General features: G+C 43.5%; 1 protein-coding gene and 2 pseudogenes across 3 annotated transcripts; 1 reads left to right on the top strand and 2 right to left on the bottom strand.

The window, feature by feature from the left end:
- Window positions 1-10,821: 10,821 nt before the first annotated feature.
- Window positions 10,822-11,573, bottom strand: LOC308512196 (TCF3 fusion partner-like; annotated as a pseudogene). The gene has a single exon. The product of its transcript is annotated as a TCF3 fusion partner-like (transcript).
- An 86,162-nt stretch (window positions 11,574-97,735) lies between these two features.
- On the bottom strand, window positions 97,736-100,702 carry LOC308512331 (melanoma antigen preferentially expressed in tumors-like; the record flags this gene model as incomplete). The annotated part of the gene is made up of 4 exons (XM_081082108.1): window positions 97,736-98,291; window positions 98,928-98,935; window positions 99,465-100,023; window positions 100,410-100,702. The coding sequence occupies 4 exons, from the start codon at window positions 100,700-100,702 to the stop codon at window positions 97,736-97,738; spliced, it is 1,416 nt and encodes a 471-aa protein (XP_080938234.1).
- A 7,734-nt stretch (window positions 100,703-108,436) lies between these two features.
- Window positions 108,437-242,130, top strand: LOC308512332 (centriole and centriolar satellite protein OFD1-like; annotated as a pseudogene). The gene is made up of 17 exons: window positions 108,437-108,479; window positions 197,964-198,071; window positions 199,312-199,448; window positions 200,074-200,236; window positions 206,289-206,387; window positions 209,866-209,961; window positions 211,951-212,024; window positions 213,604-213,697; window positions 214,601-214,790; window positions 216,216-216,346; window positions 216,874-216,969; window positions 221,884-222,008; window positions 223,472-223,584; window positions 224,582-224,695; window positions 232,242-232,393; window positions 233,049-233,201; window positions 242,065-242,130. The product of its transcript is annotated as a centriole and centriolar satellite protein OFD1-like (transcript).
- The last annotated feature ends 12,982 nt before the right edge of the window (window positions 242,131-255,112 follow it).

Consider the following 255,112-nt stretch of genomic DNA (forward strand, 5'->3'; position numbering starts at 1 on the left):
AAGAATACCTTTCAGCATTTCATATAAAATAATATGTAACGCTTCACGAATTTGCATGTCATCCTTGTGCAGGGGCCATGCTAATCTTCTCTATATCGTTCCAATGTTAGTACATGTGGTGCCGAAACGAGCACAGTTCTCTTTCTTTTTTAATAAATATATGTATTATTTGGAAACATTAAGATCTCAGTATGTTTTTTAAAGAATGAATGAGTGCACTCTTTCATGAGCCAATAGTCTTCTTATTTTTTTTAAGTTTATAATAGTCTTTATTATCCATGAGTGAGTGAGATCATGTGCTGTTTTTCCTTCATTGACTGGCTTATTTCACTTAGCATAATGCTCTCCAGTTCCATCCATGCCATTGCAAATGGTAAGAGTTCCTTCTTTTTTACAGCAGCATAGTATTCCATCATGTAGATGTACCACAGTTCTCTAATCCATTCATCTACTAATGGACACTTGGACTGTTTCCAGATCTTAGCTATGTTGAATTGTGCTGCTATGAACATATGGGTGCATATATCCTTTCTGATTGGTGTTTCTGATTTCTTGAGATATATTCCTAGAAGTGAGACCATAGCATCAAATGGGAGTTCCATTTTTAGTTTTTTGAGGAAGGTCCAGACTGTCTTCCATCGTGGCTGCACCAGTCTGCATTCCCACCAGCAGTGCACGAGTGTTCCTTTTTCTCCACATCCTCTCCAGCACTTGTCGTTTGTTGATTTGTTGAAGATAGCCAGTCTGACAGTGTGAGATGGTACCTCATTGTTATTTTGATTTGCATCTCTCCGATGATTAGTTACTTTAATTATCAGGTTAGCAGATTGCCTTCAGCCATTTTGCCAACAGCAGGGTAATATAATGCGGATTTTCAGCCCTGCTGTTTATCAAAGTTCATTAGCCCTGTATCAATATATATATATATATATATATATATATATATATATATATATATATATATATTTTACAGGCCCAGTGCACAAAAATTTGTGCACTCAGGGGAGAGGGGGTCCCTCAGCCCAGCCTGTGCCCTCTCGCAGTCTGGGACCCCTCAGGGGATGACCACCTGCTGGCTTAGGCCTGCTCCCCGGGGAATTGGGCCGAAGATGGCAATCAGACATTCCTCTGGCAGCCTGGCAGCCCTCGGGAGATGTCCACTTGCCAGCGGGGAGAAGACCTAAGCTGCAGTCAGACATCCTTAGCACTGCTGATGAGTCTGGAGAGCCTCCCTCCACCACTGCTGTAATGGCAGCCATCAGCCTGGCTTGTGGCTGAGCATAGCTCCTCCCATGTGAGAGTGACCTGACTACCAGAGGGCAGCACCTGCATTGAGCGTCTGCCCCCTGGTGGTCAGTGTGTGTCATAGTGACCAGTCATTCTCAGTCTTTCTGCTGTTAGGGTCAGTTTGCATATTACTCTTTTACTATATAGGATAGAAGCCTGGTGCATGGGAGGGGGCCGGCTGGTTTTCCCTGAAGTGTGTTCCAGATCAGGGTGGGGTCCCCACTGTGGTTCCTGGCCAGCCTGGGTGAGGGGCTGATGGCTGTTTGCAGCTGGTCACACACTCTTCAGAGTAGGGGTCCCCAATGGGGTTCCTGACCAGTCTGGGTGAGGGGCTAAGGGCCGTTTTCAGGATGGCAGGCGACTGAAGCTCCCAGCCTCTTCTTTTTATTTTTTATTCTGGGATTTATTTACCTTCTATTGCTGTCACTGGAGCTGAGAGCCGGCTGCAGCTTGAGGCTATGGCTGGCTGAAAGCAGGTGTCTGGGTTTGTTTAGCTTCTATAATTGCAACATTGTTGCATCTGGAGCTCAGAGCAGGGCTGCCACAGGTGGGGAAACTGGGCTTCCTCCGTCACTGGAGCAACCAAGCCTCATGTTCACTTCAGCTGCGTGGCTTCCGGCAGGCATCTTGATTGGGAGTTAATTTGCATATCTCGCTGATTAGCCAATGGGAAGGGTAGTGAAGTTATGGTTAATTCCCATGTTTATCTATTATTAGATAGTATATATATATATATACATATATAGGTATGTATATATATATATATATGTGTGTGTGTATATATATATATATATATATATATATATATATATATACACACACACACATACATCTATACACACACACACACACACACATACACACAGACACATACTACTGTTGGTCTTTACCTCCAGCACTTAACTCTGAGGTTTGACAGTGTGATCAGTGCTTCTTTGTGTCTAGATGTCTTGTTGTTCATCAGTTAATGTTGTTCATTATATTCCACAAATGAGTGAGAATGTGATATTTATCATTCTCTGAGTGGCTTAATTTGCTTAGTGTAATGCTCTCCAAGTCCATCCATGCTGTTTCAAATTATAAGAGTTCATTCTTTGTTATAGCAGTAGAGTATTCCATTGTATAGATGTTCCACAGCTCATTCATCCGTGCATCTGCTAATGGGCACTGAGACAGTTTCCAAATCTTAGCTATTGTAAATTGGGCTGGTATGAACATACAGTTGCATATATCTTTCCTGATTGGTCTATCTCATTTCTTGGGATATATATGCCTAGAAGAGAGAATACTGGGTCAAATGGGAGCTCCATTTTTAATTTTTTGAGAAAACTCTACACGGTTTTCCACAGTGCTTGCATCAGTCTGCATTCCCACCAGCAGTGCACATGGATTCTTTTTTGTGTGGCTGTTTTCTTGGATCCAGGGCCTTAGGTATTACAGACTTTTGATCCCCAATACGAATTAGGCATAATGCAGTTCGAATAAGAGCACACATAGTTCAAGATGACAAGGTTACTTGTTTTCCTTGAGCCTGAGTTCAGAGAGTACCTTTTGATATTTTTATTATTTTTTTTAATATTATTATACCTGTCTTTGTTGTTTATTGTTACTGCATTAAGCATGCCTTTATTTTAAAGTCTATTTTGTCTGATGTGGGTATTGTTGCTTTTTCTCTGCATCCTCACCAGCACTTGTGGTTTGTTGATTTTTTTCTGACAGCTATTCTGACAGGTGTGGATTGGTAACTCGTTGTCGTTTTGATTTGCATCTCTTGGACTGTTCGTGCCTTTGAGCATTTTTTTTTGTATGTCTCTTGGCCTTTTGTAGGTCCCCTTTTGAAAAGTGTTAATTTAGGTCCTTTGTTTTGATTGGATTGTTTATCTTCCTATTGTTAATTTGTGTGAGTTCCCTGAAATCTTTGGATATTCAACACTTATCCGGATACCATTGGGAAATATGTTCTTCTATGCTGTGGGCTTTCTTATTGTTTTGTTCAGGATTTTGTTTGCTGTGCAAAAGATTTTTATTTTGATGTAGTCAATTTGTTTATTTTCCCCTTTGTGTGCATTGCCTTTGAAGCTGTATCGGTAAAGATATTGCGGAGACGTATCTGATATTTTGCTACATATGCAATCTTGTAAGATTTTTTATAGATTCTCATCTGATGTTTAAGTCCTTTATCCACTTTGAGTTTATTTTTGTGAATGGTGTAAGTAGGTGGTCTAGTTTCATTATTCTGCATGTATCTTTCTAATTTTCCTAACATTTATTGAAGAGAATATCTTGACTCCATTGTATGGTCTTGCCTCCTTTTTAAATTAATAATAGAGCATAATGACTTGGGTCCACTTCGGGGTACTCTGTTCTGTTTCAGTGGAGTATATGTCTTTTCTAGTGGCAGTAGCAGGCAGTTTTGAGAATGGTGGCTTTATATTATAGCTTAATATCTGGTATTGTGTGTCCGCCAACTTTTTTCTTTTTCCTCAGATTGCTCAGGCTATTTTTACTCCATTTCAATTTTTGGAGGATTTTTTTCTGTGTCTGTGATATATTCTGTTGGTATATTAATGGAGATTACAATTAATCTATAGATTGCTTTCGGGAGTATGGACATGTTAATGATGTTAATTCTACCAACCCATCAACATGGTATATTAGTCCATTGGTTGATATCTTTATCTCCATTTCAATGGCCTGTAGTTTTCCAAGTGCAGTTCTTTTACTTTCTTTATGAGTCAATAAAAATGTACAGTTTTTAATTATAAACCTTGTTTTCTATCAAAATTACTTCACGCGTGAATTTTAGGACACCCTTTACTTAGGCGACTCCGGTGAAAGGGCCATTTGACCCACAAAGGGGTCGCAACCCACGGGTTGAGAACCGCTATTCTAAAATGTCAATTAAATCTAATGGATCCAGTGTGTCCTTTAGAGGCTCTGCATCCTTGTTATTTTTACATATGGAAGATCTATCCAGAGAAGTCAGAGGGGTGATAAATTCCCTTACTGTGACTGTCCTGTTGTCACACTCTCTGTAAAAGTCTTCTAGAATTTTTGTTAGTTTTGATTTTTTGTTTGTTTGTTTGAGATATATATATATATTGAGGTGCTCCTCTGTTGGGTGAATATATGTTTACTAGGTTTATATTGTCTTGTTGGTTGGTCCCTTTAGTATCATGCAGTGACCTTTCTGTCTCTTGTGATGGCCTTTATCTTAAAGTCTATTTGGTCTGATACCCATATTGTTACTTCAGCCTTGTTTATTTTTTTCATTTCCATTTGCATGGAAATTTTTCCCATTCCTTCACTCTCATCCTGTGTGTGTCTTTTGTTTTGAGATGGTGCTCCTGTAGAAAGCATATACTTGCATCATGTTTTTGTATCCATTTTGCTCCACTACACCTTTAGATTGGAGCATTGACCCACTTGCATTTAGGGTTATTATTCATAGGTATTTATTTATTTATTTCCATTTCGTTTCTGTGTGGCTAAGTTTCTGTCTCTGTTTCTCCTTCTCATTACAGCAATCTCTGTAGCATTTCTTGTAAAGCTTGCTTGGAGATGATGTACTCCTTCAGCCTTTTTCGGTCTAGGAAGCTCTGTATTTGACCGTCTATTTTGATTGAAAGAATTGCTGGATATAGTAATCTTGGCCTCAGATCCTTACTTTCCATTAACTTGAGTACTTCATGCCATCTTCTTCTGGCCTGTAGAGTTTCTGATGAGAGATCAGGAGTCAGCCTTATGGGAACTCCTTCATAGCTAACAGTTTTGTCTTGCTGCCTTGAAGATTCTCTCTTTGTCTTTAATTTTTGGCATTTTAATTATGATGTGTCTGGGCACGGGTTTGTTTGGGTACTTCTTCTTTGGGGTTCTCTTTGGCTCTTGATCTTGTGTGGGATTTTCCTTTATCAGGTTAGGTAAGTGTTCTGCGATTGTTTCTTCAAAGACCTCTATGCCTTTCTCTCCTCCTGCCTCTTTTGTCACTCTCGCTATTCTAATACTGTTAGGTAAGTGGTCCTCCTGTTTTTTTTTGTTTTTGTTTTTTTAAATCTTATTTTTTTCTGTCTTTTTTTTATTGGGTGATATTTTTAACTTTGTTCTAATTCAGTGATTGATCCTCAGCTTTCCCTAATATCTGCCTATTCCTTCCAATGTGTTCTTTATTTGTGTTACGTCATTTTATATCTAGGACTGTTCTTTTCATAGTCACTATATCTTTTTTCATGCTCTTGAGCTCTTCTACCCTCATAACTCTGAAGTCAGATTCATTTAAATGTCTGCTCTGTGCTTCATCTATCTCTATATCTGAAGAATTCTCTAGTTCTGTTATTGGGGGTTGTTTCTTTGTTTCCTCTTTCTGGCTTTCTGTCTGGGTTTGTGGTGAGGAGCTAGGTGGATCCTATATGCCTCTCAGTCTCTAGTGCAGGACATTGTTAAAGTATGTTTCTGACTAATTCGGTCAGGCAAAGACTCAAAGAATCCAGAGATCTCCTCTGTCTATAGACTGATAGGATTCCAACTTCACTTGCCTCCAAGGCAATGGTCATCAGCTGTGACAAGAGTTTGTTTCAACAAGGTGGGGCAGTTGCCTCTGCCTGGAGGTTAATTGTTATTTATAATCTCTTAACTGCCCTCAGGGCACGGTGTTTACCAGTAGTGTGTGTTAATTGTGTCCCCTCCAGGAAAAGCAAATGTCTGCATGGGAGAGATTTTCTCTGCTGCATGAGGAAATGACTTCTCCCAGGAACTTGAAGTGTTTGTCTTCTGAGCTGGTAACCTTGACTCCCAGTTCTGGCTTTTTCCCTCACAGCTCCAGTCCACTTCACCCTCCCTTTGCCAGGGCACAAGGTATGTGGCTCCACAGGGAAGTTTGTGCGTTGGCCCTTTAAGAGGATGCCTGAATTTCCAGTTGTCTCTCCCTGGCAGACAGTGACCTGCTGCTATTCACATCCACAGGTTATATGGGTACCCTCCTCAGTTCTGGTGCTCTCTGCTAGGAGGCCCAGCTTGGGGATTAGACCCAGAGTTCTCAGTGGCAGTCCTCCACAGCTGAGATATCTCTCCGAGACTTCAGTTGCTGTCTGTGGGTGTCAGGCCCGCCCCCTTCCAGCCTCCTCTCCTCCTACCAGTGTCTACGTGGCCTCCACCTTCGGTCCTCGGGTGTCAGGGTTCTCTCCTGTGAGTTTTCCATTGATTATTCAGGAAGTTGTTCTGTATTTTAGTTGGAATATCAGTTTGTTCCTGGGAGCATGTCCCTGCAGCATACACTTATTCTGCCACCATTCTTTTAAAAATATTTTTATTTATCTCAGAGAGAAACGGAGAGCGAGTGAGAGTTAGAAACATCAGTGATGAGAGAGATTCATTGATCAGCTCCCTCCTGCATGCCCCAGACTGGTGATTTATTCCACTCCCAGGTAAGTGCCCTTGACCTGAATCAAATCTGGGCCCTTCGGTCTGAAGGCCAGTGATCTGTCCACTGTTCCAAATTGGCTAGGGTTCTGCCACCTTTTTCAATCTTCTTCAGAATCCCTCTGCATTGTAAAGTCCCTGCTAACATTCTTGTCCAATACACTCCTTTTCATGTGGTTTCAGGATGGAGTTGTGCATGAAGGCCCTAATGTCCTGTGAGTGCACATTCTGATCAATAGCACCATCAGGAAATGTGCATTGAGGCATGCTCAGTAGGCATATAGTAACATAAACCTGCCATGTCTCTTACTGTTTCTGTCTCTGTTTGGATCATGATGGATCCCAACTAAGGCTCTTGTTTCAAGTAGGGGTTGGCAGGATATACTCTTCATTTCAACACATGTTCTTCTGAGAAACTTTGGTAATGGTGCCCTACTCTAAAATGTATTAGGCCATTCAATTATAAGGCCAGATCTTTTTATAAGGACAAGGCATTTATTTTTATTGAATGATAATTCTAAGAAACACATCTAATCTAATAAAAGAGAAACATGGTAATTGGCGTACGACGGCTACCCTTCCCATTGGCTAATCAGGGCAATATGCAAATTAACTGTCAGCCAAGATGGCGGCCGGCAGCCAGGCAGCTTGAAACTAACATGAGGCTTGCTTGCTTCAGTGACGGAGGACTCCAACATTCCCCGCCGGCTGCTGCTGGCCTCTGAGCCTGCAGTTTCAAACATTGTAACAAATATAGACGCTAAACAAAACCTCAGCCAGCTGGTATCTCAGAGCTGGGGTTGATACAGAGTTTTGAGAACTAAAACAAACCAGATACCTGCTTTCAGGAGCGGAGGCCTAAGAGCTGGAGCCTCAGAGCTAAAGCTGGCCCAGAATTAAAAAAAGAAAAAGAAAAAAGGAGCAGTTGGGAGCTTCAGTCCCAGCCTGAAAACAGCCCTCAGCCCCTCACCCAGACTGGCCAGGCACCCCAGTGGGGACCCCCACCCTGAAGGGTGTTTGACCAGCTGCAAACATCCCCTCATCCAGGCTGGCCAGGCACCCCAGTGGAGACCCCCACCCCTGATCCAGAACACTCTTCAGGGCAAACCAGCCAGCCCCACCCATGAACCAGTTCTCTATTCTATATAGTAAAAGGATAATATGCCTCCCAGCACCAGGATCAGCGGAGCCGAGGGGCCTCCCTGCACCAGGATCAGCGTGACAGGGGGCAGCGCCCAAACCCCCTGATTGCCCTTCTCTGTGGGTGATAGAGGGCGGCGCCCCAACCCCCCACCATGGGCCCTGCTCTGTGTGTGATGGGGTAGAGTCATAACCTCCCCATCGGCCCTGCCCTGAGTGTGACAGTGGTGGCGCCCCAACTCCCCTGATCGGCCCTGCTCTGTGGGTGACAGGGGGTGTTGTGCCAACTCCCCTATCGGCCCTACTCTTTTAGTGACAGGGTGATGCTCCCCAACCCCCTAATGGGCCCTGCTCTGTGCGTGACAGGTGGGGGCTGGGGGGGTGAGCTCCCCAACCCCCTGATCGGCCCTGCTCTGTGCGTGACAGGGGGCAGTGCCCCAACCCTCTGATCGGCCCTGCTCTGTGCGTGACAAGGGTTGGTGCCACCACCTCCCCATCGACCCTGCCTTGAGTGTGACAGGGGACGGTGCCCCAACCCCCCAATTGGCCCTACTCTGAGCATGACTGAGGGTGGCATCGCAACCTCCCAATCCGCCCTGCTCTGTGCATGACAGGGGGTGGTGCCCCAAATCCCAGTGGGCCCTGCTCTGAGCCCAACCAGGGGCTGCACCAAGAGATTGGGCCTGCCCTCTGCCACCCGGGAGCAGGCCTAAGCCAGCAGGTCGTTATCTCCCAAGGGGTCCCAGACTGCGAGAGGGCACAGGCCAGGCTGAGGGACCCCCCCCCCCGAGTGCACAAATTTTTGTGCACCGGGCCTCTAATAAATATATAAAGATATACTTTGTGCTTCCAACAATCATATACGTATTGAGGAAATGTGGAGACCAAATAACTACAACTGAATCAATAGGATGCAATTACTGTAGTTCCTCGCATTACATTGTTGACACGTTCCTGAAGTGGGATATAATGCAATATTCGCGTAAGTCAGAACCCACCTACATAAGCACGTATGTCACTCACATGGAGTACACATACACAGCAGTAATGGCGTGAAACAGTAAAAAAAAAAAAAAAAAAAAAAAAAAAAATTAAAAGAAAGATAACAATTCCTGACCTTTACTTGTGGTAAATGAATAATAATAATAAAAAAACCATAAAGCATATATGTACATACGTAGAAATGATCAAACTTTTTTAAAAAATATATAAATGGGGTATGGAGAGGTATCCAGAACCTATGTACTTTGAGTCCAACATAACCCAAGGAATGTCTACATTATCTCAACAGGGTGAAAAGTGACCAATGTGGATTCAGATGGTCTGTTTTTAATGAAAACAAGGTTGGGAAGGCACACTTCAAAGAGTTAGGCATTGCAAGTTCCAAATCAGAGCGTGCACATCGTTGTGAAGAAATAAGGTAAAAGTGACTTATTCATATTAGTAAAGAGATGTTTTAAAATCTAACACTGAGACCCTCACTATAATTTATGTTGGAAAATTGAAAGTATTGATAGCATCAGTGTAATTAAGAAGAATATGCCTCTGCACTTGAATATAGACAAGCAGCCTGCCCATTTCAATTTTGGATGAGCTAGTGAGCAAAGAAAATTAGTGAAAGGCTCATTTAGGGACATTAGTGGAAAGAATTAGCACTGAAACATAGTACTGTTTGTGGGAGATGTAATATTTCTCATATTTTGAAGGAGATTAGTACCCTTCATATAAGCCATTAAATAATACTGCTAAAGAGCAGTAAAATCTATATGGCCATCATTACCAAAATTCAGGTTATACCTTTAAATTATTCAGCATTAGAAGAGAACCATGCTAAATCGGTGATAAATAATAAAATGACTAGAGGCCCGGTGAACGAAATTTAAGCACTGGTGGCGTCCCACAGCCTGGCCTGCGCCCTCACGCAATCTGGGACACCTTGGGAGATGTGGGACTGCCAGGTTAGGTCTGACACCTCCTGAGGGATGTAGCAGTGCACGAAATGGCAGGCAGCCGGGCAGGAGCCCAAGCTGGAGCCAGGTGCTGTGTTCCCGCTCATCCAGGCCCCACTCCACCTGCCACCACTGGTTCGTAGCCTTGTCACATAGGCAGCAGAGGCTCTTGCTGTCACAGCTGCACTTTCCAGCCTTTAGCCCGGCTTCTGGCTGAGTGATGCTCTCGCTGTGGGAGAGCCTTGACCACCTGGGGGAAGCTCCTGTGTTGAGCGTCTGCGTCCTGGTGGTCGGTGTGCATCGTACCAACCACTCATAATGTCGCTTATGCTTTTATATATATATATATATATATATATATATATATATATATATATATATACTAGAGGCCCGGTGCACAAAAATCTGTGCACTCAGGTGGGTCCCTCAGCCCGCCCTGTGCCCTCTCGCAATCTGGGGCCCCTTGAGGGCCCCTTCCCCTGGCTGCTGGCACCAGTTTTCCTTCGGCGCCTGGAACCCAGGCCTTCCCTCTTCGCCAGGAGGGGCGCGCACAGTGGGCTAGGGACTTAGCTCTTTTAAAAATACTTCTGAATGTTTGGTAAATAACCCTGTAGGAATCTCCTTTCTGAAACATGTTGGTTGTTAAGGGCTGATTTGGGTAATCAACAAAATGTATGTTAGAATCCTAATCTCCAGAACCTCAGAATGTACCTGTGTATAGAGATAAGATCTTTAAAGAGGGGATTAGATTAAATTGAGGCAGTTCTAGTGGGACCCTTAGCCCATCTCACTGAAGTCCTTATAAGAAGAGGAATGTTGGGGCCCTGCCTCAGTAGGTCCGGGGGTTCCCAAAGGTGTGGATGGAGTCGACGACGAAGGAATGACACAGAGGCAGCATTCAGGTGATCATCATATCCAGGTTCTCTTTTTATTGTCCTGTTACATCTATATTTATACTATTTGATCCTAAAAGCATGCCTCTATAAGCTTTTTTTTGCCAAGGAGAGCATGGGGTCTGTTTATTGGGGGGTCAGTCAAAGGGGGAGCTGGCTAGGGTGGGGTAGGGCAGCTACTTGTCTGGCCCCCAGAAACCCAACTTGTGTCCAAAGCCTCGACCGCTTTGAAGCCAAAGTCTTCCTCCACCTTTATCTGCATGGGGGCCAGCTCCAGAGACAGCGGGACTCACGCCTGGCCCCCTTCCGGTGGCACTCGCCGCCTCTTCCAACCCCTGGGCCCCTCGCCAGGGGCCAGGCTGCTGGCTTCTGCAGGCGCTGGCGTCCTCCTGGGCGGGGACAGCCCCTCTTTCTCTGGAGGCTGGTTCTCAGCGTTGCCTGGGGTGGGGGCATCTGTGCCCTGGCTGCCCTCATCCTCCAGTAAGATGGTGAACTGGCTGGCCCAGTAGTTGTCACCGTAGGAGTCCAGCACCTTCATGAGGAACCTCCTCTCCTGCTGGAGTCTCCATGTTATCCTCTATATCTGATGGAGCCTGTTCAGGACCCACTCCTTCGCCTGCTCAATCTCCCTGCAGCGCCTGGTACTTCCTGCGATTAAGTTCCCTTTGGCGCCGCTGTTGCCAGCCTCAGGCTGCCTCCTCCTCTTCCTCTAGCTCCTGGAGGCTGGAGCTGCCCAGACCCCCAGACAGGAACTCCACTTCGGTCTCAAGCTCGCTCTCCAGGATGTGACCACCTTCAGCGGAGGAAGCGCCAGCTCCCAGCCAGGAGGTGCTGAGAACTCCTCAAAGCCCACGGCTGCCATGGACCCCTCTCTCTGCTCCAGCTCCATTTCTCCCTGGCTCCAGGCGCAGAACTTCCAACCTTGCAAGCCTCTAGTTTAAAGTGGCTTGCAAAACTACAGCCCATTGGATTTCACAGCCAGGCACCCAGGCCCGGCTGCTAAGCCTCCTGTGAGTTGTAGTTCTCTATTTCCAGCTTGCCTCCCTGCCCCACCCCCACCCCAGTCCCAACTGAAAGGCCCTGCTGGCTGGACTAACCCTGTGGCCAGGCATCTGAGTCACCTCGGGTCTTTATTCCTGCCCCGACACCACGCCATCTGGCCATGGAGACTCTCCTCTTGGGAGGCCCCTGGGTCTCCTTCTGGGTCTCCTTCTCGGGCCTGGCTGCATCGCCCCCGAACCGGATGGCGTGCCCCAGCTGCTACACAGCCCCGGGCCCTGGGTCTCCTCAGCCTGGGCACCGGATCGTGTGCCCCAGCTGCAACGCAGCTCTGGGTCCTGGGTCTCCTCAGCCTGGGCACCGGATTTCTGACCCAGCAGCGATGCAGCCCCAGCACCTGGGTCGCCTTCTGGGTCTCTTGCTGGGGACTGGCTGCTTCGCCCCTGGGGTCCAAATGGTGTCCCCAGGCAGCTATGCAGCCTGGCCTCTGGCCCCGCCTCTGGGTGTTCTCCCATCACTGGTGATCAGTGATCTGAGAAGCCACGCTGGGCAGGGAAGAGGCAGACATCTGCCTGTTCCCTGCCCCACCCAGCTTCTCCGATTACTGGCCCAGGGCCAGCAAAGGTGGCCAGGTCCTCCTATCACAGAAGCCAGCAAAGGCAGCCTGGCTTCTCTGAGCAAAAGCAGCTCGGTTCTCTGGCTCTTGGCTGCCACTGGGTTTCCAATTGCAGTCAGGGCAGGCGGCTTCTTCCCTCCTTCCCCTTTCGCCTCCTAGCATTGCACCTATGTATGCAAATTAACTGCCATCTTTGTTGGCAGTTAACCTCCAACTTGGCTGGCAGTTAATTTGCATATCGCCCTGATTAGCCAATGGGAAGGGTAGCGGTCGTACGCCAATTACCATATTTCTCTTTTATTAGATAGGATAGATATGTGCGACCAATTTGGCATGTCCTGCCCAATAGAATATTACCATTCACGGATGATATCTTGCCACTATTAGAATACCAGTGGCCAGGTGCATGGATTCGTGCATGTTGAAAGGAAATTAATTAGAAGAAATACCATAATACTGCTATTTGCCCTTTCTCTATAATAGCAGTGTCAATCAAATGCAGATTGACAATGACAAATTGAAACACACTCATGCAATTGGCGCCAGTAAGAGCTTCATATGTATCACACATGCACGAGTCAACTTAGCCATATAAATATATATATATATATATATATATATATATATATATATGGAATAAACTTGCTTAATTAGACCTGCAATCAGATTTAGCTAAACTTTTTTCAAGCCATTGAATCACCTTAACTTCTCCTCCAGGTAATTGTCAGCAACACAGCAGTAAATATCAACACAAAGCACATTATTATTGTAGTTCATGTGGGGAGAACAACGGCTAAAATATTTAACTGAAGCAATGTTTGACTTTATTCTGCACAGTGAGAAAACCTGAAGTCATTTTCAAGTTCCACCATTTCTTCCTTCTTTTCAGTCAGGTCAAGTTTCTAAGCTTGCAAAATCTCGGTTTTCAGGCTAATAATAGGATACCTCTGAGTCTACCAACTATCTACACCAGAGCTTTGAGTAAGTGGCAGGGCTTCGCAGGGTGACGCCCACTGCCCCATCTGTGATTAGAGGAGGCTTTTGTGGAGCCCACCCAGAAACAGCAGGCTGGGCCTGGCTAGGTGCCTTCTGTACCACATGCTCACATGACCAGCGCCTGTGCATGAGCCCCCTGTGCCCCCACTCAGCACATCAGGGCCTGGTTGCATGCACCAGTGAGCAAGCACCTTGCCTGGACTCAGCAGGCTCTGCACCACCTGCTCCTTCACAGCACCAGTCTCAGAGCCAGGGGGCATCCAGAGTCAGGCTGTGTTGGGAGACTGAGGGGCTCCTGGGGGCAGCGCGCTTCCTCTCAGTTCCACTAGGGGGCCTTCAGCTGCAGGGCGCCTGAGGATTCACAGGGCTCCCCAGGGCCATTGCACCAGGAAGGACAGGGCAAGCAGGATCATCCAGGAGGCTTTTAGCTTCACCTCGGTGCAGGAAAGTGGTGATACCCAGGACACAAGGGCACAGGAGGTTCAGAGGGCAGCTTTGGGGCTGGAGTGGGAGGACTTCATGCAGGTGGGGGAGGCTGTGATCCTGGAGCTGAGGTTGGACACAGGCCAGGATGTTGGGCTTGATCTTGAGTGCGGGAGAGGGGAGGACTGGGTGGCTGCAGAGCAGTGTGTGCAGGGAGAGGAGAGTGAGGTGCAGCAGGGAACCCAGAGTGAGGAGCAAGGGGAAGACAAGGAGGGCCTGGGGGAGGAGTTGCAGGCACAGGCTCAGTTTATCCTGTGGACAGAGGGCCTTCTGCAGGTGGTGCCATGGCAGGCCAAGTGGGCAGGTGAGGAGGTTTTCCCAGATCTGCAGGTGGGGAGGCAGGAGGAGGTGGTGAGTAAAGAGCTGAGGCTGGAGGCACAGGATCCAGGTGACCCGCAAGGGAGTGACCACCAGGAGGAGGGGTGGATGGAGGAGCAATTAATTGCAGTAGAGCAGTTTTTCCTGCAGGGGGAGTGGAGGGCACCATGAAGGGAGTGGAACAGGTGGGAGAGGTGGAGCCTCAGTCCAAGGCCAAAGCAAAGCCAGAAGAAGAGCAGCCAGTGCAGCAGGAGGAGGCCCAGTCAGGGCCCAGGGCCAAGTTCACCTGGTCCCCTCTGGAGGTGCTCCAGTTTCTCCAATTGGAGATGGAGCCCATGAACGAGCAAGCCAGCAGGGCCTTCTCTCGGCTCAGGTGCAGGACTCGGCAGAGGCTCAAGCCCTATTTCAAACGGAGAAGCCTCAATATCCGGTGCATCCCTGGGTTCTGGCTCACAGCTGTATCCTTGAGGGTAGAGGAGCAGGATCACAAGGAACATGGGACAGTGCAGGAGAACCGTGTAAGCGGGGATGGTTCCCATAGAAAAGAACATTGAGGACAATCTAGGGGCAGTGCGCCCCGGTCTGGCCCAGGATCCTGGAGACACCCTCTGTCTTGTACAGGCACCATAGAAGCATTACCAGGGTGTCCAGGGGCAGAGCTCCAACGCAGAGGCACGCATACACCAGGGGCTGATGCCCACAGACAGGGCTGTGTTGCACGGGCTGTTCTGGGACTAACTAATGCTGCCTTACAGGCCGTCTCTATGTCCAGTTCCTCAGTCAGAAGCATTAATGTGTGATGTGTAACCTGTCAAGCCCCCAGCACAAAGCAGTCCGGTGGGCATCAGGGTCTGTCAGGAAACAGAGTGGTGCTGTGCCCCTTTCTGCCCTTGATGGAGAAGGAGTGGCCTTAAGGGAAGGAGAGGCCAGGCCAGGCTGCTCTTTCTAGCTGGTCCATGCCCAGCTCCCAAGGTGCAGGTTGCTTGACCCACAGCAGTTTGTCAACCACCCAGAGTTGTCGGCAATGATCAGGGTCCAAGGTGAAAACATCCTTGGTCACATGATCAATTTGAAGGTCAGTCTACCTGCTCCAGGGAGTGGTGGAGGGCAGGTGGGTAAGTGGCCTGTCCCTGAAAACAGCTACAGGCTGGAGCCCTGGGCAGCGATTTCACTCCCTGGATCCACTTTCCTTCTGCAGGTGAGGGAAGTCAGGCATCCCTGGGGTTGCTGCACCATTAGCCTGTACTTCTGCAGCAACCCCTACTTCCGCAACCATGTGATTGTGAAGAAGTATCTCATCACTCTCACAAGTAACAGGAGGCTCCCTGTATGGGCGTCAGCTGGTGGTGGGCAGGGATGGAAGGCCATGTGCCCAGCTTCACATACCCCTCTCCTGCAGGATACAGGGTGTCCAGTGCCACTCCGATTCAGTGGTTCCAGCATTGTGAATGAGAAGCCTACAGCCACAGGCTCCAGGACAACAGCGCCAGCTTCTTCTACTGGTTCTCTGACAACAGCGTGGCAGGATCTGGCAGGATTGCTGAGGTTGGATGTCACTGGCCATGCCAGCATGCAGCTTCCTGTGTCCACCTGCTGCTTGCAATTCTATTCAGGTCCCTATGGTCTCCTGTTTGCCCTACCAGATCATCAGCAAGGACCTGTGGCTCAATCCCCTGGAGAACTATGAGAGGAAGATGGTCCCCAGAGTGGACAGGGCGGGTGAGGAGGGGCTGCCTGGGCTCTCCCCTGGTGTGCTGCCAGGTTCCTGGGCCATTACTTTTCTCTCACAGGGACACCTGGATGCTGGGAAGGATACAGCCTGTGACCCCCGGACCTCAGGGTGTGTGCCTGAGACAGGAACTACCAGCACAACAAGTGCAGTGCAATTCCAGATCAGGCAGGGGGGCTTAGGCAGGGGGAGAGAGTGTGCATGTCCATTGTCACTCAGAGTCAAAGCAGATTACCTCAGCCCCTCCTCTGAACTCTCCCTCTAGACCACCCACAGCACCTTCAGGCCTTTCCACCTGCCCCTCAACAGGGGCTGCCATGACATGTTCTTCCTATACTCCTTTCCACAGGTGTCTGCGGATCTTCCTCATGCCGAGGCCTAGGCTGCTGTGCTGCCACGCCACATTGCCCTGTTGCTGCTCACCACCATCTCCCATTTCCCCAAGGTCTCCTCTTCCTCCTGGGGCCAGTGGGATTGGCCTGCTCCTTATCAGTATCTTAGGGGGCAAAGTGTGGGCCACAGAGCTGGAGGAATCCTTGTTTTGCAGCCTTGTCAGAGGTTCTTCAATCCTTTTATCCATTTAGGTTTTCCAAGGAGAATACCTCATTTGTTTACCCTCCCTAACTGGAAAACAGGGCAGCATGCCATGACGAAATAACACACTGCTTCATTTTGTATACAGTTCACTTCATAGACTTTATGCACATATGGTCATAGACACCCTGGGAAATTTAGGGCCATGAATATAACTCACCATCCAAACAGATTGCTTTTATGTGTTTGTCATAAAATCAGACAAGAAATCCCATTTGCAGAACACTTTCTTCTGAAAATTTTTGGTAATGTTAGTGTTTATGTTTTTACAAAAAGTAATATATATGTCTCTTTCTTTTTTTCTACTGACCTCCCCCTGGCCTCCCCTATTCCTAGTCACTTGTTCTTGTCACCCACTCCCAGTGTCTTTCCTCTGTTGGTCTGTTGGTTGTGCTTATATTCTGAATATTTTAACAATACAATATGTAAAATTTAAACATTTAAGTATATTGTAATTTAAATCAGCACTTATGAAACAACCTGGTATAATTCAAAACTTGCCTCTAATCCTGAAACTTCATAATGGTAACTAGAATTCTTGATGCCTCCCCCAAACCTACCATTTGCTTTTAGTCACCTTAAATAACAGAAGCCACATTCTTTACAATAAAATTTTGTCGGTACCTTATCATTTTTAATTTCAGTCTCTAATTCTTCTGTCACAGGGGCTTCCCCCCTGGCTCCCCAAGTGCCCAATCAGGTGAGCTACTGTACTGCATGAATCACTCTCTCTTGTGTACATGGTGTATCCTGTGATCGCCGCCAGCACCACACTCAGAACCTCTTACAGGAGTGTCCCATCAGCTGCTGGAGTAATTGCCGTGCCGCCATCATATCCATCTCTTGTGTGGCTGTAATAATCATCACAGGGACTGGACCACCATAAGTCAGAGAGGGCCTTCGTGCTGGTGGTGCCCATTTTTTTACTGGGATGTTGATCTTCCTTTTGTTTAATTGGATGAGTTCAGTATGAATTTTGGAGAATAGGTCCTCATCGGATATAACATTGGCAAATATCTTCTCCCAGGCAGTGGACTTCCTTGTTTTGTTGTTGTTGTTGTTCTTGTATTTGTTGGCTTCTTCTTCTCTGCAAAAGTGTTTTAATTTGACTTCATCCCATTTGTTTCTTTTCTCCTCAGTTTCCAATGCCCTAGGAGCTGTATCAGTAAAGGTATTGCTGAGACAGATGCCTGCTATTTTGCTGCCTATGGATTCTTCTAAGATTTTCATGGTTACCCACTTATGTTTAAGTCTTTTATTCATTTCCAGTTTATACTTGTGTATGGTGTAAGTTGGTGGTCTAGATTAACTTTTTTGCATGTATGTATGCTATATGTCCAACACCAATTATTATTATGTTTTTATTTTGGCTTTGTAATATCTTCAATGAAACAAAATACAATTTCCTCTGTTAATTGAGTCATGCTTTCTCTAAATCTGGCCTTTAAAAAAATCCCCTGGGGCACAATCCCATCCATTCTTTGATTTTCCTTCCACTGATCCCAAACCTCGGCTGTAGTCTGCATCCTTTCAAAGGAAAAAAGCAGACACTGAGTCCTCAGAGCCGCCCACTGCACGCTCCTGCCCTTGGGAGGTGCAGCGCCCATCCCCATCTGGACCTTGGCTGCCAGGGAGAGTCAAAGCCTGAGAATCAAAGTGGCAGCATATCATTGCCTTCTCTGGCCTGTCTCCAGCAGCACAAAACCAGTCCTCCCAGCCAGTGCTCTGGGGACAGACCGTCAGGGCGATGTGGTGGCGCTGTCCCCTGGCAGCCGAGCATCCCAGGCTTCTCTTTGGGCAGGCCTGGGCCAGGGCCTTCGGGGATCTCTCTGTCCATGGTATAAAACCGAGTGAGGTCAGACACAATGTTATCTATGATTGGCTTGGTAAGGTCTGCACTAAATACGTGCCACCATGGCTTCTCAGCCTTAGCCTCGGCAGGCACCTGGACCCCATAGACCTGCAGGGCCAGGTGGAGCACCGCCTCGGCTATGTGCTGAGCCTGGAACCGGACGCACAGCCCCCCCCACCCCCCCTCGTAGCTGTCCCGCAGCAGGGCCCAGGCAGTGATGGAGATGGGGGTCCGTTGCCAGCTGTAAGGATTCAGCCAGTTCTTGAGAGAAATCAGGTAGTGGAGCAGGTACCTGTGTGGGTACGGAAAGGAGACTTGGAAGCGCAGTACCCGCAGCACAAGGAGCTCGCACTGCACAATGCTGTCCCGGATCACCCAGAATCGGGAGTCCATTTCCAAGGGCTCGCTGCCTGGGTGGAAGTACCTGTTGGACACGTTGATGATTTCACGGGTTAGCAGGGGCTGTTCTTCCACTTTGCCAGCCACGTAAAGGGCAGACATGGCGACCAAGTAGGGGTCATAGGCTTCCACGTTGATCTCGCAGAAGAACTTACAGTAAATGGCACAGGCGGTGGCGAGGGGAACGGACTGCATCCCTAGCTTGACACCTGCCTCCATGATGAACCTTGTCACTTGTAAGTGCACCCTCGCCTGGGGTGTGGGCCACCCCTTGGTGCCCGGCGCCTCATCCTCCTCTCTGCAGCTGTCCAGGCTAAGTTCCTACATGGGACCCAGCCCAGAGGCCCCAGACCTTGTGGGAAGGGCAATAGTCTCTCTGCCTGTGATAGCCTAGTCTTAGCCCAGTGCACAGCCACCCTGCCTCGCCCAGCCCCGCCAGGCCCCACCCTGCCTCGCGGCCTCACCTGTCCCACCCCGCCTAGGCCTGATTGCCATCCAGGTTCCAACACCAATTATTGAAGACACTGTATGACTCCATTCTATGCTTTTGCCACCTTTGTCAAATATTAATTGAGTATAATGGTTAGGGTCGACTTCTATGTTCTCTGTTCTGTCCCATTGGTCTTTATGTCTGCTTTAGTGCCAGTAACAGGCAGTTCTGAGAATGGTGGCTTTGTAATATAGCTTGATATCTGGTATGGTTATCCCTCCAACTTTGTTCTTCTTTGTCCAGATTGTGGTTAACTCTTTGGGGTCTTTTTTTAAATCCATAGGAATTTTTGGAAACTTTCTTCTAGGTCTGTGAGATACGCCATTGATATTTTAATGGGGAATACCTTAAAACTGTACATTGCTTTGGGTACTATGAACATTTTTAATGATGTTGATTGTACCAATCCATGAATATGGTATGTTCTTCTATTTGCTTTAGTCTTCCTCTATCACTTTTTTTCAATTTCCTGTAGTTTTCCAAGAACAGCTTTTTACCCCCTTAGTTAAGTTTATTCCTAGGTTTCTTAAATTTTTGTTGCACTGCTAAATGGCATTTTTGTTTGTTTGTTTCTATTTCTGAGTTCATTATCCGTGTATCAAAAAGCCATAGAATTCTGGGTGTTAATTTTGTACCCTGCTACATTGCCAAATTCATTTGTTAAATCTCCTAGTTTTTTTGATGGAGTCTTTAGGTATTTCTATGGACAATACCATGCCATCTGCGAATTATGACAGTTTTACTTCTTCTTTTCCACTTAGCATGCCTTGTTTGACTTCTTCTTGTCTGACTGTATTGCCTAGCACTACCAGTACTCTGTCGAACAGAAATGGTGAGAGTGGGCATCCCTGTCTTGTTCCTCTTCTTAGAGTAATTGTTTTTGCCTATTGAGTATGATGTCTGTAGGTTTGTCAAATAAGGCTTTTATTATGTTGAAGTATGATCCCTCTATGCCCTGTTTGCTTAGAGTTTTTCTCAAAATTGGGTGTTGGATTTTGTCAAATGCTTTTTCTGCATCACTTTATATGACTATGTGGATTTTTACTCTCAGTTTGTTTATGTGATGTATCATGTTTATTGATTTTCTGATATTGTACCATCCTTGCATCCTTGAGAAAAATCCTACTTGGCCATAGTGTATGATCTTTCTGATATACTGCTGGATCTGATTTGCTAAGATTTTGTTGAGGATTCTGGCATCTTTGTTCATGAGGGATATTGGCCTGTAAGTCTCTTTCATTGTGTTGTCTTTACCTGGTTTTGGTATTAGGGTGATACTGGCTTCATAGAATGATCTTGAAAGTGTTCCTTCCTCTTGGATTCTTGTAGAAGTGTAAGCAGGATAGGTTTTAGGTCTTTGTTGAGTTTTTGGTAAAACTCCCCTGTGAAGCTGTCTGACCCTGGCTTTTGTTTGCTGGTAGCTTTTTGATGACTGCTCTAATTTCTTCCATAGTTATTGGCCTTTTGAGATGTTTTGATTCTTCCTGATTGAGTTTTGGAATGTTGTATTTTTCTAGGAACATGTCGATTTCCTACGGGTTGTCTAGTTTGTTGGAGTTGAGTTTTCCATAGTATTTTTTAACAATCATTTATATTTCTGTGGGGGTCTGTTGTTATTTCGCCTCTATCATTTCTGATTTTGTTTATATGGGTCCTCTCTCTCTGCTTCTTGGTGAGCCTGGCTAGAGGTTTGTCAATCTTGTTTATCCTTTCAAAGAACCAGCTCTTGGTTTCATTGATTTTCTGTATTTTTTTGGTCTCTATGTCATTTTTTTCTGCTCTAATCTTTATTATCTCCTTCCTTCTGCTCACTCTGGGGTTTTCATCTTGCTCTCTTTCTAGTTCTTTGAGTTGTAGAGTTAGATGATTTACTACCATTTTTCTTGTTTTTTGAGATAGGCCTGTAGAGCTATACACTTCCCTCACAGGACTGCTTTCATTGTGTCCCATAGGTTTTGGATTGTTGTGTTTTCATTGTCATTAGTTTCCAGGATGTTTTTCATTTCTTCTTTGATCTCATTGGTAACCAATCAATATTGAATAACATGCTATTCAGCTTCCAGTGTTTGAGTATTTTGGATGGTTTTTATTGTAGTTTATTTCTAATATTATGCCAATGTGGTCTGAGAAGATGCTTTCAATCTTCTTGAATTTGGGTAGACTTTGTGGCACAATACGTGGTCTATTTTTGAAAATGTCCTATGAGCACTTCAGAAGAACATATATTCCCTGGATTTGCGGTGAAATGTTCTGAAGATGTCAATTAAGTCCATCTGATCTAGTGAGTCATTTAGGATTGCTGGTTCTTTGCCAATTGTTTGTCTAGAGGATTTATCCAGTGATGTCAGTGGTGTATTAAAGTCCCTTACTATGATTGTATTGTTGTCGATCTCTCCCTTGATGTCTTCCAGGAGCTTTTTTTTATGTATTTGGGAACTCCTGCATTGGGTGGATATATGTTTATCAGGGTTATAGCCTCTTGTATTGATCCCTTTAGTATTATGAAGTGGCCTTCTTTATCTCTTATTATGGCCTTCACTTTGAGGTCTATTTTGTCCGATATAAGTATTGCTACCACAGCTGTTTTTTTTTTTTTTTCTTTCATTTCCGTTTGCCTGAAAGATATTTTTCCATCCCTTCACTTTCAGTCTCTGTGAGTCCATTCTTCTGAGGAGGGTCTCTTGTAGACAGCACATATATGGGTCATTGTTTTTTATCCATTCAGCCACTTGATGTCTTTTGATTGGAGCATTTAGTCCATGTACATTTAAAGTTATTATTGAAAGGTACTTGTTTGTAGCCATTTCTATTTTTTGTGCCTGTTTTCTTTCTTAGCTTTGTCTTTCTTCTTTTTTTCACCAGTCCTTTTAGCATTTTTAACATTGCTGGCTTGGTGGTGATAAACTCCCTTAGCCTTTTTTTGTCTGTGAAGCTTCTTATTTCCCCTTCAATTCTGAATGATAGCCTTGCTGGATATAGTATTCTTGGATTCAGACCTTTGCTTTGCATCACTTTGTTAATTTCCATCCATTCTTTTCTGGCCTGATGTGTTTCTGTTGAGAAATCATTTGATAACTAATGGGAGATCACTTGTATGTAACTTTCAGTCTCTCTCTTGTAGCCTTTAAGATTCTCTCTATGTCCTGAACATTTGCCATGGTGATTATGATGAGTCTTGATGTGGGTCTTTTGGGGTTCACATTGTTTGGAACTCTGTGCTTGTGTGACTTTTTTCTTCCCCACCTGAGGGAAGTTTTCGGATATTATTTCTTCCAATAGGTTTTCTAACCCTTGTTCCTCTTTCTGTTGTTCAGGAACCCCTATTATTCGCATGTTGTTTCGTTTCATGTTGTTCCATTGTTCCCTTAGGCTCGCCTCCTGTCTTTGAATTTTTTTTCTCCAATTGCAGTTCAGTTTGGGTGTCTTTTGCCTCCCTGTCTTCTAAGTCGCTAATTCAGTCCTCTGCTTCTCCTAGTCTACTATAGAAACTTTCAATGGTGTTTTTTATTACAGCTATAACACTCTTCATTTCTTCTTGGTTCTTCCATAATTTATTGATTTTTTTTCATTCGTTTCTTTTTGATTCTTATATAAGTTGATGGTTTTTTTCTTCTGTTTCTTCTATGTTCTTGCATAAGTTGTTTATTTTTTCCTCCATCTGGTTTATGGATTCTAGCACCCTTAATCTGAATTCTTTGTCTGTCAAGCTGCATGCCTCTGTTTCACTTAGCTGCTTTTCTGGTGCGTCCTCCTTTTCTTTCCTTTGGGGGTTTCTTTGTCTACCCATGTTTGATCTCACCGACATATCTAGATGTTGAGTCATTCAGGAGCTGCTCCTTGGGTGGCAGTGGCTCCTCGAGTTGTGGTTGCTCCTCAAGCAGTTGTGGTAGCAGCTGCTCCTCAGTTGGCAGCCGCTCCTCTGGTGGGTGCTGTTCACAGCTGTGGTGGTTCCTCTGCCTGGTGCGGGGAAGCTTCACACGCAGCTGCCGTTCCTCAGACGAACGATGTGCTGATCACGAGGTATCTGTTCTTTGGATGGGGGTGGGCTACACACGCAGCTGCTACTCCTTGAACTGGGGCGGACTGCTCACATGGCTGCTGATCCTTCGATGGGGGCTGGATGCACGCTGCTGTTGTTCCTCTGATGTGGTGTGCTGCTTGTTGGGCTACTGCTCCTAGGACTTGGACAGGTTGATTGCAAGTCTTTTGCTCCTCAGACAGGAATGGGCTGCTTGCAAGGCTGCTGATCTTTGGACGGGCGTGAGCTGCACGCGTGGCTGCTCCTCCTCAGATGGGGATGCGCCACTCACCCGTCTGCTGCTCGTCAGACAGGTGCAGGCTGTTGTGGCTCTGCTCCTCGGACCAGTGCGTGCTGTGTAAGACTGCTGCTCCTCAGACGTGGGCGGTCTGCTCGTGTCGCTGCTGCTCCTTGGACAGGGTTGGGCTGCTGCTCCTCCAATGGGGCATGGCCACTCACAGAACTGTTGCTTTTCAATGGGGGTGGGCTGCCCATACAGCCTCTGTTCCTTGGATTGGGCAGAGTGCTCGTGTGGCTGCTGCTGCTTGGACGATTCCAAGATGCTTGTGCAGCTGCTGCTCCTCAGACTACTGCAGGGTGTGCGCAGCTGCTGCTCCTCGGATGGGGGCGGGCTTCACAGGGCTGCTTTTCCTCAGATGTAGGAAGATTGCTCCAGTGGCTGCTCTTCCTTGGACAAGTCAGACTGCTCACATGGTTGCTGCTCCTCAGAAGGGGAAGCAGGCCGCTCACACAGCTGCTGCTCTGTGGACGGGGCAGGTCACATGAGGCTGCTGCCCTTAGGCTCGAGGTAGGCTGCTCATAGGGCTGATGTTTCCTGGACAAGTGCGTGCCACTCACGTGACTGCTGCTCCCGTGGTTGAAAAAATAATGTGAAAAGAAGTAGGAAATAAAGGAATAAACAAAAAAAAAGGAGAACAAAGAAAAATGCAAGAAAAAAGCTAACAAATAATAATAATAATAATAATAATATTAAAATGAAAAATTGAAATGTCATTCCTTAGGTTGGCTTAAGATCCCAGGTTTCAGAAATGTCTGTGCTTTTTGTTGTTGTTGTTGTTGTTGTTTTTGTTGTCATTGCTGGGACTGAAAGCCCTGCTATAGGCCAGACCCTGATAAGTCCCAGGGACTAATCATATTATTTTAATCCTTCATCTCATTCAGGGTGGAATCTGGATGTGGCTGTTCTCCTTGCCTGGGGCCTGGACGGAGGAATTATAGCCTCAGTAGAAAATGGTTGCCCAAGTCCTAGGCTCAGGGGTGACTCAAAACTCAATTTACTGCCACTTCTCCTGGCACACCTTCTCTTCCCAGCCTCTCCCCAGATTCCACTTGTCCTCACCTTCTCCCGCTCTTCAGCACAGGTGAGTGTCTGTATCCGAAATGTCCTATGAACAGGGTTCAGTGAAAACAAACAAACAAACTCCAGCCACAGAAACGGGTAAGGCTGAGTTTCTGTAAGCTCCTCTTTTACGGGCACGGCATGGTCTGGTCAACACTTCAGGCTGCCCCTTTAGGCTCAGTCCTCCGTAATTATGGAAACCAGATCTCAAATCTCCCTGCACCAACAGTCCCGCGGATCTCTTTTCCACAGTCAGGAGCTGTGCCTGTCCCAAGAGTCGCGGCTGTGTGCTGCGTGGTTTCCCTCCTACCCTCTGGGCTCAGAGGTGTGGCAAACTTTCCTGCCCAGATCCCTGGTTTTTACCTTACCAGAGGAACTCTGCCCTTCCCTGCTGCAAACTGTCTCACCACCTGAGTGTACTTCGCCAATTCGGGGTGGGTGTTACTAGTTTCAGCTGCTCACTCCATTTGCTCCAGGACAAGCCCTGGGACGCTTCTGCTTATTCCGCCACAATCTTGGCTTCTCGAGATTTATTTTTTCAAATATAATTATTGATCCCCTAGTTTCCCCCCCGCCTTTGCCTGAAAAATATTTTCTCTCCTTCCACTTTCAGTCCGTGTGAGTCCCTTATTATGAGGTGGGTTTATCATGGACTGCATACATATGGGTCTTGTTTTATTATAATTTTAGCCATCCTATATCTTTTGAATGGAGTGTTTATTTCATTTAGGTTTAAGGTTATTTTGATAGGTACTGATTTGTTGCCACTTTTTTCTTTATGCCTGTTTTTCTTCTGTCTCTTCTATTCCTTCTTTTTACAACTTTCTGTTTAGCATTTCTTGCATTGATGGTTTCGTAGTGAAACATCCCCTTAGATTTTTTTTTCTGTGAAGAAACTGAATTCCTCTATAGTTTTGAATGATAGCCTTGCTGGATAAGTATTCTTGTATTCAGTCCCTTGTTTTGCATCACTTTGTATATTTCCTTTCATTCCCTTCTGGCCTGATGTGTTTCTGTTAAAAATCATTTGATAATCTAACAGGAGAGCGTTTGTAGGTGACTCTCTCTCTCTCTCTCTTGCAGCCTTTAAGGTTCTGTTTGTGTCGTTATTGTTTGCCATTATAATTACAATGTGTCTTGGTATAGGTCTTACTGGGTTCATCTTGTTTGGGACTGTCTGTGCTTGTGTGACTTTTTCTTCCCAAGATCAGGAAGGTTTTGTGATTATTTCTTCTAATAGGTTTCCTAATCCTTGTTCCTCATCTTGTCACTCTGACACATTATACACATGTTACTTTGTTTCATGTTGTCCCCAGTCTCCCTTAAGATATCCACCTGCTTTTTATTTTTTCTCTCCAATTGCTGTTCAGATTGTGTTGTTCAGGGTTGTTACTCTGCCTTGTCTCCTAAATCGCTGATTTAATCCTTTGCTAATTCTAGTCTACTATTGAAACCTTCCATCGTATATTCTATTGTAGCTATTATCAATTTTTTTCATTTTCCTTGATTCTTATGTAAGTTGTGGATTTCCCATGCATCTGATGTATAAACTGTATGACCCTTATTCTGAATTCCTTTTCGAACATATTGTATGCCTCCATTTAGTTGCGTTTCCCTTCTCGGCAATTCCTCCTTTTCTCTCCTTTGGGGGTGGTTTGTTTGTCTCCCCATTTTAGCTATCATTGCAGAAACTTTGGTGCCAGGGTGCGAGGGGCCAATGGCCACAGAGTGGATCGGCAATTCAGTTGTGCACTCCAAGTCTCACAGGAGGCAGTGGCGTTGGTGGGGGGCTGAAGTCCCGGTGTCCGTGGGCCTGCTGCTGCCGTAAAAAGGTCTTTGGCCAGAGTGGCTCTAGGATCACAGGTGATGTCTGAGGCCCATCTGGGTGGAGGTGAGGCTGGGTTCCTAGTCATAGCAGCTCTCCCCTTCAAGATGGCTTGTTTTCTTAGAACCATATTTAACAAACAGTGTATAACATATAAATACTAAAGATTGTGCAAGAAGCCAATTAAAAATACAATGGAGAAAAAAATCAGAACTATGTAAATACAGATTTTCAGTCATACTGGACATTTTTTTCTGTCATTTTAACTGAAGAAATAATAAAAGTAAGAAAACTGAGAGGGGGTAGAGGAGGAATAAAGTACCTAATCATTTTGAATGAATGATTGTTGGTTTTAAAAAATAGTTTATGTAAGCCGGGTGCACTGGAAAAAATGAAATAGATGTTGTCAAAACAAAAATGAAGTAACTGACACATTCTAAAAAGTAATCCACATTGCCCAGCAAGTATTGCTCAATGGTTGAGGATAGAATTGTGAACTAAGATGTCTCATCATCTATTCCTGGTCAGGACAAATTCCCAGGGTGCTGGCTGATTCACCAGTTTGACACATTTAAGGAAGCCGCTGATCAAAATATTTCTCTTTTATCTATGTTTCCAACTCTCTATCCCTTTCCCTTTCTCTCTCTCCAGAAAACCAAGAATAAGCCTATTAAAAGACAAGAATGGAAAGTATCTGTTTTCCCCTGGAATGTGAGACATTTTAGTGCTTATTACTAGAGGTCTTTGGAGGACTTTTATTAACCAACATATATGGTTCTGTGTTGAATACCTCAATGGAATATTGGTAATAATGAAGTGTTTCATACTTACCATGGAAAAGGACTCTATCATTTTTGAAGGAAATGCTTGGTTTGGGAGAAGAATTTGAGGTAGATCTTGATTTTAGTTGCAATAATTAGTAGGTTTCTAACAGTTGTTCACTTGTTCAGGTTAAATGTTATGTAATGTTCATATTATGTGTACTCATTTTAGTCTGTGGATGGAAAAACAATTGAAGTAGACTACACCAAGAAACCATCTTTTCAAAGTGGGGGTGGGCAGAGGGCACCACTTCCATAAAGAAATAGAGGTGATGTAAGAAGTCTGAGAAGTGGAAGAGGAGGAAGTAAGAGAAGGAAAAGGACATCCCTCAGGTGGAAAACACTTAGGTAATATTTCAAAATCTAGGGATGGTAGGAGATCTGACTTAGGTAAACATATATTACAATATGAAAATGAGGTATCATAGACTTCTGTAGCTGAAGCCTATGTGATCATATTGACTCCTATAAGTTCAATAAAAAGTGCAGAAATGGTCAGTAACTCAAATGTTTTTAAAAAATTAAAGAATAAAGATATGAGCATGAAACCATTATTTATATGAAAACAGTAACATTGAATGAAGAGATACACCTCAATTTCATTTATATCTTTAAAAGCAAAAGAAATGATACCATTCGTTAGATTGAGAATGTATACTGATGATCAGTATGATTTGTAATTGCTAAAGAGGCATAGCACTTATAATAATGAATGAAATATGTAATGTGTGAAACACTCCTAATCACCTTCTAGGGATAGGATTTAAACCTCAAGCTAAATTCAGTCTATTTTAGCATTACTGTTTGCCTCTAGTGACTTCAATATTTCTCCGAAGAACTCAATTCTATTGATATAATGTTAGTATGTTACACTTTGGGAACAAGAAGCTATGTAGGTTTAAAATGAAGATTCATACTTACTGAACTACTAAGAATCTGTTCTGAAAGTACACTTCTTTCGTCTCAAAAAAAGCACATCAGTTCACCTTAGAAAATTCCCATTGAAATAAAAGTTACTCTAACTATATAAACTTCAAAGACACACACTTCATTTAGAATTGGATTTGAAATACTAGCTTTGAGTATAGGAATGTGCAACCCTGTACTGTGTAAAATAATCTCTATTATTATTTTGATAAGAGGATCTTGTACCTATATTTGGTGTAGAGAACTTTCCATTTGGAAACTACATAAGGGAAATGTCTATAGTATTAAATAGATTCACCAAGGGGTCTCTGACTCAGGAAAAGGCTAAAAACCAATGATTCACCAAGTTTATTGGTCTTTCTTTCTTTCTTTCTTTCTTTCTTTCTTTCTTTCTTGTATATGAGGAATATGAAACATGAATAAAAATGTTGATGAGCTATTTTCAGGGAAGTTGTCTTGTAATTAATTTATCTATTTACTTATTTTACTGACTATGAAAGGAAGGTATATTCAATTCAATATATCTGTAGCAGGAAAAGTTGGTTTCATATTAACCAGTTTTCCCAATTTCAAAGATTTAGTGTCCATTTGTGATAATTAGGTGTGTGACATTTCACGGGAAATTTCCTAAAGTGTTATTGCAGAGTTTGTGCAAGATGAAGGTGGATGTTCCTGTTTTTCCCACCGAGGTGATACTGAGAAGAGTTTGCCAGTTCATATTGGGCCACATATGAGGATGCTCTTAGTTCTTCTTTCCCATGACAAATTACAGAATTGGAAGATAAGCCTATTTTCTATTTAAAATTGATAAGAGTGATTGTTAATTATGTATTATTCAACATGTTTACTTTAAATACTATTAAAATAGAGTATAGTTTTCTGATCAAAGAATTATTTTATAAATGAACTGTAGGAATTATATGATAACATTCATTAAATAACACTTTTTTGTAATGCATGTTTTGACTTTTTACATTTTAATTTTTAACTATGACGTTACACGTTTTAAAAGCTTTTATTGAGATGAAACTAATTTAAATACTAGTTGAGACTATTACCTTGTATCTTTAAAATAACTTCTTTCACTTACCATAACTGGATACTCTGCATTCAAATTCCGGTGTGTGTTTCTGTGTGTGTGTGTGTGTGTGTGTGTGTGTGTGTGTGTGTGTTGTTTTGTTTTTTGGCACATATATATAATGCTGCTTCAGTTCTTTCTCAGTTATCCAAACTGATTTTCAATAACTCTGAGCACTGTACTGAAGACATGTAAAGATAGAATTTTATCATTTTGGGCTAACCAGCATGCTTATGACCATCATCCTGTTTGGTAAAAATTTATACACAATAACCAGACTTGACCATTTAACAAATGTTGACCCTACTCAAGTAGAATGATGTTATTTATAACAAAGAGGATGGCAGACATAAAATTAATCTTCACAGCAGTGGCTCCATGGGTGGGTTTTCTTCTACTGAAAAGGGCTCCATCTTCAAGAAGTTGGGATCCTCCACCAACAAGACCTGCCCATTCTGTTCCAAGTCAAAGCATTACTGGGGTGGGAAGTCAAGATAAATGGTACAGCCTTTCATGGATTAGAGTAATGAGCTGTTTTAAAAGGAATGCTGCACTTTAATTTCAGGAAGCCATGTGGAAAGTGAGTAGTGGATGGGCATCTGTACTGAACACTACCTTATTGTTTCATTGTTAGGAAATAATTCTTCATCTTCTGATTAGTGAGGTAAGAAGTAGATAACACCAGAGTGAGGAATGCATTCCTTTTAATCCATGTTGATACAGTGTCACTCTTTTTTATATTTACTTTTTTTAATATTTTAAGAAAAATGGTTTTAGTGTCATAATGTTACATTCAATAAATGTTAATATTTCCAGAAAAACTATTTTAAATGTAATAATTTTACATGCAATAAGCATTACCATTCCAAGATTAACAATTTTAAATATAATAATACTGGAGACCCAGTGTACAAATTCTTGCATGGGAGGTGTCCGGCATGCACACCCCAATCGCCGGGTTGGCCATGGGGAGGCGATGCAGGTGTTTGGCTGGCTGGCCCCACCCCGATCGAGCGGGGGGTCAGATGGGGGAAGATGAAGGTCAGTGGAAGGGGCTGTGGGAAGCTTACTGGCCAGCGGGTCCTCGATCATTGAAGGGGGGTGGGGTGTTGGACAGAACAGTGTGGGACTGGCTAAAGGGTGCAGCTGGGGACAAAGAGCTACACCGTCCCACCCCATGGTTGATCTCCTGGTCAAACTCCTGTTTGAAGGGACAATTTGCATATTAGGCTTTTATGATATAGTGTTACATGCAATAAAAATTAATATGTTAAGAAAAAAAATGAAATATATATTACCAAAACAGTGCAAACCTGTTTTATCACAAAAGTTGTAGAAATTACTAAATATCTGAAAATAATAGGATTCCTTCTATTATATTCTAAAACATTTTTTTTTTTTACTCTGGCTCTGTTTTATTCATCTGTTTATTCTTTTATTTTTTGAAATATTTTTTACTGATTTCAGTGAGAAAGGGTGAGGGAGAGAGAGAGATAGCAACATCAATGATGAGTGAGAATCATTGATCCCCTGCCCGCTGCATGCTTCAAACTGGGACCAAGCCTACAACCCAGACATGTGTCTTTGGCCGGAATCAAACCTGAGACCCTTCAGTCTGGAGGCCAATAATGTATCCATAGTTCCTAACCAGCTAGGGATAATTTTTCTTTATGGATTAAAGTATTACATATGTGTCCTTATCCCCCATTGGTCCCCCCTGCCTCCTACTCATGTCATCACCCCCACTGGTGTCTGTGCCCATTAGTCAGGCTTATATGCATGTCTATAAGTCCTTTGGTTGATCTCTCCCCCTAACCCCACCTTCCCCTACCTTCCCTGCAGCAACATTTTGCAGCAAAGATTCAGGATCTGGAAAAGTGGATGAACTCAAATGAATACACCTAGACAACAATTACAAATTTAGAAGGCATGGGGGATACAGGTAAAGACATTTCTCTCTATTGGAGAGGCTCTCTGAAACCCAGGACCCATCAGCTTTCATTTACTTGAATACACATTTGCCCTTGAGCAAAACCAACAGGCATATCAATGGTAAAGTTTGGTAAACAATAAAAGTATTATCATGGTAGGAGGTTGCTTTCAGCCATTTTGTCAACAGCAGGGTAACAAAATGCTGATTTTCAGCCATGCTGAATGTCAAAGTCCATTTGCCTTCTGTGGACTTCTCACATTGATATGTTAACTACTGTTGGTCTTTGCTCCAACATTTGCCCCTTTTTGCTTTCTTAATTAATTTAGAAAGGTGTATGCCATTTGCTGGGCTCGCATCCTTTTAAGACTTTTCATTCTGCATCTTCAGACTGGAAGCAAACATAGAAGAACAAGAAAGAAAGACAATACTGGTTATTCTAAAAAGGAAATGTAGGGAGATTTGATGACAAGGATTGAGTTCTTTCATGTCCTTTTAAATATTATTGTCAGATATTTAAGGAATTCATTCATAGTAGGATTCTTTGGGGGCCATTAGTTTTTTACGGATCATTTTCCCAGTCACTGTTAGCTTGTGACATGACAGCAATGATGTTCAAGTACTGGATGGTGGACAAATGGTGAGAAATGACAATGCAGGTCTGACCTTTTTTGGCTTTGTTATGGGGAACCTGCACCAATGCACAGCTGATGAGTGCTAGCATGGCAAGCCGTCTTCCCCATCCCCCATCTGGATGTTTCTCCTCTGACTCCTCAGCGTTTTTCTTGGGGCCACTGATATCTGTGGTTGGCGTAGTCTGGTCAGTTCCTCTCTCAGATTAAAGTTGCAGGAATTGGAGGAGTTTTCTGGAAATAACACAAGTATATCCTCGACCAAAGGTTTATAAAGGGACCCTTCTATAAACCAGACTTGGTATCTTTCCATTTAACTAGAGCATTTTCCTTTAGCTTATTCTTTCACTAGTGTCTTTCCATGGGTGTCTTGCCATCAGCATTACAAGGGAAAAATTCAAAGTAATTAAATGTAGTGTACTTGGTGTAGTGTATTTACAGGGGATTTCTTCACAATTCCCCCACTTTCGTTTTTCATGTTGGGATTTAGAGGCCCTTGTAGCAGATATAATATGCAAGGGGGACATTTCTTGATAATCTGTTTTGCCTGCTGTACAATATTTTGGCAGACTAGTGTAAAAGTTGATGAGATTCCCCTGGCCTGTTTAATAAAATAACTAACTCATAGGCATATTCATTTCCTTTTGTTAAAGGACCAGGACTTGTTCAAAGAGTATAGATAGGCATCAGTCACTGAGCCATTTAAATTGAGTAGTTGCAGTTCTGTTTACCAGGCTGGCAGCATAGGCAGATAAGAGATAATATTAAGAGGCTTTTGAAAATCCTGCAAGTCAGCCTTGATCGTTTCTAATTCGATTCATTTTTTTTTTAAGTTTAGGAATAATTCAGTTTATCGTTCCCAGTATATTGTGAGAAGGGTACAATGTTCATCAGGAAACAGTTAATGGGGGAAAATACAAAAAAAGCAATGTCCAGGTATCAAGATTGCAGTGCTTACCACTAAGGAATTTAACATTAGTCAAAAAGTCTTGAAATCTCTTGTCAATAGCCCGATAATTAATTAAACTGCTATAAATATATTCTCCCTCGCCCCAAAACTTTTTATTCTAAAAATATTCAGTAAGAAAAGTTGAAATAATACAGTGAACACCTGTTTCATCTAAATCTAAGAGTTGTTAAGGTCTAGCCTGTTTGGCTCAGTGGATAGAGCATCGGCCTGCAGACTGGTCCTGCGTTTAATTCCAGTCAAGGGCACATACCCAGGTTGCGGGCTCAATCCCTAGTAGTGGGCATGCAGGAGGCAGCCAATCAATGATTCTCTTCTTACCATTGATGTTATTGATGTTCCTCTCTCTCTCTCTCCCTCTCCCTTCCTCCCTAAAATCAATAAAAAATGTTTTAAAAATAAACAAATAAATCTAACTTTGGTTACCATTATGCCATATCTGCTTATGTGGATGTGAGGGATTTGAGTGGGGGGTGCTGACTACCTGAAAATCCCCCACATCATGACTTCATCATGCATTTCCCCAAAATAAATATTCTCTCCTATACACCACAAAACCATCATCTTGCCTAAGAAAAAATTTTTCTAACATCGCCTAATATTCAGACCATTTGCAACTTTTTCAAATTTTCTCCAAAATGTTTTTTTAAGATAATTTTCTAGAACCAGGACTCAATCAAAGTTCACTCAAAATGGTGCAAAAAATATTGCATTGGGTGATGTCCTTTAGTCTCTTTTAACCTAGAATAGGCCCCACCTTTTTCCCCCCTCCATGACTCTTTTTATTTTTTTTATTTTTACTACTGTTCTTTTTTTTTCTTTTTTTAAAAAAATTAATTACATCTTTGTGGTTCAGATTATTACATTTGTTCCTCTTTTTTGCCCCCATAACTCCCCTCCACCCAGTTCCCACCCCACCCTCCTCCATCACTCCCCATCCACTGTCCTCATCCATAGGTGCACGATTTTTGTCCAGTCTCTTCCCACATCCCCCTCACCCCTTTGCCCCCCAAGAATAGCCAGTCCACTCACTTTCTATGCCCCTGATTCTATTATAATCACCAGTTCATTCTGTTCATCAGATTATTCACTTTATTTTCAGATTCACTTGTTGATAGATGTGTATTTGGTGTTCAAAATTTGTATCTTTACCTTTTTCTTCTTCTTCCTCTTCTTAAAGGATACCTTTCAGCATTTCATAGAATACTGGTTTGGTGGTGATGAACTCCTTTAGCTTTTCCTTATCTGTGAAGCTCTTTATCTGACCTTCAGTTCTGAATGATAGCTTTGCTGGATAAAGTAATCTTGGTTGTAGGTTCTTGGCATTCATCACTTTGAAAATTTCTTGCCACTCCCTTCTGGACTGCAAAGTTTCTGTTGAGAAATCAGCTGACAGTTGTATGGGCACTCCCTTGTAGGTAACTGACTTTCTTTCTCTTGCCGCTTTTAAGATTCTCTCTTTGTCTTTTGCTCTTGGCATTTTAATTATGATGTGTCTTGGTGTGGTCCTCTTTGGATTCCTTTTGTTTCAGGTTCTCTGTGCTTCCTGGACTTGTAAGTCTATTTCTTTCATCAGGTAGAGGAAGTTTTCTGACATTATTTCTTCAAATAGGTTTTCAATATCTTGCTCTCTCTCTTCTTCTGGCACCCCTATAATTCGGATGTTGGTACGCTTGAAGCTATCCCAGAGGCTCCTTACACTATCTTCGTATTTTTGGATTCTTTTTTCATTTTCTTTTCTGGTTGGGTGTTTTTTGCTTCTTCGTATTTCAAATCTTTGCCCTGATTCTTGCAATCCTCTAGTCTGCTGTTGGGAGTCTGTATAATATTCTTTATTTTAGTCAGTGTATGCCTAATTTCTAATCGGTCCTTTATCGCAACCTCGAGGGTCTCATTAGATTTCTTGTAGACCTCATTAAGTTTATTGGCAGTTTCTAGAAAATTCTTGAAAAACCTTAAAAGTGTGGTTTTGAACTCTATATCCAATAGTTTGCTTTCCTCCATTTCTATCATTTGTGTCCTTCTTCTTTGTCTCCGCATTTTTTATGCTTCCCTGTGTTGATAAAGTGGTTTTCTGTGCTGAGTGTCCACTAGGGCCCAGTGGTTCAGCCTCCCCAATTACCTGAGGAGGACACTCTTGGTGCACCCCCTTGTGGTCTTTGTGCACAGTCTTGTTGTAGTTAAGCCTTGATTGTTGTAGTTATCACTGGGAGGAATTGACCTCCAGGCCAATCGGCTGTGAGAATCAGCTGTGTCTGCAGAGGGAGAACCTCTGTGCTGGACACACCCCTCTGGGGCAAGACTTGCTTCAATGGGGCTTTGGTGCTCACTGAGTCTTCCCCCTGAGTGCAACCCAAGCATGTGCAATGACAGCAAATTAGATTTTTTCTTCCTTTCCCTTACTCTCTGAGTATTTTTACTATGAACTTGATTTTTATTTATTTAACACTTTGCAACCAAATATAATCATGTGCTAATATAGTCTTATAGCCTTAAATTTAAGTCTTATAAATTTTTTTGGCAATAACTAATTGAATTACTCAAGTGTTTAAATATTACCATTAAATGGATAAAGAACAGTGCAAAAAAATGATGATATAGAAAATAAATGAAATGTTTATTTCCCTACCATTATCTTCACTATATGTTAAAACATATATCTAGCTACTGGGATCATTATATATTGTTTTTATTATTTCTGTTAAATTTTAGGATAAAAGCTTTGTTTTTTTAAAAAAAATTACTCAATAATCAATCAAATACTAAAATTCCAATCAACTCACCTATTGAACAGGACTATCAACTGTAAAGGCCTTGTAAAGAGCCAATGCCTGGCTTTTACTTCCTTTGCTCCAGATCACCATATTTCCAGCCACATAGAGTTCCCCGGCATCATCCACTTCTCCAATTTCATTTCCACCTCTCCTTAACTGGCAGCTTTCCTTAAAAATTTACATATGTAAGACATGTTTACGCGGTTTTTATTTCTTTTGCAACATTATGGAGCAAGATTTATTAATTAAAATTGAACAGCAATCCAGATACAAGTCTCCTACTCTGTCTGTGGAGTAAGACTCAGTCCATGCCCAACTCTTAGGTTTAGTGCCACTGATTAACAGAGGAGGGGGTGTGGGTGTATGTATCATACTGTATCTTACAGGATTTCAAAAATGGGAATTTACCTCAAGAATTCTCTATATTAAGTATTTTATTATTATATTACCATTTTATGCTGCCAAAAACATAAATAAACAAAAACTAGACCTTACCTATATATCAAAAAATTAAACCAACATTCTTGGGAGACTAAAGACATATTAAGCATATGCGGGGTGAAGCAGAGATGGCAGTGAAGTGCACATGGGACACTGGGGGAGCTTACCCACCATGCAGACTTCCCTGCTTCACAACTGCATATGCATTCACCTTCCTGCCCTTGTGCCAACCATCAAAATGAACAGGGCAGAGAAAGGTTTGGATTCCTAACTACAGACTTCCGCTCCTGGAAATTTTGGTATCCCAAAAGGGATACAGAAATGGAATTAAGATTAGAAAGACTGACTGTTTAACATGCACAGGGGAAGTATCTCATTCCCCTATTTAAAAACTAGTACTGTATCTACTTATGTGGCATTTCTTTTCTCCTCTAGAAACATGTAAGTTTTTGGCAGCAGGGACCATTGCTAACTCTACTATCTAACCATCAAATAACATGAAATCTGGTCCCACATACTAAGTGAAGAAAAAGAGATTTAAATGGACCATAATCATAGTGACTCTCATTATAAATCCCTGAGTTATATGTCTAAACAGCCATGACACTATAATACAATTAAGGTCATTATTTTTAGCTTTGACAAAAATGACCAAATCTTAACCTATACCCTAGAAGTAGCATCATACTCATTTCTCAGTTGCATCTGGGTAGCCTTAAATTACAGGTAGATCGAATCTCTCTACATTTCAAAAGCAAACTGAGAACCTTGATAAAACCTTCTGTTTTTCGTGGATTGGAACCTCCTGCAGGGATCCCACCAAGCCAGCAGCACCATCAGAGGACCACAACTCAGAGGCTGGGTGCAGCTGCCAAAGCTGAAGGTTCAAAGAATTAGGGTGGTGTCTGCAGTGGTCTCGACCAAAAGGAACAAATTCCTGCAAATCCCCAGCTGCAATCATTGTTTCCCTTTCTTCAGAGAAGTTCAACATGGCTTTCAGATATCAATATTATTTCTGTGTGAATTCAAACACGTTCTGGACCGCTGTTGGAATCAAAACGAGAAGAAAATTATCAGAAGTTTACAGAAGAGCCATTAATCCTTAGATGAGTGTCATACAATCCTATCACATTGTAGGTGTACAAGTAATCATAACATCAAAGGGCATTCCAGATCTGATTCTTTCAGGTAATTAGTTACCATTTCATAGTTACCTTACACTACCAGAACATAATTAACATTACAGCTACATGTTAGTTGCTGACAAAATCAACTGTAGGAAATCACTGGGCTGAGAGATAAGCACTTATGTCTGACAATATTGATCCTACATTTCCTACTACTACTCACTAATTTCTCCACATTTCACATTTAAGGATTTAGACAAGTTTTACTTTATAGTAAATGGCTCTCAACATTTAAGGGCATTTCTGTTCAAATGCTGGAACAACATTTAAAAAGCACACCTAACAGATCACTGGCATATTGAAATGAAACAAACAAAAACAACATATCATTTCTAATTCATCAAAAGTTGAACCACTTGGTGCTTTAAGAAACTATTAAATGTCATCATTAATTTTGAGCCTCAATCTACCTAACCATATAATTGCAAGCAATTCCAATTTCTGGTGCAAACCCAAAAGACCAAGGCATGAATAAAATTACTGGCAATGGAACAGTCATGATTGTTTGCAAACTTAACAGTTCTAGCTTTGAAAGAACATAATCTACTACAGTTCAGCTTATTACTACAAAGAAGTGAATGAGCTGTGGGTGGAAACAGCCCTCACCCATTACCTCCAGAACATTTCTACGAACAGTAACTGACAGCCAGTCAAATTTGGCCACTGTAGAAGGTGGATGGACAGCTCTTATAAGGAAAACGGTTTTGTGGCATAGAGGTTAAGCTGCAATCCTCAAATACAGGAATCAAAACAAACATTCATGTCAGCACTAGACAACCTTTAAAAACAGTGTTGGAAATGGCTTTCACATCACAAACAGTTTAATTTGACTTGGTTTCTCCTCTGAGGTCTTTTTGGCACCAGCGGCTTTCTTGGCTGAAATATCTGAGCCTGTGGTTCCCATGCAGCTCCTCTAGGGTTGCAGTTACGTTTTCTGTGAATTAAGTGTTATTCCTGAGAGAACGGTTATGTCACATTCATGACACTTTTTCCTCCTGATAAGTCAGTTTTGAGAACACTTAAACTTGGGCCATGACTGAGATAGTGCCTGTGGGAGCCTAATCAGAGTACGCCGGATGTTCAAGGCCAATCTGAGCAGGAGAATCCTAATCAGGATGGTCAAGGCCAATCTAAGCAAGGACACAGAGATTGTACTGTACACACTGGGCAGGAGTACCTTACTATAACCCAAATACTGATGTCACTATTTGGCAGGAAGCCTTTGTGTCTAAGTTAGTATAAATGTGTTACTAACCAGCCAGTGGGTGGCTGCTTGGTATGGTTCCTGTTTGCTACTGTATTAGCAAGGGCTGCTTGGCGCAGCCACTGTGTGAAGCTACTTTGAAGAACTGTTTTGTCTGATGGTTCCTTGTTAGCAATAGCTACATGGCCTGCAAAAGAGACTCTCCTGCCCTAACCGGTTTTGCTCAGGGGATAGAGAACAGCCTGCAGACTGAAGGGTCCCAGTCAAGGGCATGTACCTTGGTTGCAGGCACATCCCCAGTAGGGGTTGTGCAGGAGGCAGCTGATCAATGTTTCTCTCTCATGATGTTTCTAACTATCCCTCTCCCTTCCTCTACGTAAACAAAATGAAAATATTTTTTTTAAAAAGACTCTCCTATATGCCTCTGTCTTCTCATGTCCTCTTTGTCTACTACCCGGCGTTCACGTGGGTACAGCCCCTGGCAGAGGACTGTGCACCCCACAGTGCCTTATAAAACTTACACCAAACACCCATAAAATCCAGCCGACCTTCCTATGTTCTAGTCAACGGGTTAATCAACATATTAACTCTGAGAGGAAGCCACAGAATCAGTAATTAAAGAATCGCCTGCACAGAACAATGACCACTTTGTGCTGATTAGTATATTTAGTTCTTTGCAGCCCCAACTGTGTGTGCGCTTCCCGGCGCCCTATAACAGCCCTGCGTTGAACTGATGCGCTCCCATGGAGACTGCGGCCTTGCTTCCTGGGAACACGGACCTTCCAAGAGCACACGAGGCGGTTCGGTGGGGACCCGAAGGCACAGGAGGCACCTGAGCCAGGTCTGGGCAGAAGGGCCGCGTCCAGGGCCTCAGGGTAGGCAAGACCTGCGGGCTGAGCTGGGGCCTCAGCAGCGCTGGCCATGGGGCAGGCCAGCCCAGAGCTGTGGCAGCAGGGACACTGCGCTCAGCTGGGAAGGAGGCCTGGGGGAGGGGTTGGGGTGGAGCAGCGCGGGGAGGGGCGGCGCAGAGCCCAGCTCCCAGGCCAAGCCACCCTGGGCGGTCGGGCACAGGGTCAGGGACATGGGGAGACCAGCAGCGCCACCGGCCAGGCCGCGCCTGAGTCACTCAGGATGCACAAGGCTCAGGAGCCCAGCTGCGCCGCCCGGGGCCACAGCAGAATGGGTCACAGGGACTCCGCCTCCCCTGCAGCATTTCCTTGCCTTCTGTCCCCAGCTCCGGAGAACTGGCAAGCAGCAGCCAAGGACCCTGGGAGTTAGCTCCTGCTCTAAAACCAAAGGATGGGACTCAACTCTCTAATTCGATTCTTTGCACAGAAGTATGACTGGTCTGAATGACTTGGTCTGAATTCTTTGCATTATAAGCAGCTTTACCATGAGATGAACTATCAGTAAAAACAGTGACTGCTCTAGGAATAGGTTTCTGCCTATTTCAACTAAGTTCCACTGAATATTCTTTGATTTTCATTTGCTAATTTAAATCAGTCTAAAATAAGACTTATTTCCTAACTTCCTTTCTCACTGGGGACAGTAAATGAAACTAATAGGATTTCTGCTATCAGTCTTTGAGTATCTACACTAATAAAAGAGAAACATGGTAATTGGCATACGACTGCTACCCTTTTCATTGGCTAATCATCGAGATATGCAAATTAACTGTCAGCCAAGATGGCGGCAGGCAGCCAGGCAGCTTGAAACTAACATGCAGCTTGCTTGCCTCAGTGAGGGAGGATCATTGGAGGAAACCAACTTTCCCGCCTGCGGCTGCAGGCCTCGGAGCAGGCAGTTTAAGAAACATTGTAACAAATACCGCTGGACTTCAACCAGCAGATTCGCAACATTGTAAGCAAAGGCCAGAACCTACTTTCAGCTGCAGAGGCCTAAGAGCTGGAGCCAAGCCTCAAGGTAAAGCTGGCCCAGAATAAAAAAAAAAAGAAAAGAAGGAGGGGTTGGGAATTTCAGTCACTCCCAGCCTGAAAACAGCCCTCAGCCCCTCACCCAGACTGGCCAGGCATCCCAGTGGTGACCCCCACCCTGATCCAGGACACCCTTCAGGGCAAACCAGCCAGCCCCACCCATGCACCAGGCCTCTACCCTATATAGTAAAAGGGTAATATGCCTCCCGGCACCGGGATCAGCATGACAGGGGGCAGCGCCCAAACCCCCGATCGCTCTGCGGCTCTGTGTGTGACAGGGGGCGGGGCCCCAAATCCCTGAGCAGCCCTGCTCTGTGCCTGATAGGGGGGAGCTCCCCAATCCCTCCCCCACGGGTCCTGCTCTGTGTGTGATGGGGTAGAGCCATAACCTCCCCATCGGCCCTGCCCTCAGTGTGAGAGTGGTGGTGCCCCAACCCCCTGATTGGCCCTGCTCTGTGTGTGACGGGGTCAGCGCCCCAACCCCCTGATTGGCCCTGCTCTGTGCGTGACAGGGGGTGGCGCCGCAACCTCCCCATCTACCCAGCCTTGAGTGTGACAGGGGACGGTGCCCCGACACCCCAATTGGCCCTACCCTGAGCATGACTGAGGGTGGCATCACAACCTCCCAATCTGCCCTGCTCTGTGCATGATGGGGCAGTGCCCCAACTCCCCAATCAGCCCTGCTCTGATCCCGACCAGGGGCTGCACCTAGGGATTGGGCCTGCCCTCTGCCACCCGGGAGCAGGCCTAACCCAGCAGGTAGTTATCTCCCCAAGGGTCCCAGACTGCCAGAGGGCACAGGCAAGGCTGAGGGATCCCCCTCCCAACCGAGTGCACAAATTTTTGTGCACTGGGCCTCTAGTATTGACATAAGCTTTGTTTAGGGAGGCAAAATGGAAATTGTTTACTTTTCTTTTTGAGGCCTAATACATTTATTTTTAATTGCAGTTTTCTAGATATTTGAAGGGAATCTCCTCCTGTTTTTTCTTCCAGAGTAATTTCTAGGCCACAATTTGGGAGTTTCTTTTAAAAGTTTATTTATTTCTTTTAAATAGAGCTACAAACTTAGTTCCTTTTAAGAAATACCTCTAAAAGAGAGGTATGCTGGCCAATACTGCAATGCATACAGATTAAGTAAAAGTAAGTCTCTTTTTTTATGGTGTCTTATTAATGGTGAGATTTAATATTTGAATAACTTTTTGTTTACCTTGTAAATAGTAGCAGAAGAGACTTAAAAATGTCTCCTTTTTCTTAAGCTTAAAATTTACTTTTAAACAGCATTCTTTTGGCTGGTGCTCATTTACATAGGTACACTCTGGACTCTGTTAGAACCAATTGCTAATAAAATATCTGCTTCTCATATAACTGAGTTTATATGAGAACTTGATTATATTGTAAAAAGCTAATTTGTTAAGTGACTAAAGTATGCACCCTTATTGAGAAAGCAAAGTAAGTAAACTTATACATTTGACCTATGAACTACAGATGTTGCACTGCCCCCTGGCCTATCTAAAGATCAGGCTGTCAGGGCTCCCATCTTAAAATTCTGCTGCTGAATAGTCCCATGTTTCTTAAGAAGTATTCAGCAACTTTTTCCTGCCCTCCCTTAGAGGTTGAAACTTTTATAACATTTAAAATATGTGTATGTAAAGAGAACACAGTTATTAATTTTTATTTGATGAAGCTGCAAGTGATTTCAAGTATATTAGTTTGGCGTAAATTGGTTTAAAGATATTTCTTTTCCTAAAATATTTCTTTTAAGAAGAGAGTAAACCCTTGAATTATTCCAGGGCACTTGAAAACTTTCAAAGCTATCTCTTGGTTAAAATCTTGAAATTTAACATGGAAAGACTATCACAAATATGTGTAACCCAAAGATTACATTATACATTTGTTGCAATTATTCTAAAATAGATAAATAAAATTTAAACTGGTTTTTATATTAAAAATTAATTTCAGACCATAGAATTAATCCTCTTTTTTAATCAGTCCAATAAAATATTATGTATTAGTTTGAAATTTTACCACACATAGTACACATAAGGACTACAATATCTTTTTTACTACTAATTTTTTCCAGAGAAATCACAAGAATTATTTTTCTTGATAATGAATTTCTAAACTTTATGCATTTTATAATTACAAGCATATAATTTCTGCCAATTGAATTTGAACTTTTAACTCTTGGGAGCCTTAAATTTTAGTTGGTAAGTTAAATACTTAGCATTTCTTAGATTAGTAATACCGTCACATTTTTAAGGATATATTTCCAATAAAATTAACAAAGACTTATTTAATTAATAGATTCATTTTGTGCTTTATTTTTTTCATTTTGGCACACTCAAAATAATATTTCAGTATTTTGTTATTTCAAAACATTTAGAGATTTAATAAGTTTCATTCCTTAATGTAACCAACTCCAAATTTTTAAGTTACCAAAAATTTAAAAAATATGTTTAGAGATATGAGGTTGCCAAAGAAGTAGGGGAAGAAGGGATGAAGGCCTGTAGCCATTTGAATTTTAAAACCACCACATTTTTCATTCAGAGATAAAATATAAGGTTGCTCTACCTGGTTCTCCACTTTTACAGGGAGAAGATCCACTGGACCTTTCCACCAACAGAGATTGCAGTCAGCCCTCTCCTCAGTGACTACACCCTCACCATCAATATATTTATTTATAATTATTACTGGAAAGCTTTGCCACAAAGCCTTCATTTTAGTTATATCTATCTATTTAACTTTTAACAATTTTGAGCTTCCAAAGCCAGTTATCACCATCTAAGGCGCTTTACTTTGGCAAATTTTGCAGCAGAAAAAACTTACTGGCTTTCATTGGCTTTAACGTGATCCTTGGAATATGGTCCATTATTATTTAAGAACTGCCCCTTATTATGGAAACACTAATCTTATTGCCTAAACACAGCCTGTATATTTTCCTTGTGTCATTTCACCATCTTATTAAGAAAAACAGTCTTGTGTTTGTACTATAACATCTGTGAGGAAATGGGGGTCAGTCCAAGAGGTCACCCAAAATCGGGTGGTGTGCGACTTCTCTTAAGCTAGTGTTTTTCTCTTCACGGGTACAGAAATCCCAGAGATATCCCTTAAGTTGTGAGGAATGTCTCATCTATCCAAATTTCAAATGACGGTCTGGGAAATAAAAGGAGACTTTTAATAACACTCTCGAGAGTGGGCATACATGTTACAGGATCACCAAGAGACTAGTAATTAATGGGTTGGGAGGTGTTTTAGATGTTTAGTAATGGCCTGTCCATCTACTGTTTCTTTTCTTATTAAATTAAATTGAAGTCATGCTTAATAGACTAACAATAAACAACCAAGACAGATTGATAATAATCAACAGACAAGTGACCATAATATAGAGACAAGGCTTAATGAATCAGAGTAGTTTTCATAGATATTATCCTATTCTGCTCTTCATGGCATTGGCTGTCCTCTAAAGTTATTTTAGCTAAAATCTGCCTGTCCCAAGGTGTCATATGGTAATTTTCAGACAAAGCATTAAAGAGTCCTTTTGTAAAATGACTGTTAACCCCGTTTTCTCTAGCTGCTGTGTCTTTCCACACTAGAGTGGAGGACCCAGGGCTTAGGTATTACAGACTTTTGATCCCCAATACGAATTAGGCATAATGCAGTGCGAACAAGAGCACACATAGTTCCAGATGGCAATGTTACTTTTTTTCCCTTGAGCCTGATTTCAGAGAGAACCTTTTGATATTTTAATTTCTTTATCCTTGAGCATACAAGTAAATGTTTACAATTATTTATTTATTTATTTATTTATTTTGCTTTATAATCAAACTTTCCCTCATTATAGCCTGGCAGAAATGAAAGATTTTCCGCCCACTTTTTGTTTCACAATTTCCAAAGCTGGCATGGGCTTTGTGCACAGAGAATTTTCCCCACCTTTTCAGTGCACTTCTCAGCTTTCTGGTGAAATGTCTTCATTTTTCACTCTGGTGAAATTTCTTCTCCAGATGCCCCCCATTGGGCGCCAGAATGCTGCAACCTTTTGCAGCAAGGATTCAGGATCAGGAAAAGGAGCTGAACACAAATGAATACACTAGACAACAAATATAAGTTTAGAAGACATAGGGGGGCCAGGGAGAGACCTTTCTCTCTAGCAGAGAAGCTCTCTGAACCCCAGCACCCATCAGCTTTTATTCACTTGGATTTAGGTTTCTCATATATGCCCTTTAGCAAAGCAAACAGGGTTATCAGGTTAGGAGATTACCTTCAGCCATTTTGCCAACAGCAGGGTAATATAATGCTGATTTTTCAGCCCTGCTGAATATCAAAGTTCATTGGCCCTCTAAGGGAGATACATGTACATATACATATACATATACATATACATATACATATACATATACATACATATATAATATACGTATTTCTGTATATTTGTGTATATATACCTTCACACACACACACACACACACACACACACACACACACACACACACATATATATATATATATGTACTAGAGGCCCAGTGCACAAAAATTTGTTCACTGGTGCGGGGGTGTCCCTCAGCCCCACTTGTGCCCTCTCACAGTCTGGTACCCCTTGGGAGTTGCAAATTATAAGAGTTCATTCTTTGTTACAGCAGTTGAGTTTTCCATTGTATAGATGTTCCACAGTTTTTAATCCGTGCATCTGCTAATGGGCACTTAGACTGTTTCCAAATCTTAGCTATTGTAAATTGGGCGGGTATGAACATACAGTTGCATATATCTGTCCTGATTAATGTTACTCATTTCTTGAGATATATATGCCTAAAAGAGAGAGTACTGAATCAAATGGGAGCTCCATTTTTAATTTTTTGAGAAACTCTATATGGTTTTCCACAATGGTTGCAGCAGTCTGCATTCCCACCAGCAGTGCACAAGGGTTGCTTTTTCTCTGCATCCTCTCCAGCACTTGTGGTTTTTTTATTTTTTTTATAACAGCTATTCTGACAGGTGTGGATTGGTACTTCTCTCATTTTGATTTGCATCTCTTGGACTGTTAGTGCCTTTGAGCATTTTTTCCTATGTCTCTGGGCCTTATGTAAGTCCCCTTTCAAAAATTGTCCATTTAAGTCTATTGCCCGTGTTTTGATTGGATTGTTTATCTTCCTACTGTTAATTTGTGTGTGTTCCCTGTAAACATTGGAATTCAACACTTATCAGAGATACCATTGGCAAATGTGTTCTACTATGCAGTGGGCTTTCTTGTTGTTTTGTTCAGGATTTAGTTTGCCATGCAGAAGGTTTTTATTTTGATATAGACCATTTGTTTATTTTCCCCTTTGTGTGCGTTGCCTTCGGAGCTGTGTCAGTAAAGATATGCTAAGACATATGTGTAATATTTTGCTGCCTATGCAATCTTCTAAGATTTTTTTATATAGATTCCCAACTAACGTTCAAGTCCTTTCTCCACTTTGAGTTTATTTTTGTGTAAGGTGTATGTTGGTGGTCTAGTTTCATTTTCTTCCTTGTTTCTGTCTGATTTTCATCATTTATTGAAGAGACTGTCTTGACTCCATTGTATGCTCTTGCCTCCTTTGTAAATTAATAATAGAGCATAATGACTTGGGTCCACTTCTGGGTTCTCTGTTCTATTTCAGTGGTGTATATGTCTTTTCTAGTGGCAGTAGCAGGCAGTTTTGAGAATGGTGGCTTTATAATATAGCTTAATATCTGGTATTGTGAGCCTTCCATATTTTTTTCTTGTTCCCTGGATGGCTGAGGCTATTTTTACTCCATAGGAATTCTTGGAGAGTTTGTTCTTTGTGAATTATTCTGTTGATATATTAATGGAGATTACATTGAATCTATAAATTGCTTTGGGTAGTAAGGACATCTTAATGATGTTAATTCTACCAACCCATCAACAAGGTATATTAGTCCATTGTTGATATCTTTATCTCCTTTTCAATGTTCTGTCATTTTCCAAGTACAGTTCTTTTACTTCCTTCATTGAGTTTTTTCCTTAATTCTTTTACTGCAATGGTAAGTGGGATACTTTTCTTAGTTTCTCTTTTTATGAGTTCATTCTTGGTGTATCAAAAGACATATTTTTGAGTGTTAATTTTGTATACTGATACATGACCAAATTCACTAATTATGTGCTTTTCCGGTTGGGATGACTTTTATTTCTTCATGTCTGAACACTATGGGAGCACTTCCTGTACTATGTCAAACAGGAATGGTCAAAATTGGCATCACTGTCTTGTTCCTGTTCTTTTAGAGGAAATGGTTTTAGTTTTTGCCCATTCAGTATGATGTTGGCTGTGGGTTTCTCATACCTTTATCATGTTGAGGTATACTCCATCTATTACCAAGTTGCTGAGAGTTTTTATCACAATTGGGTGTTGGGTTTTTTCCAGTTCTTTTCCTGTGTCTATCGATATGATCACGAGATTTTTGTCTCTCAGTTTGTTTATGAGTTGTATCACGTTTATTGATTTGTGAATATAATACCAGCCTTGCATCCCTGGTGTATATCCCACTTGATAATGGCATTTGGTCCTTTTAATATAATGCTGGATGCTATTTGCTAATACTTGGTTAAGGACTTTCGTATCTGTCATCATCAGCTATATCGGCCTGTAATTCTCTTTCTTTGTAGTGTTTTTACTTTGTTTGGGAATTAGAATAATGCTGGCCTCATACAAAGAGTTTGGAAGTATTCTTTCCTCTGATTTTCTGAAATAATTTGAGGAGTATAGATTGTAGTTTTCTGAATGTTAGGTAGAACTACCCTGTGAAGGTGTCCAGGCCGGAGCTTTTGTTGGTTGCAAGCGTTTTGATTACTGCTTCCATTTCATTAGTTGTTATGAGCCTATTCAGGTTTCTTAATTCTTACTGAATCACATTTGGTAGATTGCATTTTTTACTGACTTCATCTATTTCATCCACATTGTCCAGCATTTTGGCATATAGCTATTTATAGTATTTTGTTACAATCCTTTGAATTTCTGTGGTGCCAGTGCTTACTCCTCCACTCTTGTTTCTGATTTTACTTATTGGAATCATATGTGTTTGTTTCTTAATGAGTCTGGCTAATGGTTTATCAATTTTGTTTATCCGTTCATGGAACCAGCTTTTGGTTTCATTGAATTTTTTGTCTCTCTTATTTTTTCTGCTGTAATCTTTATTTTTTCCTTCCTTCTACTTACTCTGGGCTCTGGTTGTTGGTCTCTTTCAAATTCTTCAGTTGTAGGGATAAATAGTTTATTGCTTAATTTGGTATTTTTCTGAGATATGTCTATAGTGCTATGAACTTCCCTCTCAAAACTGCTTTTGCTGTTTCCCTGAGATTCTGTGTTGTTATTTGTTCATTTTCCTATTTTTCCAAATAATCTATGATATTTTCTTGATCTCACTGTAACAAGTTCAATTGTTTATTAGCCTTCTATTTAGTCTCTAAGTGTTTAAATGTTTTTGGGTGTTTTTACTCTATTTGATTTCTCATTTCACTCCACTGTGATCCAAGAAGATGCTTGATATGATTTAAAACTTCTTGAACTTGTAGGGACTTGTTATGTGTCCTACCATGTGGTCTATCTTTGGGAATGATCCATGTGCACTTGAGAAGAATGTATATTCTGCTCTGTTGGGGTGAAATGTCCTAAAATGTAAATTAAATCCATCTGATGCAGTGTGTTCTTTAGAGTCTCTGTATCATTATTTTGTCACATGGAAGACCTATCCAGTGAAGTCAGAGGAGTGATAAAAGTCTGCTACTATGACTGTCGTGTTTTCAGGCTCTCTTTTAAAGTCCCCTAGAAGTCTCTTTGTTTTTTGTTTGTTGGTTTGTTTGTTTGATATATATATCTACCTACCTGACTGACACCAGTCTGAACCCTCTTAGCCAATAGTTAAGAAATAAAGGAAGCCAAGATTATTCCACCCTATAGCTGCCTTTTGGGATATTGATTTTCAGCTCTTTATTTAGAAGCCAAAGTGTCAGAGAGAAACTTTGGGCAACCCCTACCCGCTCCTGCCCAAAAATTCAGAGAGAGAGACCTTCTTCAGAAGATTGTTGCCTTTGCCTGATTGGAATGAAACATGGTAAACAAGAGGGCTTCAGCAGATGTCTATTGGCTAGTTTGCCCTCCTCCCCTGTGACACCATCAATCAGGAGTGTGGGAGGGGTTCCCAGACATTGTTGGTCCCAGGAGGCAGGGTTATAAATTCCAGCAGCTGCAGTTCAGCTCACCCAGCACACCTCCTGAGCCACAGCTGGACAGGGAAGAGACTGGGTCCAGGCTGGCTGGGCCCAGGACCTGGAGAAGAGGGGGAAAACAGAGGGGGATGACTCAGATGAACCTGGAGCTGTGCGAGCTCCATCTGTCATTGGGCAGCTGGCCTTCAGCTGAGTGTTCCTCTCCAAACAACCAACCTCTAACCCAGAAGTTACTCTCATGGGGAGGGCTGTACCCTCTTCGAGTCCAGTCTCTTGGAGGCCCGAATCTGGGTGAAGGGATGCCGCCCAGGGATGGAGGTTCCTGCCTTTCCCTCTGGGCTCCTGGATATTTACGCCAAAAGAATTTTCAAAAGGTGTGGTTCACAGAAATCGGGACACACACTGTGGCGAATGCACTCTGGCCACCCTGAATTCTCTCCGAGATCTTTCACATCGGCTAATCCTGCAGTGTAGTGGGAGTGCAGAGGCCATTGCATGTGCCTGTTAGGAAATCAGGAGCCTATTGTACAGTGGGTGTCATGGAAGCACAAGTCAGCCCCAAATGCCTTCCTGATTTGCCCTCCCTGCTTTGGACCCCTGTTTAATCTCCTTCGTCTTAGTGTCTTCACCTGAAAACAACTGACAGCATTAAAGTTCAAACTGTCATGGCATGAGTCAGACTACAACATCAAAAGGCTAAGTTTTCCTTAGTCTGTAAGGGCTGTATGATGCTTAGTTTGAGAATGCAGATTCCTTCATACTTAGGCTTACTGTAGGTGATTGTAGACAAAAGTATGTACCCCTTCCACCTCACCTCTATTTCATCCCCTCACAGGACAGGCTAGACTCAGCCTCTCTCAGCTGTGCAGGAGTGTGTGTATGCACACACACTCACACACACACACACACACACACACACACACAAACACACAGCAGCTCCTTCAAAAGCATCCAGCTTCCCTCTCTTCCACTACTGAAGGGTTTTTAAGTCATGATCGTGATCATTATTATGCAGTGCTGGTTGACTGACATTTTTCATGTTTCTAAAATGAAAATACATCTTCACCACCAGTCCAGGAGAGGAAATTGTAATAAAGAACCCTGTAAAAAATACAGGAAGATATTTTACAATGACTAGCATTATCATTTTTAGTGGACATGTGGACTGCTTTAAGATATTCATAAATATGATTTGCTGATTTCCCAGGAGAGTAGGGCCCAAAAACGGTTAGTCCCTGTTCCTTATGCAGGCTTACTGTCACCTAGGAACATGGTGAACATTGTGAGGCAATGGGTGAAGCAATGGAATAAATGAATGTTATATTCACATTTAACTTTACAAGAATAGGGTTGCATTATGCAATCAGTCGGGTGGCCTGCATTTTGCTTTTGATATAACGGACCATGTCTTTTTAGTGCATCAAACTCTGCAATGCTGACAAACAACCGGATCATCATGAACATAAGGGTGGACAAACTTCAAATAGATTCCCTTTGAATTTCACCTTCCCTGGATACATCCATTGCCCTCTCTGTCACTGTGCCCCAGTGTCTCTTGCATTCTCAAATTGGCCAAGCACTTTACTCTCTCAGAAATTGTGCAGTCTGTCCTCATGCCCTGAACAGGATCCTTCCAAGCCCCTGATGGCCCCTCCTTGTACAACCCTCAGGCAGGAGTCTCCTGCCTCTGTAACTTTCCATACCAGCCCCTTTGTTCTCTTGACAGAATTAGTTACAAAGAGCCATTTGTAGATAATGGTCTTGTTGGGTTTTGCTGTGTGTGTGTGTGTGTGTGTGTGTGTGTGTGTGTTTTCTATTGTCATCCTAAACTCTGTGAGGAGAGACTGTGTGTAGCTCTGAGCATGGGATAAGCAGCCACTCAGGAAAAAAATAGTTGCCAAATGCATCAAGGAGAGAGGGGGGAGGGCTATGCTGAATCTCTAGTTCCCAGGTGAAATAGTGGAGTTGTTTCTGTTTCTGCTTTTTATCTGCTCTGCTCTAGGTGACAAACCCAAATCCACTGAGGCTGAGTGCAGTGGCCTCATTTGTCCTCATTCCTCCATCTATGTAGTTGGAAGTCTTAAACTCTGCTAGTTCATAGGCATTGGGAACGTCTGGAGGAATGGAAGGGTAGGAACACACTAGAAGCCAGCCTTACCACCCTGCTGTTACGCTCCACCCCCCTGACCTCTCCACAGCCTATGGTGAAGAGATGCAGGATCACCTGCATGACAGGGACACAGTGTCCTCAGCCCACTCTCCCTCTCAGATAAGGTCTCACAGTTTGCAGAGTCTGAATATTCCCCAAGTCTGAGTGTGGAAGAGAAAGGCAGCACAATGTGTCTGAGGCTGCCTGTGACTACTTGAGCCAAGTTAAGCAGAGACAGCGTTGAACCACACAATGACTGTTTACTCCAAGGATGCGGTCAGTATGGGGCGAGGAGTCGCTCACCCTGGAAATTCAGCTCTCAGCCTCTTGGGGACAAGATAGCTACCTGTAGCTGCCAGCTGCAAGTGTGACATGCAAAGGGGAGGGGAGGGCCTGCTGTCTGGACCTTCAGGAGCTCAAAGGCTGACCACAAGGCTAATCTTCTATGACCTTAGCAACAGCTCAGCCCCTTCCTGGGATGAGATTGGAATGGTCAGCCTTCCTGAGGAAGACCCCAGGAGGGGGTCAGGGTGCGGGCACAGCTGCCAAATCAAAGCCTGTCCTGTGCCTGGTCTCTTCCCAAAATGCAGTTCTTTTCTGAGTAATGGGCCATGGAGGCAGCCTATGTTTTCAGTAGAGCCTGTTTCATCCTCCAGTGTCCCAGGGCCTCGTATTTATAGTTTGTAAGTAATGATTAAACAACTGCGGCTCTATTCTTATTACAAGCCCTTCCTCACTAAGAGAAGCTGATTTCCAAGGACGCCCAGGAGATGCCTCAGGCCAGCTTGGATGACAGGGCTGGGCCTCAGCTTTGCTCTTCCCCTCTCCCTCTCTCCTCACAAGCCTGACTTTTGTCTCCTAAAGAGACTATGGAAAAGCAGGCAGCAAAACCTGCCAGACTGAGCATGCCAGGCCCCCTGTGCGCCCTGGAGGCGCCACCTGAGAGGAGAGCCCTGGGTAAAGGTTCAGCTAAGGGGCAGCTCTGCCAGTGCCTGAGCACCAGGCTGTGGCTGGTGCCTCCCCACCTCTCCTCAGCTTTGTTGGCCTGCTCCTCCTCAGGAGCCTCCTGCCCACTCCTTCTGCTTTCAGGCCCAGGTGTGACTTTGCCAAAGGGATTTGTTGGTGAGAGGAGAACCCCTTCCTGAGGGGGGAGGAAGGCAGGGAGGCTGCCATCACCTGAAGGCTTAGGGGAGGTGAGCAGAGCAAAGGCTGGATTCCAGGCTTGTCAAAGAGCTCTGATGACCCAAACCCCAGGGGTAGACTGAGGAGGGCACCTGTGGAGAGAGACAATGTAATTGCATCTGGCCAGCTCTCCTCTGCCCCGGGGGTTACTAAAATGTCCCCATCCAGACAGTAGGGACAGTGGGCTAGCCCAGGGCAGGGCGCTCTTTTCTAGACAGAGGGCTGCGGTGGGGTGGGAGTGGGGCGCCAAGCCTGGCCAGGGAACAAGGTAGGTAAGTGGCAACCACAACCACAGAGGGAAAGGGGTCCCCAGAAACACAGACAGGGTGTTGAGTGGGAGGTTAGCTGGGGTTCGTGGCCTCCTGTTTCTCCCTCCACATCGGGACCGCCCCCACCCTCATGCCTGGAAGCACAGGGTTTCCCTGACAGCCACCCACCCTCTGCCACCCCTTGCAACCTGGTGGGTGTGGCACAGGCGCCCCTGTCCCCACCTTCTCTGGGCCTGTTAAGACATGACCCCCCTCCAGCTCCCTGATCTTGGGTTGCTCCTGATCTCGTGATCTCGCGAGATTTCGCCCCCAAAGGAACCAGGGCGCAGCCCCAGGAAGCTTGCCAGGCAGCGCCGCCACTGCTTCCTTCCCTCCAGCCTCCCAACTTAGCTGGAGACCACGCTGTGAGGAGCGTGGCCTGTTGAAAAGGTAATCGCACACCCTGGGTTCTTGCTGTCTCCAGGGGTGAACTTTCTGTTGCGGGGGTGAACTGCTCTAGTCACTGGCAACCCGCAGCCCCTCCCGCTCCGGCTTTTTCTATCTGAAAATGAGTTCCCACCTGGTTGTCCTGAAGGCCTGAGGTCCAAACCTGGCTCGCTGGCGTGAGGCCTTCCGCTTGCTGCGCCAGAGTGGGAGCTCGCTGAGGGGACTTACACGCAACAATTCATGGAACTCTGGCGTCGGCCTTTATTGTGTGACCTCAGCTGGCCGAGTTTGCAGTTGACCAAGGGGGCCCCCACAGGCCCCGGCGCCAACTCCCCCGGGATCTGGGTCCTCAAGTCTGTGGGCTCTCAGGCCAGCCCAGCCCTGCTCAGGGCGTGGGGACAGAGAGGGCGCACAAAAGTGGCTGCTGGACGGTGGGAAGTGTCCGGGAGGGAGAGGTCGCTTTCCGCAGAGCACCAGGGCCGTCACTCATCATTGTCCTCTGGTTCAGCTGGTGAGAAAGCGCTGGTCAGGCTGGGACATAAGAGGTGATTCCCACTGAGAGCGGCAGAGCCCTCTCCTGGTGTGAGTGTGCGGGTGCCTGAGTGTGCGTGAGTGTGTGTGAATTCTCACCTGATGATATGTTCCTGGGTTCCTTTTCATTCTTATTACTAATTAAGGTATTACATATGTGTTCTTATCCCCCACTGCTCCCACACCCCCACCCCCACCCCGCAAGCATGTCCTCACGCTCACCACCACCCTTGGTGTTTGAGTCCATTGGCTAGGCTTATAGGCATGCATACAAGCCCTTTGGTTGATCTCTCCCCCTTAACCCCACCCTCCCCTACCTTCCCTCTGAGGGTGATGGTCTGATCCATGCTTCTCTGTCTCTGGATCTGGTTTTGTTCATCGGTTTATGTTGTTCATTATAATCCACAGATGAGTGAGGTCATGTGATATTTCTCTTTCTCAGACTGACTGACTGGCTTTGCTTAGCATAATGCTCTGCAGCTCCATACATGCTGATGCAAATGGTCAGTGCCCCTTCCTTTTTTGCAGCAGTGTACTATGCCAGTGTGTAGATGTACCACGGCTTTTTAACCCACTCATCTGCTGACGAGCACTTAGGCTGTTTCCAAATCTTAGCTATTGTAAATTGTGCTGCAGTGAACATAGAGGTACATGTATCCTTTCAGATTGGTAATTCTAGGTTCCTGGGATATATTCCTAGAAGTGGGATCACTGGGTCAAATGGAAGTTCCATTTTTAGTTTCTAGAGGAAACTCCATACTGTTCTCCATAGTGGCTGCACCAGTCTGCATTCCCACCAGCAGTGAAGGTGGGTTCCTTTTTCTCCCCATCCTCACCAGCACATGCCCTTTGTTAATTTGTTGATGATAGCCATTCTGACAGCTGTGAGGTGGTACCTCATTGTCCTTTTGATTTGCGTCTCAGATGATTAGTGACTCTGAGCATTTTTTCATGTGTCTCTTGGCCTTCCTTTTGTCCTCTTTGTAAAAAATATCTATTTAGGTCCGTTGCCCATTTTTGTGATTGGTTTGTTTATCTTCCTTTTGTTAAGTTGTATGAGTTCCCTGTAAATGTTGTAGATGAAACCCTTATCAGAGAGAACATTGGCAAATATGTTCTCCCATGTAGTGGGCTTTGTTGTTGTCTTGTTGATGGTTTCTTTTGCTATGAAGAAGCTTTTGATTTTGATGTCATCCCATTTGTTTATTTTAAGTTTATTTTCCATTGCCCCAGGAGCTGTGTCTGTGAAGAGATTGCTTCCGTATATATCTGAGACTCTGCTGCCTATGGATACCTCTATTATTTTTATGGTTTCCAGCTTTATGTTCAAGTTATTTATCCATTTTGAGCTTATATTTATGCATGGTTTCAGTTGGTGGCCTAGTTTCATTTTTGCATTTGTCTGACCAAATATCCCAGCACCATTTATTGAAGACACTGTCTTATCTCCATTGTATGTTTTTGCCTCCTTTGTCAAGTATTTATTGAGCTTGGTGGTTTGAATTGATTTCTGGGTTCTCTATTCAATTCCAATGGCCTATATGTCTATTCTTGTGCCAGTGTCAGGCAGTTTTGAGCACAGTAGCTTTGTAATACAGCTTGATATCTGGTATTGAGATCCCTCCTACGTTGTTCTCCTTTCTCAAGATTGCTGCCACTATTCGTGGTCTTTTTTTAATTCCAGATGGATTTTTGGAGGGTTGGTTCTAGGTCCGCGAAATATGCTGTTGGTATTTTAATGCGGAGTGCATTGAATCTATAGATTGCTTTGGATAGTATAGCCACTTTAATGATGTCATTTCTACCAATCCATGAACAAGGTATGTTCTTCCATCTGTTTATGTCTTCCTCTACCTCTTTTTTCAACATCTTCTAGTTTTCTGAGTGGAGGTCTTTTACCTCCTTAGCTAAGTTTATTCCTAGCTTTCTTAATTTTTTTGGTGGGATGGTAAATGTGATACTTTTTTCAATCTCCTTTTCTGTAGGTGTATTAAAATGCCACTATTGGTGTATAAAAAATGCCATATATTTCTTGGCGTTAATTTTGTACTCTGCTACATCGCCGAGTTCATTTATTAAGTTTACTAAACTTTTGAAGGAGTGTTTGGGTTTTTCTATGAACAGTATCATGTCAATTGCAAATAATGACAATTTACTTCTACTTTTCCAATTTGGGAACCATTTATTTACTTTTCTTGTGTGATCACTGTGACTAGGACTTCCAGTACTGTGTTGAACAGGAGTGGTGAAAGTGGGTGTCCCTTTCTTGTTCCTGTTCAAGAGGGAAATGGTTTTAGTTTTTGCCCATTGAGTATGATGTTGGCTGTAGGTTTGCCATATAAGGCTTTTATTATGTGGAAGGATGATCCTTCTATTCCTACTTTGCTGACTGTTTTTATCAGAAAAGGCTGTTGCAGTTGGTCAAATGCTTTTTCTGCACCAGTTGATATGATTGTGTGGTTTTTCTCTCTTAATTTGTTTATGTGATGTTTCATGTTCATTGATTTGCAGATATTGTACATACTTGCATACCTGGAATAAATCTCACTTGGTCATGGTGTATGATCTTTCTAATGTAATGCTCTATCCGGTTTGCTAGAATTTAGGTGAGGATTGAAGCATCAATGTTCATCTGGAATATTGGACTGTAAGTCACTTTCTTTGTGTTGTCTTTTTCTGGTTTTGGGATTATGGTAATGCTGGCTTCATGAAAAGATCTTGGAAGTATGCTGTCCTCTTGAATTTTTTGAAATAGTGTTAGAAAGATTGGTTTTAGTTCTTCTTTGAATGTTTCGAAAAACTCCCCTGTGAAGCCATCTGGTCCAGTGCCAGCCACTCATGTGCTTGCTGCTCTCTGCTGGGTGTCAGCAGCTTCCTAGCTTGTCACACACAGCACCTGGCCCTTCATTCACTTTTTATTGCTATTCCTTTCTTTTTCTTCTACCTTCCACTCTTCTAACTTGGGCCCATCAACGAGGGAGCTCATTTTCCCATTTTTAAGTACATTTCTTATTGATTTCAGAGAGGAAGGGAGAGGGAGAGATGGATAAAACATCAATAATGAGACAAAATCATTGGTTGGCTTTCTCCTGCACATCCACCTGGGGATCCAGTTGTGAACTCCGGCCCCTGCTCCAACTGAGAATTGAATTATATCCTCTTGGTTCATAGGCCTACTGAGCCACACTGGCCATCACACTCTGCTTCTTCTAGTGGGAAGAGAAAATGCTAAAGTCTCTGTAACAGTCGGTGAGCTCCCCACCCCCCCAAAAAAGAGGATAAGAGAACAAGGCTCAGAAAAGGTATATCTCTTACTGCAAACGCTCTCTTTCTCATCCTCTCTCTCTCCTATTACGTCTCCCTCTCCCTGTCCCTCTGTCTGACATGCACCTTGTTTTCCCATCCCCACCTTCACAGGAAATAGTGTCCATAATGGGAATCAGAACCTTTGGAATTTGGGGAAAAGTATACAAATGGGCAGGTTCTGAGGGAGGAAGGACATAGGCAAAACATCCTGTGGTCTGGGTGTTAATTCCTCTGCACAAAGAGATCGTGCCCATTACCTTGTGTGGAGATTCACCTGTGGGGCCAACTTATGTAAAGCTCCTGTCAGCATGTCCTCCTCTGGAATTGCCCACTGGTATTAGCATTGATGGTATTTATTAACCACCAGATGCAAGATAAGGAAGAAAATAAAAGTCAGTGCACCCTGGCCAGTGTGTCTGGGCATTGTCCTGTGCACCAGAAAGTTCACCGATTTGATTTCTGGCCAGGGCACATGTCCAGGTTGCAGGTTCAGACCCAGGCATCCAATATTGTTACTCTCTCACAGGAATGCATGCTTCTGTGTCTGTCTCTCTCCATTCACCTCTCTCTAAAGAATTAATTTTAAAAACCCACCATATTAAAACACAACAAAAGAAAACTCATTGCTGCATGTTGCCTCTAAAACCAAGTTTCCTGCACTTGACGCTTTATTTGTTCTCGAGACCACAATGAGAAACCTAGCACAATTCTATATTGGAATCTGGACTTTTCAACCAAAATATTCAGAAAAGCATAGTATTAAGGCAATGAGGCTTAGAAAGCTTAGATAGAGACTACATCTGTGAAGATGGGCACAGAAGGGGCCTGGATAGGAGGTGACTGCTGGTGCACAGAGATCATGTACATGAAGGCCCTATGGGCAGGGTCTCTATGCCATCAGAAAGCAAACGGGGAGAGCAAGGCACACACAGTATTCCTTACTACTAGAATGTACCCCAGAGTCCAACAATCTGCCCAGCAGTCAGGCAGGCTGGATACAGGGCAGCTGGAGCACACGAATGTCAAAGGGAAGACTCTCAATAAAGAAGAGCCAAAGCCTGGCCTGCTTGTCTCAGTGGATGAGTTTCGACCTGTGAACCAGGAGGTCAGGGTTCAATTCCCAGGTCGTGACATGCCGATTTTGTGGGCTTTTAGACCAGTAGATGTCTTGTAGGAGGCAGCCAATCAATGATTCTCTCTCACCATTGATGGTTCTAACTCTTTCTCCCTTTCCCTTCCTCTGTGAAATCAATAAAAAAATATATATCTAAAAGTATGTACATAGCTTAGGGTTTTGATACCCTGAATATCCGTTTAGAAATACAAGAAGGAGCCTTTTGTCATGGTCAGGATTTCTTTTTTTTTTTTAGCAGTCTTTTTTTTTTTAATATATTTCATCGACTTTTTACAGAGAGGGAGGGAGAGAGATAGAGAGTCAGAAACATCGATGAGAGAGGAACATCGATCAGCTGCTTCCTGCACATTTCCCACTAGGGATATGCCCGCAACCAACGCACATGCCCTTGACCGGAATCAAACTCGGGACCCCTCAGTCCTCAGGCCGACGCTCTATGCACTGAGCCAAACCGGTTTCGGCGTCATAGTCAGGATTTTTATGCTGTTCCTTCTTCCCCTTTAATCTTCCTTTCTAGTCCACTTCCCCATGGGATTGTATATAAAGTGATCTATTTCATGCTGGGACGTTTTGTATTGTTTGTCTTGTTGTATTTCTCTGTACCATAATACGTTATCAATACAAACCTACAGTGGAAAAATTAGGCTGAGTAAATTGGGCATCCAAATGGCTTTATTAAGTATTTCACCAATCCAGGAGCATACCAGCTGGCAATGAAAAATGGGCTCACTGAGCCATACCATCCATGGTTTGTTCCACCACACAACGCGCAATCTGACAGGCTAGATTTTAAAATCCTTAAAAAGTTGAGGTCCCAGCTTCCAAAATTTTCAACTAATTTCACATACACTATTTCAATAAAAAGAATGTTAAAAAAACACACATTATTGGGGTAATATTTAAAATTGAAGTTGGAAGGCTTGTTGATAACTATACACTCAACAGTCCAAGAGGTGAGTTTTTAAAAACCTTTCCCATTCATGATGTTTGTTTATATTCACTAATAAAAATACTGAGGATTCAAGATAACTCAGAGTTTGAGTGATCATACCCTTTGTGGTGCATTAAATGTCAAATAGTTGCAGAGAAAGTGCATGAATAGTTCACCAATAAAATACATATCACAATCTAGGGGCGCTTTTGTTTACTCCATCCAGAAGCATAGTCCGGAAAGCTAACTGGTTCCATTTAAGTGGTAATCTCTATTTCAATCTTAGTATAACCACTTCAGAAAGTGCTGATGTCATTTAAATAAGCAAAAGGATGCCTGCATTTATACTTCTTCAAACTTTTATATCATTCCGTATTCAATTTTTCTCTATTTCTACTATTCCTTTCAAGGTTGAGGACATACAAAATGTCACAGGAAGGAGGTCAAGAATTGTTTTGCAGCCTTGGTGGAGGTTCCCCAATCCTTTTTCCATTTAGGTTGTCCAAAGAAAATATGTAAATTGTTTACCCTTCCTAACTGGAAACAGGGCAGTATGCCATGAAGAAGTAACACACTGCTTCATTTATTTCTTTTATCATTATTGTTCAGATTATTACAGTTGTTCCACTTTTCCCCCCATAGCTCCCCTCTACCCAGTTCCCACCCCACCTTCTGCCCTTACCCTGACACTGTCCTCATCCATAGGTGTACGATTTTTGTCCAGTCTCCTCCCATGCCCCCCACACCCCCCCACATCCCTTTCCCTTGCAAAAATTTTCAGTCCACCCCCTCTCTATGCCCAATTCTATTATATTCACCAGTTTACTCTGATCAGAATTTTTATTCACTTGATTTTTAGATTCACTTGTTGATATGTATCTGTTGTTCATAATTTTTATCTTTACCTTTCCTTCTTCTTCCTCTTCTTAAAGAATACCTTTCAGCATTAATTATAAAAAAATATGGAACGCTCCATGAATTTTGATGTCATCCTTGCGCAGGGGCCATCCTAATCTTCTCTGTATTGTTCCAATTTTAGTATATGTTCTGCCGAAGCAAGCACAGTTCTCTTTCTTTTTAAATAACTATATGTATCATTTGGAAACATTAAGATCTCAGTATGTTTTTAAAAGAATGAATGAATGCACTCTTTCATGAGCCGATAGTCTTCTTATTTTAAGTTTATAATAGTCTTTTTTTTTCTTTATTTTATTTTATTTATATTTTATTTTATTGCTCACAGTCTTACAAAGGGTATTGCAAATGTGTCCCTTTTTTCCCCCCGACCTTGACAATCCCCTGGCCTTCCCTACCCCCCAGTGTCTTATGTCCATTGGTTATGCTTATATGCAGCATACAAGTCCTTTGGTTGATCTCTTACCCCCCTCCCTCCTGCACCCCACTCCTTCCCGGCCTTCCTGCTACAGTTTGACAATCTGTTTGAGGCTGCTCTGCCTCTGTATCTATTATTGTTCAAAAGTTTATAATGGTCTCTATTATCCATGAATGAGTGGTATTTTTCCTTCACTGACTGGCTTATTTCACTTAGCATAATGCTCTCCAGTTCCATCCATGCCTTTGCAAATGGTAAGAGTTCCTTCTTTTTTACAGCAGCATGGTATTCCATCATGTAGATGTACCACAGTTCTCTAATCCATTCATTTACTGATGGGCACTTAGGCTGTTTCCAGATCTTAGCTATGGTGAATTGTGCTGCTATGAACATATGGGTGCATATATCCTTTCTGATAGGTGTTTCTGGTTTCTTGGGATATATTCCAAGAAGAGGGATCACAGGGTCAAATGGGAGTTCCATTTTTAGTTTTTTGAGGAAGTTCCATACTGTCTTCCATAGTGGCTGCACCAGTCTGCATTCCCACCAGCAGTGCACAAGTGTTCATTTTTCTCCACATCCTCTCCAGCACTTGTCGTTTGTGGATTTGTTGATGATAGCCATTTTGACAGGTGTGAGATGGGACCTCATTGTTGTTTTGATTTCCATCTCTCAGATGATTAGTAACTTTGAGTATGTTTTCATATGTCTCTTGGCTTTCTGAATGTCCTCTTTTGAAAGGTGTCTATTTAGGTCCTTTGCCCATTTTTTGATTGGATTTCTTATGTTCCTTTTGTTAAGTCGTATGAGTTCCCTATAAATTTGGAGATTAGGCCCTTATCAGATATGACATTGGCAAATATGTTTTCCCACACAGTGGGTTTTCTTGTTGTTTTGTTGATGGTTTTTTGCTGTGCAGAAGCTTTTTATTTTGATGTAGTCCCATGTGTTTATTTTCTCTTTAGTTTCCAATACCCTAGGAGCTGTATCAGAGAAGAAATTGCTTCGGCATATGTCTGAGATTTTGTTGACTTTAGATTCTTCCAGTATTTTTATGGTTTCCTGTCTTACATTTAAGTCCTTTATCCATTTTGAGTTTATTTTTGTGTATGGTGTAAATTGTTGGTCTAGTTTCATTTTCTTGCATGTATCTGTCCCATTTTCCCAACACCATTTATCTTGACTCCATTGTATGTTCTTGCCTCCTTTGCCACATATTAATTGAGCATATTGGTTCCGGCCGATTTCTGGGCTCTCTATTCCATTCCATTGATCTATATGTCTGTTCTTGTGGGAATACCAGGCAGGTTTGAGAACAGTGGCTTTGTAATACAGCTTGATATCTGGTAGTGAGATCCCACCTACTTTGTTCTTTCTCAGGATCGCTACAGCTATTCGGGGACCTTTTTATTCCAGATGAATTTTTGGAGAGTTCGTTCTAGGTCTGTGAAATATGCCGTTGGTATTTAATGGGAAGTGCGTTGAATTTATAGATTACTTTGGGTAGTGTGGACATTTTAATGATTTTGATTCTACCAGTCCAAGAACATGGTCTGTTCTTCCATCTGTTTATGTCTTCCTCTATCTCATTTTTCAACACACTGTAGTTTTCTGAGTAGAGGTCTTTTACCTCCTTAGTTAAGTTTATTACAAGGTAGCTTAATTTTTTTGGTGCGATGGTAAATGGGATTATTTTTTTAGTCTCTCTTTCTGTAAGTTCACCATTGGTGTATAGAAATGCCATCCATTTCTTGACCTTAATTTTGTATCCTGCTACATTGCCGAATTCATTTATTAAGTCTAATAGTTTTTTGATGGAGTCTTTAGAGTGTTTTATCTCTAATATCATGTCATCTGCAAATAAGGAGAGTTTTACTTCTTCTTTTCCAATTTGGGTGTCTTTTATTTCTTCTTCTTGTCTAATTTCAATGGCTAATACTTCCAGTACTATATCGAACAGAAGTGGTGAGAGTGGGCATCCCTGTCTTGTTCCTGTTCTTAGGGGAAATGGTGTTAGTTTTTGTCCATTGAGTATGATGTTGGCTGTGGGTTTGTCATATATGGCTTTTATTATGTTGAGGTATGATCCTTCTACTCCCACCTTGCTGAGAGTTTTTATCAAAAATGGGTATTGGATTATGGCTAATGTTTTTTCTGCATCAATTGATATGACTATGTGGTTTTTTCTTTCAATTTGTTTATATGATTTATCACATTTATTGATTTTCGGATATTGTACCATCCTTGCATCCCTGGGAAAAATCCAGCTTGGTCATGGTGTATGATCTTTCTGATATACTGCTGGATCCGATTTGCTAAGATTTTGTTGAGGATTTTGGCATCTTTGTTCATGAGGAATATTGGCCTGTAATTCTCTTTCATTGTGTTGTCTTTACCTGGTTTTGGTATTTGGGTGATGCTGGCTTTATAGAATGATCTTGGAAGTGTTCCTTCCTCTTGGATTTTTTTTAGTAGTCTGAGCAGGATAGGTTTAGTTCTTCCTTGAATGTTTGGTAAAACTCCCCTGTGAAGCCGTCTGGCCCGGGCTTTAGTTTGTTGGTAGTTTTTTGATGACTGCTTCAATTTCTTGCATAGTTATTGGCCTTTTGAGATGTTTTGATCCTTCCTGATTGAGTTTTGGAATGTTGTATTTTTCTAGGAATATGACCATTTCCTCCGGGTTGTCTAATTTGTTGGAGTTGAGTTGTCCATAGTATTTTTTAACAATCATTTATATTTCTGTGGGGTCTGTTGTTATTTCGCCTCTATCATTTCTGATTTTGTTTATTTGGGTCCTCTGTCTTTGCTTCTTGGTGAGCCTGGCTAGAGGTTCATCAATCTTGTTCATCCTTTCAAAGAACCAGCTCTTGGTTTCATTGATTTTATATATATATTTTTTGATCTCTATGTCATTTTTTTCTGATCTAATCTTTATTATCTCCTTCCTTCTGCTCACTCTGGGGTTTTCTTGTTGTTCTCTTTCTAGTTCTTTGAGTTGTAGAGTTAGATGATTTACTACCATTTTTTCTTGTATTTTGAGATAGACCTGTAGAGTTATAAACTTCCCTCTCAAGATTGCTTTCATTGTGTCCCATAGGTTTTGGATTGTTGTGTTTTCATTGTCATTAGTTTCCAGGATGTTTTTAATTTCTTCTTTGATCTCATTGGTAAACCAATCAATATTTAATAACATGCTATTCAGCTTCCAAGTGTTTAAGTATTTTGGGTTGTTTTTATTGTCGTTTATTTCTAATATTATGCCATCGTGATCTGAGAAGATGCTTGGTATGATTTCAATCTTCTCGAATTTGGGGAGACTTTGTTTGTGTCCTGATATGTGGTCTATTTTTGAATATATCCCATGAGCCCTTGAGAAGAATGTATATTCTTTGGCTTTGTGGTGCAGTGTTCTCAAGATATCAATTCAATCCATCGGGTCCAGTGAGTCATTTAATATTGCTGTTTCTTTGCTGATTTTTTTTCTAGAGGATTTAATCAGTGATGGAGGTGGTGTATTAAAGTCCCCTACTATGATTGTATTGTTGTCGATCTCTCCTTTGATATCTTCCAGGAGGTTTTTTTTTTGTGTGTGTGTGTGTGTGTTTTTGTTTTTTTTAATGTATCTGTGTGCTCCTGCATTGGGTTCATATATGTTTATCAGGGTTATATCTTCTTGTTTTATTGATCCCTTTAGTATTATGAAGTGGCCTTCCTTATCTCTTGTTATGGCCTCACTTTGAGGTCTATTTTGTCTGATATGAGTATAGCTACCCTAGCTTTTTTTTGTTTCCATTTACCTGAAAGATATATTTTCATCCCTTCACTTTCAGACTGTGTGAGTCCCTTCTTCTGAGGTGGGTCTCTCATAGACAGCAAATGTATGTGTCATGTTTGGTTTATCCATTCAGCCACTCGATGTCTTTTGGTTGGAGCATTTGGTCCATTTACGTTTAAATTTATTATTGAAAGATACTTGTTGTAGCCATTTCTTTTTCTGTGTGGCTGTTTTCTTTCTGAGCTTTTTATTTCTTCTTTTTGCACCAGTTCCTTTCGCATTTCTTGCATACTGGCTTGGTGGTGATAAACTCCCTTAGCCTTTTTTTGTCTGTGAAGCTTCTTATTTCCCCTTCAACTTTGAATGATAGCCTTGCTGGATAGAGTATTCTTGAATTCAGTCCTTTACATTGCATCACTTGCAAATATCGTCCTTTTTTTTTTTTTTTTTGCCTGATGTTTCTCTTGAGTAATCATTTGATAATCTAATGGGAGATCCCTTGAATGTAACTTTCAGTCTCTCTCTTGCAGCCTTTAAGATATTCTCTTTGTCCTGAACTTTTGCCATGGTAATTATGATGTGTCTTGATGTGTTTCTTTTCGGGTTCACCTTGTTTGGGACTCTCCGTGCTTGAGTGTTTTTTTTCTTCCCCACCTCAGGGAAGTTTTCTGATATTATTTCTTCCAGTAGGTTTTCTAACCCTTGTTCCTCTTGCTATAGTCCTGGCACCCCTATTATTCGTATGTTGTTTCATTTCATGTTGTCCAATAGTTCCCTTAGGCTCTCCTTCTCTCTTTTAATTTTTTTTCTCCAGTTGCTGTTCAGTTTGGGTGTGTTTTGTTTCCCTGTCTTCTAATTTGCTAATTCGGTCCTCCATTTCTCCTAGTCTACTGTTGAAACTTTCAATGGTGTTTTTTTATTGCAACTTCATAAAGGGACCTTCTAGTCTTGCTTCTTCCCCAAACCCACCATTTGATTTCACCCATTCTTAAATAACAGAAGACCTACTTTTTAAAAATTAAATATCATCCATTTCTTAGTATCATTTTCAGTCTCTTTTGGTGCACTGGGATTTTCAGTCATTTTTTTTTCATTCACTTTTTCTATGCTTTAATAAATCTTTTGCACAGGTAAGTACATTTAGTTGGAGCTATAAGACAACATCAAAACAGACAAAAAAGAGGCATTCTGGATCTTATCAAAATAACTATATTGAGGAAATTCTTGACTAAATCTTACCTTCAGAAATACTTCCACCCCTTCTCCCACTTAAAACAATTTGTAACCTTCCACTTACAGTAAAATAATTTATAGTATAGTTAACCTTGAACATCGTTTTATATTCTTTAAAAGCATTACTTCAAAACCCAGAAAATTCTCCGAAAAATTCTACAAGTAAATAGCAAATGTTATTGTACCTGAGCTTATGAATTTAAAATTTTCAGTCACAGTGGCTGCAGAATTTTTTCAATGTTGGTTTTATAATATGTAGGCAGCATAATGTATCTGTGTGTTTTGTTGTTGCTAATCCAAGTAGAGGACCTTTTTCTATTGTTTTTTTTTCAACAGAAAGCATGGAAGGGGAGGTAGGAGTGAGGAGAGAGAGAGAGAGAGAGAGAGAGAGAGGGAGAGAGAGAGGGAGAGAGAGAGAGAGACATCATGGTTAACATTACTTTGGAATGAGCATACACCATGACAAAGTGGATACGTTCTGGGGAAGTAGGATAATACAACATCCAGAAATCAATAAACATGATGCATCACGTAAACAAATTGAGAGATATTCATAGGAATTGATGCAGAAAAAGCATTTGATAGAATCCAACACCCAATCCTATATAATAAGACAGAAACATGCAAATTAATCATCCCTCTGCTATGCTCAAGCCACACCTACACGCCACACCCACAAGCCAATCAGGAGTGTGTTTACAAATTAACCCAACTAAGATGATGGTGGCCATGGAGCTGGAGTAAGCAGGAGGCTTGGGTTGCTCCCGGCGATGGAGGAAGCCAAGCTTCCCGCCTGCTCTGGCAAGCGCTTGGCTTCACTCAATGCTAGAAAGTTTCAATTATAGAAGATAAATAAATTCTGATACCTGCTTCCAGCCAACCTCTACTCAAGGACGGGCTAGGAGCCTGGGTTGCCAGGGACAATGCAGGTTTCCAGCCAGACCTGGGCTCTGCTCAAGGCTATAAGTTTCAATTATAGAAGATAGCTAAATCCCAGAAAAACAGAAAAAAGAGAAAAAGGAGAGGCTGGGAGCGTAGGTTGCCCAGGGACATGGCAGGCCTGGAAATGGCCATCAGCCCCTCACCCATGCTCGCCGGGAACCCCAGCGGGACTCTCCCACCCTGAAGGGGCTGTGAGCAGCCTGAAAATGGTTCTGAGCCCCTCACCCAGGCTGGCTACACACCCATGTGGTGACGGTCCCTACTGCGGGGCTCGGCCAGCCTGCAAATAGCCATCAGCACCTCACCCACAGTGGCCAGGCACCACAGTAGGGACCCCCCAACCCTGAAGAGGATGTGGCCAGCCTGAAAACAGCCCTCAGCTCCTCACCCAGGCGGGGCAGGCACCCCCACGGGTTGAGGATCCCCACTGGAGGGCTTCGACAGACTGCAAAATGCCATCAGCCCCTTACCCAGGTTGGACAGGCACCCCAGCGGGACCCCCACCCTGATCCGGACACACTTCAGGGCAAAACTGCCGGCCCCCACCCGTGCACCAGGCCTCTGTCCTCCTATATAATAAAAGGGTAATATGAAAATTGACCCTAACAGCAAAACGACTGGGAATTTCTGGTCAATATGATGCACACTAACCACCAGTGGACAGACACTTAATGCGGGAGCTTCCCCCTGGTGGTCAGTACCCTCCCACAGGCGGAGCTCTGCTCAGCCACAAGCCAGGCTGACGACTGCCAGCACGGGACTCCTGGGCTGCCAGAGGGAGATCTGACTGCCAGCTTAGGCCTGATCCCTCAGGCATTAGGCCTTAGCCAGAAGGTGGACATCCTACAAGGATCCCAGACTGCAAGAAGGCATAGGCCTCAGGCCAGGCTGAACGACTCCCCCCCTCCCTCCCCACCAAGTGCACAAATTTTTCTGCACTGGGCCTCTACTTTTGATAAAAATTCTCAGCAAACTGGGAACAGAGGGATCATACCCTCTATATGACAAACCTACAGACAACAACATACTCAATGGGCAAAAAACATTAAGAAGAGATATAAGACGGGGATGCCCACTCTCACTTCTGTTCGACAGAGTACTGGTAGTGCTAGGCAATGCAATCAGACAAGAAGAAGTCAAACAAGGCATGCCCACTGGAAAAGAAGAAGTAAAACTGTCATTATTCACAGATGGCATGGTACTGTCCATAGAAATACATAAAGAATCCATCAAAAAACTAGGAGATTTAATAAATGAATTTGGCAATGCAGCAGGATACAAAATTAACACCCGGAATTCTATGGCTTTTTGATACACCAATAATGAACTTACAGAAATAAAAACTAAAGAAACCAAAACAAAACAAAACAAAAAATCTCATTTACATTTGCAACAAAAAGTTAACATACCTAGGAATAAACTTAACTAAGGAGGTAAAAGACCTGTTCTTGGAAAACTACAGGAAATTTAAAAGAGATAGATGAAGACAAAAGCAAATAGAAGAACACACCACATTCATGGATTGGTAGAATCAACATCATTAAACGTTCATACTACCTAGAGCAACCTACAGTTTTAATGTACTCCCCATTAAAATACCAATGGCATGTCTCACAGACCTAGAACAAAGTCTCCAAAAATTCCTATGAAATTACAAAAGACCCCAAATAGTCACAGCAATCTTGACAAATAAGAACAAACTTGGATGGATCACAATACCAGATATCAAGCTATATTACAAAGCCACCATTCTCAAAACTGCCTGTTACTGGCACTAAAACAGACATATAGACCAATGGAATGGAATAGAGAACCCAGAAGTCAATCCAAGCAGTTATGCTCAATTAATATTTGACAAAGGAGGCAAAATCATACAATGGAGTCATACTGTCTCTTCAATAATTGATGTTGGACAAATAGCACAGATACATGTAAAAAAAATGAATCTAGACCACCAACTTACACCATACACAAAAATAAACTGAAAATGGATAAAGGACTTAAAGGTAAGTGGGTAACCTTGAAAATCTTAGAAGAATCCATAGGCAGAAAAATAGCAGGCATCTGTCTCAGCAGTACCTTTACTGATACAGCTCCTAGGGCAATGGAAACTGAGGAGAAAAGAAACAAATGGGACGACGTCAAATTAAAATGCTTCTGTAGAGAAGAAGCAGCCAAAAAATACAACAACAACAACAAAACAAGGAAGTCCACTGCCTGGGAGAATATATTTACCAACGTTATATCCAATAAGGACCTATTCTCCAAAATTCATAATGATCTCATTCAAACAAAAGGAAGATTAATATTCCACTCAAAATGTGGGCATAGGATTTAGATACTTTTTGAAAGTGAACATACAGAAAACCAAGAGACATATGAAAACATGCTCCAAATCACTAATCATTCAAGAGATTCAAGTCAAAAGGACAATGAGATACCATCTCACACTGGTCAGAATGGCTATCATCAACAGTTCAACACACAACAAGTGCTGGCAAGGATGGGGTGTAAAAGGAATCCTCTTGCATTACTTGTGGGAATGCAGACTGGTGTAGCAACTATGCAGAATACTATGGAGTTTCCTCAAAAAATTGAAAAAATGGAGCTCCCATTTGAACAGCAATCCCACTACTAGGAACATATCTCAAGAAATGACAAACACCAATCAGAAAGAGCATAGGCACCCACATATTCAGAAGAAAAGCCAGTGAGAATGAAAGAAATGTGATGCAGATAGCAAAGCAATGACCTGCAGGCCCAGAGAATGAGCCCTTTTCTTGGCTTTGTTCTCCTAAGCCTTGGATCTGCAAGAATGGAGGCTACAGCCCCCTATAGCCATAAGCCTTCCCCTTGGCTCCAACTTGGACCTCAGAGACCTTCCATGTTGAAGTGCCCTCTTACCTAGATCCTATGAACCTGTTTATTATTACATTTTTATTTCTCATCCCAGGATATGTTTACTGGTGAGAGAGAGAGAGAGAGAGAGAGAGAGAGAGAGAGAGAGAGAGAGAGAGAGATAGATATCCCTTGCTTCCCTTAATCACCCTGACCAGGAATCCAACACAAAACCGAGGTGAATTCCCTGACCTGCCAGACTAGCAACCTCTGGTGTTTGGGACCAGGCTCCAGCTCATGGAGACACCAGCCAGGACTGTGACTGTCCATTCTACCAGGGGCAAATGTGTACCAGTCTGTAAGTGACACAGAAAGCAAATTCGCCATGTGCAAACTCTGGCGCTTGCATCAATGCGAAGAGCAGGTGGTAACAGTCAGGAAAAGGACAGAGGATTATTTATACTTCAGAAGGGGGGTGCAAGGAGGAGTTTGCATGGAGGTTGGTGGCCTGCATTGGTGGTGGCGAAGGGAGGGGCGGAGCAGAATGGGGCCAAGTGCAGTCTTGCTCACTGATTGAAGTTCATGTGCAAAGAGCATCTTGTGCATGGCCAGTGCACCCAGCATAGCTGGTGCATCCTCCTTTCCACGAGGAGGCCCCAAACCCCCTGTGTAGGAGACGCACCCTATGAAACCAAGACTATGCCTAAAGGATCCAGATAAGGGACCTGGGGACATGAAGTGAGCTCCAAGCACTGCCACCTGCTTGTTGGCATCTGCCCAGTTCAGGACCAGTGCCATCTGGAGGTGGGGGGTGGGGGGGAGGGGGCGGGTCCTGCTGGGTCAGTAGACTGCTGATCTCGCCAGCACTTTGTGTCAGAAGTGTACCCGCAAGGGCCCTTCGGGTGAACACAGGAGCTTGTGTGTACAGGTGCAGGGCGGGGCGTGGGAGGGACCACGCAACCCAGGGCAGGAGTGGTGGCGAGGTGACCTCCAAGTTAAGGGTGATGCTGTGCAGAAACCGAGGTCCTAGGAGGCGAGGGCCCAGGTGCTGCTGGGGCGGAGCAGCTACTGGACATGGACCTTCTCTCCCAGGTGGTGGAAGCTGAGGCTGGGGACAAAATGAGTGCAGCAGAGGAGGCAGAGTCCCAAGTAGAAGCAGAGGCGAAGCCTGAGGAGCAGCGAGCAGAGCCAGGGCCCAGTGGGACAAGCACCTGGCCCACACTGGAGGTGCTGGCGGCCCTTCAGGTCCAGCTGAGCATTGAGAGCGCCCGAGCCAGCAGAGCCTACCTTAGGTTGAAGCGCAAGACCTCTCGGCGTAGAAAGCCCATTCTTGAGTGCAGAAGGGCCATCATCCAGTGCATCCCCAACTTCTGGGCCCAAGCTGTATCCTTGCCTGAGCCCTTCTGGCTTCACTGCTGACAAAGACCACAGGGAGTAAATGGAGGAGGAGCCAGGAGAAGGTGAAGCGGAGGAGGACAGAGGAAAGGGCCTCCCCTCCCCAGTGGCACAGCACTGGGCAAAGCGATGGCCGGCTTCTAGGTGTCAGGTCAGGAAGTATGGGCACAGCGTACCACACCACAATCAGATAGTGGAAGGGCACCTTTTCTGGGCAGTGGAAAGATTCTTGGAGGTAGTGTTTTGTGTTTCTCCCTTTTTGACCAAAAAGCTCAGTGTAAACACTCAGCTCGTTTTAGCCAGGTTTAAGGCGAATGCTTCCAGTGTCCTCTCTCAACACATCAGATGCCCATAGGAATTCCAGGCAGGCTTCCTCCCTCCTTCCACAGACACACAAACACAGGTATACACAAAGGACCAGAGGTACACACACACACACACACACACACACACACACACACACCCTTTTATTGCAACTTGTGTGCAAAAAAAGGCTTATTTCCAACCCGGAATGCAGCCTTTGTGACCCACATGGACCTCTAGAAGATGTGTGCTGCCACTGTTTCTGGAGACCATACATTTCGTGTAGGCGATCCCAAGGGACAAGGCCAGGGTACATGCAGACACCCTAAGCCAGGGGTTCTCAACCTTCCTAATGCCACGACCCTTTAATACAGTTCCTCATGTTGTGGTGACCCCCAACCATAAAATTATTTTCGTTGCTACTTCATCACTGTAATGTTGCTACTGTTATGAATCATAATGTAAATATCTGATAGACAGGATGTATTTTCATTGTTCGTGACCCACAGGTTGAGAACCGCTGCCCTAAGCACTGCGTCATCTGCACAGGCACACGGAGGACAGGGAGGGCTCAGAACATGTCTGGAAATGAACCCACGATTGTTAGGGCAGGTTCATGCTCAGGTGAACATGAACCCACAGGTACCATTATTGTGAGCATGTGTGAAGAAAGTGTAGTTGGTGAGGAGGTTGGAACAGGGGCAATGTCTGCCATCCACGGCCAACTCTCGTATGCCCCTAGGATGGCTCCGTGTCTTTTAGCTGCCCATTTCATTTCACAGCCTCTGAGAGCTCCTTGACCAAAAGCAGATCCGGAACCACCCGCAGATATCAGCCATCATCACTGAGGAAGATGAAGACCTGCTGAACTACTTGATCAATGTGGAGGTCAGACTGGGAGGCAGAGTGGAGCGTGGGATGAGGGCTTTGGCACCCAGTGGGACATGTCCCAGCAGAAAGAAAGGGAGGGGAGGTGGGTGATTCCTGCAGGCAGGCTCACTCCAGAAGCTGGCAGACAAGACACTTTACTAGTTGCATCTCTTGGCAGGTGAAGGAAGTGAGCCTTCCCAAATACCGCTGCAAGTTGATGTTTTACTTCCGGAGCAACCCCTACTTCCTGAATGACCTGATCGTTAAGCAATATGATGTCAGCCTTGCAGGTGAGTGACAGTTCCCAGGATGGGCCTTTGGAAGAGCAGGAAAATGGTGGGTGGGTGTTGACATTGGACCGATGGGAATCCAGCCTTCCAACTTCCTTCCTGCAGGGTACAGGGCCTCCAGATCCACTCCAGTCCTCTGGTTCTGGGATTATGAACGTGGAGCCCCCAGCCGCCGGCGAGATACAAGCAGCGTCAGCTTCTTCAACTGGTTGTCTGAACATACCCTGCCCGGGTCAGGCAAGATTGCTGAGGTGATTGATACTGCTCTGGCCACTGTCAGAAAATGTAATGGTGGAAGCCCCACGTGCTTGAAAAGCAGAGTAGCAGACTCTTCTGGTCCCCCTCTTCCCTGTGTTCCTTCCCAGATCATCAGCGAGGACCTGTGGCCCAATCCTTTGCAGTTCTACCCCGCAGACTCAGGACCCAGAGGAGGGAGCTGCCGAGGGGACCTGTTGGAGAGGAGGAGCCCCCCTGCTGGGCATTAAAAGGTGAGTAGTTGCCCCTGTGAATCTCCTTAGAAAAGTGAATATGGAAAACCAGGCCTGGGTAAATTGGAGGTACCCTAGTGCGCCAGGAATGTGTGTGAGAGCAGCAAAGGGAAACTGGGAGTCCTGGTGCCCACAGAATGTAAGCAGATGGGGGTGCTGTAAGCACCATGGCTTTCAGGATGACTGGCCTCGGGCCCTGGGCAACGAACATGGTTCTTCATCATGTTTCTGCAATCCTGTTGTAGGTGCTTTCACCACCCACTTAGGCCTCTTGCCACTCCAGTGGAGTCCTACCTTCCCATGCCTTACCCGTTTTCAGTGCCTCTAATTCACGTTTCTTTGTTTTTATACCCACCGCTCAGTTCCGCTGAGCTGAGCCCACAATGTTGGCAATGGCAGCAGGATCTGGACGAGACTATTGAAGTCCTGGGGTAGGAAAGTTAAACAGGCCAGGAAAAGGCACGGTGTACTGACTGTGGACATGTGCTTCAGAGGGGCCCCACACACCTTCAGGCACATGCCAGTGTCTGTGAGTGTGGGTGTGTGTGTATAGAAGGGGACACTCCAGATTCAGAGGAGATGGAGCAGAACATCAAATATGGCCCCGAAGGACCGAAACGATGTGGTGTTTGGGCACACACCAAGGTTGGCTGAGGGATTCTGTCCATTCCCTTTACACAGGAGGAAAAGAGGAGAAAAGGATCGCCTGCGGAAGAGTCAGAGAGCATATGCCACCTAACATGAGTGTCACTGAAAGAACCATAAAGAAGCTTGCAAGGTGTTGCTGACTCTGCGTTGTTGGTAGCAGGGAAATGTAATAGTATTGGGCAAAGACCTCACAAGGGGCTGTGGGAGCAGCATCTCCAGCATTTCAGCCTGCCTGGAAAGTGGCAGGGCTACAGAAGAGGAGACACCAGGCCTCGGAAGGCCTTCTGATATTGTTCCCTTCTTTCAGGGTGTTGTCTGGGAGGAGGAAGGAAGAATGGCTGACTTCTGATGACAAGTATTATAATTTGGGCAGGAGTGCAGGGGGCGACTTTAGATCCTGTCTCTTAGGCTCTCAACTCCCTTGGCTTGGGTGGTCACTCACATAGACATGCCATGGTCAGACAGAAGACAGCTGGCCTTTTCAAGATGGAGGCACTGCTCAACAGAAGCCATGGGCCTGTCCTGTGAACGTGAAAGTTTACAGGTAGAGCCACCCTCCCTGTGTGGGGCAGACTTGCATGGAAGTGATGTGGGGTGTGGGGCAGAGGAGAGGAGTTACACGCCAGGGAGGGTGCTAAGGCCTGGGGTGTATGGAGGCAGGTGCGCACTGCAGCACCCTGCATGGGTTGCACTTGGGAAAGGGAAAAGGTCAAAACTCTGCCAGTAGACCAAAGCCTTCCTTGTACACAGACAACCGCATAAGCCAATCCGAGGGGGGAACTTCAACACAACAAAGTTTATTTTCCTGTCAAGCAAGAATGAAATGGGAAACCCATTCCCAAAGGAGGCAATCACATGAACAAAACTTGCCTTTTGTTGAAGTGGGGGCCTGGCGTGCCTTTCTCCATTCCAGTCTTCACACTCAGGTTTTGGGGAGGATTTTGGTGTGTGAAAGTGGGTGGGCTTCCTCAGGAACCTGGGGCTGCAGGGGCCAGGTTCATACACCAGGGCTGTGACTAAGGGGCGGAGTTGCGCAGGGTGACGCCCACTGCCCTGCCCTTGATTGAAGGAGACTTTTCAGGAGCCCATCCAGAGACTGCAGGCTGGGCCTGGCCAGTTGCCTTCTGTACCACATGCTCACATGACCAGCGCCTGTGCATGAGCCCAGTGTGCACCCACTCAGCACACCAGGGCCTGGATGCATGCACCAGTGAGCGAGCACCTTGCATGGACATAGCAGGCTCTGCACCACCTGCTCCTTCACAGCACCAGTCTCAGAGCCAGGGGGCATCCAGAGTCAGGCTGTGTTGGGAGACTGAGGGGCTCCTGGGGGCAGCGCGCTTCCTCTCAGTTCCACTAGGAGGCCTTCAGCTTCAGGGCGCCTGAGGACTCACAGTGCACCCCAGGGCCATTGCACCAGGAAGGACAGGGCAAGCAGGATGGCCCAGAGGCTTTTAGCTTCACCTCGGTGCAGGAAAGTGGTGATACCCAGGACACAAGGGCACAGGAGGTTTGGAGGAAAGCTATAGGGCTGGAGAGGGAGGATTTCATGCAGGTGAGGGAGGCTGTGATCCTGGAGCTGAGGTTGGATGCAGGTAAGAAGTTTGGCTAGATCTTGAGTGGGGTGCAGGGGAGGACTGGGTGGCTGCAGAGCAGTGTGTGCAGGGAGAGGAGAGGGAGGTGCAGCAGGGAACCCAGAGTGAGGAGCAAGGGGAAGACAAGGAAGGCCTGGGGGAGGAGTTGCAGGCACAGGCTCAGTTTGTCCTGTGGACAGAGGGCCTTCTGCAGGTAGTGCCATGGCAGGCCATGTGGGCAGGGGAGTAGGTTTTCCCAGATCTGCAGGTGGGGAGGCAGGAGGAGGTGGTGAGTGAAGAGCTGAGGTTGGAGGCACACGCTCCAGGTGACCCGCAAGGGAGTGACCACCAGGAGGATGGGTGGATGGAGGAGCAATTAACTGCAGGGCAGCAGTTTGTCCTGCAGGTGGAGGGGAAGTGCACCATGGAGGCAGTGGAACAGGTGGGAGAGGTGGAGCCTCAGTCCAAGGCCAAAGCAAAGCCAGAAGAAGAGGAGCCAGTGCAGCAGGAGCAGGCCCAGTCAGGGCCCGGGGCCAAGTCACCTGGTCCCCTCTGGAGGTGCTCCTGGCCGTCCAATTGGAGATGGAGCCCATGAATGAGCAAGCCAGCAGGGCCTTCTCTCGGCTCAGGTGCAGGACTCGGCAGAGGCTCAAGCTCTATTTCAAACCGAGAAGCCTCAATATCCGGCGCATCCCTGGGTTCTGGCTCACAGCTGTATCCTTGAGGGTAGAGGAGCAGGATCACAAGGAGCATGGGACAGTGCAGGGGAATGGTGTAAGCGGGGATGGTTCCCCTAGAAAAGAACATTGAGGACAAGCTAGGGGCAGTGCGCCCCGGTCTGGCCCAGGATCCTGGAGACACCCTCTGTCTTGTACAGGCACCATAGAAGCATTACCAGGGTGTCCAGGGGCAGAGCTCCAAGGCAGAGGCACGCATACACCAGGGGCTGATGCCCACAGACAGGGCTGTGTTGCACGGGCTGTTCTGGGACTAACTAATGCTGCCTTACAGGCCGTCTCTATGTCCAGTTCCTCAGTCAGAAGCAGGAATGTGTGATGTGTAACCTGTCAAGCCCCCAGCACAAAGCAGTCCGGTGGGCATCAGGGTCTGTCAGGAAACAGAGTGGTGCTGTGCCCCTTTCTGCCGTTTATGTGGAAGGAGTGGCCTTAAGGGAAGGAGAGGCCAGGCCAGGCTGCTCTTTCTAGCTGGTCCATGCCCAGCTACCAGTGTGCAGGCTCCTTGACCCAAAGCAGTTTGTCAACCACCCAGAGTTGTCGGCCATGATCAGCGTCCAAGATGAAAATATGCTCGGCCATATGATCGATTTGAAGGTAAGTACACCGGCTCCACGGAATGGTGGAGAGCAGGTGGGGAAATAGCCTGTCCCTGAAAACAGCTACATGCGGGAGCACAGGGCTGCGATTTCACTCCCTGGATCCACTTTCCTTCTGCAGGTGAGGGAAGTCAGGCATCCCTGGGGTTGCTGCACAATTAGCCTGTACTTCCGCAGCAACCCCTACTTCTGCAACCATGTGATTGTGAAGGAGTATCTCATCACCCTCACAGGTAAGAGGAGGCTTCCTGCATGGGCTGCAGCTGGTGGTGGGCAGGTCTGGAAGGCGATGTGCCCAGCTTCACATACCCATCTCCTGCAGGATACAGGTTGTCCCGTGCCACTCCCATTCAGTGGTACCAGCATTGTGAACGAGAAGTCTACAGCCACAGGCTCCAGGACAGCAGCGCCAGCTTCTTCCACTGGTTCTCTGACCACAGTGTAGCAGCGTCTGGCAGGATTGCTGAGGTGGGATGTCACTGGCCGTGCCAGCATACAGCTTCCTGTGTCTGCCTGCTGCTTGCGTTTCTGTTTGGGTCCCTGTGCTCTCCTGACGAAGCTCTGTTTGCTCTACCAGATCATCAGCAAGGACCTGTGGCTCAATCCCCTGAAGTATTATGAGAGGACGATGGCCCCCAGTGAGCAGACAGGACGGGTGAGGAGGGGCTGCCTGGGCTCTCCCCTGGTGTGCTGCCAGGTTCCTGGGCCATTACTTCTCGCTCACGGGGACACCTGAATGCTGGGAGGGAAACAGCCTGTAACACCAGGCCCCTAGGGTATGTGCCTGAGACAGGAACTACCAGTACAACAAGGCCAGTGCAATTCCAGCTGAGGCAGGGGGGCTTAGGCAGGAGGAGGGAGTGTGCATGTCCACTGTAACTCAGAGTCAAAGCAGATTCCTTGAGCCACTCCTCTGAACTCTCCCTCTAGGATGCTCACAGCACCTTCAGGCCTTGCCACCTACCTCTCAACAGGGGCTGGCATGACATGTTCTTCCTATACTCCTTTCCACAGGTGTCTGTGAATCTTCCTCATGCTGAGGCCTAGGCTGCTGTGCTGCCACGCCACATTGCCCTGTTGCTGCTCACCACCATCTCCTATTTCCCAAGGTCTCCTCTTCCTCCTGGGGCCAGTGGGATCGGCCTGCTCCTTATCAGTATCTTAGGGTGCAAAGTGTGGGCCACAGAGCTGGAGGAATCCTTGTTTTGCAGCCTTGTCAGAGGTTCTTCAATCCGTTTATCCATTTAGGTTTTCCAAGGAGAATACCTCATTTGTTTACCCTCCCTAACTGGAAAACAGGGCAGCATGCCATGACGAAATAACACACTGCTTCATTTTGTATGCAGTTCACTTCAAAGACTTCATGCACATATGGTCATAGACACCCTGGGAAATTTAGGGCCATGAATATAACTCACCATCCAAACAGATTGCTTTTATGTGTTTGTAGTAAAATCAGACAAGAAGTCCCATGTTGTAGAACACTTTCTTCTGAAAATTTTTGGTAATGTTAGTGTTGAAGGTTTTACAAAGGTAATATATGTGTCTCTTTCTTTTTTTCTACTGACCTCCCCCGGGCTTCCTCTATCCCTAGTCTCTTGTTCTTGTCGCCCACTCCCAGTGTCTTCCCTCTGTTGGTCTTTTGCTTGTGCTTATATTCTGAATATTTTAACAATACAATATGTAAAAGTTAAATATTTAAGTATATTGTAATTTAAATCAGCACTTATGAAACAACCTTGAATAATTCAAACCTTGCCTCTAATCCTGAAATTTCATAAGGGTACCTACAATTCTTGATGCCTCCCTCAAACCTACCATTTGCTTTTTGTCATTCTTAAATAACAGAAGCCAAATTCTTTACAATAAAATGTTGTCTGTACCTGATCATTTTTAATTTCAGTGTCTAATTCTTCTGTCACAGGGGCTTCCCCTCTGACTCCCTGAGTGCCCAATCAGGTGAGCTACTATACTGCATGATTCACTCTCCGTTGCGTACATGGTGTATCCTGTGATCACCGCCAGCACCACACTCAGGACCTCTCACAGGGGTGTCCCATCGGCTGTTGCAGTAATTGCCGTGCCCCCATCATACCCATTTCCTGTGTGGCTGTAATAATCATCAAAGGGACTGGACCACCATAAGTCAGAGGGGGCCCTCGTGCTGGTGGTGCTCCAACTGAGCCTTCTGTAAAGTCAGGGACCAAATAACAATACTTGAACCTCTTTATGTATAATTTTATGTCAGTATGACATGACACTAGTAAAGTCTTAACTATTTTGAACACCTATGCTTTTATCTGCCTGAGCTAAAAAGGTATCAATGAGGCTGAGGTAGACAAGGGAGCTTACATTTATTTAAAATACAGCTGAAGAATAATGTTTTAACTTAAATAATAGATTATGAATGAATATGAAGGCACATTCTCTGGAAATGGGCTGAAATTCTGACCTTCATATTATTTCTATGGTTCACGCTGTCCAATGCTCCTTCTGATTAAAAGTGTTAAATTATCTCTTGGCTGCTGTGCCTAAGTCGGTTGAGCACCAGCCTTGGCACTGCGGGATCCCAGATTTCATTCCAGGTCAAGGGAATATTCCTGGCTTGTAGTTAACCAATGGATGGTTCCTTCCCTCTCCCTCTCATTTCCTCCCCCCTTCCTCTCCCTCTCCTTCTCCCTTGCCCTCTCCCTCTCCCTTGCCCTTTCCCTCTCCCCCTCCTCCCTCCTCCTCCCATTTTCCCTCTCCCTCTCCCCCTCCCCTTCCCCTCCCACTGCCCCTCCCCTTCCCCCCTCATGTTGAAATAGGTCAACAGTGGAAAAGTTCCTGTAATGTGGATTAGCAAAAACAAAACACACAGATACATCATGCTGCTTAAATATAATAAAACCACCATTGAAAAATTCTCCAGGCACCTAAAAGTGACAGAAAATCCCAATGCACCAATGTCTCAGGGGAAAAGAGATTGAGAGGCTGCAGGGCCACAACACAGGTGTAGAGCTGAGAAGTGGCTTGAAAGGGGCTGGACACCCAGCTTCCTGCCTGAGGAGGTCCTTATGGTACAGAGCCCCAGTTTTAGTTTTCAGAGTGGTGGTGTTGACTTTAATAAAGGGAGATCTGCTCACTGCTTCTGCAATAACAAGGAGGCCCCCAGCTTTCTACTGTTCCTCTGCTCCTTGCTCATCCCTCCCGCAGGCATGATGGTCATCTTTCATATTCACCATGCCAGGCCCTTCCCTGCCCCAGACTGAGGGTCAAAGTATGTAGCAACAGGAACTGACATTGCAGCACCACCCTGCCAGGAGCTTCAGAGCAACAGCCCCCCTGAGACTGGGAAAACACCATGCCCTGGGATGTCTTGGAGGCTTGGGCCCTGTGGCCTCCTCTCACCACCACATGCAGGTGGCTGTGATATTCCTCCTGTGGGCCCTCTGCTTGTGCTTAAGCTCCGAAGGTACTGGGAAGCGGATGTCCTCTGTTCCAGACAGGGATTCTGCCAGGACATGGCTGTTGGTAGGGGATCCTCTGCTGAAAGGCACACCCTCATCTTGTCCATGAGTGCTGTTCCTGTGTGAGGTAGAACGTCTGGGGGTACAAGATGTATCAAAAGAGATTTTATTCTGGACACCTGGGTGCTGGTGGGTTGAGACAGAGAAAGTCATCAGTCATGAGAGCAGAGAGAGAGAGTTTTTATTTATTTTGCTGGCTGCAAGCCGCTCTGCTGACATGAGGGTCTGGTCTGTCCTTGGGTCCTCCCATGCCAGGTGTCTTCTGGTTATCTGGGCTATGCTGTGCTCAAGGCTGCAAGCTTCTGCAAGATATCTGCTAAGCAAAATAAGGTTTTCTCTCCCCTGTTTTATTCTCTTTAACCCTTTCTACAGCCCCTGGGAGGGGAAAAGTAGACGGTCTAAAATGGAGGACTGTGATGCCCGGGTGAAAAGGGAAACTCACAGCACCCACAAAGTGGCTCAGGATTACTAATCTTAACAACTGACGCGGGAGAGGTAGACGAGGCATGATAGAGGATGGCAGGTGGGTGATGCATGGTGGTTGGCACCCAGGACAGATAATGGGTGAAGAGATGATGTATGCAAGACAGTGAATGGATGGGTGCTAAGAGATGATATACACACAGACATATGTTTAGTCTTTTAATAAAATTCTAGCACTGTGGTTCAAGTAATAGTATTTCCAGGTTTCCATCTTCTTGTTTTTAAAGTTTGATAATGCCATATGAGCCATGATTATTTAGCCATCACTATCCTTTTCTTTTCTTTTATTTTTTCACAAAAGTGCTGGACTGTGGGGTTGGAAGGATGTTGAAATGTCCGTTTTGTGTAGCAAAATAGTACATTAAGCTTTGTTACTTAGGATATGCATACAAATGGAATCGGGCTTTAAGCCTTCAAAGCACTTTGTAATTTAGAACAGCCTGTGCACCCCAGACATATAATATCAGCAGAAATCAGGTCACTGTTGGTAAGAAGCTATTACAATTGATGCTAACATTTCCATAGCATTAAAAAGGGTCTTGAAAATATGGTATGTGTAGTCCCTTTACCCTCAAGTTGGTATACCTTTTTAAAAAAGTATTTGTATTGATTTCATAGAGCAAGGGAGAGGGAGAGAGAAAAAAAAACATGAATGATGAGAGAGAATCACTGAACGGCTGCCATCTCCTTGTCCCCCACTGGGGATTGAGCAAGAGGCTTGGGCTTGTTCTTTGACCAGGAATAGGACAGTGACCTCCAGGCTCACAATTGGATGGTCAACCATCACAGAGTCACAGCAGGCGGGCTAGGTATTTAGTTCTTCAAGACAGGAACTGATGTGAGTTAGGACATTGGGTGTGCCATAACTAATTGACCTTCCCGCCCCTAACTAACTTTTCTCTGGTTAATTATTTTTGAATCATGCAACAAGACTGATTTTTGTAAAATATATATATCCTGATTTATTTTAAAGTAGTGGATAAGAGTTCCTTTCAATGAGTCTTTAATGTACTAGTGAGGGAAATAGTCTTATTTCTTTTTAATCTTAAAGTCTAGCCAATGTAAGTGTGTCCCATATCCTTCAAAGTTGTCAGTGCTCGTTGCACAAGTATTCCTTAATATTACCCTGAAAGTCACACCATTTGGGCATCGTTTGGTGTGGGAAACTGATATAGGGTTAAGCCTTGGACTGACCTGCTGGCAAAGTCACAAGCAAGTCCTAGCTTAGAGGGCACAGTCCTCTTAGCATAATTAGGCTTGACCTTATAACACTCCCTAGATCTTATCTGGGAATCTAATGGGCTGAGGAAGTGAAAGAAGTATAACCAAGGTGTGAACAAGTGAAACTCACATGAAAAGTGTAATTTTGGTAACCACTACCTTGTTTACCTCTCACTATAAAAAGTTTGGTGAGGCCTGAGCACAGTGGAAGTCCTTCCTCTTGAGTTGGACTCGCTCGCCTGGTCCCCCAATATTCCCAAATTATCTCGTGTCTTTTCTTTTTCATTTGTTGTGTGGCTCCTCTTCCAGACCCGAACCCTGAACCATGCAGGACGTGGAGGGTAACACTTACGATAGTTTGGGGTACATATTTTCTTTGGTTCTGTTATATTTTGAGATATTTCCAACATATTATACCATTACTTTAAGCTACGTTCTTTTGGATTTATTAAGAATCACTTTTCCCTGGGACAAGGTAACATATGCAGATTTCTATGTCAATAATCAAGTTTGTGCTTTGGCTACACTTTTGATCTTATATTTAAGTTAATTTGTGTGTATACTCGTTATACCATATATTAAGTTGTTGATCTTCAATGACTTTTAGTACATAACTCACTTCTGTCCCTGTCCCTTATTTGGAGAGCCTGTTTTATGATACATTGAAGGGGGTCGGTACATATTGACCCTTTTACTTTACCTTTATCTTTTAGGGTTTGTCAACAGCCAAGAGTGGGATTTGCCTCATGATTTGTCTTGAGTTCAGAAGTCCATTTATTTGATTTATGAACAATGGTTGATGTTGTTTCCCTAGTTTCTAAGCAGAAGAAATGTAGTTTGTGTAGATATTATTTCTAAGTGTCTTCTTTCAAGTGATGTTTTGTAGCCTACACAATGATTCTGAATAAGACAAAATCCCTACTTATTGGACACTCATTTCCTATGGTAAAAATAACAAACATGCAAGGAAATGTAAATAAGTACAATCATGCACAAAAAAGATAAGAGGAAAAATATAGGGGGTAATTATTTTTAGAAGTGGTATTGGTAGGAGATAGTGTTTCTATTCATAAAATTAAGGGGATCAAGGGATGTTTGTTGAATCTCAAATGTCAGGAAGTAGGCCATGGTGTATAAATATGTGGAAAACTTTTTGGAACCAGAAAACTCAAGTGATTCCTTAAGGTGGGAACTGTGTCCAGTGGCTGTTTAGTTTGTGTCGCTGCCCATCAGTGCCAGGCATCTTGGTGGAATATGTGACTTCAGATTTGTTTCCAAAAAATAGGTCCAGACATCCAAACAGTTTATGTGGAGCAATTACAATGACCTGAGCTATGTTTACTCAAGTTACATTGATTTGGCTAAAAGATCAACCATCATGAAGTTATTGGGAGATTGAGGAATTTTAGTATGTTAGCCAAGTACTATAGTTAAAGGTATATTTCTAGGAACTCATCTTTTTATATTCTTTATTGTTTCAAGTATTACATATAGCATTATATATGTCTCCTTCTCCCCACATTGTGCTCTCCCTGGCCACTCCCACCCTCATCACATGCCCTCGCCTCCCTAGTGTCTGTGTCCCTTGGTTATGGTTATTTGCCTGCATACAAGTCCTTTGGTTGATTTCTTACCTCCCCTAGCCTCCTGCCTTCCCTCTGAATTTTGACAGTCAGTCCCATACTTCTGTGTCTCTGGATCTATTTCTGTTGATCAGTTTCTGTTGTTCATTATATTCCACAAATGAGTGAGGTAATGCAATATTTTTTCTTTCTCTGCCTGATTATTCCACTTACCATAATGCTGTCCATGTCCTTCCATGCTTTTTGGAAAGGGAAGAGTTCTTTCCTTTTTACAGCAGTGTAGTATTCTGTTGTGTAGATGTACCCCACCATTTTTAATCCATTTATCAGCTGATGGGCACATAGTCTGTTTCCGAATCTTAGCTATTCTAAATTGTGCTGCTATGAACATATGGGTGCATATATGCTTTCTGATTGGTGTTTCTAATTTCTTGGGAAAGACTCCTAGTAGTGGGAGTACTGGATCAAATGGCAGTCGCTTTTTAATTTTTTGAGGAAACTCCGTACTGTTCTCCACAGTGGCTTTGCCAGACTGCATTCCCACGAGCAGTGCACATGGGTTCCTTTTACTCCACATCTTCCTCAGCCCTTGTCGTTTGTTGATTTGTTGATGATAGCCATTCTTACCAGTGTGAGATGGTATCTCATTGTTATTTTGATTTGCATCTCTAGGAAGAATAAGGATTTTTAGCATGTTTTCTTATGTCTCTTGGCCTTCTGTATGTGCACTTTTCAAAAGTATCTATTTAAGTCCATTTTTTGATTGCATTGTTTATCTTGCTTTTTTTTTTAGATGGCTGAGTTCCCTATAAATTTTGGAGATTGGGCCCTTATTGGATATAACATAGGAAAATATGTTCTCCCAAGCCATGGGCTTTCTTGTTTTGGTTTGTTTGGGTTTTTTATTTTTGGTTTTTGTGTGTGTGTGTTTTTTGTGTTTGTGTGTTGCTGATGGTTTCTTTTTCTCTGCAGAAGATTTTTATTTTGATGTCGTCCCATTTGTTTCTTTTCTCCATATTTTCTATTACCCTAGGAGTTATATTGGTAAAGAGCTTCTTGAAATATGTCTCATATTTTTCTGCCTATGGATTCTTCCAAGATTTTTATGTTTTCCCTCTTACAATTAAGTCCTTTGTCCATTTTGTGTTTATTTTCCTCTATGGTGTGAGGCGGTGGTCTCGTTTCATTATTTTGCATGTATCTATCCAATTTCTCCAACCTCCTGTATTGAAAAGACAGTCTTGACTCCATTGTATGCTCTTGCCTCCTTTGTCAAATATTAATTGGGCATAAAGGCTCAGGTCTATTTCTATGATCTCAGGTGTGTTCCATTGGTCTACTAGTACACGTCTATTCTTGTGCCAGTTCCAGCGAGCTTGAGAACAGTGGCTTTGAAATATAACTTGACATCGCAATTGTGAACGGCCAACATTGTTCTTCTTTCTTAAGATTACTGGGACTATTGCGGGTCTTTTTATTTTTTATTGAATACGAATTTCTGGAGACTTTCTTCTAGGTCTGAGAAATATGTCATTGGTATTTTAATTGGGATTACAGTAAATCTGTAGAATGCTTTGGGTAGCGTGGCCATTTTAATGAGATTTAATCTACTATTACATGAACTTGGTATATTCTTCATTTGTTTATGTCTTCCTCTACCTCTTTTTTCAATGTCCTATAGTTTTCAGTGTACAGATCTTTTACTTATTTAGTTAAGTTTATTCCTAGGTATCTTCATTTTTTTGTTGCAATTGTAAATGGGATTGTTGTTTTTGTTTGTTTGTTTCTTTTTCTGTGAATTCTTTATTGGTGTATCAAAAAGCCATAGATTTCTGGGTGTTAATTTTGTATTCTGCTACATTACCTAATTCATTTATTAAATGAAGAACTTGTTTTATGGAACACTGAAGGAGTTCAATACATATTGATCCTTTTACTTTGCATTTATCTTTTAGGATTTGTCGACAGCCAAGATTTGGATTTGTATCATGATTTTTCTGTCTTTTTTTTTTGATAGAGCAAATTACTTGATCTTTCTTTCTTTTTCCCAATGATTCTTTTTTTAATTTTTTTATTGCTTAAAGTATTACAAAGAGTATTACATATGTGTCCTTCCCCCCCGCACCGACCTGCCTTTGACAATCCCCTGACCTCCCCTAATCTCCAGTGTCTTATGTCTATTCGTTATGCTTATATGCATGCATACAAGTCCTTCGGTTGATCTCTTACCTCCCTCCCTCCTGCCCCCAACCCTCCCCGGCTTTCAAGCTGCAGTTTGACAATCTGTTTGAGGCAGCTCTGCCTCTGTCTCTATTATTGTTCAAAAGTTTATAATGGTCTCTATTATCCATGAATGAGTGAGATCATGTGGTATTTTTCCTTCATTGATGGGCTTATTTCACTTAGCATAATGCTCTCCAGTTCCATCTCATGATTTTTCTTGAGTTCAGAAGTCCATTTATTTGATTTTTGAAGAATGGTTGATGTTGTTTCTCAAGTGCTAAGCAGTAGAAATTGTAGTTTGTGTACACAATATTCCTAAGTGTCTTCTTTCAAGTGATATTTAGTAGCCTACACACTATGCTGCATAATGACTATGAATAAGACAAAATCCCCATTTATTGGGCAGTTATCCTCTACCAGAGGCCTAGTGCTCAAATTTGTGCATGGGTGCAGTCTGGCCGGCCCGTCCCCGAACCAGTCCTTTGGTCATCCCTCAATTTGGTCATGCCACAAGCAGCCTGATTGATATGGTAGCACTTCCAGTACTCACTCAAACAGGAGTGGTGACAGTGGGTATCCCTGTCTTGTTCCTGTTCTTGGGTGACTTGGTTTTTTTTTGGCCTGTTGAGTATGGTGTTGGCTGTATGTTTGTCATATAAGGCTTGTATTATATTGAGATATGATCCCTCCAGTCCCAGTTTGCTGAGACTTTTTACCAAAAAGTGTGTTGGGTTTTGTCAAATTCTTTTTCTTCTTCAATTTATATGGTTATCTTATTTTTATCTCTCGATTTTTTTTTTATTTTTCTCTCTCAATTTGATGTATAATGTGTATTGATTTGAGGATGTTGCACCATCATTTCATGCCCAGAATAAATCCATGTGCTCATGGTGTATGATCTTTCTGATGTAATGCTGGTTCTGATTTGCTAGGATTTTGTTGAGGATTTTAGAATCTATGTTCATCAGAGATACATTGGCTTGTAATTCTCTTTCTTTGCAGTATCTACATGTGCTTTGGGATTAGGGTAATGCTGGCTTCTAGAAATTGCTTGGAATTGTTCCTTCCTCTTGAAGTTTTTTGAAAAGTGTGAGGAGGATATGTTTTAGTTTGAATGCTTTGTAAAACCTCCTGTGAAGCTGTCTGGCCCAAGGCTTTGGTTGCTGGAAGTTTTTCAATGACTGCTTCAATTACCTTCTGTTTATCCATCTATTCAGACTTTTTTATTCTTCTTGATTGAGTTTCAGAAGGTTGTACTTTTCTAGGAATACATCCACTTGTTCTAGGTGACCAGTTTGTTGGAATAGTATTTTTACAACCCTTTTTATTTCTTTGGGGTCAGTTGTTATTTTGCCTCTTTCATTTCTGATTGTTGATTTGGGTCCTCTGTGCTTCCTGGTAAGCCTGGAAGAAGTTCATCAATCTTATTTATCCTTTCAAAGAACCAGCTGTTGATTTTATTGATATTTTGTAGTGATTTTTTTGTTTGTTTGTTTTTTTTGTTTTTGGTTTCTATGTTATTTAATTCTGCTGTGATTTTTACCATTTCCTTCCTTCTGCTCAGTCTGGGCTTTTCTTGTTGCTCTCTTTCTAATTCTTTAAGTTGTAGAGTTAGATAATTTATTACCAGTTATTTTTTGTATTTGTTTTTTTGTGTCTGTAATGCTATGAACTTCTCTCTCAGAACTGCTTTCAGTATATACCATTGAATTTGAATTGTTGTGTTTTCATTGTCATTTCTTTCCAGGATGTTTTTCATTTCTTTTTTGATGTTTTTGATAACACAAACATTGTTTAATAACGTATTATTTAGCCTGCAAGTATTTGAATTTTTGTTAATTTTTATTGTAGGTTATATCTAATATTAGAATCCCGGTGCACAAAATTCTTCCATGAGGGGTGGTGGTGTTCCTTCAGACCAGCTTATACCCTCTACAATCCGGGACTGCTGGCTCCTAACTGCTGAAGTGCCTGTCTGCCTGCCTGGTCACCTCTAACTGCCCCCCCACCCCCGCCCCTACAGCCTGATTGACCCTCACTGCCTCTACTTGCTATTCTAATCACCCCTAACTGCCCTACCAGCTGGCCTGGTCTCCCCTAACTGCCCTGTGGTCGACCAGGTCACCTCCAACTGCCCCCTACCTACTAGCCTGGTCGCTGACAACTGTCCCTTAACCAGCCTAGTCACCTTTCACTGCCCCCCCCACACACACACACACTACTGGCATAATCGCCCCCAACTAAGTGCCTGCCAGACTGGACACCCCTAACTAAGCCCCTGCCAGTATGGTCAACCCTAACTCTCTCCCTGCCAGTTTGGTCACCTTTTACTGCCCCATCACCCGCTGGCCTTGGCACATTCAACTGCTCCCCTACTGGGCTGGTTTCATTCTACCGTCCCACTTGTCTGCCTGGTTGCCCCTCATATACCCGCAGGCCTGGTTGCCCGACACAACTTGCTGTTCAGTTGTTTGGTTTTCCCTCACCAAGACGCAACTGGCCTGGTCGCCCCATGTAGCCTGCTGTCCAGTCGTTTGGTAATGGCTCATTAACCCCCCCACCAGTCTGGTCTCCCCATGTAGCCTGCTTGTTCAGTCATTTGGTTGTCCCTCACTAAACCCCCTGACAGCCAGGTCATAGGCAGCCATCTTGTCAGGGCGTGAGGAATAATTTGCATATTACCTCTTTATTATATAGTAGTATGCCTTTGTAATCAGAGAAGATGCTTGATATGACTTCCATCTTGTTTAATTTGAAGAGACTTTGCTTGAGTCTCAAGTGGTCTATCTTTGAAAATCTCCCATGAACATTTAAGTAGAATGTATATTCTGTATCTTTGGGGTGAACTGTTCTGAAGATGTCGATTAAGTCTGTCTGATCTAGTGAGTTGTTTAGGATTGTTGTCCCCTGTGATGGCCTTCATGTTAAAGTCTGTTTTGTCAATATGTTTATTTCTAGTCTATCTTTTCTTTTCTTTTCCATTTGCATGCAAAATTCACTCTCATTCTGTGTGAGTCTTTTGTTTTGAGGTGGGTCTCTTGATGACAACATATCGTTCAGTCATATTTTTGAATCCATTCTGCAACCCAACGCCTTTTGTTTGGAGCATTTAGTCCATTTACTTTAAGGGTTATTATTGATAGATACTGATTTATTGCCATTTTAATTCTGTATGCCTAGGTTTCCCTCTCATTTCTTCTTATCATTACAGCAGTCCCTTTAGGATTTCTTGTAATTCTGGCTTTGTGGTGTTGTATTCTTGAGCCATTCTTTGTCTGGGAAGCTCTTTCTTTAAACATCTATTTTGAATGACGGCCTTATTGGATATAGTAATCTTGGTCTCAGATCCTTGATTCCATTACCTTAAGTACTTCATGTCATTCCCTTCTGGCCTGTAGAGTTTCTGATGAGAAACCAGGTGTCAGCCCTCATTGGAACTTTATTGTAGGAAACACATTTCTTTTCTCTTGCTGCCTTGACAATTATCTCTTTTTCTTTAATTTTTGGCACTTTAATTATTATGCATCTGGAATGGGCCTGTTTGAGTTCTTCTTGTTTGTGGTTCTCTGTGGTTCCTGCACTTGTGTGACATTTTCCTTTAAGAAGTTAGGGAAGTGTTCTGCCATTGTTTCTTCAAACACCTTCTCTATGCCTTTCTCCCTTTCTGCCTCTTTGGACACACCCACTACTCTAATATTGTTACATTTCCGGTAGTCTCACGGTTCCTTTAACCTGTCCTCTTGTTTATTAATTGTTTTTTTTTTCTGGTTTTCCTAATTGAGTGATATTTTCTCTCTGACTAACAATTCACTGATTTGATCCTCAGCTTCCCAAATATGATGTGTATTTCTTCCAGTGTGTTCTTTACTAGTGTTATGTCATATTTTTTATCTAGAACTTTTCTTTTTTCATAGCTACTATATTTTTTTTCATGCTATTGAGCATTTTTACCATGATTGCTCTGAACTCTGATTCAGATAAATTTCTTATCTCTACTTCATTTTTCTCTTCTGAGAATTCTCTAGTTCTTTCATTTTGGTGTTTTTTGTTTGTTTGCTACTTTTGGCTTTCTGTTTGAGTTTGTGATGATGAGTTATGTAGATCCTCTATCAGTGGTTCTTAATCTTCTGGCCCTTTAAATACCCTTCCTCATGTTGTGACCCAATCATTAAATTATTTTCGTTGCTACTTCGTAACTGTAATGTTGCTACTGGTATGAATCGTAATGTAAATATCTGATATGCAGATTGGTCTTAGGCAACCCCCGTGAAAGTGTCGTCCGACCGCCAAAGGGGTCTCGACCCACAGGTTGAGAACCGCTGCTCTACACCTCTCAGCCTGTCATGCAGGACAGTGTTACAGGCTGTTTCTGACTAATTAGGTCAGGCAAAGACTCAAAGCCTCAGGAGACCACCTCTGGCTACACACTTATAGGCTTCTGACTTGAATTGCCCCTGTAGGCAGTCATCCTCAGGCAACAGATTTTTTTCAACATGGTGGGGCAGTGGCTTCTACTGGAGACCAATTGTCATTCTTAATCTCTTAAGTTGCCTCAGAGCAAAGTTTTTTACAATCGGGTGTGTCAACTGTCCTATTCCGAGACAGGCAAATGTCTGTGTGGGAAAGATGTCCTCCTCTGCATGAGGGAATGACTCCTCCCAGGAGTCATGGGTATCTATCTTCTGAGCTGTATCCGCTGAGTCCCTAGTCCTGGCTTCTTCCCTCACAGCTCCAGTGCACTTCAACCTCCCTTTGCCAGAGCACAGGGAAATTTGTGTGTTGGCCCTTTAGGAGGATGCCTTGGTATCCATCAGTCTCTCCATGTTTGATAGCTGGGGGCAAGAAGGGCAGCGTGGTTGGGAGGTGGGAGGACAGTTGAGGGTGAGCAGGCCAGTAGGCAGAGTGGTTAGTGGAGATCAGGCAGGCAGGCAGGCAGGCAGGCAGGCGAGCTGTTAGGAGGCAGTGGTGCTGGATTTCAAGAGGGATATGTGACTTCTGGATTGGCTCAATTCATAAACTGGCAGTCAGACATCCCCCAAGGGGTCCCAGATTAGAGACAGTGCAGGCCAGGTTGAGGGACACACCCTCCTGTGAACGAATTTCATGCACCGGGCCACTGGTATATCCATAAAGATATATTTTGTGATTCCAAGAATCATATGCTTGTTGAGGAAATATGACAACCAAATTAACGCATCTTAATAAATACAATATAAGTATTTTGTCAACAGGCTGAAAAGTGATATGTGTGGGTTCATAAGGTCTGTTTTTAATAAAAAATGAGGGTGGAAAGGCACACTTGAAAGAGTCAGGCATTGCCAGTTGCTAAATCACAGAGTGCACATAGTTGTGAAAAAATAAGGCAAACGTGACTCATTCATATCAGTACAAAGATGTCTTAAAGTGTAACATAGAGTCTCTCACTATTAATTATGTTGGAAAGTTGAAACCATTGAGGGAATCAGTGTAGTTAAGAACAATATGCCTCTGCAGTTGAATATACACAAACAGCCTATCCATTTAAATTGTGGATGTGCTAGTGAGCGCATAAATTAAAGGGTCATTTGTGGACATTTTGGATAAGAATTAGTACTGAAACATGGTAATATTTATGGGAAATGTAATATTTCTCATATTTTGAAGGAGATCTGGGGCTCTTCACATGAGCTGTTAAATGCTCGTAGTACAGCTAAAGGCAGTAAAATTTATATTGCCATCATTACCAAAACTAAGTTTATACATTTAAAGTAGTCAGCAGTAGGAGAGAGCCATGCTAAATTGGTGATAAATTAGAAAATTGTATGTGTAATGAATTTGGCATGTACTGGCCCAATAAAATATTACTATGCACAGGTGATATCTTGCCAGTATTAGAATAGATGCAAGTGCACAACTAGCACATGTGGCTTTTCCTGAGTCCAAAATGTAGTTGAAAGCGTAGCATAAAAGTTCTAAGGTAAGTGAGACAGTCAATTTTGAAAGTAAATGGACATAACTTGCCTCTATATTGTGGGCATCCAGGAGCAATGAAAGTGTTTTAACCTAAATGCTAATAATTCAATACTTGCATACCGAAATAACTATTAGTTCTTAGGGGAACGTGCATGAAGAAGTGAGTGTAACGGGAAAATTAGGAAGTTTTTAGTAATGTCGAAAAGAGATTGTGAGCAACAGAGCAAAGTAGAGAAGGAGAAAAGTCGATAGAGGCTTGTCAAGCTATAGGTAGGCACTGATAAATATGTATGTGGACATCATGGAATTCCTTGCACTTTGTTCAGAATTGGAAAGGTTTTTCCCACCAATGGTCATTTAAGAAATTAAGGAAGATGTACAGGGAGGACAAGATGTCAGAAGATAATACATTCCAGAGTAACATATCACAGCACATACAAGCATGAGCCTAAATAGAGTCTAAGAGTAAATTTAAACATTGTTGTGGAAAGAGGAAATAAAGTGTTGTTTTGAATTATTGTTTTCCCATAAAACATTGCTCTCCAATGTGATATCCTCACATAAGTATTTGTCATTTACAGGAACGCTGTCACGTGGGAGAGGAAGTTATGCAGGCATTCCTTGCAAAGAGACAATCCCTTCCAGGAGAAATTACCATATATCTCCAAGAGATGATGATTGCACTACTAGTTATAGGTAATGGGCAATAAAGCGTAAGACACCTAAACTATACTATACACTGTCTGTTGTTGAGGTGAATTTCATCTATCATAACACTAAATATTTACCATTGACCAACTAAGTAGCATGTAGTATATTCAGAGTCTTATGTCACAACTGTATCTGAGTATGTCCAAAACATCTTTATCACTCATACATAAAAGCTCTCCAGGTAAAGCAGTCGCTACCATTCTCTTCCTCAGTCCAGCTTCTATGAAAAACCAACCAGGGTTCTGTCTGTATTGATTCACCTGTTTTCCACAGATCATAGTATCAGAATGATACAGGATAGGACATTTTGTGCCTGGCTTGTGTCCATTACCATAAATGTGTCCAAGGGTCATCCATATGGCAGTAATCAGTTCACCGCCACTTTTATGGCTGGTTAAATATTCCCTTGCAGCTCTAGTGAGTGCACACAGCTCGTTTACCACTTCAACCGTTGGGGTCCTTTCCACCAGAGGACTGATGTGAGCATTTTGGACTAGTATTTCATAGAAGTCTCCAGTTATTGTGGGTGCAAAATTTAGAGTGGAATTTCGGAGTCATATTGCAATTCAGTGTTAAATGTTTGTTGTAGGAGTTTCCATTATTTTCCACAGCAGCCACGCCTTGTCCCCTTTCTGTTCCTTGTGTACAGGATTCCAGTGGCTCTAAATTCCCAACAAGCCCTGGTATTTTCCTCTTCAAACATTGGGACCTACTTAGGAATAAAGTGGTATCTCACGTAGGTTTTGGTTGGCATTTCCCTAACTATCCATTATTTTGATCCTCTTTCCATGAGCTTGTTAGCTGTTTGTGTATCGTGTTTGGAGAAATGACTCTTGAAGCCTTCTGTCCATTTGCCTTTTCCTATTTTTACAGAGGTTCATATGACAGCTGTGGTATGTGTCCAGATATACTGCGTGTAAGTGACAGGATTGGAATTAACAGGCCATCTTGTGTTTAACTGGAATTTTACTTTTATTTGCCCCAGGGAGTACTATATGCAGTATGTGTTTTGTATTATCTTGGAAGTCTTGTATTCTTTTCTTAGTAGCTCATTTGGAACAGTCCAAATCTTTCAGGAGTGAAGGATCATACTCATTTATTTTCCTTATTAAAGAAATGAAGTGCAACATTTTCTTTTTTGTTGTTTCTCACCTGAGGATATATCTCTGCTGATCTTGGGAGAGTGGACGGAGGGAGTGGGGCTGAGAGAGAGCTACATCAATGTGAGAGAGATACTTTGATTGGTTTCCCCATGCATAATCCCCAACCAGGGCCAGGGATGGACCCTGCAAACCAGGCTCATGCCCTTAACCTGGAATCAAACCAGGGATCCTGCAATGCCAAGACCGGTGCGCGACCCACTTAGGCACACCAGCCAGGGGTGTATTGTATAATTTTTTAATCAGAAAGAGCTTTTGACAGCATGAAGCATAATAGGAAGGTCAGAATTCCAGCCCGTTTTCAGAAAATGTGCCTTCATATATATTCATAGTCAATTATTTCAGTCAAAACATTATTCTTCAGCTGTATTTTAAATAATTGTAAGCTCCCTTGTCTACCTCAGCTTTACTGACATATTTTTAGCGCAGATGTATAAAAGCATAGGTTTGCCAACTATTTAAGACTTTACTAGGTTCATGTCATACTGACATAAAATTATTCGTTAAGATGTTTAAGTATTGTTATTTGGTCACTGACATTACAGGATGCACAGGTGGTGCACCACCAACCCAAGGGCCTCCTCTGACTTATGGTGGAAGGAGTCACTGGGATGATTATTACAGCCTCACAGGAGATGGGTATGATGGGGGGGGGGTGTGCATAACAATTACTGCAACAGCCGATGGGACATCTCTTTAAGAGGCCGTGAGTGTGATGCTGGTGGGGATCATAGGATTCACCATCTATGCAAGAGAGTGTGAATCATGCAGTGCAGTAGCTCAGCTTATTGAGATTCTCAAGGGCTGCCAAGAGGGAAGTCCCTGTGACAGATGAAATAGAAATTGAACTTAAAAATAATGCTATGTTATGGAAGGCATTTATTTGAAAAGAAATTGCCTTCTGTTATTTAAGAATGAATAGAAGCAAATGGTGGGTTTGGGGAAGAAACAAGAATTTTAGATCCCTTTGTGAAATTTCTGCATAGAATGCAAAGTTTGAATTCTTCAAGGTTGTTTTATAAGTGTTGATTTTAATAACTATATACTTTAATGTTTAAATTGAATATCTGTATTGTTAAAATATTCAGAATAAAGTTTTCCACTAAATGGGATTTCTTGTCTCATTTTACTACAAACACATAAAAGCAATGTGTTTGGATGGTGAGGTGAATTCTAGGCCCTAAATTTCCCAAGGTGTCTTTGGCCACAAGTGCATGAAGTCTTTGAAGTGAACTGCATACAAAATGAAGCGTTGTGTTACTTCTTCATGGCATGCTGCCCTGTTTCCAGTTGTCCGGGGGAGGTAATCAAATGACGTATTCTTGGAAAACCTAACTGGAAAAAAGAATTGAGGCACCTCCAACAAGGCTGTAAAGCAATTGTTCACCTCCTTCCTGTGGCATTTTGTATGTCCTCAATCTTTAAAGGAATAGTATATGTAGGAAGAAAAATTACATATGGAATAATATAAATGTTTGAACAAATCTAAATGTAAGCATCCTTTGGCTTATTGAAATGCCATCAGCACCTTTCTGAAGTGGGAATAACAAGACTGAAACAGAATTTGCCACTTAACAAGCTTTCCTGAATATACCTCTGAATTAAATAAACAAAAGTGCCCGTCGATTGAGATATGTATTTTTCTATAGAACTGCTCATGCACTTCCTCTTCAACTTTTTGACATTTAATATATGCTCTCCACACATCGAGTTATCTTGAAGCCTCAGTATTTTTATGAGTGAATGTCAACAAATGTCCCAACTGGGAAAATTTTTAAAAACTCACCTGTTGGACTGTTGAGTGTATAGTTATCAACAAGCTTTCCAACTTCAATTTTAAAAATCTCCCCCAAAATGTTTTGTTTCTTAGTTATTTTTACTGGAATACTGAATGGGAAATTAATTGTGGAAGCTGGAACCTCAACTGTTGAAGGACTTTAATGTCTATCTTGTTAGACTTGGGGATGGTAGTGGGACAAACCCTGGTCGGTATGGCTCAGTGAGCCCCTTTTTCATTGCCAGCTGGAATGCTGCTGGATTGGTGAAATACCTAATAAAGCCATTTGGATGCCAAATTTACTCAGCTTAATTTTACCACTGTAGGTTTGTACTGATAACGTACTATGGTGTAGAGAAATACTAGACAAACAATACAAAACTTCACATCATGAAATAGATCACTTTATATACAATCCCATGGGGAAGTGGACTAGAAAGGAAGATTAAAGGGGAAGAAGGAACAGCATAAAAATCCTGACCATGACAAAAGGCTACTTCTTGTATTTCTAAACAGATATTCTGGGTATCAAAACCTTAAGCTATGTACATACTTTTAGACATATTTATTGTCATTGATTTCACAGAGGAAGGGAAAGGGAGAAAGAGTTAGAACCATCAATGGTGAGAGAGAATCCTTGATTGGCTGCTTCCTATAAGACACCTACTGGGCTAAGAGCCCAAAACGGGGACATGTCCCAGTCTGGGAATTGAATACTGACCTCCTGGTTCACGTGTCAAAACTCATCCACTGAGCCAAGCAGGCCAGGTTTTGGCTCTTCTTTATTCAGAGTCTTCCCTTTGACATTCGTGTGCTCAAGCTGCCCTGTATCCAGCCTACCTGACTGCTGTGCAGATTGGTGGACTCTGGGGTACATTCTAGTAGTAAGGAACCTACTATGTGTGCCTTACTCTCCATGCTTGTTTTCTAATGCCCTAGAGACTCTGCCCATAGGGCCTTCATGTACATGATCTCTGTGCACCAGCAGTCACCTCCTATCCAGGTCTCTTCTCTGCCCATCTTCATAGATGCAGTCTTTATCTAAGGTATCTAAGCATCATTGCATTGATACTATGCTTTTCTGAATATTTTGATGGAAAAGTCCAGATTCCAATATAGAATTTTTCTGGATTTCTCAGTTGTGGTCTCGAGAACAAATAAAGCGTCAAGTGCAGGACACTTGGTTTTAGAGGCAACATGCAGCAATGAGTTTTCTTTTGTTGTGTCTTAATATGGTGGGTTTTTAAAATTGATTCTTTAGAGAGAGGTGAATGGAGAGAGACAGGCACAGAAGCATGCATTCATGTGAGAAGGAAACAATGTTGGATGCCTGGGGACTTAACCTGCAACCTGGACATGTGCCCTGGTCAGAAATCAAATGGCTAAACTTTCTGGTGCACAGGACAATGCCCAGACACACTGGCCAGGGTGCACTGACTTTTATTTTCTTCCTTATCTTGCATCTGGTGGTTAATAAATACCATCAATGCTAATAACAGTGGGCAATTCCAGAGGAGGACATGCTGACAAGAGCTTTACATAAGTTGGCCCCACAGGTGAATCTCCCCACAAGGCAATGGGCATGATCTCTATGTGTGGAGGAATTAACACCCTGACCACAGGATGCTTTGCCTTTGCCCTTCCTCCCTCAGAACCTGCCAATTTTTATGATTTTCCTCAAATGCCAGAGGTTCTGATTCCCATCATGGACACTACTCCCTGTCAAGGTGGGGATGGGAAGAAAAGATGCATGTCAGACAGAGGGACAGGGAGAGGGAGAGGGAGAGAGAATAATAGAGAGGAAGAGAAAGAGAGCGTTTGCTGTAAGAGATATACATTTTCTGACCCATGTTCTCTTATCCCCTTTTATGGGGGGTGGGGAGCTCACCGACGGTTACAGAGACTTTGGCATTTTCTCTTCCTACTAAAAGAAGCAGATTGTGCCTGGCCAGTGTGGCTCAGTAGGCCTATGAACCAAGAGGACTTAGTTCAATTCTCAGTTGGAGCAGGGGCTGGAGTTTACGCCTGGATCTCCAGGTGGATGTGCAGGAGAAAGCCAACCAATGATTTTGTCTCATTATTGATGTTTTATCCATCTCTCCCTCTCCCTTCCTCTCTGAAAACAATAAGAATTGTACTAACAAACAGAAAAATGTGCTTATATGCTGATGGGCCCAAGCTAGAAGAGTGGAAGGTAGAAGAAAAAGAAAGGAACGGCAATAAAAAGAGAACGAAGGGCCAGGTGCTGTATGTGACAAGCTAGGAAGCTGCTGACACCCAGCAGAGAGCAGCAAGCACATGAGTGGCTGGCACTGAATGAGAGGCAGTAGAAGGAGAAAAACCAGGACTGACTTCCTCACATTTAGGGAGACATACAGGCAAATGGAGCCGTGCCCCGGGCCTGGATGTGTGGCCTTCTCCCTAGGTGGTCCTCTGGCAGGCCACTCAGTGAGCAAACTGAGACAGCCTAGGGCCAGAATGAGGTGGCAGGTGGGCAGGGAGCCTGTTCCATGCTGAGCAGCTAACTGTCCATTGACTGTGGGATCCAACAGCACACTAGGACATTTCCCTTTCACTTGGTTGTATTGCCCCTCAGGGTGGCCCTCCATACCCCCATCTCCCCGGTGTGACCTTCACCTGTGTCCACTTAAGTGCTCTCCGGGAACTGGCTTGAGGTTGTCCACTCTTTAGAACCGGGGTCTGCCACTGGCTCAGAGATGCTTTACCACCTCCTTGATTGATGGGAAGGAGGATCATGAGGGGAAAGTCTTCGAACATTAGACCATCCTCTACAAAAGGATGTCGTATTCTTAGGACAGGACACAGAACAAAGCAGGGGTTTATGCCAGCTTAGTATTTTGCTGAAAAGAATGTAAATGTGTTTACAGGCCACAGGAACTTGAATTCAAGAAGGGGATGTATCCAGGGGAATGACAGGCCTGGACTTGTGAGGCCAGTGGTCTGGGTCCCTGGCAGGCTGATATCCCTTTCAGTACTAGGGGCCTGACTGGTGCACAGGGAAGCCCTACCATGGAGCGGCCACAGGCCAGCGATGGAGGCTCCCAGTGGGGAGGAGTTTTAGTCCAGGGACTGGACTAGTTACCTGTGATGGCCCCAGAGTAGTTGTACCACAGTGGTGCTCACTGGAAGCCACTTTTTCCAATCCCTGTGGACGCACCTTGTGTGCGCTGACCCACTGAACAGTCACAGAGGTGAGTGAGTAGGTACCGGTGCACCAGAAAGAACCACCAAACCAGAAAGTATAAATGGTGATGTGATCTCCTGGGACCAACCTCAACCAGCCTAGTGTCTGCACATCACGATGCTCATGCCTTCTTACTTGGCCAGTAACTGCAGGTGGGAGAGTTGGGTTAACATGTCATGGAGGACACCAGATGGTTAACATCCAGTTCTCTTTATTACTGACATTTATTCACAACCATTCAAGCAAAGGTAATCCCCGCATCTACCACCCAAACCTCAGTCTCTCCCCCTGAGAGATTCAGGTGGATATTTCTAACTCCTTAGGACAAATCTCCCCAAAGAAACCATTGAGTCCCCTGTCAGCATTTCCCCCCACCCTGAGTATTTGTCTGAAACTGGCTGCTGTGTTCCTGTACGGTATACTTATGTCCGGGTTTCAGTGCCCAAGGGCCCAGAGTAAAGCCTATGAGATGTACACCCAGCTGGACACTCAAGCAACAGGATCACAGAATGGGAGTTGGGTCAAGGAAAGTACTACAGCCACAGTGAGGACAGGGGTAAGCGCAGAGCCAGACCATGCTGGGCCGCCCCAACTCCTGCAGCATATGCTTCAGCACGGCATGCATCTGGGCAAGTCGGCCCAGGTTGATGGTGCCGCTCCTTTCCTCGTAACTCTCCAGGGGGGCCGCATAAATCACGCAATTCAGCTTGCTCAGCCCAACAATGTGGCGAAGCAGGTCCTCCAGGACGATCATGGAGATGGGGTTTTCACAGAAACTTAGGGTTGTGAGCTGGGAGCAGTGGCTCAGGGCTGGCAGGATGTCCAGGAACTGGGCATCCATGATCCCACACTTATCCAAGTCCAGGTCCTGGAGAGTGGGGGAGGCTCTCTCTAAAAGAAATCGGAGTGACCCAGAACTGATATTGGTCAGGTTGAGCCCACTGAAACTCAGGCCTTTCAGCTGGCTGACGTTCAGTTGCTGGGATAGATGTCTCAAGTCTCTTTCGAAAAGCAGGCAGTTAGTGATGGACAGGGTCGCCAAGGGGGTCCTCAGGCACCTGGGGAGACATAGAACAGTTACATGTGGGGGATGGACCTGGTGGGCAGAGGCAGGTGAGGATGATGCAGGCCTTCAGGGTAAAGAGGCCCATGTCACCAAAGCCTAGAGTGTTCCGGATGATGATCAAACCCAGGATGTTGCACAGTGAAAAGTGACATTCAAGTCAGAGCAAATTTGAGTGGAATCTTTCCCCATCTGTTATCTGCTCCGTGATGGATTCAACTGGATGAAACCTCACACACTCCATTTACTCATCCGTCAAGTGGAGCACATCATACAGCCCAGCCCAAACACACAGGTGTTCTGAACATAAAGGTGGGAGGTAAAGATGGGAGGAGCTCAGAAAGGAGCCTGACCCAGGGTCTGAAGCAGGAGGCAACCAGTGCATTTTAGTATTGGAGACATGTCCTGAAATGCCTGCAACTCGGGCTTCCTTCCAGCCACAGCCTAGACCCCTGTCACCATCATCTCTTAGCCCAATGAGGCCTCTGGCAGTTGTGCAGAAAGGGCTAACCTGGGCACAGTCAGGCAACATCAAACGAGAGCTGACACCCTCCAGGAACTTAGATCACTGCACTGTTTACAAACCACCTATCCAATTTCGTAATGACTCCCTCAGGAACCCTGCATTTACCACGCATTCTGTTTGCAAGAGCCTATGGCAACCCTTGGCAGACAGGTGAATGAGGCAGCTTTGGAGTGAAAGGCTGCCATGGCCAAATCTCTAAGTGCGGAACTTAACCCCTGAAACCTCACCTCTGATTGGCTTTCCCCTTGTCATTGCAATCCTCACTTGGTTCTATTGCATCATCTTCCCTTCCACACCACTTACAAGGATGCCCAAAGCTACCATCCCCTGGCCTGAAGCCTCCATTACGCCAATTCCTAGCAAGGAGTCCCTTTAGTAGCCTCTGTCCTAGTGCATATGTCCTACCTTTGTCTGGGGGGTTATGTGACAACATGCAAGGTGACAGAGCGGTGAACAAGACACTGACTGTGTGGACCATCTAGTGGCTCAGGCACTCTAGCACTGCTGAGGGACTGCACACAGGAGAGCCCATCACTGTGCACTGAAATGGAAAGGGACTCGATCTGGTCGTCAGGGAAAGCTCGCCACCCCTCACCTGAGGATCTCGTCCAGGCGGCCTCTGAGGATGGAGACATCATCCAAATTGAGCTCCTGGAGGTGGGGCAGGCTGAGGAACTGAGAGGTGACCAGGCTAACACACTGCTCCTCCTCCTCCAAGGTGGTGTGAGAAGACGTGAAGACATGGGAGAGACGGAACCGGCGCAGATTGCCCATCTGGCCCAGGTAAGGAGCGAACTTCCTCAGGGTGGACAGCTTCCAGGTACAGTTTACCTCCAAATCCTGGACAGAGTCCAGCTGCACCATATCCAGGATGTTAGTGTTTTGCTTCGACATCGCAAAAACCTTCAGCTTCTTACAGCAAAGGTGCAGCAAACCTCTCCTTTCGCTGATTTTCTTAATCAGGTAGCTGAGGGACTCATCAAGGACACCTTTCTTGAGGCAAAGGTCTACTAACAGCTCCACAGGGGCCAAGGGTGGACTTGGCCTGGCCGTTAAGCTGCGCAGTTTCCCCCTCTTCCTCATGGGCTGCGGGGCCTCAGGCTCCAGCAGTGAGCACAGATGGGCTCTGGTTCCGGCCCACACAATCCAGAACTCCTGATGAACTCTCTTCTGTAAATTAAGCACCTGCAGTTTCCATCTCCTGTGGAGAAAATAGGAGTTATGCTGGGGTGCATTATGATAACAAGGAATAAGACCATGAGTCTAGGAATCTGGGCAGCTGGGCCAGACACCTGACTGGACTTTTGACTCAATGTCCCAGAATCACCTGCTCCTGGTGCTACTGGGATCCTTCATGGTCCCCATTCCTGGTACATTTAGGTGCCACCAGGAAGGAGTGGGCTCGTGTCCCTTCGGTCACCCTCGGCATTTTCACCAGCCGTATATATCCGAAGCCTGTTCCCACAATGACCCCAGCAGTGGCTCCAAGGCCTGCCTCAGTTCTCCCTTTGGCCCTGCACACTCCCGGATCCCAGCTGTAACTGCTCAGATCCCCAGGGTGCTACCAGGCAACTGAATCCCCCATACCTGTGTCGAGTGTCCTGGGCAGGCAGGACATCGAGTCCCTCGAGCACAGCCTGCAAGATATCCTGGTAAGGCTGCCGATGGTTCATCAGGGCCCCCAGAGGGAGGCAGGGGAAGGGCCAAGCCTGCACCATGGCCTTCAGGACTCTGCTGTGCTTCCCAGCGAAGGCTGCCATGAACAGAGGTGGGAAGAGCTCCATAGGAAGCCACTCCAGAGCAGCGATGGCTGAGGCTTCATCCCGCAGCAGGCTCTGACATGCCAGTTCCAGGAGTCTGCGTGGAGCTGGGAGGCTCATCCCCATGAAGCTGCTATGAAAGAGATCATGGGAGACAGTCAGGAGCAAGGCATCTTGTCAGGCTGAGCATGAGCAAACCCGGCCCTTCTCCCTTCAGAGGGACCAGCTGAGGGCCAAAGGCACTCCTCCAGCAACAACTGGAGCGCCCCCCAAATTACCCCAACCCCGTTTTCTGCTTAGAATCTCAAAGCCACTCAGCCCTGCCTCTCCTCTGCCACTGGCAGGACAAGAACCAGGCACCAAGGAGGGGTGAGATGACAACTGGACACCTCCCACTTCTACCCACTGGCTAGCTGGAATTCTGCTGTGCAGTGAGTACTGGGAACCAGAGAGATCATTCCACCCTTTCCAGAAAAAAAGTTTCTGAGGATCACTGAAGGACTGAAAACGCCTGGAGTAGGGAGCAGCCCGTGGCCCAGGACTGCCTCTTGCTAATTTCCAGGAAATAAAATAGATGGGGAAGATTAAGGAACACCCACACAATGGGTACCATTGAGGCTTTTAAATGAGGAATATAAAAGCAGCACAAACGTTTCCTGAAGCAAGGGGGAGCTGGAGGTGAGAAAAATAACGATTAATTCCAACATGTACATTTTACTGTGTGTCCCTTCTCTGAATATTAGAATGACCACTTTATCCATGACAACAGATGGCTCACATGTCACCACTAAGGCTCCTCTCAATGAGAGGCTGCAAGCCCTGGTCAGTGTTGCTCAGTGCCTTGAGCCTCCTCCCGTGCCCGCCAAAGGTCTCTTGAGGGCTCCATTCCTAACCCCCGTAGGGGGTGGGCAGGAGCCAGCTGATGGATGTTTCTCACATCAATGTTTCTCTCTCTCTCTCCGCCCACTCCCTTCCTCTCTTTCTAAACATCAATTGGCTGTTATGAAAGACTTTCATTAAGACCTGTTTTCACACAGACAGCCCAGCCGCTAAAAACTACAAAAAGGATTTTGCCACTTTGGCCTACAATAGGTTCCTTAGCAATACTTGACTTTCAGACACAGCAAAAACTTACCCTATGAACCTCTATGAATGGCAAATACCAAAACAGAAATCAAAACATTTTAGAATAAGGCAAACCTGCATCCAGAGGCAAAGGCAAAGTCTGCTCATTTGTATGGAAGAAAGGACAAATCTCTGGGTTCTTGGCCTACAGGTCATTGGGGACCGCCTTAGGCTCCTGACTCACCAGAGCAGCATGGTGCAGGGAGCCCTGTGCTCAGAGCTGGACATTGACTCTCACGCTCTAGATTCTGTTTCCTCCTCTGCCTCCTCAGAAGCCATTATGCCCCGTCTGACCACACCTTCCTTCTGAGGTCCTAGCTGAAATGGCTACTTCCACCTGAGAGCAAAACCTTAGCCCTGGATCTCCAGGCATTTAATCCTGATGGGGTTTTGCACTCTCCACACCTCCAACTGAACCCTAGGTCCATTCATGAAAGGAAAAGAAAAGGAAACCAGCCTGGAAGTAGACTTGATGTGGGTGTTGGTGCCACATCAAAATTCCCTAATGTTCCCGTTAACACACCTTTAGGGAGACAGTGTATCGTCTGAAGAGCGAAAGAATTTCAATGCAACTGTATTGAGTACCAAACAGCCCCTGAGACTTGATGTTACCTACAATTGCAAATCCCGTACCCATTCAAAGGGGAACAGAGGGACAGCTGGTCTTCCAGATTTTGAGGAGCAAGCCTTCCCGAGAGGAGGTCAGGCCAAAATCACATCTAGGGATTGATCAGGAGAAGGGAGGGGCTGCACGTTTGGAATGAGACAAAGGGAATTACCCAGGACAAGGTGAACATTGGGGAAACTCAAAGACACTGACTGCATCAACTTGAGAACTTAAAAGGCTAGTGGTGAAGTAGGAAACTGGGTGGATCCCTTAAACCCAAGCTGACGGGGCGTATAGGCAGGAGATTCTGTCACCCTTCCTCTGTGGAGGTAAAGGGCGTTTCCTCTCAGAAGAACCAGATCAGCTCAGCAACCTGGCTTGAGAAAATTAAATGTGAAAATGTGGGTTGTGGTGAGGCCAGAGGAGGGGTGTGGCAGCTGAACCTGGGATGTGACTTATACAATTCTGAAAGCCACTGAGGGCTGAGAGTCGTGGCTCTTTGGAATCTTGGAGGCACAGTAAAAAATAAATGTGGGGCAAAATACCTGTGTATCCTTACCAAGGAGCTACTATAAAGGGCATTCATTTTAGCTCAGGAATCCTATTCTACATCCCAACCTTTCACAGGCAACAGGTTATTCCCAGCCAAATTCCAGGGCCCGGGGCCCTAAACATGACTGCCAAAGTCTGTATAAATAACTAATGTTTTCTCAACCCCAGGGAACAATCCATGCAAATTTGGCTTCAGAAAGCTCCTTCTGGGCCCAGGCCTACAACTCTCACTCAGATTGTGAGGGAAAATGTCCTCTCTCAGGATTAAGCACAGTGCACTGATACACCTTCCCCTTCAGAAGATTTGAAGCTGTACTTGGCATGTAAGGATCTGCCATAGTTTGGGATATCCCCATGCTGTACTGAGTCACACATTGGATCTTTTGAAATCCAGGGAGACACAGACAGAGAGAGAGCCAGAGGGCGGGGGGGGCGGGGGGGAGGCAAGAGAGAGAGAGACAGAGGCAGAGAGGAGCAACTTTTCTGTAGGCTCTTCTGTACCCCCTGCATTGTGATGCCCAAACAACTTTCATATTCCAGGCAGAGGGGCCACGTGACAGATTACCACAGTGGTGTTGACCTGAAAATTCCAGACTGGCTGATGAGGTTTCTGGAAGTGGTTCAAACTGTAATGAGGTCAGCAGTTGAGTCTAGACTTGGTATCATGGGCTTAAAGCCGGAGTGGTGCCACCTGGGGTGAGATTTTCTCTTTAACACAAACATTACATGCACCAGGCAGAAACTGGAAAATTGGAGGAGCCCAAGCTCAGGCAGCTTCTATGAGATTCCAGTGTCCAGGAGATACAAGGAGGCAGGAGGGACCACTTAGAATGACCTAGAAACAAAGTGTGAGCGAACATGCCTTCTTCATGAGCAAGAAATACTCCTCTATCCACCACCCCCCCCCATACGGAGCCTGCTTTCCCAGGGCATGTGCTGTGGCACTGGGGGCAGGAGAACTTCATGCCCAGTATTGGACAGGCTCCGCCGACTCCCAGCACCCACACATGAATTTGGGGGATGTTTTCACCACATCCTGGTCACCTGCCACCTGCTCTCATCATGGCACTCACTTATGTACAGGACACAGTAGCCTCTGAGCCCATGAGAAGGGCCATCCTGTGCAACCGCCTTCTCCAGTCAAAAAATTGCTACTGTGATCCCAGGTCATCTGCCCTTGTGACCTCTTTTTAAGAAAGGGGGTCCTTAGAATGTGCTCCAAGTCTGGGACCCTCTTTATGCATCCCTGGAATGTCAGTCAGCCCATCAGGAACCTGATGCTGGGGACACCCACTGACAACAGAAATCAGGAGTTCTCCCCAATTCTTCTGAGCTGTTTTGGAGAACGTGACAAGCTACAGTGTACAGAAGGAAAATCAACATCCCAGCTGCCTTTCTGGATCCAAAGAGGCACCAAAGAGGCAGGACGATGCCCTTCCTGGGTTCCACAGCAAGCCTTGCCTCTGTGGGCCTTCAGAGGCCCTGGGGACCAGTCCTCATGCATGGGCCTTCCCATCGTCCAATCTCTTCACCCAGCCTTTGAGCAGATACCCTTCCAGCTGGCTTCTTTCCCTCTGCAGTCAGACCTCTTCCTACACTGACCTATTTTGTCCTCTGTGCCTTTTTCAAACTCACAAGTCTCTGCTGGCACTACCTGACCTGCCTGTGCCCAACAATACCTGGTTTCACTTCAGACCCAATGACATCTAGACCTAAACAAAGGATTGCCTCTCTTTCTTGCTCCCCAAGGAGAGCATGCCTCACATCCAGGACATGCCTGGGTCTAGCCATTGAATGCCAAGGACGCTGTAGGAGGGCTGGCAGGAGGCACTGGCACAGAGTGGACATGTTCTCAGGGATGTCCACGGGTCGGCCGATCCTCCCCCACCAAAGACAGACTCCTCTCCTCTCTCTCTTCAATACATGATTTACTCAAGAACAGTCACTGAGTGCCTAAGGTGCATTCACTGCTGTTCCGGGTGACTTGCAGGGACACTTCATGAGAATGTCACGGTCTTCCTCAGAGTATCTCTGAGGCACGAACCCTCACTTGTCTGAGTAGAGAAATGAAAAAACAAAACAACTGGGCGGGAAAATGTGTAAATCACATGCTGGTCTTGCTTTGCCCTGTAGAGCATGCCTCACAGAATGGTACCTCCAGGTATAACCTGCCCAGCAATCCTAATAACCATAGGAAAAGTTGTCATTTTTCAATGGCCATTACAAATTTTTATCACAACATTAAAAACTCTGTTAGAAACATACCATACATGCAAATAAATAAAGTTTTAAAATCACTACTTAGCACCCTGTGATTTTAAATATTTGAGAATTAAAAACTGACATGCGCTTTGCAAACTATTTCCTGAGTAGTTTAAACATGGCTTGCGGGTCTTCTGCTCATACAACTTTCCACACAGAGTGAGAGTCTTTTCCATGCCCTGGTCAACTGTCACATTCTTTCTAGGTTTGGATAAGCTTCCAAGGTCCCATTCCTTCCTGCTGCCTACGTGGGCACATGTCTCTGGGAGAGTTCCTTTAGTGTGAAGCTCTTTGGCCTCATGGCTTACCCTGGGACCTCTCCATCCTTTTTTTTGGTCACAACCATGTCGCTCATTTACACTTCTCTGGGAGCTGGCCGTTGTGAACCAGAAGCTGGGTTCTGAGTCACGATGATGAGTAAAAGTAATTCCTCATGTTTGGCAGAATTTAAGAAACTATGGAAGCATTTCACTTTCCAAGTCTCATTACTTCTCTCTCCAGACAAGGGACCTTGGCCGGGGCCATCAACTGACTACCTTCTCCATGTGCAGTAACTGAGGCCTGAATCAGTCGCCTGCACTCGTATCTCTGAGTGAGTCATGCGACGGTGACAAAAGAACAAGGCCCTGGTTCCTGATGTACGGCTCCCATGGCCATCACCTGGGCCAGCCTGATGGGAGTATGCCTAGAGAAGTCACCAGTGAATGGGAACATGCCACTCTCTGTGTGGCAGCGGTGGACACAATCAGGGTCATGGGCAGAGAGCAGGAGTACCCATTTAGGTGACAATCACCTGCCACAATCCAGGTGCTCAGCAGGTCTGTGCTCAGCCATGGTGTAGGGACCCAGTCAGGTCTTCAGGAGGATAGGGTAGGTGATGGTTTGATATTCTCAGGGAGAACTAGGAATGACCTGAGAGTATGTAAATTTACTGATGAGGTGCCACCCACAAGATCTGGGTAGCAGTTGTGCATGGAGCCCCCTCCAACAGCTGAGGTAGAGGGAAAGAAAGGGGTGGGGGACCCAGCTCAGCGCTGGGGCCACAGGAGGCATAGCTCCAGAGTGTCTCCCTCTTGGCCTGAGCTCCGCTATGCCCCGCCGCCTCATCCTCTGCACAGGTGGATCATACTAAGGAGGGCACCTTCCGGCAGCCCAGGGCTGACAATTCTCCGAGCCCAAACTACTCTGGAGTCATGGCCTTGATCTCTCCTCTCAGGGTCCTGCGACCAGTATGTCCTTAAATAGCCACTCTCAATGTGGCTGAGACACTAGTAACACGAGGGGTTACCACCAGGTGACCTTAGTACCAGCAGCATCTGTGTGAGGCCTGATACTCCCAATGCATGAGGGCGGGGTCTCTCCATCCCCATTCTGTAGCTCCCAGGCCTCCCTGACCTCCTTGGGCTGTAGCCAGGGGACAGGTGGTGCACTACTGTTACTTTGTTTCAAGAACCATCCCTTACCCTCAGTGGTGCAAGCTCAGGGGAAGAGACCAAAACTTACCTGTCACCAAACACCAGTTAAGTCAGTCTGTGGGCTCTCATGCCAGCCCTGCTCCGAGCAGAGTTGCTGAACAAGGGGTCCCTAACACACTACAGCTTCTTGTCTCACGCTCGCTCTCTTTTACCCCATGAAAACACAGGAGAACAAATGAGTTTTGGGGGACATGACCTGATAATACAACGGCTGCTCCTGTTTCTGCTCCCCCAGGAGGAGCCTGAGGATGCAGATCCCACCTCTTTCCCTAATGATGAGAATGGAAGAGGTGCAGGGCTTCTCTAGACACTCAAGGAGGCTCCCGTAACCAGCACACCTGAAGATGTCTTCCTTCCATGCTGGCTCAGCTCAGAATGGCCTCACGCCCTCCAGTACTTGGTTGCCCTGGTGGTCCATGGTCTCAGTCACCTGTGTCAACCCAGGTCAGAGTAAGAACCAAATGGTCCCCAAATAAGGAAACACCATGTTAACGCATGTACGTAGGAAGCCATGGGCTCCTGGGGAAATCTTCTAGAACACCGTGGAGGAATCTGAAAACTGGAGATGTGCCCTGGCTGGTTGGGCATCGTCCTACTAGTGGAAGGGCACAGGGTCGGGGCACGTACAGGAGTCAACAGTATTTCTCTCCTGTCTCTCCCCCACTCCTCTCTCTCTGTCAAATGGATGAAAAGAAACGAAACCCAGATTACTTGAGAAGGTGGCGGCTGGCAGGACAGAGGGGAAAAGGTGATGTGAGTGAAAGGGGAAAGGAGAGTGTGTGGATGTGTGTGTGTGTGTGTGTGTGTGTGTGTGCGTGCGTGTGTTTGTGTGTCTGTGTGTGAGTCAGGGACAGTTAAATATGGCAGGAGTATCAGAGCCTGGCAGAACCAGTTCTCCTGGACAGGGAGCACCTACCACCTCCGTGGACATTCCACACCATCTGGAAGTGAGGAGCAGCCTCTTGTAGGAACTCATAAACACCACTGCCAACACAGGCCTTAAACACTGCCCGCAACCTGGCAGCCATGCCAGCCCAAATCCTGCTGACCCACCCAAAGACCAGTAGACCCTAGGACCTCCACCTCCAAAGGTACTGGCCTCCCATAACAGTATGTGAGACATCGCCCCACCCCAGCAGCAGATATCTGGACACCACAGTTGCGCTTTGCCTGAGCGCAGGCCTTCTGAGCCCACCCTCCACAGGCCTCTTCTGGGTGCTGCTGAGAGCACCTGCTGGGCACACTCTTAGCCAAACAAGGGCGCACTGCTCCAGCAGTAGAAATTCTAAATTCCCTCTCCCTGGATACCTGCCCACAGACACCTCAGTCGTGCGGCTTCAGAGCCAGGGCCTTTCAGTTTGCGTCAGTGCGCCGCACTGACAAATGTACCTCAGTTGCCCCTGTTAGCCGCCACTGGACGTGCATATCCAACCACGGACACCGCAGCAAAAACTGAGTCTTCCCACCCAACAGCTGCAGAACTCTGGACACCACAGTTGCACCTTTCCAGTGTCCAGGCCTCCTGAGCCCAACCACCCCAACAGACATTTCCTGGGTGACTCTGTGAGCCCCTGCTGGGCACGCACAATTTCAACCAAGACCACAAGGCAGCAAAAACTGGGATATACCCCTTCCTATAGCTGACTTCTGGACACCGCAGTTGCGTCTTTTCAGCACACAGGGCTACTGAGACTGCTGCCCCTAACGGCAGCTCCTGATGCCACTTTGAGCCCCAGCTGGGCGTGCTCATATCCAAACAAGGCTGCACAGCCCCAGCAGTAGAAATGTGGACTTCCCCCATCCCGACTGCCAAACACCATACACCATGGTCGCATGGTTTTAGCACGCAGGCCCCCTGAGGCCACTGCACCAGCAGGTAACTCTCAGGGCCTCTGTGACCTGCCACTGAGCACACTAGTATCCAACCAAGTGCTGAATGGCCCAGCAGAAGATAGTCGGACTTCCTCCTTTCCATCTGCAGACCTCTGGTCACTGCATTGCACTGATCCAGCACGCAAGTCCCCTGAGCCTGCTGCAAGGCACAACATGCTGGCATCCAGTCCCCACAGTAGCGCTGCTCCAGCACAAGGGCCCCCTGAGCCCACTGCCCCAGTAGACGATACTTGGGTACCTTTGTAAGCAGGCACTGGGCATCCAATTCCAATTATGGATGCTCATCCCCCAAAGCAGAAAATGGGACTTCTCCCTACACGGGCCAGAGGCACAGCACAATCACTCTGATCCAGTGTGTAGGCCCCACAAGCACACACCACTTGCAGACAGCTCCTGGTGCTATCACTGGGCATATGCCTTTCCAACTGAGGGTGCATGGCTCCCTCAGTAGGATGCAGGGCACCACCCCTCCCCCCCACACACCCCGGGTTACCTACCTCTGGACAGTCTGCTGCTGGATCCTAAACCCCTTTGTGATTCAGAGGGAAATCACACTGGCCAGAATCCCACTGCCTCAACCACAAACTACGAGATACCCGCCTCCGCACACTCATAGGCCTGGGACCTCATAGTGAGTTTCAGAGTAATGCTAATCCAGCGACGGTCACACCACACCAGCTAAAGTCACAGTTCCTGAGCCGCAGGCCCCAAGACTCCTTAATCCCAGGCAATGGTCTTTGGGAACAAACAGTGAGCACATACCAGTGAGACCTCAGAAAACCTTTTCCACCAGAGCCGGAACAATAATCACATCCAAAACACCTTGCAAAACAATGCTGGGGGTCAGTCACATTGCTAACCCGTGATAACACTTCATCCACAAATAAGACACTAACAGTCAAGACCCAACTACCTCAAGAGAACCCAAATAGCTCAAGTAGGGAGCTCCACTAGATGACCTATCCCAGAAGACCTGAGAGATCACACCATTAGAAACACCCCCAAAAGAACCTGAGTAGCAAAGCAGTTGAATCTAGCTCACAGATACAATACCAATATTACAACAAAACATAGGGAGACAGAAAAGGAATCCCCAAAGGAATGAATAAAGTGAAAACTACGGAAAAGGAGTTAAATGAAATGGAGGCAACTAACGTGTCAGATGAAGAAAGTTTAAAATGCAAGAGGAGTGCCTATGGGAGCTTTGTGACAACACCCAACAAAACAACATCTGCATCATAGGCATATCAGAAGGAGAAGAAGTGAAGCAAGGAATAGAAAACATGTTGGAAGAGATAATGACAAAAACTTCACGGATATTGGCCAGAAAATAACTATGCAAGTGCAAGAACCACACAGGGTCCCAAACAAGATGAACCCAAAAAGACCAACACTAAGACCCATCATAATTAAACATCAATGCCAAACTAAGAATCATAAAGGCCATTAGAGAGAGACAGAGAAAGTTACCTACAAGGGATCTCCCATTAGAATATCAACTGATTTCTCAACAGAAACACACCAGGCCAGAAGGGGATGGAATAAAATATACAAAGTGATGTGAAACAAGGGACTGAATACATACCCAGCAAGTCTACCATTCAAAATTGAAGATGGAATCTGGACATTCACAGACAAAAAAGGGCTAAGAGAGTTTATTAACACCAAGCCAGCAATGCAAGAAATGCTAAAAGGACTGCTGTAAAAAGAAGAAACAGAAAGGCAAGATGAAACAAATATATAAGAATAAAAATGATGACAAACAAGTACATATCAATAACAACATTAAATGCAAAGGGATTAAATGCTTCAATCAAAAGACATAAGGTAGGTGAATGGATAAGAAAACATGATCCATATATTTGGAGTCTGTAAGAGACCCACCTCGGAGCTAAGGATTCACACAGACTGATAGTGAAGGGATGGAAAATAAAAGTGTTTCAGGTAAATGGAAATGAGAAAGAAGCTGGGATGGCAATACTTATATCTGACAAAATAGAACTCAAAGTGAAGGCCATAACAAGAGACAAGGAAGGCCACTACATAATACTAAAGGGGGAAATTCAACAAGAAGATATAACTCTGGTAAACATATATGCACCCAATACAGAAGCACCCAAATACATAAAATACACACTTCTGGAAGGTATTAAGGGACAGATAGCAATATAGTCATAGTTGGGGATTTTAATACCCCATTGACACCACTGGATAAATCCTCTAAACAAAAAAAACTCCAAAGAAACAGCAATCCTAAATGACTCTCCAGTTCAGATGGACTTGACATCTTCAGAACATTTCATCCCAAAGATACTGGATATACATTCTTCTCCAGTGCACATGGGATCTTTTCAAACACAGACTACAGATTAGGACACGCAACATCTCTTCAAATTCAAGAGCATAGAAATCATAATAAGCATCTTCTCAGGTCACAATGGCATAAAACTAGAAATCCACTGCAATAAAAACAATGAAAAAATCAAACACTTGGAGGCTAAATAGCATGCTATTAAACAATGGTTGGGTTATCAAAGAGATCAAAGAAGAAATGAAAAGCATCCTGGAAACAAGTGACAATTAAAACACACAATCCTAAAATCTATGGGATACAATGAAAGCAGCCCTGAGAGGCAAGTTCATAGCTCTACAGGCCTACCTCCAAAAACAAAAAAAAATGGTAATGAAGTATCTAACCTTGCAACTTAATCAATTAGAAAGAAAGCAACAAGAAATGCCCAAAGTACTCAGAAGGTAGTAGATAATAAAGATCAGAGCAGAAAGGAACAACAAAGAGACCAAAAAAATATAAAAGATCAATGAAACCAGGAGCTGGTTCTTTGAAAGGATACCAACAATCATGAACTGCTAGCCAGGCTCAACAAAAACAAAAAGAGATGACCCAAATAAACAAAATTATAAATGAAAGAGGTGAAGTAACAAATGACCCCACAGATATACAAAGGATTGTAAAAAATTACAACAAACAACTCTACTCCAACAAACTGGACAACCTGTGTAGCTGGACATTTGTAAACAAGGATCTGATGTCCTGCCAAGAAGAAGCGAATGTTCTATCAGGAGCACAGCGAGAACTGCAAGCGAGTCACGCTGGGTCAACATTGCACACAATCTTGAGTTCCAAGAACATTTACGTCCCTGAGAAAGGCTCAGATTAAATAGTTGTAGGTGTAAAACAGAAAGGGAGGGCACAGCTGCAAGTTGTCTTCAATATGCTATAGTAATCCTATATAATAAAAGGCTAATATGCAAATAGACAAGAAGCAGAACGACCGATTGCTATGCTATACACTGACCAACAGAGGGCAGAAACCCAATGCAGGAGCTTCCCCTGGTGGTCAGTGCGCTTCCACAGGGGGAATGCCACTCAGCCAGAAGCCCTGAGCCCGGCTCATTGCTGCCAAGTGCAGCGGTGGTGGCAGGAGCCTCTCACATGGGGAGTGGGCCTAACCCATCAGTTGGACATCCACTCAGGGCTCCTGGACTGCGAGAGGGCACAGGCCAGGCTGAGGACTTCCCCCGCTAAGTGCACGAATTTCGTGCACCGTGCCTCTAGTAATATAGAACAAAACAAGATTTATTTTTTTATTTTATTTTTTATTGATTTTTTACAGAGAGGAAGGGAGAGAGATAGATCGATGAGAGAGAAACATCGATTAGCTGCCTCCTGCACATTCCGTATTGGGGATGTGCCCGCAACCAGGGCACATGCCCTTGACTGGAATCTAACCTGGGACTCTTGGGTCCGCAGGCTGAAGCTCTATCCACTGAGCCAAACCAGTCAGGGCACAAAACAAGATTTAATTGATTCACTGCTGACACATGACCTTGTACCAAACCCCAATAAAAGCGATGGTGAGAGTGCAAGGTTTGCTGCATGCCTGAGCGAGCTGTAGCCCTCTGTCTGGCATCAATCATCCTGAGTGCTCATCTTACCTCTGCGTCTTTGGTTCAGTAAACATCCCTCAACTCTTGGCACCCAAATAGGGACCTTAAGGTAAGTACTGGGAACGCACAGGACTGAAAGGCAAAAAGTCTGCAATGGTATATGCAAAACTTTCGGCAAGCCAGGCAGCGCATTGGGGAACTCCCCAACGGCAGAGAGTCAATATATGACTCTGCTGCGTTCAGTGCTTAAAAGCACTGGGGTTAGTGTGTCTCAAGACACTTTTAGGAAATTAGCTAGAGAAATAAAAAGGCATTGTTATTGGTTTGAGCTGACAGGCAGAAATCAGTTAAATCTAAAGGTTCATGCGCTACGTCACGCTCATCAGAATGGAGATCCTATAGGACAGGAAGTTTGGTCCTTATGTACTTTGATTACTATGGCTCTTAAATCTTTGCAGTCAAAAGCAGATTATAAGGCTACTCCAATTAAAGTTACTAGCTCTCGTTCTTACTCTGCTTGTGAAACTGATAAAGACATGCCTTCTTTGCCTCCTGGAAATAATACGGACCAAAAAAGGAAAGATTTTGAACGGAAGTTGAAGGGATATGAAGATATAGAAGAGACTGATAAAGAGGACATCCAGGATTTGTCAGAAAGTGAAACTAGTAGCACTGATTCAAGTGGTAGCGAACAAACGAGATTAAAAAAGAAAATCAAAACAAGGGATGACAAACAAGAGTTCTTAAAAGATTTGCTGACTCATACGAAGGCTTTAATATGTGGTATCCCACCGCCTCATGTTAAACCCACTAATAAGTTACAGGAATTAATCAAAAATGCTTTTCCAGTTCAACAGCCACTGTCAGAGGAGCCCGGAGTAACTCCCTCGGCTCCTCTTCCAGACCCACCACATTATTCCACAGGGGCACATAGGCAATTCCAGCTGCCCTTGCCTACTGAAATAAACAAAATATTATTTGATTCAGAACCTGGAGATGAGATTGTTCCTCCCACATGGAGAGAAGAGATAATGATTTCCTTGCATTTCTGATACAGCGGCAGCCAATGCCACAGGATCTGCAATAATATCCCCAATATCCAAATGGTTATGCTAATGTGGCTCATAGTCCTCAGTCCTCATGAGTTTAAACCTCTCAAAAGTTTAAAAGAGGCAATTAATTCTTATGGCATGCATTCCCCGTTTGTGATGGGATTACTTACTAGTTATGCCTCGGAATTTTTGCTAATTCCCCTCGATTTGGAAGCTTTGACCTAAACTGTACTGGATCCAGGAATATATTTACAATTTAAAACATGGTGGAGAGAGGAAGCTGACGTTATGGCTAGAGAAAATGCAGCAAAACAGCCTCCAGGACAAACATTTCAGGAATTAACTGGGTCTGGACAGGATGGGCGATTGCAAGCACAGGCACCTTTTTCAGATTTGCATATCACTCAGATAAATTATGTTGTTTAAGAGCTTGGCAGAGAGTGGATACACCTGGAAAGGCATCTTCTGCTTTTACTAAAATTACTCAACAATCAGGGGAGCCTTACACTGACTTTCTGTCAAGATTAACAATAGCAGCTGAAACCGGTTTGGCTCAGTGGATAGAGCGTCGGCCTGTGGACTGAAAGGTCCCAAGTTCGATTCCGGTCAAGGGCATGTACCAGGGTTGCGGGCACATCCCCAGTAGATGTGCAGGAGGCAGCTGATCGATGTTTCTCTCTCATCAATGTTTCTAGCACTCTATCCCTCTCCCTCCCTCTCTGTAAAAAATCAATAAAATATATTTTTTTAAAAAAGATTAACAATTGCAATTAGAAAGGCTCTCTCTCAGGAAGAGTCATGAAGATTATTTCTTCACTATTTCTTTACAACCTCAAGACTATGAGAAATTTGCATTTACTGTCCCGGCTTTAAATCAAGCTCAACCCACTCAACGGTATCAATAGAAAGTCTTACCACAAGAAATGTTCAACAGTCCTACTATATGTAAGGCATATGTGCATCAGCCTTTAGAAATAGTCAAAAAAAGATTTCCTAATACTCTAATTTATCATTATATACATGATATTTTAATAGCTTCTGAAATTCAATCACAATTACAGGAGATTTACCAATACCTCCTTGAAAAATTCTAAGACTATAGATTAGAAGTAGCCCCAGAAAAGAAACAATGGCAGGAGCCATGGAAATATCTTGGGCAAAAATTAACAGATGTCTCCATTATTCCACAGAAGGTTCAAATTAGAAGAGACAGTTTAGAGACTCTAAACGATTTTCAAAAGTTATTAGGAGACATTAATTAGTTGAGACCCAGTCTTGATATACCTACTTATCAATTGACTAATTTATTTCAAATCCTAAAGGGGCCACCTGAATTAAATAGCCCACATGTTTTAATCCCTGCTGCAGAAAAATAATTAACTTGGATAGAACAGCATATACAACAAACACAATTAAATAGACTTCTCTCCATAGACAATTTTAAATTATTAGTTTCCACACTGAGCATTCTCATACAGGGTTACTTGTTCAAGATAGTAATGTTATTGAATAGATTTTCTTGCCTCATAAATCACAGCAAAATAAAACAGACTTATATTCAAACAATTTGCCAAATTATTTACAAGGGGAGATTAAGATTAAGACCATTATGTGGTTTAGATCCAGAAGAAATTATAGTACCTTTTACTGTCAAAAAAATTCAAAAATTGTTTCGAATATGTGATAACTAGCAAACTGCTTGTGCTCATTTTTTAGAGAAAATACATAAACATTATCCTACAAATAAAAGGTGACAATTTCTTAAGAAAACTGAATGAATATGGCCTCATCATATTATAGCTAATGAACCAATTCAAGGCCCCACTGTTTATACCAATGCAAACAAGCTAGGAATAGCTGGTTTTCATTTTCAACAGCTAACAAAGGTAATTCAGTCTCCATACACTTCAGTACAATGCGCAGAACTATTTGCCATTGTTTTATTACTACAACATTTTCCTCAAGCTGTAAATATTGTCACTGATTCTCAATATGCAGTAATTACTCACTTACTAAAAGCTTTTGCAGTAATGGAAATACTTCAAAATATTAACACTGATAATGGTTCTGCATATCTATCTACAAAATGTCAAACATTTTTTTTCAATTTCATCATATCACTCACATCACTGGCATCCCTTGTAACAATACAGGACCAGCTATTATTGAAAGACAAAATCACACCTTAAAGGAAATGATCAAAAAACAAAAACAGGGAGAATCCCCTAAATGAAGACTATTAATAGCTCTATTTACTTTAATTTTTTTAAATCAAGATGAGACTGACAGTACTGCTGCTCAGCGACACTGGGTAAAGGATATTTCACAAGAATTCAATCAACCTGTGTTTTATCATAATGAGTCCTCTCAGTCATGGGATCCTGCATGGGTCCTACGATGGGGGCAAGGATATGCTTATATTTCCACAGGTAAAGAAAAGTTCTGGGTTCCTGAGAGGCGTCTTCAGCGGAGACATGGGAACCAAAAGGAAGTTCTACTTAAGTGCCCTGACTAAGGATTTCTCAGAGATGACCTTGATGGGGTCTCCTACCCGCAAAGCTCTAAGTTCAACGCAACATTCATCTGTACCAACCTGGGGTCAGGTGAAGAATCTTACGAAAGAGGGAGAACAACTGGTTTGGCATCATGGTAAAGAAGTGACGCCATCGACTTTGTTCCTTGCTATACTTGCACTAATAACCACTCAGGTAAATGCTAAGAATCATATATACTGGGCTTATAGTCCTAATCCCCCACCGAATAGAGGTGTTTCTTGGTTGGATTCAAAGGTTCGAATTTATGTTAATGACTCAAATTGGTTACCCGGACCTTATGATGATCGAGGTCCATTAAAACCAGAAGAGGAAGGTAGAGTCATAGAAAATCATACCACTGGAACTCAGCGAGTGCCAATATGCTTAGGTCAAGGAGACCATTGTTCAACAATACAGGCACAAGCCCTGCTGAACATTTTAAAAACACTATTACCGCAACAAAAAACAGACATTTGATTCTTCTGAGTGCCCATGGGTTTAAAAATGTTAGTTGGGATAACAACAGTACACCTCCATTACTTCCACCATGTCATGTTCCTATGTTTACACACTTGTCTGATTGAGTCCATTGGGAATCCTGTAGAGGAGAGACAGTTTGGGTTTTATCTAATACTTCCTATGGAAGCATTACTGATTGGAGCCCTTCAGGTTCTGCCCCTTCCAAAGCCAATGGAGCTGATCTACGATGGCATAGAGGAGAGAACAAGTCCATATCCACGCAAGCGAATGTAAGCATCGTATGGCATGATGGAGGATTTGCTCCCCCAACACCTCATCAAGAAGGACATCCTGCTGAATCTGACTTATGGAAACTGGGGTCTGCCTTACACTCTTTGAAAGCATATATTTGCATAAAATAAGCAAATCTATAAAAATAACTCTGGGATATACACCTTACAATTTTATGCTAACAAAACTGCCTTTGCACAAGCCTGTGTTCGATTACCATTTTTATTAATGATAGATGATCAAATTGTAAGTCTGCAGAGACAAATGCATATGAAATATAACTAGAATTATTCATCACTTTGCATTACTCCTGTACCTTAGAATGAAAGTCTGTTTCCATGGGAAAAGGTTAAAAAACATATGTTCAATCATAAAAATCTAACAAAAGAAATTCTAAATTTACAATCTCATATACAAAAAATATTTCAAAAGAAACTGCATAAATTAACTGGGAAAAAAGTGTTAAAAATATGGTTAAGGAATTGCAACAATTAAATCCTATACCCCATTTACAAGCTACTTTAGGAGCTCCTGCTGGAATACTATTATTGATACTCTATCTCTGTATCATTTTATATTTAGTCTTCCAAGGACTCGGGAAAACCAAGCAACTAATTAGGAGAAAAACAGCTGTGTTTTCACTGATGCTCCATCAAATGAAGCAAGAAAAAAAAAGGGGGGGTTTGTAGCAGGACATTTGTATACAAGGATCTGAAGTCCTGCCAAGAAGAAGTGAATGTTCTATCAGGAGCACAGCGTGACTTTCAAGCGAGTCACGCTGGGTCAACACTGCACACAATCTTGAGTTCCAGGAACATTTTCCTCCATGAGAAAGGCTAGGATTAAATAGTCATGGGTGTAGAACAGAAAGGGAGGGCACAGCTGCAAGTAGTCCTCAATAAGCTATTGTAATAATATAGAACAAAACAAGATTTAATTGATTAACTGCTGATTCACTAACCTTGTACCAAACCTCAATAAAAGCAATGGTGAGAGTGCAAAGTTTGCTACATGCCTAAGCGAGCTGTAGCCCTCTGTCTGGCATCAATCATCCTCTATGGCCGTCTTACCTCTGAGTCTTTGGTTCATTAAACATCCCTCATCAATCTGGACAAAATAGACATATTCCTAGAAAAATACAAGTTTCCAATACAAAATCAGGAAAAAGCAAACAACGTGAACAAGCCGAAAACTAGTGAGAAAATTGAAACAGTAATCAAAAAGCTTTCAGAAAACAAAAGCCCTGGACCAGATGGCTTCACAGGGGAGTTTTACCAAACTTTCAAAGAAGAAATAAAACCAATTCTTCTCACACTCTTTCGAAAAATTCAGGAGGAAGGCACGCTTCCAAGCTCTTTTTATGAAGCCAGCATTACCCTAATTCGAAAACCAGGAAAAGAAAGAGACTTACAAGCCAATATTCCAGTTGAACAGTGATGATGCAATCCTCAACTAAATTCTAGCAAACTGGATCCAGCATTACATTAGAAAGATCATACACCAAGAACAAGTGGGATTTATCCCAGGGATGCAAGGCTGGTACAATATCCTCAAATCAATAAGCATGATACATCACATAAAAAAAAATGAGAGACAAAAAAAAACACAATCATATCATTTGGTGCAGAAAAGGCATTTGACCAAGTGCAACAGCCTTTTCTGATAAAAACACTCAGCAAAGTGGGAATAGAAGGATCATCCCTCCCCATATAAAAGCCTTATATTAAAAGCCTACAGCCAACATCATACTCAATGGGCAAAAACTAAATCCATTTCCCTCAAGAACAGGAACAAGACAGGGATGCTCGCTTACACCACTTCTCTACAAAATGGTACTGGAAATGCTAGCCACAGTGATCACACAAGAAAAGGAAATAAATGGCTCCCAAATTGGAAAATAACAAATAAATTGTCATGATTTGCAGATGACATGATACTGCACATAGAAAACCCCAAAAACTCCTTCAAAAAATTAGTAAACTTAATAAATGAATTCGGCAACGTAACAGAGTAAAAAGTTAACACCAAGAAATGTATGGTATTTTATACACCAATAGTGAACTTACACAAAGAGAGTTTGAAAAACAATCCCATTTATCATCCCACCAAAATAATTAAGATACCTATGAATAAACTTCGTTACAAAGGTAAAAGACCTCTACTCAGAAACTGCAAGACGTTGAAAAAGAGATAGAGGAAGACAGAACTGATTAAAGAACATGCCATGTTAATGCTTGGTAGAATCAACATCATGAAAATTGCTGTACTACCCAAAACGAACTATCGATTCAATACACTCCACGTTAAAATACCAACAGCATATTTCACAGACCTAGAATGAACTCTCCAAAAATCCATCTGTAATAAAAATAAAATGACCCTGAACCCGAACAGGTTTGGCTCAGTGGATAGAGCGTCGGCCTCCAGACTGAAAGGTGCCAGGTTCAATTCTGATCAAGGGCATATACCTTGGTTGGGGGGACATCCCCAGTAGAGGGTGTGCAGTGGGCAGCTGATCCATGTTTCTGTCTCATCAATGTTTCTAACTCTCTATCCCTCTCCTTTACTCTCTATTAAAAACCAATAAAATATATTTAAGAAACAAACAAACCTCAAATAGCTGCAAGGATCCTGAGAAAGAAGAACAAAGTAGGAGGGATCTCAGAACCAGATATCAAGCTGTTTTACAAAGCCACTGTTCTCAAAACTGCCTGACACTGGCACAAGAATAGACGTATAGACCAATGGAATAGAATAGAGAATGAAGAAATCAATCGAAACCACTAGCTCAATTAATATTGATAAAGGAAGCAAAAACATACAATGGAGACAAAACAGTCTCTTCAATAAATGGTGCTGGGAAATTTGGTCAGATACGTGCAGAAAATGAAACTAGGCCACCAACTGGCACCATACACAAAAAACAAACTCAAAATGGATAAAGGACTTAAAGATAAGACAGGAAACTAAAAATATTAGAAGAAACCACAGGCAGCAGAGTCTCAGACATATGCTGAAGCAATATCTTCACCGAACCAGCTCCTGGGACAATGGAAAATAAAGTTAAAATAAACAAATGGGATGGCATCAAAATAAAAAGCATCTTCATGGCAAAATAAATCATCAACAAGACAACAAAGCCCACTGCATGGGAGAACATATTTGCCAATGTTCTCTCTGATAAGGGTTTCATCTCCAACATTTACAGGGAACACATACAATTTAACAAAAGGAAGATAAACAACGCAATCACAGAAATGGGCAATGGAACTAAAAAGATACTTTTCCAGAGAGGACTAAAGGAAGGCCAAGAGACACATGCTCAGAGTCACTAATCATCTGAGAGATGCAAATGAAAAGGACAATGAGATACCACCCCACAGCTGTCAGAATGGCTATCATCAACAAATCAACAAAGGGCTAGTGCTGGTGAGGATGGGGAGAAAAAGGAACCCTCCTTCACTGCTGGTGTGAATGCAGACTGGTGCAGCCACTATGGAAAAAGGTATGGAGTTTCCTCAAAAAACTAAAAACGGACTCCCATTTGACCCAGTGATCCCACTTCTAGGAATATATCCCAGGAACCTAGAATTACCAATCAGAAAGGATACATGCACCTCTATTTCACTGCAGCACAATTTACAATAGCTAAGATTTGGAAACAGCCTAAGTGCTGGTCAGCAGATGAGTGGGTTAAAAAGCCGTGGTACATCTACACACTGGCATAGTATGCTGCCGCAAAAAGGAAGAAACACTGACAATGTGCAACAGCATAGATGGAGCTGGAGAGCATTATGCTAAGCAAAGCCAGTCAGTCAGTCTGAGAAAGATAAATATCACATGACCGCACTCATCTGTGAATTATAATGAACAACATAAACTGATGAACAAAAACAGATCCAGGATTCTGAAGATGGCGGCGATATAGGCAGACGCGTCCCAGGTCGTGTCCCGGAGCAAATGGAGTGAGCAGCTGAAACTAATAACACCCACCCTAATTGGCGAAATTGCTCAGCTGGTGAGACCGTTTGCAGCTGGGAAGGGCAGAACTCCCCTGGAAAGGTAAAAAAACCAGGGATTTGGGCAGGAAAGTTTGCCAGACCTCTGAGCCCAGAGGGTCGGATCGAGACTGCGTGGCAGACAGCCGTGTCCCTTGGGACAGGCATAGCCCCTGACTGGGGAAAGGAGATCCGCGGGATTCCTGGTGCCATCGGGGGATTTGAGAGCTGGGTTCTGTGATCACAGAGGACTGAGCCTAAGGGGGCAGCCTGAAGAGCTGACCAGACCATGCAGTGCTGGTAAGAGAAGAGCTTACAGAAACCAAGCATTTCCCGTTTCCGTGGCCGGCGTTTGTTTGTTTACACTGAATCCTGTTCATAAGATATTTTGGATACAGACACACACCTGTGCTGAAGAGAGGGAGAGGGTGCGGAGGAGTGGAATCTGCGGAGAGACGGAGGAGAGAAGGGGGGCCGGGAGAGGTGGCAGTGAATTGAGTGCTGAGACACCCCTGAGCACAGGACTGGGGCATCCATACGAATAACAGGGGTGCCAGAACAACAGGAAGAAGAACAAGGATCAGAAAACCTATTTGAAGAAATAATATCAGAAAACTTCCCTGAGGTGGGGAGGAAAAAAGTCACACAAGCCCAGAGAGTCCCAAACAAGGTGAACCCGAAAAGACCCACACCAAGACACATCATAATTACCATGGCAAATGTTCAGGACAAAGAGAGAATCTTACAGACTGCAAGAGAGAGACGGAAAGTTACATACAAGGGATCTCCCATTAGATTATCAAATGATTTCTCAACAGAAACACATCAGGCCAGAAAAGAATGGACGGAAATTTACAAAGTGATGCAAAGCAAAGGTCTGAATCCAAGAATACTCTATCCAGCAAGGCTATCATTCAAACTTGAAGGGGAAATAAGAAGCTTCACAGACAAATAAAGGCTAAGGGAGTTTATCACCACCAAGCCAGCATTGCAAGGAATGCTAAAGGGACTGATATAAAAAGAAGAAATAAAAAGCTGAGAAAGAAAACAGCCACACAAAAAAAGGAATGGCTACAAACAAGTACCTTTTAATAATAACTTTAAACGTAAATGGACTAAATGCTCCAACCAAAAGACATCAAGTGGCTGAATGGGTAAAAAAAACATGACCCATACATCTGCTGTCTACAAGAAACCCACCTCATTAGAAGGGACTCACACAGACTGAAAGTGAAAGGATGGAAAAATATCTTTCAGGCAAATGCAAAGGAAAAGAAAGCTGGGGTACCAATACTTATATTGGACAAAATAGACCTCAAACTGAAGGCCATAACGAGATAAGGAAGGCCACTTCATAATACTAAAGGGATCAATACAACAAGAGGATATAACCCTGGTAAACATATATGCACCCAATGCAGGAACACAGAATTCATAAAAAAACTCCTGGACGATATCAAAGGAGAGATCACAAACAATACAATCATAGTAGGGGACTTTAATACACCACTGACAGCACTGGATAAGTCCTCTAGACAAACAATCAGCAAAGATACAGCAATCCTAAATGACTTACTATATCAGATGGACTTAATTGACATCTTCAGAACACTTCACTCCAAGGCCAGGGAATATACATTCTACTCATGTGCTCATAAGTCATATTCAAAAATAGACCATATATTGGGTCACAAGCGAAGTATCCCCAAATTCAAGATGACTGAAATCATAAAAAAGCATCTTCGCAGACCACGATGGCATAATATTAGAAATAAACTACTATAAAAACAACCCAAAATACTCAAACACCTGGAAGCTGAATAGCATGCTAATTAATATTGATTGGGTTACCAATGATATCAAAGAAGAAATTAAAAACATCCTGGAAACTAATGACAATGAAAACACAACAATGCAAAACCTATGGGACACAATGAAAGCAGTCCTGAGAGGGAAGTCTATAGCTCTACAGGCCTATCTCAAAACACAAGAAAAAATGGTAGTAAATCATCTAACTCTACAACTCAAAGAATTAGAAAGAGAGCAACAAGAAAAGCCCAGAGTGAGCAAAAGGAAGGAGATAATAAAGATTAGAGCAGAAATAAATGACATAGAGACCAAAAAAACAATACAGAAAATCAATGAAACCAAGAACTGGTTCTTTGAAAGGGTGAACAAGATTGACAAACCTCTAGTCACACTCACCAAGAAGCAAAGGGAGAGTACCCAAATAAACAAAATCAGAAACGATAGAGGCGAAAAAACAACAGACCCCACAGATATACAAATGATTGTTAAAAAATACTAAGGACAGCTCTACTCCAACAAACTAGACTACCTGGAGGAAATGGACAAATTCCTAGAAAAATACAACATTCCAAAACTCAATCAGGAAGAATCAAAACATCTCAAGAGGCCAATAACTATGGAAGAAATTGAAGCAGTCATCAAAAAGCTTCCATCAAACAAAAGCCCAGGACCAGAAGGCTTCACAGGGGAGTTTTACCAAACATTCAAGGAAGACCTAAAACCTATCCTTCTCAGACTACTACAAAAAATTCAAGAGGAAGGAACACTTCCAAGCTCATTCTATGAAGCCAGCATAACCCTAATACCAAAACCAGGTAAAGACAACACAATGAAAGAGAATTACAGGCCAATATCCCTCATGAACATAGATGCTAAAATCCTCAACAAAATCTTAGCAAACCAGATCCAGCAGTATATGAGAAAGATCATACACCATGACCAAGTAGGATTTATCCCAGGGATGCAAGGATGGTACAATATCCGCAAATCAATAAACGTGATACATCACATAAACAAATTGAAGAAAAAAACCACATGGTCATATGAAGTGATGCAGAAAAAGCATTTGACAAAATTCAACACACATTTTTGATAAAAACTCTCAGTAAGGCGGAGTAGAAGGATCATACCTCAACCTAATAAAAGCCATTTATGAAAAACCCACAGCCAACATCATACGCAATGGATAAAAACTAACACCATTGCCCACTCTCACCACTGCTGTTCAACATAGTACTGGAATTGTTAGCCATTGCAATTAGGCAAGAAGAAGAAATAAAAGGCATCCAAATTGGAAAAGAGGAAGTAAAACTCTCCTTATTTGCAGACGACATGATATTATACATACAAAACCCTAGAGACTCCATCAAAAAACTGCTAGACTTAATACATGAATTTGGCAATGTAGCAGGATACAAAATTAACCCCAAGAAATCTAACGCATTTCTATACACCAATAGTGAACTTTCAGAAAGAGAGATCAAAAAAATTAAGCTACCTAGGAATAAACTTAACTAAAGAGGTAAAAGACCTCTTCTCAGAAAACTACAGGACGTTGAAAAAAGATATAGAGGAAGACATAAACAGATGGAAGAACCTACCGTGTTCATGGATTGGTAGAATCAACATCATTAAAATGTCCATACTACCCTAAGCAATCTATAAATTCAACGCACTTCCCATTAAAATACCAACGGCATACTTCACAGATCTAGAACGAACTCTCCAAAAATTCACCTGGAATAAAAAAAGGACCCCAAATAGCTACAGCAATCCTGAAAAAGAACAAAGTAGGTGGGATCTCAATACCAGATATCGAGATGTATTACAAAGCCACTGTTCCCAAAACTGCCTGGTACTGGCACAAGAACAGGCATATAGATCAATGGAATAGAATAGAGAGCCCAGAAATCGGCCTGAACCAATATGCTCAATTAATATTTGACAAAGGAGGCAAGAACATACAATGGAGCCAAGATAGTCTCTTCAATAAATGGTGTTGGGAAAATTGGACAGATATATACAAGAAAATGAAACTAGACCACCAACTTACACCATACCAAAAATAAACTCAAAATGGATACAGGACTTAAATGTACGACAGGAAACCATAAAAATTCTAGAGGAATCCAAAGGCAACAAAATCTCAGACATATGTCGAAGCAATTTCTTCACTGATACAGCTCATTGGGCACTTGAAACTAAAGAGAAAATGAACAAATGGGACTAGATCAAAATAAAAAGCTTCTGCACAGCAAAAGAGACCATCAACAAAACAACAAGAAAGCACACTGCATGGAAAAACATATTTACCAACATCATATCTGATAAGGGACTAATCTCAAAAATTTATAGGGAACTCATACAACTTAACAAAAGGAAGATAAACAACCCAATCAAAAAATGGGCAAAGGATCTAAATAGACACCTTTCACAAGAGGATATTCAGAAAGCCAAGAGACATATGAAAACATGCTCAAAGTCACTAATCATCTGAGAGATGGAAATCAAAATAACAATGAGGTACCATCTCACACCTGTCAGACTGGCTGTCATCAACAAATCAACAAACAACAGGTGCTGGAGAGGATGTGGAGAGAAAGGAACACTTGTGCACTGCTGGTGGGAATGCAGACTGGTGCAGCCACTATGGAAGACAGTATGGAGTTTCCTCAAAAATCTGAAAATGGAACTCCCATTTGACCCTGTGATCCCTCTTTTAGGAATATATCCCAAGAAACCAGAAACACCAATCAGAAAGGATATATGCACCACTATGTTCATAGCAGCACAATTCACCATAGCTAAGATCTGGAAGCAGCCTAGGTGCCCATCAGCAGATGAATGGATTAGAAAACTGTGGTACATCTACACGATGGAAAACTATGCTGCTCTAAAAAGGAAGGAACTCCTACCATTTGCAAAGGCATGGATGGAACTGGAGAGCATTATGCTAAGTGAAATAAGCCAGTCAATGAAGGAAAAATACCACATGATCTCACTCATTCATGGATGATAGAGACCATTATAAACTTTTGAACAATAATGGATACAGAGGCAGTGCTGCCTCAGACAGATTGTCAAACTGCAGCGGGAAGGCCGGGGAGGGGTGGGGGACAGGAGGTAGGGGGGTGAGAGGTCAACCAAAGGACTTGTATGCATGCGTATAAGCATAACCAATGGACATAAGACACTGGGGGATAGGGGAGGCTAGGGGACTGTCTAGGGCGGGGCGGGGAAAAATGGACACATATGTAATAACTTATGTATTACTTTAAGCAATAAAAAAAAGAAATATAGCTAACAAAACAATTTAAAAAGCCTCAGCCCTCAATTTAGATATTCTAATAAAAATTTAATTAAAAAAAAAAAAACAGATCCAGAGAGAGAGAAGCATAGATCAGACCATCACCCTCAGAGGGAAGGTAGGGGAGGGTGGGCTTAAGGGGGAGAGATCAACCAAAGGACTTGTATGCATGCCTATAAGCCTAGCCAATGGACGCAGACACCAGGGGGTGAGCGTGAGGGCATGCTTCCGGGGTGGGGGTTGGGGTGTGGTGGCAGTGGGGGATAAGAACACATATGTAATACCTTAGTCAGTAATATGAAAGAAAGAAAAGGAACCCAGGAACATAGAATCAGGTGAGAATTCACACACTCACACTCACGCACACTCAGGCACACGCACACTCACACCAGGAGAGGGCTCTGCTGCTCTCAGTGGGAATCACCTCTTATCTCCCAGCCTGACCACTGCTTTCTCACCAGCTGAACCAGAGGACAATGACGAGTGACAGGCCTGGTGCTCTGTGGAAAGCGACCTCTCCCTCCTGGACACTGCCCACTGTCCAGCAGCCACTTTTCTGCCCCCTCTCTGTCCCCCACGCCCTGAGCAGGGCTGGGCTGGCCTGAGAGCCCACAGACTTGAGGACCCAGATCCCGGGGGAGTTGGCGCCGAGGGCTGTGGGGACGCCCTTGGTCAACTGCAAACTCGGCCAGCTGAGGTCACACAATAAAGGCCGACGCCAGAGTTCCATGAATTGTTGCATGTAAGTCCCCTCAGCGAGCTCCCACTCTGGCGCAGCGGGCGGGGTTTGGACCTCAGGCCTTCACTCCAACCAGGTGGGAACTCATTTTCAGATAGAAAGAGCCTGCGGGGGAGGGGTTGCGGGTTGCCAGTGACTAGAGCAAGTTCACCCCAAGAGACAGCAAGGTCACCCCCGCAGACAGCAAGAACCCAGAGTGTGCTCTTACCTTTACCACAGGCCAAGCTCCTCACCACCTGGACTCCTGCTCAGCAGGGAGGCTGGCGGGAAGGAAGAGGTGGGGGCCAGCACCTGGCTAGCTTCCTGGGGCTGCGCCCTGTTTCCATTGGGGACGAATCTCGCGAGATCATGAGATCCAGAGCGAACCAAGATCTGGAGCAGGAGGCAGGGGGGGCGTGTTTTAACAGGCCCGGAGAAGGTGGGGACAGGGGCGCCTGTGCCACTCCCACCAGGCTGCAAGGGGTGGCAGAGGGTGGGGGACTGTCAGGGGGAACCCTGTGCTTCCAGGCATGATGGTGGGGGCGGCTGTGGATGTGGAGGGAGAAACAGGAGGCCGCGACCCCCAGCTTACCTCCCACTCGCCACCCCTGGTCTATGTTTCTGGGGACCCCTTTCCCTCTGTGGTTGTGGCTGCCACTTACCTACCTCTTTCCCTGGGCCAGGCTTGGCGCCCCACTCCCACCCCACCGCAGCCCTCTGTCTAGAAAAGAGCGCCCTGCCCTGGGCTAGCCCACTGTCCCTACTGTCTGGATGGGGACATTTTAGTAACCCCCGGGGCAGAGGAGAGCTGGCCAGATGCAATTACATTGTCTCTCTCCACAGGTGCCCTCCTCAGTCTACCCCTGGGGTATGGGTCACCAGAGCTCTTTGACAAGCCTGGAATCCAGCCTTTGCTCTGCTCACCTCCCCTAAGCCTTCAGGTGATGGCAGCCTCCCTGCCTTCCTGCCCCCTCAGGAAAGGGTTCTCCTCTCACCAACAAATCCCTTTGGCAAAGTCACACCTGGGCATGAAAGCAGAAGAGTGGGCAGGAGGCTCCTGAGGAGGAGCAGGCCAACAAAGCTGAGGGGAGGTGGGGAGGCACCAGCCACAGCCTGGTGCTCAGGCTCTGGCAGAGCTGCCCCTTAGCTGAACCTTAACCCAGGGCTCTCCTCTCAGGTGGCGCCTCCAGGGCACACAGGGGGCCTGGCATGCTCAGTCTGACAGGGTTTGCTGCCTGCTTTTCCATAGTCTCTTTAGGAGACAAAAGTCAGGCTTGTGAGGAGAGAGGGAGAGGGGATGAGCAAAGCTGAGGCCCAGCCCTGTCATCCAAGCTGGCCTGAGGCATCTCCTGGGCGTCCTTGGAAATCAGCTTCTCTTAGTGAGGAAGGGCTTGTAATAAGAATAGAGCCGCAGTTGTTTAATCATTACTTACAAACTATAAATACGAGGCCCTGGGACACTGGAGGATGAAACAGGCTCTACTGAAAACATAGGCTGCCTCCATGGCCCATTACTCAGAAAAGAACTGCATTTTGCGAAGAGACCAGGCACAGGACAGGCTGTGCCCACATCCTGAACCCCCCCTGGGGTCTTTCTCAGGAAGGCTAACCATTCCAATCTCATCCCAGGAAGGGGCTGAGCTGTTCCTAAAGTCCTAGAAGATTAGCCATCTTGTGGTCAGCCTTTGAGCTCCTGAAGGGCAGACAGCAGGCCCTCCCCTCCCCTTTGCATGTGACACTTGCAGCTGGCAGCCACAGATAGCTATCTTCTCTACCAAGAGGCTGAGAGCTGAATTTCCAGGGTGAGCAACTGCTCTCCCCATACTGACCGCATCCTTGGATAAACACTCCGTGTATGGTTCAACCCTGTCTCTGCTTAAATTGGCTCTAGTAGTGACAGGCAGTTTCAGACACATTGTGCTGCCTTGCTTTTCCTCACTCAGACTTGGGGAATATTCAGACTCTGCAAACTCTGAGACCTTTTCTGAGAGAGAGCATGGGCAGAGGACACTGTGTCCCTGTCATGCAGGTGACCCTGTATCTCTTCACCATAGGCTGTGGGGAGGTTGTGGGGGCGGAGCGTAACAGCAGGGTGGTGAGGCTTGCTTCTTGTGTATCCCTACCCTGCCATTCCTCCAGTCGTTCCCCATGCCTATGAACTAGCAGAGGTTAAGGTTTCCAGCTACATAGATGGAGGAATGAGGACAAATGAGGCGACTGCTCGCAGCCCCAGTGGATCTGGGATTGTCACCTAGAGCAGAGCAGATAAAAAACAGAAACAGAAACAACTCCACTATTTCACCTGGGAACTAGAGATTCAGCCTAGCACTCGCACCTCTCTCCTAGATGCATTTGGCAACTATTAGTCCTGGGGTGGCTGCTAATATCATGCTCTGAGCTACACACAGTCTCTCCTCACAGAGTTTAGGATGAAAATAAAACACACACACACAGACACACACACACACACACACACACACAGCTAAACCCAACAAGACCATTGTCTACAAATGGCTCTTTGTAACTAATTCTGCCATGAAAACGAAGGTGCTGGTATGGAAAGTTACAGAGGCAGGAGACTCCTGCCTGAGGGTTGTACAAGGAGGGGCCATCAGGGGCTTGGAAGGATCCTGTTCAGGGCTTGAGGACAGACTGCACAATTTCTGAGAGAGTAAAGTGCTTGGCCAATTTGAGAATGCAAGAGACACTGGGGCACAGGGGAGGTTGATAGAGTGACACAGAGGGCAATGGATGCATCGTGGAAGGCGAAATTCAAAGGGAATCTATTTGAAGTTTGTCCACCCTTATGTTCATGATGATCCGGTTGCTTGTCAGCATTGCAGAGCTTGATGCACTAAAAAGAAGAGGTCTGTTATATGAAAAGCAAAATGCAGGCCACCTGACTGATTACATAATGCAACCCTATTCTTGTAAAATTAAATGTGAATGTAACATTCATTTATTTCATTGCCTCACCCATTGCCTCACAATGTTCACCATGTTCCTAGGTGACAGTAAGCCTGCATAAGGAAGAGAGACTGAAAGTTCCCGGGCCCCACTCTCCTGGGAAATCAGCAATTCCTATTTATGAACCTCGTAAAGCAGTCCACATGGCCACTAAAAGTGATAATGCTAGTTATCGTAAAATATCTTCCTGTAGTTTTTACAAGTTTCTCTATCACAATTGCCTCTCCTGGACTAGTGGTGAAGAGCTATTTTCATTTTAGAAAGATTAAAAGTGTCAGTCAACCAGCACTGCATTATAATGATCACCATTGTGACTTAAAAACCCTTCAGTGATGGAAGAGAGGGAAGCCGGATGCTTCTGAAGGAGCTGCTGTCTGTGTGTGTGTGTGTGTGTGTGTGTGTGTGTGTGCGCGCGCACACACACTCCTGCACAGCTGAGAAAGGCTGAGTCTAGCCTGTCCTGTGAGGGGATGAAATAGAGATGAGGTGAAAGGGGTACATACTTTTGTCTACAATCACCTACAGTAAGCCTAAGGGGGAAAGAAGCTGCATTCTCAAACTAAGCATGCTTGATGTGGATGTGGATAAAACATACAGCCCTTTTTGACTAAGGAATATTTAGCCTTTTGATTTTGTAGCCAGACTCCTGCCAGGACATTTTGAACTTTAATGCTGTCAGTTGTTTTCAGGTGAAGATACTAAGATGAGGAAGATTAAACATGGGTCCAAAGCAGGGAGGGAAAATCAAGAAGGAATTTGTGGCTGATTTGTGCTTCCATGACACCCACTGTACAACAGGCTCCTGATGTCCTTAGAGGCACCTGCAATGGCCTCTGGACGTCCAGTTCTCTGCAGGAATAGATGTTGTGAAAGTTCTTGGAGAGAATTCAGGGTGACCAGAGTGCATTCGCCACAGTGTGTGGCCCGATTTGTGTGAACCACACCTTTTGAAAATTCTTTTGGCGTAGCTCTCGAGGAGCCCAGTGGGAAAGGTAGGAACCTTCATCCCTGGGCGGCATCCCTTCTCCCAGATTCGGGCCTCCCAGAGACTGGACTTGAAGAGGATAGAACCCTCCCCATGTGAGTAACTGTTGGGGGAGAGGTTGGGTGTGTGGAGAGGAACACTCAGCTGAAGGCCAGCTGCTCACTGAGATACAGGGCTCTCACAGCTCCAGGGCCTTGGCCCAGCCTCAAAGCAACTTCTTGGGATGGCGATGTAGGCTGCCCTACCGGTCCTGGTCCAATCCTACTTGTACAGGTTGTCCACTGTTTGCTCCCCTGGTTGCTAAACCTCAAGCTTGGAACAAAATACTTAGAATCCTCAGACTGCAGGAACAATTTGCATGGATATCCCTCCTCACCTGCGAACCTGGTTGGGGAGGGGATGAAAGAGTCAGTGGTCAGTGTCCTTTCAAGTGTCAGAGTGTCAGAGGGCAGAGGCCTGAGGGGCTTCCCCATGGCTGGGCTCTACTCCCCTCTCTCTACTCAGGACACACGTGAACTTTCCCAAGGACAGTTCTTGGGTACCAGCACTGACGCCTCTCCCTCCCCTCCAGGTTCACCTGAATCATCCCCCTCTGCATTTCCCCCTCTTCTCCAGGCCCTGGGCCCAGCCAGGCTGGACCCAGCCTCTGCCCTGTCCAGCTGTGGGCTCATGAGGTGTGCTGGGCAAGCTGAACTGCCACAAATTCCAGCACTGGACACAACAGCCACTGGGATTTATAACCCTGCCTCCTGGGACCAACAATGTCTGTGAACCGCTCCCACACTCCTGATTGATGGTATCACAGGGGAGGAGGGGTACCTTGCTAATAGACATCTGCTGAAGCCCTCTTGTTTACCATGTTTCACTCCAATCAGGCAAAGGCAACAACCTTCTGAAGAGGGTCTCTCTCTCTGAATCTTTTGGGCAGGAGCAGGTAGGGGTTGCCCAAAGGTTCTCTCTGATTCTTGGCTTCTAAATAAACAGCTGAAAATCAATATCCCAAAAGGCAGCTTAGGGTGGAAGAATCTTGGTTGCCTTTATTTCTTAACTATTGGCTAAGAGGGTTCAGACTGGTGTCAGTCAGGTATATATATATATATATATATATATATATATATATATATATACACAATCAAATGAGCAAACAAAAAATAAACAATAAAACTTCTAGAGATCTTTTATGGAGAGCCTGAAAACAGGACAGTCATAGTAGTAGACTTTTATCACTCCTCTGACTTCACTGGAGAGGTCTTCCATGTGACAAAATAATGATACAGAGACTCTAAAGAACACACTGCATCAGATGGATTTAATAGACATTTTGGAACATTTCACCCCAACAGAGCAGAATATACATTCTTCTCAAGTGCACATGGATAATTCCCAAAGATAGACCTCATGATAGGACACATAACAAGTCCCTACACGTTCAAGGAGATTTAAATCCTATCAAGCATCTTCTTGGATCACAGTGGAATGAAATGAGAAATCAACTAGAGTAAAAACACCCAAAAACATTAAAGCACTTAGAGGCTAAATAGCATGTTATTAAACAATGAATTTGTTACAATGAGATCAAGAAAATATCAAAGACTTTTTGGAAAAAAAGGAAAATGAACAAATAACAACACAGAATCTCTGGGAAATAGCAAAAGCAGTCCTGAGAGGAAAGTTCATAGCACTATAGACATATCTCAGAAAATAACAAAAATCAGCAATAAACTATTTATCCCTATAACTTAAGAATTAGAAAGAGACCAACAACCAGAGCCCAGAGTAAGTAGAAGGATGGAAAAAAGAAAGATTACAGCAGAAAAAATAACATAGACAAAAAATTCAATGAAACCAAAAGCTCGTTCCATGAACGGATAAACAAAATTGATAAACCATTTGCCAGACTCATTAAGAAACAAACAGACATGATTCCAATAAGTAAAATCAGAAACCATAGTGGAGGAGTAAGCACTGGCACCACAGAAATTCAAAGGATTGTAAGAAAATACTATAAACAGCTACTTGCCAAAATGCTGGACAATGTGGATGAAATAGATGAAGTCAGTAAAAAATGACATCTACCAAAAGTGATTCAGAAAGAATTAAGAAACCTGAATAGGCTCATAACAACTGCTGAAATAGAAGCAGTAATCAAAGAACTTCCAATCAACAAAAGCTCAGGTCCAGACAGCTTCACAGGGGAGTTCTACCAACCATTCAGAAAACTACAATCTATACTCCTAAAATTATTTCAGAAAATCAAAGAGGAAAGAATACTTCCAAATTCTTTATATGAGGGCAGCATTATTCTAATTCCAAAACAAGGTAAAGACACTACAAAGAAAGAGAATTACATGCCGATATAGCTGATGATGACAGATACTAAAATCCTCAACCAAGTATTAGCAAATCGCATCCAGAATTATATTAAAAGGACCAAATGCCATGATCAAGTGGGATATATTCCAGGGATGCAAGGCTGGTATGATATTCGCAAATCAATAAACATGATACAACTCATAAACAAACTGAGAGATAAAGATCACATGATCATATCGATAGACGCAGAAAAAGAATTGGAAAAAACCCAACACCCAATTGTGATAAAAACTCTCAGCAACGTGGTAATAGAGGTAGCATACCTCAACATGATAAAGGCCACATATGAGAAACCCACAGCCATCATCATACTGAATGGGCAAAAACTAAAACCATTTCCTGTAAAAGAACAGGAACAAGACAGTGATGCCAATTTTGACCATTCCTGTTTGACATAGGACAGGAAGTGCTACCATAGTGTTCATGAAGAAATAAAAATCATCCCAACCGGAAAAGCACAGGATAAATGAATTTGGTCATGTATCAGGATACAAAATTAACACCCAAAAATATATGTCTTTTTATACACCAAGAATGAACTCACAAAAAGGGAAACTAAGAAAAGAATCCCACTTACCATTGCAGTAAAAGAATTAAGGAAAAATCTCAATGAAGGAAGTAAAAGAACAGCACTTGGAAAACAAAGGAACATTGAAAAGGAGATAAAGATATCAACCAATGGACTAATAAACTGTGTTGATCCGTTGGGAGAACTAACATCATTAACATGTCCATACTACCCAAAGCTATTTAGAGATTCAATGTAATCTCCATTAATATACCAACAGAATAATTCACAAAGAACAAACTCTCCAAGAATTCCTATGGAGTATAAATAGCCTCAGCAATCCAGGGAACAAAAAAAAATATGGAAGGCTCACAATACCAGATATTAAGCTACATTATAAAGCCACCATTCTCAAAACTGCCTGCTACACGCACTAGTAAAGACATATACACCACTGAAACAGAACAGAGAACCAAGAAGTGGACCGAAGTCATTATGCTCTATTATTAATTTACAAAGGAGGCAAGAGCATACAATGGATTCAAGACAGAGTCTTCAATAAATGATAAAAATCAGACAGAAACATGCAAGAAAATGAAACTAGACCACCAACTTACACCATACACAAAAATAAACTCAAAGTGGATAAAGGACTTGAACGTTAGTTGGGAATCAATAAAAAAAAAAAAAACTTAGCAGACTGCATAGGCAGCAAAATATCAGACATATGTCTTAGCATATCTTTACTGACACAGTTCCGATGGCAATGCACACAAAGGGGAAAATAATCAAATGGACTACATCAAAATAAAAATCTTCTGCACAGCAATCTAAATCCTGAACAAAACAACAAGAAAGCCCACTGCATAGGAGAACATATTTGCCAATGGTACCTCAGATAAGTGTGGAATTTCAAAGTTTACAGGGAACTCACACAAATTAACAATAGGAAGATAAACAATCCAATGAAAACATGGGCAAAGGACTTAAATGGACACTTTTTGAAAGGGGACCTACATAAGGCCAAGAGACATACGAAAAAATGCTCAAAGGCACTAACAGTCCAAGAGATGCAAATCAAAACGAGAGAAGTACCAATCTACACCTGTCAGAATAGCTGTCAGAAAAAAAATAAAAAATAAAAAACTACAAGTGCTGAAGAGGATGCAGAGAAAAAGCAAACTTTGTGCACTGCTGGTGGGAATGCCGACTGCTGCAACCATTGTGGAAAACAGTATAGATTTTTCTCAAAAAATTGAAAATGGAGCTCCCATTTGATTAAGTACCCTCTCTTCTAGGTATATATATATCCCAAGAAATGAGTAACATTAATCAGGACAGATATATGCAACTGTATGTTCATACCAGCCCAATTTACAATAGCTAAGATTTGGAAACAGCCTCAGTGCCCATTAGCAGATGAACGGATTAAAAAACTGTGGAACACCTATGCAATGGAAAACTCTACTGCTGTAACAAAGATTGTACTCTTATAATTTGCAACAGCACAGATGGCCTTGGAGAACATTATGCTAAGCAAAATAAGCCAGTCACAGAAAGATAAATATCACATTTTCTCACTCACTTGTGGAATATAATGAACATTAACTGATGAGCAACAAGACATCCAGACACAAAGAATCATCGATCAGACTGTCAAACCTCAGAGTAAGGCAAAGACCAACAGTAGTTAATATATATATATATATATATATATATATATATATATATATATATCCTTTCCAATAACAGACAAACATGGTAATTAACGGTACCTCTGGCATGCTTCCCATTGGCTCATCAGGGCAATATTCAAATTAACTGTCAACCAAGATGGTGGCCGGTAGCCAGGCAGCTGAAGGGAACAGGAGGCTAGCTTGCTCCAGTGAAGGAAGAAGCCAAGTTTCCCCACCTGTCACTGCTGGGCTGTGAGCTTGCACTCTAAGCAGCTATGTTGCAATTATAGACACTAAACAAACCCCATGCTTTCAGCCAGCCGGCAGAGCTGGAGTTGCAACAGAGTTTCTATAATAGAACCCAAACAAATCCAGATACCTGCTTTCAGCAGCCGAGGCCTCAGCACTGTAGCCAAGCCTCAGAACTGAAGTTGGCTCTCAGTTCCAGTGACAGCCATAGAAGGTAAACAAATCCCAAAATAAAAAAAGAAAAAAAGGAGAGGTTGGGAGCTTCAGTCACCCGCCAGCCTGAAAACGGCCCTCAGCCCCTCATCCAGACTGGGCAGGAACCCCAGTGGGGAACCTGACCCTGAAGGGGGTGTGACCAGCTGCAAACAGCTATCATCCCCTCATCCAGGCCTGCCAGGCACCCAAGCGGGAACCCCACCCTGATCCAGGACACCATTCAGGGCAATCCAGCCGGCCCCCACCTGTGCCCCAGGCCTCTATCCTGCATAGTAAGAGGGTAATATGCCTCCCAACACCGGGAAGAGCAGAGCCGTGGGGCCTCCTGAAGCCGGGATCAGTGGAGCCAGGAGGCCTCCTGGCACCGGAATCAGTGGAGCCTGCCAGCACCGGGATCAGTGGAGCAGTGAGGCCTAACTGCCCCTTGTCAAGGGGAGCCGTGAGGCCTCCCAGCAATGGGATCAGAGGAGCAGCGAGGTCTCACTGCTCCTGTGTCAAGCGGAGCTGCGACGCCTCCCAGCACTCTGATCAGCGGAGCCGCGAGGCCTCCTGGCCCCTGGAGCAGCATGACAGGGGGCAGTGCCCAAACCCCCTGATCACCCTGTGGCTCTGTGTGTGACAGGGTGAGGCACCCCAACCCCGCCATGGGCCCTGCTCTGTGTGTGACAGGGTGGAGCCACAACCACCTCCTCGGCCCTGCCCTAAGTGTGACAGGGGTAGGCACCCCAACCCCCTGATCTGCCCTGCTCTGTGTGTGACAGGGGGCAGTGCCCCAACTCCTCTATAGGCCCTACTCTGTGCGTGACAGGGGGGAGCTCCCAAACACCCTGATTGGCCCTGCTCTGTGTGTGACAGGGTACAGAACCCCAACCCCCTTGATGGGCCCTGCCCTGTTCATGACAGCAGGTGGTGCTGCAACCTCCCCATCGTCCCTGCCTTGAGTGTAACAGGGGGTGGCACCCCAACCCCCCAATCGGCCTTACCCTGAGCATGACTGGGGGTGGCATCGCAACCTCCCGATCCGCCCTGCTCTGTGCATGACAGTGGGCGGCGCCCCAACTCCCAATCGGCCCTGCTCTTAGCCCGACCAGGGGTTGCACCTAGAGATTGGGCCTGCCCTCTGCCACACCGGAGCAGGCCTAAGCCAGAAGGTCATTATCTCCCGAGGGGTCCCAGATTGTGAGAGGGCACAAGTGGGGCTGAGGGACACCCCCCCACCAGTGAACAAATTTTTGTGCACTGAGCCTCTAGTATGTATATATATATATATATATATATATATATATATATATATACACACACACACACACATATACCTACATACATATATCTCTGTGTATATACATATGCATATGCATACGTATACGTATACGTATATGTATATATATCTCCCATAGAGGGCTAATGAACTTTGATATTCAGCAGGGCTGAACATCAGCATTATATTACCCTGCTGTTGGCAAAATGGCTGAAGGTAATCTCCTAACCTGATAACCCTTTTAATGTTTAGCAAACTTGACTGCTGATATGCCTGTTTGCTTTGCTTAAGGGCATATATGAGAAACCTAAAGCCAAGTCAATAAAAGCTGATGGGTGCTGGGTTTCAGAGAGCTTCTCCACTAGAAAGAAAGGTCTCTGCCTGGCTCCCCCATTTCTTCTAAATTTATATTTGTTGTATAGTGTATTCATTTGTGTGCAGCTCCTTTACCTGATCCTGAATCCTTGCTGCAAAAGGTTACAACATTCTGGCACCCAATGTGGGGCATCTGGAGAAGAAATTGCACCAGAGTGAAAAATAAAGACATTTCACCAGAAAGCTGGGAAGTGCACTGAAAAGGTGGGGAAAATTCTCTGTGCACAAAGCCCATGCCAGCTTTGGAAATTGTGACATAAAGTGGGTGGAAAATCTTTCATTTCTGCCAGGCTACAATGAGGAAAGTTTGAGTATATGGCAAAAAAAAAAAAATTGTAAACATATAGCTTGTACGCTCAAGGTTAAGGAAATTAAAATATCAAAAGGTACTCTCTTAAATCAGGCTCAAGGAAAAAAAAATAACATTGTCATCTTGAACTATGTGGGCTCTTGTCTGCACTGCATTATGCCTAATTCGTATTGGGGATCAAAAGTCTGTAATACCTAAGCCCTGGGTCCTCCACCTCTAGTGTGGAAAGGCTCAGCAGCTAGAGAAAACGGGGCTAACAGTCATTTTACAAAAGGACCCTTTAATGCTTTGTCTGAAAATTACCATATGACACCTTGGGACAGGCAGATTTTAGCTAAAATAACTTTAGAGGACAGCCAGTGCCATGAAGAGCAGAATAGGATAAGATTTATGAAAACTACTCTGATTTATTAAGCCTTGTCTCTATGTTACGGGCACTTGTCTGTTGATTATTATCAATCTGTCTTGGTTGTTTATTGTTAGTCTATTAAGCATGCCTTCAATTTAATTTAATAAGAAAAGAAAGAGTAGATGGACAGGCCATTATTAATATCTAAAACACCTCCCAACCCATTAATTACTAGTCTTTTGGTGATCCTGTAAAATGTATGCCCACTCTCGAGAGTGTTATTAAAAGTCTCATTTTATTTCCCAGATCGTTATTTGAAATTTGGATAGATGAGACATTCCTCACAATTTAAGGGATATCTCTAGGATTTCTGTACCAGTGAAGAGAAAAACGCTAGCTTAAGAGAAGTCGCACCCCACCCGATTTTGTGTGGCCTCTTGGACTGACCCCCATCTCTTCACAGATGCTATAGTACAAACCCAAGACTGTTTTTCTTATTAAGATGGTGAAATGACACAAGGAAAATAGACAGGCTGCTTTTAGGCAATAAGATTAGTGTTTCCATAATAAGGGGCAGTTCTGAAATAATAATGGACCATATTCCAAGGTTAACATTAAAGCCAATGAAAGCCAGTAAGTTTTCTCTGCTGCAAAATTTGCCCAAGTAAAGCACCTTAGATGGTGATAACTGGCTTTGGAATCTCAAAATTGTTAAAAGTTAAATAGATAGATATACCTAAAATGAAGGCTTTGTGGCAAAGCTTTTCAGTAATAATTATAAATAAATATATTGATGGTGACGGTGCAGTCACTGAGGAGAGGCTGACTGCACTCTCTGTTGGAGGAAAGGGCCAGTGGATATTCCCCCTGTAAAAGCAGAGAACCTGGCAGAGCAACCTTATATCTTATCTCTGAAGGAAAAATGTGGTGGTTTTAAAATTCAAATGCCTACAGGCCTTCTTCCCTTCTCCCCCTACTTCTTTAGCAACCTCATATGTCTAAACATACATTTGTAAAGTTTTGGTAACTTAAAAATCTGTGTTATTTACATTAAGGAATAAAACTTATTAAATCTCTGTTTTGAAAGAACAAAATACTGAAATATTAATTTGAGTTTGACTCGAATGAAAAAATAAAGGACAGATTTGAATCTATTAATTAAATAAGTCTTTGTTAATTTTATTGGAAACATATCCTTAAAAATGTGAAGGTATTACTAATCTAAGAAATGCTAAGTATTTAACTTACCACCTAAAATTTAAGGCTTCCAAGAGATAAAAGTTCAAATTAAATTGGGAGAAATTAAATGCTTGTAATGATACAATGCATAAACTTTAGAAATTCATTATCAAGAAAAATAATTCTTGTGATTTATCTGGAAAAATTTAGTAGCACAACATATATTGTAGTAATTATGTGTACTATGTGTGGTAAAATTTCATCCTAGGGTATAAAATGTAATTGGATTGATTAAAAAAGAGGAATAATTCTCTGGTCTGAACCAAATTTTTAATATAAAAACGAGTTTAAATTTAATTGATCTATTTTAGAATAATTACAACAAATGTATAATGTAATATTTGGGTTACACATATTTGTGATAGTTTTTCCATGTTAAATTTCAAGACCTTAACCAAGAGATAGCTTTGAAACTTTTCAAGTGCCCTGGAATAATTCAAGGGTTTACTCTTCTTAAAAGAAATATTTTAGGAAAAGAAATATTTTCAAACCAAATTATGCCGATCTAATATACTTGAAATCACTTGAAGCTTCATCAAATAAAAATTAATAATTGTGTTCTCTTTAAATACACGTATTTTAAATGTTATAAAAGTGTCACCCTCTAAGGGAGGGCAGGACAAAGTTGCTGAATACTTCTTTAGCAACATCGGATTATTCAGCAGCAGAATTTTAAGATGGGTGCCCTGACAGCCTGATCTTTAGATAGGCCAGTGGGTAGTGCAACATCTGGACTTCATAGGTCAAATGTATAAGTTTACTTACTTTGCTTCCTCAATAAAGATGCATGCTTTAGTCACTTAATAAATTAGCTTTTTACAATATAATCAAGGTCTTATATAAACTCAGTTATATGAGAAGCAGATATTTTATTAGCAATTGGTTCTAACACAGTCCAGAGTAAAATTTCTGTACCTATGCAAATGAGCAATAGCCAAAAGAACGCTGTTCAAAAGTAAATTTTAAGCTTAATAAAAAGGAGAAATTTAAAAATCTCTTCTGCGACTATTTACAAGGGAAACCAAAAGTTAGTATTCAAACATTAAATCGCACCATTAATAAGAAAACATAAAAAAAAGAGTTACTTTTACTTAGTCTGTATGCATTGCGCTATTGGCCAGCATACCTCTCTCTGATAGGTATTTCTCAAAAGGAACCAAGTTTGTAGCTCTATTTAACAGAAAGAAAAAAAGCTTTTAAAAGAAACTCCCTAATTGTGGCCTAGAAATTACTCTGGAAGAAAAAACAGAAGGAGATTCCCTTCAAATATCTAGAAAACTGTAATTAAAAATAAATGTATTAGGCCTCAAAAAGAAAAGTAAACAATTTGCATTTTGCCTCCTTAAAGAAAGCTTATTTCAATATACTCAAAGACTGCTAGCAGAAACCCTATTAGTGTCATTTACTGTCCCCACCCAATGACACAGGAAGTTAGGAAATAAGCCTTATTTTAGACTGATTTAAATTAGCAAATGAAAATAAAAGAATATTCAGGGGAACTTAGTTGTAATAGGCCAAAATATATTCCTGGAGCAGTCACTGTTTTTACTGATAGTCCATCTCATGGTAAAGCTGCTTATAATGCAGTGAATCAGACCAAGTCATTCAGACCAGTCATACTTCTGTGCAAAGAATCAAATTAGAAACGATCAAGGCTGACTTGCAGGATTTCCAAAAGCCTCTTCATATTATCTCTGATCTGCCTATGCTGCCAGCCTGGTAAACAGAACTGCAACTACTCAATTTAAATGGCTGTGACCGATGCCTATCTATACTATTTGAACAAGTCCTGGTCCTTTAACAAAAGGAAATGAATACGCATATCAATTAGTTATTTTAAGGAAACAGGTCAGGGGAATCTCATCAACTTTTACATTAGTCTGCCAAAATATTGTGCAGCAGACAAAACAGATTATCAAGAAATGTCCCCCTTGCATGCTATATCTGCTACAAGGGCCTCTAAATCCCAACTTGAAAAACGAAATTAGGGGAATAGTGAAATCTCCTATAAGTAGACTACACAAAGCCTTAATTACTTTAAATTTTTCCCTTGTAATGCTGATGGCAAGACATCCATGGAAAGACACTAGTGAAAGAGTAAGCTAAAGGAAAATGTTCTGCTTAAATGGAAAGATACCGAGTCTGGTTTATAGAAGGGTCCCTTTATTAACCTTTGGTTGAGGATATACTTGAGTATTTCCAGAAAAATCCTCCAATTCCTGCAACATGAATCTGAGAGAGGAACTGACCAGACTACTGCAACCACAGATAGCAGTCGCCCCAAGCAAAATGCTGAGGAGTCAGAGGAGAAACATCCAGAGATGGGGGATGGTGAAGACGGCTTGCCATGCTAGCACTCATCAGCTGTGCATTGGTACAGGTTGCCCATGACAAAGCCAAGAAAGGTCAGACCTGCATTGTCATTTCTCACCATTTGTCCACCATCCAGAACTCGAACATCATTGCTGTCATGTCACAAGCTAACTGTGACTGGGAAAGGGATCCATAAAAATCTAATGGCCCCAAACGAAACCTACTATGAACGAATCCTTAAATACCTGACAATAATATTTAGAAGGACATGAAAGAACTCAATCCTTGTCGTCGAACCTCCCTATATTTCCTTTTTAGAATAACCACTAGTGTTTTTCTTTCTTGTTCTTCTATGTTTGCTTCCAGTATGAAGATGCAGAATGAAGTCCTAAAAGATCTGAGCCCAGCTAATGGCATACACCTTTCTAAATTAATTAAGAAAGCAAAAAAGGGGGAAATGTTGGAGCAAAGACCAACAGTAGTGAACATATCAATGCGAGAAGTCCCACAGAAGGAGAATGGACTTTGATATTCAGCATGGCTGAAAATCAGCATTTTGTTACCCTGCTGTTCGCAGAATGGCTGAAAGCAACCTCCTACCATGATAATACTTTTATTGTTTACCAAACTTTACCATCGATATGCCTGTGTGTTTTGCTAAAGGGCAAATGTGTATTCAAGTAAATAAAAGCTGATGGGTCCTGGGTTTCAGAGTGCCTCTTTACTAGAGAGAAATATCTTCACCTGGCTCCCCATGCCTTCTAAATTTGTAATTGTTGTCTAGTGTATTCATTTGAGTTCATCCACTTTTCCTGATTCTGAATCTTTTCTGCAAAAGGTTGCTGCAGGGAAGATAGGGGAAGATGGGGTTAGGGGGAGAGATCAACCAAAGGACTTATAGGCATGCATATAAGCCTAATGGACACAGACACCAGTGGGGGTGATGAGATGAGTAGGAGGTAGGGGGGACAAATGGGGGATAATGACACATATGTAATACCTTAATCAATAAAGAAAAAAATAGCCCTAGCTGGTTAGGCACGGTGGATAGATTATTGGTCTTCAGACTGAAGGGTCCCAAGTTTGATTCCGGCCAAAGACACATGCCTGGGTTGTGGGCTTGGTCCCCAGTGTGAGGCTTGCAGATGGCAGAGGATCAATGGTTCTCACTCATCATTGATGTTGCTATCTCTCTCTCCCTCTCCCTTTCTCACTGAAATCAATAACAAATATTTCAAAAAATAAAAAAAGAAACAGATGAATGAAATAGAGACAGAGTAAAAAAAAAAATACGTTTTAGAATACCATAGAAGGAATCCTATTATTTTCAGATATTTAATAATTCCTACAACTTTTGTGATAAAATAGGTTTGCACTGTTTTGGTAATATAATATGTAAATTATTTTTCTTAACATATTAATTTTATTGCATGTAACACTGTATTATAAAAGGCTAATATACAAATTGTCCCTTCAAACAGGAGTTTGACCAGGAGATCAACCATGGGGTGGGACTGTGTAGCTGTTGTCCCCAGCTGCACCCTCCAACCAGCCCCACACTGTTCTGTCTGCCCCCCCCCCACCCCCTGCAATGATCGAGGACCCACCAGCTAGTAAGCTTCCCACAGCCCTTTCCACTTGCCTTCATCTTCCCCCATCTGATCCCGCACTCAATTGGGGTGGGGCCAGCCAGCCAAACACTTGCGTCCCCTCCCCCTGACCAACCCGGCAATTGGGGTGTGCAGGCCAGACACCACGCATGCACGAATTTGTACACTGGGTCTCCAGTATTATTATATTTAAAATAGTTTTTCTTGGGATATTAATGCTTATTGCATGTAAAATTATTACATTTGAAATAGTTTTTCTGGAAATATTAACATTTATTGAATGTAACATGACACTAAAACCATTTGTCTTAAAATATTAAAAAAGTAAATATAAAAAAGAGGGACACTGTATCAACATGGATTAAAAGGAATGCATTCCTCACTCTGGTGTTATCTACTTCTTACCTCACTAATCAGAAGATGAAGAATTATTTCCTAACAATGAAACAATAAGATAGTGTTCAGTACAGATGCCCATCCACTACTCACTTTCCACATGGCTTCCTGAAATTAAAGTACAGCATTCCTTTTAAAACAGCTCATTACTCTAATCCATGAAAGGCTGTACCATTTACCTTGACTTCCCATCCCAGTAGTGCTTTGCTTTGGAACAGAATGGGCAGGTCTTGTAGGTGGAGGATCCCAACTTCTTGAAGATGGAGTTCTTTGCAGTGGAAGGGAATCCACGCCGGAGCCACTGCTGTGAAGATTAATTGTATGTCTGCCATCCTCTGTGTTATAAATAACATCATTCTACTTGAGTAGGGTCAACATTTGTTAAATGGTCAAGTCTGGTTATTGTGTATAAATCTTTACTAAACAGGATGATGGTCATAAGCATGCTGGTTAGCCCAAAATGATAAAATTCTATCTTTACATGTCTTCAGCACAGTGCTCAGAGTTATTGAAAATCAGTTTGGATAACTGAGAAAGAACTGAAGCAGCATTATATATATGTGCCAATAAAAGAAAACAAAACACACATACACACACACACCGGAATTTGAATGCAGAGAATCCAGATACACTAAGTGAAAGAAGTTATTTAAAAGATACAAGAAAACAGTCTCAACTAGTCTTCAAATTAATTTCATCTCAATAAAAGCTTTTAAAACGTGTAACGTCATAGTTAAAAATTAAAATATAAAAAGTCAAAACATGATGCATTACAAAAAAGTGTTATTTAACGAATGTTATCATATAATTCCTACAGTTCATTTATAAAATAATTCTTTGATCAGAATACTACACTCTATTTTAATAGTATTTAAAGAAAACATGTTGAATAATACATAATTAACAATCACTATTTTCATTTTCAAATTGAAAAGAAGCTTATCTTCCAATTCTGTAATTTGTCATGGGAAAGAAGAACTATGAGCATCCTCATATGTGGCCAAATATGAACTGGCAAACTCTTCTCACCCACATGGGAAAAATGGGAACATTCACCTTCATCTTGCACAAACTCTGCAATAACACTTTAGAAAATTTCCCGTGAAATGTCACACACCTAATTATCACAAATGGACACTAAGTCTTTGAAACTGGGAAAACTGGTTAATATGAAACCAACTTTTCCTGCTACAGATATATTGAAATGAATATATTTTCCTTTCATAGTCAGTCAAATAAGTAAATAGTTAAATTAAAAGACAACTCCCTGAAAATAGCTCATCAACATTTTTATTCATGTTTCACATACCTCATATAAAAGAAAGAAAGAAAGAAACACCAATAAACTTGCTGAATCATTGGTTTGTAGCCTTTTTCTGGGTCAGAGACCTCTTGGTGAATCTATTTAATACCATAGACATTTCTCTTATGTAATTTCCAAATGGAAATTTTTCTACATCAAACGTAGGTACAAGATCGTCTTATCAAATTAATAATAGAGATTATTATTTTACACAGTACAGGGTTGCACATTCCTATACTCAAAACTAGTATTTCAAATCCAATTCTAAATAATGAAGTGTGTGTCCTTGAAGTTTATGTAGTTAGACTAACTTTTATTTCAGTGGGACTTTTCCAAGGTGAACTGATGTCCTTTATTCAGACGAAAGAAGGGTACTTTCAGAACAAATTCTTAGTAGTTCAATAAGTATGAATCTTCACTTTAAACCTACATGCTTCCTGTTCCCAAAGTGTAACATTCTAACATGAGATCAATAGAACTGAGTTCTTCAGAGAACAGTTGAAGTGACTAGAGGCAAACAGTAATGCTAAAATAGACTGAATTTAGCTTGAGGTTTAAATTCTATCCGTGTAAGGTCATTAGGAGTGTTTCACACATTATATATTGCATTCATTATTATAAGTGCTATACCTCTTTAGCAATTACAAATCATATTGATCATCAGTATACATTCTCAATCTAATGAATGGTATCATTTCTTTTGCTTTGAATGATATGAATGAAATTGAGGTGTATCTCTTCATTCAATGTTACTGTTTTCACATAAATAATCGTTTCATGCTCATACCTATTTTTAATTTTTTAAAAACATTTGAGTTACCGACAGTTTATGCACTCTTTATTGAATTTATAGGAGTTAATATATCACATAGGCTTCAGGTACACAAGTCTATGATACCTCATTTGCATATTGCATTATGTTTTTACCTAAGTCAGATCTCCTACCATCCCTAGATTTTGAAACATTACCTGTTTTCCACCTGAGGGTCCTTTTGCTTCTCTTACTTCCTCCTCTTCCACTTCCAGACTTCTCACATCACCTCTATTTCTTGATGGAACTGGTGCCCTCTGCCCACCCCCACTTTGAAAAGATCGTTTCTTGGTGTAGTCTACTTTAGTTGTTTTTCCACCCACAGAATAAAATGAGTACACATAATATCAACACTACATAACATTTAACCTGAACAAATGAGCAACTGTTTGAAACTAATTATTATTGCAACCAAAATCAAGACCTACCTCAAATTCTTCTCCCAGACCAAGAATTTCTTTCAAAAATGATAGAGTCTTTCTCATGGTAAGTTTATGAAACACTTCATTATTAACAATATTCCATTGTAGTATTCAACACAGAACCATATGTGTTGGTTATTAAAAGTCCTCCAAAGACCTCTAGTAATAAGAACTAAAATGTCTCACATTCCAGGGGAAAACACATACATTTCATTCTTGTTTTTTAATAGGCTTATTCTTGGTTATCTGGAGAGAGGGATAGAGAGATGGAAACATAGATGAAAGAGAAATATTTTGATCAGCGGCTTCCTTAAATGTCTCATACTGGCAAAACAGCCTGCAACCTGGGCATGGGTCCTGACCATGTATAGATGATGAGACATGTTGGTTCACGATTCTATCCTCTACCATTGAGTAATACTGACTGTGCACTGTGGATTACTTTTTAGGATGTATCTGTTACTTCATTTATGTTTTGACACATCTATTTCATTTTTTCCAGTGCACCCGGCTTAAATAACCTATATTTTAAAACAAACAATCATTCATTAAAAATGATTAGGTACTTTATTGCTCCTCTACCACTTCTCAGATTTCTTACTTTTACTATTTCTTCAGTTAAAATGACAGAAAACAATGTCGAGTATGAATGCAACTCTGTATACATAGTTCTGATTTGTTTCTCCATTCTATTTTTAATCGGCTCCTTGCACAATCTTTAGTATTTTTTGGTTAGTACACTGTTTGATGTTAAATATGGTTCTAAGAAAACAAGCCATCTTGAAGGGGAGAGTTGCTATGACTAGGAACTCAGCCTCACCTCCACCCAGATGGGCCTCACATATCACCTGAGAGCCACACTGGCCAAAGACCTTTTTAAGGCAGCAGCAGATCCACGGGCACCGGGACTCCAACCCCCCACCACTGCCACTGCCTCCTGTGAGTCTTAGAGTGTACAATTGAATTGCCGATGCACTCTGTGGCCATTGGCCCATCGCACTCAAGCACCTGGATTCTGCAATGATAGCTAAAATGGGGAGACAAACAAACAACCCCCAAAGGACAGAAAAGGAGGAATTGCCAGAAGAGGAACTCAATTAAATGGAGACATACAATATGTTCGAAAAGGAATTCAGAATAAGGGTCATAAAGTTCATACACCAGATGCATGGGAAATCCACAACTTACATAAGAATCAAGGAAAAATGAAAAACATTGATAATAGCTGCAATAAAAAAATATGATGGAAGGTTTCAATAGTAGACTAGAAGTAGCAAAGGATTGAACCAGTGATTTAGGAGACACGGCAGAGTAACACACCTGGAACAACACAATCTGAACAGCAATTGGAGAGAAAAAATAGAAAGCAGGTGGATATCCTAACGGAGATTGGGGACAACATGAAACAAAGTAACATGTGTATAATAAGGGTGTCAGAAGGACAATAAGGAACAAGGATTAGGGAACCTATTAGAAGAAATAATCACAAAAACTTTCTGATCTTGGGAAGAAAAAGTCACACAAGCACAGACAGTCCCAAACAAGATGAACCCAATAAGACCTATACCAAGACACATTGTAATTATAATGGCAAACAGTAACAACACAAACAGAATCTTAAAGGCTGTAAGAGAGAGACAGAGAGTCACCTACAAAGGCTCTCCTGTTAGGTTATCAAATGATTTTTAACAGAAACACATCAGACCAGAGGGAATGAAAGGAAATACACAAAGTGATGCAAAACAAGGGACCAAATCCAAGAATACTTATCCAGCAAGGCAATCATTCAAAACTATAGGGGAATTCAGTGTCCTCACAGAAAAAAAAAAATCTAAGGGAGTGTTTCACTACTAAACCATCAATGCAAGAAATGCTAAAGGGACTGTTGTAAAAAGAAGGAATAGAAGAGACAGAAGAAACACAGGCATAAAGAAAAAAGTTGCAAAATATCAGTACCTATCAAAATAACCTTAAACCTAAACAGACTAAACACTCCATTCAAAAGATATATAATGGCCAAAATTATAATAAAAAAAGACCCATATGTATGCTGTCTATGAGAGACCCACCTCAGAATAAGGGCCTCACATGGACTGAAAGTGGAAGGAGAGAAAATACTTTTCAGGCAAGGAGGGGAAAAATCTAGGGGAGCCATAATTATATTTGAAAAAATAAATCTCAAGAAGCCAAGATGGCGATGGAATAGGCAGACGCGTCCCAGGGCTTGTCCGGGAGCAATTGGAGTGAGCAGCTGAAACTAATAACACCCACCCGGAAGTGGCAATGTACACTCAGGTGGTCAGACAGTTTGCAGCCAGGAAGGGCAGAGTTCCTCTGGTAAGGTAAAAACCATGGATCGGGGCAGGAAACTTTGCCACACCTCTGAGCCCAGAAAGGATATAAGCACCCCTATGTTCATAGCATCACAATTCACCATAGCTAAGATCTGGAAACAGCCTAAGTGCCCATCAGCAGATGAATGGATTAGAAAACGGTGGTACATCTACACGATGGAATGCTATGCTGTTGTAAAAAAGATGGAATTCTTGCCATTTGCAGCAGCATGGATGGAACTGGAGGGCATTATGCTAAGTGAAATAAGCCAGTCAATGAAGGAAAAATATCACATGGTCTCACTCATTTATGGATAATAAAGACCATTATAAACTTATGAATAAAAATAGATAGAGGCATAGCAGCTTTGAACAGACTGTCAAACTACAGCAGGAAGGCCGGGGAGGGTTTGGGGGCAGTCGGGGAGGGTAAGAGATCACCCGAAAGACTTGTATGCATGCATATAAGCATAACCAATTGACATAAGACACTGGGGGGTAGGGGAGGCCAGGGGATTGTCAGGGCGGGGAAGAAAAAGGAGACATATGTAATACCCTTTGTAATACTTTAAGGAATAAAGCAATTTAGAAAAGAAAGAAAAAAGAAATCTCAAAGTAAAGGTCATAAAAAAGAGATAAGACCAATTGCTATGATGTGCTCTGACAACCAGGGGGTAAACTCTCAATGCAAGAGCTGCCCTTGATGGTCAGTGAACTCCCACAAGGGCAGCACCACTCAGCTGGATCCTCTGCTGACAACTGGCAAGTGGAGCAGCAGTGGCAGGAATCTTTCCCACCTCCACAGAGGTGCTAAGAATGTTTGGCAACTGGGATTAAGCCTAAGCCATCATTCTGACATCCCCTGAGGTCTCCCAGACTTCCAGAGGGTGAGGGACTCTGCCAAGTGTACAAAGTTCGTTCACTGGGCCTCTAATATTACTAATAAGCTACAATAAGATATAACAGAATTCAAATACTTGGAGGCTAAATAGTCTTTTATTAAATAAATGGAGGCCCAGGATATGAATTCCTGCAAGGAAGCAGTCTGGTCGGCATCCCGAGATGGGGGCACATGGGGCCAGGCCTGCAGCGGGTAGTGGCCATTGGTGGTTAACCAGAAGGCCATGCCTCCAATCTGGGCGTAGGCGCATATAGGGGGTGTGGCTGACCAGGGGAAAGGCTGTGAGTGGTTTGCTTATCAGTCATGCCCTGAATGGGTCATTGGGGGCAGATGGGAGGCAAGGCTGGTCAGGGATATGGCCGATTAGGGCCCAGATAAGGTTGGTTGGCTGCTGCAATGCAAGTCTTAGCCACCCCCCATTCTGGTCATTCTGCCATTCCGGTCACTGGGCTTTTATGTACAAAGATAGATTATTGGACTACCGAAGAGATTAAAGAAGAAATTAAAATCATCCTGGAAATAAATGACCATTAAAAATAAAAATCCAAAACCTATTGGACACACTGAAAATAGTCCTTAGAGGGAACTTCATAGCATTACAGGCCTAACTCAAAGAACAAGAAAAACAGTTAACAAATTATCTAACCCGCACAACTTAAAAAGTTAGAGAGAGCAACAAGCAAAGCCCAAACTGAGCAGCAGGAAGAAAATAATGAAGATAACAGCAGAAATAAATGGCATAGAGTCCAAAAACCGCACAAAAGATTAATAAAGACATGAGCTATTTCTTTGAAAGAATAAGCCACATTGATTAACCTCTAGCTAGGCTCACCAACAGGACCCCAGTAAACAAAATAATACATTCTGAATATTTTAACAATACAATATGTAAAAGTTAAACATTTAAGTATATTGTAATTTAAATCAGCACTTATGAAACAACTTTGAATAATTCAAACCTTGCCTCCAATCCTGAAACTTCATAATGTTACCTACAATTCTTGATGCTTCCCCCAAACCTACCATTTGCTTTTAGTCATTCTTAAATAACAGAAGCCAAATCCTTTACAATAAAATGTTGTCTGTACCTTATCATTTTTAATTTCAGTGTCTAATTCTTCTGTCATAGGGGCTTCCTCCCTGATCATTGCCAATAAGTCTGGGTGGTGGACAAACAGCTTTGGGTCAAGCAACCTGCACCCTGGGAGCTGGGCATGGACCAGATAGAAAGAGCAGCCTGGCCTGGCCTCTCCTTCCCTTAAGGCCACTCCTTCCACTTTAACGGCAGAAAGGGGCACAGCACCACTCTGTTTCCTGACAGACCCTGATGCCCACCAGACTGTGTTGTGCTGAGGGCTTGACAGTCTACACATCACACATTCCTGCTTCTGACTGAGGAACTGGACATAGAGATGGCCTGTAAGGCAGTATTAGTTAGTCCCAGAACAGCCCGTGCAACATAGCCCTGTTTGTGGGCATCAGCCCCTGGTGTATGCGTGCCTCTGCCTTGGAGCTCTGCCCCTGGACACCCTGGTAATGCTTCTATGGTTCCTGTACAAGACAGAGGGTGTCTCCAGGATCCTGGGCCAGACCGGGGCGCACTGCCCCTAGCTTGTCCTCAATGTTCTTTTCTATGGGAACCATCCCCGCTTACACGGTTCTCCTGCACTGTCCCATGCTCCTTGTGATCCTGCTCCTCTACCCTCAAGGATACAGCTGTGAGCCAGAACCCAGGGATGCGCCGGATATTGAGGCTTCTCTGTTTGAAATAGGGCTTGAGCCTCTGCCGAGTCCTGCACCTGAGCCGAGAGAAGGCCCTGCTGGCTTGCTCATTCACGGGCTCCATCTCCAATTGGACGGCCAGGAGCACCTCCAGAGGGGACCAGGTGACTTGGCCCCGGGCCCTGACTGGGCCTGCTCCTGATGCACTGGCTCCTCTTCTTCTGGCTTTGCTTTGGCCTTGGACTGAGGCTCCACCTCTCCCACCTGTTCCACTGCCTTCATGGTGCACTTCCCCTCCCCCTGCAGGACAAACTGCTGCCCTGCAATAAATTGCTCCTCCATCCGCCCCTCCTCCTGGTGGTCACTCCCTTGCAGGTCACCTGGAGCCTGTGCCTCCAGCCTCAGCTCTTTACTCACCACCTCCTCCTGCCTCCCCACCTGCAGATGTGGGAAAACCTCCTCCCCTGCCCACATTGCCTGCCATGGCACCACCTGCAGAAGGCCCTCTGACCATGGGACAAACTGAGCCTGTGCCTGCAACTCCTCCCCCAGGCCCTTCTTGTCTTCCCTTTGCTCCTCACTCTGGGTTCCCTGCTGCACCTCACTCTCCTCTCTCTGCACACAGTGCTCTGCAGCCACCCAGTCCTCCCCTGCCCCCCACTCAAGATCTAGCCAAACTTCTTGCCTGCATCCAACCTCAGCTCCAGGATCACAGCCTCCCTCACCTGCATGAAATCCTCCCTCTCCAGCCCTATAGCTTTCCTCCAAACCTCCTGTGTCCTTGTGTCCTGGGTATCACCACTTTCCTGCACCGAGATGAAGCTAAAAGCCTTCTGGGCCATCCTGCTTGCCCTGTCCTTCCTGGTGCAAAGGCCCTGGGGTGCACTGTGAGTCCTCAGGCGCCCTGCAGCTGTAGGCCCCCAAGTGGAACTGAGAGAAGCGCGCTGCCCCCAGGAGCCCCTCAGTCTCCCAACACAGCCTGACTCTGGATGCCCCCTGGCTCTGAGACTGGTGCTGTGAAGGAGCAGGTGGTGCAGAGCCTGCTGATTCCAGGTAAAGCGCTCGCTCACTGGTGCATGCATCCAGGCCCTGGTGTGCTGAGTGGGTGCACACTGGGCCCATGCACAGGCGCTGGTAATGTGAGCATGTGGTACAGAAGGCACCTGGCCAGGCCCAGCCTGCAGTCTCTGGATGGGCTCCTGAAAAGTCCCCTCCAATCAAGGGCAGGGCAGTGGGCGTCACCCTGCGCAACTCCACCCCCCAGTCTCAGCACTGGTGTATGAACCTGGCCCCTGCAGCCCAAGGTTCCTGAGGAAGCCCACCCACTTTCACACATGAAAATCCTCCCCCAAAAAAGCTGAGTGTGAAAGCTGGAATGGAGAAAGGCATGCCAGTCCCCCACTTTAACAAAAGGCAAGTTTTGTTCATGTGATTGCCTCCTTTGGGAATGGGTTTCCCATTTCATTCTTGCTTGACAGGAAAATAAACTTTGTTGTGTTGAGGTTCCCCCCTCTAGAATGTTCTGATTGGCTTATGCGGTTGTCTGTGTACAAGGAAGGCTTTGGTCTACTGGCAGATTTTTGACCTTTTCCCTTTCCCAAGTGCAACCCATGCAGGGTGCTGCAGTGCGCACCTGCCTCCATACACCCCAGGCCTTAGCACCCTCCCTGGCGTGTAATTCCTCTCCTCTGCCCCACACCCCTGCTCACTTCCTCACAAGCCTGCCCCACACAGGGAGGGTGGCTCTACCTGTAAACTTTCACGTTCACAGGACAGGCCAATGGCTTCTGTTGAGCAGTGCCTCCATCTTGAAAAGGCCAGCTGTCTTCTGTCTGACCATGGCATGTCTATGTGAGTGACCACCCAAGCCAAGGGAGTTGAGAACCTAAGGGTCAGGATCTAAAGTCTGCCCCCTGCACTCCTGTAGTGTACAAGGTCCCTGTCCCCTGGCAAATTATAATACTTGTCATCAGAAGTCAGCCATTCTTCCTTCCTCCTCCCAGACAACACCCTGAAAGAAGAGGCCGGCTGTCTCCTCTTCTGTAGCCCTGCCTCTTTCCAGGCAGGCTGAAATGCTGGAGATGCTGCTCCCACAGCCCCTTGTGAGGTCTTTGCCCAATACTTTTACATTTCCCTGCTACCAACAACGCAGAGTCAGCAACACCTTGCAAGCTTCTTTATGGTTCTTTCAGTGACACTCATGTTAGGTGGCATATGCTCTCTGACTCTTCCGCAGGCGATCCTTTTCTCCTCTTTTCCTCCTGTGTAAAGGGAATGGACAGAATCCCTCAGCCAACCTTGGTGTGTGCCCACACACTGCATCGTTTCTGTCCTTCGGGGCCATATTTGATGTTCTGCTCCCTCTCCTCTGAATCTGGAGTGTCCCCTTCTAAACACACAACCCACACTCACAGACACTGGCATGCGCCTGAAGGTGTGTGGGGCCCCTCTGAAGCACATGTCCACAGTCAGTACACCATGCCTTTTCCGGGCCTGTTTAACTTTCCTACCCCAGGACTTCAAAAGTCTCGTCCAGATCCTCCTGCCATTGCCAACATTGTGGGCTCAGCTCAGCGGAACTGAGCGGTGGGTATAAAAACTAAAAGAAATGTGAATTAGAGGCACTGAAAACGGGTAAGGCATGGGAGGGTAGGACTCCGCTGGAGTGGCAAGAGGCCTAAGTGAGTGACGAAAGCACCGACAACAGGATTGCAGAAACATGATGAAGAACCATGTTTGTTGCCCAGGGCCCTAGGCCAGTCATCCTGAAAGCCATGGTGCTTACAGCACCCCCATCTGCTTACATTCTGTGGGCACCAGGACTCCCAGTTTCCCTTTGCTGCTCTCACACACATTCCTGGCGCACTAGGGTACCTCCAATTTACCCAGGCCCGGTTTTCCATATTCACTTTTCTAAGGAGATTCACAGGGGCAACTACTCACCTTTTAATGCCCAGCAGGAGGGCTTCTCCTCTCCAACAGGTCCCCTCGGCAGCTCCCTCCTCTGGGTCCTGCGTCTGCGGGGTAGTACTGCAGAGGATTGGGCCAGAGGTCCTCGCTGATGATCTGGGAAGGAACACAGGGCAGAGGGGGACCAGACCAGTCTGCTAGTCTGCTTTTCATGCACGTGGGGCTTCCACCATCACATTTTCTGACAGTGGCCAGAGCAATATCAATCACCTCAGCAATCTTGCCTGACCCGGGCAGGGTATGTTCAGACAACCAGTTGAAGAAGCTGACGCTCCTTGTATCTTGCCAGCGGCTGGGGGCTCCACGTTCATAATCCCAGAACCAGAGGATTGGAGTGGAACTAGAGGCCCTGTACCCTGCCAGAAGACTGGATTCCCATCGGTCCAATGTCCACACCCACCCACCATTTTCCTGCTCTTCCAAAGGCCCATCCTGGGAACTGTCACTCACCTGCAAGGCTGACATCATATTGCTTAATGATCAGGTCATTCAGGAAGTAGGGGTTGCTCCAGAAGAAAAACATCAACCTGCAGCGGTATTTGGGAAGGCTCACTTCCTTCACCTGCCAAGAGATGCAAATAGTAAAGTGTCTTGTCTGCCAGCTTCTGGAGTGAGCCTGCCTGCAGGAATCACCCACCTCCCCTCCCTTTCTTTCTGCTCGGACACGTCCCACTGGGTGCCAAAGCTGTCATCCCAGGCTCCACTCTGCCTCCCAGTCTGACCTCCACATTGATCAAGTAGTTCAGCAGGTCTTCATCTTCCTCAGTGATGATGGCTGATATCTGCGGGTGGTTCCGGATCTGCTTTTGGTCAAGGAGCTCTCAGAGGCTGTGAAACGAAATGGGCAGCTAAAAGCCACGGAGCCATCCTGGGGGCATACGAGAGTTGGCCGTGGATGGCAGACATTGCCCCTGTTCCAACCTCCTCACCGCCTACCTTTCTTCACACATGCTCACAACAATGGTACCTGTGGGTTCATGTTCACCTGAGCATGAACCTGCCCTAACAATCGAAGGGTTCATTTCCAGACATGTTCTGAGACCTCCCTGTCCTCTGTGTGCCTGTGCAGATGACGCAGTGCTTAGGGCAGCGGTTCTCAACCTGTGGGTCGCGAACAATGAAAATACATCCTGTCTATCAGATATTTACATTATGATTCATAACAGTAGCAACATTACAGTGATGAAGTAGCAACGAAAATAAATTTATGGTTGGGGGTCACCACAACATGAGGAACTGCATTAAAGGGTCGTGGCATTAGGAAGGTTGAGAACCACTGGCTTAGGGTGTCTGCATGGACTCTGGCCTTGTCCCTTGGGATCGCCTACACGAAATGTATGGTCTCCAGAAACAGTGGCAGCACACAACTTCTAGAGGTCCATGTGGGTCACAAAGGCTTCATTCCGGGTTGGAAATAAGCCTTTTATTGCACACGAGTTGCAATAAACGGGTGTGTGTGTTTGTGTGTGTGTATACCTCTGGTCCTTTGTGTATACCTGTGTGTGTGTCTGTGGAAGAGGGAGGAAGCCTGCCTGGAATTCCTATGGGCATCTGATGTGTTGAGAGTGGACACTGGAAGCATTCGCCTTAAACCTGGCTAAAACGAGCTGAGTGTTTACACTGAGCTTTTTGGTCAAAAAGGAAGAAACACAAAACACTACCTCCAAAGATCTTTCCACTGCCCAGAAAAGGTGCCCTTCCACTATCTGATTGTGGTGTGGTACGTTGTGCCCATACTTCCTGACCTGACACCTAGAAGCCGGCCATCGCTTTGCCCAGTGCTGTGCCACTGGGGAGGGGAGGCCCTTTCCTCTGTCCTCCTCCCTTTCACCTTCTCCTGGCTCCTCCTCCACTTACTTCCTGTGGTCTTTGTCAGCAGTGAAGCTGGAAGGGCTCAGGCAAGGATACAGCTTGGGCCCAGAAGTTGGGGATGCACTGGATGATGGCCCTTCTGCACTCAAGAATGGGCTTTCTATGCCAAGAGGTCTTGCGCTTCACCTGAACGTAGGCCCTGCTGGCTCGGGCGCTCTCAGTGCTCAGCTGGACCTGAAGGGCCGCCAGCACCTCCAGTGTGGGCCAGGTGCTTGTCCCACTGGGCCCTGGCTCTGCTCACTGCTCCTCAGGCTTCGCCTCTGCTTCTACCTGGGACACCGCCTCCTCTGCTGCACTCATTTTGTCCCCAGCCTCAGCTTCCACCACCTGGGAGAGAAGGTCCACATCCAGTAGCTGCCCCGCCCCAGCAGCACCTGGGCCCTCGCCTCCTAGGGCCTTGGTTTCTGCACAGCCTCACGCTTAACATGGAGGTTACCTCGCCACCCATCCTGCCCTGGCCTGCGTGGTCCCTCCCACGCCCCACCCTGCACCTGTACACACAAGCTCCTGTGTTCACCCGAAGGGCCCTTGCGGGTACACTTCTGACACAAAGTGCTGGCGAGATCTGCAGTGTACTGACCCAGCAGGACCCGCCCCCCTCCCCCGAACCCCCCACCTCCAGATGGCACTGGTCCTGAACTGTGCAGCTGCCAACAAGCAGGTGGCAGTGTTTGGAGCTCACTGCATGTGCCCAGGTCCCTTATCTGGATCCTTCAGGCATAGTCTTGGTTTCACAGGGTAATTCTCCTACCGAGGGGGTTTGGGGCCATCTCATGGAAAGGAGGATGCACTAGCTATGCTGGGTGCGCTGGCCATGCACAAGATGCTCTTTGCACATGAACTTCAATCAGTGAGGGAGACTGCACTTGACCCCATTCTGCTCCGCCCCTCCCTTCTCCAGCACCACTGCTGGCCACCAATCTCCATGCAAACTCCTCCTTGCCCCCCCTTCTGAAGTATATATAATCCTCTGGCCTTTTCCTGGCTGTCACCACCTGCTTTTCGCATTGATGCAAGCGCCAGAGTTTGCACATGGAGAATTTGCTTTCTGTGTCACTTACAGACTGGTACACATTTGCCCCTGGTAGAATGGACAGTCACAGTCCTGGCTGGTGTCTCCATGAGCTGGAGCCTGATCCCAAACACCAGAGGTTGCTAGTCTGGCAGGTCAGGGAATTCACCTCGGTTTTGTGTTGGATTCCTGGTCAGGGTGATTAAGGGAAGAAAGGGATCTCTTCTCTTCTTCTTCTTCTTCTTCTTCTTCTTCTTCTTCTTCTTCTTCTTCTTCTTCTTTCTTTCTTTCTTTCTTTCTCTCTCTCTCTCTCTCTCTCTCTCTCTCTCTCTCTCTCTCTCTCTCTCTCTCTCTCTCTCAGCAGTAAACATATCCTGGGGTGAGAAATAAAAATGTAATAATAAACAGGTTCATAGGACCTGGGCAAGAGAGTGTGGGAAACTGTTTATTGCCTTCACTATCTGATAAGCATAGACAGAGAACTCCCGGAAACCCCCGAAGGCTGGGTGCCTTTGAAGCCCTCCCAAAGGTGGGAGCTAGGCGCCACCTCTGTTTGTCCAGACAGTGGTAGCTGAAACTACTCCCCCATTTATTATTATGTAAATCCTTGCTGATGGGCTAGTCTGCCTGTTACTAGGGGGTCACCTGCCTAAGGGCTATGCTATGGGTGCATCCCAGATCAATAAAAGCTTGGTGAGGCCTGAGCAAAGAAGAAGTCCTTTGGGACTTGCCGCCTGGTCCCCCAATTTTGCAAAATTATCTCGTGTCTTTTTCTCTCATTTGCGGTGCGGCTCCTCTTTCAGATACCGAACCCTACTCCACGCAGGGCGTGGAAGGAAACACTCAACAAGAGAGGGCACCCCAACCTGGAAGGTCTCTGAGGTCCAAGCTGGAGCCAAGGGCAAGGCCTATGGCTATAGGGGACTGTAGCCTCTATTCTTGCAGATCCAAGGCTTAGGAGAACAAAGCCAAGAAAAGGGCTCATTCTCTGGGCCTGCAGGTGATTGCTTTGCTATCTGCATCTCATTTCTTTCATTCTCACTGTCTTTTCTTCTGAATATGTGGGTGCATATGCCCTTTCTGAGTGGTGTTTGTCATTTCTTGAGATATGTTCCTAGTAGTGGGATTCCTGATCAAATGGGAGCTCCGTTTTTTCAATTTTTTGAGGAAACTCCATAGTATTCTGCATAGTTGCTACACCAGTCTGCATTCCCACCAGTAATGCAAGAGGATTCCTTTTACACCCCATCCTCGCCAGCACTTGTTGTTTGTTGAATTGTTGATGATAGCCATTCTAAACAGTGTGAGATGGTATCTCATTGTCCTTTTGATTTGCATCTCTTGAATGATTAGTGATTTGGAGCATGTTTTCATATGTCTCTTGGCTTTCTGTATGTCCACTTTCGAAAAGTGTCTAAGTCCTATGCCCATTTTTTGATTGGAATATTAATCTTCCCTTTTGTTTAAATGAATGAGTTCAGTATGAATTTTGGAGAATAGGTCCTTATCGGATATAACATTGGCAAATATCTTCTCCCAGGCAGTGGACTTCCTTGTTTTGTTGTTGTTGTTGTTGTTGTTGTATTTTTTGACTGCTTCTTCTCTGCAGAAGCATTTTAATTTAACGTCGTCCCATTTATTTCTTTGCTCCTCAGTTTCCATTGCCCTAGGAGCTGTATCAGTAAAGATATTGCTGAGACAGATGCCTGCTATTTTGCTGCCTATGGATTCTTCTAAGATTTTCATGATTACCCACTTACCTTTAAGTCCTTTATCCACTTTCAGTTTATTTTTGTGTATGGTGTAAGTTGGTGGTCTAGATTCATTTTTTGTTTGCATGTATCTATGCTATTTGTCCAACATTAATTACTGAAGAGACAGTATGACTCCATTGCATGATTTTGCCTCCTTTGTCAAATATTAATTGAGCATAACTGCTTGGATTGAGTTCTGGGTTCTCTGTTCTGTTCCATTGGTCTATATGTCTGTTTTAGTGCCAGTAACAGGCAGTTTTCAGAATGGTGGCTTTGTAATATAGCTTGATATCTGGTATTGTGATCCATCCAACTTTGTTCTTCTTTGTCAAGATTGCTGTGACTATTTGGGGTCATTTTTAATTTCATAGGAATTTTTGGAGACTGTGTTCTAGGTCTGTGAGATATGCCATTGGTATTTTAATGGGGAATACATTAAAACTATAGATTGCTCTGGGTAGTATGAACGTTTAATGATGTTGATTCTACCAATCCATGAATGTGGTGTGTTCTTCTATATGCTTTTGTCTTCATCTATCTCTTTTAAATTTCCTGTAGTTTTCTAAGAACAGGTCTTTTACCTCCTTAGTTAAGTTTATTCCTAGGTATGTTAACTTTTTGTTGCAAATGCAAATGGGATTTTTTGTTGTTGTTGTTTTAGTTTTTCTTTCTGTAAGTTCATTATTGGTATATCAAAAAGCCATAGAATTCTGGGTGCTAATTTTGTATCCTGCTGCATTGCCAAATTCATTTATTAAATCTCCTAATTTTTTGATGGATCCTTTAGGTATTTCTATGGACAGTACCATGCCATCTGTGAATAATGACAGTTTTACTTCTTCTTTTCCAGTGGGCATGCCTTGTTTGACTTCTTCTTGTCTGATTGCATTGGCTAGCACTACTAGTACTCTGTCAAACAGAAATGGTGAGAGTGGGCATCCCCGTCTTGTTCCTCTTCTTAATATTTTTTGCCCATTGAGTATGATGTTGTCTGTAGGTTTGTCATATAGTGGGTATGATCCCTCTATTCCCACTTTGCTGAGAGTTTTTATCAAAAGTACAGTCCCAGTGTAGAAAAATTTGTGCACTCGGTGGGGCGGGGGGGGGGGGGTAGTCACTCAGCCTGGCCTGTGCCTTCTTGCAGTCTGGGACCCTTGGACGATGTCCACCTGCTGGCTTAGGCCTAATGCCTGAGGGATCAGGCCTAAGCTGGCAGTCAGATCTCCCTCTGGCAGCCCGGGAGCCCTTGGGGATATCCACTTGCCAGAGGGTGCAGGCAAAAGCTGCAGTGGGATATCCTTAGCGGTGCTGAGGAGGCGGGAGAGGCTCCCACCACCACTGCTGTGCTGGCAGTCATCAGCCTGGCTTGTGGCTGAGCAGAGCTCCACCTGTGGGAGGGTACTGACCACCAGGGGGCAGCTCCTGCATTAAGTTTCTATCCACTGGTGGTTAGTGTGCGTCATATTGACCAGAAATTCCCAGTCGTTTTGCTGTTAGGGTCAATTTTCATATTACCCTTTTATTATATAGGAGGACAGAGGCCTGGTGCACGGGTGGGGGCCGGTCGTTTTGCCCTGAAGTGTGTCCGGATCAGGGTGGGGGTCCCGCTGGGGTGCCTGGCCAGCCTGGGTAAAGGGCTGATGGCATTTTGCAGTCTGTCGAAGCCCTCCAGTGGGGATCCTCAACCCGTGGGGGTGCCTGGCCCACCTGGGTGAGGGGCTGAGGGCTTTTTTCATGCTGGCCACATCCTCTCCAGGGTTGGGGGGGTCCCTACTGAGGTGCCTGGCCACCATGGGTGAGGTGCTGATGGCTATTTGCAGGCTGACCAAGCCCCGCAGTAGGGACCCTCACCACATGGTTGTGTGGCCAGCCTGGGTGAGGGGCTCAGGGCCGTTTTCAGGCTGCTCACAGCCCCTTCAGGGTGGGAGAGTCCTGCTGGGGTGCCTGGCCAGCCTGGGTGAGGGGCTGATGGCCATTTTCAGGCCTGCCAGGTCCCTGGGCAACCTACGCTCCCAGCCTTTCTCTTTTCGCTTTTTCTGTTTTTCTGGCATTTATTTATCTTCTATAATTAAAACTTTGTAGCCTTGAGCACAGCCCAGGTCTGGCTGGAAACCTGCGTTGCCTCTGGCAACCCAGGCTCCCAGCCCTGCCTTGAGCAGAGGCTGGCTGGAAGCAGGTATCAGAATTTATTTATCTTCTATAATTGAAACTTTCTAGTCTTGAGTGGAGCCAAGCGCTTGCCAGAGCAGGCGGGAAGCTTGGCTTCCTCCATTGCCGGGAGCAACCCAAGCCTCCTGCTTACTCTAGCTCCGTGGCCACCATCATCTTAGTTGGGTTAATTTGTAAACTCACTCCTGATTGGCTTGTGGGCGTGGCGTGTAGGTGTGGCTTGAGCATAGCAGAGGGATGGTTAATTTGCATGTTTCTGTCTTATTATATAGGATTGGGTGTTGAATTCTATCAAATGCTTTTTCTGCATCAATTCCTATGAATATTTCTCAATTTATTTATGTGATACATCATGTTTATTGATTTCTGGATGTTGTATCATCCCTACTTCCCCAGAATATATCCACTTTGTCATGGTGTATGCTCATTCTGAAGTAATATTGTATCCAATTTGCTAGAGTTTTGTTGAGAATTTTAACACCTATGTTCATCAGAGATATATTGGCCTGCATTTTTCTTTCTTTGTATTGTCTTTATCTGGTTTTGAGAATTAGAGTAATGCTGGCTTCATAGAAAGTATTTGGAAATGCTCATTCCTTTGAATTTTATAGAATAGTCTGAGGAAGAAGGTCTTAGTTTTATTTTATTGTTGAAACACTTGGTAAAAATCCCCTGTGAAGCCATCTGGCCCAGGCTTCTGTTTGCTGCAAGGTTGTTATTGGTTTTGTTGTTGTTGTTGTTTTTTGACTACTTCAATATCCTTAGTAGTTATTGGCATAGTCAGATGTTTTATTCTTCCTGATTGAGTTTAGGAAAGTTGTATTTTTCTAGAAATATGTCTACTTTTTCAAGGTTGATCAGTTTATTGGAGTAGAATTGTTCATAGTATTTATTTACAATCCTTTTTATATCTGTGGGGTCTTTTTCTATTTTTCCTCTTTCATTTCTGATTTTTTAAATTTCGGTCCTCTCTCTTTGCTTCTTGGTGCACCGACCTAGAGGTACATCAATCTGGTTTATCCTTTCAAAGAACCAGTTCATGGTCTTATTGATCTTTTGTAGCTTTTTTGGTCTCTATGACACTTATTTCTGCTATGATCTTCATTTTCTTTCCTGCTGCTCACTTTGGGATTTTCTTGTTGCTCTCTCTCTCCAACTCTTTAAGTTGTAGAGTTAGATAATTTATTAACTGTTTTTCTTGTTCTTTGAGTTAGGCCTGTAATGCTATGAAGTTCCCTCTAAGTCTGTTTTCAGTATGTCCCATACATTTTGGATTTTTATGTTTTCATTGTCATTTGTTTCCAGGATGATTTTGATTTCTTCTTTGATCTCTTTGGTAACCCAGTCATCTATCTTTATACACAAAATCCCTGTGACTGGAGTGGAAGAATGACCAGAATGAACAGTGGCTAAGACTTGCATTGCAGCAGCCAACCAGGCTTATCTAGGCCCTGATTGGCCATAGCCTTGGCCAGCCTGACCTCCCATCTGTCCCCAATAACCATTTCAGGGCGGGACTGAAAAGAAAACCACCCATGGCTCCTCCACCTGGTTAACACCACCCCTATATTCCCCTAACACACAGATTGGAGGCATGGCCTTCTGGCTAAATGCCAGTGGCCACTAATCCCTGCCAGCCTGGCCCTGATGGGCCCCCATCTGGGGAGGCCGACCGGACTGCTTCCATGCAGCAATTCATACACTGGGCCTCTAGTTATTTAATAACAGACTATTTAGCCTCCAAGTATTTGATGTTGTTACATTTTATTGTAGTTTATTTCTAATACTAGAGGCCAAGTGCATGAACTTTGTACACTAGGAGTCCCTCACCCAGTCCTGTACCCTCTTGCAGTCCAGGAGCCTTCAGGGGATGTCCGACTGATGGCTTCGGCCTAATCCTGCTTGCCAAACATTACTAGCACTGCGGCGGAGGTGGGAGTGATTCCTGCCACTGCTGCTCCACTTCCCAATACCTGCCGAGCTTAAGCACAAGCAGAGGGCCCAGAGAACAAACATCACAGCCACTTGCCTGTGGTGGTGAGAGAAGGCCACTGGGCCCAAGCCTCCAAGACATCCCAGGGCATGGTGTTTTCTCAGTCCCAGTGGGGCTGTAGCTCTGAAGCTCTCGGCAGGGTGTGCTTCTAGTTGGTCAATGTCAGTTCCTGTTGCTACATACTTTGATCCTCAGTCTGGGGCAGGGAAGGGCCTGGCACAGTGAATATGAAAGATGACCATCATGCCTGCGGGAGGGATGAGCAAGGAGCATAGGAACAGGAGAAGAGTAGGGGAAGCTGGGGGCCTCCATGTTATTGCAGAAGCAGATCTCCCTTTTATAAGAGAAACAACACCACTCTGAAAACTAAAACTGGGGCTTGGTACCATAAGGACCCACTCAGGCTAGAAGCTGGGTAAGCAGCCTCTTTCAAGCCTTCTACCATCTCTAAACCTGTGCTATGGCCCTGAAGCCTCTCAATCCCTTTTTCCCTTAGACATTGGTGCACTGGGATTTTCAGTCACTTTTAGGTGGATGGAGAATTTTTTCAATGTGGGTTTTATTATATGTAGGCAGCATAATGTATCTGTGTGTTTTGTTGTTGCTAATCCAAGTAGAGGACCTTTTTCTAGTGTTGTCCTTTTTCAACAGAAAGCATGGAAGGGGAGGTGGGAGTGAGAAAGATGAGAGAGAGAGAGAGAGAGAGAGAGAGAGAGAGAGAGAGAGAGAGAGAACATCATGGTTAACTAGAACCCAGGGACATGTCCTTGACCTGGAATCAAATCCGGGATCCTGCCATGCCAAGCCAGATTCTCAACCCACTTAGACACAGCAGCCAGGGGGCATATTTTAACATTTTTTCATCAGAAGGAGCATCTGACAGCGAGAAGCATAGAAATAATACGAAGGTCTGAATTTCAGCCCATTTCCAGAGAATGTGCCTTCATATTCATTCATAATTAATTATTTAAGTTAAAACATTATTCTTCAGCTGTATTTTAAATAAATAAATATCTCAGCATCACTGACACCTTTTCAGCACAGGCAGATAAAGGATAGCTTTTCTAAATATTTAAGACTTTACTAGGGTCATGTCATACTGACATAAAATTATTCATAAAGAGGCTCAAGTATCATTGTTTGGTCACTGACTTTTTAGGAGGCTCATGTGGAGCACCACCAACACAAATGCCCCCTCTGACTTACAGTGAACCAGTTGCTGTGATGATTATTATAGCCGCACACTAGGTGGTTATGATGAGGGGCAAGGCAATTATTACAACAGCAGATGGGACACCTCTGTAAGAGGTCCCGAGCATACTGTTGTCAGAGATAACAGAATTCGTGAATTATTCAGTACAATTTCTCAACTTATTGGGCTCTTTCTGGGGGAGTCAGGGGGAAAGACAGTTAAATTAAAAATAATGCTAAGGTACGGGTGATATTTAATTTTTAAAAAATAGGTCTTCTGTTAGTTAAGAATGGGTAAAAGCAAATGGTGGGTTTGGGGAAGAAGCAAGAATAGTAGGTCCCTTTATGAAATTTGTGGATAGGATGCAAAGTTTGAATTACTCAAGGTTGTTTCATAAGTGCTGATTTAAATTACAGTATACTTAAATGTTTAAACTGAACATATTGTATTGTTAAAATTTTCAGAATATAAGCACAACCAACAGAGGCAATACACTAGGGCGAGGGTTGGGGAGACCTAGGGGAGGTCATTGGGGACAAAGAATAAAAAGAGTGACATATGTACTACTATCTGTAATACCTTAAACAATAAAATTAAAAAACAACAACTTCAGAATAAAGTTTTCCACAAAAAGGGAATCCTTGTCTTATTTTACTACAAACACATAAAACCAATGTATTTGGATTGTGAGTTGAAGTCTTGCCCCTAAATTTCCCAATGTGCCTTTGACCATAAGTGCATAATTCTTTGAAGTGAACTGCATACAAAATGAAGCAGTGTGGGATTAAAAGTAACAATTCGAAGAAGTAGCAGCTGCTTGTGTAGCCCGCCCCCATCCAAGGAACAGCAGCAATCCTGATCTCCACACCCTCTGTCTGAGGAACAGCAGCTGTGTGTGAAGTCTCCCCGAACAAGCCCAGAGGAGCCAGCGCAACTGTGAACAGCACCCACCAGAGGAGCTGCTACCAACTGAGGAGCAACTGCTACCACAACTGCCCAAGGAGCAACCGCAGCCCAAGGAGCCACTGCCACCCAAGGAGCAGCCACTGAAAGACTCAACATCTAGATATGGTGGTATGATAAACATTGGTAGACAAAGAAAACCCCAAAGAAAAGAAAAGGAGGACTCACCAGAAAAGCAGCTAAGTGATACAAAGGCATGAAACATGACAGAAAAAGAAGTCAGAATAATTGTCCTAGAGTGCATAAATCAGATGGAGGAAAAAATCAACAACTTATGCAAGAAGCAAGAAGAAACAGATGACAAAAATCAGTAAATTATGTAATAAACATGAAGAAATGAAGAGTGATATAGCTGCAAGAGAAAACAGCATTGAAAGTTTCAACAGTAGACTAGGAGAAGTGGAGGACCGAATTAGCAAATTAGAAGACAGGGAAACAAAACACACCCAAACTGAACAGCAATTGGAGAAAAAAATAAAAGAGAGGAGGAGAGCCTAAGGGAACTATTGGACAACATGAAATGAAAGAACATATGAATAATAGGGGTGCCAGAACTACAGCAGAGGAACAAGGGTTAGGAAACCTATTGAAAGAAATAATATCAGAAAACTTCCGAGAGGTGGGGAAGAAAAAAATCACTCAAACACAGAGTGTCCCAAACAAGGTGAACCCAAAAAGAACCACATCAAGACAAATCATAATTACCATGGCAAATGTTCAGGACAAAGAGAAAATCTTAAAGGCTGCAAGAGAGAGAGACGGAAAGTTACATTCAAGGGATCTCCCATTAGATCATCAAATGATTTCTCAAGAGAAACACATCAGGCAAGAAAAGAATGGACAGATATTTGCAAGGTCATGCAAAGTAAAGGACTGAATCCAAGAATACTCTATCCAGCAAGGCTATCATTCAAATTTAAGGGGAAATAAGAAGCTTCACAGACAAAAAAAAATGCTAAGGGAGTTTATCACCACCAAGCCAGCAATGCAAGAAATGCTAAAGGAACTGGTGTAAAAAGAAGAAATAAAAAGCTCAGAAAGAAAATAGCCACACACAAAAAAGAAATGGCTACAACAAGTATCTTTCAATAATAACTTTAAACGTAAATGGACTAAATTCTCCAACCAAAAGACATCGAGTGGCTGAATGGATAAACAAAACATGACACATACATTTGCTGTCTACAAGAGACCCACCTCAGAAGAAGGGACTCACAGTCTGAAAGTGAAGGGATGAAAATATATCTTTAAGGCAAATGGAAATGAAAAAAAAAGCTGAGGTAGCAATACTTATATCAGACAAAATAGACCTCAAACTGAGGCCATAACAAGAGATAAGGAAGGCCACTTCATAATACTAAAGGGATCAATACAACAAAAATATATAACCCTGATAAACATATATGTACCCAATGCAGGAGCACACAAATACATAAAAAAAAAATCCTGGAAGATATCAAAGGAGAGATCGACAACAATACAATCATAGTAGGGGACTTTAATACACCACTGGCATCACTGGATAAATTCTCTATACAAACAATCAGCAAAGACACAGCAATATTACATGACTCACTGAACCCGATGGACTGAATTGACATCTTCAGAACACTTCACCACAAAGCCAAGGAAAATATATTCATCTCAAGGGCTCATGGGACATATTCAAAAATAGACCACATATCGGGTCACAAACAAAGTCTCCCCAAATTTGAAAAGATTGAGATCATACCAAGCATCTTCTCAGATCACGATGGCATAATATTAGAAATAAACTACAATAAAAACAACCCAAAATACTCAAACACTTGTAAGCTGAATAGCATGCTATTAAATATTGATTGGTTTACCAATGAGATCAAAGAAGAAATGAAAATCATCCTGGAAACTAATGACAATGAAAACACAACAGTCCAAAACCTATGGGACACAATGAAAGCAATCTTGAGAGGGAAGTTTATAGCTCTACAGGCCTATGTCAAGAAACAAGAAAAAATGGTAGTAAACCATCTAACCCTACAACTCAAAGAACTAGAAAGACAGCACAAGAAAAGCCCAGAACGAGCAGAAGGAAGGAGATAATAAAGATTAGAGCAGAAATTAATGATATAGAGATCAAAAAACAATATATAAAATCAATGAAACCAAGAGCTGGTTTTTTGAAAGGATAAACAAGATTGATGAACCTCTAGCCAGGCTCACCAAGAAGCAAAGACAGAGGACCCAAATAAACAAAATCAGAAATGATAGAGGCAAAATAACAACACTCCCCACAGAAATATAAATGATTGTTAAAAAATACTATGGACAGCTCTACTCCAACAAACTAGACAACCCGGATGAAATGGACATATTCCTAGAAAAATACAACATTCCAAAACTCAATCAGGAGGAATCAAAACATCTCAAGAGGCCAATAACTATGGAAGAAATTGAAGCAGTCATCAAAAAGCTTCCAGCAAACAAAAGCCCAGGACCAGACGGCTTCACAGGGGAGTTTTACCAAACATTCAAGGAAGACCTAAAAGCTATCCTGCTCAGACTACTACAAAAAATCCAAGAGGAAGGAACACTTACAAGATCATTCTATGAAGCCAGCATCACCCTAATACCAAAACCAGGTAAAGACAACACAATGAAAGAGAATTTCAGGCCAATATTCCTCATGAACATAGATGCCAAAATCCTCAACAAAATCTTAGCAAACCAGATCCAGCAGTATATGAGAAAGATCATACACCATGACCAAGTTGGATTATTCCCAGGGATGCAAGGATGGTACAATATCTGAAAATTAGTAAATGTGATATATCATATAAACAAATTGAAAGAAAAAAACCACATAGTCTTATCAATTGATGCAGAAAAAAAAACATTAGACATAATCCAATACCCATTTTTGATAAAAACTCTCAGCGAGGTGGATTAGAAGGATCATACCTTAACATAATAAAAGCCATATATGAAAAACCCACAGCCAGCATCATACTCAATGGAGAAAAACTAACACCATTCGCCCTAAGAACAGGAACAAGACAGGGATGCCCACTCTCACCACTTCTGTTTGATATAGTACTGGAAGTATTAACCATTGAAATTAGACAAGAACAAGAAATATTGTTCTTGGAACAAATTGGAAAAGAAGAAGTAAAATTCTCCTTATTTGCAGATGACATGGTATTAGACATACAAAACCCTAAAGACTCCATCAAAAAACTATTAGACTTAATAAATGAATTCGGCAATGTAGCAGGATACAAAATTAACATCAAGAAATCAATGGGATTTCTATACACCAATAGTGAACTTACAGAAAGAGAGACTAAAAAAACACTCCCATTTACCATCACACCAAAAAAATTAAGCTACCTTGGAATAAACTTAACTAAGGACGTAAAAGATGTCTACTCAGGAAACTACAGGACGTTGAAAAAAGAGATAGAGGAAGCCATAAACAGATGGAAGAACATACCATGTTCTTGGATTGATAGAATCAAGATCATTAAAATGTCCATACTACCCAAAGCAATCTATAAATTCAATGCACTTCCCATTCAAATACCAACGGCATATTTCACAGACCTCTCCAAAAATTCATCTTGAATAAAAAAGGACCCTGAATAGCTGTAGCGACCCTGAGAAAGAACAAAGTAGGTGGAATCTCAATACCAGATATCAAGATGTATTACAAAGCCACTGTTCTCAAACCTGCCTGGTATTCCCACAAGAACAGACATATAGATCAATGGAATGGAATAGAGAGCCGAGAAATTGGCCCAAACCAATATGCTCAATTAATATTTGACAAAGGAGGCAAGAACATACAATGGAGTCAAGATAAATGGTTTTTGGAAAATTGGACAGATACATGCAAGAAAATTAAACAAGACCACCAATTTACACCATACACAAAAATAAACTCAAAATGGATAAAGGACTTAAATGTAAGACAGGAAACCCTAAAAATACTAGAAAAATCCAAAGGCAACAAAATCTCAGACATATGCGGAAGCAATTTCTTCACTGATACAGCTCCTAGGGCATTGGAAACTAAAGGGAAAATAAACAATTGGGACTAGATCAAAATAAAAAGCTTCTGCACAGCAAAAGAAACCATCAACAAAACAACAAGAAAGCACACTGCATGGGAAAACATATTTGCCAATGTTATATCTGACAAGGGACTAATCCCCCAAATTTATAGAGAACTCATACAACTTAACAAAAGGAAGATAAACGATCCGATCAAAAAATGGGCCAAGGGCCTACACACCTTTCAAAAGAGGACATTCAGAAAACCAAGAGACATATGAAAACATGCTCAAAGTCACTAATCATCCAAGAGATGCAAATCAAAACAACAATGAGGTACCATCTCACACCTGTCAAAATGGCTATCATGAACAAATCCACAAACGACAAGTGCTGGAGAGGAGGTGGAGAAAAAGGAACACTCATGCACTGCTGGTGGGAATGCAGACTGGTGCAGCCACTATGGAAGACAGTATGGAGCTTCCTCAAAAAATTAAAAATGGAACTCCCATTTGACGCTATGGTCTCACTCTAGGAATATATCCCAAGAAACCAGAAACACCAATCAGAAAGGATATATGCACCACTATGTTCATAGCAGCACAATTCACCATAGCTAAGATCTGGATACAGCCTAGGTGTCCATCACTAGATGAATGGATTAGAGAACTGTGGTACATCTCCATGATGGAATACTATGCTGCTGTAAAAAAGAAGGAACTCTTACCATTTGCAATGGCATGGATGGAACTGGAGAGCACTATGCTAAGTGAAATAAGCCAGTCAATGAAGGAAAAACACCACATGATCTCACTCACTCATGGGTAATAAAGACTATTATAAACTTAAAAAAAAGAAGAAGAAGAAGACTATAGGATTATGAAAGAGTGCATTCATTCATTCTTTTAAATACATATTGAGATCTTACTGTTTCCAAATAATACATATAGTTACCAAAAAAGAAAGAGAACTGTGCTTGCTTCGGCAGCACATGTACTAAAACTGGAATGATACTGAGCAGATTAGCCTGGCCCCGCGCAAGGATGACATGCAAATTCATGAAGCGTTACATATTTTTTATATGAAATGCTGAAAGGTATTCTTTAAGAAGGGGAAGAAGGAAAGGTAAAGATAAAAATTATGAACAACAAATACATATCTATCAACAAGTGAATCTAAAAATCAAGTGAGTAAAAAATCTGATCAGAGTAAACTGGTGAATATAATAGAATTGGGCATAGAGAGGGGGTGGACTGACAATTCTTGAGGGGGAAAGGGATGTGGGGGGTGTGGGGAGTGTGGGAGGAGACTGGACAAAAATCGTACACCTATGGATGAGGACAGTGTGGGGGTAAGGGCAGAAGGTGAGGTGGGAACTGGGTGGAAGGGAGCTATGTGGGAAAAAGAGGAACTGTAATAATCTGAAAAATAATGATAAAAAAAATAAATGAAGCAGTGTGTTACTTCTTCATGGCATGCTGCCCTGTTTCCAGTTAGGGAGGGTAAACAATTTGCATATTCTCCTTGGAAAACCTAAATGGAAAAAAGGATTGGGGAACTCCACCAAGGCTGCAAAACAATTCTTGACCTCCTTCCTGTGACATTTTGTATGTCCTCAACCTTGAAAGGAATAGTAGAAATAGAGAAAAATTGAATACGGAATGATATAAAAGTTTGATGAAGTCTAAATGTAGGCATCCTTTTGCTTACTTAAATGACATCAGCACTTTCTGAAGTGGTTATACTAAGATTGAAACAGAGATTACCACTTAAACGGAACCAGTTAGCTTTCCTGACTATACTTCTAAACGGAGTGAACAAAAGTGCCCCTAGATTGTGATATGTATTTTATTGGAGAACTATTAATGCACTTTCTCTGCAACTATTTGATATTTAATGTACCACAAAGGGTATGATCAGTCAAACTATGAGTTATCTCGAATCCTCAGTATTTTTATTAGTGAATATAAACAAACATCATGAATGGGAAAGGTTTTTAGAAACTCACCTCTTGGACTGTTGAGTGTATAGTTATCAACAAGCCTTCCAACTTCAATTTTAAAAATTACCCCAATAATGTGTGGTTTTTAACATTCTTTTTATTAAAATAGTGTATGTGAAATTAATTGAAAATTTAGGAAGCTGGGACCTCAACTTTTTAAGGATTTTAAAATCTAGCCTGTCAGATTGCGCGTTGTGGGGTGGCACAAACCATGGATGGTATGGCTCAGTGAGCCCATTTTCCAATGCCAGCTGGTATGCTCCTGGATTGGTGAAATACTTAATAAAGCCATTTGGATGCCAAATTTACTCAGCCTAATTTTTCCAATGTAGGTTTGTACTGATAACGTATTATGGTACAGAGAAATACAACAAGACAAACAATACAAAACGTCCCAGCATGAAATAGATCACTTTATATACAATCCCATGGGGAAGTGGAATACAAAGGAAGATTAAAGGGGAAGAAGGAACAGCATAAAAATCCTGACCATGACAAAAGACTCCTTCTTGTATTTCTAAATGGATATTCAGGGTATCAAAACCCTAAGCTATGTACATACTTTTAGATATATATTTTTATTGATTTCACAGGGGAAGGGAGAGGGAGAAAGAGTTAGAACCATCAATGGTGAGAGAGAATCATTGATTGCCTGCCTTCTACAAGACATCTACTGGGCTAAGAGCCCACAACATGGGCATGTCCCGGCCTGGGAATTGAACCCTGACCTCCTGGTTCACAGGTCGAAACTCATCCACTGAGACAAGCAGGCCAGGCTTTGGCTCTTCTTTATTCAGAATCTTCCTTTTGACATTCGTGTGCTCCAGCTGCCCTGTATCCAGCCTGCCTGACAGCTGTGCAGATTGGTGGACTCTAGGGTACATTCTAGTAGTAAGGAACCTACTATGTGTGCCTTACTCTCCCCGCTTGCTTTCTGATGGCCTAGAGACCCTGCCCATAGTGCCTTCATGTACAAGATGCCTGTGCACCAGCAGTCACCTCCTATCCAGGCCCCTTCTGTGCACATCTTCACAGATGTGGTCTCTATCTAAGCTTTCTAAGCCTCATTGCCTTAATATTATGCTTTTATGAATATTTTGATGGAAAAATCCAGATTCCAATAAAGAATTTTTCTAGATTTATCATTGTGGTCTCCAGAACAAATAAAGCGTCAAGTGCAGGACACTTGGTTTTAGAGGCAACATGCAGCAATGAGTTTTCTTTTGTTGTGTCTTAATATGGTGGGTTTTTAAAATTGATTCTTTAGAGAGAGGTGAATGGAGAGAGACAGACACAGAAGCATGCATTCATGTTAGAGAGAAACAATGTTGGATGCCTGGGGACTGAACCTGCAATCTGGACATGTGCCCTGGCCAGAAATCAAATCGGTGAACTTTCTGGTGCACAAGACAATGCCCAGACACACTGGCCAGGGTGCACTGACTTTTATTTTCTTCCTTATCTTGCATCTGGTGGTTAATAAATACCATCAATGCTAATAACAGTGGGCAATTCCAGAGGAGGACATGATGACAAGAGCTTTACATAAGTTGGCCCCACAGGTGAATCTCCCCACAAGGTAATGGGCACGATCTCTATGTGTGGAGGAATTAACACCCAGACCATGGGATGTTTTGCCTATGCCCTTCCTCCCTCAGAACCTGCCCATTTGTGTACTTTTTCTCAAATTCCAGAGGTTCTGATTCCCATTATGGACACTATTTCCTGTGAAGGTGGGGATGGCAAGACAAGGTGCATGTCAGAGGGACAGGGAGCGGGAGACAGAATAGGAGAGAGAGAGGAAGAGAAAGAGAGTGTTTGCTGTAAGAGATACACATTTTCTGACCAATGTTCTCTAATCCTCTTTTTGGGGGGAGTGGGGAGCTCACCGACTGTTACAGAGACTTCAGCATTTTCTCTTCCCACTAGAAGAAGCAGAGTGTGCCTGGCCAGTGTGGCTCAGTAGGCCTATGAACCAAGAGGACATAGTTCAATTCTCAGTTGGCGCAGGGGCCAGAGTTTACATCTGGATCCCCAGGTGGATGTGCAGGAGAAAGCCAACCAATGATTTTGTCTCATTATTGATGTTTTATCCATCTCTCCCTCTCCCTTCCTCTCTGAAATCAATAAGAAATGTACTTAAGAAATGGGAAAATGAGCTCCTACACTGATGGGCCCAAGGTAAAAGAGTGGAAGGTAGAAGAAAAAGAAAGGAACAGCAATAAAAAGAGAACGAAGGGCCAGGTGCTGTATGTGACAAGCTAGGAAGCTGCTGACACCCAGCAGAGAGCAGCAAGCACATGAGTGGCTGGCACTGAATGAGAGGCAGTAGAAGGAGAAAAACCAGGACTGACTTCCTCACATTTAGGGAGACATACAGGCAAATGGAGCCCTGCCCCTGGGCTTGGATGTGTGGCCTTCTCCCTAGGTGGTCCTCTGGCAGGCGACTCAGTGAGCAAACTGAGACAGCCTAGGGCCAGAATGAGGTGGCAGGTGGGCAGGGAGCCTGTTCCATGCTGAGCAGCTAACTGTCCATTGACTGTGGGATCCAACAGCACACTAGGACATCTCCCTTTCACTTGGTTGTATTGCCCCTCAGGGTGGCCCTCCATACCCCCATCTCCCCGGTGTGACCTTCACCTGTGTCCACTTAAATGCTCTCTGGGAGCTGGCTTGGGGTTGTCCACTCTTCAGACCAGGGGCCTGTCACTGGCTGAGAGTTGCTTTACCACCTCCTTGATTGATGGGAAGGAGGATCATGAGGGGAAAGTCTTCGAACATTAGACCATCCTCCACAAAAGGATGTTCTATTCTTAGGACGGGACACAGAACAAAGCAGAGGTTTATGCCAGCTTAGTATTTTGCTGAAAAGAATGTAAATGTGTTTATAGGCCACAGGAACTTGAATTCGAGAAGGGGCTTGATCCAGTGGAATGACAGGCATAGACTTGTGAGGCCAGGGCTCTGGCTCCCTGGCAGGCTGATGTCCCTTTGAATACTGAGGGCCTGACTTGTGCACAGGGAAGCCCTACCATGGAGCGGCCACAGGCCAGTGGGGAGGAGTGTTTGAGTCCAGGGCCTGGACTAGTTACCCGTGACGGCCCCAGACAAGTTGTACCTCCGTGATGCTCACTGGAAACCACTTGTTCCAGTCCCTGCGGATGCACCTTGTGTGCGTTGACCCACTAACAGAGAGACAGAGAGGCACAGCATTTCTGTAGGCCCTTCTGTCCCCCCTGCACTGTGATGCCCAAACAACTCTCATATTCCAGGCAGAGGGTCCACGTGACAGACTACAACAGTGGTGTTGACCAGAAAATTCCAGACTGGCTGATGAGGTTTGTGGAAGAGGTTCAAACTGTAATGAGGTCAGCAGTTGAGTCTAGACTTGGTATCATGGGCTGAAAGCCTGAGTGGTGCCACCTGGGGGCTGAGATTTTCTCTTTAACACAAACATTACAAGCACCAGGCAGAAATTGGAAAATTGTAGGAGCCCAAACTCAGGCAGCCACTATGAGATCCCAGTGTCCAGGAGATACAAGGCGGCAGGAGGGACCACTTAGAATGACCTAGAAACGAAGCCTGAGCGAACATGCCTTCTTCAAGAGCAACAAACACTCCTCTATCCACCCCCCAAATGCAGATCCTGCATTCCCTGGACATGTGCTGTGGCACTGGGGGCAGGAGAACTTCATGCCCAGTATTGGACTGGCCCCGCCGACTCCCAGCACCCACACATGAATTTGGGGGATGTTTTCACCACATCCTGGTCACTTGCCACCTGCTCTCATCATGGCCCTCACTTATGTACAGGACACAGTAGCCTCTCAGCCCATGAGTAGGGCCGTCCTGTGCAACCTCCTTCTCCAGTCACAAAATTCCTAGTGCGATCCCAGGTCATCTGCCCTTGTGACCTTTTTTTTGAAGGAAGGGAGTCCTTAGAATGTGCTCCAAGTCTGGGACCCTCTTTATGCATCCCTGGAATGTCAGTCAGCCAATCAGGAACCTGATTCTGGGGACACCTACTGACAACAGAAATCAGGAGTTCTCCCAATTCTTCTGAGCTGTTTTGGAGAACATGACAAGCTACAGTGTACAGAAGGAAAATCAACATCCCAGCTGCCTTTCTGGATCCAAAGAGGCACCAGAGAGGAAGGCGGATGCCCTTCCTGGGTTCCACAGCAAGCCCTGCCTCTGTGGGCCTTCAGAGGCCCTGGGGACCATTCCCCATGCATGGGCTTTCCCATCGTCCGCTCTCTTAACCCAGCCTTCGAGCAGACAGCCTTCCACCTGGCTTCTTTCCCTCTGCAGTCAGACGTCTTCCTACCCTCACGTATTTTGTCCTCTGTGCCTTTTTCAAACTCACAAGTCTCTGCTGGCACTACCTGACCTGCCTGTGCCCAACAATACCTGGTTTCACTTCAGACCCAATGACATCTAGACCTAAACAAGGGATTGCCCCTCTTTCTTGCTCCCCAAGGAGAACATGCCTCACATCCAAGACATGCCTGGGTCTAGCCGTTTAATGCCAACAGCAGCGCTTCTAGAGGCACAGGGGAGGTGCATGACGAAGAGCACTCACTCTGGGCTAGAGCGACAGGGCAGAAAATGGCCCAGAGAATCCCATGAGGAACCCAGAATGGGGGACAAAAGGGAAATGGCAGCAGAGCATTGGCCAGTCTTGCTGAATCTGAGATCTGCATCCCTTAAATATCAGAGACATAATCTACCAGATTATGCAGACCGCGGTGGTGGCGGGAGGGGTTGGGGTGCAGGGGTGGCCTGGTGTAGATGAGGTGCCAGTGACATTCCCAGATCCCAACCCCAAAGGCACTGGGTCATTCCAATAGAGAGTGCATGGCAAGGTGGGGAGAATGGCACACACCGATCCTGGACACAAAGAAGAGGAGAGGGCTAGAGGGAAAGGGAGGGCCCAACCATGGCATTCAGGCCTGCAGAGGGATGCTTCTGGTGAAGATTGCACTTCTGCCTCATCAGATGGTAAGAATTATGCTTCTGACCAGAGAAGGAGAGAATGGTTCCTGCTACTGCATCCCTGTCATCCACTGACCCTAAATCTCCAACTCGAAGCCAGAGGAAGACTATTGTGGCTGAGAGGAAAACCAGATGCTATAGGCTGTACAGCCCGTTCCACTGCTGATTGTTCCCCTGGGGACGGTTCCATAAGCCTCAGGGTCACAGAAGGTCTGTCTCCATACTTGACAGAAAATCCCTCTATGCCCTATGTGAAGGCTGGCAGGACACACTGGCACAGAGTGGACATCTTCTCAGGGATGTCCATCGGTCAGCTGATCCTCATCTGCCAAAGCCAGACACCTCTCCTCACTCTTCAATCCTTGATTTACTCCAAAAAATTTACTGAGTGCCTAAGGGTACATCCACTATTATTCTGGGTGATCAGCTGGGACACCTCATGAGAATTTCATGGTCTTCCTTGGAGTATCTCTGAGGCATGAAACCTCACTCGATTGAGGAGACAAACAAACAAAACAACTGAACTGGAAAATGAGTAAATCACAGACTAGTCTTGCTTTGCACTGTAGAGCAACCCACACAGAATGGTACCTCCAGCTAATACCCTGCCCAGCAATCCTAATAACCATAGGAAAAGTTGTTATTTTTCAATGGCTATTACAGAGTTATGTCACAACATTAAAAAAACTCTGTTATAAACATAACATACATGTAAATAAATAAAGTAGTAAAATCACTACTTAGCACCCTGTGATTTTAACTGTTTGAGAATTAAAAACTGACATGCGCCTTTGCAAACTATTTCCTGAGTAGTTTAAACATGGCTTGCGGGTCTTCTGCTCATACAACTTTCCACACAGAGTGAGAGTCTTTTCCATGCCCTGGTCAACTGTCACATTGCTTTCTACATTTGGATAAGCTTCCAAGGTCCCATCCTTCCTGCTGCCTACGTGGGCACATGTCTCTGGGAGAGTTCCTTTAGTGTGAAGCTCTTTGGCCTCATGGCTTGCCCTGGGACCTCTCCATCCTTTTTTTGGTCACAACCATGTTGCTCATTTACACTTCTCTGGGAGCTGGCCATTGAACCTGAAGCTGGGTTCTGAGTCATGATGATGAGTAAAAGTAATTCCTCATGTTTGGCAGAATTTAGGAAATTACAGAAGCATTCCACTTTCCAAGTCTCATTACTTCTCTCTCCAGACAAGAGACCTTGGAAGGGGCCATCAATTGACTTCCTTCTCCATGTTCAGTATCTGAGGCCTGAATCAGTCGCCTGCACTCCTATCTCTGAGTGGGTCATGGGACGGTGACACAAGAACAAGGCCCTGGTTCCTGGTGTAAGGCTCCCATGTCCAACACCTGGGCCAGCCTGATGGGAGTGTGCCTAGAGAAGTCACCGGAGAATGGGAACATGCCACTCTATGTGTGGCAGCGGTGGACATGATCAGGGTCATGGGCAGACAGCGGGAGTGTCCATTTAGGTGACAATCACTAACCGCAATCCAAGTTCTCAGCAGGTCTGTGCTCAGTCTTGGTCTATAGACCCAGCCAGTTCTTCCAGTCAGATGGGGGAGGGGAAAACATGTTGGAAGAAATAACGACAGAAAACTTCCCTTTTACAGGCCAGAAAATAACTATGCAAGTTCAAGAACCACACAGAGTCACAAATGAGATGAACCCAAAAAGACCAACACCAAGCCACATCATAATTAAACATCAATGCAAAAGTAAGAATCATAAAGGTTGACAGACAGAGACAGAAAGTTACCTACAAGGCATCTCCCATTAGAATATCAACAGATTTCTCAACAGAAACACACCAGGCCTGAAGGGAATGGAATGAAATATACAAAGTGATGTAAAACAAGGGGCTGAATCCACACCCAGCAAGGCTATAATTCAAAATTGAAGAACTAATAAGGAAATTTACAGACAAAAAAGGGCTATGAGTGTTTATTACCACCAAGTCAGCAATGCAAGAAATGCTAGAGGGATGGAAGTAAAAAGAAGAAACAGAAAGGCAAGAAGAAGCACACACATTAAGAATAAATATGACAAACAAGTACTTACAATAATAACATTAAAGGTAAATGGATTCAGTGCTCCAATCAAGACATAAGGCAGCTGAATGGATAAGGAAACAAAACCCATATTTTGCAGTCTGCAAGAGACTCACCTCTGAGCAAAGGATTCACACAGATAGTGAAAGAGGGAAAAATAAATTTTCAACAAATGGAAATGAGAAAAAAGCTGGGGTGGCAATGCTTATATCTGAACAAAATAGAACTCTAATGAAGGTCATAGCAAGGGATAAGGAAGGCCACTACACAATACTAAAAGGAGCAAATCAACAAGAGGATATAACTCTGGTAAACATATATGCACCCAGTACAGGAGTGACCAAATACAAAAAACAACTTCTGGAAGGTATCAAGGGATAGATAGATAGCAATAGTATCAAAGTAGGGTACTTCAATACCTCACTGACACCACTGGACAAATCCTCTACACAAAAAACCTCCAAACAAACAGCAATCCTAAATGACTCTCCAGTTCAGATGGACTTGACATCTCCAGAACATTTCATCCCAAAGCTACCAAATATACATTCTTCTCCAGTGCACACGGGACATTTTCAAAGATAGGCCACATATTAGGACACAGGTAAAGTCTCTTCAAATTCAGGAGGATAGAAAACGTAATAAGCATCTTCTCAGGTCACAATGGCATAAAACTAGAAATCAAGTGCAATAAAAACAATGAAAAAAATCAAACACTTGGAGGCTAAATAGCATGCTATTAAACTATAGTTGGGTTACCAAAGAGATCAGAGAAGAAATGAAAAGCATCCTGGAAACAAATGACAATGAAAACACACAATCCTAAAATCTATGGGACACAATGAAAGCAGTCCTGCGAGGGAAGGTCACAACTCTACAGGCCTAGCTTAGAAAACAGGAAAAAAAATGGTAATAAATTAAGTAATCTTCAACTTAAATAATTAGAAAGAGTGCAACAATAAAAGCCCATATTACCAAAAAAGAAAGAGATAATAAAGATCAGAGCAGAAATAAAAGCCATAGAGACCAAAAAAATAATACAAAAGATCATGAAAGCAAGAGCTGGTTCTTTGAAAAAAAGAAAAAAAAATTGATGAACCTCTAGGGAGGCTCACCAAGAAACTAAGAAAGGGGACCCAAATAAACAAAATCAGAAATGGAAGAGTTGAAGTAACAAATAACCCGGCAGATATACAAAGGATTGTAAAAACTATAAGAACTCTACTCCAACAATTGGAAAACCTGGACAAAATGGACACATTTCTAGACAAATACAAGCTTCCAATACTCAATCAGAAAGAAGCAAAAAAACTGAACAGGCCGATAACTACTGATAAAATTGAAACAGTAATCAAAAAGCTTCCAAAAAACAAAATCCCTGGACCAGATGGCTTCACAAGGGAGTTTTTCCAAACATTCAAAGAAGAACTAAAACCAATCTTTCTCACACTATTTCAAATAATTCAAGAGGACGGCATACTTCCAAGCTCTTTTCATGAAGCCAGCATTACCATAATCCCCAAACCAGAAAAAGACACCACAAAGAAAGGGACTTACAGGCCAATATTCCAGATGAACATTGATGCTGCAATCCTCAACTAAATTCTACAAACCGGATACAACATTACATTAGAAAGATCATACACCATGACCAAGTGGATTTATTCCAGGGATTCAAGGATGGTACAATATCCACAAATCAATGCACATGAAACATCACATAAACAAATTGAGAGAGAAAAACCACACAATCATATCATCCGGTGCAGAAAAAGCATTTGACCAAGTGCAACAGCCTTTTCTGATAAAAACACTCAGCAAAGTAGGAATAGAAGAATCATCCACATAATAAAAGCCTTATATGACAAACCTACAGCCAACATCATACTCAATGGGCAAAAACTAAAACCATTTCCCTCTAGAACAGGAACAAGAGAGGGAAACCCACTTTCACCACTCCTGTTCAAAACAGTACTGGAAGTCCTGGTCACAGTGATCACACAAGAAAAGGAAAGAAATGGTTCCCAAATTGGAAAAGTGGAAGTAAATTGTCATTATTTGAAGATGACATGATACTGTACATAGAAAACCACAAACAGTCCTTCAAAAATTTAGTTAACTTAATAAATGAATTCGGCAATGTAGCAGACTACAAAATTAATGCCAAGAAATATATGGCATTTTTATACACCAATAATGAACTTACAGAAAAGGAGATTAAAAAAAGAATCCCATTCATCATCCCACCAAAAAAATTAAGATAACTGGGAATACTCTTACCTAAGGACGTAAAAGACCTCCACTGAGAAAACTAGAAGATGTTGAAAAAAAGAGATAGAGGAAGACATAAACAGATGGAAGAACATACCTTGTTCATGGATTGGTAGAAACAACATCATTAAAATGGCTATACTACCCAAAGCAATCTATACATTCAATGCACTCCGCATTAAAATACCAACAGCATATTTCACAGACCTAGAATGAACTCTCCAAAAATCCATCTGGAATAACAAAAAAGATCACGAATAGTGGCAGCAATCTTGAGTAAGAAGACCAAAGTAGGAGGGATCTCAATACCAGATATCAAGCTGTATTACAAAGCTACTGTGTTCAAAACTGCCTGACACTGGCACAAGAATAGACATATAGGCCAATGGAATTGAATAGAGAACCCAGAAACCAATTCAAACAACCAAGCTCAATTAATATTTGACAAAGGAAGCAAAAACATACAATGGGGATAAGACAGTGTCTTCAATAAATGGTGCCGGGAAATTTGGTCAGACAAATGCAAAAATGAAACTAGGCCACCAACTGACACCATGCATAAAAATAAGCTCAAAATGGATAAATAACTTGAACATAGAGCTGGAAACCATAAAAATAGTAGAGGAATCCATAGGCAGCAGAGTCTCAGATACATGCGGAAGCAATATCTTCACAGACACAGCTCCTGGGGCAATGGAAAATAAAGTTAAAATGAACAAATGGGAAGACATCAAAATAAAAAGCTTCTTCATAGCAAAAGAAACCATCAACAAGGCAACAACAAAGCCCACTGCATGGGAGAACATATTTGCCAATGTTCTCTCTGATAAGGGTTTCATCTACAACATTTACAGGGAACACATACTACTTAACAAAAGGAAGATAAACAACCCAATCACAAAAATGGGCAACGGACCTAAATAGATACTTTTCCAGAGAGGACAAAAGGAAGGCCAAGGGACACATGAAAACATGCTCAGAGTCACTAATCATCTGAGAGATACAAATCAAAAGGACAATGAGATACCACCTAACAGCTGTCAGAATGGCTATCATCAACAAAGGGCAAGTGCTGGTGAGGATGGCGAGAAAAAGGAACCCTCCTTCACTGGTGGTGGGAATGCAGACTGGTGCAGCCACTATGGAGAAGAGTATGGAGTTTCCTCAAAAAACTAAAAACGGAACTCCCATTTGACCCACTGATCCCACTTCTAGGAATATATCCCAGGAACCTAGAATTACCAATCTGAAAGGATGCATGCTCCTCTATGTTCACTGCAGCACAATTTCCAATAGCTAAGATTTGGAAACAGCCTAAGTGCTGGTCAGCAGATGAGTGGGTTAAAAAGCTCTGGTATATCTACATAGTGGAATAGTATGCTATATCAGAGCAAAAGCTGGCCCAGTATAAAAAAAAAAGGAGCGGTTGGGAGCTTCAGTCACCCGCCAGCCTGAACACAACCCTCAGCCCCTCACCCAGACTGGCCAGGAACCCCAGTGGGGACCCCCCCCTGAAGGGTGTGTGACCAGCTGCAAACAGCCATCATCCCTTCACCCAGGCTGGCCAGGCACCCCAGTGGGGATCCCCATCCTGATCCAGGACAGCCTTCAGGGCAAACCAGCCGGCCCCCACCCGGGCACCAGGCCTCTATCCTATATAGCAAAAGGGTAATATGCCTCCCAGCACTGGGATCAGTGTGACAGGGCAGAGCGCCCAAACCCCCTGATCGCCCCGCAGCTCTTTGTGTGACAGGAGGCGTGGCCACAACCTCCCTATCTGCCCTGCTCTGTTCATGACAGTGGAAGGCGCCCCAACCCCCTGATCAACCCTGCTCTGTGCCTGATAGGGGGGAGCTCCCCAACCCCCTGATTGGCCCTGCTCTGTGTGTGACAGGGTATGGAGCCCCATATGGAGCCCCTCTGTGTGGGATGCAGCACTCCAACCCCCCTTCTCTGTGTGTGATGGGGTAGAGCCATAACTTCCCCATTGACTCTGCCATGAGTGTGACAGGATGTGGTGCCCCAACCCCCTAATCCGCCCTGCTCTGTGTGTGACAGAGGGCGGTGCCCCAACTCCCCTATCTGCCCTACTCTGTGAGTGACAGGGGGGAGCTCCTCAAACCCCTCATGGGCCTTTTCTGTGCATTACAGGGGGAAGCTTTCCAAACCCCTGATGGGCCCTGCTCTGTGCGTGACAGAGGGGAGCTCCCCAACCCCCTGATGGGCCCTGCTCTGTGCGTGACAGGGTATGGAGCCCCAACCCCCCTGATGGGCCCTGCTCTGTGTGTGACATGGGGTGGCTCCACAACCTCCCCATCGACGCTGCCTTGAGTGTGACAGGGGGCGGTGCCCCAATCCCCCAATCGGACATACCCTGAGCATGACTGAGGGTGGTATCGCAACCTCACAATCCACCCTGCTCTGTGCATGACAGGGTGCGGTGCCCCAACTCCCCAATCAGCCTTGCTCTGAGCCCGACCAGGGGCTGCACCTAGGGATTGGGCCAGCCCTCTGCCACCCGGGGGCAGGCCTAAGCCTGCAGGTCATTATCTCCCAAGGGGTCCCAGACTGTGAGAGGGCACAAGCCAGGCTGAGGGACCACCCCCCACCCCCCAGTGCACAAATTTTTGTGCACTGGGCCTCTAGTTCAAGTATAAGGGGCTTTCAAAGTTGCGGAGGGAGGTATGAGAGGAAATCAGGGGGAGATGTGACTTCAGTAGAGTCACAAGATGCAATATTCCTGGCTTTTAATGATGAAGGAAGCGGTCACCAGTCACAGAATATGGGTGGTCTCCAGAAGCTGGAAAGAAAGTCTCCCCAAGAGCCTCCAGAAGAGAATGCAGCCTCCTGATACCTGGATTGCAGCCTGGTGAGCCCCACATCAGACTTCTGTGCTAATAACTGTAACACATTTGCATTGTTTCAGGCCACTAAATTTGTGATAATTTTTTACAGCAGCAGTAGATAACTAACACACATGTCAAAGCTTAAAAAAAGCCTTGCAGGCATGAGGAAAAAATATTTAAAGAAGTGTCAGCAAAAAGGTAAAAGAAAGTGAGGATAGAGGGAGTTCATTTACTATGGCACATGGATTGTAAAACTTTGTCAGAAAGGTTGGTCTGAGCACAATGCTGCATCAACGTGGAGCTACTTACAGCAATATGGAGAAAGAGTATGGAAAAGAACAGGGTTGTGTTTTTTTCCAGCCTGATTCCCTAACACTGAGACCAGGATATAATAAGTGCTCAATGTTTGCAGAATGCAGCTGCAAGGAGGGGACTGTAATTTAGACAGTATAAGATGACCCTGAGATTAGGGCAGAGGTAATGCTGGCATGAAAGGCAGGGTGGGATTGACTAGCTCAGTTGAGGACCTTTGAGGGCATGGAGGAAAGGGGTGGTCTCAGGCCTGAGAGCTGAAGTCTGTGTTTGAACAATTATCACCACCTTTTTGAGAACCGGCTGAAGTTGTTAAGGTCCTTACATAAAGCAATCCTCATTACAAGGGACAGGGCCTGTTGCCTAAAGGTAGGGGAGCCCTGACTGGCTCCTGTGGGGAAGATAACATCTGTCTCGAGTAGCTAGGGTGACTTTGTTAGGGGCAGAAATAGAACATTCAAGACTAGCTATCCTATATAATGATAGGTTAATATGCAAATCAACGAAAAGGTGGAACAACAAGTTGCTATGACATGCACTGACCCCAGGGAGCAAATGCTCAATGCAGGAGCTGCTCTCTGGGGGTCAGTGCACTCCCACAGAGGGAGCACTGCTTGGCCAGAAGCCGGGCTCATGGCTGGCAAGTGCAGTGGCAGTGGCGGGAGCCTCTCCTGACTCCATGGCAGTGCTAAGGATGTCTGACTGATGGTTTAGGTCCACTCCCCAAGGGCTCCCGGACTGTGAGCGGGTGCAGGCCAGGCTGAGGGACCCCTCACCCCTGAGTGCCCAAATTTCGTGCACCAGACCTCTAGTTAATTATAAAAAACATTAATCATGTTCTGCTCACTGTGATTATTTTGTCCTGATTAAAGAAGGCACATTCTAACCTGGCTGGGAGTTGCAAGCAGGACCTAGGACCTCACTTGGAAATACGGCCCATCCTCCACATCCAGTGATGCCTTCCCCAGGATATAAGTGACACATTTTCCCATGGAACTCTGAATTAGTACCTTTCCCTCTAACTTTCTTCAAATTAAGAGAATCTATGGAGTTCCCTATACTGCACAGTTTTAATGAAAGAAAATAAGACTTTCTAAGAGCATCAAATACATTTTTTTTATTTATAAACATATATACTCCTCTCTCTCTCTCTCTCTCTCTCTCTCTCTCTCTCTCTCTCTTCTCTTTAAAATATATTCTTACTGATTGAGAGAGGAAGGGAGAGGGAGGGAGATAAAAACATCAATGATGAGAGAGAATCGTTGGTCGGCTGCCTCCTACACACCCCGTATAAGGGATCAGGCCAAAACCTAGACATGTGGCCTGACCTGGAAACAAACTGTGACTTCCTGGTTCATAGGTTGATGTTAACCCACTGAGTCACACTGGCCGGGCTCAATTCTTATTTATAAATTCATTCCAAGGACATATACAGTTTGAAAAGCTTTGAAAGCAGTTTTAAAAAAAACAACAACTAGCTTTTAAGTAGCAAGAAAACAGTTATAGAAGAAAGTTTAAATTAAAAGAAAAAATAATTGTTTTACTTTATTCAAGAGTGGGAACATCCTCCATGAAAATGTGTACCTTGACTGAGGATGGCTGGGTGGCCTTATCACACCTTAGGAAATCAAATGCTTTTTACAATGACAAGAAAGAGAGTTTCATCTAATTTCTCTCCCAGGGTAAATGTCTGTCAACAGAAGGTGGACATGAATAAAAGGAGGGGCTTGCACAATCAATCAGGAAATCAGCAATCTATGAGTAATCCAGAACCCAGTATTTATCTCCTCTGCCACACACCCTCCCTCCCAGCCAGTGAGCAAGACAATTACTCTCAAGTCAAGCTAAGTGAACCCCCACTCACAGTGGCCCAATGCTGACATACAAAGCATACAAATAATTCTCACTCTGGCATAAAAGTGACAACTTTCTTGGAAGAAAAGCAGATACTGTAAATTCTCAAAGTCTTCCTGAAACATTTTCTAAAGTAATTTTTACTTCTTTAGAAAAAATGCATACCTGGCAAACCATCTGTAATAAAAGGCCCATTCTATAAAACCTTACCTGATCCTACTCATATCTGCAATCATAATCATATTTACAGACAAATATATCTATACTAAGAAAAGAGCAATATGCTAATTAGACTGGGAGACCTTCCAGGAGACCTTCCAGATGTTCTTCTGGACAAAGCCATGGTGGTGGGGCCAAGGTAGAGGCGGTTAGAGGCCAAGAGGGGAGGGCAGTTGTGGGTGATCAGGCTGGTGGGGGGCGGGGCTGTTGGGGGTAAGCAGATCAGCAGGGGGGCCATGTGGGGGCAAGCAGGCCGTCAGTGGGGGTCAGTTGGAGGTGATCAGGATAGCGGGGGTGGGGGGCAGTTTGGAGTGAGCAGGCCAGCAGGGGACAGTTGGGGATGAGCAGGCCAGTGGGAAGGGAAGGAGGGACAAGCAGGCCAGCAGGGGGGGAAGTTTGTGGTGATCAGGCTCATGGGGGTCATGTGGGTGCAAGCAGGCCAGCAGCGGGGGGCGAGGGGAGGTCAGTTGGGGTCGAGCAGGCCGGCAGGCAGAGTGATTAGAGGCAACGAGGCAGGCAGGCAGGCAGGTGAGCGGTTAGGAGCCAGCAGTCCCAGATTGCGAGAGGGATGTGTGACTGCTGTAAACTGGCAGTAGGACATCCTTCGAGGGGTCCCAAATTGGAGAGGGTGCAGGCCAGGCTGAGGAACACACTGTCCCCCGTGCATGAATTTCATGCACCGGGCCACTAGTAAAAATATAAACAAACAGATAAAAATAAAGATAACATGCTAAAGACCACAAATTTATTATATGGCAAAAGTCAAGATTCAAAAATATCTCCCCTACTAGCAGAATTAGGTGGGAAATTAACAAAGTAGAATTTAATAGGATGCAAAATAAAGTCTCGTACTAGGGCTTTAAAAAAAAAAAAACCTGCACAACAGGATAACCTAGTTTAAGACCAGTGCATCTACAAAAACACATTTTCGTTTATTGCAAGCTCAACAAGAGGCAGCAGTCTGAAACAGTGGTCCCAAAAAGCTAATGCAATTCTAAGTTGCATTAAGAGAACACAATGTCCTCTTCACAAATAATATAATCCTGGGGACCATACTCAGTTCTGGGAATCACATTTTAAAAGAATCAATAACTGAACTGTGTGTTGGGAGAAGGGTGGGATCTAGCCTAGGGAATATTCTGCACAAAAGCTAGTGAAGGAACTGGGGATGTTTAAACTGTTTTATTTTGTTTTTCATCTCATCTGTAAAGAGGATATGCTGCATAATGGAAAAGGGAGTGGACTAGGAATGGCAAATGGGTTTCCTTTCCTGAGCCAGTTCTAATCAACTGGTAGTGACTCCCAGGACCTGGTGCTGAGAAAGATTCTGAGAGTAGAAAGGAGGGAGTGAGGGCAGAGAGAGAGACACCAACTGGTTGCCTCCCACATTATCCCAATCTGGGGATTAGGGGAGTAGAGGAGCAAACTGCAACCAAAGTAGGTACCTCTGACTGGGAATTGAACCCAGGACCCTTGGGTATGCTGCAATTCTCTAACCACTGAACAACACCCGCAAGGCTTCAGTGCATCTTAGTTCTTATACCATTCTCTGGCTATGGTTTTATTACTGTGTTAACATAAGAAACATTCAAACCTGTAAAGAATTTTGTGTTTATTTGAGCAAACTGTCGACAAGTGCCTGGAAGCAGTACCTCAATGGATTGGGAAAGCGCTCTGGAGAGTGGCGGGTTTTCGTCTATTTTTATACATTACAACCAAAGGAGGAGACATAGGTAGGTTACAAGAAATTCATTGGTGATAGATTAGAGAGGCGGGAGAAACCAAAGGGGTCTTGGGGGTGAGGGAGAGAACCTGTGGGACTGGATAAAAAATAAAATGATAGACACATACTTAGAAGGGTGTAGGATAGCCAACAGTCAACAATTAACATGAGAACAATGAAGGAATTAGTGGTAACTGTCCGGGAGCCCAAGCACATTAGGTTGTGCCACAAGGGGCCCAGAAAAAGGGAAGTTACAAGTTACCCAGATATTTCAAGGGTATCCTAGCTAATAAAAGACAAAAGGGTAATTAACCGTACCTCCGCTATGCTTCCCATTGGCTAATCAGGGTGATATGCAAATTAACTGCCAACAAAGATGGCGGTTAATTTGCATACATAGGCACAATGATGGGAGGCGAAAGGGGAAGGACAGAGGAAGCTGCCTGACGCTGACAGTGATCGGAAACCCAGGCAGCAGGCAAGAGCCGGGTGGCAGGGCAAAGGTGGAGAACCTGGGCCGCCTTTGCCCTGCATGAACTATGCAGCTGGGAGAGGGGTGTGCGGCCGCTGGGAGCAGGGCGGGAACTTCCCGGGGTTTGCAGCAGGCAGCTGGGAGCGGGGCGGGAACTTCTGCCGCATTGTCATGGCAATGCGGCAGAAGTTCCCGCCTCGTAGCTGCTTGCTCATTCACTTACTCGCTCATTCATTCACTCATTCACTCACCCATTATTCACTCACTCACTCACTCACTCAGCAAACCCTCTCAGGTCCCTGGCACCAGGCCAGGCACTGAAGTTGAAGCAGGATAAGACAGAGCAATGTCCTCAAGATGTTAGTAATTCAGTAGGGCGAAGCAGGCACATGAACAAGGCAGTTGTACGCACAGATGCAGTGTACTGGGTTCAGTGAGAGCAGTAACTAATGCCGACTTTGTTCTCTTGATACAATGGGGCCTCGGGAGCCAGGCCGCCCCAAGCCTGTAGGCCTGTGCTTAGGCCAGGAGTGGCTGGGGTCCAGGAACATGACAGAAGGCGCAGGTCGGGCTGAGGGGTCTGACCCCACCCCTCACCCTCACCCCCGAGTGCACAAATTTTTGTGCACCGGGCTACTAGTCTATCTATATAAAAGACTAATATGCTAAGTGTCCTGCCGTCAGGGTAATACGTTATGTCGCAATGCCCAGCTTCCTCTTCCTAGCAACTAGCCTCCTAGAAGTTTCTTCAGCCCAGGAACACAAGTTGCTTTATAGCCAGGTAGAAACATTCACAGTTAACCAAATGTCTGTGAAGTATTTTCCTGTGCCTCATCTCATTTGATCCTGACACAAGTCGTGGAGTAGGTAGATTGGAGACTTGGTAGAATCCTATTTTCTTTTCATTAAACAGAAAATGAAGATTTAGAAAGTTTAGAAACTCGACCCAACTGAAAAGAATTGAGAAATGGTGCCCCCTCCCCTCCACCCCCCCCCTTCCCCCGCTCAAAAAGAAATAAAGAAAAGAAATGGTGGACCTTAAAAATGACTTCAGGTTTTTTCACTGCACAAAATATAGTCAAACACTGCTGCAAATTAAATATTTTACCCTTTGTTCTCCCTGCGTGATCTACAATAATAATGTGCTTCTTCGTGTTGATATTTACTGCTGTGTTGCTGACAATTACCTGAAAAAGAAGTTGGAGTGCTTCACTGGGCTGGAAAAAGTTTAGCTAAATCAGAAAGCAGCTCTAATTAACAAGTTTGTTTTATATCTATAAAAGGCTAAGTTGACTCGCACATGGGTGATACATATAAAGCTCTCATTGGCAGCAATCACATGCATTTCAATCTGTCATTGTCGATCATGAATTTGGTTGACACTTCTATTATTGAGAAAGGGTGAACAGGGATATTAAAATATTTCTTCTAATTAATTTCCTTTCAATGTGCACAAATTCATGCACCAGGCCTCTAGTGTTATTATAGATGCAAAAAGACAGATAGGCTCAGTGAAGATACTGTCCTAGAATGTAACTACCCACTATTACTGCTTTTGGTTAAAGTTTAATTTCCGATCGTCCTTTGTGGTTACTTCAGGTCTTTGAGTTTGCAAGACCATCATACAGGCCTTCCCTGAGCTTGTCAGGTTACCATGTGGCCCCTTTCACCCACAGCATCTTGGTAAGCCAGCTTACCTTTATCTTCCTTGGTATGCACAAGAGTGGGTACTTGCCATGGCCTGTGTTGCTCGGTGGTTAGAGCATCAACCTGAGCAGCAGAGTCACCTATTGGATTCCTGGCCAAGGGCACATACCTGGGTTGCAAGTCCAAGCCCACAGTGGAGTGGAATGGGGGTGCTGCAGGAGGCAACCTATAGATGTCTCTTTCACATTGGTGTTTTTCTGACCCCCCCCCCGCCACCCCCCCTTCCTTCCAGTCTCTAAAATCAATGGAAAATATGTCCTTACTCCTTGGGAGAGGTACAAAGAAAACCAAAAACCAAAAAACGATAAAAAGGTAGATACTTAAAGTTTAGCTCACTGATTTTCAACCAGTGACTTTTGCCTCTCCAAGAACATCAGGCAATGTCTGAGACATTCAGTAAGGTCAGAACTGGTAAGAGGCGCTGCATTTAGTGGGCAGAGAGGCCAGGGATGCTGCTAAATCACCCGGCGGTGCACAAGACGGAGCCCCCTACAAAGGGTATTCGGGTCCCAAAAGGAAACAGTGCCGCGGTTACTGCGTGACTTAATGAAAGGCAAAATAAGCAAAGCCCGAGCTGGCGGAGCTCGCTGGGTGCAATGCCTGGGCTGTGATGGGACCAGCTGGCCAGGGGATAGCCAGGTTGGGTCCAGCGCCCTAGGCCGCAACAGGAGGAAGACACAGGGTTAACTACCCAGATCCCGCAGGCCCTGGATGTGGTGCAGAGCACATGGCTTCTCCTCCAATCCCAGCTCTAGCCCAGGGGTCCTCGCGGAACTCAGAGGCCAAGCTCTCGCGAGAAGTGGGCGGAGCTTCCGGCGGTTGTTGGCATTGACTTGGCTGTAAAGCTCTGGGTTCCCGGATTCCCGGATTCCCGGATTCCCGTGCTGGGCTGGCTGGGTCTCGGGGAGAGGGCGGGATCGGCTGTGAGGCCCCCACCCGCCGCGAGGTGCCTCCACTTCCAGGGCCGCGGGTTTCACAGCCTCGCTCTGTATCTCTACTCTCCAGCCGCTGGTGAGAGTCGCGCCCGGTACACAACCCGCTCACCCGTGGCAAGCCGAGGGGAGGAAATGTGTTTATCCGCCATTTCCTAGTTCGAGTGGGCGGGAGAGCCTTGAGGTATACCCGTTCCTCTTGATTCCTGGCCCGCGGTTGGGCTCTGAGGACAGGTGAGGAAAAAGTACCGGGAGCACACGTGAGGAGATGTAGCATCTTGTTTGTTTCCGTTAAAGCACCAACCCGGTGCGCGGGTGAGGAGGCGAACCTTCTTGCTTGTTGTCCTGCAAGCGCCGTCCCCGCTGGGCTTTCGTGCTTTCCCGCTTTCCCGCAGGTCAGCCACTGTTCCGTCTTCAGAAATTCCCGTGCCCTCTGCCTGCCTGGTAACCGTTGGCATCTTCTCTTCCAGCTCACCGTGCCCCCCAAATATGACGTGTTGAGTCAAGACGAACTACGCACAAAGCTGTCCCAGACCTTCAAGCGCCGAGGTATCCTGGACTCCCTCAAGGTGTCGGCTTGAGGCATATCTGTTCTGTAACTTTTACAAGTGGAAGCGGTAACAGGGAGTCCGCATTTAAACCCACTGGGTCTTGGTTTTAAAAATAATATGATATGCAGGTGGTATTGGGGAGTGACGCTTTTATGTTTTGTAGAACTCGTTATCCTGGAAAGCATTCTCAAACGGTTGAGAGTTTGCCCGGTCTTCATATTCAAATAGATTTATTGACTGACATTCAGGTAGGAGCGAGTAGCTGTATAAAATGAAAACATTTTAGCAACAAGGCAAGTTTTGTGAAACTGGTTTGTAGGTTCTTGAATTAATACGTGGTTTTGTAATAGTCATGTTTGGATGAAGGATATTGAGACAATATAATAAGCATTGTGTGCTGCTTACAGTACAATAGTCTGGAGAATGACAGCTTTTTTCTTTAAAATATAATGAAAGCTCTGAAGGTTTCACTTGGGCAGCACATACGTATTAGTATGAATTAACAGCAAGGAGTAGGGTTACCTCAAATGTGTTTTCATTACTATATACAGTTAGACGTGTATTTTACACTTATCAGGGGAAATACTGAGTTTTTCCTTCTCCCCCCATTGTTTTCGTAACTTAAAAAACAAAACAGAACACTTTATACCTATCTGAAAAACCCATAAAAACATAGAGGAAGAGAGTCTTTTCTGATTCAGCTATTATTGGCACAGTGTTGTGTGTGTGTATTCTTAGTTCACTGTTGTATAGTGAGCATTTTCCTGTGACCCGAAAAGTTCCTTGAAACCCTCCATTTAAGTGTCCCATGATTGGATGTATGTGTAATTTATGTAGCAGTCCCTGGTGAATGTTTAATCTTGGCAGAGAATAATTTACTAATACACTTTACATGTAAAGTAACATCAGGAATAGAATTGGTTTAAATGTGTTTTCATTACTACATATATTTCAGAAGTATATCTGAAATATAAATGCTGAATAGGTTATAACCAGGTCTGTGCATCCTTCAGTTGCATTTCTCATTTTTGCCTAGGTTACGTGGCATTCTTACATTCTTGTATGACTTTATCTATATAGAAAAGGCTAATATGCAAAGTGTTTCCTTGGAGGTTAGCCCAGGAGACCGGGAATTCGATTGCTCGCTACGATGTGCGCTGACCATCGGGGGGTCGCACAGAAAATTGCAGGCAGCGAGCTGGTGTTGGCGGGGTACTGAGGGAGCAAGGAAAGGGGGAAGCAGGAACAGGGGAGAGGGGAACCGCGTGGTGGTGGTGCATGAGGGAGCAGGAAAGCAGGGAACCTGATCAGCCGTGATTGCCAGCCAGGCCTAGGGACCCTACCTATGCACTAATTTCTTGCATCAGGCCTTTAGTCCTGGAAAATAAAAGGCCATAAGCATTTTTTAAAAAATACATTTTATTGATTTTTTAAAGAGAGGAAGGAAGAAGGGTAGAGAGTCAGAAACATCGATAAGAGAGAAACATCGACCAGCTGCCTTCCGCACACCCCCTACCCAGGTACATGCCCTTGACCAGAATCGAACCTGGGACCTTTCAGTTCTCAGGCTGATGCTCTATCCACTGAGCCAAACCGGTTAGGGCCGTGGTGGCCAAACTGTGGCTCGCGAGCCACATGCGTCTCTTTGGCCCCTTGAGTGTGGCTCTTCCTAAGCCTTAGGAGTATCCTAATCTACACTAATAAAAGAGAACAATGGTAATTGGCATACGGCGATACCGTTTTTATTGGCTAATCAGGGCCATATGCAAATTAACTGCCAAGAAAGATTGGCGGTTAACTGCCAACAAGATGGCGGCTAACTTGCATATGTAGGCACAATTCAGGGAGGCGAAAGGGAAAGCAGGAAGAAGCCCCCTGCCACTGACAGTGGTCGGAAACCCAGGGGGGAGCTAAGAACTGGGGGGCAGGGCAAAGGCGGCCCTGGGGCCGCCTTTGGCCTGCCCCCCAGCCATGATCGGAGAATCAGGCGCCTTTGCCGCCCTGGCCAGTGATAGCAGGAAGTAGGGGTGGAGCCAGCAATGGGAGCTGGGCACGGTCAAAGCTGGTAGTCCCGGGAGCTAGGGGTCCCTTGCCTGGGCCTAATGCGAAGCCCACGATCACGGCGCCCCCCGCTGCCACTGCAGGTCCCCGCTGCCCGGGACGGACGCCTAGGCCAGAGGCGTTAGGCCTGGGCAGGGGCGGAGCCTGCAACCGTGGGGAGCTGGGGTTCCCCTTCCCAGGCCTGACACCTCTGCCGGAGGCCTCAGGCCTGGTCAAGGGGCCGATCCGGTGATTTGTGATCAGAGGGTGATGAGGGTCAACTCCTCTGGCTGAGGCGTCAGGCCTGGGCGGGGGGTGGAGCAAGCGATCAGAGGGAGATGGGGGTCCCCTGTCCAGGCATGATTCCTGGGCCAGAGGCCTCAGGCCTGGGCGGGGGCCAGAGCCAGTGATCGGGGGGCAATAGGGGTCCCCTGTCCAAGCCTGACACCTCTGGCAGAGGCGTCAGGCCTGGGCAAGGGGCCGATCAGGCGATCGGAGGGTGATGGGGGTCAACGCCTGAGGGCTCCCAGTATGTGAGAGGGAGCTGGCTGGGCTGAGGGACACTCTCCCCCCACACACACACCCAGAGCACGAATTTCATGCACCGGGCCCCTAGTTACGTTAATAACAATGTACCTACCTATATAGTTTAAGTTTAAAAAGTTTGGCTCTCAAAAGAAACTTCAATCGTTGTACTGTTGATATTTGGCTCTGTTGACTAATGAGTTTGCTGACCACTGGGTTAGGGCAAAGCATTTTTTTAAGGCTCTTTGGCAGAGCATGTGTATTCTTCTCAGTATAAATGTCTTTTGTACTATAGGATTTTTGATGTATAAGTACTGTTCTGAACTTGTAGTTATATACTCTTGTTCTTTTCAGGTGTAGGGTAGAAGATAGAGGTATAGCAACTCTATTTGTTTCCTGCTTGTATAGTATTGATATGAATACGTTGCGTGGATATAGGCAACATAGTCTTGAGCTCTGCTCAGTTAATATGTTTCCAGATTATATGCAAAGTAGATTAGGACAATATTCAGTAGTTCAGTTAATTTAGAGGTTTTCTTAAAACTCAAAGGAAAACTTAACACATTATAACCTTGAAGAAAATTACCCACTTTGAACCTAAGTTTTCATATTTATAAAATGTGGGAAAATTACTGTATTTCACAGTGCCTTGAGATGTAAATAATATATATGGAAGTGCATTTTTAAAAATATATTTTTATTGATTTCAGAGAGGAAGGGAGAGGGAGAGAGAGATAGAAAAATGAATGATGAGAGAGAATCATTGATCAGCTGCCTCCTGCACACCCTCAGCTGGAGGTGGTGTCCTGCAACCTGGACATGTGCCCTTGACCAGAATCGAAACCAGCACCCAATATTTCTTCCAATATTATTTTCATATTCTTCATCAATCCACAGAGAGTTGAGGAAGCAACAGAATTTTCTCTTATACATGCTATCTGAATCAAAGACTGCTGAAATGGACTCATAGGGAAGATAGTTAGAGTCTTCATGTGTTCTGACTAAGCAGCAATTCACTTGGAAGCAGGTGAAAACAGCTCCTCTGGCCAGAATCCATGGGCTGCTTGTCTCATAGAGTAAGACAAAGTGTGCAGCAGAGTAGTACTAACTTTTGGCCATGGATCTAAAACAACTCCCCCATCAGACCTGCCTTGAGTGTGACGGGGGGCGGTGCCCCAACCCCCCAATCGGCCCTACCCTGAGCATGACTGAGGGTGGCATCACAACCTCCCAATCCACCCTGCTTTGTGCATGACAGGGGGCGGCGCCCCAACTCCCAAATCAGCCCTGCTCTGAGCCGGACCAGGGACTGCACCTAGGGATTGGGCCTGCCCTCTGCCACCCGGGAGCAGGCCTAAATAAAACGATTCTAATAAAACGATTCTAATTTGTGTGGCAAATCTGTGTATTCCTAGTGCAGCAAACCTGAAAGTTTGTTCCCATTTGTTTTTTTTTTGTTTGTTTTTTTTCTTTTTTGTCATTGAGCTAGACACAACTGAGAAAGCAGGTCATTCACGAATTGATGCACCCTGTATTGAGTGGAAGTCCTCCACCATTTCAGTGGAAGGGAGTGCCCTCTTCTTTTTAAAACATATTTTATTGATTTCAGAGAGGAAGGGAGAGGGAGAGAGAGAGAGAAATATCAATGATGAGAGAGAATCATTGATTGTCTGCTTCCCGCATGCCCCCCTACTGTGGATTGAGCCCACAACTTGGGCATGTGCCCTTGACTGGAATCGAACCCGGACCCGTCAGTCCCCAGGCCAACGCTCTATTCACTGAGCCAAGCCAGCCAGGGCAGGAGCACCCTCTTAATAGGCAGGTATACCTGTGTCCCACATGAGAAACCAGAGTCTGCAGAAGTGGGTAATTTGCTTAAGGTCACAGGATTTCAAGATGGCAACACAGGGCAGTAAATCTAGATCTCTAAAATGTGCTCTTTAGATAAGAGAAATAAAGAATACATTAATTTTTTTGAAACCTGTTTTAATCCTCAAGTATTAAAACATATGTTTACCACTTCTTAATTATTTTAACTGTATTCCTACACCATTGCCTTTGAACATATTAGTTACATTTTATCTTAAAGGCAGATATAGCAAACTTTCCATATATTTTTTAAATTGACTTAATATTTTAGAGCAGCTTCATAGCAAAATTGAACAGAACGGAGAGTTTCTGTATGTCTCCTCCTCCTTCATGCACAGCCTTCCCCATGATCAACATTTATACAGTCAATGAGCCTACATGGTGGCATCATTGTCACCTAAAATCCATAATTAACATTAGGGTGCACTCTTTATGTTGTCCCTATGTTTTAATTCTCTTTCTATTAGCTGTAGTTGTCCAAAAGTTTCTTATTCAGAAGTTTTAAGAAATCTTGAACAGTGTTAGTATTTGAAAAACTTGAAACTTAAATATGCTGTATTTAAGTTTGCCTGAGCATTAGTCAATTACATAGTTACTAGAGGCCGGATGCACAAAAATTTGTGCACTGGCGGGGGTGGGGGGTGTCCCTCAGCCCCACTTGTGTCCTCTCACAGTCTGGGACCCCTCGGGAGATTACGACCTGCTGGCTTAGGCCCACTCCCGGGTGGCAGAGGGCAGGCCCAATCCCTAGATGCCTGCACCGCAGCTCCTGGTCGGGCTCAGAGCAGGGCAGACAGGGGAGTTGGGGTGCCGCCCCCTGTCATGCACAGAGCAGGGCAGATCAGAAGGTTGCGATGCCACCTCTAGTCACGCTCAGGGTAGGGCCGATTGGGGGCTTGGGGCACTGCCCCCTGTCACGCTCAGAGCAGGGCCCATCAGGGGGGTTGGGGCTCCGTACCCTGTCACACACAGAGCAGGGCCCATCAGGGGGTTAGGTAGCTCCCCCCTGTCATGCACAGAGCAGGGCCGATTGGGGGGTTGGGGAGCTCCCCCCATCATACACAGAGCAGGGCCAATCAGGGGGTTGTGATGCCACCCTCAGTAACGCTCAGGGTAGGGCCGATTGGGGGGTTGGGGTGCTGCCCCCTGTCACACTCAGGGCAGGGCTGATGGGGAGGTTGCGGCTCCACCCCGTCACACACAGAGCAGGGCCCATGTGGGGGTTGGGGCGCCGCACCCTGTCACACACAGTGCAGGGCCCATCAGGGGGTTGGGGCGCTGCCACTGTCACACTCAGGGCAGGGCCAATGGGGAGGTTATGGCTCTACCCTGTCACACACAGATTAGGGCCCTGCTCTGTGCGTGACAGGGGGCAGCGCCCAAACCCCCTGATTGTCCCGGCTCTGTGCGTGACAGGGGGTGGCGCCGCAACTTCCCCATCAGACCTGCCTTGAGTGTGACGTGGGGTGGTGCCCCAACCCCCCAATCGGCCCTGCTCTGAGCCGGACCAGGGACTGCACCTAGGGATTGGGCATGCCCTCTGCCACCCGGGAGCAGGCCTAATCCAGCAGGTTGTTATTTCCCGAGGGGTCCCAGACTGCGAGAGGGCACAGGCCGGGCTGAGGCATCCCCTCTTCCCCCCCACCCCCCCCGAGTGCACTAATTTTTGTGCACCGGGCCTCTAGTACTAATATAAGGGTAATACGCTAATCAGACTGGATGTCTTCCAGACATCCTTCTGGACAAAGCCATGTTGGTGAGGGCCGAGGCAGAGGCAATTAGGGGCAATCAGGCCAGCAGGGGAGAGCAGTTGGGGCAATCAGGCAGGCAGGTGAGCGGATAGGAGCCAGCGGTTCCAGATTGGGAGATGGATATTGGACTGCCGGTTTAGACCCATTCCTGGCAGTTGGACATTCCCCGAGGGGTCCTGATTTGGAGAGGGTGCAGGCCAGGCTGAGGGATCCTCCCTCACCACTCCCTTACCCCACTCTTTCCCCCTACCCCGTGCATGAATTTTGTGCACCGGGCCTCTAGTATTATATATTTAAATGAATTAATCATGAAGAGCATAGTTAATTAAGCACCTGTTGATTGAGATTTTGTTGTTTTATTGTTTGGGTTTTGCCATTAGAAGCGGTGTGCAGTGTACACTCTTTGTTTCCCTGTGGAAGTGTAGCTGTGTGAATTCCTAGAGGTGAAAAGACTAGGTTAAAGAACACATGTCTTTTTGAATACACAAACACTAACAAATTTCCCTCCTGAGTGATTGAACCTGCCGACTTCCCCGCTTTCTTGCCAGCACTTCACGTATGATCAGAGTTTTAATCTTAGCAGTCTTATTGGGAAAATAGGACCCCTTTGTTTTAGTATTAACTTGCATTTTCTTAGGATTTTGTTTATCGACATTAAATTGTCTTACTGATTTATTAGATCTCTTTAATATTATGAAAGTTAGTGTGCTTTCTCCTCATTATAGCAAATATTTTCTTCCAGTGTGTCATTTGTCTTTTGACTTTATTTCATGCCATATATAAGTTCTTAATTTTTATGTTATTAAATATTTCTCTTTATCACTTCTAGATTTTTGTATCATGCTTGGGAAGGACTTCCTTCAGAAATTATTCTTAAGAGATATATAACGTACAACAGGATAATGTTATAAGTCCAAAATTTATAAAGTGACTGAGTAATGGTTGAATGAAAGTTGTGAGACAAAACTATGTACATTGTGTTTTTTAGGTTTTCTCGTGGAGTTTTTAAAAGAAATGGCAGAATATCATCAGGCTAAAGAGACTTGTGACATGGACCCTCAGACAAGTGCAATTTTGCCTAGCAAAGACTCTCTTGGTAATTTCAGGCTTTTTTCCTGATTCCAGGTTTCTATTTTCTTTTTGAATGAAGAAAAAGATCTGCTTTCCTATGTTGTGTGTGTTCCTAAACTGTGTGCAGGTGGAGTGCTCATTTCCCATTGTGTCAGCACAGTCCTACCTTCAGTGCTGCCCCTCCCTCTGTGATCACCAGGTGGATGCAAAGGCCCATGTTCTTGTTTGTTGGGTCAACCCCTCAACTGGGAGGCTCTTCCCTGTGACTCATCTAACTTTATCGTATAGCCATTAACGTGAGAAGATCCTAGACTATTTGCATTGCGGAAAACTAGAGAAGTCAGTGGCCCGTCACTTCATGTTATTGTTGAGGAAACCAAGGTCACCAGATGAAGGAAAAGTGATACTGGAGTCCAAGTTTTCTGGTCCATGATCCAGATCCTTTTCCATGGGACAGCCTTTCTACATACAGTACCATCCTGCCTTTAGGCGTATGCTCAGAAGGGAAACAGGTGGCTAAAATGCTGTGATTAATCCTGGCTCCTCCTTACTCATTAAAAGCAATAACTTGTTAGACAATAAATTCAAATATCTTAATCTGATTCTGCCAGTCTTTTTTTCCTGTGCATACTTTTTAGTGGGCACTGGTGTTTACATGATTGAGATTGCACTCTCGTGTGGGTTTTGCACTCTGTTAATGTTTGATTCTAATCCACATTTGGTTTGAGGGCTTCGGGTCTGCTGCAGAGAGCACTGGAATGAGAGAAATAGCAGACCTGGCTTTTGTCCCAGTTATGCCATTGTGTAGTTGCTAAGCCCTCTGGGAGTCACCTACACTGTGTGGGCACCTGTGTCCTCTGTAAAATGGAAGACTTAAAACTAAGAATCTCTGATTCATTTTAAGATCAGTGTTTTGAACATGTGACTCAGCTTTCACCAAAGACCATAAAAGAACTCTTTGGCACTTGGAGACTGGAAAAAGATGCCATTGTTTTCTGACCTACCTTTTGCTTTCTTTTCCCCTGACTTTTATGATGGAAATTTTCCAGCATTCAAAAAAGTTGAAAGTTTTACAGTTCACCAGTAAGTTTGTATTATGTTTGCTTGATCACTTTCTGTACATCCAGTAATCTATCTCAATTTTTTGAATTGGTTCAGAGTAAATTGCAGATGCCCCCTGTCCGTATCCCTGTACTCTTTGCTTTTGAACAGACTTCTTGCTCACCTACCCTGAGTCCTCTGCCCTGTTTGTGTTTTTTTAATAGCTGAGAAGCTTCAACATATTGATGATCAGTTTCCAGGTGCTTACCCTCAGCATCCAACATTAGGAACTTTAGAAATAAAGTTAAATGAATATAAGAGAGAACTAGAACAGCAGCTTCAGGCAGAAATGCATGAAAGGGTAAGTTTATCTTGTTGCTGTTAACAAAAGTGATATTTTTGCTTATCTTTTCATTCTTAATCTTAGGTATATAGGAAAATATCTAGAATCTTTAATAAACTAGAGGCCCAGGGCATGTGTAGGTTCCCTAGTAGCTACCTGCTGGTGGGGCCTCCCTTTCCCTGGCCACCTGCTGCCAGGTGGGGCTGGTCTCAGGGGACGGGCTGCAGGTGGTTGGCCAGCCCCGCCCCTGCTTGAACTCCCGGTGAAGGGGACAATTTGAATATATGGCTTTTATTATATAGTTAATATGATATGTACTCTTGTGCATGTTATTATTTTTCTTTCCACTTGCTGTTGTTTCTTTTTGCCTTTTGAATGAGTTTTACAGGAACAGTTAATGAGACCAAAGATGAATTAAACTATAAATATAGGGTGTCCCAAAAATATATAAACACACCTTGAATAATTATAAAGGCAGTGTATATTAAACAACATTTTCACAATTGAGCTATCGGCTGTTAGAGTGTGTATACATTTTGGGGGGGATACCCTGTATAATTAATGAATATTGAACTTAAACATGGAGAATTTGTTACTAATTGTTTAGTATTATTATTTACAATGATTTGTAGTCAATTTGCAGTTGAAGCATTTTAAAAATACTGAAGTAGTACAAATTAAAATGGAAGAGAAAGGAAAGTCTGAGGAGTTAGTGGTTTGGGAATGATGTTGGAGAGCTTGTCAAGCAAGATCGGAAGCCTTCTTGGGAAAAGATGTTCCTTGAGAGAATTCAAAAGCACCAGAAGGCAATATTTTAAAATCATTTACTGGATGGCTCCTTCCTGCAGCTGCTTGTAGATTTGCTAAAAGTCCAGGGGTGAGATGAGACATTTGCTGGAACACTTGAGGACCTAGAGCAGTGATGGTGAACGTTTTGAGCTTGGCGTGTCAAAAATTTTGAAAAACCCTAACTTAACTCTGGTGCCATGTCACATATAGAAATATTCATATATTTTTTTGATATTTGCAACCATAATAAAAAAAGATTTATATTTTTGATATTTATTTTATATATTTAAATGCCATTTAACAAAGAAAAATCAACCAAAAATATGTATAAAATGAACAAAAACAGAAAAACAATGTACATTTAAGAAAAAATAATAATAAAAACAATGATAATCATTACCATTTGCAACGTCATGGATGGAACTGGAGAGCATTATGCTAAGTGAAATAAGCCAGTCAATGAAGGAAAAATACCACATGATCTCACTCATTCATGGATAATAGAGACCATTATAAACTTTTGAACAATAATAGATACAGAGGCAGGCCTGCCTCAAACAGATTGTCAAACTGCAGCGGGAAGGCCGGGGAGGGTTGGGGGGCAGGAGGTAGGGGGGTAAGAGATCAACTAAAGGACTTGTATGCATGCATATAAGCATAACCAGTGGACATAAGACATTGGGGGATAGGGGAGGCTAGGGGACTGTCTAGGGCGGGGGAATAAAATGGAGACATATGTAATACCCTTTGGAATACTTTAAGCAATAAATTAAAATAAATAAAATAAATAAATAAATAAATAAATAAATAAATAAATAAAAAATTAAAAAACAAACAAACAATGATAATCAAATGGTACGAAAACTAGAAATTAGTGACTTTTTTGGTGCTGAAGTTTGTCTGCTAATTCTTCGATTGCAGGTTCATACTTGGTGCACTTCAAAGCCAAGCAAGCGCCACTAACATCATGTTAGCCGGTTCCTTTTGTTCATTTTAATATTATTTAATGCTGAGAACAAAGTCTCACAAAAATATGTTGATGAAAAAATTGTTAGCAAAGCCATCGCTAGATTTTTTATATTGCTAAAAGTGTCAGGAACTCTGTTCCAAGCACTCAAAATTTCTTCTTCATAGTTGCACTCTTCATGTTTCAAACGATTTCGTTCCAGATTTTCAAGTTTCGACCTTAAGTCGACAAACACGAGTCCAAATGCTACCTTGAAAATCTGCAAGTTGCATCTCTAAATCATCAATTTGCATCCATTGGAAATTATTCAATTCCAAAGTACTGTAAACTACATCCAGATACTTAATTATTTTAATGGTCTGTTCTAGGCTTCTAAATTGGTTGAATCTTTCGCTGAACTGTTCAAAGAACGTGTTTACTATATTCTGGTACATAAGTATAGACTCCATTACACTTGTAGTAGCCTTCTCGAAATACTTTTTCATCTGAGGAAAATACGAGTTTTAGTTTCAATATCTCGCTTGAAAATTTTAAGTTTACTTTCAAAAGATTTGATGTATCCAAACATAACGTCAATATTTTTGCCAAAACCTTGTAATTTTAAGTTCAGTTCATTCATATGAACAGAGAGATCTGTAAAAAACATCAAATTGCTGACCCACTTATGATCATTGATCTGAGGAAAGTTTGCCAGATCCTTATTCTCAATAAATACCATAATTTCTTCAAAGCACTCCACAAATCGCTCAAGTAGTTTTCCTCGACTTAGCCATCTCACACGATTGAACATCAGTAGTCCACTGTAGGTTGAATCAACTTCCTGTAAAAGTACAGAAAATTCTCGCTTGTGAAGGGGTCGAGAAGCTATAAAATTCACAATTTTTGTTACAACTGACATTAAATCATTCAATTCAGAGAATCCCGATTTGGCACACAACACCTCCTGATGGATAATGCAATGAAAAGGTGCAAGTGGATGTCTAATAGCTTCCATAAACAATTTCAGGAATCCCACTTTTTTCCCACCATCTTTGGTGCCCCGTCTGTCGTGACTGACACAATTTTAGAGATATCAATGTTTAGGACACTGAATGTTTTTATAACAACTTTACATATTTGGTTTCCTGATGTACTCATTGGCACTTATTCTAACTTCATCAACTCTTCTCTCATAGTGAGACCATCAGAGCCTGAGAAGTTGTGCGAATTTGCAAGCCTCCACCTTCCAGGTCTGCGCACAGTCTCCACGCACCCACTCGCCCCTGGCACCAAGCACCCGGCAGACTGGCAGAATCCGAGGCTGCTTTTTTGCATCCAGTCCAGCTATGTGCTTATTTTTATCGTTCCCTTCTGCCAGCAGCCCTGTGGGGCCCCTTCCCCACTTGAGGGTCACGCTGGTCCCAAGGGCCACGGACTCTGTGGGGCGCAGATTTCACCCCGCGCGGTTCTCTCTCCAACCTGAATTGCAAACCGCACCTTTAGGGGAAGTCTAACCTTTCTGTGAGAAGAAGCAGTGCTCGTCTGAGTTCACGCAGTCACGCTGCTTGAGATCCCTTGTTTCCAGGTTAGTAGCTGATCTCTGGTTGTCTGTAACAGCCACTCAAGATGGCACAGTCTCCGCTGCTGAGCCGGCACACAGGGAGACGTTTCAGCCGCAGTCTCCAACCGTCCTTTTTTTTCTGGGAGTTCTCTGTCTTTCCCAGCTGCAGACTGTCTCTCAGCTGAATATCCTCTGCCTATTCGGGCTGTATGTTACCCGTTTCAGCTGCTCACCCTTATCTGCTCCAGGACAAGGCACAGGACACGTCCGTTTATACCTCCGCCATTTTTCTCCCCTTATATCTTTTTCTTCTAACCTTCCCACTCCTGTCTCCTAATGAACATGGCGATCAAGTGCGTCCGTTTGCCGAATGCACCCGAACGCACAGGAAGCTTACCCGAGGCACATGTTGACAATAATGAGGCCGTTTCCAGAATTGGGCATTTTGTCACTCGAGTAAAAATAAAGTGTCTTGAGTAAAGATTAATCTCTTTATAGTGCAATTCTTAACCTTTTCATATTAATGCCAATATTGGAACAGTGTATCTTGGATGTTTTCACAATGTATCTTTGCTACGCAACACTGATGTACATGCTTACATCTGGTTTTAGAATTGTGTAATTGATCATGAGTAACATGAGTAATAATATTACTCGAGTGATGCCCAGCTCTGGCCATTGCGAGAGACAAATATATGAATACGCAATTTTTTGTCTCTTTCGATGCGTGTCACCCAAAATGGTACGCGTGTCATAGGTTCGCCATCACTGGCCTAGAGGACTAGTAGGGACTGCGGTCAAGAATACACCTGGAAGAATCAGCTTTGAAAAGGATACTAAGACTTCTTTTTTCGAGATTACTGGAAGGAAGAGTGGAAGTGAATGTCCGAGTCAGGGGCGTGAGACAACCTCACTAAAATTGCAGCAGATGTGAGAATTAAGTGATAAGGAGAGGACCAGAGGTATGGAATGGCCACTGGGTGGCGGGGGGTTGCAGAAGGAGCAGAGCAGCTCTCTGAAGCTGACAGGATTCTCGAGCTGTTTTGAGGGTACTGCTGAAGTGGGCAACCTGGAATTGAAGTAGACCAGACCAAGTGCATGTAGGTCAAGAATTTCAAACACTAACACGAACCAAGTTTATGTGGGCTGCAAAACAAAAGCTTCAATTTTCATAGAAAGGTTTATTTCGATAAAGACATGCTGGATACAAAGGGCTAAAATAAATGAGTAATCGTTAACAAAAAATAATAGAACGTTTTAATAAAAATTAGTATTTTGCATTGAACATTAACTTCCCAGACACTGAATAACTGGACAGATTAATAAGCACAATGCAAATAAACCTACTTTTCTCATTCTCCAAAAGCAAAGTATTTCCTGTTGCACATACCAAACAAGTCAGTACAAGACTAATGATGTGGTCATCCATCGGGTGCTAAAATATTGTCTGCTAGTATTAATGGAGAGAAATGGCACGCCTGTGCGTAAGGCGCACAAGGGAAATGAATGCAACACAATTATAATCAGTCATTAGCAAATGTAGTTAGTAATTAATAATTATGTAAATCAGGTTATTGTAAAAATCAGGTTACGAAATATTTATTAATACGCTACATACTGTTATATTCGCTGAGCCACAAACATATTCATTGTGGGCCATGTGCGGCCTGTGGGCCATGAGTTTGACATGCTTGTTGTAGGTGATTGTTCTGTTGCAGCTCTTGGGAGGATTTGGAAGGTCATTGAGGGCAGAAAAATGGTCGTAGTTGAGGAGTGTAGCTTTATAGAGCTGAATTTATTTCATTTGAGAAAGGCAGCCTGTTTAGTTGAAGACATTGGGGTTCAGCATGATGGTGAGCGGAACCAGAGCAGAGTGTGGATGACTAATAATCCAGGAGAGAAGGGAGAGCTACGTGGCAGTCTCAGACATCAAGGAGTAAGTCTGGGGATACAGACAGATGGAAGAATAAGGGTGGACCAACAGGACAGAGTTGCAGGTTGGGGTTCTAGGTGAAGTTGGAAACCAAATGCAATGTGCTTCCATCTGAGCAAAGGCAAAGGTCCCTGCAGTAGAAGGGTCTGGGGCTTATAAGTGTCATCCATGTGGCCATTTGATCTTGTCACCCAGAAAATGACTGGACAGGACATGAAGAGGTTGAGGAATGGTGGGGAGTGCATGCCAGCAAAAGAGATTGGATTGTTTCTTTTGGAAAAACAGTTCCTTTCCCAAGGGTTGTCAGACCTAACTAGGTTGGGGTCATGGTTTCCTCAGCCAGGACTACTGATACCAGGAGATGGTTGAAGTTAAAAGGCTTCCTTCCAGTGTCAACCTTTCTTGGAGCTTCTCAGTAAAACCCAGTTATTAATGGTGACCACACCCCCTCTCCAATTTTTTCTGGCATTTCTGGGAATTGGGTTAATTTTAGCTATAAAAATAAATGGAAGCACTGGTCTTTGAGATGATGGGTTGTGTTCAGACTAACACTTTGAACCTTAAAATGAGTGAGTGACTAGATCAGATCAACCAGTTGACAGCCTGTCTCCATTCAGTCAGATTCTCTGAAGGCACTGGAGAAGCTTGGCATCCTCATAAAAGGCACCATACTTTTACTCTGCCACCCAACTGTTCACCCCCTTCTCTCCCTGATAAAACTGTCCTGTCCTTCAAACTTTAGCTTCAATGATGCTTCCTGGTGACGCCTTCCCTGAATCCCATTGATAGACTCATTTAGGCATCATTCCTGCCGTGGAGACTGGACTCTGGTTGTGAAATTATCACATTGTAGTATTATTTCTCTCTCCCTCAGTAAATTGTGAATTTTTTAAAAGATGGGGACTGTAGCTGTTCATCTTTTCATATCCAGCTCACTGTGCTTTTTGACATGATATTCAGTAAATCCTTGCTCAGTGAACACGCAAATGTAAGTGTGATCTATTTTTCACAGTTTCATTCCAGCTTGTTCATTCTGAGTCAGAACCGCCCATGAATTGAAACTTTCAGACGACTATTGAACCATGGGGATTCTACTTTGTTAAGTTCCCCCATTTTGTTTTTTGTTTTTTTTTTTCTGGAGAACTTACAAAAATGTTAAGGAAGTGTCAGGATATTCTGCACAAGGGATATTAGGGTAATATAGCGTAACAGTCATTGGGCTAGGGAAGCCATGGGCAAACTACGGCCCGCGGGCCGGATCCGGCCCGTTTGAAATGAATAAAACTAAAAGAAAAAAAGACCGTACCCTTTTATGTAATGATGTTTACTTTGAATTTATATTAGTTCACACACACACTCCATCCATGCTTTTGTTCCGGCCCTCCGGACCAGTTTAAGAACCCATTGTGGCCCTCGCGTCCAAAAGTTTGCCCACCCCTGGACTAGGAGGTAAATTCTTGTGTAACTAGAATAGGCAAAATGCATACCTTGAGATGGAATGTTTTAAAAGTGAAATTGTTCCTCTAATTGTCTGTACTTTGTTCTCTGGAATGTAGGAAGCAGTCCATTAGTTCAAATCTGTCTTATTTTCCTCAGCTTGCTTGCTACAATTAATGCTTTCCTCTACAGATGGAAACAAAAGAAAGTTATGCTCAAATACAGCTTCTACTGAAAGATATCGATTTCCTAAAAGGCAGAGAAGCAGAACTGAAGCAAAGAATTGAAGCTTTTGATTTGTAAGTAATGTTTTCATTTTGACTATTCAGAGTCTGTGAGTTTAAAACAAATACTACTAATTATTCTAATGCTAATTGCCAAGTAGAGTTCTTGGATGTAAAGGTGCATTCGGCTAGTTTTAAAAGGCATAAGTTGAGAGAAACAAAGACTAGGATTTTGCTTTTGAAATATTAGTTATTGGGATGAAAAGCAGTGAGACACCATCATCAGGCTACAGTAAAACCAGACCAGTACTTTGAAGAAGCTAACAACTGTTAACAAATTATGTTCAGTCACACACTTATGTTTAGTCATTGAGATCTAACGGTTCCATGTGCATGTAGTAACTCAATGCAGTGGCTCTGACTTGATTTGTACTGGGTGATGGATGTGTGTGTACTAAGTGCTCACCACTATTTCATTCTTCACATTGTACCTGCCATTAATGGCAAGCTCACCAGTCTAGTTTATGAAACAGGTTTCATTTCCATTAGGTTCTACTGTTAGTTGATTTGCCCTGGTCTTCATTAATGTGGTTAGATCATTTATATAGGCTTTAATTCATTTTATTTTTCATCTCTGCTACATTACTCTGTTCTAAGCAGTACTGAAGTGGTAAATTGATCATGACAGAAAAGGAAAGTGACAAATAAGCCATCGATTTTCAACTGGTGTGCTGCAAGAATATATAAAACATGACATACCTGACTGTAGTCAAGGGCGTTAACCTCTTTTTCCTTAGATTTTCAAATAAAAAAAAAAGACAACAGTTAACACAAAATAGCGGTTCATTGTGAACGATTCAAAAATATACCTGTTGTGTTTTTTTTAAATGGGCAAATATATTTTTGGCATGCTGCAGAATTTTAGTAGTTTATGTGTGTCAGAGATAAATAAGGTTGAAAATCGCTGATATCTTACGTAATAAAAGCCTAATATGCAAATTATTCCCTCTACTGGAGTTCCACTGTGAGTTTGACCACTGGATCAGTCGATCAGTCACTATGACGTGCACTGACCACCAGGGGGCAGACGCTCGGACCAGTAGGTTAGCTTGCTGTGGGCACTGGTGGGCTGGACTGGAAAGTGAGATGTGAGGTGAGAGCTGTCAGGAAGTTCCTGGGGTTTGTCTTGAGCCCTGGGCAGAGGCAGGTGGGGGCGGGAGCCAGCAGGGACCGGGTGGCTGGGGAGGCTTCTATGCTGAGAGCCTGGACTATGCAGCCCTCCGCAGCCTGTGGCCTTCTCAGTGCTCAATTTATAATCTTCAGAGCTGCTTATGTTTATTTAAGTTTCACTAACTACTCCAGGAGAGTGGGTAACACCATTATAGGGGGCAGGCCAGGCATAGCTGCCCAAAGCCAAGGTGCAGCCTCAGGCTCCTGGAACGCAGCTGAGAGGGGGGTGGGGCTGAGTCAAAGAAACTGAGTCCAAAACTTGAGGCGGAGGCAGCAAGAGGTGGAGGATGATAGCTGTGCAGGGGCCTAGAAAAGCTGTTGTGTGGGGACAGCCAAGGAACCCAGTGCCTCTCCCACGGGACAAGGTCTACATCCCTCCCTCCTCCTCCCGGTGACCTGTCACCCCAGCTCTTCTCCAAAGGTTGGACTTGGCCCACAGAGCTCTCCACCACTGCACACCCTGTACTGCCTTGTCTGCCCCACCCCACTCTGCACAGCCCGCTCCATTCCCACACAGCCTTTGGAGAGCTCTGCCCCCAGAGGAGAAAGTGGGAGGCTGCAGACAGGAGGTCACATGAGGAGGGGGCAGAGCAGGGCCCACCAAGTTAGATGGAGGGGAAGGAGGGAGAAACCCCACAGGACTGGGGGCAAAGACAGTCAGGGAAGGAGGGCCATGTGGAAGCTTTGCCCTTGGTTGAAGTAGAAATCCTGACCCCATTTTACAGACCGCAGCAGAGTGTGTGTGTGGGGAGGGTCAAAGCAAAAGAGGGCTTGAGGGGACTGGATGGAGAGCAGCAACGTTTGATTAATGGCCTACTTACTATTTTTATTGATTTCAGAGAGGAAGGCAGAGTGAGAGAGAGAGAGAGAGAAACATCAATGATGAGAGAGAATCCATCGCCTCCTGCATGTGCTCCATACTGGGGATTAAGCCCGCAATCCAGGAATGTGTCTTTGACCGGAATCAAACCTAGGACCCTTTAGTTCGCAGGCTGCGGCTGTACCTACTCTACCAAACCATCTGGGGCGACCCATGGCCTATTTAAAAACCACTGCAGTAGGCTGAGCAGGGGTCTTACCATGATGGTGTTACCTGATAATGAGGGTGTCTGTCTTTATGTTGGAGTAATTGGAACTGCAACGAAGTAAAGACACAGCAATGGAGCCTACAAAGGGTTTCCACGCACACAATGCAATTTACTTCATGTGGCAGCTGAATTTGGTGAGCAGAGCCTTAGAAGAACATGCGGTCTCCAAGACCAGGGGCAGGGGAAAGTTCATGCTGAACATTCTGTGCTGTGAGTTACAACCTATATATATAAAGGCATGATATGCTAAGTGTCTGACCGAGTGGTCAACTGACTGGTCGCTACGACTTGCACTGACCACCCGGGGGCAGATGTTCCAACCAGTAAGTTGCTTGCTGCTGGGGTGGGGCCCATCAGGACCAGGCAAGACAGGACCAGACTTGCCCTGGAGCCCTCCTGTGATCCCACCCCAGCCCCAATTGGGACTGGGTGAGAAGATCAGGACTGTGTGAGACCACCGTGATCAGCCAGGTGGAGGGACCCCTGCCATTCATGAATTTGTGCACCAGGCATCTAGTAAGCTAATAAGTATAGTTTACTGCTCCTTTGCTTTACATGTTAGTCAGCAGAGGGTGCTAACACATAGAGCTTTTATCCTTTGCTTGGAATGGTCAGCATTCCCTAGCACTTACCTGGCTCGATCCAAGGGAAGACCATTCCATTCTTCAGTATTTGGAAGTTCTGATTGACCTATCTATCTTTTTCTATTGTTCAGCACTCTTCAGTATTCAATCACTAGATTATTAAATATCAGAAACAAATCTTTTGTCTTTCATACCTATGGGCTGATCAGTTAAACCTCACAGAAATAATCTTACTGAAGAAATAAGTACTAAAGCAAAAGTACACTAACTTAAGTTTGGTATGTAGCTTTTCTCTGAATTTATTATGGCCATTTATTACCTGCAATCATTTTTTAAGTGTTCATCATCTTCTATGAAAAGCACTTTGGTCTTGAAACTTGCACACTCCCTGCAGCCTGGTGCACCATGCTGCTCCATCTGCTACTTCAGATCCCACATAACTTGGTCAGTTCATAAAATAGATGGAGAACTCCAGCTCTTTCCAGTTACTTCCCAGCAGTGACAGTCACATAACAGTTTTAGCTTGTGGAGCTAAAATTATGTTATTTTTTTCTCCTAAAGTCTTTACTTCAGCAATTACAGTTTTATTTTTTTGCTTTTTATATTTTTGCTAATATCAGAGGCTACAGAAGAAAATCATAAAAGTGTGGCTGATGCACTTAGGAGACAGGATCCTGAATATAAAGAGCATGGAGGAGACCTGTGACCAAAAGCTCAAGAATGAAATTCTAAAGAAATTGTTTGGTGTTCTTAAACAAGTAATAGATTTGGAATAAGTTGATGGAAACACAGCAATACTAGTGAAGTAGATAAGACTTAACATTTTATGGTGATAGTGTTTAAAAAAATACGTTTTTTATTGACAGTCAAGCCTTTCCCATGAATATTTAAGATAACAGTATAGGGAATAGCATCCTCTGCTCTTTCTTACTCATAGCTTTTCTAACATGTATTGAGGGTCTGTGATTTGCTTTCATTTTATGGCACATTGTGAGTTGCTCAGCTCACATTGTAGATAAACTATAAAAGTGGTTGATCTAAGGCAGTTATTCTCAACCTTCTGACCTTTTAAATACGGTTTCTCATGTTGTGACCCAACCATAAAATTATGTTCGTTGCTACTGCATAACTGTAATGTTGCTACTGTTATGAATCGTAATGTAAATAGCTGTTATGCAGGATGGTCTTAGGCGACCCCTGTGAAAGGGTCGTTCAACCACCAAAGGGGTCGCGACCCACAGGTTGATCAACTTTTTAAAAATTCACTTTTTTTAAAAAAAAAAAAATAATTTTAGGGAGGAAAGGAGAGAGACAGGTAAAAATCAGCATGAGAGAGAAATATTGATCTGTTGCCTCCTGTATGTGCCCTGATCAGGAATTGATCCCATGACCTTCCAATGCACTGGACAGTGCTTCAACCATCTGAATCAGGCTGACCAGGGCTGGAATTATAATCCCTTTTAGTTCTCTTTTCCTCTCCCGCCTCATACTTGCCACTACGATGGAGGTATCTATCAATTTATAAATTATTCTGCCTAGTGGTTTTAGTGCTTATCAGGTAACATGTGCCCTGTATTCCTTCAAGATTCTGCAAAGCCAGAATCAAAAGAAATAAATGGAAATTAACAATGGAGCAAAAAAATTATACAGGAAAAGGAAAATATGATAACTATGGTTACTATGACTTCCCTATAATCTGAGTTTTAATGTGTTGCAGTGATTAACTACTCAGTGCAGACATCAAGCCCATATGGTAACTTTTCTCTACAGTGCTCAGTGTAGTGTCTAGCACACAGGTGTTCATATAATATTCATTGAGTAAATGAATTTGTGGTGAAGAGATGACTCAACTAACTTTTGGTATGTCTTAATAAGTGGTCTCTTTTTACTGCCTTGCCCGTAATTTGTCATGAGATTACATTACATAGTACTTACATTACATAGTACTGAGCTTATTCTTTAAAAGAATTCTAATTAAAATATAGTACCTTTCCATGTATAGATTTTGAAATGATGACATACATATAGTATGTCAGCTTCTCGAGTATAATAGCAAATGCTGACATGTCTGTAGTTGTTAAACCCTTAGGACTAAATGAATGAGTAAATGTGTATGTTAATTTTCCCACTGCTTCGCAGATCATGTACTGTTTGATGTTGTCTGGTTTGGGTATCCTCTATGACTTGAGCAAGGGTGGGAATTCACAGGATACTCACCATCTATCTCAACTGAAACGTCTGCTAGTGGCAGTTGGTGGAGATAAGTAAAACTTGAAAGTGTGCTTTTGGTATTGCTAACCCAGATATGAGGGTGGTTGAAGTTGGCCCCGAACCCTATGCCCAGCCCTTGAGGGCAAAAGTTCTTTGGGGTGGGGATGGGGTGCAAGGCAAGGCAGGTGGATGTGACTGACTTCTTGTTCTTGGGATTTAGAGTCAGTTGTAACAGTGTAAATTGAACTTAATTTACTTTTGTGTGCCAATCCAGACCACCATGGAATAATTGTTCTCAATAACCTCACAATAACGAGTTTTGGGGACCAAATTAAAGGATTGTAGCAGGTTTTATATTCAGAATTTGGATCTCTGGGCTTTGGTACTGATAGTCCTTGAAGTTATGCATGGCCATGTTCATGCCCTTAGGTGCCTGGGTGCCACAGAAACCCATACATTGATAGGAATCTGTTCAGGAAAGTGACAAGAAAATCATTTTGGTCATTCTAATTCTCAGGTATCAACTTGAGCTAAAGGATGACTACATTGATAGATCTAACAGACTGGGTGAAGAGGACAGGAAGAATAAAGGTGATTCTTGTGGAGAAGAAAGCTGCATTTGTAAATTTCTGGTATAGGTTATTAGCTTCCTAAATTGGGCCTGTTCTAAATTTATATGTGTGTGTGTAGCTTACATTTTACTTTTACTACAAAATTAATCATTATTTTGTTCTTTTAATTTTACGTATCAAAAATGACCTTAACCTGAGAGAGGTAGGGTATTCAGGAGGTTTTTCTTCCCCCATCTACTTTCCTCCCTCCCCTTTGACCACCACTTGCTTGTTATCAATATTTATGGGCCTGTCTGTTTTGTTTTGTTTATTTTTATTTCTTAAGATTCCACATGTAAGTTAAATCATAAGGTATTTGTTTTTCTCTGTAACTTATTTCATCATAATATCCTTTAGATTCATCCATGTTGTCACAGGTGGCAAGATTTTATTCATTTCAGTGGCTGAGTAATATATCACATCTTCTGTATCCACACATTCATTTATTGATGGTAGTCTAGGTTGCTTCCAAATCTTGTCTGTTACTAGTAATGGTGCAGTGAACATGTGGGTGCACATGTATGTCTTTTCAAATTGGCATGTTGTTGTTTTTTACATATACTGAGAAGTAGAATTATTAGAACATATGGCCGCTCTTATTATTATTTTTTTTGGGGGGGTGGGGGTGGGGAGAGTGACTTCACACTGTTTTTCCATAGTGGCTGCACCAATCTGCATTCCCACCAACAGTGTATGAGGGTTCTCTTTTTTCCACATCTTGGCCAGCACTTGTTATTTATCCATTTATTGATGATAGCTGTTCTAACAGGTGGGAGGTGATATCTCATTGTGGTTTTAAGCATGAGAGACTTCATTTTTTACTTATGGAAAATTTTAACTTCTCCATTCCCTGTGACCTCTTTCCTTATTTCTTTTACTTGTAACATATGTTTATGCCTCATGATATTTTTACCTGACATATAACTTCCTAAACTGTTTTATAACTAACCCAGGAGTAGGAAAGTTGAATAATTTTTCAATCTCTTGATATTTTATGTCTCAGTATATTTGTAGAAACTTGTCTATGAAAAGAAGTGAACTTAAGTAGAAATTTCAAAGGAACCAGAGCTGGGTACTTGATAAGGACCCATAAGGTCACCCAGTGTGTGGCTGCTCCTCTGTGACTATCTTGTGAAAACTAGACTAATACTTCTTAGGAATTAGTACCATCATGTAGTCAGCTAATTTTTTTTTAATGATATATCTGCATAGACTCATATTGAATGAAGTGGAAATGATGAAATAGACATTAAAATCATAAGACAAATCTTTGTATTTAAGGAAATTCAGATCTTTGTGTATGAGGGCTCTGAGCAGCTGGTGCAACTGGTTGGTATGTGTAGTGGAAGAAAGTTCACAATATATGTGACCATTAAGACTTCCCATCACCTGTTGGGTAATAGGACTTATTTCTTACTTTCCCTACTGATTTTTGACTATGACACCTGCTATTTTAGATGATGAAATAATCGTCATTAGGTCTGACATTGTACATAAATTCTTAAATGAGTTTTTATTCACTAGAAAAACATCTTTAATTGGTTGGCTTTCTCTTTCAGTAAAACCTATTCTTTTGCAAGAGCAGTCCATGGCTACCAATTCAAACAGGAAGAAGAATGCAATCATTCTGCAACTCGTGTGAAAGAACTTGAGGTAATTGCTAAGCCTATTGTTTTTTGAAGTCGATAAAACTTCAAGGCAGTAGATGAAATTTTAGTTTCAGCCATACATTATTTAGCTTGATGTGTTTAGACTGTTTATTTTATGACTAAGAAGGCCCAACTTAAGTTAATTTAGTAGTTCTTCCTTTTAGTCCTTCCTGCTTGTTGCCTCGAACAAGTTCCTTAAACATTGGGGTGGTTGAGGTTCCGTGGTGAGCTGACCTATGTGCCTAGCCCATAGCAGGTGGCCAGTGCTTTTAGTTTCTGCCTTAGCCTCTCCTTCCTTCCCATCAGCAGAAGGTGAACATTCCTGTCATTACATTGGGATCTTACAGGATAAAACAGAATGAGATGTGTTTTTCACATGCCATTTATTTTCTTGCTGTTCATCACGTGTGCTCTCTGAAGGACAGAGCTGGAACTTGATGTACCTGGATATATCCTGCACATAAAATGTATTTTTGCAGCTGTAATGATCTATTTATTTGAGAACATTGTAGACTTTTGTATGTAAACATGAAATGTATAAAAAAAGGAAAGCACCACAGCATGTTTGTGATAGCTCAGCTTTTCATTTTTATAAACATTGCTGCAGTCTGTGATTGCTATTGGGACCTTAGTTGTATCTGGAAAATGGGCAACAAACTTAATCTGAAGCACTTGCTTTGTAGGCCAGGGTTCTTCTGCATAAGTATAAGGTTGGATGAACTTCCCCCGCCCCTTCTAGGGCAAAGATGAGCTTCCATGTTGGAATCAGGTTCTTCTTACTGCAGAGAATGAGTCCTCTGTCCAGTGACCTTACTTACTATGACACCCAGTTTATAGCAGCCTGCCAGTTTTTGCATAAGAAGTACTGCAGTAACTGTTCAAATGCAAGTTTTTTTTTCAATTCCAGCTTGAACTCGAATCTCTCAAGGCCCAGTTCTTGGCAATAACCAAGCAAAACCACCTGCTGAATGAAGAGATGAAAGAGATGAGTGGCTATTTGCTTCTAAAAGAAGAGAAATTAGAGCTTCAGGCTCAAAATAAATTACTTAAACAACAACTGGAAGAGAGCAGAAATGAAAACTTGCATCTTTTTAACCGTATGTCTTTTTCCTGATTTGCATGTCTTTGTAATTCATATTAGCTTAATATTATGACACTATGCTTTGTATCTGTAAGGAAGGCTTCAATCAGGAAAATTTTTATAAAATTAAGATTCTCAATTTGAAGTTACTTCCTTTTTTGCTTGCTATTACTATAGTATATTATTAGTGTCACTAAGAAGTATCTTTAAACTACAAATCTGCCTTCTGGGTTGTACAAATCTCCCCTCACTTTCTGCTGCTCAGATTTGGCCATTGAGAAGGAGGAATGAGAGTGAGGTTGAGGTTATTATTCCCTCTCCACCATTGCATCCTCACCCCCACTGTATATATTGGCTGTGGGCTGGCCCTGTGCCTCTCAGCAAGGCAAGATCCAGTGCTTACAGGATGACCTCTCACCATTGCTCTGTGCCTGTGCCAGATCTTTCTCTCCCAATTCTGGGAATTCTTCCCTCCCTGATGGTTTAGGCCAAGTGTGGAGACTGTCCTGCCCACAGGCTATAGAAGACCCATAAAATCTTTTGATCTGGCCCTGCCAAGGCATTAGGGGTGAGTTAATTAAATGTTTGACCAAATATAGGAGGCTAATTAAGTTGATAATTTTGTATGACCTGCAAATGATGTTATAAATATCCATGTCAAAACCGGTTTGGCTCAGTGGATGGAGCGTCGGCCTGCAGACTGAAGGGTCCCAGGTTCGATTCCGGTCAAGGGCATGTGCCTGGGTTGCGGGCACATCCCCAATGGGGGATGTGCAGGAGGCAGCTGATCGATGTTTCTCTCTCATCGATGTTTCTGGCTCTCTATCTCTCTCCCTTCCCCTCTGTAAAAAATCAATAAAATATATTTAAAAATAAATAACTAACTAAAAATAAATATCCCAATGGCCCTTGGCAGAAGAAAGTTTCCCCACTCCTACTTTGGGCCCACGGAGTTAACAGCATGGCCCCATTACTAGCCCAGAGAACTATACCACCCTTAGTGGCTAACCTACATGAATCACCCTTTAGTGGTTCTTCAGTGACTGAAATGGTGGAACTCCATCTGATGTCTGCTTGAACCCTGAGTGTTGCTGACTGGTGCACAGATCAGATTAGACCTAGGGGTACTTAACAGGTTTTGATGGAGAACTCCTTTTATGCCTCCTGTGTGTGATAGAGGAAAGAGGTGGGCTTTCAGGTTAGTTAAAGGATTTCAAAGAATTTCTTTCATTTGCATTAGAAAAGAGTAGTGAACTTTGCCTCTGCATGCATTAAACTCTTCTGAAATTTGTGCTCTTAGTCCATTCCATAGAATTAATATGGTATTAACTACATGTGTACAAAGAAAAGAAAGAACAATTTAAAATATCTTTAGCTGCTTTTGCTAAGTGAGATGGGAAAACTTACTGTTGATAATCACCAGGCTTTTTTACCTTCTTAGTTATAGCTCAACCACCTCCTGAACTGGTAAATTTGCAGGAACAGTTGAAGGAAGCAGGAGCTGCTTTCGTGTTAGGGCATAAGAAGTTTGAAACTCACAAGGAGGCTCTGCAGAGACAGCTGCAAAGTGAAGTGAGTACTGATCTTTATTTGGTCGGGTGTTAGTCTGATCCACTGTGTACACATGTAAGCTTGGTGTGTGTCACACCAGTGTAAATCAGATTGGTTTTAACATCAAAAATTATCCCCCCACTATTCTAAGGTAACCTTCTCACCTGAGAAATTCTTGGGTGATGATATAACTATATTTATAACAGTAATAAAATCCCAAGGAAAGCGCACTCATAAACAGAAATTGTCCCAGTCTCGGTTGTGCCCTCTAGTAATGTCTCTTGATTCTTGCCCTGTGACTTAGAATTGTTGACACTCTGGTGTCTGCCTCATACCTTATAGAACTGTTCTTAGAGATGAGTGCAAATGGAGGTGGCAAACTTGTTTGTGTGCTCTATTGTTTTCTAGGGACCTGTGGACCACAGGCATGAAGCTGCTCAGAATGGGCAAAATGGAAAAGAGAATAAGCCCTATAAAAGACTTGTTCCTTTTGAAGTGAACTGGGATTTCTTTTACATTGATTTCTTCCCTTCTTTAAATCTTTTCAGACTGAGCATTCTGCAAAGCTGAAGGCCCGGATATTAAATTATGATGCTTCTGTAAGGAGGTTAACTATGCAGGTGGCTGATTTAAAATTGCAACTGAAGCAGATTGAGACAGGTTAGAGAGATTTTTAACTTACAAATGTGTATGTGTAAAACTTCCAGTATATATGGAAATGTAATGATCACTACTGAAGTTTCAGTAATTCTCATAGTAGGGGAAAAGCCATAGAAATATGTCATCTTAGAAGTAAAAACTCTGTCCATTTCAGGAATACCAACCAGTCAGTCATCAGCTAACGTGACTTGCTTTTATAGGTTCCTTTGGCTTGGAAGAGCCTTGTACCCCAAATAAGAAAGGTGTAATGGCACAGAGGTTCCCAAATTCATGGACCTTGGTTTTTCTTTTATATTTGTTACCTTGATAATAAGATCAATCTGACCCTTCAGGGTTTTTACGTGTTCCTTGAGAGATGAGTAAAATATGTGAGAAGCAGGGTGACTTATGTCACACTAGAGGCCTGGTGCATGAATTTGTACATGGGTGGGGTCCCTCAGTGTGGCCTGTGGGGATTGTGCTGAAACTGGCAGTCCAGCGCCACCTGCTGCTACTGCCTACCACTCTCGCTCATCCTGATCCTGCTGCACCTGCCACAGGCTCACGCCCAGTCAGTCCTGATCAGGAGAAGCTCGTCTGCTGCAGTGGCACTTGCCTGCATCTGGCGCCTGTCCCAAAGGGTATGGGATGGAGGGGTCGGTGGGGGGAGAACGCAATCTGCCCTTTGGGCAGGTGGTGGGATGCCCTTGCCTGCCCAGGATCCAGATCTGTCCCTGACGTTCGCAGGGATTGTCAAGATTTCTTCCTTGCAGAGTGTCTAGGGAGGGGAAGCAGCTGCGGTGCCTGAGGCCAACTTTCAGGAGGCTAGTGGCCCTGTGCTAGTGGTACTGGTCTGTTGGTGCCTGGCCTGTTCTCTAGAGATTGGACCTGCAGGACTACTGAGGGAGTGAGTGGCTACTGCTGCTGGCTGGTGGGCCTCCAGGAACAGGTCAGTCAGCAGAGCAGCACTCCCCCTGTGGGAGCGCACTCACCACCAGGGGGCAGCTCCTGCGTTGAGTGTCTGCCCCCTGGTATCAGTACATGTCAGAGTGACTGGTGGACCTGTCATTCAGTTGCTTTAGATAGAGGTTAGTATATATCACATTGATTATATACAGTGTTTATGTTTTTGCACCTCAATTTTGAAGTTACTGATTAACCTTGGTTGGACACATTTAACTTCTTTGCGATAACCATTATAATAACCTGGTTATTAACAGGGAAGGAGTAAAAGGAAGATTAGGTAATAGAGACATGCCATTTATACAGCTTTGCCAGGGAATTGCAGTTAATAGTCTCCAAGTTTATTACCTAAAGATCACTGTGGGAAGGCACTAGACAATGGACCCATGCCCAGTGAGGTCTGCATGACGTGGGATGTTGCTTATCTGTTAGTCAGTCACACCAGGGAATAAGTCAGTAGCCAGAAATAGGCATGCCACCGCAAGTACAGGAATATTTAATTTTTAAGCTCCTGAACAAAGAAGCCCCTCTCTCTCGCTGCTCACCTCAGATTCCCAGCTTATGGTGTTCTTACCTCCCTCTACTCACCCTGTGACCCACAGCCATGTAGACTTCACACAGTGTACTGATGTACTAAATGTAGCCTGACACTAAATCATGCCCTGCTCCACCATGGAATGGACACTCTGGATACTGGCCCTACTCTTTGATTCTGCTGGAGCCCCGTCTGCACTCTTTTCAGGACTAGGCTAAGGGACATTGAACCCTGCAGACCAGAAAATATAATTACACACCAATAAAATACATTCATTCTCCCATGGGAGTCTTAGAAAAGTCTTTTTCTAAAGATACTGCAAGAGCCACCCACTACCACTAAAGTCGGAAAAATTTGACCCAGTGATTTCTCCAGCTACAGTTGGACCTCAGTTTCCTCATTTGCAATGGGGATATGAATATCTACTTTGCCATGGTGAAGAAGGCAAAATGAGATGGCTCTCAGTTGAGTGCCTGCAACACATCAGATACTCAGAAGGATTACTGCTATCATGTTACTGCATGTTTGCCCTGAGGATGCATACTGCCTGCCTCTTCTTCATAACAGGTGTACTGAAGCTGAGATACAAAGCTCAAAAAGAAAGTTTCTGTGTGTTAGCAGTTGAACTGGTTTCCACATTTCCTGGCCTGGAGCCTTCCTCAGTTCCTATTTGTACTCACTCCTCCTCAGTTCCTTTTCCCATCTTCCACACTAGTTTCATTTTTATCTCTTGACTCCTTCCCTGTTCCTTATTTTCTCTCAAGCCTATTTGCTAAACTGCCCACAGCTGAAATCACAGTGATCTCGAAAGATGAATAGTTTGAGGATGGAACCTTTTCAAACGCATGCATTGCCCTGGAGGCATTGCTGGAGAGTAGCGGCCACAAGACTGGCTATGCATGTTCAGGTTTTGCTTAGGGAGTCCCAGCATCTGTACACCTCCCTACCTGTATGACCTAGCCTTAGCTCCCCAGGTGTAATGTGGGAGGAGCAGAGTTGTTAGTCTTGTTGTGGCTGCAGGTCCTCATACCCTTATCTGAAAACTAGAGGCCTGATGCATGAAATTTGTGCACTCACCTTCGGTGGCTCGCCTCAGACCTCGCAGCTGTGGCTTTGTCTGGAAGGTTGTCCAGAAGGATGTCTGGAAGGTCATTCGGCTGTCCGGTCTAATTAGCACATTATGCTTTTATTATCGACTAGAGGCCTGGTGCACAAAATTCCTGCAGTCAGGCGGAAGGGGCCCCCCAGCCTGGCCTGTGCCCTCTCAGTTCTGGAGCCCCACGATAGATCGCCCCAAAGATGTAGGCTCCTGGATGAATTGCCCCAAAGAGGTAGGCTGGAGTAGGGTCCCTGCCTGCAGGCATGTAAAGCCTCGGGACCCCCAGTGCTAGAAGCTAAGACCAGCAGGTCATAATAAATGCGAGAAGTTCACCAGAAGGCTGATGGGCTTCGATATTCAGCAGGGCTGAAAATCTGCAAATTATTACCTGCTGCTAGAGGAAAGGCCAAAAGCAGTTCCTCTAACCTGATAATTTTTTCCTGTTTATCAAACCTGACCTTTGATATGTGTGTTTATTTTGCTAAAGGGCAAAATGTGTAAATAAAAAGCCATGGGTCCAGAAATTCGGCAAGCCACTCCACTAGAGAGCTGGTTTCCGCCTGGCTTTCCCCCATGCCTTCCAAATTTATACTTCTTGTCCAGTGTATCCATTTATGTGTCAGCCCCTTCTCCAAATTCCTGAACCCTTGATGCAAAAAGACTGCGGCACCCCAGGCCACGCCATGTGGAGCTAGCTGCCAGGCCCCACCTCCGTGCACACAGCATCAAGTCTGCGCCCACCTGTGCACGCAGCCTCCTGATGATGGATGTGATGGGCATGAGGGCATTGCGGCGTGAGGGCTTAACAACCACATAAACTTATATTAGCATAGATAGATTGGGCCCTATAGTGGTTTTGCCACAGCCCTGGGAGTTCTGGGGCAGCATCCTTTAGTGAACCATGTTTGCAGTCAAATATGTGACTATCCATGCTGGGTAGAATAAATAAAGGTAATGAATGGATTTGCATCAGTTCAGGTAAAGTTTATCAACAGTGAATTCAGGTCTGCTTAGGCTTTGTTACCAAATTTATGAATATGATTGTGGATCGTGGGTTGTGAAATAATATCATGCATTAAGAAGGAAGGCCTAGCTCTGGCTAATTTTGTTCAGTGGTTAGAGCGATGGCTTGCAGACCAAAAGATGGTGGGTTCCATTCCTGTCAACCACATATACCTCAGTTGTGGGTTTTCTCACCATCTTTGGTTGGGGGTGCATGTGGGAGGCCAAGTTGAGGTGTCTCTCACATCAGTGTTTCTCTTCTCTCTCCCTATTCCTCTACTCTTCCCTTTCACTCTTCAATGGAAAATACATCTTTAAATGAGGACTAAAAAAAAGGCCTAAAAACAAGGTCTGTGAAGTTATAACTGGTACATAAAGCTCTCAAAAAAAATGCTAATAAATAAGAATTGGCTTCAGAAATTGTTTAGTGTGCATATTTGTTCTTATTAATACCTCTCTCTTCATTTAAAAAAAAATATCAAGCATATTTGAATTTTTTTTCCTGCTCATTGGTCACATTATTTTCATTTAGCCCCCAGCCAAAGCCATCTCTGTTTCATCATTCTGCCAGCAGATTTATGGTGTCTCCTACTGGTGAAACAAGCAGGGATTTCTTGAAAAAAATCATCTCAAACAGGAAAAGCTGATGGGAGAGACAGTTACACCAAGGATCATAAATCATCCAAATACAAGCACAGTTGTTTGCTCCCACATTTCTGATCTTTAGTTTGTAATCACACCAAGGCAAGAATGAAAGAGCTAGAGCAAGAGATTGATTGCTTAGAAAAAGCTTTCTTCGGTATTCTGTTGCTAGAAGCCCACTAGCATCTAAGAGTCTGCCTCCACTCATGTAGGTAAGCTTCTGCAGAAAGGGTTTCAGGACTTTCATGGTCCTTTTATCTGAGTACGAGTGAGTGAGCTGTAGAGAGCAAGAAGGAGGAGAAGTCTATGCTTGCTGTACCTGGGAAATCTTTAGCCTGAGTAGCTTCATCCTCAGTGCACCTATGGTTGCCTGCTTACCAGAGACTTCTCCCCTGTGACATAACATTGTGGGAGGCAACGGCTTAGAGCAAGTTCAGCATTTTGCTTGACATGCAGACGTGTTCAGAGAATGGTAATCAATGGCTTTTCCCTTACTGCTGATTAGTTTTATTATTAATGCTGAATCCTTAATAATGTGGGTCAGTTATACATCATAGTCAACTATTTGCAAGGATAATAGAATTTCTTTTCAAATTAAACTCCTTAGGAACCATGTTGCTGTTTTCACTGTGTAATTTGTAATATTCTTGTCCTGATACCTTTTGCCCTTTAGGTCTGGACCAATCCCAGTCCTTTGCTTTTCCCAGTCCTTGTCCTGAAAGAATGCTCCCGCCTTCAGCAACTGAATCTAGGCACAGCCTTTCCATCCATTCACTCTCAAGCCTTCTGGAGCAGAAAGCCAAGTAAGTTCCACATTCTGATTGGCCCAGCCAAGTCTGGTTAGCTGAATGGCCCTGACTTTGCGTTGTTTTAAAGTGACGCTCAAGACCATGTGGAGTGTAGAATCAGATTGTAAGATGATGTGTAATCTTCAAGAATCATCTGAATTATTTGGGGAAAATTCCTTTTAGCAAATAATTAATTTTTCCTTGTTTGCTAAACCTGATGTGTACACAGTGCACTATGGTAGCAGTAAGCATTTTCATAGTTCTATGAATAGACTTGGTTTATAGAAATAAAAAAGCAACATACAAAATCTATAAAAGCAAATTCAGTTTATTTTTAAACTTGAAGTAGTTTCACACATTTTAATTTTAAAGTCCTTCAAAAAAAATAAGTCAGTTAAAAAATATTTGGGCATTTAGTCCAAACAAAAGTCTAATTTGTCTATTGAGATAAATACTGAATTGGTAGTGGGTTGTAGGGTCTGATTGCTGAAGTAGAATGGCGTATGTAGAAGTTGGGTGGCGGGTCACCCAGGCTGGGATTGAGGCGCATAGGAGACTCCTGTCTGTGCTTGATCCATATGGACGGCACTCTGACTCCTTAGTTCTGGGCTCCAGGCTGGACATCTGTCTGCATATTTTGATTCACTCCCAGTGTACAGAGTTGAAAACTGCCACATGTGTCCATCGTGGTCCTAATGCGTGTAATGTGCATTTATTTATATTGCTTTCTCATGATAAAGCCAAGAGGAGAAACAGCACACCCATGTGGGAGTTAGGGCACTTGGATGCACATGGGGCTTGTAGTTTTGCATCTTCAGCTGACTCATACTGATGCTGTGCAGAATTTGTTCTTTTCAAAAACGTTTTGTGGTTCTTGAAAATACAAAAGCATTGAGAGTGCCACATTATTTCTTGTCAGCAATATAATACCTGCCTCACAGTGTAAGGTGGTTCTGCAGAGTGCCCAAGCTAATGTCTTGATTACTTGGAATGATGCCAGTTGCATGGAGCGTGCCCAGTGCAGGACAGCTTTCATTTTCACAGAGCACAGTTCATTCTCTAGAGCAGCGGTTCTCAACCTGTGGGTCGAGACCCCTTGGGGGTCAAATGACCCTTTCACAGGGGTCGCCTAAGACCATCGGCAAACATACATATAATTACATATTTTTTTTGTGATTAATCACTATGCTTTAATTATGTTCAATTTGTAACAATGAAAATACATCCTGCATATCAGATATTTACATGACGATTCTCAACAGTAGCAAAATTACAGTTATGAAGTAGCAACGAAAATAATTTTATGGTTGGGGGTCACCACAACATGAGGAACTGGATTAAAGGGTCGCGGCATTAGGAAGGTTGAGAACCACTGCTCTAGAGCCTTTTCCAGAGTCACAAAGGCTTTTCTTAGCCCTGTGCTCTTGGTTTTACCTTATTACAACTTCACACTCATGAATTTTATTCTTTCAACCCAGTCTTTATCAAAGACAAACTGAAGTTCAAGACAGACATAAATTTTCAAATGTGGATGAACTATCTTTTGAGGATAATGAGGAATTTGGATCATCTTTTGAACGTAAGTTTAAATGTAAGTACCAGTTTTTAACAGTTGAAAATGTAGAAAGCTAAGTCTTGGTGAAATATATCCATTGTTAAATCAAAGGCCTTTATAAATTACAACATTTGTATTTTGTGATAAAAACATGGATACAGATGTATTACCTTTTTTATATCACAGATTTTGATGGGTCTATTTGAGTGTTACTTTTTTTTAATTTTCAAGATAACCAATAATTTCAAAGTTGGAGCTAAGCTCACAAGTGAACCCTTAACTTAATTTACCAAGTTTGGGATTGCCTCAGATTAAAATACCTGATTCTTAATTTTTTTTTCTTTTTATGGAATATGAAGATGCTAAGTTATTTAAGTTATACAGATTCTGATGACTGCATCAGATGTAGAAACCTCATTCTTAGTGAATGAGTGGAGGTGGAAGTATATTAGCTTCCTTATCTGAAAACTGGAGGCCTGGCTCTGGCTCTGCCTTAGATTGTTCTCTGGGAGCATACTGCTTAAGTATAAAATTAGGATATAGAAGTCAGTCAGCTCTAAGGTTCTCTCTAGCCTAGGAAATCTTTATATTTGTATATAATCTGTAGTTTTGCATTGTGAGCTTCATTGTCAAATCTGAAAGTACTCTACTTTGAACAGTTAAATGAAAGAGCTTAGTAAAATTTGTAAATTCTTTGCAACTAACTTTTTAACAATTTTGTTAAGGCTTTACTATCTAAATGGAGTTCATATAATTATCAGCAAGTCAGGTGAATTCTGTCACTTTCCTGTTGGGTTATAAATCTAGTTTTGGAAACAAATCTAATTCTTTTAAGTGTAATAACACTTTGAGAAGCAAATAGATTGTCAAGTGGTATGCTGAAAGTCTTAGGATTAATTCTGTAGGAAAAGATCTGGCTTGGTTGCTTTGGCTGAGACTTGAGCGCAGCCAAAGTTACCCCCATACTGCCCTGCCTTCTTTTGCTGTTGTTAAGGACTCCTGGGACACTCATTTGTACCTATTATAGATGCAGCAGACATGCCGATACAGTTTGAAGTGAATGGCCTCCATCCTGCTGGTGACATGCCTCTCTTGGGAACTGCCTTGGGTGCTCCTCCTGCCAGACCTATCTCCTCTCATTACCCAAGTAAGTTTTCCTTGGTTGTAACTACAGATAGTATGATAGCTACTAAATGCCAGCCTGTTCCTAGTGAGTTATTTCATTTATTGAGGGAGGACCTTTATAAGCATAAATTATTCAAAGTCTTAGAGTTGAGTATTGCCATTGTTAATACATTTCTGAAATAAATTTGAACATGTAAAGAGGAGAAAATTAAAGGAGTTGCTTCTCATTAATCTTCCCCAACAGTGGCTTTTTTTAAAAAAAAATCTTTATTGTTGAAACTATTACAGAAGTCCCCTTCTTTCCCCCATTGACCTCTTCCAGCCTGCTCCTGGCACACGCCCGCCCCCCCCCCACCCCCACCCCACACACACAGGCCCTCACCATCCCATTATTTGTGTTCACTCATTATGCATATATGCATACAAGTTCAATGATTGAGCTCTTCCTACCCACCTCCCCTCCCCTGACTTCCCTCTGAGGTTTCACAGTCTGTTCCATGCTTTTATGTCTCTGGGTCTATTTTTGTTCATCAGTTTATTTTGTTCATTAGATTCTACACATGAGGGAGATCATGTGATACTTATCTTTCTTTGACTGGCTTACTTCACTTAGCATAATGTTCTCCAGGTCCATCCATGCTGTTGCAAATGGTAAGAGTTCTTTCTTTTTTACTGCCACACAGTATTCCATTGTGTAAGTGTACTATAGTTTTTTTTATCTACTCATCTGCTGATGAGCACTTAAGGCTCATTCCAAATCTCAGCTACTGTAAATTGTGCTGCTATGAACATAGGGGTGCATTTATTCTTTCTAATGAGTGCATTGGGTTTCTTAGAATATATTTCTAGAAGTGGGATCACTGGGTCAAATGGGAGTTCCATTTTGAATTTTTTGAGGAAACTATACTGTTTTCCACAGTAGCTACACCAGTCTGCATTCCCACCAGCAGTGTACTTTTCTCCACATCCTCGCCAACAGCTGTCATTTGATTTCTTGATGATAGCCACTCTGACAGGTGTGAGCTGGTACCTTATTGTTGTTTTGATTTGCATTTCCCAGATGATTAGTTACTTTGAGGATTTTTTCATATGTCTCTTGGCTTTCTGTATGTCCTCTTTGGAGAAGTGTCTATTTATGTCCTTTGCCCATTTTTTAATTGGACTGTTTACCTTGTTTTTGTTAAATTGTATGAGTTCTCTATATATTTTGGAAACTAACTCCTTATTGGATGTATCATTGGCAAATATGTTCTCCCATGCAGTAGACTCTCTTGTTATTGTCTTTTTAAAAAAATACTTTTATTGATTTTTTACAGAGAGGAAGGGAGAGGGATAGAGAGTTAGAAACATCGATGAGAGAGAAACACCAATCAGCTGCCTCCTGCACACCCCCCACTGGGGATGTGCCTGTAACCAAGGTACATGCCCTTGACCAGAATCGAACCTAGGACCCTTCAGTCCACATGTCAACGCTCTATCCACTGAGCCAAACCAGTCAGGGCTCTTGTTATTTTCTTGATGGTTTCTTTTGCTGTGCAGCTGCTTTTTATTTTGATGTAGCCCCATTTGTCTATTTCCTTCTTAGTTTCCTTTGCCCTAGGCATTGTATCCATAAACATGTTGCTGTGTAAGATGGCTGAGATTTTGGTGCCCGTGATTTCTTCTAGGATTTTTATGGTTTCCCAACTTAAATTTAAGTCTTTTATCCATTTTGTGTATCCATACACATATTATTTTGTGTATGGTATAAGTTGGTCTTATTTCATGTTTTTGCATATATCTGTCTAATTATCCCAACACCATTTCTTGAAGAGACTGCCTCTGCTCCATTGTATGCTCTTGCCTCCTTTGTCAAATACTAGTTTCGTATAGTGGTGTGGGTCAATTTCTGGGTTCTTAGTTCTGTTCCATTGCTCTGTATGCGATACTTGTACCAGTACCAGGCTATTTTGATTACAGTGGCTTTCTAGTATAACTTGATATCTAGTATTGTTATTCCTCCAACTTTTCTCTTTCTCAAGCTTGCTGCAGCTTTTGAGGTCTTTATTGGTATAATTTTTAGAGTATTTTTCTAAGTCTGTGAAATATGCCATTGGTATTTTAATAGGTATGCATTGAACCTAAAGATTGCTTTGGGTAGTATGGACATTTTGATGGTATTTATTTCTGCCAATCTATGAACATGGTATATTCTTCCTCTAGTTTATATCTTCTTCTACCTCTTTTTTCAATGTGCTATGGTTTTCTGAGTATAGGTATTTTACCACTTTGGTTAAGTTTATTCATAAGTCTCAATTTTTTGTTGTTGTTGCAGTGCTAATTGGGATTGTTCTTTTATTTCTCTTTCTGAGCGTTCAATATTGGTATATAAAAATGCCATAGTTTACTGGGTGTTAATTTTATATCCTGTTATGTTGCATCCCTGTCTTCCTATTCTTAGGGAAAATGGTTTTAGTTTTTAGCCATTGAGTATGATATTGGCTGTAGGTTTGTAATATATGGCTTTTTAATATGTTGAGATATGATCTATTTCTACTTTACTGAAAGTTTTTATCAAAAAAGGGTGTTGGATTTTGTCATGCTTTTTCTGCATTGATTGAAATGATCATGTGATTTTTGAGTGTTGCAGTCTGTTAATGTGATATATCACATTTATTGATTTGTGGATATTGTACCAGCCTTGCATTCCTAGAATAAATGCCATTTGGTCATGATGTATGGTCTTTTTAATGTATTGCTGGATCTCATTTGCTAAAATTATGTTGAAGATTTTAGGGTCTGTATTCATCGGGGATAATTCTCTTTCTTTGTAGTGGCTTTATCTGGATTTGGGATTAGGGTAATGCTGTCCTCATAGAAAGTGTTCCTTTCCCTTGGATATTTGGAATAGTTGAGGAGATTAGGTATTAGTTTTTCTTTGAATGTTTGATAAAACTTCCCTATGAAGCCATCTGGACCAGGACTTCTGTTTGCTGGAAGTTATCTAATTACTGCTTCAATTCCATCAGTACTTACTGGCTTATTCAGGTTTTCTGATTTTTCCTGATTGAGTTTTGGAAGATTGTATTTTTCTTATTTGTCCATAGTCTGACAAAGCAGTTACCTTTTTGCTTAAGACAGTTCTTCAGAAACCATTCCATTTTGGGAAATCATAGTATAAAATTGAAATGGCGGTTAATACACATATACATCTTCAATGTGATTGTAGTATGTTAATAATTCTTTGTTTCCTTCATGTCTTTAAAAAAAAATAAGGACAGAAGAACCTTTATATTTCAGTTTTCAGAAGAGCTGATGACATTGGAGGAAAACTCGTCATCAAACTTGTCTGGCCCACTTTCTCTTTCTTCTTACTGTCTCTAATTTACACACTTCCCTCCCCTGTGTGGAATCAGGGAGGAAAGCTCTAGGGGGAGATTAGAGCTTTGTCTCATACTCCAGCCAGATCTTTTTCTCCTTGAACTAAAGAGTTTAAGCCTCAAGCTTGAAAGGAGATTTCTTAAGTAAAACCACCTCTTGTTTTTCCAGTGTTTGGATGGGACTATCATGTTCAACGCCTCTTGTAAGTAGTTTCTTGGTTCAAGTCAGCATACTCAGGGAGATGAGGAATTGCCAAAGGAAACAAGACTTTGAAAGGATTGTTCTCACTGATTCCAGGGTACACCATCCTGTAAAGCACTCATTCAGCGAGACTTCATTGAGAACCTTCACTTCATATATGAAAACTCTATCACCCAATATCACCTCATTGATTTAATTGTGAAAAAAGAAAAACAAACACCTCCTGTGTGCTGGGTGCTGGGCATACTGCAGTGGGACAACCCAAGCCCTTTCTTCATGGAGCTTCTAGTGGGAAAGTCAGCAGTCAGCTAGCCATCACCAAGACCTCTGATGGGATAGATACTGAGTAGGGGCAGTGGCCACCCAAGAGTGGCTGTGATAGGTTGTTTCGCAGAGACCTGGGTGAGTAGGAAATAAAAATAATACAATAAAGGAAACCAACTGAGTTCATAGGTGTTCTATCTCAGAGATAGAATGAAAATTATAACAATGGCTTTTAAAATTATTCTTAAGTAATGTTTACATTGATCATTGAAAAATTCTCTTATAATCATCATTTCCCCTCTTCGTTTGGATACAAAGGGAAGTGAAAAAATCCAAAACTTGATATCTTTGAGATGTCCAGTGGAAATACTAATTAGGTAGCTACAAAGTACAGTCATGCACCATTTAATAGCAGGTATATATTCTAAGAAATGTGTCCTTCGGGAATTCATTGTTGTGTGAACATCAGAGTGCACTTTTGTAAATCTAGGTGGTACAGCCTCCTGTACATCCAGGTAGCCTATTGCCCCTCCGGTGCAAGCACATACAGCATGTTACTGTACAAAACAAGATTAAATCAAGCACAGGAGAAAATGACGCCATCGAGAGATGTAATAAACATGAGGTATATGAAGTTGCTGCCCATATAACATGGGATGCTGTTTCACAGCACACTTTTCTTTATCATTAGAAAAAAAAAAAACCACTATAAAACAGTGATTAAAAGGGTAGTGTAGTAAATACATAAACCAGTGACATGGTCCTTTATTATATTTATTAAGTATTAGGTACTAGACGTAGTTGTATGTGCTGTACTTTTATATGACTGGCAGCACAGTGGGTTGGTTTACATTAGCATCTCCATAGACACGGGAGTAATGCATTGTATTACATTACCATGTGGTGATAGCCACACCACTTAGACAGTAGTGATTTTTCAGCTCCATTATAATCTTACCAGAGGCCTGGTGCATGATTTTGGGGGGTCCCTTGGCCTGGCTGGTGAACAGGGCCATCTTGTCCACTCCTGATCGGGGCCTACTGGCAGGGGTGGGGTCGCGGGAGCAACCATGGGAAGTTGTCTGGTCATGGGAGCTTGGCTGTGGGAGCACACTGACCACCAGGGAGCAGATTCTGCCTTGAGCATCTGCCCTCTGGTGGTCAGTGCACATCATAGCTACCGGCCAGTCTTAACCGTTGCTTGGACTTTTATATAGAGAGAAGATGGGACCACTGTCATATATGTGGTCTGTTGAACGAAATGTTGTTATGCAATTTACAGCAAAGATATAGTCCTTTTTTCTTCTTTATTGTTTAAAGTCAGCAACCAAACAGCATTTCTATTTTGAGATTGCTATTCCATGTGATAAAGTGATGGCATTTAGGTCTGCAAGCAAGAAGAAGATTGCATTTCTGCCTGTGAAAATGATCAACTGCCTCCTCTGGTATTTGAATTTCATGACCAGGAGTATGAGTCCGAAATGACTGTGTTGTTTCTGTCCTGTTAGCAAAAACCTTCAAAATCCTTTGGTGAACCTATGAATTTGTCTCTTAGCATTGCTGGGGGGAAAGTGTAGCCTACAAAAGTTTAGGCTCTTCCAGAGCCAGAGGAGAAAGGCAAGCATAGCCATCTGTGGGATTGACATTGAGTTAAACCTGTGACAGGTGAGGACTTTTGCTTTGAGCTACAGGGAATAGACAAATAAAGCCTGGAACAATAGATGTAGAACAAACAGATTCATGTGGTTGTGAGAAGGCAGGTACAAAATACTGTGTAAATGTGGTGGTGGAGAGGTGTCACTTTAGGAATACTGTTTTTCTTAGTGGCTGTATCTTGTATTCCTTAGCCAGAAGTGTGCTAAGGTTCCTTCTTATCCACAACCTCACCAGCACTTATTGTATGACTTATTAATGGTTGCTATTCTGGCTGGTTTGCAGTGGCACCTCAGTGTCATTTTAATTTGCATCTCTCTAATAATTAGTGACATTGAGCCTATCTTCATGTCTCTTGCCATTTGTATGTTGTCTTTGGAGAAGTATCTATTTAGATTTTCTGTCCACATTTAATGGGGTTGTTTTTCTTTTGGTGGGTTATCGGAGTACTTTATGTGTTTTGGAAATTAACCCCTTACCATATGTATTATTGGCAAATATGTGCTCCAATACAGTGGATTCCCTTTTCATTTTGATGCTGATTTTTTTTTGCTTTGCAGAAGTTTTTTTAGTTCAATGTAGTCTCATTTGTTCCTGTTTCTCAAGAATGTTGAGGCTAGGGGACCCTACCCCCCTCCCTATGTGGGAGTCTGTTCTGTGGTACTCTTTCCCCCTCCCTACTTTGGAGTCTGTACTTGTTCTTTAACAAATCTCCGCCTTTGCTATACCGAAGAAAAAAAAACACAAAAACAAAAACGAATGTTGTGGCTATTTTGGGGTCTTTTTCAGTGTTCTGTATCTCATTTGAATGTTCAGAACATTCAAATTTATATGCAAATATAAATTTTTTGCATATTTCTAGATCTGTGAAATATGCACTTGGCATTTTAATAGTGATTGCATTGAATCTAAGGATTGCTTTGGATAGTAGGCACATTTTAATGATATTAATTCTACCAGTCCATGAACATGGTATATTCTTCTGTTCGTTTATCTCTTTTTTCAGGGTCCTGGGCACTTGCTCAGTGGTGGGGTTGTGTGGGAGAGGTGGGAGGAAGTGAGTATTAGGTTAGGGAGAGATTGAAAGCAAAGCACAGAGCAAGGGAGGCACAAATATACCCAGGTAGCATGAGTCTGCTGCTGGAGGTGCAGTGTTCCCAGTGCAGAAGTAGTGTACTATTTCAGGTCAGTCCGGAAAGAAGGTGTGGACACCACCAGAGCAGAGACAGCAACAGAAATCCAGGTCTTCTTTTCAGGAAATGAAGGGTGCTGCTGATGGTGGTTGCTTGAAGGCAGAGAGACTGATGTCAGGGTGAGCACATTGATTAGGTTATTTCAGCTCAGCTGTCCAGGTAAAAGGTGAGAGGTAGTCTTATTGCAGTATCTGGGGGAGTTAGAGCCTGTAAGCCCTGGTGGATGAGTGAATGTAGTGTAGAAAGGCATGATAAAAAGGGACAGGAATGATAACTTCAGGTCTGAAGCTGATGCTGTGGGATTTCCAAGTGTTGATGGTAGGGAACTGGCCAGAAATGCGGATGAGACTCGGGGAGAGATCTGTGCTAGAGAAAAAGATGTGAGAATGATCAGGGCAGAGGTAATAGCTAAAACTCCAGGAAGGGATCGGCCCAGGGCAAGTGGGAAATGTTGGTAAGATGACTAGGGGGGTTCAGGGGTGGGGTGCTGGTTTTGTACTAATTTTGTACTGTTCTGGGCGGGAGAGGCTCGATTGCTTTTGTGGGAATTAGGGGAAGAGTTATACAACTGCTGTATAAATACAGACTAATGTTTAAGTTAGAATCCTAAATAGAGAGTTACAACTGAGGATAGAGGCAGAAATGCAAGGCTTGCGAAGGGCAGAGTACAGAAGAAGGGGTGAGGAAGATAAGGAAATGTGTTGTGGCAGGAGGACAGTTGAAGTTGTTCATGGCAAGGGTGACTTGTTTTCATCTAAGTAAAGTAAAAGGCAGATGCTGTGCCAGGTGTGGGGCTGGAGGCTGCGAGACCATGAAGATGGATCAGCAGGCCAACACAATCAACTGAGAGTTGAGCTGTCTCCCTGGGCCTCTGCTCTTTATTTTCTGTCTCTTTAGGTGCAGATGAGAAAGAAGTTAGAGAAGAGAGTGAAGAAGAAAGAATATGGAACCTGCTGAAAGAACAGAAGCTGAGAGAAGAAAGAAGGCAGAATGAACAGAAAGCTTTGGAAAGAGAACGGAGAAAACTAGAAAAACTGGATCGAGAAAAGGTATAATAAGCATAGCTCAGTTCTCCATGCTAGTAGGTAACTTTTAAAAAGCTTGCTGCAGGCATCCCAATCCTCTCCTGTGCTTAAGCCCACTGAAAAGGGCTGTACATGGGCATAATAGGAGTCTCATAGGAAAAGGGAGCTTTGCAAGTCTGTGAGCATGCATTCTCATGTTCCTGAAAACACACTCGGAAAGGAGATGGACTCTGCTTTGCTGTAGAACTTCCCTGTGTAAGGGGTTTCAAGGTCAGCTGGCTAGGACCAGAAGAAACTGGGGGAGGTGGCTGCCAATCTGGTGGCTTCCTCAGGCTGCCCTGCCCTCCTCCCTCCTCATTGTCTTTGACTTTCTATGTCCTGATTCTGGTCCCAGGCAGATGGATTACCCTGCTACTTCTCATGCCTGCTGGACCTTACGTAGATTAATCTTCTGTATCATGTTCCTTGAATTCCTGGCTCATTTGATCTGGAACACAGACACTTTAGGCACAGTAATTCCTATTCTTCATTACATGATATATTTGTGCCACTTTGATAGTAGCAACGAATGAAACAGTTTTCTGTCATGCACATGTCACATAAAGAAACAGAGTTATAGTACTATGTGTTTTTAAAATGTATATGTGTATCTCCTATTTTGCTGGTCATCTATTTACAGCAGATTATTGAAGAGTCTTTCAAGACAGAAATGGAGAAAGAATTAGAAGTGAGTGCTCAGGAAATGAAAGACAAATCTGTTTGTGGTGAATATGCTTTAAAGAAATACATGCATATCACCCAAAAGGACCAAGACCTGAAGAAGGTGGATAAGGTACTGATGCTATGGACCAGTGGTCTGTATGTGAGGATGTGAGGGCTTCTGTGGTTTGTTAGAAAACCTTGGGACAGGAGTTGGAGACAAAAGGTAACAGCAGAGGAAATCCAAAATTCAAATGGAGCCTCAAGTCGTATGTATATTACACTTCTGACAAAATGTTATCTCCTTTGCTTGGGCCAAAGAGTGAACAGATCTTGATTGGTAAGGTTTGTAAAATTGGAGCTATCTCATTATTTTCAGAACAAGAATGAAAGTGCTATCAATGAAAAACAAATGGATTGGTACTATCTGAGACATGAATTCTATATAATAAAATCCTAATATGCAAATGGTTGAACCGCAGAATGACCAGTCATTATGATGGGCACTGACCACCAGGGACAGATGCTCAATACAGAAGCTGCATCCTGGTGATCAGTGCGCTCCCATAGGGCTCATGGCTGGCGAGCGCAGCGGTGGTGGTGGGAGCCTCTCCCACCTCTGTAGCATCGCGAAGCGATCAGTGGGACATCCCCCGAGGGCTCCCAGAATGTGAGAGGGTTCTGGCCGGGCTGAGGGACCCCCTGAGTGCACGAATTTCATGCACTGGGCCTCTAATATATTACATAAGTCTAGAATACTATGGCTATTGAGAATGCGCACAGGACAGTTAGAGTGCTTGCTAAATTTCACATCTAAAAGTCAACGTTTTGGACTCAAATTATATTTAGGCAGTCCTCGGGTTACGTTGAACTCGATGTATGTTGTTTTGCGGTTACATCACTATCTCCCATTTACAGTGTTAATAAAAAAAAGTTCCGTCATTTCGACATATGTACATATGTGCTTTGTTTTTTATTATCTGCCACAAGTAAAGGTCAGGAATTGTTATCTTGCTTTAATTTTTTTTTTTTTTTACTCTTTCACTTCATTACTGCTGTGTATGTGCTCCATGTGAGTGATGTAGGTGATTCTATAGGTGGGTTCCGACTTAACGGGGAAAATCGCGTTATGTCGCGATATAACCCGAGGACCTACTGTATATTTCAAAAAGTTTTCAGCCCAACCAGCATGGTCAGTGATTGAGTGTTGACCTATGAGTCAGAAGGTCACAGTTTGATTCCTGGTCTGGACACATAACCCAGGTTGCTGGCTCGATCCCCAGTGAGGGACGTACAGGAGGCAGCCAATCAATGATTCTCATTGTTGATGTTTCTATCTCTCCCTCTCCATTCCTCTCTGATATTTTATTTTATTTTATTTTTTATTTTAGTATTTTTTATTGTTTTATTGCTTAAAGTATTATAAAGAGTATTACATATGTTTTTTCCCGCCCTTGACAATCCCCTGGCCTCGCTTACCCCCAGTGTCTTATGTCCATTGGTTATGCTTATATGCATGCATACAAATCCTTCAGTTGATCTCTTGTCACCCCTCTCCAGCCACCCAGCCCTCCCCGGCTTTCCCGCTGTAGTTTGACAGTTTGTTTGAGGCAACTCTGCCTCTGTATCTATTTTTGATCATAAGTTTATAATGGTCTTTATTATCCATAAATGAGTGAGATCATGTGGTATTTTCCTTTCATTGACCGGCTTATTTCACTTAGCATAATGCTCTACAGTTCCATCCATTCTGTTGCAAATGGTAAGAGTTCCTTCTTTTTTACAGCAGCATAGTATTCCATCGTGTAGATGTACCACAGTTTTTTAACCCATTCATCTACTGATGGGCACTTAGGCTGTTTCCAGATCTTACCTATGGTGAATTGTGCTGCTATGAACATAGGAGTGCATATATCCTTTCTGATTGGTGTTTCTGGTTTCTTGGGATATATTCCTAGAAGTGGGATCACAGGGTCAAATGGGAGTTCCATTTGTAGTTTTTTGAGAAACTCCATACTGTCTTCCATAGTGGCTGCCCCAGTCTGCATTCTCACCAGCAGTGCACGAGTGTTCCTTTTTCTCCACATCCACTCCAGCACTTGTGTTTTGTGGATTTGTTGATGATAGCCATTCTGACAGGTGTGAGATGGTACCTCATTGTTGTTTTGATTGGCATCACTCGGATGATTTCAGTGACTTTGAGCATGTTTTCATATGTCTCTTGGCTTTCTGAATGTCCTCTTTTGAAAGGTGTCTATTTAGGTCCTTTGCCAATTTTTTGATTGGATTATCTCCCTTTTATTAAGTTGTATGAGTTCCCTAGTTGGAGATTAAAAACTTATCGGTGATAACATTGGCAAATATGTTCTCCCATGCAGTGGGTTTTCTTGTTGTTTTGTTGATAGTTTCTTTGCTGTGCAGAAGCTTTTTATTTTGATGTAGTCCCATTTGTTTATTTTCTGTTTAGTTTCCAATGCCATAGGAACTGTATCGGTGAAGAAATTGCTTTGGCATATGTCTGAGATTTTGTTGCCTTTGGATTCTTCTAATATTCTAATGGTTTCTGGTCGTATATTTAAGTCCTTTATCCATGTTGAGTTTATTTTTGTGTGTGGTGTAAGTTGGCGGTCTAGTTTCATTTTCTTGCATGTATCTGCCCAATTGTCCCAACACCATTTATTGAAGGGACTATCTGGACTCCATTGTATGTTGTTGCCTCCTTTGTCAAATATTAATTGAGAATATTGGTTCGGGCCCGTTTCTGGGCTGTCTGTCCTATTCCATTGATCTATATGTCTGTTCTTGTGCCAGTACCAGGCAGTTTTGAGAACAGTGGCTTTGTAATACAACTTGATACCTGGTATTGAGATCCCACCTACATTGTTCTTTCTCAGGATCGCTGCAGCTATTTGGGGTCTTTTTTTATTCCAGATGAATTTTTTGAGAGTTCGTTTTAGGTCTGTGAAATATGCCATTGGTATTTTAATGGAAAGTGCCTTGAATTTATACATTTCTTTGGGTATTATGGACATTTTAATGATGTTGATTCTACCAATCCAAGAACATGAATATTTTCTGAATAGAGGTCTTTTACCTCTTTAGTTAAGTTTATTTCTAGGTAGCTTAGTATTTTTTGGTGCGATGGTAAATGGGATTGCTTTTTAAGTCTCTCTTTCGATAAGTTCACTATTGGTGCATAGAAATGCCATAGACTTCTTGGCAGTAATTTTGTATCCTGCTACATTGCCAGATTCATTTATTAAGTCTAATAGTTTTTTGATGGAGTATTTAGGTTTTTTTATGTATAATATCATATCATCTGCAAATAAAGACAGTTTTACTTCTTCTTTTCCAATTTGGATGCCTTTTATTTCTTCTTCTTCTTGTCTAATTGCAGTGGCTAATACTTCCAGTACACTGTCAAACAGGAGTGGTGAGAGTGGGCATCCCGGTCTTGTTCCTGTTCTTAGGGGAAATGGTTTTAGTTTTTGCCCATTGAGTATGCTGTTGGCTGTGGGTTTGTCATATATGGCTTCTATTATGTTGAGGTATGATCCTTCTATTCCTACCTTGCTGAGAGGTTTTATCAAAAATGGGTGTTGAATTTTGTCAAATGCTTTTTCTGTATCAGTTGATATGACTGTGTGTTTTTTTTCTTTCAATTTGTTTATGTGGTATATCATGTTTATTGATTTGCGGATATTGTACCATCCTTGCATCCCTGGGATAAATCCTACTTGTTCATGGTGTATGATCTCTCTTGTGTACTGCTGGATCTGATTTGCCAAGATTTTGTTGAGGATTTTGGCATCTATGTTCATGAGGGATATTGGCCTGTAATTCTCTTTCATTGTGTTGTCTTTACCTGGTTTTGGAATTAGGGTGATGCTGGCTTCATAAAATGAGCTTGGAAGTGTTCCTTCCTCTTTAATTTTTTGTAGTAGTCTGAGGAGGATAGGTTTTAGTTCTTCCTTGAATGTTTGGTAAAACTCCCCTGTGAAGCCGTGTGGTCCTGGGCTTTTGTTAGCTGGAAGCTTTTTGATGACTCTTCAATTTCTTCCATAGTTATTGGCCTGTTGAGATTTTTAGATTCTTCCTGATTGAGTTTTGGAATGTTGTATGTTTCTAGGAATATGTCTTTTTCCTCCAGGTTGTCTAGTTTGTTGGAGTGGAGTTGTCCATAGTATTTTTTAACAATCATTTGTATTTCTCTGGGGTCTGTTGTTATTTCGCCATTATCATTTCTGATTTTGTTTATTTGGGTCCTCTCTCTTTATTTCTTGGTGAGCCTGACTAGAGGTTCAACAATCTTGTTTATCCTTTCAAAGAACAAGCTCTTGGTTTCATTGATTTTCTGTATTGTTTTTTTTGTCTCTATGTCATGTATTTCTGCTCTAATCTTTATTATCTCCTTCCTTTTGCTCCTTCTGGGCTTTCCTTGTTGCTCTCTTTCTTATTCTTTGAGAGGTAGTTTTAGATGATTTACTACCATTTTTTCTTGTTTGTTGAGATAGACCTGTAGAGCTATAAAGTTCCCTCTCAGGACTGCTTTCATTGTGTGCCATAGGTTTTGGATTGTGGTGTTTTCATTGTCAGTAGTTTCCAGGATGTTTTTAATTTCTTCTTTGATCTCATTGGTAACCCAATCAATATTTAATAACATGCTATTCAGCTCCTAAGTGTTTTTATTTCTAAGTGTTTGAAAATGTTGAGTTGTTTTTATTCTAGTTTATTTCTAGTATTATGCCCTTGTGGTCTGAGGAAATGCTTGGTATGATTTCAATCTTCTTGAATTTGGGGAGACTTTGTTTGTGACCCAGTATGTGGTCTGTTTTTGAATATGTCCGATGAGCACTTGAGAAGAACGTATATTCCGTGGCTTTGGGGTGAAATGTTCTGAAGATGTCAATTAAGTCCATCTGATCTAGTGAGTCATTTAGGATTGCTGTTTCTTTACCATTTTATTTATTTATTTATTTATTTTTGTCTAGAGGATTTATCCAGTGATGTCAGTGGTGTATTAAAGTCCCCTACTATGATTGTATTGTTGTCAGTCTCTCCCTTGATATCTTCCAGGAGGTTTTTTTTTATGTATTTGGGTGCTTCTGTATTGAGTGCATATATGTTTATCAGGGTTAAATCCTCTGTATATTCAATCCTTTAGTATTATGAAGTGGCCTCCCTTATCTCTTATTATGGCCTTCACTTTGAGGTCTATTTTGTCAGATATAAGTATTGCTACCCCAGCTATATTTTCATTTCCAGTTGCCTGAAAGATATTTTTCCATCCCTTCACTTTCAGTCTGTGTGAGTCCCTGATTCTGAGGTCAGTCTCTTGTGGACAGCAAATGTATGGGTCATGTTTTTTTTTTGTTTGTTTGTTTTGTTGTTTTTTTTATCCATTCAGCCACTCGATGTCTTTTGGTTGGAGCATTTAGTCCATTTACCTTTGAAGTTATTATTGAAAGGTACTTGTTTGTAGCCATTTCTATTTTTTCTGTGTGTTTTCTTTCTGAGCTTTTTATTTCTTCTTTTTACACTGATCCCTTTAGCATTTCTTGCATTGCTGGCTTGGTATTGATAAACTCCCTTAGCCTTATTTTGTCTGTGAAGCTTCTTATTTCCCCTTCAATTTTGAATGATAGTCTTGCTGGATAGTGTATTCTTGGATTCATTGCTTTGCTTTGCATCACTGTGTAAATTTCCGTCCATTCTTTTCTGGCCTGATGTGTTTAGTTGAGAAATCATATGATAATCTAATGGGAGATCCCTTGTATGTAATTTTCCGTCTCTCTCTTGCAGCCTTTAAGATTCTCTCTTTGTCCTGAACATTTGCCATGGTAATTATGATGTGTGTTGATGTGGGTCTTTTAAGGTCACCTTGTTTGGGACTCTCTGTGCTTGTATGACTCTTTTTTCTTCCCCACCTCAGGGAAGTTTTCTGATATTAGTTCTTCAAATAGGTTTTCTAAGTCTTGTTCCTCTTTCTGTTGTTCTGGCACCCCTATTATTCGCATGTTGTTTCGTTTCATGTTGTTCCATAGCTCCCTTAGGCTCTCCTCCTGTCTTTTAATTTTTTTTCGCCAATTGCAATTCAGTTTGGGAGTTTTGCTTCCCTGTCTTCTAATTCGCTAATTTGGTCCTCTGCTTCTCCTAGTCTACTGTTGAAACTTTCAATGGTGTTTTTTATTGCAGCTATATCACTCTTCATTTCTTCTTGGTTCTTACATAATTTATTGATTTTTTTTTATCTGTTTCTTCTTGCTTCTTGCATAAGTTGTTGAGTTTTTCCTTCATCCGGTTTATGCACTCTAAGACCCTTAATCTGAATTCTTTTTCTGTCATGCATGCCTCGGTTTCACTTAGCTGCTTTTCTGGTGAGTCCTCCTTCTCTTTCTTTTGGGGGTTTCTTTGTGTACCCATGTTTGATCTCACCGACATATCTAGATGTTGAGTCATTCAGCGACTGCTCCTTGGGTGGCAGTGGCTCCTCGGGCTGTGGTTGCTCCTCTGGCGGTTATTGTAGCAGCTGCTCCTCAGTTGGCAGCAGCTCCTCTGGTGGGTGCTGTTCACAGTTGTGGTGGCTCCTCTGGCTGGTGGCGGGAGGCTTCACACACAGAATCTGTTCCTGAGACAGAGGATGTGCTGATCACGAAGCTGCTGTTCCTTGGTTGGGGCTGGCTACGCACGCAGCTGCTACTCCTTGACCTGGGGCGGACTGCTCACGTGGCTGCTGAACCTTGATTGGGGGCTGGCTGCATGCTGCTGTTGTTCCTCTGTGGTGGGCTGCTTGTGGGGCTACTGCTCCTAGTATCGGCTGCTGCTCATCAGACAGGTGCAGGCTGTTGTGGCTCTGCTCCTCCGGTGCATGCTGTGTAGAGCTGCCACTCACCAGATGTGGCCGGTCTGCTCATGTGGTTGCTGTTTCTTGGACCGGGTTCGGCTGCCGCTGCTCCTCGAATGGGGCCAGGACACTTGCAGAACTGCTGCTCCTCGGATGGGCACACAGCTGCTGTTCCTTGGATTGGGCAGGCTGCTTGTGCGGCTGCTGCTGCTTGGACAAGGGCAAGATGCTTGTTCAGCTGCTGCTCCTCGGACAGGTCAGACTGCTCATGTGGTTGCTGCTCTTCGGCTGGGGAAGCGGGCTGCTCACACAGCTGCTGCTCCTTGGATAGGGGCAGGCCACATGAGGCTGCCTCTCTTTGGCTCGACGCAGGCTGCTCACGGGGCTAATGCTCCCTGGACAAGAGTGCACCGCTCACATGTCTTTTGCTCACGTGGTTGAAAAAATAATGTGTACAGAAGTAGGAAATAAAGGAACAAACAACAAAAAAAGGAGAACAAAGAAAGAAGAAAGAATAAAAGCAACAAACAAAAAAAAGGGGGGGGGGAACAAAAAAGAAAAACAAAAGCTAACAAAATAATAAATAAAATTGAAAAATTGAAATGTCATTCCTTTGGCTGGGTTAAGATCCCAGTTTTCTGGAATGTCTGTGATCTTCTGATATTTTCAAAATCATTTTTTTAAGAGTTTCAGAGAAATCAAAATCTACACTAATAAAAGAGAAAAATGGTAATTGGCGTACGGCACTACCCTTTTCATTGGGTAATCAGGGCTATATGCAAATTAACTGCCAACTGAGATGGCAGTTAACTGCCAACAAGATGGCGGCTAATTTGCATATGTAGGCACATGCAGGGAGGCGAAAGGGAAAGCAGGAAGAAGCTCCCTGCCACTGACAGTGATGGGAAACCCAGGGGGTAGCTAAGAGGTGGGGGGCAGTTCAAAGGCGGCCCTGGGGCCACCTTTGCCCTGCCCCCCAGCCATGATCTGAAAATCAGGCGCCTTTGCCACCCTGGCCAGTGATAGCAGGAAGTAGGGGTGGAGCCAGCGATGGGAGCTGGGCACGGTCGAAACTGGCAGTCCCGAGAGCTAGGGGTCCCTTGCCTGTGCCTAAAGCGGAGCCCATGATCGCGGGGCCGCTGCAGCTGCGGGTCCCTGCTACCCGAGCCGGATGCCTCAGCCAGAGGCGTCCTGCAGGGGCAGGGGCGGAGCCCGCGCGATGGCGGCGCCCCCCGCTGCCACTGCGGGTCCCCGCTGCCCGGGCCGGATGGCTAGGCCAGGGGCGTTAGGCCTGGGCAGGGGCGGAGCCTGCAACCACTGGGAGCTGGGGGTCTCCTGCCCAGGCCTAATGCTTCGGCCAGAGGTGTTAGGCCTGGGCAGGGGCAGAGCGGGGGATCACGGCGCTGCTGCCGCTGCGGGTCCCCGCTGCCCAGGCTGGACGCCTCGGCCAGAGGCATCAGGCCTGGGTGGGGGGCGGAGCCGGGGATTGGGGGGATATGATGGTCCCCTTGCCCAGGCCTGAAGCCTGGGTCAGAGGTGTCAGGCTTGGGCGAGGGGTGGAGCAAGCGATCAGAGGGAGATGGGGGTCCCCTGCCCAGGCATGATTCCTGGGCCAGAGGCCTCAGGCCTGGGCGGGGGTCAGAGCCAGTGATCGTGGGGAGATGGGGGTCCCTTGTCCAAGCCTGACACCTCTGGCGGAGGCGTCAGGCCTGGGCAAGGGGCTGATCAGGCGATCGGAGGGTGATGGGAGTCTACACCTCTGGCCGAGGCATCAGGCCTGGGCAAGGGGCAGAGCCAGCAATCGGAGGGGTCTGGGGGTCCCCTGCCCAGGCCTGACGCCTGGGCCAGAGGCATCAGGCCTGGGCTGGGGGCAGAACCAGTGATGGGGGGAAATGTGGGTCCCCTGCCCAGGCCTGACGCCTCTGTCAGAGGCGTCAGGCCTGGGCAAGGGGCCGATCCTGCGATTGGAGGGTGATGGGGGTCAACGCCTGAGGGCTCCCAGTATGTGAGAGGGGGCAGGCTGGGCTGAGGGACACTACCCCCACACACACACCCGGTGCACGAATTTCATGCACCGGGCCCCTAGTTGTTTAATAAAATTAATACATTAATACACCTCTAATTTCAAAATTATTCTTTCTCCTCTTTTCAGAGCTCAATAAAGAGTGTCAGAGAAGACTCACAAGTGGACAAGCTGCTCCCTAGTGATAAAGATTAAAGGTATGCTTTCCCCAACATTGTGTTCTTATGCAAATCATTCATCACATTGCTGACTTTGTTAGCCCAAGAGCATTGTTCATATGTTGAGGTCTGCCTCTAAGAAACTATTGAATTAATCAAAATTACTGACTGCCAAAAGAATCTTTTACATTTTGAAGTTATGATATGGCTACTGATTAGGAAAGGAATGAGAACATTAGAAAGGTCCCCTAATGAACTGACAAGAATTTAACAAATTTTTAAAATTTTTGTCTTTCTCTAATTTAGTTTCACAGGGCTGTCTCATGAAGAACCAGATGACTTCTGGTAACCACCTGTGTTGCCCAGCTTTTTTCTCATGTAACACAATGTAATAAATACAATTCTCAATAAAAAATGTTTGTTTAATACAGGGTGGTTTCTTTTTCATCATTTAATTTGGTACTCTAGTGTATAAAATTAAAAATAATCAGAATTCCTCATACTTAGACCTTTCATTACACTAGAATGAGCTGTTACGTGTTTTTTTCCTCATCTTTGTGTTAGATATTTCTTTGAAAATCATGTTATTGGTCAAATTTCCGGACTGCATTTTGGTCGTTTCTTCTGTGTTCCTTGCTCTCCAGAGTTGGGCTATTGCCTGTCAAACCAGAGGCCATCTTCCCCAGCACCATCCTTCTGATTTGTCCCTCAAAATAAAGACAAAGGTTTTTCATTCTAGGTGCCAGAAACAGCATAGTACACTGGGCTTTATTTCTGACATCTTTGTCTTGAGAATGAACCCAAACCCTGAGAAGAAAAGGTAACAGTTACTGAGCACTTACTGTGTGTCAGGTATTCTTTAAACTTGTACCTGTATTAACTCACTTAATGCTCATATCAGCCATATGAAGTGTGACTGCCTGCATTTTATAGATTAGGGAACGTGGGACACAGAGGTTAGAGACTTGACCAAGGTCTTGTGACCATCCAGTTGTGCAGCCAGGACCCAGGTGTCTAGACCAGCATCGCTGCCTCTAGCCTGGGCTGTGCTGGAGCTGCTTCTATGGAATACATCCCAGGACTGGGAATGGCTCAGCCCCTAGAAGCTCTTCCAGAATGGCCTTTAGAAAATGCACTTCACCCAAATCCAGCCTAACACAGGAAGGATTTATCTGGTCAGTCCTTCCATGAAAATCCTGGAGTGGATCATCTTCCTTTACAAATACAAGCTAAGCTGAATTGTTTTTGCCATTAATACTTGTCTAGCCCTTGAGTTCTACAACAAAATGATAAGGCTTTTTAGTGTTATTCTTTAGGCTTTAAGAAATTTATCTTTGAAGTATTTTTAATCCTTGACAATATGTTTTTCATTTCTTAGTTTTTTTAATTTTAGAGACGGGGACAGAGAGAGACATCAGTTTGGTTGCCTCCCCTACGTGCCTGACCAGGGATCAAATCTGCAACCTGGGTATGTGCCCTGACAAGAAATCAAACCTGTGACCTTTTGGTGCACTCCAACCAAGTGAGCCACACCAGCCAGGGCTATTGAAAAATATTTTGGAAAGTAATTGAAAGAATTTAAGCACTATTTTTTTTTGTCACAATTAGCATAAGCAAAACATTTACTCATGTTGCCACCAAGAATTTGACATCTCTTGCAACAGCTCTTAGATAACATTATTTTTCTTCCAGCTTTATTGAGATAAAATTGACAGAAGATTGTGAGTTTAAGGTAAGGTATATAATGTGTTCATTTGGCACACTACTGCAGAATGTTTGCCACCATGGAATTCAATGACACCTGCATCATGTCATATAATTATCAAATATTTGTGGTGAGAACATTTAAGACCTACTCTCATCAATATTCAATTATACAACATAGCATTATAACTATAGTTACTATAACACATAATAGATTTCCCAATCTTACTCATTCCCTAACAGGGAGTATATGCTTTTTGGCCAACATCTCTTTTTGCCCACTACTCAGCCTCTGGTAAACCCTTACTTTAGTCTCTGTTTATATGAGTTCTTTTTAAGATTCCACATATAGAGATTTAGCATTTGTCTCTGTAATTTATTCACTTAGCATACGAATCATCCGTGTTGTTGCATATGCGAGGATTTCCATGTCTTCTCATGGCTGTGTTTCTAGGAATTTATCCAGGATGTTCAATTGTTGGCCTATAATTGTTCATAGTAGTCTCTTACACACACCCACACATATTTTTCTCCATTCATCCCTTATAGACACTAGGCACTTAGGTTGTTTCTATATCTTGGCTATTGTGATTAATGCTGCATTATATCTGCTAACATTGGAGTGCAGAGTCTTCAGTATTCTGTTCTCATTTTCTTTTGATAATACCCAGAGGTGGAATTGCTGATCATATGGTAGTTCTATTTTAAATATTTTGAGGGACCTCCATATTGTTTTTCATAGTGGTTGGACCAATTTACATTCTTACCAAGAGTGCACAAGGGTTCCCCTTTTCTCCATATTATCACCAACATTTGTCTTCTTTATGATAGCCAACCTAAATGTGTGAGGTTATAGCTCATTGTGGTTTTGATTTTGCATTTCCCTGATGAGTGATTTTGAACACATTTTCATGTACCTGTTAGCGATTTGTATGTTTTCATTGGAAAAACGTCTTCAATTCTGCCTATTTTTTGGATTAATTGTTTTTTGTTTGTTTTGGCTTAGGTGCATTTTATTGGTTTTCTGTCAGAATCCTTCTACAAAAGGGCAAAGTTAAAATCCAAGTCCCTAATAAGGCAGTGAGAACCCTCCCCTTTACCCAGAGCCCTCCACCCTTCTCATGTTCATGGAGGTGGAGAGGGGGCTAATTCCATCCCACTTAGTGGGCTCCGTTAACGTCATAGGTAACATACAAGTTTTACATTTGTCACAGACGTGTTAGAAACCCCAAAAGGGGAAAGACCTTCCCCCTAACTCACCCTGCCCCTCAACCCCACCCCTCACACGTTGGTCCTGGCTGCAGGAGCCTGTCGTTAAGAACTGGTGCCATCCAGCAGGAGTTCTAACCCCAAGAAGGCCGCGGCCAGGTTATAATCCAGGAACATCCGTCCTCCAGCAGCACTGCGGAGCCCAGCACCATCTCACTCCCGGAGGCCGGCTATGTGCAATCTGGGCCAGGGAGAAGCCGAGGATGGGCAGGGAGAAGCCGAGGATGGGGCCGTGTCCGGGAGCTGGTGCAGGTAAATGCAGTCAGACTTGAAGGGGCAGCGGTCATTCCCCCGCGCAAAGTACCAGCATCGGATCTGGCTGGTCCGAGCCTTGAAGTTCCTGATGATTTGCACCTTCTCTGCCCCCCTCACTCACCCAGAATTTGTGGGGGATGATGTAGCTGGAATAGACACGGCACTGGGGACAGGCCTTGATGACATTCAGCGGGAAGTGCTGGCGGCTCATCCGCCAGGTGCTCAGGCAGCCCAGGCAGTGGGCTTGTGTGCAGTTGGGCAGGATGCCGAAGATCCGCTTGCCCTCCGGCTTGTCCCACACCTTGTCCATGCAGATGCCACACACGACATCGCGGCTGTCTTGCTCCCTCGCAAGGTCCGTGCTCTGAAGTGGGGCCAGAGCCCCTGGGCAGGGTCTGACTTAGGCCGAGACTTCTGGGAGTAGCCGTGATCTCCATCAGGTGATGTCAGCCACCAAGCTCCTCATTCCGGCTGGCCAGCCCCTCGAGGCCAGGCTCCGTGTCCCAGATGGCCTCAGCCTCGGCCTCAGCCCCTCCCCAACTCACAGCCACTGTGGGCAAGTAGGTGGGCTCGGAGCCCCTGCGGGTCAGCCCCAGCGGGAGTCCTGGCTGGGTGACAAGCGGCTAGGAATGGCGGCGGCCCCCACTGCAAGTGGCCCGGGGGCTGCGGGTGCTGATAGCTGCAGCAGTCTCCATGGAAGCAGAATCCTCGCTGAAGTACCTGCAGTCCTGGGACGCCTTCCTGTCTTGAGCAAAATGGCAGCTGGATCCCGAGTGATGGGCCCGTCAGGTAAAGGTCCTGAATGGCCACTGGGAGTGGGGTCTGTCCTCCTCACCATGGCTGCCGCCACCGCCACCGCCATCCAGCCCTGCAGGGTCCATGCCAGCTGTAGCTCCTAGTGCCTGGATTAATTGTTTTTAATGTGTTTTGCTGTTGAGTTGTATGAAAGGGACAGAATATATACTTTGGATATTAACCTCTTATCATATAATAGTAGATGAATTGTGAATACTTCCTCCCATCCTATCTAGTTTGCCTTTTTATTTTGTTGATGATTTTCTTTGCTGTGCAGAAGCTTACTTTGATGTAGTCCCACTTATCTGTTTTGGCTTTGTTAGCTTTGCTTTTGGTCTTAACCCCCCCCCCCAAAAAAAAAATAATAATTGCCAAATCTGTTAAGGAGCTTGCTTATGTTTTGTTCTAGGAATTTTACTGTTTCAGGTCTTACATTCAAGTCTGTATTCCATTTGGAGTTGATTTCTGTATAGGGTGTAAGATAGCGGTCCAATTTTTATTCTTTTGCATGTGCCTACCCAACTTTCCCGATAAAATTTGTTGAAGAGACTTCTTTCCTTATTGTACATTGTTGGCTGCTTTGTCATAACTTAATTGACCATATAAGCGTGGATTTATTTCTAGGATCTCCATTTTGTTTCATTGATCTATGTATATTTTTATGCCAATACCATACTATTGATTACTATATCTTTGTAACATATTTTGAAATCAGAAGTGTGATGCTTCCAATTATGTTCTTAACATCATTTTAGCTATTCAGATTTTTGTTGTTTTGTGATTTTATACAAATTTTAGGATTTTTTTTCTATTGCTATGAAAAAAAATGACTTTGTAATTTTGATAAGTGTTACATTGACTTTTTAGATCTCTTTGGGTAATATGAACATCTTACCAGCATTCTTCCAGTTGAGCATGGAATATTTTCCATGTATTTGTGTCTATAGTTTCTTTTATCAGTGTCTTACAGTTTTCAATGTATAGATGTTTTATCTTTGTTAAATATACTCCTAAGTATTTTCTTATTTTTACTAGAGGCCCAGTGCACGAAATTCTTGCACTGAGGGTCGGGAGACCCACAGCCCAGCCTGCCCCTTCTTATAGTCCGGGAGCCCTAGTGGATGTCCTACTGACAGGGAGTGAGCCTAAGCCACAGTCTGGCAGCAGAGGCTCGGAGCAGGCCCTCTGTGTGTGTGTGTGTGTGTGTGTGTGTGTGTGTGTGTTTGTGTGTACGCTGGGGGCCTGCCCCCAGCCACACTGCTGAGGATTGGAGCAGGCACCCCTCTGTGTTGATCTCTCAGGCTCCTGGCCGCGGCTGCGTGTTGTTTCCTCCCTTGAGCGTGGCCAGGGTAGGGGGGAAGCTTGGCTTCCTCCATCACCGGGGGCAACTCAAGCCTCCTGCTCCATGGCTGCTGGCATCTTTGTTGGGTTAATTTGCATACTCTCCTTGATTGGCTGGTAGGTGTAGCTTAGTAACACCAATTTGCATGTTTCTCTTTTATTGGTGTAGATACTGTTGTAAATGATAGTTCTCTTAATTTTTCTTTCTGATTTTTCCTTGTTAGTGCATTGAATTTTATATATTGGTTTTTCATTGTTTACAGATTTTTCTTATTGGTTCCAACAGTAGTAGGGTACTTAGGGATTTCTATATATGATACCATGTCATTTGCAAATAGAGACACTTTTACTTCTTTCTGATTTGGATAGGTGGGTTATTTATTTCCTAATTGTTTTGGCTGGGTCTTTCATCCTGTGTTGCATAAAAGTTACAAGAGTACACATCCTTCTGATTTTAGAGGAAAAGCTTCCGGCTTTTCACTGTTGAGTATGATGTTAGTTGTGGATTTGTCATATATAGCCATTGTTGTGTCTCAACAAACTGGTATTGGCACAAAAACAGGCATAGATCAGTGGAATAGAATAGAGAGCCCAGAATTCAATCCACGCCTTTATAGCCAATAAATATTTGACAAAGGGGGCAAGAGCATAGAAGGGAGTAAAGACAGTCTCTTCAGTAAATATTGGGAAAACTGGACAGATACATGCAAAAAAAAAAAAATGAAACTAGACCACCATCTTAAGCCAATCACAAGAATAAACTCAAAATGGATTAAAGACAAATATAAGTTGTAAAATAATAAAAATCTTAAAAGATTACAAGTAGTAAAATTTCAGACATCTCTTGAAGCAATATATTTTCTTATTTGTCTCCAAGGAAAGAGAAACAAAGGAAAAAGAGACAAATGAGACTACCTAAGAGCAAAAAGCTTCTGTACAGCAAAAATGTGGCAGAAATCATGGGAGAACAATCAGTTAACACTCTGAGGGAGGAAAGTTTAACCTTTATTTCACAGATCTGCTAGTCCAAGTAATTCCAGATTCAAAGCCGGAACTGAACTAGTGGGGAGGCTCTGACCTATATATCTCCTCCTGTGATGGGCCCCAGAGTCCCAGCAGCTCTGACTGTCAGTCTTGGCTCCGCCCAAGTGGGCTGTGGCAGGGACCTGGGATTAGGCTCTGCTGCTCCACCCAAGTTCAATACTCATTCTGCAATCAGAGGCATCAGATACTGAAAGCATGTTCTAGTAGAGTCAATATTAAAAGGCAGAAGAAAAGTTATACAGATATAATGCACTTGGAAAAATGGCCAAAGTTATTAAAAGGCAAATATAAAACAAGAGGGTGCTTTTACCATAGAGTAATTTCATAAACTAATGCAGAAATTAAGAAACATTGTGGTTATTTTCAAGTAACTGTAGAGCAAATATCTTTCCTATGAAAGGTCTTTTACACAATAAAAATCAAATACACGAAAGACCTAAAAAATGTAAACAATGTTTATTTTGGGTAAATAATAACTACATAATTAACATAAAATAATTAAGTGAATTTCAAAATCAAACTTAAAAATTACAAGCAAAGCATGCAGTCTGTGTTAACTAATTTCTAGTAGTAAAAATACATTTTTCATTTTATAACTATTTCATTCCAAAAAAGTAAAAATTCTGATTGGGAATTTTTACAGTTGATGTGGCAACACTTTTTCACATTTATTTCCCTCATCTTTCCTACAAAATCTACATTTCAAGTTCCTTATATTTCAACATATTTAACACTTTCAGATCCAGGAACAGTTTTTCTTCCCATAAAAATCTTACATGTAATTTGAGAACTGGCTTTGATAAATCAGCTACTACTCAAAAAGAATTTACAGTTACCAATTTTGTGGGCTCTGCAAGGAAAGACTGTGTTGGGGGAAAAACAGGCCCGCCCATAAAAGTCCTTTATCACAGAAAATAAATGGGTGGTCTTTATTTTACTTCAAATCTTTATCTGATTTATTCAAGGGGCATTTATTTGGTAGTGATCCATGTAATCAAAGAGCTAAGTAATATTGAGGCAAACAACTTATCTGACAGTTCAGGAAAAGGTTATAAGGATGCTCAAAGAACTTAGAACTACAAGGTACTTAATGAAAACTACAACCACATGAAAGAGAATATAGAAACCATAAGAAATAACCAGTCAGAAATAAAGGATACAATATCTGAACCTGGCCAGTGGCTAAATTAGTTGGAATATTGTCTCATAAACTAAAAGTGGGTTCAATCTCCAGTCGGTACATTTGAAGGAAATCAATTATTTTTCTTTCACACTGACATTTCTCTCTCCTGAAAATACATTTAAAAATACCTCACTTTTAACTGCTCATTAAAAAAAAAGAATACTAGTATGATATTTGAAATGAGGAATACACTGAAAGGAATAAATGGTAGGTTAAATGAAGCATAGGTTTGATTCACCAATTTGGAAGATGGGGTATAAAAAAACACAATCAGATGAACAGAAAAAATGATAATTAGCCCAGGCTGGTTATCTCATTGGTTAGAGCATCAACCTGCACACCATGTTCCTGGTTGAGGACATGGGCCTCGGTTGAGGGTTTGTCCCTGCCCCTGTTTAGAATGCATGCAGGAGCAATCAGTTGATATGTCTGACATTGATCTCTCTCTTTTCCATGCTCTGAAAAGCAATGGGAAGAATACTATTAGGTGAGGATTAACACAGAGAGGAAGGGAGGGAGGGAGGGAGGGAGGGAGGGAGGGAGGGAGGGAGGGAGAGAGAGAGAGAGAGAGAGAGAGAGAGAGAGAGAGAGAGAGAGAGAAGGAGGAAGAGGATAATTCAAGGGAACTTAGGGACAATATAGAATGTACCAACATCTGCATCACAGGGGAACCAGAAAGAGAAGGGATTGAGTAAGGGAATGAGAACCTATTTTCAGAAATAATGAACAAAAACTATACTAGCCTGGTGAAGAAAAACAGCACAGTCATGAAGCACAGTCCCAAACAAGAGGAACTAAAGAAGCCCACACCAAGACATATAGTAATTAAAACTGCAAAGGTTAAGGACAAATAGAATATCTTAAAAGCTCCAAGATAAAGATAGTTACCTAAAAGGAGGGTCCCGTAGGACTATCAGCTGAAACACCAGGTCAGATGGGATTGGCATGAAATAGTCAAAGAGATGAAGATAAAGGACCTACAAACAAGGCTACATTATCAAGAAATGCAATTATTTAAAACTAGTGGCCTGGTGCACGAAATTCGTGCAATGAGTAGGGGGTGTTCCTCATCCCAGGCTGCACCCTCTCCAATCTGGGACCGCTCGAAGGGATTGGGCCTAAAATGGCAGTCGGACATCCTTCTCACAATCCAGGACTGCTGACCCCTAACTGCTCACCTGCCTGCCTGCCTGATTGCCCCCAACTGCCCCCTCTGCCAGCCTAGTTACCCCCAACTACCCTCTGTGCCAGTGTGCTTGCCCCCAACTTCCTGCCCTGCCAGCCTGCTCACTCTCAACTTCCCCCTCTGCGGGCCTGCTTGTCCCCAACTTCCCTCCCCACTAGCATGCTTGCCCCCAACTGTGCCCCTGCTGGTCTGCTCACTCCAAACTGCATTCCCCCTCCCCCCGCACTGTCCTGATCACCTCCAACTGACCCCCACTGATGGCCTGCTTGCCACAACTGGTCCCCCTGCTGGTCTGTTACTCCCAATAGCCCTGCCCCCCACCAGCCTGATCACCCACAAATGCCCTCCCCTCTTGGCCTCTAACCACCTCTACCTCAGCCTTGCCACCATGGCTTTGTCCGGGAGAATGTCCAGAGGTCTCCTGGAAGGTCTCCCAGTCTAATTAGCATAGTACCCTTTTATTAGTATAGACTAGAGGCCCGGTGACAAAAATTTGTGACCTTGTGGGGGGAGGTCCCTCAGCCTGGCCTGTGCCCTCTTGTAGTCTGGAACCCCTTGGGGGATGTCCACCTGCTGGCTTAGGCCCAATCCCCAGAGGATCAGGCCTAAGCTGGCAGTCAGACATCCCGCTGGCAACCCGGGAGCCCTAAGCGGATGTCCATTTGCCAGTGGGGAGCAGGCCTAAACTGCAGTTGGACATCCTTAGCGCTGTTGAAGAGGTGGGAGAGGCTCCCACCACCACCGCTGTACTGGCAGCCATCAGCCTGGCTTGTGGCTGAACAGAGCTCCCCCTGTGGGAGTGCACTGACCACCAGGGGACAGCTCCTGCATTGAGCATCTGCCTCCTGGTGGTCAGTGTGTGTCATAGTGACCAGTCATTCCCAGTCATTCTGCTGTTAGGGTCAATTTGCATATTACCCCTTTATTATATAGGATAGAGGCCTGGTGCATGGGTAGGGGTTGTCTGGTTTGCTCTAAAGGGTGTCCTAGGTCAGGGTGGGGGTCCCAATGGGATGCCTGCCAGCCTGGGTCAGGGGCTGAGAGCCGTTTTTAGGCTAGCCACACCCCCTTCAGGGTGGGGGTCCCCACTGGGATGCCTGGGCAGCCTGGGTGAGGGGCTGATGGCTGTTTGCAGGCTAGTCAAGCCCCCCAGTGGGGACCTTCACCCCATGGGGGTTTGGCCAGCCTGGGTGAGGGACTGATGGCTGTTTCCAGGCTGGCCACGGCCATGGCTGGAAGCAGGTATCTGGGATTTATTTATCTTCTAGAACGGAAACTTTGTAGGCTTGAGCAGAGCTCAGGGCCGGCAGGGCAGGCTGGAAGCTTGGCTTCCTCCATTGCCGGGGCCAACCCAAGTCACCTGCTTGCCCCAGCTCCGTGGCCGCTGCCATCTGAGTCGGGTTAATTTGCATATTTGCTCCTGATTGGCTGATGGGCGTGGCTTGTGGGTGTAGCAGAGGTACAGTCAATTTGCATGTTTCTCTTTTATTAGATTAGCTAGAGCCCTGGTGCATGGGTGGGGGCCTTCTGGTTTGCCCTGAAGGGTGCCCTGGATCAGGGTAGGGGTTTTCTTCGTGCATGGGGCAGCCTAGGTAAGTGGCCTGTGGTGGTTTGCAGGCCGGTCATGCCCTCATGGAGTGAGGATCCCTGCTGGGGGAGTGTGGCCAGCCTGGGTGAGGGGCTGAAGGCTTTTTTAAAGCTGGCCACATCCCCTTCAGGGTGGGCGTCCTCACTGGGGTGCCTGGCCAGCCTGGGTGAGGGCCTGATGGCTGTTTGCAGGATGGCCATGGCCCCAGTGACCCAAGCTCCTAGCCCCTTCTTGCCGGCTGGAAGCAGGTATCTGGGATTTATTTATCTTCTATAATTGAAACTTTGTAGCCTTGAGGGAGGCCAGGGACTGTCAGGGCAGGCCAGAAGTTTGGCTTCCTCCATCACCAGGGGTAACCCAAGCCTCCTGCTCATTCCAGCTCCATGGCTGCCACCATCTTGGTTGGGTTAATTTGCATACTTGCTCTTGATTGGCTGCTAGGCGTGGCTTGTGGGTGGAATGGAGTGATGGTTAATTTGCATGTTTCTCTTTTATTAGATAGGATTAAAGGAAAAAGAGCTTCCCAGGCAAGGAAAATCAAAAGGAGTTTGTTACCACTAAGTATTACAAGAAATGTTAAAGGGGCTGCATTAAGAAGGAGGGGAGAAAGGGAAGAGGAAGAGGTAAAGAAGAAAAACAAAGGAACATAGTTAAAAGACTAAAATGGCAATATATATGAAACATAGTATTTACTTTAAATGTAAATAGCTTAAAAGTTTCAAACATAAGACATAAGACAGCTGAATAGATAAGAAGAGGAAAAGTATACATATGTTGTCTACAAAAGATACATACACTAAAAGCAAAAAAAAAAAAAATTAAGATATTTCACACAAATAGAAAAAATTGCTGGGTGGCAAAACTTATATCTGATAAAATATATTTTAAAGCAAAAGTTATAGTTAATACAACTAAAACACTATAAAATGATAACAATAACAATCCAACAAGAGGATATAATCCTTGTAAATATTTATGTACCAAACATAGGAGCACTAAAATACGTAAATCAAATCTTGATGGACATAAGGCAGGAGGTTACCAGCAATACAGTCACAGTAGGGGATTTAAACACCTCATAGATATCAATGGATAGATATTCCAATCAGAAAATCAGTAAGGATATGGTGGCTTTAAATGACACACCAGATCAGATGGATTTAATTGATATCTTCAGAAAATTTCACCCAAAGCAGTACAATATACATTATTTTCAAGTGCACTTGAAATATTTTATAGGTCAGACACATGTTAGGACACAAAATAAGCCTCAATAAATTTAAGAAGATTGAAGCATATCAAGCATCTTCTCTGACCGTAATGCTATGAAACTTGACATTAATCACAACATGAAAACTAAAAAACACAAAAAGATAGATGCTATAGGCCTACCTCAAGAAACAAGAAAAAACACTAATAAACTCTTTAACCCGCAATACATAATTAGAAAGAGAACAGCAAGAAAACCCAGTGCCCTGACCGGTTTGGCTCAGTGGATAGAGTGTCGGCCTGCAGACTGAAGGGTTCCAGGTTTGAATCCTGTCAAGGGCATGTACTTTGGTTGCAGGCACATCCCCAGTTTGAGGTGTGCAGGAGGCAGCTGACTGATGTTTCTCTCTCAACAATGTTTCTAACTCTCTATCCCTCTCTCTTCCTCTCTGTAAAATATCAATAAAATATATTTGAAAAAGAAAAGCCCAGTGGAAGTAGAAGGAAGGAAATAATAAAGACCAGAATGGAACTAAATTATGTAGAGAATAAAAAAAAAAAAAACAGTACAAAAGATTAATGAATATAAGAGCTGGGTGGTTGGTGTTTTTTTTTTTTTTTTTACAAGATAAACAAAGTTGATGAAAATCCTTAGTCAAACTCATCAAGAATCAAAGAGAGAGGATCCAAATAAATAAAATCAGAAATGAAAGTGGTGGTATAATAACAGACACCACAGATATACAATGAATGGTAAACAAATACTACGAACAATTATATGCCAACAAAATGGACAAATCCCTAGAAACATACAGTCTTATAAAATTCAATCAAGAAGAGCCAGAAAAGCTGAGTAGGCCAATAACTATTGATGAAATAGAAGCAGTAATAATAATAAAAACACTTCCAGCAAACAAAAGTCCTAGGCCAGATGGATTTACAGAAGAATTTTCCCAAATGTGCAAAGAACAAACACATATCCTCCTCAAACTATTCAAAAAAAATTCAAGAAGAAGGAACACTTCTAAGCTCGTTTTACAAAGCCAGCATTATATCAATTCCAAAACCAGAAACTACAAAAAAAGAGAATTATAGGACAATAACCCTAATGAACACGGATGCTAATATCCTCAGCAAGAGGAGAATCAAGATGGCAGGTTAGGTAAATGCCTGTACTTGCTGCCTCCCACAACCAAATCAAAATTACAGCTAAAATACAGAACAACCATCCTCCAGACCATGAGAAAACTGGCTGAGTGGAAATACTACAACTAGAGAGGTAAAGAAGAAAGTGCATTGAGACTGATAGGAGGTTCAGAGGCATGGAACGGGCTGGTCTGGCACCTAGGTGTGCCACTTTGTTAATCAGGAGGGAGATTGCCTCTGCAGAGGCCACCTGAAGGAGCAAGAGGTCCCAGCCCCATATCAGACACCCAGCTCAGGGT

Source organism: Myotis nattereri (genome assembly GCF_964212035.1).
Source record: "Myotis nattereri genome assembly, chromosome: Y".
In the NCBI taxonomy this organism is placed as follows: Eukaryota; Metazoa; Chordata; class Mammalia; order Chiroptera; family Vespertilionidae; genus Myotis; species Myotis nattereri.